At 42.0% G+C, this 288358-nt stretch overlaps 6 protein-coding genes across 12 annotated transcripts in view; 4 read left to right on the top strand and 2 right to left on the bottom strand.

Annotated features, from left to right (window-relative positions):
- Window positions 1-328: 328 nt before the first annotated feature.
- Window positions 329-96346, top strand: arvcfa (ARVCF delta catenin family member a). 3 transcript variants are annotated; one of them, XM_020081776.2, is made up of 16 exons: window positions 329-529; window positions 84635-84805; window positions 85507-86114; window positions 87807-88285; window positions 88368-88551; window positions 88635-88752; window positions 88940-89105; window positions 89874-89891; window positions 90026-90097; window positions 90975-91102; window positions 91994-92144; window positions 92234-92426; window positions 92698-92809; window positions 93454-93541; window positions 94922-94998; window positions 95221-96342. In XM_020081776.2, the coding sequence occupies exons 1-16, from the start codon at window positions 509-511 to the stop codon at window positions 95311-95313; spliced, it is 2679 nt and encodes an 892-aa protein (XP_019937335.2). In that variant the 5' UTR covers window positions 329-508; the 3' UTR covers window positions 95314-96342. The 3 variants fall into 3 exon arrangements, with proteins under 3 accessions (XP_019937335.2, XP_069370163.1, XP_019937336.2); XM_069514062.1 differs by lacking the exon at window positions 89874-89891 and having other exon boundaries at window positions 95221-96346; XM_020081777.2 differs by lacking the exon at window positions 90026-90097.
- Window positions 96347-97541: 1195 nt separating this feature from the next.
- LOC109626168 (bone morphogenetic protein 10-like) lies at window positions 97542-100790 on the top strand. Its single transcript, XM_020081876.2, has 2 exons — window positions 97542-98113; window positions 98460-100790. The coding sequence occupies exons 1-2, from the start codon at window positions 97774-97776 to the stop codon at window positions 99506-99508; spliced, it is 1389 nt and encodes a 462-aa protein (XP_019937435.1). The 5' UTR covers window positions 97542-97773; the 3' UTR covers window positions 99509-100790.
- A 2591-nt stretch (window positions 100791-103381) lies between these two features.
- On the top strand, window positions 103382-110126 carry smad4a (SMAD family member 4a). The gene is made up of 11 exons (XM_020082085.2): window positions 103382-103730; window positions 104427-104776; window positions 104885-105059; window positions 105327-105356; window positions 105445-105645; window positions 105838-105945; window positions 106136-106186; window positions 106291-106474; window positions 106620-106788; window positions 107100-107238; window positions 107924-110126. The coding sequence occupies exons 2-11, from the start codon at window positions 104537-104539 to the stop codon at window positions 108133-108135; spliced, it is 1509 nt and encodes a 502-aa protein (XP_019937644.1). The 5' UTR covers window positions 103382-103730; window positions 104427-104536; the 3' UTR covers window positions 108136-110126.
- A 2215-nt stretch (window positions 110127-112341) lies between these two features.
- On the bottom strand, window positions 112342-127191 carry rfx3 (regulatory factor X, 3 (influences HLA class II expression)). Of its 2 annotated transcripts, none has more exons than XM_020082084.2 (17): window positions 127054-127191; window positions 122397-122509; window positions 122163-122251; window positions 121155-121413; window positions 119641-119715; window positions 119173-119354; window positions 118945-119064; window positions 118708-118832; window positions 118461-118576; window positions 117648-117763; window positions 117357-117511; window positions 117157-117254; window positions 116845-116994; window positions 116472-116680; window positions 116229-116382; window positions 116008-116050; window positions 112342-115470 (listed from the first exon to the last, which is right to left on the bottom strand). In XM_020082084.2, the coding sequence occupies exons 2-17, from the start codon at window positions 122502-122504 to the stop codon at window positions 115190-115192; spliced, it is 2280 nt and encodes a 759-aa protein (XP_019937643.1). In that variant the 5' UTR covers window positions 122505-122509; window positions 127054-127191; the 3' UTR covers window positions 112342-115189. The 2 variants fall into 2 exon arrangements, with proteins under 2 accessions (XP_019937643.1, XP_069369554.1); XM_069513453.1 differs by having other exon boundaries at window positions 126971-127130.
- Window positions 127192-129825: 2634 nt separating this feature from the next.
- Window positions 129826-146755, bottom strand: glis3 (GLIS family zinc finger 3). 2 transcript variants are annotated; one of them, XM_020081845.2, is made up of 11 exons: window positions 145602-146755; window positions 144513-144962; window positions 143779-143926; window positions 142614-143694; window positions 136897-137058; window positions 136659-136769; window positions 134421-134559; window positions 134165-134237; window positions 131958-132115; window positions 131242-131415; window positions 129826-131126 (listed from the first exon to the last, which is right to left on the bottom strand). In XM_020081845.2, exons 2-11 carry the CDS (start codon window positions 144913-144915, stop codon window positions 131005-131007), a joined length of 2571 nt encoding a protein of 856 aa, XP_019937404.2. In that variant the 5' UTR covers window positions 144916-144962; window positions 145602-146755; the 3' UTR covers window positions 129826-131004. The 2 variants fall into 2 exon arrangements, with proteins under 2 accessions (XP_019937404.2, XP_019937405.2); XM_020081846.2 differs by having other exon boundaries at window positions 129831-131126; window positions 143779-143923; window positions 145602-145814.
- A 53076-nt stretch (window positions 146756-199831) lies between these two features.
- The window catches only part of unc5cb (unc-5 netrin receptor Cb), a 112829-nt gene continuing 24302 nt past the window's right edge, over window positions 199832-288358 (top strand). For all 3 annotated transcript variants that reach the window (XM_069513846.1, XM_069513847.1, XM_069513848.1), the window contains exons 1-5: window positions 199832-200455; window positions 261491-261721; window positions 270874-271017; window positions 276228-276331; window positions 288110-288290. In XM_069513846.1, the coding sequence (XP_069369947.1) occupies window positions 200326-200455; window positions 261491-261721; window positions 270874-271017; window positions 276228-276331; window positions 288110-288290 (790 nt within the window). In that variant the 5' untranslated portion in view covers window positions 199832-200325. The remainder of the gene's footprint in view (window positions 200456-261490; window positions 261722-270873; window positions 271018-276227; window positions 276332-288109; window positions 288291-288358) is intronic.

The following is a 288358-nucleotide window of genomic DNA, read 5'->3' on the forward strand; positions in this document are numbered from 1 at the left end:
TGGGTACAGAGCGCAGGGATTGCAGGGCTCTGCACTTACCTAAGCTCAGCATCACACAGTTGATTCAGCATCTTCCTAATAGCGCACACATTTAACTGCAGCACACATCAGTGCAGAGGAGGAGTGCAGTGATGACAGAGAGCCCCTGCCCAGTGTTTGTATGTGTGCATGAGTGTGTTTGTGGACGTATTTGTGAGAACGTCTGTGTTGAGCAAATGTGTGCATAGTGTCTTTGTGAGAGAAAGAGAAATAGAGGCAGAGAGAGTGAGAGAGAGAGGGGAGGGGAGGGAGGGAGGGAGAGAGAGAGAGAGAGAGAGAGAGAGGGAGGGAGGGATAGCGGACATGTGTTAGTAAGAGCTGGGAGGAAAGGATGGCTGCTCATGTTTGAACTGCCTCAGATGCTCAGAGGAAGAGTCAAGGCAAGAATTCAGCAGAGGCAGGGGGACAGACGTCTCACTGAGGGACGCATCTTCTTTATCATTTGTGGGGAAACAGAAAATATTTGGCAATGCCTGCTGAAGTGAAAGAGGTAAGTGTGTGGTGGAATGGCTCTATTTGCTCTGTACCCTCCCTCTTTTTTTTTCTTTTGCCTATCAGTTTTTTTTCTTCCTGCGGAGAACTGAAGCCCACCACAGCTTTATGCATTCTGCCTCTGTCATGATGAATGAAGGAGGCATCAGTCGCTTCACCTCCTTCCCTCTCACTGCTGTTCAGTGCAGTCTCCTTGTGTGCATGGGGGACATGATGCTAACATCTTCATCAAGTGTGTGTGTGTGTGTCTCTGTGTGTGTGTGTGTGTGTGTGTGTGTGTGTGTGTGTGTGTGTGTGTCTGTTTGTGTGTGCGTGCATGCACATGGAAGTGCGTGTGTGCAAAATGCATAGGCAAGCTTATAAAGGGGGATAATCTTTGATTGCATTATGAGGAGAGGTTGTCCCTTCAGGGGGAAAATGGTGCACACACTCCGGTAAGTGTATTGCCATGATGTATCAGAGACACATTAAATCTGACCATGCAGTATTTAACTATTTGAGGATCAGAGCATAATCAGGAGTAAGAGGAGGCTCCAAATGGAAACTTTGAGACTGAGTAGCCTCCCTTCTTCTTCTCGTTATTTTCATTTTGAACAAGTATTTACTCTAAATAGATCAGCCTGCTTAGAATAAGGGTTAACAGGACGTATTGCTTGCCGGACGATAGTGTTTCTGCAGAAAACAAGCCTCAAATAAAGATGGTTTTCAAGCCTCTACATCATTTCAGTGCCTTTTCCATTCACAATGTACAGCAACACATTCTATAAATTAACAGTGACTAACACAAGCATCTCGGATTCAACAGATAGTGCAGGGCAGATGAGTTGTGACAAAGTTGTGGCTAATGTCTTCTGACATCAGTGGGCTGATGTCATGTTTTATTATCCTCTGGCGGCGCCACTCTTTCAGCCCCACAAACTGAAAACTAATACACACTCAAGTTTGATCCCTGCACAATCACTTCACCATCTTTGTCTCTCTGGCATGGATTTGTGACAAGTTGAATTTGTGGCTTGTGTCTGTCATGCCCTTGAGCTGGTCACCAACAAACCTGACCTCACTCAGCATTAGATCAGACTCGGTGTCTCCCAAAATAATACCTTGGCTTCTGCTGGCCTCAATACTGAGAGTTGACGGGCACAAGATGCAAATCATGTCATTCTGTCTCCTGCATCGCTGCACCATATACCATACCTCCATTTGTTTAAAGCTAAGTCAGATTGAGCGTCATCGTCTTGACCTATTTGGCTCTGTGGGCACACTTAGTTAGTGATGGTGCAGTGAGTTATTTAAATGAGCTTTGACTCAGCGTGGCCTGGCCTTCCCTGGAGCTCGAATCAGACGGGGATAGCGTGCGGGCCCCTGTCCAGCCTATTATCGTCCTCCAAATCCTTAATCAAGCCGTCTGTGGAGGACAGTGGTACCCTGTCTGTCTCCGGGCCAGGCGTTCATTTAGTGCTGCCTAACAATATCCAATCAACCTCCCCCAGAGTTGTTCAAACCAAGATCATCTCCTCACTGCCAATTTCCCCTGGGTGACCCTTTCATCTCCCCTTCCCTTTGACACATTTTGTGCATGGATATGAGGGCCACTTGTGTTTGGTGGGGTGTTAGAAAAGCGAATCAAGCTCTCGCCCTCCACATTCGGTCGGCGGCTCACTGCAGCCTGATTTAATGCAGTAGAGGTGAGTTCTCGGAACTTGTTTGGTTTAATGTTGTAGCCTCAGATTGACGAGAGCCAGGAGATTTTAATAGTTTATTTGTTGCTGTCATGCACTTTTATTTCAGTACATCATCCAGTATATATATATATATATATATATTCTATGAGATTATATACAAAAATGTCCCATTTCTGAATACTAAAATGATTTTAGAGTGGATGAGCAATTCAGGTGGTAAAATGGCTCATAAATGATGCAACAGAATTGATCTCTTCCATAACAGAAGCTTTTAATTATACTCTGAAGCTTTGATGGGGTTGTTTACATCATTGTTTGTCCCAGATTTTAGTGAAATTCTCCCGCTGCGACCACAAGGCCTTCAAAACTAAAACAGGTGTGTCAGATAATTCGATATTGACTGAAATCATTAGAGTATTTTTGACAACACACCAGAATGAATGTGAATTTCGAAAGAAATCTGCATAGAATGTGTTTACAGTAAAAAAAACTGCCTCCGGTTCTCTCTCCGACCAAGATGCTGAATAATTAATCCACTCTGGTTAATGAAGCACACTCTGCTGAAGAGAAAAGAGAGTTTAAGTTCTGTTTGAAATAAGCAAGTGGAAATTACAGAGATATCCACATGTTGTATCAGAGCAGCAGCTGGATTATAGATTTAAGAGTCAGTGATGGTAAATCAGGCCTCATAACAAAAACCTTGAATGACTGGCTGCTCACTTACAGTCCCATCGCAGAGCTGCTGCACTTTGTCGAGGGGTCATTTTTAAAAGACAGTCTTCACCTCATAACAACACTAATATCTAATCACACAGATACAGATTGTGACACGATTACATACGTTTTCTTCCACCGGTGGAGAGATGTCCGATGCAGATGCATCTACTTCTGAAAAACAATGTTTTGCTTGCTGGCTGTTAAATTATTACCAGACACTACACTTTGCTCTCAAGGAGACTAAAGCGAGCCACTTCAATTGAAATGTAAAAAAGATGTAGTCGAGTACCCCTGCAAGATGTTGTCTGTCAGTTTCTGTACATATCAAAGAAAATGAAAATCTGCTCCCTGAAATTATTATCAAGGTTGTAAGAAGTATGAAGCAAGATAAGGGCAAAACATTTTTATTTTAAATAGGATGAGTAGCAACATTGAGTGCTTCAAATTTAAGGGATTTCCTGTTGTGAGTAAATTGCATATGTAATTAGCAGATTTCAACTTATTCTTATAACAATAACTTACTCAAAGTATTCAAATGGTAGCAATAAACAAACTAATACATAATGCAGCTATAACCTCGTCTGATAAACATATCAGACACGACACAAGAAAAACCACACAATTAGTTAATTAAGTGGGTAAATGGCATCTATCATCCTGTATAATTTCCCCTGTGTATGTTTTTGCTGACTAGTGACTACAAAATAATTACTGGCAGAATCACTTTGCATCAGTTTGAAGGGCCCATATTTCACACCTTTTTTTTCCTGTTCAAATTTTGGAGTTTTAATTTTCATAATAGGATACAGTGTATTTGTAAAATTAATCTCACTGAAGCTCCACATCTCCTCTCCGAGGCTTCTCTCCGGGGATTGAGCAAGAACAGGTCGGTCAGCCTCTCTGATGATTAACTGAGTGTTTTCTGAGTGACGCACAGCCAACCTCAGGTGACAAATTGTAAGAGGCGATGGTCAGTGCCAGTGCATCAGGGCCAGACAGGAGAGCGTGCATGGCTGCAGACTCAGGGAGGTGTGTGATCAGGCAAGTGGGATGACAACAGTGGAAGATTGCATATAAAACACAATAGAATATGATTTGCCTGACCAGCAGCTATGGAGGCAAAGCTCATCAAGCAGCTTATCCCCTTTTTTGAGCACTGAATTCATCCCTTAACTGTGAGTAAACAACTTTTGAGTGCACACACACACACTATAATAGCTGGTTTTCCCTCCAAGACTAAACGAAAACTTGTGATTAGGGTAAGGGATGAATAACCATTGGAGATCAAGATATTCTTCAATAACTTTCTTTCAGAAGGTCATAGAGACTTGGAAGTTGGTTCTATTCCCACTAATGTGGGTATGCCCGATCCATTGGGACCATCCCCGAGCTTCTACGACCTTTGGAAGGGGTAGGGTTAGGGTTGTGATTAGTGTTTGATTTTTTGGTTGTGATTAGGGTTAGGGTTAGGGATGAAAACCTATAGGAGTTCAAGATATTGTTCAATAACTTTTTTTCTGAAGGTCATAGAGACTTGGAAGTTGGTTCCATCTCCACTAATGTGGCTCTGCCCGATCCATTGGGACCATCCCCGAGCTTCTACGACCTTCGGAAATGGTGAAACCACCAAATCTATAAAAAAAAGTACAAGATATTTTTGAATAACTTTTCTTCTGAAAGTCCTAGAGACTTGTGCATTTCATGATTAATAAAGGGTGGCCTGCCACACAACCACACCGAATTTCAGCACGTTTCGAGCAAGCAGCGCGGAGTTATTCCAATTAATCCCTAATATGGGTTAGGGTTGCAGTTAGGGTTAGGGTTAGGGTTGTGATTAGGGTAAGGGTTAGGGTTGCTATTAGGGTTAGGGTTAGGGATGAATACCCATTGGAGCTCAAGATATTCTTCAATAACTTTTTTTCTGTAGGTCATAGAGACTTGGAAGTTGGTTCCATCTCCACTAATGTGGCTATGCCCGATCCATTGGTACCACCCCCGAGCTTCTACGACCTTTGGAAGGGGTAGGGTTAGGGTTGTGATTAGTGTTTGATTTTTTGGTTGTGATTAGGGTTAGGGTTAGGGATGAAAACCTATAGGAGTTCAAGATATTGTTCAATAACTTTTTTTCTGAAGGTCATAGAGACTTGGAAGTTGGTTCCATCTCCACTAATGTGACTCTGCCCGATCCATTGGGACCATCCCCGAGCTTCTACGACCTTCGGAAATGGTGAAACCACCAAATCTATAAAAAAAAGTACAAGATATTTTTGAATAACTTTTCTTCTGAAAGTCCTAGAGACTTGTGCATTTCATGATTAATAAAGGGTGGCCTGCCACACAACCACACCGAATTTCAGCACGTTTCGAGCAAGCAGCGCGGAGTTATTCCAATTAATCCCTAATATGGGTTAGGGTTGCAATTAGGGTTAGGGTTAGGGTTAGGGTTGCAATTAGGGTTAGGGTTAGGGTTGTGATTAGGGTTAGGGTTAGGGTTGTGATTAGGGTTAGGGTTAGGGATGAATACCCATTGGAGCTCAAGATATTCTTCAATAACTTTTTTTCTGTAGGTCATAGAGACTTGGAAGTTGGTTCCATCTCCACTAATGTGGCTATGCCCGATCCATTGGTACCACCCCCGAGCTTCTACGACCTTTGGAAGGGGTAGGGTTAGGGTTGTGATTAGTGTTTGATTTTTTGGTTGTGATTAGGGTTAGGGTTAGGGATGAAAACCTATAGGAGTTCAAGATATTGTTCAATAACTTTTTTTCTGAAGGTCATAGAGACTTGGAAGTTGGTTCCATCACCACTAATGTGGCTCTGCCCGATCCATTGGGACCATCCCCGAGCTTCTACGAATTTCGGAAATGGTGAAACCAACAAATCTATAAAAAAAAGTACAAGATATTTTTGAATAACTTTTCTTCTGAAAGTCCTAGAGACTTGTGCATTTCATGATTAATAAAGGGTGGCCTGCCACACAACCACACCAAATTTCAGCACGTTTCGAGCAAGCAGCGCGGAGTAATTCCAATTAATCCCTAATATGGGTTAGGGTTGCAATTAGGGTTAGGGTTAGGGTTAGGGTTGCAATTAGGGTTAGGGTTAGGGTTGTGATTAGGGTTAGGGTTAGGGTTGTGATTAGGGTTAGGGTTAGGGTTGCTATTAGGGTTAGGGTTAGGGATGAATACCCATTGGAGCTCAAGATATTCTTCAATAACTTTTTTTCTGTAGGTCATAGAGACTTGGAAGTTGGTTCCATCTCCACTAATGTGGCTATGCCCGATCCATTGGTACCACCCCCGAGCTTCTACGACCTTTGGAAGGGGTAGGGTTAGGGTTGTGATTAGTGTTTGATTTTTTGGTTGTGATTAGGGTTAGGGTTAGGGATGAAAACCTATAGCAGTTCAAGATATTGTTCAATAACTTTTTTTCTGAAGGTCATAGAGACTTGGAAGTTGGTTCCATCACCACTAATGTGGCTCTGCCCGATCCATTAGGACCATCCCCGAGCTTCTACGACTTTCGGAAATGGTGAAACCAACAAATCTATAAAAAAAAGTACAAGATATTTTTGAATAACTTTTCTTCTGAAAGTCCTAGAGACTTGTGCATTTCATGATTAATAAAAGGTGGCCTGCCACACAACCACACCGAATTTCAGCACGTTTCGAGCAAGCAGCGCAGAGTTATTCCAATTAATCCCTAATATGGGTTAGGGTTGCAATTAGGGTTAGGGTTAGGGTTAGGGTTGCAATTAGGGTTAGGGTTAGGGTTGCAATTAGGGTTAGGGTTAGGGTTGTGATTAGGGTTAGGGTTAGGGTTGCTATTAGGGTTAGGGTTAGGGATGAATACCCATTGGAGCTCAAGATATTCTTCAATAACTTTTTTTCTGTAGGTCATAGAGACTTGGAAGTTGGTTCCATCTCCACTAATGTGGCTATGCCCGATCCATTGGTACCACCCCCGAGCTTCTACGACCTTTGGAAGGGGTAGGGTTAGGGTTGTGATTAGTGTTTGATTTTTTGGTTGTGATTAGGGTTAGGGTTAGGGATGAATACCCATTGGAGCTCAAGATATTCTTCAATAACTTTTTTTCTGTAGGTCATAGAGACTTGGAAGTTGGTTCCATCTCCACTAATGTGGCTATGCCCGATCCATTGGTACCACCCCCGAGCTTCTACGACCTTTGGAAGGGGTAGGGTTAGGGTTGTGATTAGTGTTTGATTTTTTGGTTGTGATTAGGGTTAGGGTTAGGGATGAAAACCTATAGGAGTTCAAGATATTGTTCAATAACTTTTTTTCTGAAGGTCATAGAGACTTGGAAGTTGGTTCCATCTCCACTAATGTGACTCTGCCCGATCCATTGGGACCATCCCCGAGCTTCTACGACTTTCGGAAATGGTGAAACCAACAAATCTATAAAAAAAAGTACAAGATATTTTTGAATAACTTTTCCTCTGAAAGTCCTAGAGACTTGTGCATTTCAAGATTAATAAAAGGTGGCCTGCCACACAACCACACCGAATTTCAGCACGTTTCGAGCAAGCAGTGCAGAGTTATTCCAATTAATCCCTAATATGGGTTAGGGTTGCAATTAGGGTTAGGGTTAGGGTTAGGGTTGCAATTAGGGTTAGGGTTAGGGTTGTGATTAGGGTTAGGGTTAGGGTTGCTATTAGGGTTAGGGTTAGGGATGAATACCCATTGGAGCTCAAGATATTCTTCAATAACTTTTTTTCTGTAGGTCATAGAGACTTGGAAGTTGGTTCCATCACCACTAATGTGGCTCTGCCCGATCCATTGGGACCATCCCCGAGCTTCTACGACTTTCGGAAATGGTGAAACCAACAAATCTATAAAAAAAAGTACAAGATATTTTTGAATAACTTTTCTTCTGAAAGTCCTAGAGACTTGTGCATTTCATGATTAATAAAGGGTGGCCTGCCACACAACCACACCGAATTTCAGCACGTTTCGAGCAAGCAGCGCGGAGTTATTCCAATTAATCCCTAATATGGGTTAGGGTTGCAATTAGGGTTAGGGTTAGGGTTAGGGTTGCAATTAGGGTTAGGGTTAGGGTTAGGGTTGCAATTAGGGTTAGGGTTAGGGTTGTGATTAGGGTTAGGGTTAGGGTTGCTATTAGGGTTAGGGTTAGGGATGAATACCCATTGGAGCTCAAGATATTCTTCAATAACTTTTTTTCTGTAGGTCATAGAGACTTGGAAGTTGGTTCCATCTCCACTAATGTGACTATGCCCGATCCATTGGTACCACCCCCGAGCTTCTACGACCTTTGGAAGGGGTAGGGTTAGGGTTGTGATTAGTGTTTGATTTTTTGGTTGTGATTAGGGTTAGGGTTAGGGATGAAAACCTATAGGAGTTCAAGATATTGTTCAATAACTTTTTTTCTGAAGGTCATAGAGACTTGGAAGTTGGTTCCATCACCACTAATGTGGCTCTGCCCGATCCATTGGGACCATCCCCGAGCTTCTACAACTTTCGGAAATGGTGAAACCAACAAATCTATAAAAAAAAGTACAAGATATTTTTGAATAACTTTTCTTCTGAAAGTCCTAGAGACTTGTGCATTTCATGATTAATAAAAGGTGGCCTGCCACACAACCACACCAAATTTCAGCACGTTTCGAGCAAGCAGTGCAGAGTTATTCCAATTAATCCCTAATATGGGTTAGGGTTGCAATTAGGGTTAGGGTTAGGGTTAGGGTTGCAATTAGGGTTAGGGTTAGGGTTAGGGTTAGGGTTGCAATTAGGGTTAGGGTTAGGGTTGTGATTAGGGTTAGGGTTAGGGTTAGGGTTGTGATTAGGGTTAGGGTTAGGGTTGCTATTAGGGTTAGGGTTAGGGATGAATACCCATTGGAGCTCAAGATATTCTTCAATAACTTTTTTTCTGTAGGTCATAGAGACTTGGAAGTTGGTTCCATCTCCACTAATGTGGCTATGCCCGATCCATTGGTACCACCCCCGAGCTTCTACGACCTTTGGAAGGGGTAGGGTTAGGGTTGTGATTAGTGTTTGATTTTTTGGCTGTGATTAGGGTTAGGGTTAGGGATGAAAACCTATAGGAGTTCAAGATATTGTTCAATAACTTTTTTTCTGAAGGTCATAGAGACTTGGAAGTTGGTTCCATCACCACTAATGTGGCTCTGCCCGATCCATTGGGACCATCCCCGAGCTTCTACGACTTTCGGAAATGGTGAAACCAACAAATCTATAAAAAAAAGTACAAGATATTTTTGAATAACTTTTCTTCTGAAAGTCCTAGATACTTGTGCATTTCATGATTAATAAAAGGTGGCCTGCCACACAACCACACCGAATTTCAGCACGTTTCGAGCAAGCAGCGCAGAGTTATTCCAATTAATCCCTAATATGGGTTAGGGTTGCAGTTAGGGTTAGGGTTAGGGTTGTGATTAGGGTTAGGGTTAGGGTTGCTATTAGGGTTAGGGTTAGGGATGAATACCCATTGGAGCTCAAGATATTCTTCAATAACTTTTTTTCTGTAGGTCATAGAGACTTGGAAGTTGGTTCCATCTCCACTAATGTGACTATGCCCGATCCATTGGTACCACCCCCGAGCTTCTACGACCTTTGGAAGGGGTAGGGTTAGGGTTGTGATTAGTGTTTGATTTTTTGGTTGTGATTAGGGTTAGGGTTAGGGATGAAAACCTATAGGAGTTCAAGATATTGTTCAATAACTTTTTTTCTGAAGGTCATAGAGACTTGGAAGTTGGTTCCATCACCACTAATGTGGCTCTGCCCGATCCATTGGGACCATCCCCGAGCTTCTACAACTTTCGGAAATGGTGAAACCAACAAATCTATAAAAAAAAGTACAAGATATTTTTGAATAACTTTTCTTCTGAAAGTCCTAGAGACTTGTGCATTTCATGATTAATAAAAGGTGGCCTGCCACACAACCACACCAAATTTCAGCACGTTTCGAGCAAGCAGTGCAGAGTTATTCCAATTAATCCCTAATATGGGTTAGGGTTGCAATTAGGGTTAGGGTTAGGGTTAGGGTTGCAATTAGGGTTAGGGTTAGGGTTAGGGTTAGGGTTGCAATTAGGGTTAGGGTTAGGGTTGTGATTAGGGTTAGGGTTAGGGTTAGGGTTGTGATTAGGGTTAGGGTTAGGGTTGCTATTAGGGTTAGGGTTAGGGATGAATACCCATTGGAGCTCAAGATATTCTTCAATAACTTTTTTTCTGTAGGTCATAGAGACTTGGAAGTTGGTTCCATCTCCACTAATGTGGCTATGCCCGATCCATTGGTACCACCCCCGAGCTTCTACGACCTTTGGAAGGGGTAGGGTTAGGGTTGTGATTAGTGTTTGATTTTTTGGCTGTGATTAGGGTTAGGGTTAGGGATGAAAACCTATAGGAGTTCAAGATATTGTTCAATAACTTTTTTTCTGAAGGTCATAGAGACTTGGAAGTTGGTTCCATCACCACTAATGTGGCTCTGCCCGATCCATTGGGACCATCCCCGAGCTTCTACGACTTTCGGAAATGGTGAAACCAACAAATCTATAAAAAAAAGTACAAGATATTTTTGAATAACTTTTCTTCTGAAAGTCCTAGATACTTGTGCATTTCATGATTAATAAAAGGTGGCCTGCCACACAACCACACCGAATTTCAGCACGTTTCGAGCAAGCAGCGCAGAGTTATTCCAATTAATCCCTAATATGGGTTAGGGTTGCAGTTAGGGTTAGGGTTAGGGTTGTGATTAGGGTTAGGGTTAGGGTTGCTATTAGGGTTAGGGTTAGGGATGAATACCCATTGGAGCTCAAGATATTCTTCAATAACTTTTTTTCTGTAGGTCATAGAGACTTGGAAGTTGGTTCCATCTCCACTAATGTGGCTATGCCCGATCCATTGGTACCACCCCCGAGCTTCTACGACCTTTGGAAGGGGTAGGGTTAGGGTTGTGATTAGTGTTTGATTTTTTGGTTGTGATTAGGGTTAGGGTTAGGGATGAAAACCTATAGGAGTTCAAGATATTGTTCAATAACTTTTTTTCTGAAGGTCATAGAGACTTGGAAGTTGGTTCCATCACCACTAATGTGGCTCTGCCCGATCCATTGGGACCATCCCCGAGCTTCTACGACTTTCGGAAATGGTGAAACCAACAAATCTATAAAAAAAAGTACAAGATATTTTTGAATAACTTTTCTTCTGAAAGTCCTAGAGACTTGTGCATTTCATGATTAATAAAAGGTGGCCTGCCACACAACCACACCGAATTTCAGCACGTTTCGAGCAAGCAGCGCAGAGTTATTCCAATTAATCCCTAATATGGGTTAGGGTTGCAATTAGGGTTAGGGTTAGGGTTAGGGTTGCAATTAGGGTTAGGGTTAGGGTTGTGATTAGGGTTAGGGTTAGGGTTGCTATTAGGGTTAGGGTTAGGGATGAATACCCATTGGAGCTCAAGATATTCTTCAATAACTTTTTTTCTGTAGGTCATAGAGACTTGGAAGTTGGTTCCATCTCCACTAATGTGGCTATGCCCGATCCATTGGTACCACCCCCGAGCTTCTACGACCTTTGGAAGGGGTAGGGTTAGGGTTGTGATTAGTGTTTGATTTTTTGGTTGTGATTAGGGTTAGGGTTAGGGATGAATACCCATTGGAGCTCAAGATATTCTTCAATAACTTTTTTTCTGTAGGTCATAGAGACTTGGAAGTTGGTTCCATCTCCACTAATGTGGCTATGCCCGATCCATTGGTACCACCCCCGAGCTTCTACGACCTTTGGAAGGGGTAGGGTTAGGGTTGTGATTAGTGTTTGATTTTTTGGTTGTGATTAGGGTTAGGGTTAGGGATGAATACCCATTGGAGCTCAAGATATTCTTCAATAACTTTTTTTCTGTAGGTCATAGAGACTTGGAAGTTGGTTCCATCTCCACTAATGTGGCTATGCCCGATCCATTGGTACCACCCCCGAGCTTCTACGACCTTTGGAAGGGGTAGGGTTAGGGTTGTGATTAGTGTTTGATTTTTTGGTTGTGATTAGGGTTAGGGTTAGGGATGAAAACCTATAGGAGTTCAAGATATTGTTCAATAACTTTTTTTCTGAAGGTCATAGAGACTTGGAAGTTGGTTCCATCACCACTAATGTGGCTCTGCCCGATCCATTGGGACCATCCCCGAGCTTCTACGACTTTCGGAAATGGTGAAACCAACAAATCTATAAAAAAAAGTACAAGATATTTTTGAATAACTTTTCTTCTGAAAGTCCTAGAGACTTGTGCATTTCATGATTAATAAAGGGTGGCCTGCCACACAACCACACCGAATTTCAGCACGTTTCGAGCAAGCAGCGCGGAGTTATTCCAATTAATCCCTAATATGGGTTAGGGTTGCAATTAGGGTTAGGGTTAGGGTTAGGGTTGCAATTAGGGTTAGGGTTAGGGTTAGGGTTGCAATTAGGGTTAGGGTTAGGGTTGTGATTAGGGTTAGGGTTAGGGTTGCTATTAGGGTTAGGGTTAGGGATGAATACCCATTGGAGCTCAAGATATTCTTCAATAACTTTTTTTCTGTAGGTCATAGAGACTTGGAAGTTGGTTCCATCTCCACTAATGTGACTATGCCCGATCCATTGGTACCACCCCCGAGCTTCTACGACCTTTGGAAGGGGTAGGGTTAGGGTTGTGATTAGTGTTTGATTTTTTGGTTGTGATTAGGGTTAGGGTTAGGGATGAAAACCTATAGGAGTTCAAGATATTGTTCAATAACTTTTTTTCTGAAGGTCATAGAGACTTGGAAGTTGGTTCCATCACCACTAATGTGGCTCTGCCCGATCCATTGGGACCATCCCCGAGCTTCTACAACTTTCGGAAATGGTGAAACCAACAAATCTATAAAAAAAAGTACAAGATATTTTTGAATAACTTTTCTTCTGAAAGTCCTAGAGACTTGTGCATTTCATGATTAATAAAAGGTGGCCTGCCACACAACCACACCAAATTTCAGCACGTTTCGAGCAAGCAGTGCAGAGTTATTCCAATTAATCCCTAATATGGGTTAGGGTTGCAATTAGGGTTAGGGTTGCAATTAGGGTTAGGGTTAGGGTTAGGGTTGCAATTAGGGTTAGGGTTAGGGTTGTGATTAGGGTTAGGGTTAGGGTTAGGGTTGTGATTAGGGTTAGGGTTAGGGTTGCTATTAGGGTTAGGGTTAGGGATGAATACCCATTGGAGCTCAAGATATTCTTCAATAACTTTTTTTCTGTAGGTCATAGAGACTTGGAAGTTGGTTCCATCTCCACTAATGTGGCTATGCCCGATCCATTGGTACCACCCCCGAGCTTCTACGACCTTTGGAAGGGGTAGGGTTAGGGTTGTGATTAGTGTTTGATTTTTTGGTTGTGATTAGGGTTAGGGTTAGGGATGAAAACCTATAGGAGTTCAAGATATTGTTCAATAACTTTTTTTCTGAAGGTCATAGAGACTTGGAAGTTGGTTCCATCACCACTAATGTGGCTCTGCCCGATCCATTGGGACCATCCCCGAGCTTCTACGACTTTCGGAAATGGTGAAACCAACAAATCTATAAAAAAAAGTACAAGATATTTTTGAATAACTTTTCTTCTGAAAGTCCTAGAGACTTGTGCATTTCATGATTAATAAAAGGTGGCCTGCCACACAACCACACCGAATTTCAGCACGTTTCGAGCAAGCAGCGCAGAGTTATTCCAATTAATCCCTAATATGGGTTAGGGTTGCAATTAGGGTTAGGGTTAGGGTTAGGGTTGCAATTAGGGTTAGGGTTAGGGTTGTGATTAGGGTTAGGGTTAGGGTTGCTATTAGGGTTAGGGTTAGGGATGAATACCCATTGGAGCTCAAGATATTCTTCAATAACTTTTTTTCTGTAGGTCATAGAGACTTGGAAGTTGGTTCCATCTCCACTAATGTGGCTATGCCCGATCCATTGGTACCACCCCCGAGCTTCTACGACCTTTGGAAGGGGTAGGGTTAGGGTTGTGATTAGTGTTTGATTTTTTGGTTGTGATTAGGGTTAGGGTTAGGGATGAAAACCTATAGGAGTTCAAGATATTGTTCAATAACTTTTTTTCTGAAGGTCATAGAGACTTGGAAGTTGGTTCCATCACCACTAATGTGGCTCTGCCCGATCCATTGGGACCATCCCCGAGCTTCTACGACTTTCGGAAATGGTGAAACCAACAAATCTATAAAAAAAAGTACAAGATATTTTTGAATAACTTTTCTTCTGAAAGTCCTAGAGACTTGTGCATTTCATGATTAATAAAAGGTGGCCTGCCACACAACCACACCGAATTTCAGCACGTTTCGAGCAAGCAGCGCAGAGTTATTCCAATTAATCCCTAATATGGGTTAGGGTTGCAATTAGGGTTAGGGTTAGGGTTAGGGTTGCAATTAGGGTTAGGGTTAGGGTTGTGATTAGGGTTAGGGTTAGGGTTGCTATTAGGGTTAGGGTTAGGGATGAATACCCATTGGAGCTCAAGATATTCTTCAATAACTTTTTTTCTGTAGGTCATAGAGACTTGGAAGTTGGTTCCATCTCCACTAATGTGGCTATGCCCGATCCATTGGTACCACCCCCGAGCTTCTACGACCTTTGGAAGGGGTAGGGTTAGGGTTGTGATTAGTGTTTGATTTTTTGGTTGTGATTAGGGTTAGGGTTAGGGATGAAAACCTATAGGAGTTCAAGATATTGTTCAATAACTTTTTTTCTGAAGGTCATAGAGACTTGGAAGTTGGTTCCATCACCACTAATGTGGCTCTGCCCGATCCATTGGGACCATCCCCGAGCTTCTACAACTTTCGGAAATGGTGAAACCAACAAATCTATAAAAAAAAGTACAAGATATTTTTGAATAACTTTTCTTCTGAAAGTCCTAGAGACTTGTGCATTTCATGATTAATAAAAGGTGGCCTGCCACACAACCACACCAAATTTCAGCACGTTTCGAGCAAGCAGTGCAGAGTTATTCCAATTAATCCCTAATATGGGTTAGGGTTGCAATTAGGGTTAGGGTTGCAATTAGGGTTAGGGTTAGGGTTGTGATTAGGGTTAGGGTTAGGGTTAGGGTTGTGATTAGGGTTAGGGTTAGGGTTGCTATTAGGGTTAGGGTTAGGGATGAATACCCATTGGAGCTCAAGATATTCTTCAATAACTTTTTTTCTGTAGGTCATAGAGACTTGGAAGTTGGTTCCATCTCCACTAATGTGGCTATGCCCGATCCATTGGTACCACCCCCGAGCTTCTACGACCTTTGGAAGGGGTAGGGTTAGGGTTGTGATTAGTGTTTGATTTTTTGGCTGTGATTAGGGTTAGGGTTAGGGATGAAAACCTATAGGAGTTCAAGATATTGTTCAATAACTTTTTTTCTGAAGGTCATAGAGACTTGGAAGTTGGTTCCATCACCACTAATGTGGCTCTGCCCGATCCATTGGGACCATCCCCGAGCTTCTACGACTTTCGGAAATGGTGAAACCAACAAATCTATAAAAAAAAGTACAAGATATTTTTGAATAACTTTTCTTCTGAAAGTCCTAGAGACTTGTGCATTTCATGATTAATAAAAGGTGGCCTGCCACACAACCACACCGAATTTCAGCACGTTTCGAGCAAGCAGCGCAGAGTTATTCCAATTAATCCCTAATATGGGTTAGGGTTGCAATTAGGGTTAGGGTTAGGGTTAGGGTTGCAATTAGGGTTAGGGTTAGGGTTAGGGTTGCAATTAGGGTTAGGGTTAGGGTTGTGATTAGGGTTAGGGTTAGGGTTGCTATTAGGGTTAGGGTTAGGGATGAATACCCATTGGAGCTCAAGATATTCTTCAATAACTTTTTTTCTGTAGGTCATAGAGACTTGGAAGTTGGTTCCATCTCCACTAATGTGACTATGCCCGATCCATTGGTACCACCCCCGAGCTTCTACGACCTTTGGAAGGGGTAGGGTTAGGGTTGTGATTAGTGTTTGATTTTTTGGTTGTGATTAGGGTTAGGGTTAGGGATGAAAACCTATAGGAGTTCAAGATATTGTTCAATAACTTTTTTTCTGAAGGTCATAGAGACTTGGAAGTTGGTTCCATCACCACTAATGTGGCTCTGCCCGATCCATTGGGACCATCCCCGAGCTTCTACGACTTTCGGAAATGGTGAAACCAACAAATCTATAAAAAAAAGTACAAGATATTTTTGAATAACTTTTCTTCTGAAAGTCCTAGAGACTTGTGCATTTCATGATTAATAAAAGGTGGCCTGCCACACAACCACACCGAATTTCAGCACGTTTCGAGCAAGCAGCGCAGAGTTATTCTAATTAATCCCTAATATGGGTTAGGGTTGCAATTAGGGTTAGGGTTAGGGTTAGGGTTGCAATTAGGGTTAGGGTTAGGGTTAGGGTTGCAATTAGGGTTAGGGTTAGGGTTGTGATTAGGGTTAGGGTTAGGGTTGCTATTAGGGTTAGGGTTAGGGATGAATACCCATTGGAGCTCAAGATATTCTTCAATAACTTTTTTTCTGTAGGTCATAGAGACTTGGAAGTTGGTTCCATCTACACTAATGTGGCTATGCCCGATCCATTGGTACCACCCCCGAGCTTCTACGACCTTTGGAAGGGGTAGGGTTAGGGTTGTGATTAGTGTTTGATTTTTTGGTTGTGATTAGGGTTAGGGTTAGGGATGAAAACCTATAGGAGTTCAAGATATTGTTCAATAACTTTTTTTCTGAAGGTCATAGAGACTTGGAAGTTGGTTCCATCTCCACTAATGTGACTCTGCCCGATCCATTGGGACCATCCCCGAGCTTCTACGACCTTCGGAAATGGTGAAACCACCAAATCTATAAAAAAAAGTACAAGATATTTTTGAATAACTTTTCTTCTGAAAGTCCTAGAGACTTGTGCATTTCATGATTAATAAAGGGTGGCCTGCCACACAACCACACCGAATTTCAGCACGTTTCGAGCAAGCAGCGCGGAGTTATTCCAATTAATCCCTAATATGGGTTAGGGTTGCAATTAGGGTTAGGGTTAGGGTTGCTATTAGGGTTAGGGTTAGGGATGAATACCCATTGGAGCTCAAGATATTCTTCAATAACTTTTTTTCTGTAGGTCATAGAGACTTGGAAGTTGGTTCCATCTCCACTAATGTGGCTATGCCCGATCCATTGGTACCACCCCCGAGCTTCTACGACCTTTGGAAGGGGTAGGGTTAGGGTTGTGATTAGTGTTTGATTTTTTGGTTGTGATTAGGGTTAGGGTTAGGGATGAATACCCATTGGAGCTCAAGATATTCTTCAATAACTTTTTTTCTGTAGGTCATAGAGACTTGGAAGTTGGTTCCATCTCCACTAATGTGGCTCTGCCCGATCCATTGGTACCACCCCCGAGCTTCTACGACCTTTGGAAGGGGTAGGGTTAGGGTTGTGATTAGTGTTTGATTTTTTGGCTGTGATTAGGGTTAGGGTTAGGGATGAAAACCTATAGGAGTTCAAGATATTGTTCAATAACTTTTTTTCTGAAGGTCATAGAGACTTGGAAGTTGGTTCCATCACCACTAATGTGGCTCTGCCCGATCCATTGGGACCATCCCCGAGCTTCTACGACTTTCGGAAATGGTGAAACCAACAAATCTATAAAAAAAAGTACAAGATATTTTTGAATAACTTTTCTTCTGAAAGTCCTAGAGACTTGTGCATTTCATGATTAATAAAAGGTGGCCTGCCACACAACCACACCGAATTTCAGCACGTTTCGAGCAAGCAGCGCAGAGTTATTCCAATTAATCCCTAATATGGGTTAGGGTTGCAATTAGGGTTAGGGTTAGGGTTAGGGTTGCAATTAGGGTTAGGGTTAGGGTTAGGGTTGCAATTAGGGTTAGGGTTAGGGTTGTGATTAGGGTTAGGGTTAGGGTTGCTATTAGGGTTAGGGTTAGGGATGAATACCCATTGGAGCTCAAGATATTCTTCAATAACTTTTTTTCTGTAGGTCATAGAGACTTGGAAGTTGGTTCCATCTCCACTAATGTGACTATGCCCGATCCATTGGTACCACCCCCGAGCTTCTACGACCTTTGGAAGGGGTAGGGTTAGGGTTGTGATTAGTGTTTGATTTTTTGGTTGTGATTAGGGTTAGGGTTAGGGATGAAAACCTATAGGAGTTCAAGATATTGTTCAATAACTTTTTTTCTGAAGGTCATAGAGACTTGGAAGTTGGTTCCATCACCACTAATGTGGCTCTGCCCGATCCATTGGGACCATCCCCGAGCTTCTACGACTTTCGGAAATGGTGAAACCAACAAATCTATAAAAAAAAGTACAAGATATTTTTGAATAACTTTTCTTCTGAAAGTCCTAGAGACTTGTGCATTTCATGATTAATAAAAGGTGGCCTGCCACACAACCACACCGAATTTCAGCACGTTTCGAGCAAGCAGCGCAGAGTTATTCTAATTAATCCCTAATATGGGTTAGGGTTGCAATTAGGGTTAGGGTTAGGGTTAGGGTTGCAATTAGGGTTAGGGTTAGGGTTAGGGTTGCAATTAGGGTTAGGGTTAGGGTTGTGATTAGGGTTAGGGTTAGGGTTGCTATTAGGGTTAGGGTTAGGGATGAATACCCATTGGAGCTCAAGATATTCTTCAATAACTTTTTTTCTGTAGGTCATAGAGACTTGGAAGTTGGTTCCATCTACACTAATGTGGCTATGCCCGATCCATTGGTACCACCCCCGAGCTTCTACGACCTTTGGAAGGGGTAGGGTTAGGGTTGTGATTAGTGTTTGATTTTTTGGTTGTGATTAGGGTTAGGGTTAGGGATGAAAACCTATAGGAGTTCAAGATATTGTTCAATAACTTTTTTTCTGAAGGTCATAGAGACTTGGAAGTTGGTTCCATCTCCACTAATGTGACTCTGCCCGATCCATTGGGACCATCCCCGAGCTTCTACGACCTTCGGAAATGGTGAAACCACCAAATCTATAAAAAAAAGTACAAGATATTTTTGAATAACTTTTCTTCTGAAAGTCCTAGAGACTTGTGCATTTCATGATTAATAAAGGGTGGCCTGCCACACAACCACACCGAATTTCAGCACGTTTCGAGCAAGCAGCGCGGAGTTATTCCAATTAATCCCTAATATGGGTTAGGGTTGCAATTAGGGTTAGGGTTAGGGTTGCTATTAGGGTTAGGGTTAGGGATGAATACCCATTGGAGCTCAAGATATTCTTCAATAACTTTTTTTCTGTAGGTCATAGAGACTTGGAAGTTGGTTCCATCTCCACTAATGTGGCTATGCCCGATCCATTGGTACCACCCCCGAGCTTCTACGACCTTTGGAAGGGGTAGGGTTAGGGTTGTGATTAGTGTTTGATTTTTTGGTTGTGATTAGGGTTAGGGTTAGGGATGAATACCCATTGGAGCTCAAGATATTCTTCAATAACTTTTTTTCTGTAGGTCATAGAGACTTGGAAGTTGGTTCCATCTCCACTAATGTGGCTCTGCCCGATCCATTGGTACCACCCCCGAGCTTCTACGACCTTTGGAAGGGGTAGGGTTAGGGTTGTGATTAGTGTTTGATTTTTTGGTTGTGATTAGGGTTAGGGTTAGGGATGAAAACCTATAGGAGTTCAAGATATTGTTCAATAACTTTTTTTCTGAAGGTCATAGAGACTTGGAAGTTGGTTCCATCACCACTAATGTGGCTCTGCCCGATCCATTGGGACCATCCCCGAGCTTCTACGACTTTCGGAAATGGTGAAACCAACAAATCTATAAAAAAAAGTACAAGATATTTTTGAATAACTTTTCTTCTGAAAGTCCTAGAGACTTGTGCATTTCATGATTAATAAAAGGTGGCCTGCCACACAACCACACCGAATTTCAGCACGTTTCGAGCAAGCAGCGCAGAGTTATTCCAATTAATCCCTAATATGGGTTAGGGTTGCAATTAGGGTTAGGGTTAGGGTTAGGGTTGCAATTAGGGTTAGGGTTAGGGTTAGGGTTGCAATTAGGGTTAGGGTTAGGGTTGTGATTAGGGTTAGGGTTAGGGTTGCTATTAGGGTTAGGGTTAGGGATGAATACCCATTGGAGCTCAAGATATTCTTCAATAACTTTTTTTCTGTAGGTCATAGAGACTTGGAAGTTGGTTCCATCTCCACTAATGTGGCTATGCCCGATCCATTGGTACCACCCCCGAGCTTCTACGACCTTTGGAAGGGGTAGGGTTAGGGTTGTGATTAGTGTTTGATTTTTTGGTTGTGATTAGGGTTAGGGTTAGGGATGAATACCCATTGGAGCTCAAGATATTCTTCAATAACTTTTTTTCTGTAGGTCATAGAGACTTGGAAGTTGGTTCCATCTCCACTAATGTGGCTATGCCCGATCCATTGGTACCACCCCCGAGCTTCTACGACCTTTGGAAGGGGTAGGGTTAGGGTTGTGATTAGTGTTTGATTTTTTGGTTGTGATTAGGGTTAGGGTTAGGGATGAAAACCTATAGGAGTTCAAGATATTGTTCAATAACTTTTTTTCTGAAGGTCATAGAGACTTGGAAGTTGGTTCCATCACCACTAATGTGGCTCTGCCCGATCCATTGGGACCATCCCCGAGCTTCTACGACTTTCGGAAATGGTGAAACCAACAAATCTATAAAAAAATGTACAAGATATTTTTGAATAACTTTTCTTCTGAAAGTCCTAGATACTTGTGCATTTCATGATTAATAAAAGGTGGCCTGCCACACAACCACACCGAATTTCAGCACGTTTCGAGCAAGCAGCGCAGAGTTATTCCAATTAATCCCTAATATGGGTTAGGGTTGCAATTAGGGTTAGGGTTAGGGTTAGGGTTGCAATTAGGGTTAGGGTTAGGGTTGTGATTAGGGTTAGGGTTAGGGTTGCTATTAGGGTTAGGGTTAGGGATGAATACCCATTGGAGCTCAAGATATTCTTCAATAACTTTTTTTCTGTAGGTCATAGAGACTTGGAAGTTGGTTCCATCTCCACTAATGTGGCTATGCCCGATCCATTGGTACCACCCCCGAGCTTCTACGACCTTTGGAAGGGGTAGGGTTAGGGTTGTGATTAGTGTTTGATTTTTTGGTTGTGATTAGGGTTAGGGTTAGGGATGAAAACCTATAGGAGTTCAAGATATTGTTCAATAACTTTTTTTCTGAAGGTCATAGAGACTTGGAAGTTGGTTCCATCACCACTAATGTGGCTCTGCCCGATCCATTGGGACCATCCCCGAGCTTCTACGACTTTCGGAAATGGTGAAACCAACAAATCTATAAAAAAATGTACAAGATATTTTTGAATAACTTTTCTTCTGAAAGTCCTAGATACTTGTGCATTTCATGATTAATAAAAGGTGGCCTGCCACACAACCACACCGAATTTCAGCACGTTTCGAGCAAGCAGCGCAGAGTTATTCCAATTAATCCCTAATATGGGTTAGGGTTGCAATTAGGGTTAGGGTTAGGGTTAGGGTTGCAATTAGGGTTAGGGTTAGGGTTGTGATTAGGGTTAGGGTTAGGGTTGCTATTAGGGTTAGGGTTAGGGATGAATACCCATTGGAGCTCAAGATATTCTTCAATAACTTTTTTTCTGTAGGTCATAGAGACTTGGAAGTTGGTTCCATCTCCACTAATGTGGCTATGCCCGATCCATTGGTACCACCCCCGAGCTTCTACGACCTTTGGAAGGGGTAGGGTTAGGGTTGTGATTAGTGTTTGATTTTTTGGTTGTGATTAGGGTTAGGGTTAGGGATGAATACCCATTGGAGCTCAAGATATTCTTCAATAACTTTTTTTCTGTAGGTCATAGAGACTTGGAAGTTGGTTCCATCTCCACTAATGTGGCTATGCCCGATCCATTGGTACCACCCCCGAGCTTCTACGACCTTTGGAAGGGGTAGGGTTAGGGTTGTGATTAGTGTTTGATTTTTTGGTTGTGATTAGGGTTAGGGTTAGGGATGAAAACCTATAGGAGTTCAAGATATTGTTCAATAACTTTTTTTCTGAAGGTCATAGAGACTTGGAAGTTGGTTCCATCACCACTAATGTGGCTCTGCCCGATCCATTGGGACCATCCCCGAGCTTCTACGACTTTCGGAAATGGTGAAACCAACAAATCTATAAAAAAAAGTACAAGATATTTTTGAATAACTTTTCTTCTGAAAGTCCTAGAGACTTGTGCATTTCATGATTAATAAAAGGTGGCCTGCCACACAACCACACCGAATTTCAGCACGTTTCGAGCAAGCAGCGCAGAGTTATTCCAATTAATCCCTAATATGGGTTAGGGTTGCAATTAGGGTTAGGGTTAGGGTTAGGGTTGCAATTAGGGTTAGGGTTAGGGTTAGGGTTGCAATTAGGGTTAGGGTTAGGGTTGTGATTAGGGTTAGGGTTAGGGTTGCTATTAGGGTTAGGGTTAGGGATGAATACCCATTGGAGCTCAAGATATTCTTCAATAACTTTTTTTCTGTAGGTCATAGAGACTTGGAAGTTGGTTCCATCTCCACTAATGTGGCTATGCCCGATCCATTGGTACCACCCCCGAGCTTCTACGACCTTTGGAAGGGGTAGGGTTAGGGTTGTGATTAGTGTTTGATTTTTTGGTTGTGATTAGGGTTAGGGTTAGGGATGAATACCCATTGGAGCTCAAGATATTCTTCAATAACTCTTTTTCTGTAGGTCATAGAGACTTGGAAGTTGGTTCCATCTCCACTAATGTGGCTATGCCCGATCCATTGGTACCACCCCCGAGCTTCTACGACCTTTGGAAGGGGTAGGGTTAGGGTTGTGATTAGTGTTTGATTTTTTGGTTGTGATTAGGGTTAGGGTTAGGGATGAAAACCTATAGGAGTTCAAGATATTGTTCAATAACTTTTTTTCTGAAGGTCATAGAGACTTGGAAGTTGGTTCCATCACCACTAATGTGGCTCTGCCCGATCCATTGGGACCATCCCCGAGCTTCTACGACTTTCGGAAATGGTGAAACCAACAAATCTATAAAAAAATGTACAAGATATTTTTGAATAACTTTTCTTCTGAAAGTCCTAGATACTTGTGCATTTCATGATTAATAAAAGGTGGCCTGCCACACAACCACACCGAATTTCAGCACGTTTCGAGCAAGCAGCGCAGAGTTATTCCAATTAATCCCTAATATGGGTTAGGGTTGCAATTAGGGTTAGGGTTAGGGTTAGGGTTGCAATTAGGGTTAGGGTTAGGGTTGTGATTAGGGTTAGGGTTAGGGTTGCTATTAGGGTTAGGGTTAGGGATGAATACCCATTGGAGCTCAAGATATTCTTCAATAACTTTTTTTCTGTAGGTCATAGAGACTTGGAAGTTGGTTCCATCTCCACTAATGTGGCTATGCCCGATCCATTGGTACCACCCCCGAGCTTCTACGACCTTTGGAAGGGGTAGGGTTAGGGTTGTGATTAGTGTTTGATTTTTTGGTTGTGATTAGGGTTAGGGTTAGGGATGAAAACCTATAGGAGTTCAAGATATTGTTCAATAAATTTTTTTCTGAAGGTCATAGAGACTTGGAAGTTGGTTCCATCACCACTAATGTGGCTCTGCCCGATCCATTGGGACCATCCCCGAGCTTCTACGACTTTCGGAAATGGTGAAACCAACAAATCTATAAAAAAAAGTACAAGATATTTTTGAATAACTTTTCTTCTGAAAGTCCTAGAGACTTGTGCATTTCATGATTAATAAAAGGTGGCCTGCCACACAACCACACCGAATTTCAGCACGTTTCGAGCAAGCAGCGCAGAGTTATTCCAATTAATCCCTAATATGGGTTAGGGTTGCAATTAGGGTTAGGGTTAGGGTTAGGGTTGCAATTAGGGTTAGGGTTAGGGTTGTGATTAGGGTTAGGGTTAGGGTTGCTATTAGGGTTAGGGTTAGGGATGAATACCCATTGGAGCTCAAGATATTCTTCAATAACTTTTTTTCTGTAGGTCATAGAGACTTGGAAGTTGGTTCCATCTCCACTAATGTGGCTATGCCCGATCCATTGGTACCACCCCCGAGCTTCTACGACCTTTGGAAGGGGTAGGGTTAGGGTTGTGATTAGTGTTTGATTTTTTGGTTGTGATTAGGGTTAGGGTTAGGGATGAAAACCTATAGGAGTTCAAGATATTGTTCAATAACTTTTTTTCTGAAGGTCATAGAGACTTGGAAGTTGGTTCCATCACCACTAATGTGGCTCTGCCCGATCCATTGGGACCATCCCCGAGCTTCTACGACTTTCGGAAATGGTGAAACCAACAAATCTATAAAAAAATGTACAAGATATTTTTGAATAACTTTTCTTCTGAAAGTCCTAGATACTTGTGCATTTCATGATTAATAAAAGGTGGCCTGCCACACAACCACACCGAATTTCAGCACGTTTCGAGCAAGCAGCGCAGAGTTATTCCAATTAATCCCTAATATGGGTTAGGGTTGCAATTAGGGTTAGGGTTAGGGTTAGGGTTGCAATTAGGGTTAGGGTTAGGGTTGTGATTAGGGTTAGGGTTAGGGTTGCTATTAGGGTTAGGGTTAGGGATGAATACCCATTGGAGCTCAAGATATTCTTCAATAACTTTTTTTCTGTAGGTCATAGAGACTTGGAAGTTGGTTCCATCTCCACTAATGTGGCTATGCCCGATCCATTGGTACCACCCCCGAGCTTCTACGACCTTTGGAAGGGGTAGGGTTAGGGTTGTGATTAGTGTTTGATTTTTTGGTTGTGATTAGGGTTAGGGTTAGGGATGAAAACCTATAGGAGTTCAAGATATTGTTCAATAACTTTTTTTCTGAAGGTCATAGAGACTTGGAAGTTGGTTCCATCACCACTAATGTGGCTCTGCCCGATCCATTGGGACCATCCCCGAGCTTCTACGACTTTCGGAAATGGTGAAACCAACAAATCTATAAAAAAATGTACAAGATATTTTTGAATAACTTTTCTTCTGAAAGTCCTAGATACTTGTGCATTTCATGATTAATAAAAGGTGGCCTGCCACACAACCACACCGAATTTCAGCACGTTTCGAGCAAGCAGCGCAGAGTTATTCCAATTAATCCCTAATATGGGTTAGGGTTGCAATTAGGGTTAGGGTTAGGGTTAGGGTTGCAATTAGGGTTAGGGTTAGGGTTGTGATTAGGGTTAGGGTTAGGGTTGCTATTAGGGTTAGGGTTAGGGATGAATACCCATTGGAGCTCAAGATATTCTTCAATAACTTTTTTTCTGTAGGTCATAGAGACTTGGAAGTTGGTTCCATCTCCACTAATGTGGCTATGCCCGATCCATTGGTACCACCCCCGAGCTTCTACGACCTTTGGAAGGGGTAGGGTTAGGGTTGTGATTAGTGTTTGATTTTTTGGTTGTGATTAGGGTTAGGGTTAGGGATGAATACCCATTGGAGCTCAAGATATTCTTCAATAACTTTTTTTCTGTAGGTCATAGAGACTTGGAAGTTGGTTCCATCTCCACTAATGTGGCTATGCCCGATCCATTGGTACCACCCCCGAGCTTCTACGACCTTTGGAAGGGGTAGGGTTAGGGTTGTGATTAGTGTTTGATTTTTTGGTTGTGATTAGGGTTAGGGTTAGGGATGAATACCCATTGGAGCTCAAGATATTCTTCAATAACTCTTTTTCTGTAGGTCATAGAGACTTGGAAGTTGGTTCCATCTCCACTAATGTGGCTATGCCCGATCCATTGGTACCACCCCCGAGCTTCTACGACCTTTGGAAGGGGTAGGGTTAGGGTTGTGATTAGTGTTTGATTTTTTGGTTGTGATTAGGGTTAGGGTTAGGGATGAAAACCTATAGGAGTTCAAGATATTGTTCAATAACTTTTTTTCTGAAGGTCATAGAGACTTGGAAGTTGGTTCCATCACCACTAATGTGGCTCTGCCCGATCCATTGGGACCATCCCCGAGCTTCTACGACTTTCGGAAATGGTGAAACCAACAAATCTATAAAAAAATGTACAAGATATTTTTGAATAACTTTTCTTCTGAAAGTCCTAGATACTTGTGCATTTCATGATTAATAAAAGGTGGCCTGCCACACAACCACACCGAATTTCAGCACGTTTCGAGCAAGCAGCGCAGAGTTATTCCAATTAATCCCTAATATGGGTTAGGGTTGCAATTAGGGTTAGGGTTAGGGTTAGGGTTGCAATTAGGGTTAGGGTTAGGGTTGTGATTAGGGTTAGGGTTAGGGTTGCTATTAGGGTTAGGGTTAGGGATGAATACCCATTGGAGCTCAAGATATTCTTCAATAACTTTTTTTCTGTAGGTCATAGAGACTTGGAAGTTGGTTCCATCTCCACTAATGTGGCTATGCCCGATCCATTGGTACCACCCCCGAGCTTCTACGACCTTTGGAAGGGGTAGGGTTAGGGTTGTGATTAGTGTTTGATTTTTTGGTTGTGATTAGGGTTAGGGTTAGGGATGAAAACCTATAGGAGTTCAAGATATTGTTCAATAAATTTTTTTCTGAAGGTCATAGAGACTTGGAAGTTGGTTCCATCACCACTAATGTGGCTCTGCCCGATCCATTGGGACCATCCCCGAGCTTCTACGACTTTCGGAAATGGTGAAACCAACAAATCTATAAAAAAAAGTACAAGATATTTTTGAATAACTTTTCTTCTGAAAGTCCTAGAGACTTGTGCATTTCATGATTAATAAAAGGTGGCCTGCCACACAACCACACCGAATTTCAGCACGTTTCGAGCAAGCAGCGCAGAGTTATTCCAATTAATCCCTAATATGGGTTAGGGTTGCAATTAGGGTTAGGGTTAGGGTTAGGGTTGCAATTAGGGTTAGGGTTAGGGTTAGGGTTGCAATTAGGGTTAGGGTTAGGGTTGTGATTAGGGTTAGGGTTAGGGTTGCTATTAGGGTTAGGGTTAGGGATGAATACCCATTGGAGCTCAAGATATTCTTCAATAACTTTTTTTCTGTAGGTCATAGAGACTTGGAAGTTGGTTCCATCTCCACTAATGTGGCTATGCCCGATCCATTGGTACCACCCCCGAGCTTCTACGACCTTTGGAAGGGGTAGGGTTAGGGTTGTGATTAGTGTTTGATTTTTTGGTTGTGATTAGGGTTAGGGTTAGGGATGAAAACCTATAGGAGTTCAAGATATTGTTCAATAAATTTTTTTCTGAAGGTCATAGAGACTTGGAAGTTGGTTCCATCACCACTAATGTGGCTCTGCCCGATCCATTGGGACCATCCCCGAGCTTCTACGACTTTCGGAAATGGTGAAACCAACAAATCTATAAAAAAAAGTACAAGATATTTTTGAATAACTTTTCTTCTGAAAGTCCTAGAGACTTGTGCATTTCATGATTAATAAAAGGTGGCCTGCCACACAACCACACCGAATTTCAGCACGTTTCGAGCAAGCAGCGCAGAGTTATTCCAATTAATCCCTAATATGGGTTAGGGTTGCAATTAGGGTTAGGGTTAGGGTTAGGGTTGCAATTAGGGTTAGGGTTAGGGTTGTGATTAGGGTTAGGGTTAGGGTTGCTATTAGGGTTAGGGTTAGGGATGAATACCCATTGGAGCTCAAGATATTCTTCAATAACTTTTTTTCTGTAGGTCATAGAGACTTGGAAGTTGGTTCCATCTCCACTAATGTGGCTATGCCCGATCCATTGGTACCACCCCCGAGCTTCTACGACCTTTGGAAGGGGTAGGGTTAGGGTTGTGATTAGTGTTTGATTTTTTGGTTGTGATTAGGGTTAGGGTTAGGGATGAAAACCTATAGGAGTTCAAGATATTGTTCAATAACTTTTTTTCTGAAGGTCATAGAGACTTGGAAGTTGGTTCCATCTCCACTAATGTGGCTCTGCCCGATCCATTGGGACCATCCCCGAGCTTCTACGACTTTCAGAAATGGTGAAACCAACAAATCTATAAAAAAAAGTACAAGATATTTTTGAATAACTTTTCTTCTGAAAGTCCTAGAGACTTGTGCATTTCATGATTAATAAAAGGTGGCCTGCCACACAACCACACCGAATTTCAGCACGTTTCGAGCAAGCAGCGCAGAGTTATTCCAATTAATCCCTAATATGGGTTAGGGTTGCAATTAGGGTTAGGGTTAGGGTTAGGGTTGCAATTAGGGTTAGGGTTAGGGTTAGGGTTGCAATTAGGGTTAGGGTTAGGGTTGTGATTAGGGTTAGGGTTAGGGTTGCTATTAGGGTTAGGGTTAGGGATGAATACCCATTGGAGCTCAAGATATTCTTCAATAACTTTTTTTCTGTAGGTCATAGAGACTTGGAAGTTGGTTCCATCTCCACTAATGTGGCTATGCCCGATCCATTGGTACCACCCCCGAGCTTCTACGACCTTTGGAAGGGGTAGGGTTAGGGTTGTGATTAGTGTTTGATTTTTTGGTTGTGATTAGGGTTAGGGTTAGGGATGAAAACCTATAGGAGTTCAAGATATTGTTCAATAACTTTTTTTCTGAAGGTCATAGAGACTTGGAAGTTGGTTCCATCACCACTAATGTGGCTATGCCCGATCCATTGGTACCACCCCCGAGCTTCTACGACCTTTGGAAGGGGTAGGGTTAGGGTTGTGATTAGTGTTTGATTTTTTGGTTGTGATTAGGGTTAGGGTTAGGGATGAAAACCTATAGGAGTTCAAGATATTGTTCAATAACTTTTTTTCTGAAGGTCATAGAGACTTGGAAGTTGGTTCCATCACCACTAATGTGGCTCTGCCCGATCCATTGGGACCATCCCCGAGCTTCTACGACTTTCGGAAATGGTGAAACCAACAAATCTATAAAAAAATGTACAAGATATTTTTGAATAACTTTTCTTCTGAAAGTCCTAGATACTTGTGCATTTCATGATTAATAAAAGGTGGCCTGCCACACAACCACACCAAATTTCAGCACGTTTCGAGCAAGCAGCGCAGAGTTATTCCAATTAATCCCTAATATGGGTTAGGGTTGCAATTAGGGTTAGGGTTAGGGTTAGGGTTGCAATTAGGGTTAGGGTTAGGGTTGTGATTAGGGTTAGGGTTAGGGTTGCTATTAGGGTTAGGGTTAGGGATGAATACCCATTGGAGCTCAAGATATTCTTCAATAACTTTTTTTCTGTAGGTCATAGAGACTTGGAAGTTGGTTCCATCTCCACTAATGTGGCTATGCCCGATCCATTGGTACCACCCCCGAGCTTCTACGACCTTTGGAAGGGGTAGGGTTAGGGTTGTGATTAGTGTTTGATTTTTTGGTTGTGATTAGGGTTAGGGTTAGGGATGAATACCCATTGGAGCTCAAGATATTCTTCAATAACTTTTTTTCTGTAGGTCATAGAGACTTGGAAGTTGGTTCCATCTCCACTAATGTGGCTATGCCCGATCCATTGGTACCACCCCCGAGCTTCTACGACCTTTGGAAGGGGTAGGGTTAGGGTTGTGATTAGTGTTTGATTTTTTGGTTGTGATTAGGGTTAGGGTTAGGGATGAAAACCTATAGGAGTTCAAGATATTGTTCAATAACTTTTTTTCTGAAGGTCATAGAGACTTGGAAGTTGGTTCCATCACCACTAATGTGGCTCTGCCCGATCCATTGGGACCATCCCCGAGCTTCTACGACTTTCGGAAATGGTGAAACCAACAAATCTATAAAAAAATGTACAAGATATTTTTGAATAACTTTTCTTCTGAAAGTCCTAGATACTTGTGCATTTCATGATTAATAAAAGGTGGCCTGCCACACAACCACACCGAATTTCAGCACGTTTCGAGCAAGCAGCGCAGAGTTATTCCAATTAATCCCTAATATGGGTTAGGGTTGCAATTAGGGTTAGGGTTAGGGTTAGGGTTGCAATTAGGGTTAGGGTTAGGGTTGTGATTAGGGTTAGGGTTAGGGTTGCTATTAGGGTTAGGGTTAGGGATGAATACCCATTGGAGCTCAAGATATTCTTCAATAACTTTTTTTCTGTAGGTCATAGAGACTTGGAAGTTGGTTCCATCTCCACTAATGTGGCTATGCCCGATCCATTGGTACCACCCCCGAGCTTCTACGACCTTTGGAAGGGGTAGGGTTAGGGTTGTGATTAGTGTTTGATTTTTTGGTTGTGATTAGGGTTAGGGTTAGGGATGAAAACCTATAGGAGTTCAAGATATTGTTCAATAACTTTTTTTCTGAAGGTCATAGAGACTTGGAAGTTGGTTCCATCTCCACTAATGTGGCTCTGCCCGATCCATTGGGACCATCCCCGAGCTTCTACGACTTTCAGAAATGGTGAAACCAACAAATCTATAAAAAAAAGTACAAGATATTTTTGAATAACTTTTCTTCTGAAAGTCCTAGAGACTTGTGCATTTCATGATTAATTAAAGGTGGCCTGCCACACAACCACACCGAATTTCAGCACGTTTCGAGCAAGCAGCGCAGAGTTATTCCAATTAATCCCTAATATGGGTTAGGGTTGCAATTAGGGTTAGGGTTAGGGTTAGGGTTGCAATTAGGGTTAGGGTTAGGGTTGTGATTAGGGTTAGGGTTAGGGTTGCTATTAGGGTTAGGGTTAGGGATGAATACCCATTGGAGCTCAAGATATTCTTCAATAACTTTTTTTCTGTAGGTCATAGAGACTTGGAAGTTGGTTCCATCTCCACTAATGTGGCTATGCCCGATCCATTGGTACCACCCCCGAGCTTCTACGACCTTTGGAAGGGGTAGGGTTAGGGTTGTGATTAGTGTTTGATTTTTTGGTTGTGATTAGGGTTAGGGTTAGGGATGAAAACCTATAGGAGTTCAAGATATTGTTCAATAACTTTTTTTCTGAAGGTCATAGAGACTTGGAAGTTGGTTCCATCTCCACTAATGTGGCTCTGCCCGATCCATTGGGACCATCCCCGAGCTTCTACGACTTTCAGAAATGGTGAAACCAACAAATCTATAAAAAAAAGTACAAGATATTTTTGAATAACTTTTCTTCTGAAAGTCCTAGAGACTTGTGCATTTCATGATTAATAAAAGGTGGCCTGCCACACAACCACACCGAATTTCAGCACGTTTCGAGCAAGCAGCGCAGAGTTATTCCAATTAATCCCTAATATGGGTTAGGGTTGCAATTAGGGTTAGGGTTAGGGTTAGGGTTGCAATTAGGGTTAGGGTTAGGGTTAGGGTTGCAATTAGGGTTAGGGTTAGGGTTGTGATTAGGGTTAGGGTTAGGGTTGCTATTAGGGTTAGGGTTAGGGATGAATACCCATTGGAGCTCAAGATATTCTTCAATAACTTTTTTTCTGTAGGTCATAGAGACTTGGAAGTTGGTTCCATCTCCACTAATGTGGCTATGCCCGATCCATTGGTACCACCCCCGAGCTTCTACGACCTTTGGAAGGGGTAGGGTTAGGGTTGTGATTAGTGTTTGATTTTTTGGTTGTGATTAGGGTTAGGGTTAGGGATGAAAACCTATAGGAGTTCAAGATATTGTTCAATAACTTTTTTTCTGAAGGTCATAGAGACTTGGAAGTTGGTTCCATCACCACTAATGTGGCTATGCCCGATCCATTGGTACCACCCCCGAGCTTCTACGACCTTTGGAAGGGGTAGGGTTAGGGTTGTGATTAGTGTTTGATTTTTTGGTTGTGATTAGGGTTAGGGTTAGGGATGAAAACCTATAGGAGTTCAAGATATTGTTCAATAACTTTTTTTCTGAAGGTCATAGAGACTTGGAAGTTGGTTCCATCACCACTAATGTGGCTCTGCCCGATCCATTGGGACCATCCCCGAGCTTCTACGACTTTCGGAAATGGTGAAACCAACAAATCTATAAAAAAATGTACAAGATATTTTTGAATAACTTTTCTTCTGAAAGTCCTAGATACTTGTGCATTTCATGATTAATAAAAGGTGGCCTGCCACACAACCACACCAAATTTCAGCACGTTTCGAGCAAGCAGCGCAGAGTTATTCCAATTAATCCCTAATATGGGTTAGGGTTGCAATTAGGGTTAGGGTTAGGGTTAGGGTTGCAATTAGGGTTAGGGTTAGGGTTGTGATTAGGGTTAGGGTTAGGGTTGCTATTAGGGTTAGGGTTAGGGATGAATACCCATTGGAGCTCAAGATATTCTTCAATAACTTTTTTTCTGTAGGTCATAGAGACTTGGAAGTTGGTTCCATCTCCACTAATGTGGCTATGCCCGATCCATTGGTACCACCCCCGAGCTTCTACGACCTTTGGAAGGGGTAGGGTTAGGGTTGTGATTAGTGTTTGATTTTTTGGTTGTGATTAGGGTTAGGGTTAGGGATGAATACCCATTGGAGCTCAAGATATTCTTCAATAACTTTTTTTCTGTAGGTCATAGAGACTTGGAAGTTGGTTCCATCTCCACTAATGTGGCTATGCCCGATCCATTGGTACCACCCCCGAGCTTCTACGACCTTTGGAAGGGGTAGGGTTAGGGTTGTGATTAGTGTTTGATTTTTTGGTTGTGATTAGGGTTAGGGTTAGGGATGAAAACCTATAGGAGTTCAAGATATTGTTCAATAACTTTTTTTCTGAAGGTCATAGAGACTTGGAAGTTGGTTCCATCACCACTAATGTGGCTCTGCCCGATCCATTGGGACCATCCCCGAGCTTCTACGACTTTCGGAAATGGTGAAACCAACAAATCTATAAAAAAATGTACAAGATATTTTTGAATAACTTTTCTTCTGAAAGTCCTAGATACTTGTGCATTTCATGATTAATAAAAGGTGGCCTGCCACACAACCACACCGAATTTCAGCACGTTTCGAGCAAGCAGCGCAGAGTTATTCCAATTAATCCCTAATATGGGTTAGGGTTGCAATTAGGGTTAGGGTTAGGGTTAGGGTTGCAATTAGGGTTAGGGTTAGGGTTGTGATTAGGGTTAGGGTTAGGGTTGCTATTAGGGTTAGGGTTAGGGATGAATACCCATTGGAGCTCAAGATATTCTTCAATAACTTTTTTTCTGTAGGTCATAGAGACTTGGAAGTTGGTTCCATCTCCACTAATGTGGCTATGCCCGATCCATTGGTACCACCCCCGAGCTTCTACGACCTTTGGAAGGGGTAGGGTTAGGGTTGTGATTAGTGTTTGATTTTTTGGTTGTGATTAGGGTTAGGGTTAGGGATGAAAACCTATAGGAGTTCAAGATATTGTTCAATAACTTTTTTTCTGAAGGTCATAGAGACTTGGAAGTTGGTTCCATCTCCACTAATGTGGCTCTGCCCGATCCATTGGGACCATCCCCGAGCTTCTACGACTTTCAGAAATGGTGAAACCAACAAATCTATAAAAAAAAGTACAAGATATTTTTGAATAACTTTTCTTCTGAAAGTCCTAGAGACTTGTGCATTTCATGATTAATTAAAGGTGGCCTGCCACACAACCACACCGAATTTCAGCACGTTTCGAGCAAGCAGCGCAGAGTTATTCCAATTAATCCCTAATATGGGTTAGGGTTGCAATTAGGGTTAGGGTTAGGGTTAGGGTTGCAATTAGGGTTAGGGTTAGGGTTGTGATTAGGGTTAGGGTTAGGGTTGCTATTAGGGTTAGGGTTAGGGATGAATACCCATTGGAGCTCAAGATATTCTTCAATAACTTTTTTTCTGTAGGTCATAGAGACTTGGAAGTTGGTTCCATCTCCACTAATGTGGCTATGCCCGATCCATTGGTACCACCCCCGAGCTTCTACGACCTTTGGAAGGGGTAGGGTTAGGGTTGTGATTAGTGTTTGATTTTTTGGTTGTGATTAGGGTTAGGGTTAGGGATGAAAACCTATAGGAGTTCAAGATATTGTTCAATAAATTTTTTTCTGAAGGTCATAGAGACTTGGAAGTTGGTTCCATCACCACTAATGTGGCTCTGCCCGATCCATTGGGACCATCCCCGAGCTTCTACGACTTTCGGAAATGGTGAAACCAACAAATCTATAAAAAAAAGTACAAGATATTTTTGAATAACTTTTCTTCTGAAAGTCCTAGAGACTTGTGCATTTCATGATTAATAAAAGGTGGCCTGCCACACAACCACACCGAATTTCAGCACGTTTCGAGCAAGCAGCGCAGAGTTATTCCAATTAATCCCTAATATGGGTTAGGGTTGCAATTAGGGTTAGGGTTAGGGTTAGGGTTGCAATTAGGGTTAGGGTTAGGGTTGTGATTAGGGTTAGGGTTAGGGTTGCTATTAGGGTTAGGGTTAGGGATGAATACCCATTGGAGCTCAAGATATTCTTCAATAACTTTTTTTCTGTAGGTCATAGAGACTTGGAAGTTGGTTCCATCTCCACTAATGTGGCTATGCCCGATCCATTGGTACCACCCCCGAGCTTCTACGACCTTTGGAAGGGGTAGGGTTAGGGTTGTGATTAGTGTTTGATTTTTTGGTTGTGATTAGGGTTAGGGTTAGGGATGAAAACCTATAGGAGTTCAAGATATTGTTCAATAACTTTTTTTCTGAAGGTCATAGAGACTTGGAAGTTGGTTCCATCTCCACTAATGTGGCTCTGCCCGATCCATTGGGACCATCCCCGAGCTTCTACGACTTTCAGAAATGGTGAAACCAACAAATCTATAAAAAAAAGTACAAGATATTTTTGAATAACTTTTCTTCTGAAAGTCCTAGAGACTTGTGCATTTCATGATTAATAAAAGGTGGCCTGCCACACAACCACACCGAATTTCAGCACGTTTCAAGCAAGCAGCGCAGAGTTATTCCAATTAATCCCTAATATGGGTTAGGGTTGCAATTAGGGTTAGGGTTAGGGTTAGGGTTGCAATTAGGGTTAGGGTTAGGGTTAGGGTTGCAATTAGGGTTAGGGTTAGGGTTGTGATTAGGGTTAGGGTTAGGGTTGCTATTAGGGTTAGGGTTAGGGATGAATACCCATTGGAGCTCAAGATATTCTTCAATAACTTTTTTTCTGTAGGTCATAGAGACTTGGAAGTTGGTTCCATCTCCACTAATGTGGCTATGCCCGATCCATTGGTACCACCCCCGAGCTTCTACGACCTTTGGAAGGGGTAGGGTTAGGGTTGTGATTAGTGTTTGATTTTTTGGTTGTGATTAGGGTTAGGGTTAGGGATGAATACCCATTGGAGCTCAAGATATTCTTCAATAACTTTTTTTCTGTAGGTCATAGAGACTTGGAAGTTGGTTCCATCTCCACTAATGTGGCTATGCCCGATCCATTGGTACCACCCCCGAGCTTCTACGACCTTTGGAAGGGGTAGGGTTAGGGTTGTGATTAGTGTTTGATTTTTTGGTTGTGATTAGGGTTAGGGTTAGGGATGAAAACCTATAGGAGTTCAAGATATTGTTCAATAACTTTTTTTCTGAAGGTCATAGAGACTTGGAAGTTGGTTCCATCACCACTAATGTGGCTCTGCCCGATCCATTGGGACCATCCCCGAGCTTCTACGACTTTCGGAAATGGTGAAACCAACAAATCTATAAAAAAATGTACAAGATATTTTTGAATAACTTTTCTTCTGAAAGTCCTAGATACTTGTGCATTTCATGATTAATAAAAGGTGGCCTGCCACACAACCACACCGAATTTCAGCACGTTTCGAGCAAGCAGCGCAGAGTTATTCCAATTAATCCCTAATATGGGTTAGGGTTGCAATTAGGGTTAGGGTTAGGGTTAGGGTTGCAATTAGGGTTAGGGTTAGGGTTGTGATTAGGGTTAGGGTTAGGGTTGCTATTAGGGTTAGGGTTAGGGATGAATACCCATTGGAGCTCAAGATATTCTTCAATAACTTTTTTTCTGTAGGTCATAGAGACTTGGAAGTTGGTTCCATCTCCACTAATGTGGCTATGCCCGATCCATTGGTACCACCCCCGAGCTTCTACGACCTTTGGAAGGGGTAGGGTTAGGGTTGTGATTAGTGTTTGATTTTTTGGTTGTGATTAGGGTTAGGGTTAGGGATGAAAACCTATAGGAGTTCAAGATATTGTTCAATAACTTTTTTTCTGAAGGTCATAGAGACTTGGAAGTTGGTTCCTTCTCCACTAATGTGGCTCTGCCCGATCCATTGGGACCATCCCCGAGCTTCTACGACTTTCAGAAATGGTGAAACCAACAAATCTATAAAAAAAAGTACAAGATATTTTTGAATAACTTTTCTTCTGAAAGTCCTAGAGACTTGTGCATTTCATGATTAATAAAAGGTGGCCTGCCACACAACCACACCGAATTTCAGCACGTTTCGAGCAAGCAGCGCAGAGTTATTCCAATTAATCCCTAATATGGGTTAGGGTTGCAATTAGGGTTAGGGTTAGGGTTGCAATTAGGGTTAGGGTTAGGGTTGTGATTAGGGTTAGGGTTAGGGTTGCTATTAGGGTTAGGGTTAGGGATGAATACCCATTGGAGCTCAAGATATTCTTCAATAACTTTTTTTCTGTAGGTCATAGAGACTTGGAAGTTGGTTCCATCTCCACTAATGTGGCTATGCCCGATCCATTGGTACCACCCCCGAGCTTCTACGACCTTTGGAAGGGGTAGGGTTAGGGTTGTGATTAGTGTTTGATTTTTTGGTTGTGATTAGGGTTAGGGTTAGGGATGAAAACCTATAGGAGTTCAAGATATTGTTCAATAAATTTTTTTCTGAAGGTCATAGAGACTTGGAAGTTGGTTCCATCACCACTAATGTGGCTCTGCCCGATCCATTGGGACCATCCCCGAGCTTCTACGACTTTCGGAAATGGTGAAACCAACAAATCTATAAAAAAAAGTACAAGATATTTTTGAATAACTTTTCTTCTGAAAGTCCTAGAGACTTGTGCATTTCATGATTAATAAAAGGTGGCCTGCCACACAACCACACCGAATTTCAGCACGTTTCGAGCAAGCAGCGCAGAGTTATTCCAATTAATCCCTAATATGGGTTAGGGTTGCAATTAGGGTTAGGGTTAGGGTTAGGGTTGCAATTAGGGTTAGGGTTAGGGTTGTGATTAGGGTTAGGGTTAGGGTTGCTATTAGGGTTAGGGTTAGGGATGAATACCCATTGGAGCTCAAGATATTCTTCAATAACTTTTTTTCTGTAGGTCATAGAGACTTGGAAGTTGGTTCCATCTCCACTAATGTGGCTATGCCCGATCCATTGGTACCACCCCCGAGCTTCTACGACCTTTGGAAGGGGTAGGGTTAGGGTTGTGATTAGTGTTTGATTTTTTGGTTGTGATTAGGGTTAGGGTTAGGGATGAAAACCTATAGGAGTTCAAGATATTGTTCAATAACTTTTTTTCTGAAGGTCATAGAGACTTGGAAGTTGGTTCCATCTCCACTAATGTGGCTCTGCCCGATCCATTGGGACCATCCCCGAGCTTCTACGACTTTCAGAAATGGTGAAACCAACAAATCTATAAAAAAAAGTACAAGATATTTTTGAATAACTTTTCTTCTGAAAGTCCTAGAGACTTGTGCATTTCATGATTAATAAAAGGTGGCCTGCCACACAACCACACCGAATTTCAGCACGTTTCGAGCAAGCAGCGCAGAGTTATTCCAATTAATCCCTAATATGGGTTAGGGTTGCAATTAGGGTTAGGGTTAGGGTTAGGGTTGCAATTAGGGTTAGGGTTAGGGTTAGGGTTGCAATTAGGGTTAGGGTTGTGATTAGGGTTAGGGTTAGGGTTGCTATTAGGGTTAGGGTTAGGGATGAATACCCATTGGAGCTCAAGATATTCTTCAATAACTTTTTTTCTGTAGGTCATAGAGACTTGGAAGTTGGTTCCATCTCCACTAATGTGGCTATGCCCGATCCATTGGTACCACCCCCGAGCTTCTACGACCTTTGGAAGGGGTAGGGTTAGGGTTGTGATTAGTGTTTGATTTTTTGGTTGTGATTAGGGTTAGGGTTAGGGATGAAAACCTATAGGAGTTCAAGATATTGTTCAATAACTTTTTTTCTGAAGGTCATAGAGACTTGGAAGTTGGTTCCATCACCACTAATGTGGCTCTGCCCGATCCATTGGGACCATCCCCGAGCTTCTACGACTTTCGGAAATGGTGAAACCAACAAATCTATAAAAAAATGTACAAGATATTTTTGAATAACTTTTCTTCTGAAAGTCCTAGATACTTGTGCATTTCATGATTAATAAAAGGTGGCCTGCCACACAACCACACCGAATTTCAGCACGTTTCGAGCAAGCAGCGCAGAGTTATTCCAATTAATCCCTAATATGGGTTAGGGTTGCAATTAGGGTTAGGGTTAGGGTTAGGGTTGCAATTAGGGTTAGGGTTAGGGTTGTGATTAGGGTTAGGGTTAGGGTTGCTATTAGGGTTAGGGTTAGGGATGAATACCCATTGGAGCTCAAGATATTCTTCAATAACTTTTTTTCTGTAGGTCATAGAGACTTGGAAGTTGGTTCCATCTCCACTAATGTGGCTATGCCCGATCCATTGGTACCACCCCCGAGCTTCTACGACCTTTGGAAGGGGTAGGGTTAGGGTTGTGATTAGTGTTTGATTTTTTGGTTGTGATTAGGGTTAGGGTTAGGGATGAATACCCATTGGAGCTCAAGATATTCTTCAATAACTTTTTTTCTGTAGGTCATAGAGACTTGGAAGTTGGTTCCATCTCCACTAATGTGGCTATGCCCGATCCATTGGTACCACCCCCGAGCTTCTACGACCTTTGGAAGGGGTAGGGTTAGGGTTGTGATTAGTGTTTGATTTTTTGGTTGTGATTAGGGTTAGGGTTAGGGATGAAAACCTATAGGAGTTCAAGATATTGTTCAATAACTTTTTTTCTGAAGGTCATAGAGACTTGGAAGTTGGTTCCATCACCACTAATGTGGCTCTGCCCGATCCATTGGGACCATCCCCGAGCTTCTACGACTTTCGGAAATGGTGAAACCAACAAATCTATAAAAAAATGTACAAGATATTTTTGAATAACTTTTCTTCTGAAAGTCCTAGATACTTGTGCATTTCATGATTAATAAAAGGTGGCCTGCCACACAACCACACCGAATTTCAGCACGTTTCGAGCAAGCAGCGCAGAGTTATTCCAATTAATCCCTAATATGGGTTAGGGTTGCAATTAGGGTTAGGGTTAGGGTTAGGGTTGCAATTAGGGTTAGGGTTAGGGTTGTGATTAGGGTTAGGGTTAGGGTTGCTATTAGGGTTAGGGTTAGGGATGAATACCCATTGGAGCTCAAGATATTCTTCAATAACTTTTTTTCTGTAGGTCATAGAGACTTGGAAGTTGGTTCCATCTCCACTAATGTGGCTATGCCCGATCCATTGGTACCACCCCCGAGCTTCTACGACCTTTGGAAGGGGTAGGGTTAGGGTTGTGATTAGTGTTTGATTTTTTGGTTGTGATTAGGGTTAGGGTTAGGGATGAAAACCTATAGGAGTTCAAGATATTGTTCAATAACTTTTTTTCTGAAGGTCATAGAGACTTGGAAGTTGGTTCCTTCTCCACTAATGTGGCTCTGCCCGATCCATTGGGACCATCCCCGAGCTTCTACGACTTTCAGAAATGGTGAAACCAACAAATCTATAAAAAAAAGTACAAGATATTTTTGAATAACTTTTCTTCTGAAAGTCCTAGAGACTTGTGCATTTCATGATTAATAAAAGGTGGCCTGCCACACAACCACACCGAATTTCAGCACGTTTCGAGCAAGCAGCGCAGAGTTATTCCAATTAATCCCTAATATGGGTTAGGGTTGCAATTAGGGTTAGGGTTAGGGTTGCAATTAGGGTTAGGGTTAGGGTTGTGATTAGGGTTAGGGTTAGGGTTGCTATTAGGGTTAGGGTTAGGGATGAATACCCATTGGAGCTCAAGATATTCTTCAATAACTTTTTTTCTGTAGGTCATAGAGACTTGGAAGTTGGTTCCATCTCCACTAATGTGGCTATGCCCGATCCATTGGTACCACCCCCGAGCTTCTACGACCTTTGGAAGGGGTAGGGTTAGGGTTGTGATTAGTGTTTGATTTTTTGGTTGTGATTAGGGTTAGGGTTAGGGATGAAAACCTATAGGAGTTCAAGATATTGTTCAATAAATTTTTTTCTGAAGGTCATAGAGACTTGGAAGTTGGTTCCATCACCACTAATGTGGCTCTGCCCGATCCATTGGGACCATCCCCGAGCTTCTACGACTTTCGGAAATGGTGAAACCAACAAATCTATAAAAAAAAGTACAAGATATTTTTGAATAACTTTTCTTCTGAAAGTCCTAGAGACTTGTGCATTTCATGATTAATAAAAGGTGGCCTGCCACACAACCACACCGAATTTCAGCACGTTTCGAGCAAGCAGCGCAGAGTTATTCCAATTAATCCCTAATATGGGTTAGGGTTGCAATTAGGGTTAGGGTTAGGGTTAGGGTTGCAATTAGGGTTAGGGTTAGGGTTGTGATTAGGGTTAGGGTTAGGGTTGCTATTAGGGTTAGGGTTAGGGATGAATACCCATTGGAGCTCAAGATATTCTTCAATAACTTTTTTTCTGTAGGTCATAGAGACTTGGAAGTTGGTTCCATCTCCACTAATGTGGCTATGCCCGATCCATTGGTACCACCCCCGAGCTTCTACGACCTTTGGAAGGGGTAGGGTTAGGGTTGTGATTAGTGTTTGATTTTTTGGTTGTGATTAGGGTTAGGGTTAGGGATGAAAACCTATAGGAGTTCAAGATATTGTTCAATAACTTTTTTTCTGAAGGTCATAGAGACTTGGAAGTTGGTTCCATCTCCACTAATGTGGCTCTGCCCGATCCATTGGGACCATCCCCGAGCTTCTACGACTTTCAGAAATGGTGAAACCAACAAATCTATAAAAAAAAGTACAAGATATTTTTGAATAACTTTTCTTCTGAAAGTCCTAGAGACTTGTGCATTTCATGATTAATAAAAGGTGGCCTGCCACACAACCACACCGAATTTCAGCACGTTTCGAGCAAGCAGCGCAGAGTTATTCCAATTAATCCCTAATATGGGTTAGGGTTGCAATTAGGGTTAGGGTTAGGGTTAGGGTTGCAATTAGGGTTAGGGTTAGGGTTAGGGTTGCAATTAGGGTTAGGGTTGTGATTAGGGTTAGGGTTAGGGTTGCTATTAGGGTTAGGGTTAGGGATGAATACCCATTGGAGCTCAAGATATTCTTCAATAACTTTTTTTCTGTAGGTCATAGAGACTTGGAAGTTGGTTCCATCTCCACTAATGTGGCTATGCCCGATCCATTGGTACCACCCCCGAGCTTCTACGACCTTTGGAAGGGGTAGGGTTAGGGTTGTGATTAGTGTTTGATTTTTTGGTTGTGATTAGGGTTAGGGTTAGGGATGAAAACCTATAGGAGTTCAAGATATTGTTCAATAACTTTTTTTCTGAAGGTCATAGAGACTTGGAAGTTGGTTCCATCACCACTAATGTGGCTCTGCCCGATCCATTGGGACCATCCCCGAGCTTCTACGACTTTCGGAAATGGTGAAACCAACAAATCTATAAAAAAATGTACAAGATATTTTTGAATAACTTTTCTTCTGAAAGTCCTAGATACTTGTGCATTTCATGATTAATAAAAGGTGGCCTGCCACACAACCACACCGAATTTCAGCACGTTTCGAGCAAGCAGCGCAGAGTTATTCCAATTAATCCCTAATATGGGTTAGGGTTGCAATTAGGGTTAGGGTTAGGGTTAGGGTTGCAATTAGGGTTAGGGTTAGGGTTGTGATTAGGGTTAGGGTTAGGGTTGCTATTAGGGTTAGGGTTAGGGATGAATACCCATTGGAGCTCAAGATATTCTTCAATAACTTTTTTTCTGAAGGTCATAGAGACTTGGAAGTTGGTTCCATCTCCACTAATGTGGCTATGCCCGATCCATTGGTACCACCCCCGAGCTTCTACGACCTTTGGAAGGGGTAGGGTTAGGGTTGTGATTAGTGTTTGATTTTTTGGTTGTGATTAGGGTTAGGGTTAGGGATGAAAACCTATAGGAGTTCAAGATATTGTTCAATAACTTTTTTTCTGAAGGTCATAGAGACTTGGAAGTTGGTTCCATCTCCACTAATGTGGCTCTGCCCGATCCATTGGGACCATCCCCGAGCTTCTACGACTTTCAGAAATGGTGAAACCAACAAATCTATAAAAAAAAGTACAAGATATTTTTGAATAACTTTTCTTCTGAAAGTCCTAGAGACTTGTGCATTTCATGATTAATAAAAGGTGGCCTGCCACACAACCACACCGAATTTCAGCACGTTTCGAGCAAGCAGCGCAGAGTTATTCCAATTAATCCCTAATATGGGTTAGGGTTGCAATTAGGGTTAGGGTTAGGGTTAGGGTTGCAATTAGGGTTAGGGTTAGGGTTGTGATTAGGGTTAGGGTTAGGGTTGCTATTAGGGTTAGGGTTAGGGATGAATACCCATTGGAGCTCAAGATATTCTTCAATAACTTTTTTTCTGTAGGTCATAGAGACTTGGAAGTTGGTTCCATCTCCACTAATGTGGCTATGCCCGATCCATTGGTACCACCCCCGAGCTTCTACGACCTTTGGAAGGGGTAGGGTTAGGGTTGTGATTAGTGTTTGATTTTTTGGTTGTGATTAGGGTTAGGGTTAGGGATGAAAACCTATAGGAGTTCAAGATATTGTTCAATAAATTTTTTTCTGAAGGTCATAGAGACTTGGAAGTTGGTTCCATCACCACTAATGTGGCTCTGCCCGATCCATTGGGACCATCCCCGAGCTTCTACGACTTTCGGAAATGGTGAAACCAACAAATCTATAAAAAAAAGTACAAGATATTTTTGAATAACTTTTCTTCTGAAAGTCCTAGAGACTTGTGCATTTCATGATTAATAAAAGGTGGCCTGCCACACAACCACACCGAATTTCAGCACGTTTCGAGCAAGCAGCGCAGAGTTATTCCAATTAATCCCTAATATGGGTTAGGGTTGCAATTAGGGTTAGGGTTAGGGTTAGGGTTGCAATTAGGGTTAGGGTTAGGGTTGTGATTAGGGTTAGGGTTAGGGTTGCTATTAGGGTTAGGGTTAGGGATGAATACCCATTGGAGCTCAAGATATTCTTCAATAACTTTTTTTCTGTAGGTCATAGAGACTTGGAAGTTGGTTCCATCTCCACTAATGTGGCTATGCCCGATCCATTGGTACCACCCCCGAGCTTCTACGACCTTTGGAAGGGGTAGGGTTAGGGTTGTGATTAGTGTTTGATTTTTTGGTTGTGATTAGGGTTAGGGTTAGGGATGAAAACCTATAGGAGTTCAAGATATTGTTCAATAACTTTTTTTCTGAAGGTCATAGAGACTTGGAAGTTGGTTCCATCTCCACTAATGTGGCTCTGCCCGATCCATTGGGACCATCCCCGAGCTTCTACGACTTTCAGAAATGGTGAAACCAACAAATCTATAAAAAAAAGTACAAGATATTTTTGAATAACTTTTCTTCTGAAAGTCCTAGAGACTTGTGCATTTCATGATTAATAAAAGGTGGCCTGCCACACAACCACACCGAATTTCAGCACGTTTCGAGCAAGCAGCGCAGAGTTATTCCAATTAATCCCTAATATGGGTTAGGGTTGCAATTAGGGTTAGGGTTAGGGTTAGGGTTGCAATTAGGGTTAGGGTTAGGGTTAGGGTTGCAATTAGGGTTAGGGTTAGGGTTGTGATTAGGGTTAGGGTTAGGGTTGCTATTAGGGTTAGGGTTAGGGATGAATACCCATTGGAGCTCAAGATATTCTTCAATAACTTTTTTTCTGTAGGTCATAGAGACTTGGAAGTTGGTTCCATCTCCACTAATGTGACTATGCCCGATCCATTGGTACCACCCCCGAGCTTCTACGACCTTTGGAAGGGGTAGGGTTAGGGTTGTGATTAGTGTTTGATTTTTTGGTTGTGATTAGGGTTAGGGTTAGGGATGAAAACCTATAGGAGTTCAAGATATTGTTCAATAACTTTTTTTCTGAAGGTCATAGAGACTTGGAAGTTGGTTCCATCACCACTAATGTGGCTCTGCCCGATCCATTGGGACCATCCCCGAGCTTCTACGACTTTCGGAAATGGTGAAACCAACAAATCTATAAAAAAAAGTACAAGATATTTTTGAATAACTTTTCTTCTGAAAGTCCTAGATACTTGTGCATTTCATGATTAATAAAAGGTGGCCTGCCACACAACCACACCGAATTTCAGCACATTTCGAGCAAGCAGCGCAGAGTTATTCCAATTAATCCCTAATATGGGTTAGGGTTGCAATTAGGGTTAGGGTTAGGGTTAGGGTTGCAATTAGGGTTAGGGTTAGGGTTGTGATTAGGGTTAGGGTTAGGGTTGCTATTAGGGTTAGGGTTAGGGATGAATACCCATTGGAGCTCAAGATATTCTTCAATAACTTTTTTTCTGTAGGTCATAGAGACTTGGAAGTTGGTTCCATCTCCACTAATGTGGCTATGCCCGATCCATTGGTACCACCCCCGAGCTTCTACGACCTTTGGAAGGGGTAGGGTTAGGGTTGTGATTAGTGTTTGATTTTTTGGTTGTGATTAGGGTTAGGGTTAGGGATGAAAACCTATAGGAGTTCAAGATATTGTTCAATAACTTTTTTTCTGAAGGTCATAGAGACTTGGAAGTTGGTTCCATCACCACTAATGTGGCTCTGCCCGATCCATTGGGACCATCCCCGAGCTTCTACGACTTTCGGAAATGGTGAAACCAACAAATCTATAAAAAAAAGTACAAGATATTTTTGAATAACTTTTCTTCTGAAAGTCCTAGAGACTTGTGCATTTCATGATTAATAAAAGGTGGCCTGCCACACAACCACACCGAATTTCAGCACGTTTCGAGCAAGCAGCGCAGAGTTATTCCAATTAATCCCTAATATGGGTTAGGGTTGCAATTAGGGTTAGGGTTAGGGTTAGGGTTGCAATTAGGGTTAGGGTTAGGGTTGCAATTAGGGTTAGGGTTAGGGTTGTGATTAGGGTTAGGGTTAGGGTTGCTATTAGGGTTAGGGTTAGGGATGAATACCCATTGGAGCTCAAGATATTCTTCAATAACTTTTTTTCTGTAGGTCATAGAGACTTGGAAGTTGGTTCCATCTCCACTAATGTGGCTATGCCCGATCCATTGGTACCACCCCCGAGCTTCTACGACCTTTGGAAGGGGTAGGGTTAGGGTTGTGATTAGTGTTTGATTTTTTGGTTGTGATTAGGGTTAGGGTTAGGGATGAAAACCTATAGGAGTTCAAGATATTGTTCAATAACTTTTTTTCTGAAGGTCATAGAGACTTGGAAGTTGGTTCCATCACCACTAATGTGGCTCTGCCCGATCCATTGGGACCATCCCCGAGCTTCTACGACTTTCGGAAATGGTGAAACCAACAAATCTATAAAAAAAAGTACAAGATATTTTTGAATAACTTTTCTTCTGAAAGTCCTAGAGACTTGTGCATTTCATGATTAATAAAAGGTGGCCTGCCACACAACCACACCGAATTTCAGCACGTTTCGAGCAAGCAGCGCAGAGTTATTCCAATTAATCCCTAATATGGGTTAGGGTTGCAATTAGGGTTAGGGTTAGGGTTAGGGTTGCAATTAGGGTTAGGGTTAGGGTTAGGGTTGCAATTAGGGTTAGGGTTAGGGTTGTGATTAGGGTTAGGGTTAGGGTTGCTATTAGGGTTAGGGTTAGGGATGAATACCCATTGGAGCTCAAGATATTCTTCAATAACTTTTTTTCTGTAGGTCATAGAGACTTGGAAGTTGGTTCCATCTCCACTAATGTGGCTATGCCCGATCCATTGGTACCACCCCCGAGCTTCTACGACCTTTGGAAGGGGTAGGGTTAGGGTTGTGATTAGTGTTTGATTTTTTGGTTGTGATTAGGGTTAGGGTTAGGGATGAATACCCATTGGAGCTCAAGATATTCTTCAATAACTTTTTTTCTGTAGGTCATAGAGACTTGGAAGTTGGTTCCATCTCCACTAATGTGGCTATGCCCGATCCATTGGTACCACCCCCGAGCTTCTACGACCTTTGGAAGGGGTAGGGTTAGGGTTGTGATTAGTGTTTGATTTTTTGGTTGTGATTAGGGTTAGGGTTAGGGATGAAAACCTATAGGAGTTCAAGATATTGTTCAATAACTTTTTTTCTGAAGGTCATAGAGACTTGGAAGTTGGTTCCATCACCACTAATGTGGCTCTGCCCGATCCATTGGGACCATCCCCGAGCTTCTACGACTTTCGGAAATGGTGAAACCAACAAATCTATAAAAAAAAGTACAAGATATTTTTGAATAACTTTTCTTCTGAAAGTCCTAGAGACTTGTGCATTTCATGATTAATAAAAGGTGGACTGCCACACAACCACACCGAATTTCAGCACGTTTCGAGCAAGCAGCGCAGAGTTATTCCAATTAATCCCTAATATGGGTTAGGGTTGCAATTAGGGTTAGGGTTAGGGTTAGGGTTGCAATTAGGGTTAGGGTTAGGGTTGTGATTAGGGTTAGGGTTAGGGTTGCTATTAGGGTTAGGGTTAGGGATGAATACCCATTGGAGCTCAAGATATTCTTCAATAACTTTTTTTCTGTAGGTCATAGAGACTTGGAAGTTGGTTCCATCTCCACTAATGTGGCTATGCCCGATCCATTGGTACCACCCCCGAGCTTCTACGACCTTTGGAAGGGGTAGGGTTAGGGTTGTGATTAGTGTTTGATTTTTTGGTTGTGATTAGGGTTAGGGTTAGGGATGAAAACCTATAGGAGTTCAAGATATTGTTCAATAACTTTTTTTCTGAAGGTCATAGAGACTTGGAAGTTGGTTCCATCTCCACTAATGTGGCTCTGCCCGATCCATTGGGACCATCCCCGAGCTTCTACGACTTTCAGAAATGGTGAAACCAACAAATCTATAAAAAAAAGTACAAGATATTTTTGAATAACTTTTCTTCTGAAAGTCCTAGAGACTTGTGCATTTCATGATTAATAAAAGGTGGCCTGCCACACAACCACACCGAATTTCAGCACGTTTCGAGCAAGCAGCGCAGAGTTATTCCAATTAATCCCTAATATGGGTTAGGGTTGCAATTAGGGTTAGGGTTAGGGTTAGGGTTGCAATTAGGGTTAGGGTTAGGGTTAGGGTTGCAATTAGGGTTAGGGTTAGGGTTGTGATTAGGGTTAGGGTTAGGGTTGCTATTAGGGTTAGGGTTAGGGATGAATACCCATTGGAGCTCAAGATATTCTTCAATAACTTTTTTTCTGTAGGTCATAGAGACTTGGAAGTTGGTTCCATCTCCACTAATGTGGCTATGCCCGATCCATTGGTACCACCCCCGAGCTTCTACGACCTTTGGAAGGGGTAGGGTTAGGGTTGTGATTAGTGTTTGATTTTTTGGTTGTGATTAGGGTTAGGGTTAGGGATGAAAACCTATAGGAGTTCAAGATATTGTTCAATAACTTTTTTTCTGAAGGTCATAGAGACTTGGAAGTTGGTTCCATCACCACTAATGTGGCTCTGCCCGATCCATTGGGACCATCCCCGAGCTTCTACGACTTTCGGAAATGGTGAAACCAACAAATCTATAAAAAAAAGTACAAGATATTTTTGAATAACTTTTCTTCTGAAAGTCCTAGAGACTTGTGCATTTCATGATTAATAAAAGGTGGCCTGCCACACAACCACACCGAATTTCAGCACGTTTCGAGCAAGCAGCGCAGAGTTATTCCAATTAATCCCTAATATGGGTTAGGGTTGCAATTAGGGTTAGGGTTAGGGTTAGGGTTGCAATTAGGGTTAGGGTTAGGGTTGTGATTAGGGTTAGGGTTAGGGTTGCTATTAGGGTTAGGGTTAGGGATGAATACCCATTGGAGCTCAAGATATTCTTCAATAACTTTTTTTCTGTAGGTCATAGAGACTTGGAAGTTGGTTCCATCTCCACTAATGTGGCTATGCCCGATCCATTGGTACCACCCCCGAGCTTCTACGACCTTTGGAAGGGGTAGGGTTAGGGTTGTGATTAGTGTTTGATTTTTTGGTTGTGATTAGGGTTAGGGTTAGGGATGAAAACCTATAGGAGTTCAAGATATTGTTCAATAACTTTTTTTCTGAAGGTCATAGAGACTTGGAAGTTGGTTCCATCACCACTAATGTGGCTCTGCCCGATCCATTGGGACCATCCCCGAGCTTCTACGACTTTCGGAAATGGTGAAACCAACAAATCTATAAAAAAAAGTACAAGATATTTTTGAATAACTTTTCTTCTGAAAGTCCTAGAGACTTGTGCATTTCATGATTAATAAAAGGTGGCCTGCCACACAACCACACCGAATTTCAGCACGTTTCGAGCAAGCAGCGCAGAGTTATTCCAATTAATCCCTAATATGGGTTAGGGTTGCAATTAGGGTTAGGGTTAGGGTTAGGGTTGCAATTAGGGTTAGGGTTAGGGTTGTGATTAGGGTTAGGGTTAGGGTTGCTATTAGGGTTAGGGTTAGGGATGAATACCCATTGGAGCTCAAGATATTCTTCAATAACTTTTTTTCTGTAGGTCATAGAGACTTGGAAGTTGGTTCCATCTCCACTAATGTGGCTATGCCCGATCCATTGGTACCACCCCCGAGCTTCTACGACCTTTGGAAGGGGTAGGGTTAGGGTTGTGATTAGTGTTTGATTTTTTGGTTGTGATTAGGGTTAGGGTTAGGGATGAAAACCTATAGGAGTTCAAGATATTGTTCAATAACTTTTTTTCTGAAGGTCATAGAGACTTGGAAGTTGGTTCCATCACCACTAATGTGGCTCTGCCCGATCCATTGGGACCATCCCCGAGCTTCTACGACTTTCGGAAATGGTGAAACCAACAAATCTATAAAAAAAAGTACAAGATATTTTTGAATAACTTTTCTTCTGAAAGTCCTAGAGACTTGTGCATTTCATGATTAATAAAAGGTGGCCTGCCACACAACCACACCGAATTTCAGCACGTTTCGAGCAAGCAGCGCAGAGTTATTCCAATTAATCCCTAATATGGGTTAGGGTTGCAATTAGGGTTAGGGTTAGGGTTAGGGTTGCAATTAGGGTTAGGGTTAGGGTTAGGGTTGCAATTAGGGTTAGGGTTAGGGTTGTGATTAGGGTTAGGGTTAGGGATGAATACCCATTGGAGCTCAAGATATTCTTCAATAACTTTTTTTCTGTAGGTCATAGAGACTTGGAAGTTGGTTCCATCTCCACTAATGTGCCTATGCCCGATCCATTGGTACCACCCCCGAGCTTCTACGACCTTTGGAAGGGGTAGGGTTAGGGTTGTGATTAGTGTTTGATTTTTTGGTTGTGATTAGGGTTAGGGTTAGGGATGAAAACCTATAGGAGTTCAAGATATTGTTCAATAACTTTTTTTCTGAAGGTCATAGAGACTTGGAAGTTGGTTCCATCTCCACTAATGTGGCTCTGCCCGATCCATTGGGACCATCCCCGAGCTTCTACGACTTTCAGAAATGGTGAAACCAACAAATCTATAAAAAAAAGTACAAGATATTTTTGAATAACTTTTCTTCTGAAAGTCCTAGAGACTTGTGCATTTCATGATTAATAAAAGGTGGCCTGCCACACAACCACACCGAATTTCAGCACGTTTCGAGAAAGCAGCGCAGAGTTATTCCAATTAATCCCTAATATGGGTTAGGGTTGCAATTAGGGTTAGGGTTAGGGTTAGGGTTGCAATTAGGGTTAGGGTTAGGGTTAGGGTTGCAATTAGGGTTAGGGTTAGGGTTGTGATTAGGGTTAGGGTTAGGGTTGCTATTAGGGTTAGGGTTAGGGATGAATACCCATTGGAGCTCAAGATATTCTTCAATAACTTTTTTTCTGTAGGTCATAGAGACTTGGAAGTTGGTTCCATCTCCACTAATGTGGCTATGCCCGATCCATTGGTACCACCCCCGAGCTTCTACGACCTTTGGAAGGGGTAGGGTTAGGGTTGTGATTAGTGTTTGATTTTTTGGTTGTGATTAGGGTTAGGGTTAGGGATGAAAACCTATAGGAGTTCAAGATATTGTTCAATAACTTTTTTTCTGAAGGTCATAGAGACTTGGAAGTTGGTTCCATCAACACTATTGTGGCTCTGCCCGATCCATTGGGACCATCCCCGAGCTTCTACGACTTTCGGAAATGGTGAAACCAACAAATCTATAAAAAAAAGTACAAGATATTTTTGAATAACTTTTCTTCTGAAAGTCCTAGATACTTGTGCATTTCATGATTAATAAAAGGTGGCCTGCCACACAACCACACCGAATTTCAGCACGTTTCGAGCAAGCAGCGCAGAGTTATTCCAATTAATCCCTAATATGGGTTAGGGTTGCAATTAGGGTTAGGGTTAGGGTTAGGGTTGCAATTAGGGTTAGGGTTAGGGTTGTGATTAGGGTTAGGGTTAGGGTTGCTATTAGGGTTAGGGTTAGGGATGAATACCCATTGGAGCTCAAGATATTCTTCAATAACTTTTTTTCTGTAGGTCATAGAGACTTGGAAGTTGGTTCCATCTCCACTAATGTGGCTATGCCCGATCCATTGGTACCACCCCCGAGCTTCTACGACCTTTGGAAGGGGTAGGGTTAGGGTTGTGATTAGTGTTTGATTTTTTGGTTGTGATTAGGGTTAGGGTTAGGGATGAAAACCTATAGGAGTTCAAGATATTGTTCAATAACTTTTTTTCTGAAGGTCATAGAGACTTGGAAGTTGGTTCCATCACCACTAATGTGGCTCTGCCCGATCCATTGGGACCATCCCCGAGCTTCTACGACTTTCGGAAATGGTGAAACCAACAAATCTATAAAAAAAAGTACAAGATATTTTTGAATAACTTTTCTTCTGAAAGTCCTAGATACTTGTGCATTTCATGATTAATAAAAGGTGGCCTGCCACACAACCACACCGAATTTCAGCACGTTTCGAGCAAGCAGCGCAGAGTTATTCCAATTAATCCCTAATATGGGTTAGGGTTGCAATTAGGGTTAGGGTTAGGGTTAGGGTTGCAATTAGGGTTAGGGTTAGGGTTAGGGTTGCAATTAGGGTTAGGGTTAGGGTTGTGATTAGGGTTAGGGTTAGGGATGAATACCCATTGGAGCTCAAGATATTCTTCAATAACTTTTTTTCTGTAGGTCATAGAGACTTGGAAGTTGGTTCCATCTCCACTAATGTGGCTATGCCCGATCCATTGGTACCACCCCCGAGCTTCTACGACCTTTGGAAGGGGTAGGGTTAGGGTTGTGATTAGTGTTTGATTTTTTGGTTGTGATTAGGGTTAGGGTTAGGGATGAAAACCTATAGGAGTTCAAGATATTGTTCAATAACTTTTTTTCTGAAGGTCATAGAGACTTGGAAGTTGGTTCCATCACCACTAATGTGGCTCTGCCCGATCCATTGGGACCATCCCCGAGCTTCTACGACTTTCGGAAATGGTGAAACCAACAAATCTATAAAAAAAAGTACAAGATATTTTTGAATAACTTTTCTTCTGAAAGTCCTAGATACTTGTGCATTTCATGATTAATAAAAGGTGGCCTGCCACACAACCACACCGAATTTCAGCACGTTTCGAGCAAGCAGCGCAGAGTTATTCCAATTAATCCCTAATATGGGTTAGGGTTGCAATTAGGGTTAGGGTTAGGGTTGTGATTAGGGTTAGGGTTAGGGTTGCTATTAGGGTTAGGGTTAGGGATGAATACCCATTGGAGCTCAAGATATTCTTCAATAACTTTTTTTCTGTAGGTCATAGAGACTTGGAAGTTGGTTCCATCTCCACTAATGTGGCTATGCCCGATCCATTGGTACCACCCCCGAGCTTCTACGACCTTTGGAAGGGGTAGGGTTAGGGTTGTGATTAGTGTTTGATTTTTTGGTTGTGATTAGGGTTAGGGTTAGGGATGAAAACCTATAGGAGTTCAAGATATTGTTCAATAACTTTTTTTCTGAAGGTCATAGAGACTTGGAAGTTGGTTCCATCAACACTAATGTGGCTCTGCCCGATCCATTGGGACCATCCCCGAGCTTCTACGACTTTCGGAAATGGTGAAACCAACAAATCTATAAAAAAAAGTACAAGATATTTTTGAATAACTTTTCTTCTGAAAGTCCTAGATACTTGTGCATTTCATGATTAATAAAAGGTGGCCTGCCACACAACCACACCGAATTTCAGCACGTTTCGAGCAAGCAGCGCAGAGTTATTCCAATTAATCCCTAATATGGGTTAGGGTTGCAATTAGGGTTAGGGTTAGGGTTAGGGTTGCAATTAGGGTTAGGGTTAGGGTTGCAATTAGGGTTAGGGTTAGGGTTAGGGTTGCAATTAGGGTTAGGGTTAGGGTTGTGATTAGGGTTAGGGTTAGGGTTGCTATTAGGGTTAGGGTTAGGGATGAATACCAATTGGAGCTCAAGATATTCTTCAATAACTTTTTTTCTGTAGGTCATAGAGACTTGGAAGTTGGTTCCATCACCACTAATGTGGCTCTGCCCGATCCATTGGGACCATCCCCGAGCTTCTACGACTTTCGGAAATGGTGAAACCAACAAATCTATAAAAAAAAGTACAAGATATTTTTGAATAACTTTTCTTCTGAAAGTCCTAGAGACTTGTGCATTTCATGATTAATAAAAGGTGGCCTGCCACACAACCACACCGAATTTCAGCACGTTTCGAGCAAGCAGCGCAGAGTTATTCCAATTAATCCCTAATATGGGTTAGGGTTGCAATTAGGGTTAGGGTTGCAATTAGGGTTAGGGTTAGGGTTAGGGTTAGGGTTGCAATTAGGGTTAGGGTTAGGGTTAGGGTTGTGATTAGGGTTAGGGTTAGGGTTGCTATTAGGGTTAGGGTTAGGGATGAATACCTATTGGAGCTCAAGATATTCTTCAATAACTTTTTTTCTGTAGGTCATAGAGACTTGGAAGTTGGTTCCATCTCCACTAATGTGGCTATGCCCGATCCATTGGTACCACCCCCGAGCTTCTACGACCTTTGGAAGGGGTAGGGTTAGGGTTGTGATTAGTGTTTGATTTTTTGGTTGTGATTAGGGTTAGGGTTAGGGATGAAAACCTATAGGAGTTCAAGATATTGTTCAATAACTTTTTTTCTGAAGGTCATAGAGACTTGGAAGTTGGTTCCATCAACACTAATGTGGCTCTGCCCGATCCATTGGGACCATCCCCGAGCTTCTACGACTTTCGGAAATGGTGAAACCAACAAATCTATAAAAAAAAGTACAAGATATTTTTGAATAACTTTTCTTCTGAAAGTCCTAGAGACTTGTGCATTTCATGATTAATAAAAGGTGGCCTGCCACACAACCACACCGAATTTCAGCACGTTTCGAGCAAGCAGCGCAGAGTTATTCCAATTAATCCCTAATATGGGTTAGGGTTGCAGTTAGGGTTAGGGTTAGGGTTGTGATTAGGGTTAGGGTTAGGGTTGCTATTAGGGTTAGGGTTAGGGATGAATACCTATTGGAGCTCAAGATATTCTTCAATAACTTTTTTTCTGTAGGTCATAGAGACTTGGAAGTTGGTTCCATCTCCACTAATGTGGCTATGCCCGATCCATTGGTACCACCCCCGAGCTTCTACGACCTTTGGAAGGGGTAGGGTTAGGGTTGTGATTAGTGTTTGATTTTTTGGTTGTGATTAGGGTTAGGGTTAGGGATGAAAACCTATAGGAGTTCAAGATATTGTTCAATAACTTTTTTTCTGAAGGTCATAGAGACTTGGAAGTTGGTTCCATCAACACTAATGTGGCTCTGCCCGATCCATTGGGACCATCCCCGAGCTTCTACGACTTTCGGAAATGGTGAAACCAACAAATCTATAAAAAAAAGTACAAGATATTTTTGAATAACTTTTCTTCTGAAAGTCCTAGAGACTTGTGCATTTCATGATTAATAAAAGGTGGCCTGCCACACAACCACACCGAATTTCAGCACGTTTCGAGCAAGCAGCGCAGAGTTATTCCAATTAATCCCTAATATGGGTTAGGGTTGCAATTAGGGTTAGGGTTAGGGTTAGGGTTGCAATTAGGGTTAGGGTTAGGGTTAGGGTTGCAATTAGGGTTAGGGTTAGGGTTGTGATTAGGGTTAGGGTTAGGGTTGCTATTAGGGTTAGGGTTAGGGATGAATACCCATTGGAGCTCAAGATATTCTTCAATAACTTTTTTTCTGTAGGTCATAGAGACTTGGAAGTTGGTTCCATCACCACTAATGTGGCTATGCCCGATCCATTGGTACCACCCCCGAGCTTCTACGACCTTTGGAAGGGGTAGGGTTAGGGTTGTGATTAGTGTTTGATTTTTTGGTTGTGATTAGGGTTAGGGTTAGGGATGAATACCCATTGGAGCTCAAGATATTCTTCAATAACTTTTTTTCTGTAGGTCATAGAGACTTGGAAGTTGGTTCCATCTCCACTAATGTGGCTATGCCCGATCCATTGGTACCACCCCCGAGCTTCTACGACCTTTGGAAGGGGTAGGGTTAGGGTTGTGATTAGTGTTTGATTTTTTGGTTGTGATTAGGGTTAGGGTTAGGGATGAAAACCTATAGGAGTTCAAGATATTGTTCAATAACTTTTTTTCTGAAGGTCATAGAGACTTGGAAGTTGGTTCCATCACCACTAATGTGGCTCTGCCCGATCCATTGGGACCATCCCCGAGCTTCTACGACTTTCGGAAATGGTGAAACCAACAAATCTATAAAAAAAAGTACAAGATATTTTTGAATAACTTTTCTTCTGAAAGTCCTAGAGACTTGTGCATTTCATGATTAATAAAAGGTGGCCTGCCACACAACCACACCGAATTTCAGCACGTTTCGAGCAAGCAGCGCAGAGTTATTCCAATTAATCCCTAATATGGGTTACGGTTGCAATTAGGGTTAGGGTTAGGGTTAGGGTTGCAATTAGGGTTAGGGTTAGGGTTGCAATTAGGGTTAGGGTTAGGGTTAGGGTTGCAATTAGGGTTAGGGTTAGGGTTGTGATTAGGGTTAGGGTTAGGGTTGCTATTAGGGTTAGGGTTAGGGATGAATACCCATTGGAGCTCAAGATATTCTTCAATAACTTTTTTTCTGTAGGTCATAGAGACTTGGAAGTTGGTTCCATCTACACTAATGTGGCTATGCCCGATCCATTGGTACCACCCCCGAGCTTCTACGACCTTTGGAAGGGGTAGGGTTAGGGTTGTGATTAGTGTTTGATTTTTTGGTTGTGATTAGGGTTAGGGTTAGGGATGAATACCCATTGGAGCTCAAGATATTCTTCAATAACTTTTTTTCTGTAGGTCATAGAGACTTGGAAGTTGGTTCCATCTCCACTAATGTGGCTATGCCCGATCCATTGGTACCACCCCCGAGCTTCTACGACCTTTGGAAGGGGTAGGGTTAGGGTTGTGATTAGTGTTTGATTTTTTGGTTGTGATTAGGGTTAGGGTTAGGGATGAAAACCTATAGGAGTTCAAGATATTGTTCAATAACTTTTTTTCTGAAGGTCATAGAGACTTGGAAGTTGGTTCCATCACCACTAATGTGGCTCTGCCCGATCCATTGGGACCATCCCCGAGCTTCTACGACTTTCGGAAATGGTGAAACCAACAAATCTATAAAAAAAAGTACAAGATATTTTTGAATAACTTTTCTTCTGAAAGTCCTAGAGACTTGTGCATTTCATGATTAATAAAAGGTGGCCTGCCACACAACCACACCGAATTTCAGCACGTTTCGAGCAAGCAGCGCAGAGTTATTCCAATTAATCCCTAATATGGGTTACGGTTGCAATTAGGGTTAGGGTTAGGGTTAGGGTTGCAATTAGGGTTAGGGTTGCAATTAGGGTTAGGGTTAGGGTTAGGGTTGCAATTAGGGTTAGGGTTAGGGTTGTGATTAGGGTTAGGGTTAGGGTTGCTATTAGGGTTAGGGTTAGGGATGAATACCAATTGGAGCTCAAGATATTCTTCAATAACTTTTTTTCTGTAGGTCATAGAGACTTGGAAGTTGGTTCCATCACCACTAATGTGGCTCTGCCCGATCCATTGGTACCATCCCCGAGCTTCTACGACTTTCGGAAATGGTGAAACCAACAAATCTATAAAAAAAAGTACAAGATATTTTTGAATAACTTTTCTTCTGAAAGTCCTAGAGACTTGTGCATTTTATGATTAATAAAAGGTGGCCTGCCACACAACCACACCGAATTTCAGCACGTTTCGAGCAAGCAGCGCAGAGTTATTCCAATTAATCCCTAATATGGGTTAGGGTTGCAGTTAGGGTTAGGGTTAGGGTTGTGATTAGGGTTAGGGTTAGGGTTGCTATTAGGGTTAGGGTTAGGGATGAATACCTATTGGAGCTCAAGATATTCTTCAATAACTTTTTTTCTGTAGGTCATAGAGACTTGGAAGTTGGTTCCATCTCCACTAATGTGGCTATGCCCGATCCATTGGTACCACCCCCGAGCTTCTACGACCTTTGGAAGGGGTAGGGTTAGGGTTGTGATTAGTGTTTGATTTTTTGGTTGTGATTAGGGTTAGGGTTAGGGATGAAAACCTATAGGAGTTCAAGATATTGTTCAATAACTTTTTTTCTGAAGGTCATAGAGACTTGGAAGTTGGTTCCATCTCCACTAATGTGGCTCTGCCCGATCCATTGGGACCATCCCCGAGCTTCTACGACTTTCGGAAATGGTGAAACCAACAAATCTATAAAAAAAAGTACAAGATATTTTTGAATAACTTTTCTTCTGAAAGTCCTAGAGACTTGTGCATTTCATGATTAATAAAAGGTGGCCTGCCACACAACCACACCAAATTTCAGCACGTTTCGAGCAAGCAGCGCAGAGTTATTCCAATTAATCCCTAATATGGGTTAGGGTTGCAATTAGGGTTAGGGTTAGGGTTAGGGTTGCAATTAGGGTTAGGGTTAGGGTTAGGGTTGCAATTAGGGTTAGGGTTAGGGTTGTGATTAGGGTTAGGGTTAGGGTTGCTATTAGGGTTAGGGTTAGGGATGAATACCCATTGGAGCTCAAGATATTCTTCAATAACTTTTTTTCTGTAGGTCATAGAGACTTGGAAGTTGGTTCCATCTCCACTAATGTGGCTATGCCCGATCCATTGGTACCACCCCCGAGCTTCTACGACCTTTGGAAGGGGTAGGGTTAGGGTTGTGATTAGTGTTTGATTTTTTGGTTGTGATTAGGGTTAGGGTTAGGGATGAATACCCATTGGAGCTCAAGATATTCTTCAATAACTTTTTTTCTGTAGGTCATAGAGACTTGGAAGTTGGTTCCATCTCCACTAATGTGGCTATGCCCGATCCATTGGTACCACCCCCGAGCTTCTACGACCTTTGGAAGGGGTAGGGTTAGGGTTGTGATTAGTGTTTGATTTTTTGGTTGTGATTAGGGTTAGGGTTAGGGATGAAAACCTATAGGAGTTCAAGATATTGTTCAATAACTTTTTTTCTGAAGGTCATAGAGACTTGGAAGTTGGTTCCATCACCACTAATGTGGCTCTGCCCGATCCATTGGGACCATCCCCGAGCTTCTACGACTTTCGGAAATGGTGAAACCAACAAATCTATAAAAAAAAGTACAAGATATTTTTGAATAACTTTTCTTCTGAAAGTCCTAGAGACTTGTGCATTTCATGATTAATAAAAGGTGGCCTGCCACACAACCACACCGAATTTCAGCACGTTTCGAGCAAGCAGCGCAGAGTTATTCCAATTAATCCCTAATATGGGTTAGGGTTGCAATTAGGGTTAGGGTTAGGGTTAGGGTTGCGGTTAGGGTTAGGGTTAGGGTTAGGGTTGCAATTAGGGTTAGGGTTAGGGTTGTGATTAGGGTTAGGGTTAGGGTTGCTATTAGGGTTAGGGTTAGGGATGAATACCCATTGGAGCTCAAGATATTCTTCAATAACTTTTTTTCTGTAGGTCATAGAGACTTGGAAGTTGGTTCCATCTCCACTAATGTGGCTATGCCCGATCCATTGGTACCACCCCCGAGCTTCTACGACCTTTGGAAGGGGTAGGGTTAGGGTTGTGATTAGTGTTTGATTTTTTGGTTGTGATTAGGGTTAGGGTTAGGGATGAATACCCATTGGAGCTCAAGATATTCTTCAATAACTTTTTTTCTGTAGGTCATAGAGACTTGGAAGTTGGTTCCATCTCCACTAATGTGGCTATGCCCGATCCATTGGTACCACCCCCGAGCTTCTACGACCTTTGGAAGGGGTAGGGTTAGGGTTGTGATTAGTGTTTGATTTTTTGGTTGTGATTAGGGTTAGGGTTAGGGATGAATACCCATTGGAGCTCAAGATATTCTTCAATAACTTTTTTTCTGTAGGTCATAGAGACTTGGAAGTTGGTTCCATCACCACTAATGTGGCTCTGCCCGATCCATTGGGACCATCCCCGAGCTTCTACGACTTTCGGAAATGGTGAAACCAACAAATCTATAAAAAAAAGTACAAGATATTTTTGAATAACTTTTCTTCTGAAAGTCCTAGATACTTGTGCATTTCATGATTAATAAAAGGTGGCCTGCCACACAACCACACCGAATTTCAGCACGTTTCGAGCAAGCAGCGCAGAGTTATTCCAATTAATCCCTAATATGGGTTAGGGTTGCAGTTAGGGTTAGGGTTAGGGTTGTGATTAGGGTTAGGGTTAGGGTTGCTATTAGGGTTAGGGTTAGGGATGAATACCCATTGGAGCTCAAGATATTCTTCAATAACTTTTTTTCTGTAGGTCATAGAGACTTGGAAGTTGGTTCCATCTCCACTAATGTGGCTATGCCCGATCCATTGGTACCACCCCCGAGCTTCTACGACCTTTGGAAGGGGTAGGGTTAGGGTTGTGATTAGTGTTTGATTTTTTGGTTGTGATTAGGGTTAGGGTTAGGGATGAAAACCTATAGGAGTTCAAGATATTGTTCAATAACTTTTTTTCTGAAGGTCATAGAGACTTGGAAGTTGGTTCCATCACCACTAATGTGGCTCTGCCCGATCCATTGGGACCATCCCCGAGCTTCTACGACTTTCGGAAATGGTGAAACCAACAAATCTATAAAAAAAAGTACAAGATATTTTTGAATAACTTTTCTTCTGAAAGTCCTAGAGACTTGTGCATTTCATGATTAATAAAAGGTGGCCTGCCACACAACCACACCGAATTTCAGCACGTTTCGAGCAAGCAGCGCAGAGTTATTCCAATTAATCCCTAATATGGGTTAGGGTTGCAATTAGGGTTAGGGTTAGGGTTAGGGTTGCAATTAGGGTTAGGGTTGCAATTAGGGTTAGGGTTAGGGTTAGGGTTGCAATTAGGGTTAGGGTTAGGGTTGTGATTAGGGTTAGGGTTAGGGTTGCTATTAGGGTTAGGGTTAGGGATGAATACCAATTGGAGCTCAAGATATTCTTCAATAACTTTTTTTCTGTAGGTCATAGAGACTTGGAAGTTGGTTCCATCACCACTAATGTGGCTCTGCCCGATCCATTGGTACCATCCCCGAGCTTCTACGACTTTCGGAAATGGTGAAACCAACAAATCTATAAAAAAAAGTACAAGATATTTTTGAATAACTTTTCTTCTGAAAGTCCTAGAGACTTGTGCATTTCATGATTAATAAAAGGTGGCCTGCCACACAACCACACCGAATTTCAGCACGTTTCGAGCAAGCAGCGCAGAGTTATTCCAATTAATCCCTAATATGGGTTAGGGTTGCAATTAGGGTTAGGGTTGCAATTAGGGTTAGGGTTAGGGTTAGGGTTACGGTTGCAATTAGGGTTAGGGTTAGGGTTAGGGTTGTGATTAGGGTTAGGGTTAGGGTTGCTATTAGGGTTAGGGTTAGGGATGAATACCCATTGGAGCTCAAGATATTCTTCAATAACTTTTTTTCTGTAGGTCATAGAGACTTGGAAGTTGGTTCCATCTCCACTAATGTGGCTATGCCCGATCCATTGGTACCACCCCCGAGCTTCTACGACCTTTGGAAGGGGTAGGGTTAGGGTTGTGATTAGTGTTTGATTTTTTGGTTGTGATTAGGGTTAGGGTTAGGGATGAAAACCTATAGGAGTTCAAGATATTGTTCAATAACTTTTTTTCTGAAGGTCATAGAGACTTGGAAGTTGGTTCCATCACCACTAATGTGGCTCTGCCCGATCCATTGGGACCATCCCCGAGCTTCTACGACTTTCGGAAATGGTGAAACCAACAAATCTATAAAAAAAAGTACAAGATATTTTTGAATAACTTTTCTTCTGAAAGTCCTAGAGACTTGTGCATTTCATGATTAATAAAAGGTGGCCTGCCACACAACCACACCGAATTTCAGCACGTTTCGAGCAAGCAGCGCAGAGTTATTCCAATTAATCCCTAATATGGGTTAGGGTTGCAATTAGGGTTAGGGTTAGGGTTAGGGTTGCAATTAGGGTTAGGGTTAGGGTTAGGGTTGCAATTAGGGTTAGGGTTAGGGTTGTGATTAGGGTTAGGGTTAGGGTTGCTATTAGGGTTAGGGTTAGGGATGAATACCCATTGGAGCTCAAGATATTCTTCAATAACTTTTTTTCTGTAGGTCATAGAGACTTGGAAGTTGGTTCCATCTCCACTAATGTGGCTATGCCCGATCCATTGGTACCACCCTCGAGCTTCTACGACCTTTGGAAGGGGTAGGGTTAGGGTTGTGATTAGTGTTTGATTTTTTGGTTGTGATTAGGGTTAGGGTTAGGGATGAATACCCATTGGAGCTCAAGATATTCTTCAATAACTTTTTTTCTGTAGGTCATAGAGACTTGGAAGTTGGTTCCATCTCCACTAATGTGGCTATGCCCGATCCATTGGTACCACCCCCGAGCTTCTACGACCTTTGGAAGGGGTAGGGTTAGGGTTGTGATTAGTGTTTGATTTTTTGGTTGTGATTAGGGTTAGGGTTAGGGATGAAAACCTATAGGAGTTCAAGATATTGTTCAATAACTTTTTTTCTGAAGGTCATAGAGACTTGGAAGTTGGTTCCATCACCACTAATGTGGCTCTGCCCGATCCATTGGGACCATCCCCGAGCTTCTACGACTTTCGGAAATGGTGAAACCAACAAATCTATAAAAAAAAGTACAAGATATTTTTGAATAACTTTTCTTCTGAAAGTCCTAGAGACTTGTGCATTTCATGATTAATAAAAGGTGGCCTGCCACACAACCACACCGAATTTCAGCACGTTTCGAGCAAGCAGCGCAGAGTTATTCCAATTAATCCCTAATATGGGTTAGGGTTGCAATTAGGGTTAGGGTTAGGGTTAGGGTTGCAATTAGGGTTAGGGTTAGGGTTGCAATTAGGGTTAGGGTTAGGGTTGTGATTAGGGTTAGGGTTAGGGTTGCTATTAGGGTTAGGGTTAGGGATGAATACCCATTGGAGCTCAAGATATTCTTCAATAACTTTTTTTCTGTAGGTCATAGAGACTTGGAAGTTGGTTCCATCTCCACTAATGTGGCTATGCCCGATCCATTGGTACCACCCCCGAGCTTCTACGACCTTTGGAAGGGGTAGGGTTAGGGTTGTGATTAGTGTTTGATTTTTTGGTTGTGATTAGGGTTAGGGTTAGGGATGAATACCCATTGGAGCTCAAGATATTCTTCAATAACTTTTTTTCTGTAGGTCATAGAGACTTGGAAGTTGGTTCCATCTCCACTAATGTGGCTATGCCCGATCCATTGGTACCACCCCCGAGCTTCTACGACCTTTGGAAGGGGTAGGGTTAGGGTTGTGATTAGTGTTTGATTTTTTGGTTGTGATTAGGGTTAGGGTTAGGGATGAAAACCTATAGGAGTTCAAGATATTGTTCAATAACTTTTTTTCTGAAGGTCATAGAGACTTGGAAGTTGGTTCCATCACCACTAATGTGGCTCTGCCCGATCCATTGGGACCATCCCCGAGCTTCTACGACTTTCGGAAATGGTGAAACCAACAAATCTATAAAAAAAAGTACAAGATATTTTTGAATAACTTTTCTTCTGAAAGTCCTAGAGACTTGTGCATTTCATGATTAATAAAAGGTGGCCTGCCACACAACCACACCGAATTTCAGCACGTTTCGAGCAAGCAGCGCAGAGTTATTCCAATTAATCCCTAATATGGGTTAGGGTTGCAATTAGGGTTAGGGTTAGGGTTAGGGTTGCAATTAGGGTTAGGGTTAGGGTTAGGGTTGCAATTAGGGTTAGGGTTAGGGTTGTGATTAGGGTTAGGGTTAGGGTTGCTATTAGGGTTAGGGTTAGGGATGAATACCCATTGGAGCTCAAGATATTCTTCAATAACTTTTTTTCTGTAGGTCATAGAGACTTGGAAGTTGGTTCCATCTCCACTAATGTGGCTATGCCCGATCCATTGGTACCACCCCCGAGCTTCTACGACCTTTGGAAGGGGTAGGGTTAGGGTTGTGATTAGTGTTTGATTTTTTGGTTGTGATTAGGGTTAGGGTTAGGGATGAATACCCATTGGAGCTCAAGATATTCTTCAATAACTTTTTTTCTGTAGGTCATAGAGACTTGGAAGTTGGTTCCATCTCCACTAATGTGGCTATGCCCGATCCATTGGTACCACCCCCGAGCTTCTACGACCTTTGGAAGGGGTAGGGTTAGGGTTGTGATTAGTGTTTGATTTTTTGGTTGTGATTAGGGTTAGGGTTAGGGATGAATACCCATTGGAGCTCAAGATATTCTTCAATAACTTTTTTTCTGTAGGTCATAGAGACTTGGAAGTTGGTTCCATCTCCACTAATGTGGCTATGCCCGATCCATTGGTACCACCCCCGAGCTTCTACGACCTTTGGAAGGGGTAGGGTTAGGGTTGTGATTAGTGTTTGATTTTTTGGTTGTGATTAGGGTTAGGGTTAGGGATGAAAACCTATAGGAGTTCAAGATATTGTTCAATAACTTTTTTTCTGAAGGTCATAGAGACTTGGAAGTTGGTTCCATCTCCACTAATGTGGCTCTGCCCGATCCATTGGGACCATCCCCGAGCTTCTACGACTTTCAGAAATGGTGAAACCAACAAATCTATAAAAAAAAGTACAAGATATTTTTGAATAACTTTTCTTCTGAAAGTCCTAGAGACTTGTGCATTTCATGATTAATAAAAGGTGGCCTGCCACACAACCACACCGAATTTCAGCACGTTTCGAGCAAGCAGCGCAGAGTTATTCCAATTAATCCCTAATATGGGTTAGGGTTGCAATTAGGGTTAGGGTTAGGGTTAGGGTTGCAATTAGGGTTAGGGTTAGGGTTGTGATTAGGGTTAGGGTTAGGGTTGCTATTAGGGTTAGGGTTAGGGATGAATACCCATTGGAGCTCAAGATATTCTTCAATAACTTTTTTTCTGTAGGTCATAGAGACTTGGAAGTTGGTTCCATCTCCACTAATGTGGCTATGCCCGATCCATTGGTACCACCCCCGAGCTTCTACGACCTTTGGAAGGGGTAGGGTTAGGGTTGTGATTAGTGTTTGATTTTTTGGTTGTGATTAGGGTTAGGGTTAGGGATGAAAACCTATAGGAGTTCAAGATATTGTTCAATAACTTTTTTTCTGAAGGTCATAGAGACTTGGAAGTTGGTTCCATCACCACTAATGTGGCTCTGCCCGATCCATTGGGACCATCCCCGAGCTTCTACGACTTTCGGAAATGGTGAAACCAACAAATCTATAAAAAAAAGTACAAGATATTTTTGAATAACTTTTCTTCTGAAAGTCCTAGAGACTTGTGCATTTCATGATTAATAAAAGGTGGCCTGCCACACAACCACACCGAATTTCAGCACGTTTCGAGCAAGCAGCGCAGAGTTATTCCAATTAATCCCTAATATGGGTTAGGGTTGCAATTAGGGTTAGGGTTAGGGTTAGGGTTGCTATTAGGGTTAGGGTTAGGGTTAGGGTTGCAATTAGGGTTGTGATTAGGGTTAGGGTTAGGGTTGCTATTAGGGTTAGGGTTAGGGATGAATACCCATTGGAGCTCAAGATATTCTTCAATAACTTTTTTTTCTGTAGGTCATAGAGACTTGGAAGTTGGTTCCATCTCCACTAATGTGGCTATGCCCGATCCATTGGTACCACCCCCGAGCTTCTACGACCTTTGGAAGGGGTAGGGTTAGGGTTGTGATTAGTGTTTGATTTTTTGGTTGTGATTAGGGTTAGGGTTAGGGATGAATACCCATTGGAGCTCAAGATATTGTTCAATAACTTTTTTTCTGTAGGTCATAGAGACTTGGAAGTTGGTTCCATCTCCACTAATGTGGCTATGCCCGATCCATTGGTACCACCCCCGAGCTTCTACGACCTTTGGAAGGGGTAGGGTTAGGGTTGTGATTAGTGTTTGATTTTTTGGTTGTGATTAGGGTTAGGGTTAGGGATGAAAACCTATAGGAGTTCAAGATATTGTTCAATAACTTTTTTTCTGAAGGTCATAGAGACTTGGAAGTTGGTTCCATCTCCACTAATGTGGCTCTGCCCGATCCATTGGGACCATCCCCGAGCTTCTACGACTTTCAGAAATGGTGAAACCAACAAATCTATAAAAAAAAGTACAAGATATTTTTGAATAACTTTTCTTCTGAAAGTCCTAGAGACTTGTGCATTTCATGATTAATAAAAGGTGGCCTGCCACACAACCACACCGAATTTCAGCACGTTTCGAGCAAGCAGCGCAGAGTTATTCCAATTAATCCCTAATATGGGTTAGGGTTGCAATTAGGGTTAGGGTTAGGGTTAGGGTTGCAATTAGGGTTAGGGTTAGGGTTAGGGTTGCAATTAGGGTTAGGGTTAGGGTTGTGATTAGGGTTAGGGTTAGGGTTGCTATTAGGGTTAGGGTTAGGGATGAATACCCATTGGAGCTCAAGATATTCTTCAATAACTTTTTTTCTGTAGGTCATAGAGACTTGGAAGTTGGTTCCATCTCCACTAATGTGGCTATGCCCGATCCATTGGTACCACCCCCGAGCTTCTACGACCTTTGGAAGGGGTAGGGTTAGGGTTGTGATTAGTGTTTGATTTTTTGGTTGTGATTAGGGTTAGGGTTAGGGATGAATACCCATTGGAGCTCAAGATATTCTTCAATAACTTTTTTTCTGTAGGTCATAGAGACTTGGAAGTTGGTTCCATCTCCACTAATGTGGCTATGCCCGATCCATTGGTACCACCCCCGAGCTTCTACGACCTTTGGAAGGGGTAGGGTTAGGGTTGTGATTAGTGTTTGATTTTTTGGTTGTGATTAGGGTTAGGGTTAGGGATGAAAACCTATAGGAGTTCAAGATATTGTTCAATAACTTTTTTTCTGAAGGTCATAGAGACTTGGAAGTTGGTTCCATCTCCACTAATGTGGCTCTGCCCGATCCATTGGGACCATCCCCGAGCTTCTACGACTTTCGGAAATGGTGAAACCAACAAATCTATAAAAAAAAGTACAAGATATTTTTGAATAACTTTTCTTCTGAAAGTCCTAGAGACTTGTGCATTTCATGATTAATAAAAGGTGGCCTGCCACACAACCACACCAAATTTCAGCACGTTTCGAGCAAGCAGCGCAGAGTTATTCCAATTAATCCCTAATATGGGTTAGGGTTGCAATTAGGGTTAGGGTTAGGGTTAGGGTTGCAATTAGGGTTAGGGTTAGGGTTAGGGTTGCAATTAGGGTTAGGGTTAGGGTTGTGATTAGGGTTAGGGTTAGGGTTGCTATTAGGGTTAGGGTTAGGGATGAATACCCATTGGAGCTCAAGATATTCTTCAATAACTTTTTTTCTGTAGGTCATAGAGACTTGGAAGTTGGTTCCATCTCCACTAATGTGGCTATGCCCGATCCATTGGTACCACCCCCGAGCTTCTACGACCTTTGGAAGGGGTAGGGTTAGGGTTGTGATTAGTGTTTGATTTTTTGGTTGTGATTAGGGTTAGGGTTAGGGATGAATACCCATTGGAGCTCAAGATATTCTTCAATAACTTTTTTTCTGTAGGTCATAGAGACTTGGAAGTTGGTTCCATCTCCACTAATGTGGCTATGCCCGATCCATTGGTACCACCCCCGAGCTTCTACGACCTTTGGAAGGGGTAGGGTTAGGGTTGTGATTAGTGTTTGATTTTTTGGTTGTGATTAGGGTTAGGGTTAGGGATGAATACCCATTGGAGCTCAAGATATTCTTCAATAACTTTTTTTCTGTAGGTCATAGAGACTTGGAAGTTGGTTCCATCTCCACTAATGTGGCTATGCCCGATCCATTGGTACCACCCCCGAGCTTCTACGACCTTTGGAAGGGGTAGGGTTAGGGTTGTGATTAGTGTTTGATTTTTTGGTTGTGATTAGGGTTAGGGTTAGGGATGAAAACCTATAGGAGTTCAAGATATTGTTCAATAACTTTTTTTCTGAAGGTCATAGAGACTTGGAAGTTGGTTCCATCTCCACTAATGTGGCTCTGCCCGATCCATTGGGACCATCCCCGAGCTTCTACGACTTTCGGAAATGGTGAAACCAACAAATCTATAAAAAAAAGTACAAGATATTTTTGAATAACTTTTCTTCTGAAAGTCCTAGAGACTTGTGCATTTCATGATTAATAAAAGGTGGCCTGCCACACAACCACACCGAATTTCAGCACGTTTCGAGCAAGCAGCGCAGAATTATTCCAATTAATCCCTAATATGGGTTAGGGTTGCAATTAGGGTTAGGGTTAGGGTTAGGGTTGCAATTAGGGTTAGGGTTAGGGTTAGGGTTGCAATTAGGGTTAGGGTTAGGGTTGTGATTAGGGTTAGGGTTAGGGTTGCTATTAGGGTTAGGGTTAGGGATGAATACCCATTGGAGCTCAAGATATTCTTCAATAACTTTTTTTCTGTAGGTCATAGAGACTTGGAAGTTGGTTCCATCTCCACTAATGTGGCTATGCCCGATCCATTGGTACCACCCCCGAGCTTCTACGACCTTTGGAAGGGGTAGGGTTAGGGTTGTGATTAGTGTTTGATTTTTTGGTTGTGATTAGGGTTAGGGTTAGGGATGAATACCCATTGGAGCTCAAGATATTCTTCAATAACTTTTTTTCTGTAGGTCATAGAGACTTGGAAGTTGGTTCCATCTCCACTAATGTGGCTATGCCCGATCCATTGGTACCACCCCCGAGCTTCTACGACCTTTGGAAGGGGTAGGGTTAGGGTTGTGATTAGTGTTTGATTTTTTGGTTGTGATTAGGGTTAGGGTTAGGGATGAATACCCATTGGAGCTCAAGATATTCTTCAATAACTTTTTTTCTGTAGGTCATAGAGACTTGGAAGTTGGTTCCATCTCCACTAATGTGGCTATGCCCGATCCATTGGTACCACCCCCGAGCTTCTACGACCTTTGGAAGGGGTAGGGTTAGGGTTGTGATTAGTGTTTGATTTTTTGGTTGTGATTAGGGTTAGGGTTAGGGATGAAAACCTATAGGAGTTCAAGATATTGTTCAATAACTTTTTTTCTGAAGGTCATAGAGACTTGGAAGTTGGTTCCATCTCCACTAATGTGGCTCTGCCCGATCCATTGGGACCATCCCCGAGCTTCTACGACTTTCGGAAATGGTGAAACCAACAAATCTATAAAAAAAAGTACAAGATATTTTTGAATAACTTTTCTTCTGAAAGTCCTAGAGACTTGTGCATTTCATGATTAATAAAAGGTGGCCTGCCACACAACCACACCGAATTTCAGCACGTTTCGAGCAAGCAGCGCAGAATTATTCCAATTAATCCCTAATATGGGTTAGGGTTGCAATTAGGGTTAGGGTTAGGGTTAGGGTTGCAATTAGGGTTAGGGTTAGGGTTAGGGTTGCAATTAGGGTTAGGGTTAGGGTTGTGATTAGGGTTAGGGTTAGGGTTGCTATTAGGGTTAGGGTTAGGGATGAATACCAATTGGAGCTCAAGATATTCTTCAATAACTTTTTTTCTGTAGGTCATAGAGACTTGGAAGTTGGTTCCATCTCCACTAATGTGGCTATGCCCGATCCATTGGTACCACCCCCGAGCTTCTACGACCTTTGGAAGGGGTAGGGTTAGGGTTGTGATTAGTGTTTGATTTTTTGGTTGTGATTAGGGTTAGGGTTAGGGATGAATACCCATTGGAGCTCAAGATATTCTTCAATAACTTTTTTTCTGTAGGTCATAGAGACTTGGAAGTTGGTTCCATCTCCACTAATGTGGCTATGCCCGATCCATTGGTACCACCCCCGAGCTTCTACGACCTTTGGAAGGGGTAGGGTTAGGGTTGTGATTAGTGTTTGATTTTTTGGTTGTGATTAGGGTTAGGGTTAGGGATGAATACCCATTGGAGCTCAAGATATTCTTCAATAACTTTTTTTCTGTAGGTCATAGAGACTTGGAAGTTGGTTCCATCTCCACTAATGTGGCTATGCCCGATCCATTGGTACCACCCCCGAGCTTCTACGACCTTTGGAAGGGGTAGGGTTAGGGTTGTGATTAGTGTTTGATTTTTTGGTTGTGATTAGGGTTAGGGTTAGGGATGAAAACCTATAGGAGTTCAAGATATTGTTCAATAACTTTTTTTCTGAAGGTCATAGAGACTTGGAAGTTGGTTCCATCTCCACTAATGTGGCTCTGCCCGATCCATTGGGACCATCCCCGAGCTTCTACGACTTTCAGAAATGGTGAAACCAACAAATCTATAAAAAAAAGTACAAGATATTTTTGAATAACTTTTCTTCTGAAAGTCCTAGAGACTTGTGCATTTCATGATTAATAAAAGGTGGCCTGCCACACAACCACACCGAATTTCAGCACGTTTCGAGCAAGCAGCGCAGAGTTATTCCAATTAATCCCTAATATGGGTTAGGGTTGCAATTAGGCTTAGGGTTAGGGTTAGGGTTGCAATTAGGGTTAGGGTTAGGGTTGTGATTAGGGTTAGGGTTAGGGTTGCTATTAGGGTTAGGGTTAGGGATGAATACCCATTGGAGCTCAAGATATTCTTCAATAACTTTTTTTCTGTAGGTCATAGAGACTTGGAAGTTGGTTCCATCTCCACTAATGTGGCTATGCCCGATCCATTGGTACCACCCCCGAGCTTCTACGACCTTTGGAAGGGGTAGGGTTAGGGTTGTGATTAGTGTTTGATTTTTTGGTTGTGATTAGGGTTAGGGTTAGGGATGAAAACCTATAGGAGTTCAAGATATTGTTCAATAACTTTTTTTCTGAAGGTCATAGAGACTTGGAAGTTGGTTCCATCACCACTAATGTGGCTCTGCCCGATCCATTGGGACCATCCCCGAGCTTCTACGACTTTCGGAAATGGTGAAACCAACAAATCTATAAAAAAAAGTACAAGATATTTTTGAATAACTTTTCTTCTGAAAGTCCTAGAGACTTGTGCATTTCATGATTAATAAAAGGTGGCCTGCCACACAACCACACCGAATTTCAGCACGTTTCGAGCAAGCAGCGCAGAGTTATTCCAATTAATCCCTAATATGGGTTAGGGTTGCAATTAGGGTTAGGGTTAGGGTTAGGGTTGCAATTAGGGTTAGGGTTAGGGTTGTGATTAGGGTTAGGGTTAGGGTTGCTATTAGGGTTAGGGTTAGGGATGAATACCCATTGGAGCTCAAGATATTCTTCAATAACTTTTTTTCTGTAGGTCATAGAGACTTGGAAGTTGGTTCCATCTCCACTAATGTGGCTATGCCCGATCCATTGGTACCACCCCCGAGCTTCTACGACCTTTGGAAGGGGTAGGGTTAGGGTTGTGATTAGTGTTTGATTTTTTGGTTGTGATTAGGGTTAGGGTTAGGGATGAAAACCTATAGGAGTTCAAGATATTGTTCAATAACTTTTTTTCTGAAGGTCATAGAGACTTGGAAGTTGGTTCCATCTCCACTAATGTGGCTCTGCCCGATCCATTGGGACCATCCCCGAGCTTCTACGACTTTCAGAAATGGTGAAACCAACAAATCTATAAAAAAAAGTACAAGATATTTTTGAATAACTTTTCTTCTGAAAGTCCTAGAGACTTGTGCATTTCATGATTAATAAAAGGTGGCCTGCCACACAACCACACCGAATTTCAGCACGTTTCGAGCAAGCAGCGCAGAGTTATTCCAATTAATCCCTAATATGGGTTAGGGTTGCAATTAGGGTTAGGGTTAGGGTTAGGGTTGCAATTAGGGTTAGGGTTAGGGTTAGGGTTGCAATTAGGGTTAGGGTTAGGGTTGTGATTAGGGTTAGGGTTAGGGTTGCTATTAGGGTTAGGGTTAGGGATGAATACCCATTGGAGCTCAAGATATTCTTCAATAACTTTTTTTCTGTAGGTCATAGAGACTTGGAAGTTGGTTCCATCTCCACTAATGTGGCTATGCCCGATCCATTGGTACCACCCCCGAGCTTCTACGACCTTTGGAAGGGGTAGGGTTAGGGTTGTGATTAGTGTTTGATTTTTTGGTTGTGATTAGGGTTAGGGTTAGGGATGAATACCCATTGGAGCTCAAGATATTCTTCAATAACTTTTTTTCTGTAGGTCATAGAGACTTGGAAGTTGGTTCCATCTCCACTAATGTGGCTATGCCCGATCCATTGGTACCACCCCCGAGCTTCTACGACCTTTGGAAGGGGTAGGGTTAGGGTTGTGATTAGTGTTTGATTTTTTGGTTGTGATTAGGGTTAGGGTTAGGGATGAAAACCTATAGGAGTTCAAGATATTGTTCAATAACTTTTTTTCTGAAGGTCATAGAGACTTGGAAGTTGGTTCCATCTCCACTAATGTGGCTCTGCCCGATCCATTGGGACCATCCCCGAGCTTCTACGACTTTCGGAAATGGTGAAACCAACAAATCTATAAAAAAAAGTACAAGATATTTTTGAATAACTTTTCTTCTGAAAGTCCTAGAGACTTGTGCATTTCATGATTAATAAAAGGTGGCCTGCCACACAACCACACCAAATTTCAGCACGTTTCGAGCAAGCAGCGCAGAGTTATTCCAATTAATCCCTAATATGGGTTAGGGTTGCAATTAGGGTTAGGGTTAGGGTTAGGGTTGCAATTAGGGTTAGGGTTAGGGTTAGGGTTGCAATTAGGGTTAGGGTTAGGGTTGTGATTAGGGTTAGGGTTAGGGTTGCTATTAGGGTTAGGGTTAGGGATGAATACCCATTGGAGCTCAAGATATTCTTCAATAACTTTTTTTCTGTAGGTCATAGAGACTTGGAAGTTGGTTCCATCTCCACTAATGTGGCTATGCCCGATCCATTGGTACCACCCCCGAGCTTCTACGACCTTTGGAAGGGGTAGGGTTAGGGTTGTGATTAGTGTTTGATTTTTTGGTTGTGATTAGGGTTAGGGTTAGGGATGAATACCCATTGGAGCTCAAGATATTCTTCAATAACTTTTTTTCTGTAGGTCATAGAGACTTGGAAGTTGGTTCCATCTCCACTAATGTGGCTATGCCCGATCCATTGGTACCACCCCCGAGCTTCTACGACCTTTGGAAGGGGTAGGGTTAGGGTTGTGATTAGTGTTTGATTTTTTGGTTGTGATTAGGGTTAGGGTTAGGGATGAATACCCATTGGAGCTCAAGATATTCTTCAATAACTTTTTTTCTGTAGGTCATAGAGACTTGGAAGTTGGTTCCATCTCCACTAATGTGGCTATGCCCGATCCATTGGTACCACCCCCGAGCTTCTACGACCTTTGGAAGGGGTAGGGTTAGGGTTGTGATTAGTGTTTGATTTTTTGGTTGTGATTAGGGTTAGGGTTAGGGATGAAAACCTATAGGAGTTCAAGATATTGTTCAATAACTTTTTTTCTGAAGGTCATAGAGACTTGGAAGTTGGTTCCATCTCCACTAATGTGGCTCTGCCCGATCCATTGGGACCATCCCCGAGCTTCTACGACTTTCGGAAATGGTGAAACCAACAAATCTATAAAAAAAAGTACAAGATATTTTTGAATAACTTTTCTTCTGAAAGTCCTAGAGACTTGTGCATTTCATGATTAATAAAAGGTGGCCTGCCACACAACCACACCGAATTTCAGCACGTTTCGAGCAAGCAGCGCAGAATTATTCCAATTAATCCCTAATATGGGTTAGGGTTGCAATTAGGGTTAGGGTTAGGGTTAGGGTTGCAATTAGGGTTAGGGTTAGGGTTAGGGTTGCAATTAGGGTTAGGGTTAGGGTTGTGATTAGGGTTAGGGTTAGGGTTGCTATTAGGGTTAGGGTTAGGGATGAATACCAATTGGAGCTCAAGATATTCTTCAATAACTTTTTTTCTGTAGGTCATAGAGACTTGGAAGTTGGTTCCATCTCCACTAATGTGGCTATGCCCGATCCATTGGTACCACCCCCGAGCTTCTACGACCTTTGGAAGGGGTAGGGTTAGGGTTGTGATTAGTGTTTGATTTTTTGGTTGTGATTAGGGTTAGGGTTAGGGATGAAAACCTATAGGAGTTCAAGATATTGTTCAATAACTTTTTTTCTGAAGGTCATAGAGACTTGGAAGTTGGTTCCATCTCCACTAATGTGGCTCTGCCCGATCCATTGGCACCATCCCCGAGCTTCTACGACTTTCAGAAATGGTGAAACCAACAAATCTATAAAAAAAAGTACAAGATATTTTTGAATAACTTTTCTTCTGAAAGTCCTAGAGACTTGTGCATTTCATGATTAATAAAAGGTGGCCTGCCACACAACCACACCGAATTTCAGCACGTTTCGAGCAAGCAGCGCAGAGTTATTCCAATTAATCCCTAATATGGGTTAGGGTTGCAATTAGGGTTAGGGTTAGGGTTGCAATTAGGGTTAGGGTTAGGGTTGTGATTAGGGTTAGGGTTAGGGTTGCTATTAGGGTTAGGGTTAGGGATGAATACCCATTGGAGCTCAAGATATTCTTCAATAACTTTTTTTCTGTAGGTCATAGAGACTTGGAAGTTGGTTCCATCTCCACTAATGTGGCTATGCCCGATCCATTGGTACCACCCCCGAGCTTCTACGACCTTTGGAAGGGGTAGGGTTAGGGTTGTGATTAGTGTTTGATTTTTTGGTTGTGATTAGGGTTAGGGTTAGGGATGAAAACCTATAGGAGTTCAAGATATTGTTCAATAACTTTTTTTCTGAAGGTCATAGAGACTTGGAAGTTGGTTCCATCACCACTAATGTGGCTCTGCCCGATCCATTGGGACCATCCCCGAGCTTCTACGACTTTCGGAAATGGTGAAACCAACAAATCTATAAAAAAAAGTACAAGATATTTTTGAATAACTTTTCTTCTGAAAGTCCTAGAGACTTGTGCATTTCATGATTAATAAAAGGTGGCCTGCCACACAACCACACCGAATTCCAGCACGTTTCGAGCAAGCAGCGCAGAGTTATTCCAATTAATCCCTAATATGGGTTAGGGTTGCAATTAGGGTTAGGGTTAGGGTTAGGGTTGCTATTAGGGTTAGGGTTAGGGTTAGGGTTGCAATTAGGGTTGTGATTAGGGTTAGGGTTAGGGTTGCTATTAGGGTTAGGGTTAGGGATGAATACCCATTGGAGCTCAAGATATTCTTCAATAACTTTTTTTTCTGTAGGTCATAGAGACTTGGAAGTTGGTTCCATCTCCACTAATGTGGCTATGCCCGATCCATTGGTACCACCCCCGAGCTTCTACGACCTTTGGAAGGGGTAGGGTTAGGGTTGTGATTAGTGTTTGATTTTTTGGTTGTGATTAGGGTTAGGGTTAGGGATGAATACCCATTGGAGCTCAAGATATTCTTCAATAACTTTTTTTCTGTAGGTCATAGAGACTTGGAAGTTGGTTCCATCTCCACTAATGTGGCTATGCCCGATCCATTGGTACCACCCCCGAGCTTCTACGACCTTTGGAAGGGGTAGGGTTAGGGTTGTGATTAGTGTTTGATTTTTTGGTTGTGATTAGGGTTAGGGTTAGGGATGAAAACCTATAGGAGTTCAAGATATTGTTCAATAACTTTTTTTCTGAAGGTCATAGAGACTTGGAAGTTGGTTCCATCTCCACTAATGTGGCTCTGCCCGATCCATTGGGACCATCCCCGAGCTTCTACGACTTTCAGAAATGGTGAAACCAACAAATCTATAAAAAAAAGTACAAGATATTTTTGAATAACTTTTCTTCTGAAAGTCCTAGAGACTTGTGCATTTCATGATTAATAAAAGGTGGCCTGCCACACAACCACACCGAATTTCAGCACATTTCGAGCAAGCAGCGCAGAGTTATTCCAATTAATCCCTAATATGGGTTAGGGTTGCAATTAGGGTTAGGGTTAGGGTTAGGGTTGCAATTAGGGTTAGGGTTAGGGTTGTGATTAGGGTTAGGGTTAGGGTTGCTATTAGGGTTAGGGTTAGGGATGAATACCCATTGGAGCTCAAGATATTCTTCAATAACTTTTTTTCTGTAGGTCATAGAGACTTGGAAGTTGGTTCCATCTCCACTAATGTGGCTATGCCCGATCCATTGGTACCACCCCCGAGCTTCTACGACCTTTGGAAGGGGTAGGGTTAGGGTTGTGATTAGTGTTTGATTTTTTGGTTGTGATTAGGGTTAGGGTTAGGGATGAATACCCATTGGAGCTCAAGATATTCTTCAATAACTTTTTTTCTGTAGGTCATAGAGACTTGGAAGTTGGTTCCATCACCACTAATGTGGCTCTGCCCGATCCATTGGGACCATCCCCGAGCTTCTACGACTTTCGGAAATGGTGAAACCAACAAATCTATAAAAAAAAGTACAAGATATTTTTGAATAACTTTTCTTCTGAAAGTCCTAGAGACTTGTGCATTTCATGATTAATAAAAGGTGGCCTGCCACACAACCACACCGAATTTCAGCACGTTTCGAGCAAGCAGCGCAGAGTTATTCCAATTAATCCCTAATATGGGTTAGGGTTGCAATTAGGGTTAGGGTTAGGGTTAGGGTTGCAATTAGGGTTAGGGTTAGGGTTAGGGTTGCAATTAGGGTTAGGGTTAGGGTTGTGATTAGGGTTAGGGTTAGGGTTGCTATTAGGGTTAGGGTTAGGGATGAATACCCATTGGAGCTCAAGATATTCTTCAATAACTTTTTTTCTGTAGGTCATAGAGACTTGGAAGTTGGTTCCATCTCCACTAATGTGGCTATGCCCGATCCATTGGTACCACCCCCGAGCTTCTACGACCTTTGGAAGGGGTAGGGTTAGGGTTGTGATTAGTGTTTGATTTTTTGGTTGTGATTAGGGTTAGGGTTAGGGATGAAAACCTATAGGAGTTCAAGATATTGTTCAATAACTTTTTTTCTGAAGGTCATAGAGACTTGGAAGTTGGTTCCATCTCCACTAATGTGGCTCTGCCCGATCCATTGGGACCATCCCCGAGCTTCTACGACTTTCAGAAATGGTGAAACCAACAAATCTATAAAAAAAAGTACAAGATATTTTTGAATAACTTTTCTTCTGAAAGTCCTAGAGATTTGTGCATTTCATGATTAATAAAAGGTGGCCTGCCACACAACCACACCGAATTTCAGCACGTTTCGAGCAAGCAGCGCAGAGTTATTCCAATTAATCCCTAATATGGGTTAGGGTTGCAATTAGGGTTAGGGTTAGGGTTAGGGTTGCAATTAGGGTTAGGGTTAGGGTTGTGATTAGGGTTAAGGTTAGGGTTGCTATTAGGGTTAGGGTTAGGGATGAATACCCATTGGAGCTCAAGATATTCTTCAATAACTTTTTTTCTGTAGGTCATAGAGACTTGGAAGTTGGTTCCATCTCCACTAATGTGGCTATGCCCGATCCATTGGTACCACCCCCGAGCTTCTACGACCTTTGGAAGGGGTAGGGTTAGGGTTGTGATTAGTGTTTGATTTTTTGGTTGTGATTAGGGTTAGGGTTAGGGATGAAAACCTATAGGAGTTCAAGATATTGTTCAATAACTTTTTTTCTGAAGGTCATAGAGACTTGGAAGTTGGTTCCATCACCACTAATGTGGCTCTGCCCGATCCATTGGGACCATCCCCGAGCTTCTACGACTTTCGGAAATGGTGAAACCAACAAATCTATAAAAAAAAGTACAAGATATTTTTGAATAACTTTTCTTCTGAAAGTCCTAGAGACTTGTGCATTTCATGATTAATAAAAGGTGGCCTGCCACACAACCACACCGAATTTCAGCACGTTTCGAGCAAGCAGCGCAGAGTTATTCCAATTAATCCCTAATATGGGTTAGGGTTGCAATTAGGGTTAGGGTTAGGGTTAGGGTTGCAATTAGGGTTAGGGTTAGGGTTGTGATTAGGGTTAGGGTTAGGGTTGCTATTAGGGTTAGGGTTAGGGATGAATACCCATTGGAGCTCAAGATATTCTTCAATAACTTTTTTTCTGTAGGTCATAGAGACTTGGAAGTTGGTTCCATCTCCACTAATGTGGCTATGCCCGATCCATTGGTACCACCCCCGAGCTTCTACGACCTTTGGAAGGGGTAGGGTTAGGGTTGTGATTAGTGTTTGATTTTTTGGTTGTGATTAGGGTTAGGGTTAGGGATGAAAACCTATAGGAGTTCAAGATATTGTTCAATAACTTTTTTTCTGAAGGTCATAGAGACTTGGAAGTTGGTTCCATCACCACTAATGTGGCTCTGCCCGATCCATTGGGACCATCCCCGAGCTTCTACGACTTTCGGAAATGGTGAAACCAACAAATCTATAAAAAAAAGTACAAGATATTTTTGAATAACTTTTCTTCTGAAAGTCCTAGAGACTTGTGCATTTCATGATTAATAAAAGGTGGCCTGCCACACAACCACACCGAATTTCAGCACGTTTCGAGCAAGCAGCGCAGAGTTATTCCAATTAATCCCTAATATGGGTTAGGGTTGCAATTAGGGTTAGGGTTAGGGTTAGGGTTGCAATTAGGGTTAGGGTTAGGGTTGTGATTAGGGTTAGGGTTAGGGTTGCTATTAGGGTTAGGGTTAGGGATGAATACCCATTGGAGCTCAAGATATTCTTCAATAACTTTTTTTCTGTAGGTCATAGAGACTTGGAAGTTGGTTCCATCTCCACTAATGTGGCTATGCCCGATCCATTGGTACCACCCCCGAGCTTCTACGACCTTTGGAAGGGGTAGGGTTAGGGTTGTGATTAGTGTTTGATTTTTTGGTTGTGATTAGGGTTAGGGTTAGGGATGAAAACCTATAGGAGTTCAAGATATTGTTCAATAACTTTTTTTCTGAAGGTCATAGAGACTTGGAAGTTGGTTCCATCTCCACTAATGTGGCTCTGCCCGATCCATTGGGACCATCCCCGAGCTTCTACGACTTTCAGAAATGGTGAAACCAACAAATCTATAAAAAAAAGTACAAGATATTTTTGAATAACTTTTCTTCTGAAAGTCCTAGAGACTTGTGCATTTCATGATTAATAAAAGGTGGCCTGCCACACAACCACACCGAATTTCAGCACGTTTCGAGCAAGCAGCGCAGAGTTATTCCAATTAATCCCTAATATGGGTTAGGGTTGCAATTAGGGTTAGGGTTAGGGTTAGGGTTGCAATTAGGGTTAGGGTTAGGGTTAGGGTTGCAATTAGGGTTAGGGTTAGGGTTGTGATTAGGGTTAGGGTTAGGGTTAGGGTTGCTATTAGGGTTAGGGTTAGGGATGAATACCCATTGGAGCTCAAGATATTCTTCAATAACTTTTTTTCTGTAGGTCATAGAGACTTGGAAGTTGGTTCCATCTCCACTAATGTGGCTATGCCCGATCCATTGGTACCACCCCCGAGCTTCTACGACCTTTGGAAGGGGTAGGGTTAGGGTTGTGATTAGTGTTTGATTTTTTGGTTGTGATTAGGGTTAGGGTTAGGGATGAATACCCATTGGAGCTCAAGATATTCTTCAATAACTTTTTTTCTGTAGGTCATAGAGACTTGGAAGTTGGTTCCATCTCCACTAATGTGGCTATGCCCGATCCATTGGTACCACCCCCGAGCTTCTACGACCTTTGGAAGGGGTAGGGTTAGGGTTGTGATTAGTGTTTGATTTTTTGGTTGTGATTAGGGTTAGGGTTAGGGATGAAAACCTATAGGAGTTCAAGATATTGTTCAATAACTTTTTTTCTGAAGGTCATAGAGACTTGGAAGTTGGTTCCATCTCCACTAATGTGGCTCTGCCCGATCCATTGGGACCATCCCCGAGCTTCTACGACTTTCGGAAATGGTGAAACCAACAAATCTATAAAAAAAAGTACAAGATATTTTTGAATAACTTTTCTTCTGAAAGTCCTAGAGACTTGTGCATTTCATGATTAATAAAAGGTGGCCTGCCACACAACCACACCAAATTTCAGCACGTTTCGAGCAAGCAGCGCAGAGTTATTCCAATTAATCCCTAATATGGGTTAGGGTTGCAATTAGGGTTAGGGTTAGGGTTAGGGTTGCAATTAGGGTTAGGGTTAGGGTTAGGGTTGCAATTAGGGTTAGGGTTAGGGTTGTGATTAGGGTTAGGGTTAGGGTTGCTATTAGGGTTAGGGTTAGGGATGAATACCCATTGGAGCTCAAGATATTCTTCAATAACTTTTTTTCTGTAGGTCATAGAGACTTGGAAGTTGGTTCCATCTCCACTAATGTGGCTATGCCCGATCCATTGGTACCACCCCCGAGCTTCTACGACCTTTGGAAGGGGTAGGGTTAGGGTTGTGATTAGTGTTTGATTTTTTGGTTGTGATTAGGGTTAGGGTTAGGGATGAATACCCATTGGAGCTCAAGATATTCTTCAATAACTTTTTTTCTGTAGGTCATAGAGACTTGGAAGTTGGTTCCATCTCCACTAATGTGGCTATGCCCGATCCATTGGTACCACCCCCGAGCTTCTACGACCTTTGGAAGGGGTAGGGTTAGGGTTGTGATTAGTGTTTGATTTTTTGGTTGTGATTAGGGTTAGGGTTAGGGATGAAAACCTATAGGAGTTCAAGATATTGTTCAATAACTTTTTTTCTGAAGGTCATAGAGACTTGGAAGTTGGTTCCATCACCACTAATGTGGCTCTGCCCGATCCATTGGGACCATCCCCGAGCTTCTACGACTTTCGGAAATGGTGAAACCAACAAATCTATAAAAAAAAGTACAAGATATTTTTGAATAACTTTTCTTCTGAAAGTCCTAGAGACTTGTGCATTTCATGATTAATAAAAGGTGGCCTGCCACACAACCACACCGAATTTCAGCACGTTTCGAGCAAGCAGCGCAGAGTTATTCCAATTAATCCCTAATATGGGTTAGGGTTGCAATTAGGGTTAGGGTTAGGGTTAGGGTTGCAATTAGGGTTAGGGTTAGGGTTAGGGTTGCAATTAGGGTTGTGATTAGGGTTAGGGTTAGGGTTGCTATTAGGGTTAGGGTTAGGGATGAATACCCATTGGAGCTCAAGATATTCTTCAATAACTTTTTTTCTGTAGGTCATAGAGACTTGGAAGTTGGTTCCATCTCCACTAATGTGGCTATGCCCGATCCATTGGTACCACCCCCGAGCTTCTACGACCTTTGGAAGGGGTAGGGTTAGGGTTGTGATTAGTGTTTGATTTTTTGGTTGTGATTAGGGTTAGGGTTAGGGATGAATACCCATTGGAGCTCAAGATATTCTTCAATAACTTTTTTTCTGTAGGTCATAGAGACTTGGAAGTTGGTTCCATCTCCACTAATGTGGCTATGCCCGATCCATTGGTACCACCCCCGAGCTTCTACGACCTTTGGAAGGGGTAGGGTTAGGGTTGTGATTAGTGTTTGATTTTTTGGTTGTGATTAGGGTTAGGGTTAGGGATGAAAACCTATAGGAGTTCAAGATATTGTTCAATAACTTTTTTTCTGAAGGTCATAGAGACTTGGAAGTTGGTTCCATCTCCACTAATGTGGCTCTGCCCGATCCATTGGGACCATCCCCGAGCTTCTACGACTTTCGGAAATGGTGAAACCAACAAATCTATAAAAAAAAGTACAAGATATTTTTGAATAACTTTTCTTCTGAAAGTCCTAGAGACTTGTGCATTTCATGATTAATAAAAGGTGGCCTGCCACACAACCACACCGAATTTCAGCACGTTTCGAGCAAGCAGCGCAGAGTTATTCCAATTAATCCCTAATATGGGTTAGGGTTGCAATTAGGGTTAGGGTTAGGGTTAGGGTTGCTATTAGGGTTAGGGTTAGGGTTAGGGTTGCAATTAGGGTTGTGATTAGGGTTAGGGTTAGGGTTGCTATTAGGGTTAGGGTTAGGGATGAATACCCATTGGAGCTCAAGATATTCTTCAATAACTTTTTTTCTGTAGGTCATAGAGACTTGGAAGTTGGTTCCATCTCCACTAATGTGGCTATGCCCGATCCATTGGTACCACCCCCGAGCTTCTACGACCTTTGGAAGGGGTAGGGTTAGGGTTGTGATTAGTGTTTGATTTTTTGGTTGTGATTAGGGTTAGGGTTAGGGATGAATACCCATTGGAGCTCAAGATATTCTTCAATAACTTTTTTTCTGTAGGTCATAGAGACTTGGAAGTTGGTTCCATCTCCACTAATGTGGCTATGCCCGATCCATTGGTACCACCCCCGAGCTTCTACGACCTTTGGAAGGGGTAGGGTTAGGGTTGTGATTAGTGTTTGATTTTTTGGTTGTGATTAGGGTTAGGGTTAGGGATGAAAACCTATAGGAGTTCAAGATATTGTTCAATAACTTTTTTTCTGAAGGTCATAGAGACTTGGAAGTTGGTTCCATCTCCACTAATGTGGCTCTGCCCGATCCATTGGGACCATCCCCGAGCTTCTACGACTTTCGGAAATGGTGAAACCAACAAATCTATAAAAAAAAGTACAAGATATTTTTGAATAACTTTTCTTCTGAAAGTCCTAGAGACTTGTGCATTTCATGATTAATAAAAGGTGGCCTGCCACACAACCACACCAAATTTCAGCACGTTTCGAGCAAGCAGCGCAGAGTTATTCCAATTAATCCCTAATATGGGTTAGGGTTGCAATTAGGGTTAGGGTTAGGGTTAGGGTTGCAATTAGGGTTAGGGTTAGGGTTAGGGTTGCAATTAGGGTTAGGGTTAGGGTTGTGATTAGGGTTAGGGTTAGGGTTGCTATTAGGGTTAGGGTTAGGGATGAATACCCATTGGAGCTCAAGATATTCTTCAATAACTTTTTTTCTGTAGGTCATAGAGACTTGGAAGTTGGTTCCATCTCCACTAATGTGGCTATGCCCGATCCATTGGTACCACCCCCGAGCTTCTACGACCTTTGGAAGGGGTAGGGTTAGGGTTGTGATTAGTGTTTGATTTTTTGGTTGTGATTAGGGTTAGGGTTAGGGATGAATACCCATTGGAGCTCAAGATATTCTTCAATAACTTTTTTTCTGTAGGTCATAGAGACTTGGAAGTTGGTTCCATCTCCACTAATGTGGCTATGCCCGATCCATTGGTACCACCCCCGAGCTTCTACGACCTTTGGAAGGGGTAGGGTTAGGGTTGTGATTAGTGTTTGATTTTTTGGTTGTGATTAGGGTTAGGGTTAGGGATGAATACCCATTGGAGCTCAAGATATTCTTCAATAACTTTTTTTCTGTAGGTCATAGAGACTTGGAAGTTGGTTCCATCTCCACTAATGTGGCTATGCCCGATCCATTGGTACCACCCCCGAGCTTCTACGACCTTTGGAAGGGGTAGGGTTAGGGTTGTGATTAGTGTTTGATTTTTTGGTTGTGATTAGGGTTAGGGTTAGGGATGAAAACCTATAGGAGTTCAAGATATTGTTCAATAACCTTTTTTCTGAAGGTCATAGAGACTTGGAAGTTGGTTCCATCTCCACTAATGTGGCTCTGCCCGATCCATTGGGACCATCCCCGAGCTTCTACGACTTTCGGAAATGGTGAAACCAACAAATCTATAAAAAAAAGTACAAGATATTTTTGAATAACTTTTCTTCTGAAAGTCCTAGAGACTTGTGCATTTCATGATTAATAAAAGGTGGCCTGCCACACAACCACACCGAATTTCAGCACGTTTCGAGCAAGCAGCGCAGAGTTATTCCAATTAATCCCTAATATGGGTTAGGGTTGCAATTAGGGTTAGGGTTAGGGTTAGGGTTGCAATTAGGGTTAGGGTTAGGGTTAGGGTTGCAATTAGGGTTAGGGTTAGGGTTGTGATTAGGGTTAGGGTTAGGGTTGCTATTAGGGTTAGGGTTAGGGATGAATACCCATTGGAGCTCAAGATATTCTTCAATAACTTTTTTTCTGTAGGTCATAGAGACTTGGAAGTTGGTTCCATCTCCACTAATGTGGCTATGCCCGATCCATTGGTACCACCCCCGAGCTTCTACGACCTTTGGAAGGGGTAGGGTTAGGGTTGTGATTAGTGTTTGATTTTTTGGTTGTGATTAGGGTTAGGGTTAGGGATGAATACCCATTGGAGCTCAAGATATTCTTCAATAACTTTTTTTCTGTAGGTCATAGAGACTTGGAAGTTGGTTCCATCTCCACTAATGTGGCTCTGCCCGATCCATTGGGACCATCCCCGAGCTTCTACGACTTTCGGAAATGGTGAAACCAACAAATCTATAAAAAAAAGTACAAGATATTTTTGAATAACTTTTCTTCTGAAAGTCCTAGAGACTTGTGCATTTCATGATTAATAAAAGGTGGCCTGCCACACAACCACACCGAATTTCAGCACGTTTCGAGCAAGCAGCGCAGAGTTATTCCAATTAATCCCTAATATGGGTTAGGGTTGCAATTAGGGTTAGGGTTGCAATTAGGGTTAGGGTTAGGGTTGCAATTAGGGTTAGGGTTAGGGTTGTGATTAGGGTTAGGGTTAGGGTTGCTATTAGGGTTAGGGTTAGGGATGAATACCCATTGGAGCTCAAGATATTCTTCAATAACTTTTTTTCTGTAGGTCATAGAGACTTGGAAGTTGGTTCCATCTCCACTAATGTGGCTATGCCCGATCCATTGGTACCACCCCCACGCTTCTACGACCTTTGGAAGGGGTAGGGTTAGGGTTGTGATTAGTGTTTGATTTTTTGGTTGTGATTAGGGTTAGGGTTAGGGATGAAAACCTATAGGAGTTCAAGATATTGTTCAATAACTTTTTTTCTGAAGGTCATAGAGACTTGGAAGTTGGTTCCATCTCCACTAATGTGGCTCTGCCCGATCCATTGGGACCATCCCCGAGCTTCTACGACCTTCGGAAATGGTGAAACCACCAAATCTATAAAAAAAAGTACAAGATATTTTTGAATAACTTTTCTTCTGAATGTCCTAGAGACTTGTGCATGTCGTGATTAATAAAGGGTGGCCTGCCACACAACCACACCGAATTACAGCACGTTTCGAGCAAGCAGCGCGGAGTTATTCCAATTAATCCCTAATATGGGTTAGGGTTGCAATTAGGGTTAGGGTTAGGGTTGCAATTAGGGTTAGGGTTAGGGTTGTGATTAGGGTTAGGGTTAGGGTTGCTATTAGGGTTAGGGATGAATACCCATTGGAGCTCAAGATATTCTTCAATAACTTTTTTTCTGTAGGTCATAGAGACTTGGAAGTTGGTTCCATCTCTACTAATGTGGCTATGCCCGATCCATTGGTACCACCCCCGAGCTTCTACAACCTTTGGAAGGGGTAGGGTTAGGGTTGTGATTAGTGTTTGATTTTTTGGTTGTGATTAGGGTTAGGGTTAGGGATGAATACCCATTGGAGCTCAAGATATTCTTCAATAACTTTTTTTCTGAAGGTCATAGAGACTTGGAAGTTGGTTCCATCTCCACTAATGTGGCTCTGCCCGATCCATTGGGACCATCCCCGAGCTTCTACGACCTTCGGAAATGGTGAAACCACCAAATCTATAAAAAAAAGTACAAGATATTTTTGAATAACTTTTCTTCTGAAAGTCCTAGAGACTTGTGCATTTCATGATTAATAAAGGGTGGCCTGCCACACAACCACACTGAATTACAGCACGTTTCGAGCAAGCAGTGTGGAGTTATTCCAATTAATCCCTAATATGGGTTAGGGTTGCAATTAGGGTTAGGGTTAGGGTTAGGGTTGTGATTAGGGTTAGGGTTAGGGTTAGGGTTGTGATTAGGGTTAGGGTTAGGGATGAAAACCCATTGGAGATCAAGATATTCTTCAAATAACTTTTTTTCTGAAGGTCATAGAGACTTGGAAGTTGGTTCCATCTGCACTAATGTGGGTATGCCCGATCCATTGGGACCATCCCCGAGCTTCTACGACCTTTGGAAATGGGGAAACCACCAAATCTAAAAAAAATAGTACAAGATATTTTTGAATAACTTTTTTTGTCAAAGTCATAGAGACTTGGGCATTTCATGATTAAGGGAGATGAATATTTTATTTCAACATTACAAAACACATTTAAGTATTTTCTCATTGTTTAGCACCTTACCCTGCTTTATAACCAAAGAACACATGGCCAGCACTATCTATAATATAGGACCTTTAAGCCACAGTTTATCTACAGCTCATACACATGATTTTCCAGACATATATTTGTCTGATATAAATATAGGTGTGCACATTATTCAGTGTGAACTCTGTAATTCATGTGTCAAATTATACAGATTATGTGATAATGTGTTGACAGCCTTCATGGCGTGATGAGCCATCACTGTGTCGTCTATCCCATAATCTTCTCTCCATTTGTGTATAAGGCAAACATGATGTTCATAATAGCTACAAATGATGCATTTACACTGATTCCATGCAGCAACCGTGTCCAACTCCTTTCTGTGTGTGTTGTTTGGAGCAGAGTTCAGAGGGTCCTCCTCCTCTATCTCTGGCCCAGGAGGCTAAAGAGCCCACTCTGGATAACCCGTCCGCCACTGACGAACTGGACACGCCCACCTCCATCGCCTCCGTGATGACCTCAACCAATGAGAGCTCCTTGGAGACCGACACCCCACACCAAACAGACACTGAGGTGTGTGACTTTATGACAGTTTGTTTGAAGAATGTCTAAGACAGAAAATTCAAAATCAAAACCGTTTTTCTCAGAGTCAAATTATAATTTGATCAGAAAAATCCATTAAAGCAGTGCTTCTCAAACTCGACATGTCAACAACACCATGAAATTGAATGTGATTAACCTCTATTTCATTTGGTTTCTACAAACAGCAACGATAAGCTTTCCTCTCACTCGTGCAACGAAAGAGTTAAAATCAACAGACTCAACCATGCGATTAAATTTCCTGCAATTTACTCGGCTTCTAAACAGTGGCTGGACCTCAAGTTGTTTCATCAGAGTCCAATCTAAACTCATTTTCAACAAGGGGGATTCATTATTGTTTGGCTGGAAAGAAGAATTCATTATTCACTGGTGGCCGACAAGGCCAGAGAAGCACTGCGATGATGATGATTGATCATCGCTATGTAAAAATGAGCTGGGATGGTGCTGCATGAGAAATAAACACACACTGTAGGCAACAGAAACATGTTTGGTCTATTCCGGCTAAATTAAGACCAAATAGTTCCTGCTCCGACTGTGAACAAACCAATTTGGTGGTGCTCAAAGGGGCAGAGGGAACCTGTAGATCTCACAAACCAATGGGATTTTATTGACTAACAGGGACTGTGATCAGACTGTTGTGGAGATATTTAGCTGTAATGCATTTAATCTTGTAGGAGTCCAAGGCTGTGGAACAAGAGGGTGAACAAGCCCTGAGTGAGAGCCAAGAATCATCAGAGACACAACTGGAGAACTTCCAGACATCACCTGATATCAAATCGACCCCAGTGGTTAAAGATAACGCTCCAGCAGAGCCACCCACTCCTGGAGCAAACACCAAACCCACTGAGTTAGTTACACCAATTGCAACGACAGGAGGCGCCACCACAAAACCTCCACAGTCTCAGGCGGTTTCACATCCCGGGGAGCCTCAGTCGGTGAATCCAGACAGCCAGAGCAGAGTGTACACCCTGCCTGACACTTACAGAAGCATCGGGGGCGACCTGTGCGCAGGGTATGGCAGCCTATCCCGTGCCACCCTCCACGGCTACTGGCCAGCCAAGAACTTCCAGCCTGGGGCTCACTACACCCTACCCTTCCTCCGGGACAGCTACGCCCCTGCTGCACTCAGCGGCCAAGTAGAGGAGGAGGGCGGTGATCGGGGGGAGAATCCTCTGGACATGAAGACTGACCACCCGACTGCCAGTTATCCGACACTGGGGGGGATCCACCAGTTCAGGCCAATTACAACCATGGAGCTCCTCAGAGAGCCCTCGAGAACCAGGTACATTAGATCAAACTTTATTGATCCCGCAGAGGGAAAGTGTGTAAATGGCTTTCATGGACTCTTGTGGTTTTAATGGTGCGAATGATGTCGAGACAAATACAGATGAGTCTCTACAGACAGAAAATCGGTAATATCTGCGATGTGATGTTACTCAGTCACTACACCATAAACACATTAAAGAAAACATTTTAAAATAAATATACAGTATATATTTGCAACGCAATAATGATTGTGCAAACCTTTTCCTCTGTACAGGGTTTGGGAAGGAGTCCATTAATTTAGGGTCAATCTTTGATCCTATTATACTTTTGTGGTCAGAAAACAGACAGGGATCATCATTAATGTTCAGTGTTCCTTTGAGTTTTCTTCTCAACAAGCTTATTGAGACTGATTTAAATGCATGTTGTAATGATGTCATCACAATGACAGTCATCTAAATCACAGACTGTAAATAGAGACGGACGACAGGACTGCGCCACAAAGGTGAAGCTTTCGATCTTCCTCTAGTGGCTGGCTGTAGTACATATATATATGAATACCGCCTGACCTAACTAAACCATTACATAACAAATACATGTTGAATACATTTTTCTCCAAGATGATTCCTGTCTTGTAGGTAGTTCATCACACTGATGTAAGTTCAAGTGTTAATTTTTCTGGCAAGTTTTGTTTTGATTAGTAATTTGTTGTTATAAAAATGGAGTGAAACATCATGATTGACAGCTGAGACTTACTTAAGATTGGTTGAGGGCGAATGCACGACCTTGCAACTGCTGCTCAATCCTCTGATAATTTGGAATGTTTTGGCTTCAGTTCTTGACAGTTGGAGGAAGTGGAGACTCGTCATCCATCTTTATGTCTGCTCTATGATGTTTTTCCATGTCCCATGTTATGAGCAGCCATTTTGTTTAAAAATGTAGATGACGTCAGATATTCAGATGCTTCCCCTGACTTCAAGAAAACTGTAGCAGTAGCAAACATTTCCAAACCAAGTTCCAGTTGACGCTCAGTATAATTTTATCGCAGATGACTTACTGTGATAATAACAGATTAACCTGAGCAGTTGCACAGGCCGTGTAGTCGCTTTTATCCTGTTTCTGTGAGTGAGCGTGGACAACAGATAGACAGATGGACAGCAGTTAAGCAGCATCTGGTATCAATCAGGCAGCCGGCTGCAAAGTCAATAAATAAGGAGGTTTTACCTGTTATTTCCTGCCAGAAGCTTTTCCTTAGCCCATATAAAGTGACAGAGCTGTTTACTAAAGACACAACTCACTGTTGCCTGGTGTTAAACTCACCAATGCTCTGTCTATTAGACCCTTTTATTCACCCTGCAGAAAATGAAATGAACAGGCTGACATTTTGGGGAGAGCATGCTCACTTTCTTGCTGAGGAATAGACGAGAGGATCAATAGCTCTCTTAGTCGTCGGTTGAATATAAGGCTGCAGCCGGGAGATGTTTGCATAGCTTAGCTTAAAATTAAATACAAGAGGAAAATTCTAGCCTGGCTCTGCCCAAAGATAAGACAACATTTGTGATATGAGTTAGATAACTAGAAAAGAGAGTCACTGCAAATGGTCAAGAAATAGTCCCAAAACACATTGATATTATAAACTTGGATTAAGTCCATTTTAGGTGTTGTCCTAATCACAATATAAATGCATGCACAACGTTTTCTGTCCCCTCAGAGGTGGCTATGATGATGCCTTCATGGCCCAGCTAGAGGGGAACCTGAATCCCTTTTTCCAGGCCATGTGCCGAGCACAGACCCTGCAGTTCCCCCACAAACGCAGCAGCATGGTCAGCCTGGACAGCATCCGCAGAGACCCGCGCTGGAGGGACCCCAACCTGCACGAGGTCATCTCCATGCTCAGCCACCCAATGGACCCGGTCAAGTCCAACGCGGCCGCTTATCTGCAGCACCTGTGTTATGAGAATGACCGTATCAAGCAGGATGTTCGCCAGCTGAACGGCGTGCCGATCCTGGTGGAATTACTGGACCACCCTAAACCTGAAGTCCACCGTAAAGCCTGTGGTGCTTTGCGCAACATTTCCTTTGGGAAAGACCATAATAACAAAATGGCCATCAAGAGCTGTGATGGCATACAAGCTTTGGTCAGACTGCTGAGGAAGACCAGCAGCATGGAGGTCAAAGAGCTGGTAACAGGTACAGTGAAAATTCTGAGGGTTTCTCGAGCCTTAAAAAAACATTTTATTTCTACAGCTCCAGTATTTTTGTTCTCCTGCAGGCACTTTGTGGAACCTCTCCTCACACGAGCCACTGAAGATGATGGTCATCAACCACGGCCTTCAAACTCTGACCGACGAAATCATCATCCCACACTCGGGCTGGAGGAGAGACTCGGCCGATCCCTCCAAAATGCATAGCGCTGATTGGACCACAGTGTTCAAGAACACCTCTGGATGTCTGAGGTAATCTCTGCTGCTGCTGTCAAGGAGTGAATGACAAATGTTCCTGAAAGCTGAGGTGTGATAGAACCGAGTTGTTTCTGCAGGAACGTCAGCTCAGATGGAGCGGAGGCTCGACAGAGGTTGAGGGATTGTCAGGGGCTTGTGGATGCGCTCCTTCACGCCCTGCAGTCAGCTGTTGTCAACAAGGATACTGACAATAAGGTTCAACACACTGACATATGATTTGAGATTTGAGAAAAATATACAATTCGAAATGTGTTTTTAATACATGAGTGTATATACTTTCAATTTGTGTAGCTGTACACATTGCATTTGCAGTTCTCCAAAGTCATTTTTTTTGAGAGGAAAAAATCTGATTGGAATCCTCTGTCATTGTTTGCCATTTTAGTCGGTGGAGAACTGCGTCTGCATTCTGCGAAACCTCTCCTATCACGTTCACAAAGAGATACCAGGAGCTGAGCGATTTCAGGAGCCCCACTCCAGTCTGATGAGGTCGGTCGGGCAACAAAAGAAGAAGAATGAACCTGACTGTTTTGGGGGAAAAAGGCCCAAAGGTTAGTCGACCATAACACATTGCAGTTCATGAAAGCCAGCTTATTCTATTTGTTGTTTTTCTTCCTTCCTCTCCTCACATAACAATCACATTTTCAGGTTTTCATTCCTTGACAGTTGTAAAATCTTCTAGTATCTCCGCAAACCAACCGTTTTCTGTTTGAACATCTTACTTTGAGCGTGTGTTGCCTTCGAGCAGGGCGTTCACATTCTCTGCCCTCTTTTATGCCAATGAGAGCCTGAATATTTCATCATCCTGCTCAGTAGCTGATGATAGATTTCACTCAGTAGGAATGCCAGGTTCCAAAAACTGAGAAAGTTGTCTTATACTTTGTTACATCAGTAATGTTATATCTGTTTTTTTTATTATTTATTTTACAACTGATGCAACAAGTAGGACAATTTCTAGATCGTGAAAAACCCACAAAATATGTAACCTATGTAAGAACCAGTTTCAATTAGAACTGATAAACAGCATTAATGGACTGCAGCTGTTTATGCTAGAAGGGAACAACATAGTGGAGAAACAATAAAGTTGGAGTTAATTGTGATTTACAGTTTTATAGCTTTTTACCAATGCTAACCTTCCAGAGCTAATTGCACAAAATTGACGAATGCAGCGCTGAGTCAAATGTGAGGCAGGATGTGCCTGTTCTTCAGCAGCGTCTGACACCACATCGAGGAGCTCTGTGCTTTGTCCTCCTCCTGCATAATCTAATCTTATAGTCCCTGTTCTGTCTCTTCTTTTCCTTTCAAACCCTATTCACCAGAGGAGTGGTTCAATCAAGGTCAGTCTGCACAATACTCCTGAATATTTTTATGGCAGTTTTATGGTGGTTGGATATTTGCTGTCATTGTGTATCTGTGTACAATGAAAACTGGTGTCTGTGTTTGTGTGCATGTGTGTGTCTGTGATGTACAGGTTGGAAAAATGGATTTATGGACAGAAAGTACGGTACATTGGATTTACCAAAACGCACAGAACAAATGAAAGGTATATGTTTTCTGAAAACGTATAGAACTTTACCATAAAACGTTACAGCTCAGATTTAACAAAATATTGATTGCAGTAAGACTTATAGTAATGTTATAGCAGGATGTACATTAGAGGGTGAATAGATCATATAGAGTTTTTTTCATATGTCATCATCATACTATTATGAAGCATTTGCATCTGCTTTCTGTGCTGTTATTTGTTTTATATGCATGATGCTGGCATGGCCTGAAAGGGAATTCATTTAAATTCAAAGCCACACGTCAACACCTGCACCACTTGATGAGATTTCATTACTAAAACAAAAAGACCCACCAACCAAAAGACTGATAACATTTGTATCTGGCAACATCTAGAAGAAGAAGAATTACCCTTGCGGCAGGGACATGTATTTGCTCAGGTTTCTGCATGACCTACAGTATGTACATACCTCAGAGATTTGTGCAGCTTAACTATCTTTATGTTTTGTGTGTAGCCTTGTGGCCAATTTTAATCATGGATTCATGCTGTGTACAGAAAAAAAATCCCACAATAGTAGTTTAGGACTGAACAGAGAGGAGAGCAACGCTGATGCCTCCCACGCTGCAGCCAGTAAATGCAAATCAGAATGACAAGCATGTTACGATCCTGGGTCAGCTTTATACCAATTGTCAGGTGTCCAGCTGCTGGCACACATAAAATAACCTCTGCAGGAGGCTGCTGGACTAGTGATTATCTTCCATGCATTTTTATTAATCATCACCCAAATATTCTTATCTTTCTAACCTTCCGTATCTTCTGATACATAGAGGAGATTCTGGAACATCGTTAATATATTTTCCATGTATACAGTTGGATTGACAGTCCTACCTGACTTTCTCTGCCTTTGCTGTTAAAGGGTTGGAGCTGCTGTACCAGCCGGAGGTGGTGAGGCTCTACCTCTCTCTTCTCACCTGCAGTCACAACCACAACACCCTGGAGGCGGCTGCAGGAGCATTACAGAACCTAGCTGCGGGACACTGGGCTGTGAGTGGTTTGGAATAGTGACACTCTGCTGACTAATTCATAGTGGATTATTTTACTTGGATGCTTAGACCTTGCATGAGTTTCATTTAAATCTAACACTTACTGCTGAGAATCATTATAATTATTCCAAAAAAGATTACTGTGGCTGCTCTCATTTTGTCTTGATGTTGTACACTGTCCACTGAACATATCCAGGGTTCATCGGTGAAGTAGTAGTAATATTAAAGTGTGAAATAGGACAAAGACTAGAACTCAATAGAACACATACCTCCGCTTATGAAACCACATTTAAATTCACTAGATTTTTTTGGATCCGCACCAGAAAACACTCATAAATATCAGTCCCCTTAACATCTCCTGAAAATGTTGAAAAACATTGTTAAAGAAAGAATTCCTTGATCCCAGCCCCTGATCCGCATTGGCACCAGAATCGAATGGGTTCTTACTTGATCCATACTGCACCCTTCCTATAAGTTTTTAGTGGGAATCTGTGAAGTAGTTTTTCCGTAATATTGCTTACAAACACACATACAAACCAACTGACAAACAAACAGTTTGATCGTCTTTATCTAACAGGATTCTCAAGATTGACTTTGTCACCATCCTACATAATCAAAAAAATCTCTTTCACTGCAAGGTACTCCAGGTGGTTCAATTGTTGTGCCACTTTATTTTAACATCAATGCTGCTCATTAAGGCCTGAAACACTGGGATACTGAATTACATCATAAACATCAGAGCAGCTGAGAGAATTGAGCGTCTCATTTGTGCTTGTGATAATATGAGTGGTTTTGAAAAAGGTGGAGAGATGACAAACCCCTGAAGCAATCGCTCACAGATACTTCCAAACATGCTGCTGTCAATCAGCTGTCATATCGGTTGTGTCTGCAGTGGTCCAGCTACATCCGGGCCACGGTGAGAAAAGAGAAAGGGCTGCCCATCCTGGTGGAGCTGCTGCGCTCGGATGTGGACAAAGTGGTGCGAGCTGTGGCCATTGCTCTCCGCAACCTGGCCATGGACAGGAGGAATAAAGACCTCATAGGTTCAGGCTTTTAATTCTCACCAGTATACCCACGGCTCTGTAACACCTGCACACTCACACTAAGTTGGCCACGCCGTCTGTCATTGCAGGGAGTTATGCTCTGAGGGACCTTGTCGGTAATCTTCCCTGTGGGCAGCAGCACCCGGCAAAGAATCTGGAGGGAGATACAGTCGTCTCTATTCTGAATACCATCCATGAGATCATCACAGATAGCCCAGAGAATGCAAGAGCGCTCATACAGGGTCATGCTGTGCAGAAGCTGGTGGCCATAAACAAGTCCAGGTAAGTAATCTCTTTATAAAATAATAATAGAACAGCCAAAAACCCAAATTGAAACTCTCAAATGTTATCCTTTTGTAAAAATAACATAGAAAAGTAAAGCACAGTGCATTGGTTTTATTGGATTAGTTCTGACATGTCTTTGATGCGATAGTTCATGATATCATGAGCATGATATCCCAGGGCAACCAAAAATGGATTTTAATCATCAGCACAGTGTTGTCTCAGAGCTGTCCTCTGTTGTTTACCATAATGTCTGATGATTTGTCGTCAGCCAATCAGCGCGGGAGACCAAGGCAGCGTCCCAAGTGCTCCAGACAATATGGGTCTACAAGGACCTGAGAAACACTTTAAACAAGGCCGGTTGGAACAAGAGCCACTTTAAGGTATTTGTTCCTATTACCTGGTCATTTAAAACTCAGCATGCACAATGGACAACATAAACTTTAAAGGGTAAACCATCATGGATGTGGCATGCCAATACAAACTACTTTATACCTGGTAATATGTGTTGAGAAATAAAATTGCTTGTTGCAGTGAAAGAAAAGCTTTGACTGAGACGAGTTGGATGAAAAGGAATCAGTAACCTTAAGCGTATAGTTTTCCAAATGTTATGTCATTTTATATCAAGAACAAAAAGAAATCGTATATTGAACAATGTTTTGGCCCTGATTTGGCCCACATCCGGCGCACATACCACATGGACTGTTGGCACTTGGGCAGACCGCTCCTGTCTGCCAGATCTGGGCCACAAGTAAGCTATAGCAATACCGCATTTCAACCTAAGGTACCAAAGGTTGGAAGATAATATTTTGTGTTATTTGGGCCATATTTACCATTTACTACAGGGGCCAATTTAGGTTCAAATCCCCACATCTGCTATTTTACAAGTGGGACTCTTTAGTCTCACATCCATTTTGTCCAGGTCACAAGGAGGCCGGAAGTGTCTCATCATCGCCTGAAGTGGTCCACATCCGTATGCTATCTCTCTGCTGCCATCCTGTAACATAATTCATTCTGTCTTTCAAAGCCAACGACCACAGGAACGACTAAAAAATCCAAGAGTGCAAAGCAAGGCGGCGATGACATCACTTTGCCTCTCATGGACAAAAACCAAGGTCAGCAAATCAGTGCATGAATTCCCTCAGTGAAATTATTTTAAAGCATCATCTGAATGAGAAAAGTGTCCTTCTAGCTCAGGGAACAAAAAGCAGGTTTTAAACATATTGTGGGTCTTGTCATGTCACGGACAAAGAAAATGTTCAGTCCCTGACTATATTCTTCTGGAAAATAGCCCTGAACCAATGATGTGCTGCTGAGGTTATCAGTGCACAGACTTGGCTTATTAGCCTGAGCAGCTTCTCCCAGAGGCAGAGCAGGCTCACGCATCAGCAGTCACATTTCATTTGAACATTATTCCAAAAGGGCACTTTCCCACATCGAGAGCGACCTCTAGCTTCCCAATAAAACAGAATTTTATACGCTACTTTCAATGACTTATTTCATTGTATTTGCCTGTTTCTCTTTCTGGTCTCTCAGTCTGAAATGAATAGATAAGACCTTGTGTTTCTTTAAAGGGCAATAGGCCCATAGCTGGTTGGATCTGCAGTATTAACATTTTAAAACATGTGGGTCTATATCAAACCTTATTAAGTTCTCAAAAGTCTAACTCAGTTTTCAAAGTCTGACATTTATTTGATGTTAGAATTTTCATAAAAAGATGCAGAAATTTAATTTCAATGAGAGAGAGAGAGGGATTGATATTTCAAGTATGCTACTTGAGACAGGAGCGGTAGCAGCGTAATCTGCGTGAAAGCTAATTGACTTGACTGCTCCCGAAAAGAGAAGCCAAATCATCTTGATCGCCCCCTGGTGGCTGGCTGCAGTATAAGTCCCACCACCCAGTGAAATGACCCAATTAGCCTTAAAAGCGCATTGTAGACAGACACAGATAGACATTTGTTGACTGAAAACTTTTTTTAAATTTAGTGTAACATTTTAATAACTATGGTTTATGTAACATTAATTAAAAAGAGGCATAACCAATGGAGCATCGGGCCACTTTCTTGACTTCAAATCATTTCAATAAGTATAATCATGTAGCTGCATTAACATACAATATACTGCTTGGTGATTCATCAGATTTATTTAATCAATGCATTAATACAGGGAACTTGAAATTTCGACACTTAACTTTGGCTAAGTTACAGATGTAGGCTAATTTGTTAGTTGGTTAATTTCTTGCCTGAACTTACATTTAACTGACCTTTATTGAACAGATATGCTATAATAATATATAATATTGAACCTGTCTGTGGTAAAGGGCTCTTTTATTTAGGGGAAAGAACCCTGAGGTTCCTTATTGTGTCATTTTAAAGTGACTGAACTCAGACTCTCCTATGGTTCCCCATTACAAGTGACTGTTCTCTTCATCTACATTTTTCTAATCCTTGCCATATTTTCTATTGTATTATTTGAAAGTATTTCTTTTCTTGCAGATGTATATTCCAGTTTAGAGCCAAACGACAGAGTTGGAGATGGGAAAGGAGCTGTTGTGGAAAGAGATGCTCTACAGGTGATCTGCGATTTGAATGCACTGAATGAAAACCTCAGAGACATCTCATTCACTAATTGCTGACTTCATAACCTTTGCCTAGTATGGAAGAAATGCAGATATCAACTATGCTTTGAGGGATTTTATTTTTAACAAGGATTCTTGTGACGTGTGTTTGTAACTGTCAGGGTTTGTAATGCCAATAGACTAACGCTGTCCATTTGCATATTTCATGACCTATAGGCCACAAGTGAAAGAAAACACTTCATCAGAGCTGGCAGACCTGCGGTGGGCCTCATGGATAACAAGCCTCCACCGCTGGACTCCTGGGTGTAAACATGACAACACGGCCGCTCGCGCCGGTTAAATCCTGCAGAGACAGTTTCCAGTGGTGAGATATGGATTTGTGCCATTTGATTATTCTTGTGAAGACTGAGGAATACATCCAGTTAGAAATCATTTTCTTTGTTCATAGAAGATAATGTGCCAAACATTTACATGTATTTATTATGGAGATTATTTGGCAATAGGTTGGATGGATGATATGTTTGAAAATCAAGATGGATTACTTATGATATGTGAAATAGACTAAATATGCAAACTGGTGAATGGAGACTCCAAAGAATATGACATGTACAGTTTCAGTTTTACTGACGAGTATGAGATTTCTAATATTTCGAGTTTGTTGAGCCATGAAGGCCCGAAGTGACACATGGATCTGTTGTTGAAGAAGATTGTGATATAAAACGATTTTTAAAATACTTTTGGTCGGTGTTTGAGATCATTAGGATTAGGGCTCTCGTCAGCATAGTCATCAAAAACATGCAGATGATTTGGAATTCATTTTATTGTTAACAGATAAATCATCGGACTAGACTGTGCAGTCATTCGCTAACTGTCTCTATTCCATTTGATTCACGATCGGCAGAATGAGATTGTAAATGTGTAACAAAGGACTGTTAATACTCCAAATGAAGGCATTTATATTGTAATATTTATTGTAATACCCATGTTATTAATTAAAGGTCATGTGTATTATCTTATAGTAAGTAATCCTACATTCAATACAACTCTGCTTTGCAGTGGTCCTTTTTGCATTGCGATGTTGACTGAAAAATGAAAATAAATGACGTGCATAATTTTAATTTTTGGTTATATTCTATTTTTATTAATTATACACTGAGTTATATGTTTTTTTCCCATTTTCTATGGGTGACTTTTCCTTAAAAATCACTTACTGACCAGTAAAAAAAAACATTAATGTTGCTCTGGTTAGACTGAAGTGAATAGATAAAAACCTTAGCTGGGTTTTTCTTATAGGCAGTGACTTGTGGATGTTCCTCTTTGAAATGTCCCCCCCCACACTGGGTGAAAAATCATAAATATTATCTGTATAAGCAGTTCAAACACAGCTACAAAGGTGGGTTTAGGCTGGATGTCAATTGTCAAACGTAAAAGAGGTTTTCAAGTTTTCAAAAAACAGCGGAGCTCCAAAGAGGCCAAATGTGTTTCAATTATTCAAGGAAAACAGTCTGAAAAACTCACACATGCAGACACAAAATAAAGCTAATAAATGGGAATATTTATACAGGTTTAACAAAAGTTGTTATGTAGCTTGTAACCAACTATAATAAGACCTAACTCTGCAGCAGTTATTGCAATAGTGGAAGTAAAATATTATAACAGGAATTTTTCCAATGACTTTGTTTACCATGCATATGCCCGTTCTTTAAAAAATAAGTAATATTGCAATAAACTGACGTAAAAAGTGGATTCAATCCTAGTTTTGTTTTACTAACTGAATATTTCTTAACCGCTGCAAAATTATATAATCCAGCCACATAATGCATAGTGATCTAGCAGTGACTCAGCAAGGGATTATCATGCATTAACTTCCATAAATAGCAACACACACAACACATGAACAACAACCAATGAAGTTTTTGTTTGTATTTACATTTTCTCCTCAAAAGTGACTCTGTGTAAATAGGTTTATAAGCAGTATAAATATTATTTAACTAATTTTTAACTAACGGTAAGTAACTGTTTGTGAGCTTATATTCAGTTGATGGCAATGATCACATGTGAGTTGTCAGAAAACAATTATTAGAAAATAAAAACAGTAATTAGATGAAAGTACAAGTATAAATCAGCATCTTCACCACCCAGTGAAAATGTTTAGTGCTGTCTTTTTTAGAAAGCAGAGTTACAGATGTTAGGTGTACACTGGCCTCTTGTGGAGATTGCAATGTATAAATTAAACAATAATATTAATTGATGACATAACAAAGTTTTGAATCTTTATACATTTAAAAGATACTGAAAATGTGATTATTTCCATATCTCTACATTTTCTGGACTTTATTCGGCAGAACATGATCATTATTTTAATTGTAGCATGGTGCAACACATACATAGGGATGTTAGGTTAAAGTAATTTCAAATGCAGGTCATTGGTTTGTCAAGAGAAAGTTGCGGATCAAAATGAGTTTGAATATCAGTTGAATTTAAAGTGAGTGGGGTGGAGTGGGGTGGGGGGAGTACACGGCCATGGTGACATCTCCACACATGTCAGCACAGCACATTGGACAGCACAGCCCTGCCCTCACAACCAGACCACAAGATCAACGAGGGCAGAGCTGTTTTCTCTTTGCCCCCAACACCAACCTGTTGTCCTTTTAAACCAAGGTCAGCCCTCCCTCAAAAACCTAGAAGTGTCCTCTCCCAAAGGATCCATCACATCTTCTCATCTACTTCTCAGTCTCTGGATCTAAAACCATTCCTCCATTCTCAACCATGGTCGCTCCAGTCTTCTCCAGCCTCGGCTTTATCAGCTCCCTGAATGTCCTACTTCTGGCTTTGACTGGCCTGAACTGGAGCAGTCCCATCAGGCCCCACGAGACCCAACGCAGGGCGTCAGTCGACAAGGATATGGGTGATAATCTGCTTCTTGACGTGCAGGACTTTATGAGGCAGTTTCTGTCCACGCTGAACCTCACAGAGCTGAGGCCCCAGTCCAGGCCGCTCGCTGCCCATAAGGAGCAAACTGAGTACATGTTGGAGCTGTACAACCGCTTTGCCAACGACCGCACTTCTGTGCCCTCGGCCAACATTGTGCGCAGTTTCAAGAATGAAGGTACACACTTGTTTTGTTTAACACCACAAGAATCTTGAAAAAATTGCTTCACTTTTTGTCTCTTAAGAAAACATAAAAATATAGGATGTTAAAAAACCCGAACTGCTTAACATAAAGGTTAAACAAAAAAGGTCTTTGATTTATGGAAACCAAAGTGATTATGTGATTCATTTGAAATAAAACATTTTTAATAATATGATTTAAACCAACTTAATGCATTTGTTATGATGAAGCTGTGTTTTTGATGCAAGGATACGTTTTAATATTTAACAGTATAACGTGAGTTTTGATCATGTAAATGCATGCAAAACGCATTGAGACACACTTATTGATATTTTAATTTCAGATTCCTCCCCCTACAGTTTAACGGCCAGGGGTGTGCGGATATATCCCCTGATGTTCAACATCTCCATGCCCCATCATGAGCACATAACCATAGCCGAGCTTCACCTTTTCACCCTGGTCCGGCGGGCCCAAAGACAACATTCTGGCCTTGACTGCAAGGTGACCGTTTACAAAATACATGAGGGCGTTGTTTGGACAAAAGAGGTGGGGAAAGAAGGCAGAAGGAGGGATAAAGAAGAGGTGGTGGAGATGAAGGATTTGGAGGAACTGGTGACAAAGCGTGTTCATGCCAGAGATAACAGCTGGGTGTCGTTTGACCTGACTCATGTGGTTACGCTCTGGCGGAAGTCGGGGTGTGCGGTTAACAGACTGGAGGTTCACATCACGACTGTTGAGGAGGAAGGGGCCACACGGGACGTCACAGAGGAGGGTGAAGCCTTGGTTGAGATTGATATCGACAGGAGCTCAGTGGGAAAACACAATGCAGTGATGATTGTGTTCTCAGATGATCAGAGCAGGGACCACAAACAGGATAAACAAGAGCTCACCCAGATGATTGGACACGAGAATGACCTCGTTGAAAACGCAGGCCACAGCCAACAAGCTTTCTGGGGGCACGCCAATCACAACGCTGGCCATGCAAACCAGGACGACCTGGATAAACAGTCTGACCTGCAGCTGCAGTCCAACCTTATCTACGACACACCTCCCCGAATCCGTCGCAATGTTAAGAGCGAGTCGTGCAAGAGGACCCCGCTCTTTGTGGATTTTAAAGACATTGGCTGGGACACGTGGATCATCCAGCCTCTGGGCTACGAGGCCTACGAGTGCAAGGGTGTGTGCAACCCACCCATGACCTCCGAGGTCTCGCCCACCAAACACGCCATAGTGCAGACTCTGCTGAGTGTTAAGAGTCCAGAGAGAGCATCGCGTGCTTGCTGTGTTCCCACTAAACTGGAGCCCATATCACTCCTTTATCACGATAACGGCGTGATCACGTTCAATCACAAGTACGAGGGGATGGTGGTGGCGGAGTGTGGATGCAGATAGTCCTGAAACACAGAGAGATAGAGACTGCACATTGCACACATCTTCTCATGTTTCCACAATATCTACTCGAGTCTCATACAGTGGCGTGTGAAAAAAAACTACACAATTCTGGACATAGTTGTAAATTAGTAATGGACACAAATTTGTACTAAATGTTGTAAATTTGCAATTGTATAAAGGAAAACCAGTTATTATATTAATGTAGAATATAAAGCTGTCAAAGCAACGCTGCAAATGTAATTCAGTCTGTCCTGATTTTTGACAATTAATTGGGGGGTTTGGTATATGAGAGTGTTTTTGCGTAACTCCACAATTCATTTTTAAAAAGGAAAATGAAATAAATTCACATCGTTGCATCATCACTGCAAAATATTCTACAAATCTGAGGTCGACCATTTAGGCATTTTTTATTGATGAAAATTATATTGTGATAATTATTGATAGTGTTTTATGCCCATGCTACATAAAAGAAAAAAAACATAATGTCCAACATCATGGGGAAAATATTTGTTTGACCTTTTTGGAATCAATCAGGATTTGTCTAATTCACTAAGTTAAATATTGCAGTTATACCATCTGATGCAAAAACAAAATGTATGTGTCAATAAATCAATATGCATGTGATCAAAACCCTGTGTGCAGTGTTTCAACGTGCACAATCTGAATTTTGTATTATTTGCAGAAGCAGAATAGCCAATACTAAATAGATCAAATTCATACTGCATCAATATGTGAATTGCCATCACGTATTCTTCTCATTTCAGCTACATTTAGTTGTGGCAGATGCACAAGTTGAGCGGCTCCAGCTTATCCAATCTGAACTACTCTGTCGTGACAAATACGTTATACCCACTATATTACAATGACTTGCACTACTGTTAGTACTCTATATGTTTTTAAACATAAAAACTATCTTAAATTCAGTTGTAATTAAATCACAGTGATGCCAAAATGCTTTATAAGTAGGAATATATATATATTGTTTCTTTGCCCTATGGCATGTTGGAGCCATGGAGATGATTTTAAAGCTGTGACATTTCTCCTTTCATTTGCTCTCCAGAAAATCTATTGTTGCTGGCTTTTGATCACTGGAGGATTTTCACGGTATCTCTGAGCTCTTCATGACTTCATGTCTGAAAAATGTACAGTTTGTGTTACCTAACGTCGCTGTCAGCTGCTGTGAAATCTTTCTTGACACTATTCATTCATATCCTGCTTTTTGGTTCTCACGCAGACATTAATGTTATTATAGTTGTCAAAAAAATAAAATATCTGAAAGCAATTTGATTGTGCAACTTGTGTCATTGCCAGGTGATCGCAGCATTCCCCACCTAACAACCTTAATCCCCATCCCTCTCACGTCACATGCCTAAAGGGCCTCTCTCTACCCGCTTCCATGCCACGGCGATAAGGAGGTGTTAGAGCCTGGAATCTCGTAGACCGTCACTCAGGATGAGACGCCACTCCAAGTGGGAGCATTTGTGAGAAGGTGGTGTCAGATTCCTGGTCTCCAACGCAGACATGCTCCATTGACAATCCTGCCGTCAGGTTGCTCTGTGCCCTCTGAACCCTTCTCACTTCCTCTTTCTGACACGAGCATGCTGACACCCTTATCGAGGCCACGGCAACAGTACAAATGGAAAAAAAACATGTCACATCATCACCCAGCTTCTGCTGTTAACAGTTGGAAGCCGATAACAATAATGGCATAACACTGTGGAACTTTTTAAATTAATAGGATCCTCACTCTGTGTTCAGATTTGTAAAGGCCAAGTGTGCAGGGCAGAGATATTGACAAACTGGTCTTCCAGCATAAAACTGAAATACAACTTTAACTATTATCCTTTTGCTGCTTTGGCTTAAAGATATATGGCTTTTGTTAATACAGTGACTTTAAGGATTTAATCAATATTCTTATTCACCAGGACATCCAGGTCCAAATTAGCCATTAAGAACAAGCCACTTAATTTTGCTTGTTAGTTTGATTTGTGCTCCTAAGTACATTCTTGTTTATTTGAAAATACTAAATTGGACAGTTTGTTTTATGAACTACATGAACACATTATGCACTGGCCTAAACTCAAAGTTCACATGAGGACATTTTCTGGTAATTGTGTGCAAATGAAAGCATTCTCAATATTTAAATGTACAAATGGCACAGTCAGGGTATTACGTGATCAGATACCATAGAATGATTGATATTATATTGTATGATTTGTGACATAATCAATGAAATGAACGACAAGTCAAAGGTCAATAATTTAGGGAAAAGATAAGGAGGAAATTCACAGGACATTCATCTCCTTTAACTGACCTTTGCACAGTCTGGAAAAGTGAACATCCACTGAGTCAATAATACATTCGGGCAGGTTCATATTGTCACATCTATCTCAAGCAACAAAGTCAGTGTTAGTCAGGGTTCACTGGATGCCAACTTCAAACCATAAACTCATGGCTCAACTCAGGGGCAGATATGAGAGATTGGAAGGTTTGGGTGTGGAGCTCTTGTCATTATTTATAATGTCACACTATATTACAGCATATCCACAAGGGGGAGACTGTTTATCACAGTAAAATCATCTATGCTACAAAAGGAGACAGTATTTTTATCACTTTATTTCTATGGTGACAAGAAAAGACTTTCTCCCAGATGCAGGACAAACTGATGTTTACTTTGACAGTGAGTTATTATAAACCTGTGTGCATCAGGCTTATCAGAAGGAGTTCAGTGTCAATGGTCCACAGACGGTGGTTTGTGGTACTCACTGTAAAATTCACTCTGTATACAGGGTGACACATGTATATTTAATAGCTGTTAATTTATGGCAGTCCCATAATAGGTGTTATTTGAATTCAAAGTACATCACAGCAAACAAGAGTATGTAGGAGGAAATATAATATATATATATAAATATATTTTGTGACTATAAGTCACTTGATGTGTGCCTAATGTGTATATATATGTATTACAATCATTTTGAAGTCAATAACAAAAGAATAATAATACTAATACATTTTAAAAGTTATATGGTCTTACACAACTAAACTATTTGAGGTAACATATTGTAACTCACCTTGTTTTCTTCTCATATATTTAAAATATCCTCATCAAATATAAGCTAGATATTAAATAGATAGATAGATATTAGATAGATAGATAGATAGATAGATATTAGATAGACATTAGATAGATAGATAGACATTAGATAGATAGATAGATAGATATTAGATAGATAGATAGACATTAGATAGATAGATAGATAGATATTAGATAGATAGATAGACATTAGATAGATAGATAGACATTAGATAGATAGATAGATATTAAATAGATAGATAGATATTAGATAGATAGATAGATAGATAGATAGATAGATAGACATTAGATAGATAGATAGATAGATAGACATTAGATAGATAGATAGACAGATAGACATTAGATAGATAGATATATACATAGATATATAGATAGATAGATAGATGGATAGACATTAGATAGATAGACATTAGATAGATAGATAGATAGATAGACATTAGATAGATATATATAAACAGATAGACATTAGATAGATAGATAGATACATAGATAGATAGATAGATGGATAGACATTAGATAGATCGATAGATAGATAGATATTAGATAGATAGATAGATAGATAGAAAGCTGAACATCTGGTGCAGTACAACCTTAATGAAGCACACAATAAAACAAATCCTATATAAATACCTGAACCTGTATATTCTGGTAAATGAAACTACAGGGTCTATTGACATATGGACAGAGATGTGTTGCAGACAGGAGCTGTGGTGGAATTTTCTTTTTAAAGGAAAAACAAACAGCAGCGCCACGCCTGTCACACTTTACGGGTGCATGCGCAGTCGCAGCCTGGAGGGTGGGGATGAGTTTTTTTTGTTTATTTTCGTGGCCAGCTAACCAGCTAACCGGCTAACCGGCTAACGCTGTTAGTTTACTCTGTTTTGTTAGTTTCCATTTGAGTATTACACAGATACAGACTGAACGAGTGCGCGTTTAGCTAACATGATTCTGTAGCATTTCGCGTGGTAGCGAATTTGGGGTGTTGATGAACCTTAGCTGTTAGCTGTAGGGTACGTGCTAACAAGCTAGTTGGGGCTGGACATCATATCGAAAATTAGGTATCTAGAGCTGCCTGCGTATTATCTGGCGATATTTGGACTTACACTGCCGCACCGAGAAACCACAGTAAGTACATTAACCAATGTATGTTTGGTTTTCGCCATGTTAAGAAACGACCTGCTTATACATTAGCATTAGCCAGCTAAGGCTACGCTACCCAGCTGTAGCTAACGTCGACATTAGCTGGGCAATGGTAACTAACTGCGTGTGTTTTTTTTACAATCATACCGATAATGCATGTGTGCTACTTTGAATAGGTGATTTGTAGTAATCAATATATTTAAAATCGGGTTTAACTGTGCACTGCTGGAGCATTGCTCAGATTGGATATTGCTACATGTGTTTATTAGCCTCTACACCCATCATGGCTAACGTTAGCTGCGAAATGACTGTTTAAACCCTGACCATTGACTCCCATGTTCATTTAATCTTCATCCCAATATCAGCGATGTGCCCTTAAAAAAGAGAACACATCGTGACTGTACCATACAAATGATTTGTTTTGCATTTCATATAAATATGCATGCATGCATGGATCTATGATTTTAATGCAGCGGTTGTATACTTGAATCAGAAGTTACCATACATGTATGAACATGGGTCTTAAATCAAAGATCAACCATAGCTAGTGCTGCAATTATCAAGTGTTATTTTACTGCCATCTAAGTGGTTTTAATTCATTGTACCTGAGTGCAGCTTCATCAACTGCATTGTGAACTTTGGTGTGAACCTTTCAACCAGTCCTCTCTCTCTCTGTCTTAGATCGCTGGGCAGCATTTGATCGACAATCATTTCACTGTGTCACCTCTACCGATAAAAGCATAGAGGATACAACCGAAAAGCCTCCCCTAGGTTGAAGCCTACGGAGCAAGATGTCAATCACAAACACTCCCACAAGCAATGACGCCTGCCTGAGCATTGTGCACAGCCTGATGTGCCACCGGCAGGGAGGCGAGAGCGAAAGCTTCGCCAAACGGGCTATTGAGAGTCTTGTCAAGAAGCTGAAGGAGAAGAAAGATGAGCTGGATTCCCTTATCACAGCCATCACTACAAATGGAGCGCATCCTAGCAAGTGTGTAACCATACAGCGGACTTTGGATGGACGTCTACAGGTACAGTAACAGATTTACAGCACCAAGTGGATTTGTGCTCAGGTAAAATTGTGAGAGCTACCACAGAAGCACTACTTTTCTCATTGGACGTTCATCTCTGTGCTTTAGGTTGCAGGACGTAAAGGTTTTCCCCATGTTGTCTATGCTCGACTGTGGCGGTGGCCTGATCTACACAAGAATGAACTGAAACATGTGAAATATTGCCAGTACGCCTTTGACCTGAAATGTGACAATGTTTGTGTCAACCCATACCACTACGAGAGGGTGGTCTCTCCAGGCATCGGTAAGTGAGAGTCAGTTTGTTAGCTGTAACGAGATCACATTATTTTAGGTTATTGATTTGATTTGTTTCATTGCTTTGGTTATTTTATTTCATTTAATTAATGCTTTACGTATTTTATTGCTTTATTATTTTTATTGATCTCCTCATTCCACAGCACCTTTAGTCATTATTAGAACCACACATGCACCCTGCTACTCGATATTCTCATTGATAATGAAGTTATATGATGCAGTGATCTATTCTTACTCTAATTCTTATTTTCCCCAGACTTATCAGTACTGACGCTTACAAGCTCAGGTATGGAGTTGCCACACTTCCTCTTTACGTTGCTTCTAATTTTTGTAAATGACCATCGGCCTTAACCATGTTTGTCATCCTCTGTTAGGTCCACTATTGGTAAAGGATGAATATGACTATGATAACCAGCAATCTCACTCCAGCTCTGAGAGCCACCTGCAGACTATCCAGCATCCGCCGTCAAGGCCTGGCCCACAAGAGACCTTCAGCAGCCCCACCCTCCTCCCCCCGGAGAGCAGCAGTTCAGCTTCAACCTCTGCTTTCTCCACAACCAATGCTGGACCCTCAAGTAATAGACACTTCACAGGGAATACACACATAAGCAAAATGTATAGAATAAACATGTTTTTGCCAGTCAGACTTAAATTAATGTGATAGTTAACATAATTCCTAAAAAAGTAAATGTCATTGTAAAACAAAGTTTTCATTGTTTAGCTTTAAGATTAATTCTAAAAAAACTCTTTTGAATGTATGTTTACAGATCCGACCCCCAACTGGAGCAGGAGCAGCAGCTTCACCCCCGCGGTGCCTCAGCACCAGAATGGTCATCTACAGCATCACCCACCCATGCCTCACACAGGGCATTACTGTGAGTGGAACGAAAACAAGATAATAAGATATCTATGCAAGCAACAATCTTTGCAAATTATATTACTTGCATGAAGTGTGAATCAAATCTAAGATGGTTTTTCAGTGTGCTAATATCTGAATGATGTATCCCATCTTGTGTGTGAGTGGTTTCAGAGTTGCTCAGAATGAATATTGACATTATCTTGCAGGGCCTGTTACCAATGAAATAGCGTTCCAGCCTCCCATATCCAATCACCCTGGTGAGTATCAAGCTATAGATGGAAAAACTTCACATATTTACCCTTTACACATCCGAAAACTGGAACTGTAATCAATATAAACCATTTTGTCTTTTTTTTCTCAGCTCCAGAATATTGGTGCTCCATTGCTTACTTTGAGATGGATGTCCAGGTAGGGGAAACGTTTAAGGTGCCATCCACTTGTCCAATAGTGACTGTGGATGGCTATGTGGATCCATCAGGAGGGGATCGCTTCTGCCTGGGCCAACTGAGCAATGTTCATAGGACAGAGAACATAGAAAAAGCCAGGTACTCTACCTCATATGATATTTTTGATTCAAGCAGATACCATTGATTATCTGTCTCTAGGTATAATTAATAAATGACAGTGTGTGTGTGTGTGATAACATGTCTCAGGGCTCTCTGACTAAGTTCTCCCCTTTTCTGACCTCAGGCTTCACATTGGTAAAGGTGTGCAGTTGGAGTGCAAAGGTGAAGGAGATGTGTGGGTGCGCTGTTTGAGCGATCACGCAGTGTTTGTGCAGAGCTATTACCTGGATCGAGAGGCTGGGCGTGCCCCCGGAGATGCAGTTCACAAAATCTACCCAAGTGCTTACATCAAGGTGAGATTGCAGCATCTTGCTTATACAGTGAACAGCAGAAAGTAGTGTTCCTGGCACCGGCTATATTTGCATACAAACCACTAATTGAGCCGTGATGGAATGAACACTCTAATGTGAGTATGATTGATTAACTGTTAATGCAGTAAAGCTTAAGATTGTAGTGAAATATGTGGAGCATCCTCTTTTCTGTTGTATTATCGAAGGAACGTTTATAAGAATGGGAATCTGGCCTGTTCAGGTGACAGGCAAATGGTTGAGTGTTCATTCAATATCTTGGCTTGCTATCAGATGTTTGTCTCGTCCCCCGCCAGGTGTTTGACTTGCGTCAGTGCCACAGGCAGATGCAGCAGCAGGCAGCAACAGCTCAAGCAGCAGCTGCAGCTCAGGCAGCGGCGGTGGCTGGAAACATTCCCGGACCCGGCTCAGTGGGAGGAATCGCCCCAGCCATCAGTGAGTGTTATATCTGCTGCACTTTCCCCTCCAGCATGTGTATTACTATGATTGCTTCTCGTCCCGTTTTAGGCATTTTGCCTCCAGACTTTCATCAGGGACTTTTATGGCACTGCATTGTGCTGTAAAAGTCTGTATTTTCTTAATGGATAACTTCTTTACTAAACTAAACCAACTTGATTCATTTGTGTTCACCAAATGAGAAGCTGTATTATGTAGGACAATATAAATATTTATTATAGTACTAACTTATTAAGTCTGTAAGGACTAAGCAGATATTTTACTGCAGGGCTGAATATTATCCCCAACAGACCCAGATGTGTAAAAATTGGCCATTACACTACATTTTTCAGGTCAATCTGTCAGATTATATAATGAGGTTAAAATGTACATATTTACACTTTAAGACAAGTTTAGTGCAGGTATACAGCCAAAGTGGGAAAATTGTGGCTATACTATGCAGGTTTTAGGATTTTCTCATTTCTCATTTTATCCAGTAAAACTTGTGGTTCGATCTGAGTGGGAGATGTGCTTATAATGGCAGTAGTACATTTTCTATTTGACATTGTGTCTGGTTTATGTTCCAGCTTTAACTACAGCAGTAACTTTGCTGACATATATCTGCTTTGGTTTGGCCTATAGTGCTACATTGATCTAAAGGTTGCTGCTTGTGACTCCCCTGCAGGTTTGTCTGCTGCTGCAGGCATCGGGGTTGATGACCTGCGCAGGCTGTGCATCCTGCGGATGAGCTTCGTGAAAGGCTGGGGGCCCGACTACCCACGGCAAAGCATTAAAGAGACACCCTGCTGGATTGAAATCCATTTACACCGAGCTCTGCAGCTACTGGATGAAGTTCTGCACACCATGCCCATAGCTGACCCTCAACCTCTTGACTAAGTTGAAAAGACATTAATTGTACAAAACCAACAAAAAGCAAAAGAAAATATCAGACTGTACTTTAGACAGACCACTCCACCTATAGGCCCGGAGCACCGAAGGAGGACCTCAACTACAGGGACACTGAGGAGGTTGTAGGAGTAAAGAACAAGGACAGAAAGTAGGCAGTATACGCACACTGATTTCAAATGCAGCGCTGCGAGCAGTCGTCAGGTTACTGAGTTACACTCAAGGTCTAAGTTCAGTGACTTCCTGGAAGAGCATGTGAGTCACATTGGGAGGAGTTGTAGCACAGTGGAAAGAAGAGGATGAGCATGTTAAAGGAAGCCAGTATCCTGTCACTGTTCACCAATTGCAACTGCACAACAATATGAAGTGATCAAGTTTCTCAAATCACAAGTTTGATATTAAAATGTTGTAAGAGATTCGAGGTAAAGAACATGTTCCCACTGAGATTCAAAGATCCAAAAAGCTCTTGGATTGTTTCATATGCTGACAAAGACACTGTAAGAAACAGGGAACCATTTGTACTCTGTGTATTTTTCATGTGTCTGGACATTTTCTGTATGTAATATTTTAAGATGTTTGGAGCCCCAAATTCCTTTTTAAACTATTTAATAAGAGAGTAAGCTATTTTGCTCGATTCCATTTGAGCACAATGTGGAGCCTTGTATTGGATGCAAACCTGTCATATACCCTGTTTATGTAAATGTGATTTCAGTTGGTGTATACTGCCGGTCCAGTCCTCCTTCACTGGCCCTCCGGTGCTGATATGGCTTCACGTAAGTGGAGATTTTTTTCTTCCCTGTCGCAGATCAGGACATTTACATGAGATCATGTTATTCATTGCTCATTTTCTCGTAAAATGTAATCTTGAATATTTTTCAAAGCTGAAAGCCCTTGTTAATGTTCTTTTTTGATTTATACGCACCCTTTTTGAATAGTTGTTTTTAATAAGGTGAAGAGCATTTTAGTTCAGATCAGCTTCTCTTTATACAACTGTTGCATTATTCTAGCTGCAGAGGAGTTATGTTTTCTATTGAACTTTTACAAAACCCCAGAATTGAATTGAAATGAAAGAAAGGTTATTATACATCTGATTAATATTATTAGTAATGATTAGATGCCCATTAGTGTCCATTAGCACTTTATTAATTTGCCTAAGTGTGTTGTCTTGTTTCTTTTGTCTCCTGTGTGGTTACTTGTTGTATCCATATAATAATCTTAGTATAGTGTAAAATAAATTAATGTACACTGGGGTGCAAACGTTGGAGACTGCTTTTGGACCCCAGGGTAGGTCAAAGTGTTGCCTGCTCAAAATCTATGTTTTCAGTATCAAATTCACTCTCAGCAGGTTTGAAAGAAATAGTGATTATTAAAAGTTACAGGAGGTGTGGTTCAGGAAATATGAAATCTTGAGAGAAAATTGAGATCCACCTTTCAAACCTGCGGATGGCGAATCCTTCATACTAAAAACATATGTTTGGGTGGAGAATCACATTATGTTAGCTCACCTCCACCTGCTTTCATTTGAGAATAACACTTGACGTAGAAGACAGCTGAGAAAAGCAAGTGCGGACTGAACCATGAGAGGAAGCGTAGCCATATTGATGCCAAAAATACCCTCTGGAAAAGTGCAACGGTTTATCAGCCTGCCGTCATTTCAGTGTTGACGTCGCATCTAAAAGCTCGGTTTCATCATCAACTGAATGAGTTTAGTTTTTGCTCTGCAATATTCAATCAATATTCTGGTATTTGGAGCTCTGTTTACAGCTGTTGCAGTATTTTGTACTTTTTTGCTACCGTTACAGTGATGAACTCTGGCCAAAATATAAATGATTTAAAAATTTAAAAAAAGTAAAGGAATGCTGTACAATTTTCAGGAAATACAAGTTTGTGCTCATCGTAAAAAACATTCTGAACTGAGTTTGAATGATATTGGTGTTTACTTGTATGAATATGGTTGAATAAAATTGAATGGGCTAACACTACGATTTAGTCATTTGATTGGTGTGTGTGTGAGCCAAAAGGGAGAGAGGACGCTCAACTTTGAACAAGAGAACATTTATTACTGCAAAGACGTGTCACAAATTTTAAGAAAACAACACTAAGAAGCTAGCCTGAGCTGAGATCTGAAATATTCAGAAAACCAAACTACATGTGTCTTTAATAGTTTCTATATTCATCAATACGACACACTAAATGATAATATCTTTATAAATATAAAAGTTCCCCAATTGTCCTCGTTTTTTATGCAAAATACACGATACAAATCACCCTACACGCATTGGTTTTGCTCGCCAAATTTGAGAAGATATGAAGAAAACTTAACAGCGCACGAAAAGAAAGTCACATGAAATTTGTGTGTATATATTATATCAGATACTATACATTATCCCAAAAAAAAGAGGGAAAAGAAAATCACAAAAAGCACTTTAGCCAACATATCCGATAAAATGTTCACCAAAAGAACAAATCAAATAATTAGGACACAAATAAATATACCTTTTCAGTTTTTGATATATACATATTTTTGTCTAGGGTGAATCGAAAATAAAAACCTTCCCCAAATGCCACTGCCAAATGCTTGTGCTTGCATTAGAGCGTGCTACAGATGGCCACGACTCACTGGACTGTCAAATGGCACTTGAAAACATCCAAATACAAATCTCAAACAGATCACAGCATTCAGAAAAGATCATTTGACAAAAAAACCCCAACAGAAATCACGATCATGAGAAAAACAAGTCGTAAGAGAGAGCGGTTTTAACTTTACAGCGGCTCTCCTTGTTCATTAACCAGTTCTATACAATTAAAAAGCCGTTTGCAGGTCATCTACCACGTGTAAACCACTCGGTGTGAGTCCCATCCAGTTAATGGACAGTCCCAAATCTGAGGACAGGTCTTTTTTTCTTTCCGTCTTCCTCAGCTCTGGTGTCTTCTCAATGGCAGCACCTGTGCAAGGAAACGTCCGCTCTGATAAGCCTCTATCTGTAGCCCACCAGAGACCCAATAGTCACCCAGGCCATCTGCTCTGGCCGGGGCGAAAAGGAAAGGCACTGGAGTCTGCTATGGGTCAGTGAAGCTGCCATGTTGTCCAGATGAAGAGTCAGTTCTTAGCTAAAACTCCTATGACATAGCTTATGTTTTTCTTTTTTCTTTTTTCCTCTGGTTGAAAACGGGCTCATTTGCGCACACACTCATTCACTCACTCACACACACACAAAAATAACAATCCTACTTCTCAATTTCAAAGACACTGAGAAATAAAGTACAATTGTGTTGGCAGCATTATCATCAGTCCAGTGTTTTACCAGGCAGGCTTTGAGATGCAGAAAGCTAAAAATCACTGTGTGGCACATCAGTCTATGTGTGAAAAATAAACAGGGATAAAAGTTTAACGAAACAAAACAAACGGTTTCTAGCAGCACATGGTAGCCGTGCCAGACCAGAAAGCACTTATGATCCTAAAGCACACAATTTGAGATTCAAAGAAACACATTTTTTTTTAAGCCATTTCCACTTCAGGCACAAAAAAATACATCTACAGTGTTGTAGTTAATTCATGATAACAGAGGTGAGACTCATATATTTTAAAAAAATCATTCAATTAGAGGCAAGATAATATATCCTGCAAAACCTCCATTCCTAACCAGTACACACTACCCAGGTTTACAGCATACTTCAAAAATTTCAGTCACAGAACAGAACGTCACTTTTTTTTTTTTACAATCGCATTTTCAAATAAATTCAGCGAGTCATGTGGGGTTAGTTTATTATGTGAGCACAGATTTATGGTGAGGCTCTGGAGAAAGAACAAGTCGATCTAGGGGGTTTATGTTTACGTGTCCGTTCACCTTGTGTTCTCCCTGACTTAAATAGCAAGAGTCAGGAAGCCATCGCTCATACAAGGTCGCTGTGGCCGCAGTCTGATGTAAACAAAATACCCCGGGCCTCCAACTCCCAGCTACTTTATGGTTCACTGACCCTTTCTCTCAGACTTTTCAAACCCGTCCTTAAGGGATGTGATGAGAAAGACTGTATTGTGTGTGCGCTCGGTTCCTAGATCTGGTGTGCCAGACATTTCAAGCCAATAGGATCAGGGTAAGGCTACAGTATGAGATGTGTGGGTTTAATAAATATGGAATGTGTCTGTACAACAGCAGCATTAGGGCCATGTTGAAGAAGAGAAAACCTGAGATTTCGAAAAAAAAAAAAAAGGTGACAATTCAAGTGAATAAAGAAATGATTTTTCAGAAATAAGCAGCAAGGAGAACCTGTGCTCGATCCTTGATATTAACTCCTGAACCAATCATAGTTTCTCGAGAATCTAGGGCACCTCTTTGAAAATCACATCACACATATATCATATCAAAGATTTACAGTCGACCACATTTCCATTATCCAGGCAACAGGCTGATCCTTTGATATTTCCCCTCATGCAGCCTAAATTATTCTGTTAAATTCACTACTTTACTCTTGAAATCTCAGGTTTTTTTCCCTTTCAGAGGCCCTAATACTCAGTCGTAACTTACAGAGTAAGACCTAGATGCAATATCTGCACATCCCCACCCTCCTTTACATGTTTTCTACACAGGCACACAATCTAGATTTAGACAAAAAGGGCAAAGATCCTGTTTCATGATCGTTTCTGAAGAAATTTTTGGAGTAGAGATCCTAAAAGACTGATTACAACAAATAACAGTGCCAACCCTTCTTCATAATCCTTCATCAACCTACATACATGACTTACGAGGGGAAACTAAAACAAAACAACAGGAACAAACCTTCTGTTCCTTCTGTACAGTAGGTCTGCTCTTTGCAGTGGTATAAGTCCCCATTATAACATATTAAAACAAAAACACAATAAATATCAATAAATAAAAAAAATTCCGCAGAGAAGCGGTGCAGGCCATTTCAACAGGCATGGGGAAAAAATGAATTTAGTAGCAAAACAGTTCCTATTTAGAGGATTAATCTCAATATTCTCCACAACATAGAAGGCTGTAACAGTTCAAGTATAGATGTAGTCTAATGAAGAAAAAGTTAGTACCCATGCCTTTCCCATTTGAGTCTATAAACTAATTACAGGAGCTACCGAAAGAAGCACAGTCACGTAGAAACAATCCGATCAACCACATAAAAAGCAAACAAATATCTGTAGTGTGTCGTCATTTTATATACTATACATATATATCTATATATCTCTTTGAATATCAGAAAATATCTACTTTTTGTCCACTGTACAAAGATGATCTTCAAACAGGGAACAAAGGATGAAGCATTTTTATGGGCTGAGAACTGAAATCACAATGTGTCAGAGGTGAGAGAAAAGCAATGCAGATTTTCTCTATCGCGTTGAGATTTGTGCAGTACAGAGGTGTGTGTGCAATAAGTGTTTGGTGACTGTTCTGCACGCGTCAAAAGGGCTGGCACCACTGGTTTGAGGTAGGGTGACTGATGGATGTGTTCCAACACACACACACACACACACACACACACAAGCACGCAGACATAGGCATATCTATATACATATACAAACACAGTGCAGACCTACGCATCCATGTATATACACACTCACACGCACTTCACCCAGTAACGAAGGCTAATGCAAGAATAGGCCTCAAGAGGGCAGAGTTAGGGCAGGAGCAAGGCTAAAGACTGTGATTCAGATACGTACTAAGCTTAGTAGAGCTGATCCAGAGAAAACAGATGTGTCTGTGCCTGTGTTCCTTGGTCTCAACACTGATGACCCTGCCCAAATCCAGCCACAAGTCACCAGAAAGCCAAAAGGTGTGGCTGGGACAATGCAGAGGGGCTGCGGGCTCTCGACACCGCACAGTCAGGACAACAAGGACAGCTGCATTTAAAGATAAGGCACTATGATAAAGCCGAGGTACATTTAATCCCTGACATTCCTTCTGCTCTGCAACATGGCACTGTGGGGACAGGAAACGGCTCTCGGGTGGCCGCTGAGGGCTCACTCCCAGCTTCCTCTTGTTGGTTTGGTTTTTGGTCCTCTGTGAACTTAAGAAATTTCTTCAAGACAAAAACGGAAAAAAAAGAAACAGGGGAATGTGTCTAGTAAGTTGTTTTCAAGATTACAGCTTCATCAACCACACTACAGAGCATCTAAAACGGACAAAGGCAAGCGTTATGCACGGAGTGCATAGAAAAGCTAGCTTTGAAGAAACGGTTTTTGTACAGCCGATATTCTCAATCTCTATACACATGAGTAGCAGCACAGACATTTCTTTAGGGGGGGGTTCTTTCTCTGTGGCTAAAAGCTATAAGTGGTTATCGGTGGGTGGCTACCAAATTATTTTCAAACCAAAAATAACAAAATTGCCCATTGATCCTTTTTTAAAATGTCATACACACATAGAAAGTCATCCCTTTGTTTTTAGCTACAAACAACACTCAAACATTTTGTTCAGCCAAAAGTTAGTCAGCAGTTGGAATGTAAATCATACTAAAATTAGGAGGGATAACGGGAAGTTAAAGCAAAGCACAATGATAGCACCATGAGGTTTGGGTAATACCAATTGAAAGTACAGCAGATCTATGTACAATAGATGAAGGTCTTGAGTCAATCGATGACTTTGCTCCACTGGGACTGGTGACGTGGATTTGAGCTCTGAGACATGAGTAGTATGAAGCAATGTAATTTTCCTTCAAGCATATGCTTGTCTGTACACACAGACCGGTTTGTTGTTAAGTCATGAATAACCAGGAAATGTTTTAACGGGTCAAATTAGTCCTTTTCTTCCAGGTCCCTTCCACCAGCTGCTGCGTTAGGGTAGAGCACAGACTTATGGGATGGCAGAATATCCAGAATCTAAGCAGTCAGACACGGACAGCACAACTTGGCCAGAGTGTCAGCCATCAGCACTCCTCCACTGACCAGGCCGGAGAGGAGAGCATGTCCATTCAGGTACAGACGGAGACAATGCATGAAAGAGACAGAAACATCAAGACTTACAGAGAGAAAGATATGTGGAGAGAATGAAACAGCGTAAATAGGCCGGACACGGTTGGCCTTGCCCTCTGACCCTCAAACAGAGGCGTAGGTGTTGCCTGTGGTGCTGCAGTGGCGGATGTTAGGAGTACCAGCTGAGGGGGTGAGGATGTGCTCCGTGTGATCCTGCGGGGGCTGGGGCAGCGAGTGGAGGACACCTGGCTGGACGACACCCACAACAGGGTGGGACCCGTCCTCTAGCGCCCCGACCTGGATCACCTGGATCACGTCGTGCTCCGACTTCTCCCGCTTGGCGAGAGGTTCCCCGGACTCCTCCGTGTCCTCTTCCAAGTCACTGTCCATCCCACTATGTTCATCTGGACAAGAAAGAGCAACACATTTAAAAAAAACAATTGTACAAATTCAAATTGGTCATTTAATTTATTTACATTATTTAAGTTTTACCACATTAACAAGCCTCAAGGATTCATTGATATTCAAAGCTGCTGTCCCAATTTCATATTCTGCTCATGAAAAGGAATCATACATTTCTTTTAAAAGGATTTTGCTAAGATCTTGGACTCTCTTCATAAGATGATTAGTTGATGCATTCCCTGGTGTTTCATCAAAAACATAGTATACAAATACTTCAATTTTGTGTGATGTGATTTCAGGCTGTGCAAAATGTATAAAACCAGGTACAGTAGATTTTTTGACAATGTTTGTTTTCACATTTCAAAATTATCAGTCTTAGCTCATTAACTACATTTTGCAATGCTTGCCAATCACTGACCTAAATGACTTCTGAAACACAAAGTTGTTTGAGTATAAAACCGAACTATAATTTCTCAGTAGTCCCACTGCAGTTGGCAACAACAAAATCTCCACTTAAGCATAAATATTGTGCCACATACCTTTATCGATGTTACTGAGGGAGAAGGTGTTGAGGCTGTCGAACTGAAAACAGACAAAAATCATAATTAGTGGGTCCATTAGAAATAGTATTTCTTTAATGTATCTAAATGAGACACTGCTTTGAGGTTGATTTATATCTGTCATATTTTGTAGTGTTTCTCAGTGGCATTATAAAATACTATGAAACTGAAAACCAAAACGAGTGGTAACAAAGTTGTACCTCCCCCATGACACCGATGGGCGTCTCTCCGGTAGCTTGAGCCACACGATGCTCCACTAAGTAGAACATGTACTCATCGTAGAGCAGACGAATCAGGTGGAAGGAACCAAAGCTGGCAGCACTGCGTAGGGTCAGGTCCCTGATCACCATTGAACTGCACAGACATTAAATAAAACATTAAGTGTTCTGTTGCACACACACAGTCATGACTCAGTGTGGCTGTTTGTTTGTTTTTTTGCAGACCTGTAGAAGGACCATTTGAGCAGGAACTGTCGAGCCGCCCTGGGAAAACTAGGCCGGTGCTCGTAGGGCTTGAGCACCTGAGTGACCACATTTTCCAGCCAGGCTGCCCATTGCTCCAAAGAGCTTTGCTGCTGTAGTGTGGCCTTGAAGTCCTGCTCCAAGTGCTGAACCACTCCTTCCTCACACTGGCACACCCACGATGCCTGCTCCTACACAGCAACAGAGACAGAACGGGAGGCTCACACGTGTCCAGTGAAAGGAAAAGTAAGACATACATATATTCTTTTGACATCATGATAAGAGAGAAGTGATTTACTGTTGAAATTACAAAAGCACAACTGCTGAGTATTCAAACACAAAGAACTTTTCTGACCTGTACGTTGGCAAAGTCAACACGGTTGAGATCACTCAGCATCTGGTTGATTTGTGACGTGTTCTGTAACACGGCACGTGCCGCCTGAGCCAGGTGGTTCAGAGATGTGTATCTGCGCAGTGTTTGCGCAAAGGCACTAACAGCGGCAATCTGTGAAAACAATGATACAAAAGGCCCAGGTGTCACCAACAGCTAGTAAACCACCCATACCTTTCAAAACTAAATTACTCTCATGTATAAGTTGTATATTTAGAACAGGGGTTTTTATCTTATTCATCAATGCAGTCTCTTATGAATGCTGCTATAGTGCACCTTGGTCTGGATCATTCTCTGTGGAATGGCATTCATAGCATTATTGAGCCAACCTTCCAGGCTTTTGGCAAAGTTGCGAATGGCTTGAGTCAAGGCACCTGAGAAACCAAACAACATGGCAAAAACAGCAAGTTCATTATAACACCATCAGCAGCACAGCAAACAGGTGAACATGAGAGGTGTCTGTGACTGTGACTCACTGGGAATGGGTCTCAGGACATCAGGAATGAGGATCTCGACAAGGGCCTGGTACATTAGGTGGTCACAGGTGCTCATCCACTTGAGTACAGTTTCGTTTCTGCACAGTGCCAGTAGTTGTGATTGGGGGAGCCGCGCTTCGATCTCACTAATGCTGCTGTGAAACGACCACATCAAAACTTTAAAAGATGCCTTTGAAATCAATTCATTCCTAAAATAAATTGCATTGAAATTTATATTTTTTGAAAATGATTCATCATCTAAAAAAGAAAATCATTGTTAATCTTCATCACCTGTTTTCTGTTACAGTGGCACCCTCTACCGAGTCAGGGGGAGAGTAACGCCAGAATGTCTGCCACAGCTTCTCAATTAGACTGAACTGGAGGTTGACAACCACGTCCAAGATAGCCTGTAACAAAAGCAGAGAATAAATAAAAGCACTAAATAGAATAGAATTACTGTCTAAGAGGAGAAGAAATAGTGCCTGTTGATAGCACGATGTCCGGTTTGTACAGAATAACCAGGACATTTTCAAGATGTATTTTGTCAGCGCTCTCAAGGGCTCAGATAAAATTCTATTCACCTACATCATGGCTGAAATCTCACATGGACATCTCAAAATAGTTCTAGATGTGCATGAGGAAAGAGTGAATGTTCTTTTTCCATTGGTCATTGTTTAGCAGACATTAGAAGAGCTGTGATTGAAAACATCAATAGATGAAGAGGAAACTCAGTTCCTAAATGCCAGCAGATGGCATTTTACAAATCTCTGTCTCTGTAAACACACGTGACCTTTCCCAAAGTGTCCACACTCTGAATCCCGCCAAAGTTTACGTGTAATACAAGTAGATTAAACTACTAAATGTCTGCGATGATAGCAATGAGGTAAAACATGGACTTTTTCCCTCAGAGAGAGTGAGACTTCTAATAGAAAACAAGTTCAATAGATTAACGTGTTGGTGAAATACAGCTAGTCCAGGCAGATCAATAGGGAAATGTACAATCAAAAGGATGGTTTCAATGAATGCTGCAATATTGAATGGAAATAGTATATGTGTGCTACGGTGACTTTGTGGTGAAAATGAAAAGCATGCCCTTTATCTAACCTCACAGTGCTCTCTGTAAAGGGACTGGAGAGCTTTCACATCCTCTGGACTGATGTTCTCTGTATTGCTCTGTCCCAAGTCCAGCTCGACAAAGTCAGGGAGGGCCCGCGATGCATCTGTTGGGGTGATGAAAAATGTTATGAGTTGAAAAATATGTAATAATCGGACAAACATTAACCAGAAATCAATGCATTTCGAAAATGTTTTCTGTTTCACAGACATTCAGATAAAGGGAAAAGCTGATAACCTAGGAACTGCTGGTGGTGCTGGCTCTGCGCAATGACTGTCTGCTCCGCTGCACCAGGCTGGTTCTGGCCTCCACCTGAGTAATTCTCCCCAGCGCCGCTGTCAAACTTCTGCACCGGCTTGAACCTGAAACCACAGGGTCAACTCAGCATAAGTAAGATAAGTATCCCATATCTGAATGCATATCTGAATGCATATCTGAATGCATATCTGAATGCATGTCTGGCTGCCTGTGTACCTCTGTTTCTGCTGAACAGGCTGCTGTCTGAGAGCCATATACTGCATGTCCTCTTGGAGTCTATTGAGTGGGGAGTCTGGTTTTACACGTATACCATAGTAATGATATTTTGAGTTGCCTCTGCAAAACAAAAAACAAAAGTGAGCACATGTTGACAGAGTGGGGTGAGAAGTTCTTATGGATGTAAAACAGTTTTAAGGAGAGGGAGAGAAGCTAGAAAAAGCAAACCTTGTCCCAAGGCGCCTTGTACGGAGTCCCATGAAGATGGAGCGGATAAGTTTGCCAAACGAGGCTGCATTCACAGGGTCCAGTTTCTGCTCCTGGCAGTGCCTTAGGTAATGATTGTAGAGGGTGGATCGTGGTAGACTTACGCCCTCTGCTGTCTCATAATTGTCCAACAGCCACTGGAGCTACAAGGGAACACATGATGCTTACTCAAGAGATTCACACTGGTCCACACTAACTGTCTGGAAAGGCTTCAGGCCGACAGTCAGTGAACTGCCATGTTGCAGCTCTGCAAAAGCATCTCTAATGCAGCCAGGGAATTTAAAGCAACAATAACAAGTAAAAGAAGCAACATGAAAGCACCACACCAAACTCAAATGTACAGAGTAGAGAGAGATAGAATGGCAAGAGAGTAGAGTTCAGCAGAAGTCAAGGTAAAATGAGGGCAAGCATTCATAAAAAGCAACTTACATGGCTGTTGAGCAGCGAGCTTCTCTGACTGGATAAACCTTCAGATTTTTGGAGCGTCTCAATCGCCATTTCAATCTGATAAACCACGAAGCACAGGACAACAAAATGTAAGAGGAGGGAAATAAAATAAATAAATAAATAAACAAAAGCAAGAAAAATAAATAGTTGAAGGTAACACATTAGTGGCTACTAGCAAAAAAAAATATTTAGGAAAGATTCCAAAGCAAGCACCACTAAACCCAAGCGGAGCAGGACTACCTGCCATTTCAGGAAAATCTTTGCCTGGTCCATATAACATGAACAGACACTTTACAGGATGAGTATATCAGTGTGGACAATTCAGACGCAACACTCTAGATTCCACTAGTATAGATCCACTTATCACAATCATTACATACAGAGACTCTATTATAAAAACAAAAGATGAATCGATAGTCCAGTAATAGACTGCTATTAGAAATTCTGTGATGTGGCTATATGTGCATGACTTTGATCATCATAGTACTTGCAAAGCGAGATATTAAGTATTTGAGAAATAATAAATTCAATTCAATTCACTTCAGGATTGTTAGCTTAAAAGAAGCATGATATACTTCCTGTTGGCAGCATGATGTCTCAGTGTTTAGCTCATTTTCTACCAAAGGATTAATGATTTCAAACAAGTCTTCTAATTGCTATTTACTTGTATTAACAGAAAAATCATACTGCTGGACCAATTCATCTATTCAACCAGCACATCACTTAGAAGCATTCTTCTGAAGCGTTTAAAATGCACCTGCAACCCTGCAAACATTTCTTGGACATAAAAAAAAAACAACACCTCCACCGACATCCACATCATATTCATCCACATGTAATGTCAGTTAACACATCATTACAACAATTCTGCCAGAAGGCACCATTACAGTGGACTACATAAAATGCTCAATGGGCCGCTCAGATTACAGCTACAGAGCAACGATTTTGACCAATACACAACTCTCATGAGGAGTGGGAGAATCTGTGGCACTGTGTTTCTCCCCCCTTCCTCAATACACCTGTCTCTCAGGTTTTAGCCCCTCCCTTCTTCCTCTTAACCAAAGAGTGGTAATGAACCAGCAGATGAAATGAGGGATGGAAACTGACAGTAGTTGTATCACTACAGAGACTCAGGGGCAGCCTACGCAGTTCATCGCATGCATCAGCAAGGATCATCGCCAGAGATATACAAATTCATGGAGGAGGTGAACACAAAAGTTCTCTCTCTATAATGTAACATAATACATGTGCACTGAAACTTTAAAAACACAAACACTCTACTTGGGAGAGTTGACATCCTACATTTTGAATCAAATCAGTGCAGGGATTATTGCAGAGGCAGAGCATCTACTCTAACTGGAAGAGTGTAAGCAAACTAAAAGCTGTGTGGATCGAAACAGGGAAGATTTGGATGAGACTACATACTAGTCAGATGTACGATCGACACACAACAGCGGGCAGTCGAGGAACCCAGTTAGTGGGCGTTATGCACTTACAGTCGCCGGGGAAGCTCGTGCGGTCTGGGTGGCAGGGTGCGGTCCAGTGTTGTCCATGAGGTACGCCCCCGAACTGCTGCTGATTACCTGACCCCCCGCCAGACCCATGCTCATTCCTCCACTGCCCCCTCCTCCGTTGTTGGTCATGCCATGAGATGTCACCACAGTGGACACTTGTGACGAGCTGCCCTGCGTGTCGAAGTAGGTCCCTCCACTGTTCTGGCTATACAGCTGCGGCTCCGAGTACGAGTAGGTTCTTCTGTACAGAGGAGAGGTTAGCAGTCAGTCAATGAGGCAGTGCGCCCCGAACTGAAAATAAAACTGAGAGAAAATAACTGAAGAACCTTTAATTAGTTATGTTAAATTGTAATTTTTTAGTTCAAGTATGATTTCTTTATTATGTGAGTCACCTGGTAGATGGTAAAAAAATTACATTACACTTAAGCTCTTCATGGTTTTTGCACTAGGCTAAAATAAAATACTGTGAACAGTAATTATCATACTGAGGGCAATCTAAAATGTCTTTAAATATAACTTTCACAATATGTTTTTACAATGTGTCTAGTTGTTTGGTGTATGATTTAGTATTGGAAGAATTTCCACCAGTAGCTGAGGTCAGACAGCTACAGTGTGTTTGTTTCTGTATGTGTGTGTGTGTGTGTCCAAGTGAATCACAGTACGACAAACACAGCTTGGACTTATTAGTGGAGTGTGTATGTAACCCCTGTTCCCCAGACCCAGGGGACCCTCACGTAGCGTCAGCACTTAGAGGACAGGCCTACTTCTCGTCATGTTCAGGTGACTGAGCACAATCAAACGCACGACTGCAGACCGCTCAGAAAAGAAAACAAACTCGAAAAGACCCAACGCCCTCCCACTGACATCATGTGCTTGTGACATGAATGATGGTGTGAAGAGACTTAAGAGGAGAAAGAACAGGCTGCGGAGACGTAGCGCTAATATTTGTTGAGTGGTGTAAGAGCAGAGCTGAGTAGCAGAGTGACTCACATGTTGCCGTTGGTGTAGACGCCACTGTTTTCCTCCACATACTGCACCTGTGCTGGGTAAACATGCTGAACCTGTTGAACAGTCTGGGCCTGGCAACACAAATTGCAGCAGTTGCAAATCAATGGTTTAGTTTATACTAAAAATCACATGCAGACGTGCATGAATGCAGGTATGCACACTTGTGCAGACAGATTCAGACACAAATGCACACACACGCAGACAGGCTGGATGTACCTGTTGCTGGACAGGCACCTGCTGGGTGGAGCCGGTAGGCTGGACAGGCACGGTGGTCTGAAGAGGGACAGTGGAGGTGGAGTCAGCGCCTGCTTCAGGGGTCTGCATGGCGCCTAAATAAGACAGAGAATACACACTCTTGTTGTAGATACATTAGAGCGACAATAAGTGAAAGAAAAGAGCACTCAGCCCAAACCTGCTGGTCTAACTGGTACGGCAACTTTACAACTCAAGCAACATTATCATCTTAATGCATCATTGAGCCAACGCCCGTGTGTAAAAGATTAATAATTAAATTAAACAAAGGGGAAATTTGCTAAATGCTCTACAAAATACTTGTATTGTTTTTGTTGTTTTTAAGTTGAGTTGATAATAGAAAAAGAACAACACATAGATTACTTTTTTATCCTCTCTACAAATCAGTGCCATGAACCTCAGGTAACGTATCCCAATATAGATCTTATCCTTTGCATGTATCCAAAACATATTGTTGCATGAAATACCAGACACATTTATCCATAAAACCTAAACAAAAGCCTGGTATAGAGGAAAATACATCCAATATTTATCCTCCTGATTCAGTATCACCAGGGCATAAAATATGCTTGACTGAGATACTAATCAAGGCATAACAGTGAACATGAGGTTTCATCACAGACCAAACTAAATCTGCTCTCGAGCAATTCTACCCAAGCACCTGTTCCTGCCTTGACTCGTGACTCAATGTACTAAAAGCCTCATGCATCAGTGACACATGGACTTGTCTCCATGTTCACAGCCATAAAACAAGTTAATATTTAACAAACTCCAAATAGATGTTGCCTTTTGTTGCTCTGTCAGTCCTGCAGTTTTACAGGTTTAATGTTACTTGAGATTAAAAGGTACTGAGAACAAGATGCAAGCTATCTGATTTTTTTGATGTGTCGAGCAGAAATAATCATTATTACTAATAAAAGAGCTGTAGTGTGCATGAGAGACCTTGTCTACAGTGCTCGCTAACTAAGGGGAAAGTGATCTATTTTCAAGATAAGGAGAAAGGGAGAGGAGAGACAGTTGGTGAACCTGTGTTTGTGAGTTAATAATAGTACAGCTAACATCACTCATTCCTTCCAGGGAAGGGCCACCTCCTCCCCATCACAGTTTCCATGAACAAGCCTCTCTTGGTTAATTAAGCTGGGTCTCCAAACAGCTTTGACTCTCTCCGGGGACAAGCCTTCCCTTTATCTTCAGTGTCATACTGGCCCCTTTTCTAGTGATTATCACTTTATTTGTGCTGGGGTGACGAACCTCAATGTTGGGATTAGAAAGCTGAGTCAGTCTTACCTGGTGTGCTGGAAAAGTCGAGTGTCAGTGAAATAAAAAAATCAGGTATTTTTTTAAACATCCAGGCGAACTGAGATTCATTAACGCGAAGCCATCTGCTTTCAGCATGACTATTTTGAACACCGGGGAAGGGGGATGTATGCATATACTATCACTGTCAGACACGTAAGCAGTCTGCTGATAGACGGGCTGTGGTCTGGCTGGTGGAAAAAAGAACTACCGTCAAGAGAGGCATATGTTTATAGTCTGGGATTTTGTAAAGATGCTGGTAATTAGGACAATTCAGAAAAAGGTTAAACATGGCCAGCAGCTCCTTTATCTTAAGGTGTGACAGGCAATGATTGGAAACTACCAAAGATATAAAGATGTCATTCTGCACAGTTAAACTTGAGCCTTCAGCTTACTACTGTATTTCCCATTGCTCCAAAAAAAAGGACCTGAGGAGAGCTGGGAATGTAGACTCATGTTCCAGATTGCAATTTGAAAGCTGAAGTACATGTGCCCAACTGAGCCCACCTAATCGAGGAAAAGTGCCCCTGCATCACAACACAGTCTTGTTGCCTCACCCCAACCCCCTCCACAAATACACACACACAACACACCTCCTGCCTCACAATTCAGGCACTCCCTTGTGGCCCACTTAAATGCTTTGCTCCACTGAGCAAGTGCAAGCCCTACAAAGACACAGAGGAACAAAAGCCACAGAGGAGGGCAACATTTTGCCCTACGTTTTTCACCCCCCCCAGTTCCTCATGCTAACCTTAGAAGCAACACATAGCAAAGACTGCTATATTCACATTCACAGCTACTAGAAAGAAAAACAAAAACACAGAACCGCCGTTTTCTCATGATCATTTGATAATGGTGGAGTCTGATGCAGAGAGTAAAGAAATATGAGCTGGTGAACAAGCCTGAAAAGTTCACCATACATAATATCTCCCCTTTTCATACACAAACATTCAACCCAAGACAGGAGCAGGTGCAAGTACAGCAGGCGAACAGGTGAAGGCAGATGTAAGTGGGAAGAGGAGAGAGATATGCCAAGTACTATTTGTTTAGGAGTTGGGTTTTAAATTAGGAACTAAACAGGAAGCGACTTGCGTGTCTTTGCTGATGTTGATTTTGGTGTCAAAAACACTGCATTAATACACTGGATATTGTTACTACTGCAAGTTATATTCAGAGTAACAAAGCTTCAGACATTTGACTTGATTTGATGTCAAGACAGGACCATGAGAAACAGAGAAAAAGCGCTTTAAGAAAACGTCTAAATCTACACTGATGAGCCGAGTTCCCCGATTTGGGTTTTGGAAGTAAAAAACAAGGACCTTTACTCCCCCTCTTTCATCAGCAACATACATTATCTCTGGACGGCCAGGGCTGATAACAAACCAAACATGCCCTATCCTGCTAATCCATGAAAATGGATGACTGAATAATTGAATTAATCAGGCCCTCTTTAAGTGATTGGAAATGCAACAGGATCCAGGCGGCAGGTGGCATGGTACTATTTCTGCCCTACTGGACTACAGGTAAGTGGTAACATGATCTGATAACTAGCAGTTTCCAACATCCTGTGTGTGTGTGTGTGCTGGGAGGGGTGTCTGTGCATGGCCTATATTGTGTGGTATATGCCAATAGATCAATAAATTAATATTATTTTGATCTTTGTCTGTAGTATGTGGAATAATTGTATCATTAGTGTTTGACCTAATTCGTGTGAATTGATCTGAGGCTGTCAAAGCCACGTTTGCTTATCAATAACACGGCCTACTACACCAGTAGTTACATACACACAACTGATGAATAGCATACAATTCTACAAAAATGATGTAAAGGATGGTGATGGACCACTGAAGTTTATCTCCTAGCTGAATACCTTGTCCGTGATGGACACATATACACATAGGCCTCGATGGTCAAGAGTCCCATCCCCGCTGAAAGTGCACCTGTCCACACACACACACACACACACACACACACACACACACACACACACACACACACACACACACACACACACACACACACACCTGCTTTCTCCCCCAACAGGAATGGGAGGTCACAGATGTACAGGAGACCCAGTGGACCCAAGAATAATTGTGATGCAACATTAAGAAACCAAGTCTCTACCTGTATACAACCCTCACACAATATAAAGGAACCTCAATATATTTATACTTGCCCATATAGTGAGGCAAGGGAATATGTACATTTGACTGAAATAGATTTGACCTTTTACCAAATCAAAGTGAGCATAAAACAGTTATACACAATAATACACTGTTAACTCAGGACTATACAGCCCCCCCCCCCCCCCCCCCCTTACAGTGTGATTATAGACTGAATAAAGTCCCTCTTCTTCTATGGTATGTGCTCCCTGGAACACAGGCACACATGGAGTGCATAACTAAATATCAAAAATACAGGATGTATTATTTTAAACGTTTTTAATACAGGTATATTCTGCAGAGGGCGGACAAACCCTGACGTTTACAGCCCAGATACAAACAGTGCTGGGCAGGATAAAGCAATGATTCGGGATTAAAATGGGCACCAACATCAAGGTGTTTTTGTGTTAGTGATGCATTTTTTCCCCCTCAAGGCTGCAACACTTAGCTTGATGTCATGTGTTAGCTTATCGTGGCCATCAGATGCCACAAAGAGGGCTAGCGAGGCTATCTTGCTTCCCTAAGACAAAAGGGAAAGTAATGGCTTAGCTATTGTCAAAAGCACTTGGTGTGTGTGTGTGGAGAAGCTAGCTCACTGCTGGTCGACGCTGCTGTTTGTGTATCCCCGACATGGTTTGACAAACTTGCGATATCACTGCAACATTAGCTTAAATAAACGGAGGGGGGGATACCAGCAGGCATTGTGAGAAGGCAACGCTGGCGTTAGCAACCTAGCAACAACAGACACCTGCTCCAGCTGACCAGCTAGCATCAGCGGCTAGCCCAGACCTATGCTACCGCTCAGCAAGCATGGTAAGTTTAAACACACGAGTTACACCCAAAAACTATTAAATGCCGAGCCGACGACATGTGGGTGAAGTTGTAACAGCAGATAAACCACAGAGGGGGGACGTTTCTTGCTGCTGCTAGCGAGCCGGACAGCTCACATCTGTGGGGCTCTCAGAGGCAGAGCGTTAGCCGAGCATGCTAGCACGTTACAAAGAAACACCCTCGCTAGCAAAGTACCCCAAGCTATCCACCGAGAGGAAGCGCTCATTCATCGGCGGACAAAACACACACCGAAGCGTTGAATGTCTCCCCGCGAGCAGCGGCGCCTCGAAGTTGAATTTACAGGGTGAAGGTAGTAAAGGATTGATCCAAACCTGAGCCGTGGACTGGTGGATGAAGATGAGGATGGTGGAGGAGGTGGTAATGATGGAGCGAGAGGTTGTTGTTGGTGGGTTACAGTCGCCAGGACTACGGTGACTATGGCGCTGCTTCACCGGGCAACAGTTGCTATAAAACTCCCCGGGAGCGCGCATCCTTATCAGGCAGGTGGGAGGAGATTAAAGCGCAGTAAATACAGTGGAATTAAAAATCACACCCATCAGATCCATTTATTAGGAGAGTGATTAACGCGTTAAAGATGTTTAATAGAAGTCCTGCTTCCTATAGGTAGCAAAGATAACACACATGTTATTGGATCAGTATAAATGAATGAGGAGTTCTAGATGCTGCAGGTTTTTCCATTTTCTCAAAGTTTTATCTTCACTTTATCACGATCCACAATACATTTTTAGCATCACTGCATTTTCACACTGTCATAATCATAATGATGCTTCATGATCAGGGCCGTGCACAGACTGCTTTTTTGGTGGGGTCAGCTGCTCAAGTGAAAAAGGAGGCACCCCTCTCATTGTGATTTATTGGAATAAAGACACGTACAGTTGTGCATTTTAATCACACATTTATTTCCTCAAAGGGGTAGTTCACCGATATGCTGATGGAGGGTTGGGTCAAGTGTTTGGGTCCACAGCGTTGCAGCCAAATCAAATGCAATTGAAGTAACTGGGGACCACTTCTTCAGATGTAACAGAAAAAAAACATGAAATGCCTCCATACTGCTCCTGTGGAGCACTTTGCTATCCAAGTGTCAGTAAGCCCCAACATTCGTATTTGGCTTTAAACGGAGTATTTTACACCATGTTTTTAGCCTAAATATCCTCTGTTATCCTCCTCTGGAGCTTTTATTTTTCAATAAACTATCGCTGTAAGTACTCATACATACATGAAGATGTTCAATAGTGCACACACAGTGACAAACAAATCTGGAGGCTCTCAAACATTATATTTACCTGGTGGACACCAGTAAGCTCTGCAGGGCGCTCGATTCAGGTGCATAAGCTGTGGTGGCTATGATAAGAAAAGTCATAGTGGGGGGGCAGGGACTTCCATGTTTTTAATTGAGAGTTGATGCCAACATGGGCGTTGTGAATTTTTTTTATATGAAGTTAGAAATATAATTCTTTCTTGAGCACCAACATGAAAAACATTTTGTGCTGTTTAAGTTTGTTTATATCCTATTCACATCTTGACCAAAGAGACAGTGATTTAGATTTAGACATGGTTAATAAGTCTGTTATAGAGGTTACAGGTCTGCCATCAAGTCCTGCGATGAAGGACATATAGTCCCTAAAACAACTGTGTCTCAGCTTCAGCTACATCAGAGTCTCACCTTTTCATTCATGTTTCCCTTGACTGTAGCTTTTCTCTCAGGTTTACCATTGAACTACTTGTGCCCATCTCCAAACCACACATTTTTAATCTTTCTATTTCCACACAGTGTTAGCAGGGATAGAGTGAAGGTCGTGGAGGAGAAAACCACCATTACATTACTTAAAATAAGTGCAGAGACTTAACTTAATCTGATACAGATGTAGATGATCTGTAGATGGCTTGTTAGGACCAAGGTGAACCTCATTATTAGCTGTTCTCTGCTGTGTGTTTTTAGGCCATTATGTTATATTCGTCTTGCCATTAATCTCACTGTCTTTCTTAGTTTTAAAGTTAATGAAAGCACTTTTCTATCTGAAATATCAAATTTTAGCACATTTTAACATTAGGCCTCATTTTTGCACATTATGCAAAAGTGGTGGATATTATAAAAGTAGACTTGTATATCTATGAAACTTTAAATATAAATCAAGCTATGAATGTCCCACATGTTTAAGTATTTTGCCACACAGCATGAGCGGGGCTACACAGGATGCAGTGAGTAAAACAAAGCAGTTTTAAGAAGCTTCTTACTGGATACAAAGCTTAACCAACCACCTGTGTCCACTGCGCAGCACTTATTTTTTTCCCGTTAGCTGTATTAGACAGATGCTTTTTGGAAAAGCTGTTGTTGTTGCTAAGCAACTAGTGAAACCTCATCTGATGCATGACACTCTTTTGCTAAAGGAATTATTTTAAGTAAAACAGTTTGTCCTTTCAATTCAAAAAAAAGAAAGACAGACAAACACTGCTCTGAAGACTTGCACTAAACAGACACAGCGGTGGCTAATTCATTCTGTAATTTACGTGAACTTATTGCATTCAGAATTTCCTCTATTTGTATTGCTACCATAAAGTATTTCTCTGCTGTCACTTTAAACTTTGTCTCATTTGTTTAATAAAAACAGAGATGGAGATAATGACTCTGTAGAGAGATAGCAACTTGGAGAATGAAAATGAATTGTTTTTGCCTGTGCCATGTGGCATATTGTGTAGGAAGCAGAGGCTGACCGATAAAACGATATCACTAATTATCATGATATAATTTGTATCTGTAGCAGTGTCACTAAAGTCCCAAATATATTGATATATTTCTTAAACATTGTGTTAGCACAGTGAGGAGATATAAACTGATCTACCTCAGATTTGCAAATCAAATGTTTGTCATTCTCTGTTCATCAAGAAGAGTTTAAAACTACAACCCTCAGGAGCATAAACTCAGCCTTTAAACTTAATATAAAGAGTATTTCTCTATCTTAATAGTATCAATGTTAATTGATATACATGTTTTTGTCTTGATATAATTCTTAGCTTAGATCACCCAGGTCTAATGAAAATTGCTGTGTCAAGATCAGTATCAGATAAAACAAACTAAAGCTTAATGTCTGTTACCTTCAATTTTTATTTTTCAGTGAAATCCTTTCCTGTGGAGTGTCACCGCTCTCTCAATATGTATAAGGTAAGTGTCTTCTTTATTCACTGCACAGTGCTTTGCAGTATTGAAAAAGACCTTGAAAGTTTTCTTTGTGGTAAAAAATTAATTGTACAAAAATGAGTTTGGTGTAACTTCATATTACTGAGAGAAACAAATGACAAAAAGGGAAAATGATTTACTTCCTTTTCCTGATCTATTACGAATATATACAAAAGTGAAGGCAAAACTGCGTTTTTGCATAATTTAGTCTGTTTACTATAAAACCTTTCCATCACATAGTATAAAACATGTATCTGTTGATCATTTTTCAAAGTATGCTACTGAGTTATGGGTGTTTTTATCAGAATGGTCATTTTACTATCATTAAAAAAATGCTTTTGCTTTTGTGTTCATGGTGAATGTTAAGTCCCCTCCAATGGAAAAAAAGGAGTTATAATTATTACAGTTTCCTGAAGTTTTGCATTCTCCATAAGTTCATTTACTTAACATAAATACAGTATAACATAAAAAGGGTCAGCTGTGAAAGGTAAGTACTGAAATGCGGCTCATGATGGAGGCACATGAGCCCTCATAGCTACTGCATATACAGGTTGTGTCTATGAACATTACAGTGAAATGGTAAGGCTGTCTTGTTACTATAGTTACAAAGCCGTGGTTCTAAGAAAAAAACTTGATAAATGATCCTTTTGCATACTTTGCTGTGATTGCAGTGTTGAATATTTAGCAAAATGTCAGCAGAAGCACTCACTGCATGCTACACACAAGCTGTACAAAAACCAAAAAAGTAAACATTAAATTCTGGTTGGCTCAGTCGTTCGTATACATCGATTATGGAGCCAGAGTGTTGAGTCAGATAGTACATTTACAGAGATTTAGACAAAGAGGGAGACACAAACTTATATTTAGAATGTGAGAGTCAATAACATCAGTGCAATATAACCCAGGGAGCAGCATCGTAGATTGTTATTTGTCATCAAATTTGTATTTTATTTTCGCTGAATGAAGCTGCTGCCAGGTTGCAATGCAATCCAAACTGTTCTTCTAATATTGACCATTTGACATAAATGGAACAGGGACGAAAAATGGTGCAAAGGAGCAAATAAAAAAACCTCTCTATTGAGTAATATCATCCTTCTGTGTAGATGCAGGAGACCTGGCTTGTGAAGTGGTCAGCCACAGTGAAGAAATCTCCTCCATGTAATTCTTGATTAGGAGTCACATCGTGCACTTGGCTGTGGATATTAAACCCTGCACACGCGCACAGAAACACACACACACACACACACACACACACACAAATTATGCATGCTGTTAAATCCAATGGCAATAAGGGGATATTTTGTTTAGATTGTATTTTCATTACCTGCAATGCAGGGAAGAGTCGTTTGTGTGGTTGCCCCCCCACTGGGATTATTGACTGCTGGAGCGAGGCTGTCACCAAAGGCATCAACTTGCATCAGCTGACTCGAAGTGGTCTCTGCTGTGATCCCACCATATTGTGGGGGAGAATAAAGCATCTTCATCTGCCCTGAGAGCTCTGCATGGTAAATGAGAAATCCTCACTCTTTTATTGTTCTACAGAGTAGTTCAATTAAAGGTCTATTGCTTTACTCCTTAAATTATACAATGCGTGGCATCGGACCTCATAAAAGAAACAAATTGTGCATTCCAGTCTTTTTAAACCCCGGTTTTATCTTGCAGTTAAAACTGAACCTTGTGTTTCTGAACACGTTGTCAACATCACTGTGGCTGTCAAGTCTTGGGGGAGGTGTAGAGGTGATGTCTATTTAAAGGTGCATAGAGTGGAGCTGCCTGATTCTGTCTAACTAGAAAATCACCAGCCACCTGCTTCACATCGTAAAGATATACTGGACAATTAATGTGCATGTGAGAAAATCTGTTCAAACAGATTGTCAAACCGCCCACACGTTTGCTAATAGGCTCAGATGTGAAACTTGCACTATAAACTACTTTCAGATTACCCCCTCCCCCCCCCCTCCAGCACAACTGTATTTAAATCTTTGCAACGGGTGTTTTGACAAATCTGGGAATGCAAAGATAATCAACTCATCCGAGTACCCGGATTGTGATCTGCAAGATCAGGAGGCTGGCTCGGCTGCTTTAGATCCTGGCTGTTCTGCAGGGATGTCCCATTGGGAGGAAGCGGGAGGCAGGTGGAAGAGCAAGACCCATGCTGGTCCCCAGGGAAGAGCTGGTGAGGGGAAGGATCAACAAACCTGAAATATTTCAGACTGAATTAAAACTCAGCTCAACGTGTTAAGTAAAAGAAGAATTGTATTTTCATCATTAACAATTATAAGGTAGTCTATAACATACACAATTGTTCCCATATTTTGGCAACAAACATCTTTATTAACCCAGCTCTGTATTTTACACAGTTTCACACAAAATCACTACAGGCTACAAATAAATCATCAATCACCACCATAAGATTGATTTTCTGTGCCTGAAAATTGACAGAAGCGGCAAGAGAGGCATTCTAGTGGCTCTTTATGATGTATTGTTGTCTATATACACTACCTGGGCTGTGCAACACAATCTCACTCTTAGCTTTTTCTAACACATTAATGCAAGTCTCTGCCTGCATTTTGTTACCTTATCAATTTTTAAATATAGATAATGGATCAAAGCGGCTCCTCCTGTCTTTAGTGTGATCAGCTAATAGAGGAAATCCCTCTGAAGACGAGCTCATTGAACATATTATTCTCTAAATCAAAACACACCTTTGTCACTCATTATTGCAAAAAAAGAAAAGTTAGTGACTCCTTCGTGTAACTCATTGTTGAAGTAGTAGATTTTAAGATTGTTCAGTGGCCATGGCAGCTGATACCCCTGCTGCTAGGTTTGCCCAAGTGACACATTTGAAGCCAAAGTTTGCTGTCAAAATACCAAACGACTCAACCCAAAGGAATCCCAGAAAAAGAAAATGGCAACAAGGATTTTTACGATCGATTTAACATCTAAAAAAAGTAATTACACTGTCTTTCTTCTCCCACTGCTCCTTAAATTGTATTCTTTTTTTGGATTTTATCATTCACTTATTGAATTCCTCAGCCGCTCTTGTCTGTGGCTATAGCATCCATTAATGCCGACGGTCGAGACCAATGAGGCAAGGCGAGGTCTGCTTTCACAGCCCAATTGTCTCCCCAGAATCCTGCGGTGAATGCTCCGGCCTACCGCTGACATGAGAACAATCGCAGCCAGTGAGGGAACCGCGAGCATCTGGCTGCTCAGAACAGCAGAAATCCTCTATCACATGCTTTGAAGTGTATAGATGAAGGGACGCCTTCCTATGGGTCGACAGGGAAATGTGTTGCTGGCCGTCCCCAAACTCGAATGCTTCTCCCTCCCAGTCGCAACACACACACACACACAATAACAACAACAAAACACAAAAACCCAACCCTTTAGACTTTCCACCCAGGGTACAAAATAGAGCTTATTTTTCCTTTTTAAACCTATGATTCTAATTGAGCTAATAACCTTGTAACCATGACAACCGATGTTTAAATTGATTGTTTCAGTTTGTTAGGAAAGAAAAGAGAGAAAGGCGATTTGTGAGGTATTTAAATCAGTCATGGCCAACGGGAAAACAAAATGGAAACAAAATGCAAGTTGGCTGGCAGACTATAGATAGCTGCACCAACTGTTGACTCTAATGTTGCTGCACATGTTCAGCTCCACAGTATTTCAAATAGAAAAACCTGAAAAGGATTTCTTTACTAATGAATCCTAACACAGTATATATTTACATGGGCAAATAAACTACCTGTGATTCCATGACATAATGTGCTTTGTGCACAATTTGAAGAATAATAACATAGGTTAAATGATTTATGTTTGATTGTATGATTCTCCTGTTTCTGTTTGTTTGTGTGTTGGTTTATTTGTTGGCAAGATTACACAAAAACTACTGAACTGATCTACACCAAACTTAGTGGATGGATGTGGCTTGGGATAAACCCAATACATTTTGAAGCATTAACATTTAAACATTTTCATTAATTTATCAAGGACTAATGCACAGATCTTGATTTTCCACTTGTTGGCACTATATTTCATGACGGATAAATCATTTATACGATCACACCATTTCCTTTTTTCAAGAATATTTCTACTATAAGGACTAGACAATCATGTGTAGGACTGTTTGGCCTTGATGGAGGTTTGCACTCAACCAACTGCCATTCTACGTTATATATGGATAATATGCTAAAGAATATTAACCCCCTCAGACTTAACCAAATAAAAAAAATCCTCAGTACCTGTAATTATCTTGTAAGGAGCCAAACAGAGTCAGGTGAGGATTGCCAGTGGAGTCTTGTCCCTGTGGAGCAGCTGAGGAACAGAGATGACATACACTTCAGGGCTGTGCACCATAGCCTAAATCTAATTGATAAGCTTATTATGTGCACATGGTTGCAGGGTCGGATACTGTATTATGCTATATGATTTATTCATCTAGTGTTTTTTATATACAAATAAAACATATAAATGCAAAGAGTTAGACCAGAGACATACCAGAGTATGAGTCATAGGATGCACCAGGGGACGGGTTTAAGTTGTCTGTCCTAGCCAGAGGAGAAAGGCTTGGTTGCAGAGCATGGATGGTTAAACAGTCTGTCAGTGGGTCCTGGGTCACACCAGCACTAGATCTCATCTAGAGAAATTACATTGAACATAAACAGTGATGTTGTGCATGACCAGTTATCAGATTCTGGCATACTTTTCTTTAAATGATTCTAATGTTAAGATATTACTTTTAATTGTAATATTCACAATGACCTGTGTATTTATATTATGCAGTTGAGTTTTCATTTGTAAGATATCACAAAGTAAAGTCTTACACATCTGACTTAATTACCACACTTCCTCTGGCAAGTCACCTCAGACACGACTTGTTAGATGTTAATAAATCTTCATTATTAGATCTGATCCTTGGACATAAACAAATCTAAATGAATCTATGGAAGCAAGATTTTAAACTTGGAATCTTGCAGGAACACCGTACAGCTTTTGTCTCTCTTTCTACCCGCATTATCTTTTACTCTACTACCTTCAGTCAAATACAGACAATGAACACACAAGACATGAAACACAAATGTACAGAATATAGCAGAGATTTTGAGATCATCTCAGAAAGGAACAAACATAACATTCACTCCAGCTTGAGAGCCACGAGTGAAATCACAATTACAATCAACATTTGTTATTTGAGTTTTTAATGAAAGAAGCTGTGTGTGGGAGACTTTGTAAAATGTCGCTTTTTTAGAAACTCCCACCTCTTTGTCTGTATCTATGGTGACATAACCCTTGGTAAGAGCTAAAGAGCATGAGTCTCTCACACACGTGTTGCAAAATTGTTACAGCGGCGACGAAACTGATCTGAAAATCCGCAACATGTAGTCACGTTTTGTGGCAAGTAAAGCGAATCTTAATTGTGTGTATTTTTTTGTGCGACCAAGCTCTGTGTGTGTTGACATCAGCTTGATGTACAATACAAACTGATAAGACAGCTAGGTGGGGGTTTACATCTGACTGCATGCACACCAAGATGTTAGTTAATGAAAGTTAATTACATTTTTCCATATGTAATTAAGTTGCAGTGCTTAGCACAGTGGAATGGAGAGAACATTATACTCAGTATCATTGGCTGACAAATGAAAGCACAATGAAATGAAACATAAACTGTGTCGATGCAGCTTTGTTCACGATCGTAATGTTGAAGCGATGCTGTGCACTTGAAAACATCACTGCTGAGATCCGGTCAAGGTCTTAAGTTATAACTAATGAACCTAATGGGCTGTGTATTCATGGCAACCTTGAAATTCGTTTTAAACCACACGCTTTGATCGATACAAGGAGCCCACAGTGTGTTGATAAGTCTGCACCCTCGGATTTGAGAAGTGCTGCGTCAGAGCACATCGAGCACAGCGGTCCACTGTGTTCACCTTTATCAAGTCATGTGAAAATGACATCAGGCTGCCACAAAGTGAGCCCGTTCAAATCTGCACATCAGTCTGCGTTATCACTTTGTCTTGTGTTGTTTCAGATGTCAGATGACAGCGACGCATCAGTCCTGTGTCTTATTCTTTAACCTCACTCTTGAAATGCAATGTTATGCCATATTTTTTGGTATAGTGTGAACACTGTGACATGACATAGAGTAGAAGTCTAACTGAAATAGACAGATGTGGTCATATGAGATCCTTCATCAGCATTTGCAATTATTGTTTTCTATTATTGTACAGGTTAAATCAAAACCCTCAAACCATCTGCCCCTGGCCTCAGATTTGGGATTAGGATTATCTTTTATTAGCTGTAGGTGTTCAGATCATGCAATCACACAACTGTTTATTTTCCTTAAAAAATGGTTAACTGTTGTTGACACGTTACTATGGTTGGCTCAGTTGATCAGAACAGTGATTTGACTCAGAGTAAATTTATTAATCAGCACGACCTCCGATCTATATTCACCATCACCCATCCCCTTTGTAATTAAACTCAAAGAGCCAGTGACTCACTCATAAATCATGCATCTTTTACTCTTGTCTTTGTACTTTCTTTTTAAAACAGGGCTCAATGCATTGGCTTCATGTCTTTTACAATTTGTTTTCCTTTGCCAGTTACATTCAGCTTACTGTTTCCATAATCACTTGGGTTTTAAAGTAGCTAAAATACTCACTGAAGAGTACGTTTGTATTTTCTCAAAGTACCCTCACCCTAAAGATTGTGAGTTGTGTTGCACAGATTGTGTACCTTCTTCCGTAACTGTCGCTCTTTAGTGGAGTGGGATTTCACGTGTTTCCTCAGGGAGCTGGGATCAGTGTAACGCTTTGCACATCCAGGAACCTGGCACGCATACGGCTTCTGTGGACCACAGATATTATGAAAACTTGAGTCCACATAGAGACAAAGACACACACGCACTCACATATACATAGCTGTACAACACCATCTATATTTGCACGTGTGTCTGCGCTGGGCTGCCACTCACTGTGTCCAGGTGTGTGCGCTGGTGTTTGGCTCGGTCACTGGAGTTGCTGAAGGCCTTGTGGCACCCTGGGTGCTGACACATATAGGGTTTCTCCCCCGTGTGGCTGCGCAGGTGGATCTTCAGGTTTTCCAGCCGAGAGAAAGCCTTCTTGCAGCCCTCGAACTGTAACCACATACAAACACAGTCAAACTCGAAATGAGCCCCACAAGTGCTTCTCGCACAGCGTTGCACACATACTCGGAGAGCTGGGAACTTATTAGTTGGAATCACTGCAGACAAAAAGGCTGCTGACCTCAGTGTGTGGGAGGGAGTGGAACACGATGTAGCCTATAGATAAACATTTGAATAGAAAAAGATTTGACAGGCAGCAGCTATGAGGAGCAGAGTCGTGAGGGGATAAACATTTGGTTGGGACAGATGCATCTTTTGTTTTCTCTTAGCTGAACGTATTGTATTACATGTCTTTATGTATTTTTTATCATAAAGCGATTCTGTTTTTACAATTAGTTAATCCCTTACTGGATATGAATTATGTTTTTAGAATTTGTACTTTACATGAATCTTGAACCCTTTTGATTACACTCCCAGTCTCTTCCAGGTAACTTTACTCTCATTTTAAGTGATATGGAACAAAATGTACAGAGGCACAGGTATGGTGGAAATCTATTTTCTCACGTATTTTCTTATTTTCCTCCGTTTTTTGCAGCCCTGCTACAAAATAAAAACAGTGTTGGGGCAAATCTTGATGGAATCATAACTCTTTGTTCTCTCATACTTAAAACTACAGGCTTTCCCAAAAGGCAACACTGTCATTTGGCCTCAAATACACATTTTAAATTAATTTCACTAAACGTCTTTTCAGCATTTCAGGAACACACATCTGATGGTCATTAGTGTCACCAGCAGGGGTCAGTGTTTATACACACATCGATGTATTGTCATTTTGTGTTTTCAATCCTTTATCCTCGATCACCTTGACAGCAGCTTGGATCAGTTGCAAAAGTAACTATCACTTAAAGTGGGCTATTTTTAATATACATACAGCACAAGTAAGACTGAAGAATAACGGCATCATACTGAAGACCTGGCACTCGCACTGTGTCGTGAGAACCAAGAAAACACTGATATCCCTGTTTATTTAAATCCATGCGACTACGGTGACTTCACTGCAGAAACATTTGAGTCATCCAAGCTTTTTAAAGCCGGACTCCCTTTCCCGCTCTCAGGGGGGTTTGGAATTTCCTTACTAAATGTTATTGAGGAAAAAACAACACGCAGAGCATGTCCAATTTTGTTATGTTTCCTTCAAGACTGGATTCCTCACATACTCATACCTGCAGGTCATCACTGCTAGAGCCAAATTAAAACTCTTCCCCATTAATAGTTCACTTATAACATTAATTTACATTCCACATAGAAATGCTTATCATTCCGTCCTCACGACATGGCTAACTTCTCTATTCTCAAAAAAACGATGTTCCTGAAATTGAACTCGCAAGTGAATATTTTTCACATCACTTTTAGCTAAACCTGGTTTGCAGCAAAGCCATCATTGTGAGTCAATATCCTGGCAATCATCTTTTGAATGATGAATGGATGGCAGTTGTATTCTGGAAATTCTACAATCACAGAAGGTCTGGGGTTCATCAGCAGTGAATATGAAGAGTTCTCGACATTTTGTCAAAGCAAACAACAACTGAGTAGTTGAGTAACACAACATGAGAAATGCTTCTCTTAACCTCTCATCCTTTTTCCCCACACACAAGAGCAAATCTTCCATCTGAGCTCTCTTTTCCAATTCTGAGACAATGCATTTGAAAAGTACTGATCCTTAATATAAACAGAAGAAATAACAGAAAACCCTCTTGGCTGAAGTTCGGCCAGAAAAACCCCCAACCTAGACTGAGATAAATGGCCTCTCGGAACCAAAGTGGAAGCACAAGCGAGAACCAACATGAATCTAAAATACTGCCAGGACTCCGGGACCAGCCAGGGGTACGTCACTGTATAACTCTCTCTCTCGTGAAGCACTCATAAAGCACGGAGGGCTCTTTAGTTGGTCGCGAGGGACGTTGGGGCTGAAACAGAAGCAGCATGGCTCCTCAGTGTAGATCAGTGTTACAGCCAGTGCCTGACAGGCCCTGGCAGGTAAACTCATGCCCTGGCTGTGCAATGACAGCTAGAGTCTGTGCCAGCAGCGTCTGTCCGGTGCCCAGTCTTACTCTGAGGTCAGTTCACTCTGGACTCCTCTCTGTTTCACCATATTTCTAATTTCTTTGCTCTTTTTGTTTCTCCTGTTTCCTCACACTGTGTTTTTTCAGTTGGACTATGTGATAAAACAATATCAGTAATTTTCGCAGTATAGTTTTAATCACTAGCAACCTTACAAAAGTTGGAAGAATAACACATAATTGTTCAACCTCAGATATTTACAATGTGTTGCTGTTTATAAAGAGTTTGTTTGTCTTTTCTCATAAAGAAGAGTTTAAAACCACAACCTCCACCCAGGAGCAAAAATCCGCCTTTAAACTTAAAGAAATAATATTGTGACATTTATTGTGATAATTATCAATATCGACTAATACCTTTATCTCTACCATGTTATTAATGAGAAAGTATATAAAAAATGCATCAGTGTTACCAGCAAAGAAAATAAATCATACAAACTTTAAAATAAATAAAATGATAATTGTCAGTAATTTCATGATACTATGAACAAGCCTTTAGCAGTGACTGCAATACACTGTAATATACTTATGGACAATCGTGATTCATTCATGACCTTTAACTTAATGAAACATAATAATCTCCAGGATAGGATTCAATGTCTATCGGCCTTTTTAGATTAAATTTGGAACAGAGTGATTGTGTACTGATGCTGAATAACAGGAAAGTAAATTACAGGTGTTGGAGCAGAGGTTCCTGGAGCCGAAACTAAGCGAGTTCCTTCCAAACAGTTGTGAGGATGAAGCCTAAATTGTTGACAAACCTGAAATCTGAGGCTTGACATGAGCAAGGTTTGAATTACAAGCAGCTCGAATATGGCAATTTAGTGGATTAGGATAGAATGAAGGTTTTAATTCTCATTCTATACAAATGCACTTGTTGAACAAAGCATTATTAATTAAGTATGAAGTAAATTGCTTATACTCATGTACCAAACTAATGTTGTTTTACTTGTATGTTTTGCATTCAGTAAAATTAACACACAATTTACTCAAACATTAAACCTTAAATTAATCGATAGAACACCTTTTGGCTTCCAAACTCAATCTCCACCACTCAATGAAAGAGTCATGCAATTACCCCAATAGTAATGGCACAGAAGGATGTAAAGCATTATTAGAAAATCTTAAATGATAAACCGACTCACAATGAAAGTGGAATTCTGCTTTGTTTGAGGTCTGAGTTCAAAAAAAGGCTTTTAAAGCCTCATATGTTTAAATCACGACATGTCAACACACAGTGATGTTCAATCATCACTAAAACAGATTGTGAAGTGACAAGTACAAGTCTGGGCCTGCCCTTTACGTTGCCTGTGTAACAAGAGCCACCTCATTGTTCTGTTGCCGTCTCACACTCGCGTCATTTATCGTGCGTCAGTTTGCTCACCTGCCAGTCATTTCCTATGGCTCTATATCTTTGTATAGTCAGAGCGGTGGGTTCAGTTTTCCCCGTGTAAACTCTGAATCTGTGAAATACACAATCGTGCTCGTGTCTATGAAATTAATCAAAAACCTGAACAAAATCCACACAAAATCAAAGTTTCTGATTAAAGTACAGGAGCGATAGTCTTCTGTGCTGGCTCTTTTTTTCTCTCTCTTGACTTTCAATTCGCCTGTTCTGTAATTACTCCACACAAGTGCCCACTTTATTTGACTTCCATTTTTGGCCATGGGTCGTTTCCGATACTTTCGCCTTTATTGAATGATGACACGCAACACAGACCTGCAACACAGACCTGCAGCCAACAAAATGTGGCCCCATGGCAACAGAGTGTGCTTCAGCTAATAAGTGAGTACCGTGGTACAAAAGGTTGACTGCAGGTATGCATGGTGTTAATAATTGACTTGTTCAAAGTGTGTTTGGCAAGTGGTTTGTCAATTGCTCACCAAAGTCTCAAGTATTTTCCCAGTGGGGGTTAGAAAAAAACAAAAAATGGCGCAAAAGTTGTAAATCGTAAAATTCCGCAACAACCATTAGATGGATTTCCATGAAATTTAGAGCAGACATTCTTGTTTCCAGACAATAAATCCTGATAACTTTTCCTGGAGCACTGCCATGAGGTTGATATTTTTGACTTAATTGAAATAATGACACGGTGGATTGCCATGAAATTCGATTTGTAAAGAGTCCAGACAATGAATTTCAATGATTTGATGATTTTTCACTTATATCCGCATGAATCAACTGCTTGTACTGGAACAAATTTTATATATCATCTGGCCACACTGCCCATCAGATAAATTAGGTTAACTCATTTGGCTTTTAGTGAAACATTGCAGCAGCTAAAATGACTGTGAAATCAGGTACAGATATTAATGGCTTGGTTCAGGAACATTTCTAATCTCTATAGTGATCACCTGATATCGAATGTAATGTCACAAGTAGGTTACAACTATTGTTACCTCATCCAAGGAGGTTGTGAAGGATTTCATTGCAGCATGTCAAGGATTGTCAGCAGGATTTCGCAAACTATAAAAGCAATTTCCTTGGAATTCCGTGCCCATGACCCAAAGGAGAAGCCATGACATTTGTAGTTGATGTGGATAAAATGGCAGATCCAGGATGTTTAAAAAAAAAAATTATTTAACTGAAATATCGAGGTTAGCTTTAGCGTAGAAACGCTTTCTCTTAGTCTCTTAAAACTACAAACATGGTAAACACGACACCTGCTAAACATCAGCATGTACGTTTTGTCATTGTGAGCATGGTAGCATATTGATGTTAGCATTAAACCTAAGTAAAGCTTCACAGATCCACTAGCATGGCAGTAGACTCTTGTTCCTACTGTGTGAAATCGTTCACATCACAAACAAAAACAACAAACTAAAGAGATTTAATTAAGTTGCAACTCATATGAAAGAATTAGACCGTCCATCTTGGAGAAACAAAGCCTTCAACAAAAAGGCCCGTGGATAAATGCCAACTCTTTGGCCACAGATACAGACCTGTGGAGAGCCAGACTGTGGGGCATCACCTTCCCAGAACAACAGCCAAGTTCTTCAGACGATGGCCGGGCAAGTCCCCTGCTGCTGCTGACAGGCTCGGTAGCTACTTCAGAGCCACGGTGCCAGATCTAAAGTGCTGGGCCTCCTTTGTGCAGATTTAACAGCTACATAATTGACTCTACTCCCACATCAATTATCGCAGAGCTCCGCTAATTACTCCATGGCCAAACTTAAGAGAAAAGAGAGGCCATATTTGTGATCTAAACCTTGGTCATAGAGAGCACATGAAGGTTTTTTCCCCCTAGCCTTAGATATTGTGTCTCTGAATCGAACACTAAGAATTGAACTCAGTGAGCTCCTCTGTGTTCCTGCTTTGACTGAATACACTCTCCCCTCTTACAAATGGTAATCATATTCATCTCAGTGTATAGAAGGTAAGATAGAATATGGAATATTTTTTTCTGATATGTAGAGGTCAGGTATTATGATAAAATAAAGCTTTGACTTCAGTTGCATGAAAAGAGAGTTGTGATTTGCATGTTGTACCGTGCACTTGTTGGGTTTCTCTCCTGAATGGACCCTCATGTGGATAAGAAGCTTGTATCGGGCGTTGAAGGGCTTGAAGTTGCGTGGGCAGCTCACCCAATAGCAAGTGAAATCCTCAGCCTTCCGCTGATCCACATGCAGCTTCTCTATGTGCCTCACCAGCTCCTCCTTTTGGTCATAGACTGCACTGCAGTCCAACCACTTGCAGCAGTGGGCCCCATAGTCCTCCAGCTCTCCTTCTTCTTCCTCCAGCATTGGGACCTGTGGTAAAAATCCCATCCCGTGCCTTGGAGGAAGCATGGGAGCTTGTGTGAGAGCATCCTGAGATGAGTGCTTTATTTTGCAGTGACGGCTGGAGAGGTGAACATGCTGGTGGGAGTGGTAGGGTGGTGGAGGCCCCTGTGGAGCTGTGGTCAGCAGAGCTGGCTGTAACTGTGAGGGTCTCGCCCCACCATCCTCTGGGAGGCACTGCTGCTCCACCACCATATTAGCCATCTGGCTCTCCAGACCCCCGGCCTCTTCGAGCACCTGCATACGGCCGCACACTGTCTGTGGGGCCATAGCCTTGGAAGAGCCCAGCATGCTATAGGGATGGGAGTGGGGGATACAGCGTCCTTTCACACCCAGGAAGTGACCATAACCTTCAGACTGGACAGGTGAGAGTGTGGAGTGGGAGGCTGGTGAGCAGCGGGAACCATTGATATAAGCCACAAGTGAGGTGGGCGAGGTGCGTATGATTGAGTTGAAATCAGTGCCCATGACATCTGACAAAGGCGACATGGAGAGAGCTCTTTTCTTGGCACGAGACGACCTGGGGCTTCCAGCGTCAGCTGCAAACAGGTACGAAGGTAGGGACGCAGATGTGCTCGTGCCTCCTGATACGGTTGTGCCAGACATGGCTGTGCCTGGTGAGACGCTGAGCTGCTCGCCTCCCTCGCTGGCCTGGGTGGAGCACTGAGGTAATCCCAGTGGAGGGAGCACACGGTAACCATATGGCCAGTCATGTCTTCCACTAAACACTGACTGTGTTTCAAACAGACTGAGGGTAGTGGATGCCAGGGATTCTCTGGACAGTAAGGACCTGAAACAGTGTTGTTATCCACTTTAGTAACACAGTAAAGGTTTAGTGAGCTCATCATCATATACTGTAATCGATATTACCCACCTGGCGTCAGTGTGGGGAATTGTTGCACCATGTAAACTAGACGGAGGATGAGGCCCTGCAGGAAATATCTGGCCTGTGACAGAAGTCAGGTTAGCAGCAGCTGCTTGACCAAACACTTCCATGGTTGGTACAGACACAGGGCACCCTGCTGGACATAAACCCCAAAATTCAATACACAGAATATCCATATGAGAACCACCATAGTAAAGTATAGGTTACAACAGAGCTGTAGAACTTTCATCCACATTCAACAAATCTCCACAGATCAGCTCAGAGTGTTAACATAATATTAAACAAGTTTCTGGAAAAGATATTAAATTCTTATTAAAATTAAAAGCATCCCATTTATTCTGCATTAATAAAGGTTTATACAGTAGATTGTGGAATGTCCCTCACCTGAGCAGCTCGGCCTGAGACACTTTCTGCTCTGTTAATCACTAATGAGCTTTTCACCTCCTTCCACTTTTCCTTGGTAGAAATTTAAGGACAGTCTTTATGCTTGGTTAATTATCAATAAATCAGGGGCCGAGAAGTCTTGCAGGGAGACAGCGAGGTTGTGAGGAGCACATTGGGAATGAGCTGAGTCGGTCCACAACATCGCTCTGGCAGACTTTGTCATTTTATAGATGTGTGTCCTGATTTTGCTGATTACATGCAGACAATGGGTGTGTTCAGTTACATGCTGAATGCTGCAGTGTTAAAATACTCATCTGGGGAGTAACTTTTGTTTTTACCTTTGAAGCTGCTGTTTGAGGAGCACAGTTTTGTCCGAGTGGTATTTGTCACTGTTGTGGTGGGAGGATGGTGAGTAGGTTCTTGCTGTTGTGGGGATCCACAGGGCATGTTTAGATGTTTCCCATTAGTCAGCACCTGCCTGCGGAGGCTCAGGGTTGGCAGAACCACGAGGCTCCTGCTCTGGTTCCCAGAGGCCAGGGAGTGAACGTCTCCTTTTTTTGCTTTCTCTGTTCCCAAGGAGGGACTCAGATTGGGCCGCGGCGAGGGGGACATGGGGATCTGGATGGACTGGTGTCCCGCAATCATGCTCATTGATGGGGACACATTGCATGGAGACACCAGGAGCTGGCAGCCTTTTCCGCTCATGGCTGAAACGTTTTGACAGTTGAACTGTAGTTGCATATCAAAGAAGTTGCTTTACTCAGGTCCTGGTAGTACGCAGCTCATACCTGTTGATGATTCAAAGACAAGAAATCATAAACGTATATAGGGCATTAATTAAGAGGATCTGACACCAGTTCCTCAGAATCACAACCTGTTGATAATAGAAAATCATAAAAATAAAGAATGACTGAACTAAAACATGGGACATGGGAAACATGGCATTTTAAAAAAAAATTACCATTAAACCCACTATGCACTTTTTTCATACTTTTTCAACCACAAACAGTGTAACCGTGCATTGTACTAAACAAAATCTGTAACGTAACAAAATCCTTTCAGTTTTAAACATATTGATAAAATAATAAATAATATAATACAACAAAAAATAAATTGAAATATGACAAAACAGTATGTGATAAAATTGTAAAAAAAAAAAAATGGATTGAGATAAAAAACTGTTTATTAGAAAATAGTAAATATTAGACTAGCTCCACAAGAAAATATATTTTAATAAAATCTCTTAACTTGTTAACTTCTTCTTTGATAAACAACATGATAAACATAAAATACTTATAAAATAATAAGCAGGTATCAAAATGTGATTAAACAACTTTCTACCAGAGAACAGTCCGATGAATGAAAGAATAAAAATATGACCTTTACAGTGATTGTTTTCATCCCAAGACGACGCGTAAACTTCTTACCTGCTGTAGTTGTCGTCAACACTTTCTCCAGACTGGCGCGTCAGGACCGGGACGCGTGTGTGCGCGTCTGTGAGCAGGTTTCTGGCAGCAGGAGATGAGCTGTGGTTTGGTTGTGAGCAGACTTGGTGATGGTTGTTCTCATTGAGCTCAGAGGAGGAATGTTTCAGCGTCTCCCCTCCTCACCACCTCCACCACCACCACATCCACCTCTCTGCCACCAGGAACTACTTTTCTCTACTCCCGGCGCCCTTTTGCCCTTCACACCGGCTTCGTGTGGACTTTCGCACTAAACAGTAAATAATTGAAGACTTTTTATTTTAAGTCACAGGTTTGTTACTTGCTTCTATTACCGCCTGTAATGTTTTTGCGCGTGCGTATTGAAAGCAGTCTTCAGGCGAGCGCGCGCCATCACGTCATCATGTGAATCTAAACCAGTGGCATGAGTCAACCAGCATTATTATGTTTAATAAGTTCAGTTTAATTAAGTTGTTGCAAAGTTATAGAAAGTCATATTAAGTTGCTATCTTAAATATGTAAAACCATTTTAACCCCCTTTTATTGAAAAGAGCACATCTCCCTTTTGTCAAAAGTTATAGAGCAACAGTCAAATCATTTCATCAATTTCAGCTTTAGCCAAAGTAACATGAACACAGTTCCATTGACTGATTTTCCCCTTCAGTAAAACTGAAATTGTAAAAGTCTTTATTATTCTAATCTGAAGACGAAGACAAATAATATCGAAAAAATGTTTCAGTGCAATGATGACAGCTCACATCCCATTTGTCCTCATTCCTAGATTACAGGATTGTTGACATTCTTTATTTTCTCTTTTGTGTTTTTGGTATAGACCCCTCAAACACTGATTAAGTTTTTAAAGTGCATGATTTTTCTATTCTTTGCACAATCCATTCCTCTCTAATTTGAACCTTGCTTTGAATTGTATGAGTCTGCATACCTGCTCTGTTCCCCGCTATAACACATCCCTCCTCCACTAACCGTCCACCTCAGCTCGGACCCTGTTCTTTCCTGGCTGCCCGAGTGTTTGCTCTGCAGATCCTGCTCCAGGTTGGCATGGAAACCAGCATGTTGACAGTAGGAGTGAAGGTAGCTGTTGGTTGGGCACATACATGAAGGAGGAGGAGGGGCTCTGCAAGCTAAAAATAATAAAGGTATAGTTTGACAGACAGCTGGCATATAATGAAAATGCATGTACAGAGATAATGCTTGTGTCTCGAGAAGCGTTGTGCAGCCAGACTTATTGTATTATCTAAAAATATGCATTGTTTCCAATGCTCTACCCACCTCACTGTTTTTTAGCTTTGGTTTGGCTATTTCAAAAAAGACACTTGCCATGATATTTGTTGATTTCAACTTTTGTAACAGCCAAATTTTGAATATTAAGTGGTAGTGACCTCTGGTGGCTTTATAGAGGCAACAATTAATCACCATGCTCCCAGGCTGGGGACGTTTGTGGGCCTACAATGTTTTCAGTCCCCTGCACTCATCATCATATCACTTTTCACTTTCATATTCCTAATATGACATCTTTAAAGAAATACTTCTCCTTTTTGAAAACAGTGATGTACTCCACAACATATGACTTTTCTACACCATCTGTTGTTTTTTTTTTTGGTGCGTGAAATATTCCCTCTTTTGCCAGCAGGGGATACTATTAGTACACCAATGGGGTGGTTGCACCATGGATAAGAAGGATAGAAGGGGGCATACATTTTTAAGTCCAGAAAAAGAAGAAGGAGAATGAGTCAGTAAATGTAGGAGAAAGAGGAAAATAGTACTCAACTGCTTCTCTGGATATTTCTGGCTTTGAGCAGCAATCCACTGTGGCCATTTGGCGTCTCCTTCCCTTGAATGAGTGAGTCACAGTGCGTTTCCAAATGTCAGAGTCCAACAGGACGGCGGGGTGTCTGAGCTTGAGGCAGAACAACAGCACAGATGCAGCCACTTGCTCTTCTTCCTCTTCCTCTCACACCACAAACCTGACACTCGCAGCAGTTTTTTCCATGTACACACTTACACCGGATCACATTTACACTTAAACATGTCACCTTGACTTTTCCTCTTCCTTCTCCGAGCACAGTATGTGTTTAGGGAACTGATTGAACTGAGTATAATCGAGGCAGCAGAGTGGAAAAGGTGACCAGACGAGATATGTAAGTGTTGACCATTTGTGAAAAGCTCAATTCGTCGTGGAATTAATGCCCTCATAGACTCTCCAGCACTTACAGAATCCATTTTCCCTCTGTTGATGACAGCATCAGCACTCCTGGAAGTAGAAACGCATTTATTCTGGTGTCAAGATGAGAAATCATGGGTGATTTCTCTGCGTGTTATATTACAATAGTCACTTAAAGTAATGCACACCCCTTAGGACCTGTGATTAATTAATCTGCTTTTGATTTGCTAATGACAGTTCAAGTCAAATACAAGGTTAGTGAAGGCTGACTCAGTCTTTTTAACTGCAGCTGTATAGAGACGACTGTGGCGAGTGTCGGAGATATCAATTTATCGGTATCATCCCTCATTATAACGGCTCCTAATAGCCCGCAGCACCACACATACTTACCTTCAGCATATTGATAGATAAATGCTGTGTCACACACGCCCATATCCGACAGTGCATTAAAAGTTTCTCATAAACATTCAAATTACTCATGTTCTTGGTGTTAAATTATTGTTTTTGCAAAGGTCTCAGCTGAAAAAGGAAATAAATGTGTTGCTCAGTACAGTTTAGAGAGAAGACCCATCCATCCATCCATCTCCTTCTCTGCCCCTCTCCTGTCAGAACCAAAACCCAGATGAAGATGAAAGTGAGAGAAATGGGAATCTGAGCGCATTCGCCCGCCATCCATCAATCTTGTTCGGCTTCTCTAATAACCTTTACAGAGAAGTGGCGTCTTATGAAAAAAGAGGAGAGAAAAGGACAGCAGCGAACACAGGCGCTCATGTCTTCTCTCCGGCAGGCTCTGTCTTCATCCTCTTCCCTGCTGTGTTTTCGAACAGGATGACTCTAATAAAAGTTTGCTGACACAACAGCCCCCCGTCTTTAAAGCCGCTGTTATAGGCCACAGGCTTGTTTTTAATTTAAGCGCAGATTCAGGGTGAAGCCTGAGGGTGTGCGTGCTGTAAGCTCCCTCTTCCCTTTTTGGATATTATGAACACAGCGTCTCTGGAATCACATCTAGGAGGATGACGATGAGGCCTGAGCACTGAAGCAGAATCACAGGACTTAACTCTGAGTCTGCCAAATCAACAGAAAGAAAAAAAAAACATTTCCCAAGATTTCGGTGTATGAACACAACGAGTGAAAAGGAGCTTGGGCAACAAAGGATGTGGATCAGGACTGAAAAGGAAATTTAATTTAAGAAACTGAAATCCAATTAAATCTGAGTTACTCGAGTGGAACATGATGTGGCTCAATGACGAAGCATAAGGGAATAATAATGACCCGGCTTAATATAATGTTTGCAGAGTAGAGAATGTAAAACATTCATGCACACGACCACGAAGCTCCTCACGTGGCCATGCAAGAACCAAACTGATGAGCTCAAAATGTGAACTAAGAATTTACAGAAGGATTTGATACTGTACCTGCTTTGCATTCAAGTATTCAGGATGACAAAGCTTGAAGATGATAGATAGATAGATTTTATTGATTCCAAATTGGGAAATGATTGTGTTACAGCAGCATTTCAAGGGCATTGCACATAGAGGGAAGTAGCGCTAATTAAAATAACTCAAAATAGAATGTAATAAACATAAATTGTATTAAAAACTATACATAATCCCTAAGTAAATAAAACACAAAAAAGTACTCAATATAATAGAACAATGAATAAGCAAGAAAAAGTGTACAAGGTTGCAATAGTTTGCAGTTAAAGAAGGTAAGAGTAGCCAAAAATGAAATATGAATATAAGATGTGCAACAAAGTTCCCAGTTATTGTAGGAGTAATCAGAGAGATTCAATAGATGAAAACTTTAATCACTGCATTTTACTTGTGAATGCACCTCATGCTTCATTATGACAGTTTTTTTATTGTGTGAGTGTTAACAGAACCTAAATACAGCTTGTGAGTGTGTGTGAGAACCCTGATGCAACTTCAGGAGGCCTGCCTGAATGTCTTGGTGTCAGCTGAGGTGGTGAGGACCACAGGGCGCGTAGAACTACCTCCAAGGTCCAGACATAGGAGGGTGTGTCATTAGACCCCCGCCTGAAACCTCCCCCGGTAAGATCCTCCCAACATCCGTCTTCATTAAAAAGGTTGCTCTCCGAACAGATGGTCATTAACAGCACCCCTGCTCTGCAGTCCTGACACCCTCCATGCACTAGGACATTACCTAGAGGACACCCAACGTCCCCCAGGAATCCCAGAAAACCTCGCCAGAGAAGAAGAAGTGGTGCCCGACATGGCCTCCTGGTAATGATCACTCTGGGGTCTTCATAAATCTTTTTTTGGGAAATTTTTCAAAATAACAGCATGGAGTATGGAGATGGGCCACGTAGCAGAGTAATCAATATGTCAAACCCTGTGGCACAAGATAGGGCCGGTCAAAGTAACACACAAAAAAAGTGATTAATGTCACCAGTGCCTTCCTGCTCTGTTTCCTTCTCCAGTTAAGGGCTTTTGTTCCTGTGTCTTTCACGTGACTGGCATGATAATTGTGTTCGAGAGCAGACTGTTGTTCCGACAGGTGTGGTCGGGGACACATGAGGACAGGGTCAGTCTTCAGCCGCGGTTGACAAACAGAGGATGTCACTGTCGCTTATGTCCTGTTGCTTCGCATTAAAGCTAGACTTTGTGAAGGGACGAGGAAATCAAATGAGATGCTTTGGGATCCTGAACCGAACATATCTCAACCCAGCATCTGGAGAGGTCATCTCTTCTTTGTCCATTCGCTAAGTTATGAAAATCACGCAGCACAAATCCACAGCGAAACTCCACAGACTTGACTTTGAGCTTGTCAGGGGAGATTTGTGAAGTTGTAACTCTGGGGTCTATTATGAGTAATGTCAATGTTATCTACATTTCAGTCGAGGCAGCCTCGTGATCGGTATCTCCAGCGGCAGCCACCGTGGATCCCAATTACTGCAGTAATCACTCCCTAGCTGAGAGCACGGTTTCAGACGGGGTGGAGCATTATCCATCTTCATCATATTCATTATCAGGCAGCAGACGCAGGTGTCCTGGCCTTCCACTGCTTCACACCATTAGTGACTGATAGACAGTCGGACTACAGCGACTTGTTCTCCACAGAACCCGCCCACACATGACTTTTTGACGGGGGGGGGGGGTCATTAAAGTGTTGTGGAAATATGCATAAAATCTTCTGATCCTATACTTTCTACTTTTCATCCGTACAGTAGTTGTAGCGTGTCACAGACCTCAGGGAGGCAGGGAAGTGCGTACATGGTCAAAGGTCACACAGCGGGGGGTTTGAAGCACATCATTTGTTCACTCCTTATTATCCTCTGCTGTCTCTCTAACAAGGAGGGTCAGCGTGACAGACATACAGTTTCTCTGTTTCAGGACAGAAAGGTGACATGGAGCCGTGGCAGATAGTAATGGCACGTTTGTCACCCATCCATCCCCCTCAAACTCACACGCACGTAGGTGAAAAGGGCAGCTTGCTCGCTTGCTCCCTGCTGGAGGCCCCGGTTCATGTGCACCCTGTGCAGGCCGAGTCCTGAATGTGTGTCGTGTGGTTCTGTTGTGGGTGCTGCTGCGTAACTCGAATAAATCACCTCATTAGCCTGTTCTCTAATGGGTTATTGTAGCACCAGGCAGACACCCTGCTCCCGTATAAGCTCATGAGATTTTAAAAATTCAAAAATGCTTTTGGGTGGGATCGTTTTCGTATCCTCTGGCACCCGGTCGAGGTCATTCCATTAGGTGGATTGATTAACATATAAATTGAACACGCCGTATTACGCACCTCCTTAAACTCATCTGTTTCATTACTGTATCTCATTATCTGTCTCGCATACTTCAACAAGCATTTAATTCCGTCTTTCACATTGTCTTATGTTTCATTATGTTTCAGTGTTATTTATTAAAATTTCATTTAGCTAATAACGCCCACATGCACTGCCCCTTTTCCTGCGATGCGATGTGCTCTGAGAGACTGTATCCCGAGGTAAAATGTAAAAAACGTAGAAAATTCACTGGAATATGAAAAGCAATCATATTTTCTGTATCAGTAAGCAGGTCTGTGGTAGCTGGGGGTCATTCTTGCTCTATGCTGTTGCTTGGGGAGGCATTTTGTTAGAGCCCCTGGGGCTCACCTAGTTAATTAAGTTTTTTCTGCCGTTAGAACGAGTTAACTTGTAATTTAACTGCTGCACTAAAATGATTCTCTGCTGCCACTGAGGGTTTGATAGACATTACCTCTCCTTTATATGTTGCCTCACTTATATGGAGCACATCACCACCATTATACACACACATCAGTAGTATTTATTCATTGATAGGACTCTTACTTGAAATGACAAGATGATGTGCCATGAATAGAACAGGCTCTCTCCACCAGAGATGAGTCTCTCAGTAAAAAAAAAAAAGTCTCTAAAAAAGTGAAAGAAACTTTGCTAAACACATGAACTTTGCAGTGGAGTTGTCTTGGTGATATGGAGTTTGAATGCAGTGAAGACCTGGAAGGAAAGATCCAGATATACTGATGTGTGGGTGTGACTTTATCCACTACAAAGAAATAAATTAAACGCAAATTCAATCAAACCCATATGGATAAATGTGGCTGAATGTTTTTTCTCCTTTCTAGTGCCGCATTATTTTTGCCCTCCATGAGAAGAATCGCTTGATACTTGGGCTCCACAAGATGAGAAGAATTGATAGATCTCATATTTGCTTTTTGAAAACCTCCCCAGAATTTGAAGATTGTCCAGATGAAACCAAGCTGACATCAAACATTAAGAATTGCATGCTTTGTTTGAAGCACATTAAAACAACATAGATACATTTGCATATGGAATTATCACTGACCTCTGCAGCGCTAAGAAGCTATTTAGCCTCCCCCCCCCCCCCCCCCATCATGACTGAATGGTTTTACTGCACCCATCAACCCCTTTATCGGCAGCAGCAAGCAACCATTTCCAGAAAATAAGCTCTGATAAATCTTCTGTATGCTACCTGCTTAGCAGCTAATGACACACAAAACGACTCGCTATTGAGGAAAGCTGAAAATCTTGAGCAGGCTAAAGACCTAAATATGAACTCCACACAACTCGGATAATCGTAAGTCATCAGGTTATGTGTCTGTCGACTTATTGTTAATGTCCCCCTCGTCGCCATAAATCCATAAATGCAGCCTTTTTGATATGGCATGGTGGGTGTAGATTTTTGTTGAAATGAAATTCTGACCATGAAAATCATGAACAGAAAAGCTGAAAAAGCACAAACCTGGCCAACATCCAACATCCACGAAAAACAAGCCTCCCTTAGGTATGGACACGGCTTATATGCTCCAGTAAGACAGACTCAAAATCAGTGCAATAGTGTCTGCAGTACCCCTGAAACATTTCCCCCAGAGGACACAGACATAAGGACCTGATCTTAAATGTGACAATATAAATGAGTGCACATGGTACGAATGTAAATGACAACTGTGTGTGCCATGAATATTCTCAGCAAATTACAATTTTCTGTCACATCTGTTGTCTGTACCTTGTCCATACCTTGGGTGGGTTGCTTGTATAGACCTTGCAGGCCTATAAGATGTATGATTGGATGTGTTCCTTGTGCTTAAGAAAGTAGAGCCATGACTTATCTGCTTCCCCCCCATCAGTGCCATCATTTTTCAAATCTGTCTCTTCTTTTCTCTGTGGAAAAATCACCGATAAGGCATCATCCATTTTTACTGCACACGGCAGATGCTTGTCAAGGAGACCGAGGTCGATTTTCTAGTCACCCCAGACCTGCGACCGTGTACTTCTGTACAGCCCATTTAGCTCTTACTTCTACGAATGGCTTTATTAAAGTTGGTAAGGTGTTCTTACATTACAAATAACTGCTCGACAAGTATTTTTTTACCTATATAAATATTGGCCGTTATAAATTGTATTTATTGAGTGTGGAATACGGATCCCATTACGGAAATGAGGCTGCAAATCCACCCAGGTTACTTAATTTCTACTAAACTATGGGTCTGGAGAGGACCACCCATCAGCCAGACAGGAAGTGAACCTCCTCCCGTCTGTTTTACTTTCTTGGCAGCGACAGGCTCTGACAGTAATTCTATACTAACAGTGACTTGATGTTATTCTTTGTAATTTTTACTCAGTCCCAGTTAACCCCCCCCCCCCCCAACCAATGTGCAACTCAAGTTCAGGACCTTGTCTTTTTGGATTTGACAGACAGCATAATGTTTCCTGCTTGATGTGTAGTGTAACAACTGTGTGGGAAAAATATTCCCTCAGTGAATGAATTGTGAAAATGAGACACGACACACGCAATATTTATCAGAAAAGCAGCCGGAGAACAATGATGTTTATGCCATTCTTTCAAGATTTAGAGCACATTTGCACTGTAATAAAATAAGAAAAATCTGACACGGACAGCTAACCTTTTTTTCATGTATGTTATTGATGAGTCACACATGGATTCTGGCCTGTAATAAATAGTGCACAGATTTCAGATGGGGACCTCAGACCTGAGGTAAAAAAAAGACGACAAATTATACAATAGAGTCAGTTACATAATATCACCTCTGGTCTTGGCGGTGCACAGCAGATCCTATGAACTGTGAATGTTAATGTACGCTGTGTTATATGTCAAACGTGTTGACATACTCCTCCACAGGAGGACATCTCTCATCATCCCATCTATTTCTCCTCAACAGAGGAACGATCCATAAAGCTCTGTCAGCAGAATAATGAGCAGCCACAACCAAAATGTAGTTTCTCTCCCCTGCAGCAAAGCAGATTTAAACGCCTCCGCAAACCAAATTACTAATGTTCAGCTCAAATGGAAGATGCAAGCTGAAGCATATGACAAGTTGTTGTCCTGCTATTATATATTTTTAGAGATGTTTTGATACCTGGTCTTTGCGTATTGGCTGATTTGATACCAGTGCATTTAAAAAAATAACTTATAATTTATTTTCCCAGTCATGTGCTACTTACCCTGTAAGTAAGCAAAGATTGCTATAATTGTTATATTAGTGTTGTAATTGGAAACACCAGTGCCGCCCCTTAATACTGAAGTCTTGCACACTGTAATCATCCCTGTTTAACTTCCTAGCATGATATATTAACAAAGTGCTAACATTTTATGCTGCACTACCAGAAATCACATCTTCTTCGCTGCTCTAAAAACAGTACTCACTAGTGGCAGTACAGGACAACTGCTGTTTTGGAGCGGCACAGCAGAAGAAGTTATTTCCAAGAAGAGATTGTAGTTTTATCTGGGTGACACTAATATACTTTAAAGATGTGGTATTGAATCAGTACATAGATTTGAGTCCTCGACGATGCCTGACACAAATATATCATACATAACGTACATAACGTTTGCAAATTCAGTTAATAAGCAACATGTGGAAACATCCGGACATCCAGCTCTGTTAATCTGTAACCTAGTTAACAGGTAAACAAATTTGCATGAATAGATATACAGTAGGTGCAACCCCATAACCAGTGTAAGAGAAGTGGCAGGTAGAACTGTTGATCAGTACCTCGGATGAGAGTAATAGATCCGTTTAGCGTTAATCAATGTCACTCACAGGCTCATTGAGCAGTGCACTCAGCATCCTGCTTTTGTGTCAGAGAGCCTTTTAATCTAATTGGACACTAAACTCCTGTCATTATTCCTCATGCTCTGAGACTTATTTATGGCTCTCCTGCTTGCGTGTCTTTACCTTTTCATTACAGCATGCCAGTCTACATCAGCAAACTCATTAAAGGGAATGAATCAAAAGGGAAAGCTGATGTGTGGCGGAAAAGTGTAATTTAATAAATGTGTGTTAGGCTGCAGCGCTCAGCACATCATTCATGTTGTTTACGGGCTGTAATGTGTTAGCAGGTGAGGGCACTTTAATAATAAAGGCCTTTCACAAAGGCAAACAACGACACTGCATTTTAATACATGGACCTTTAGGGAGTGACAGGATTATCGACGCTGGATGTAGTCAGCAGGAATGTTTAGGTGAAGGTGATTCAGAATGAGGAAGTTGACTCTAAGATTCATATTTGTCATTGTGCCACGTAAATGGAAATTTGGCCGCCGTTCATGTTTCTGTATTTATGTCTTTCAGGCATTTAACCTTTTTATAGGCAAACTAGAATATGCTTATGCATAAAAAGTTAAATACACATACTACAAAATACATAAATAAAAGCTGCTAAATGAATACACCTATCAGCCATACAGCAGCAGCACGGTGGTGCAGTTTTTAGCAATGTCGCCTCACAGCAGGAAGCTCCAGGGTTTGAACACTGGTTCAACCGAGGCCGTTCTCCAGATACAGTCCAAAGACTTGCAGGTTAGATTGATTGGAAACCTGTAGATGTGAATGGTTGTTTGTCTCAGTATATCAGCCCTGTGAAGGACTGGTGATGTACCCCACCTCCCATCCAGAGTCAGCCTGGATTGGCTCCATCCCTCTGCGGCTATCAAATAATAAATATAGATAATGGAATTGTTACAGCTTCAGTAGCCTTCTATGATCGACTAGTGTTAGCTAGTTTAGAGGGATATTGCTATGTAGCCAATTCCACCAGAGACCTTTCAATGGTTTGATGACTCTTCTCTGATGTTTTTGTGCTAAGATTGAAGCTGCACTAACTAATATTTAATTTTAACAATGGACGATCCAGAATTCTATGGTGCATTCTTTCGGCTAATTCTTTTGTTCTTCTTCAATTTACTCTTTATGTACATTCTTAGCTCTCTCGTCAGTAAGTCACTGAACCTTTCCTGGCAAAGCTAGAAACTATAGTCTGTGAACAAACTGGAGAATTAAGAAGCAGAAGAGTGGCTATTGAATATTGGGGTGATTCAATATTTATTGACATAAAGTGAAGTCAATTTTGTTTACAGCTAATTCCAATGGCTGGTAGCCACAGTCACTTATTGCTGCTTCAGATCTCTTTCTGTAGATTTGTATTTGATTGTAGCGTCTTGCAAAGTATTCTGAAACCACAGATTTTTATAATACTGATGGAAAATGCTGTAGTCTGTGTAACTTCCGCCCATTCACGTCGGTGTCCTTGGGTTGTGCACTGGTGCCCACCACAGTGTAGTGCAGTAGTAAATTCAAAGATGGGGCTGATGAGCCAATGCACTGAGGAACAAAGTGACAATTGCACGGCTTGAGGGTCTTAGGAGACTCCCCAGTCATTACTGTGTGCATAGCAGCCGTAGAACACCTCTTCATGGGTGTTTAAGCAAGCACTTTAAATGGAAATGTACTTGACACGTTAAGAGATGTAATCATTGGGTATTTGAATTCGACTCAGTTCTCCCGTAAATGTCTCTCTGTAACTCCCTCTCTCCCGTTCTTGTCATCCTCTGATGTGTTCTCACCTTTCTTGTGTTCTCCCCTGTTCACTTTATTTCTCCCTCTCTTGCCGCCCACTCGTTCCTCTTTTGAATTATTTGGCTTCTTTGCTGCATCCTCGCGTTTTATGATGTGTTAGTGTTGTTCTTGATCTGTGTTCTGAACTGTGCCATCGTCAGAGAATATGTGGGTGGCACCTTTTATAGTTGAAAGGATTGAGGCTATTTATCGAAAAATTACTCAAACTGTAGCTCCTACTGGCTAAACCTGGCTATTTATCTATTTTATGAACAGAAGTATGGGGTGTTTTTGTGTTGAATGCGGGAGTCTGTCTTTCTTGCTTTCACAAAGTATCCGGGGTATGTTTGGAATTCAGATGAAAGTGAATATAAAAAGCAAACACAGCCGCATGGTTGAACCACTTTTGATATAACACTGAACAAAATGATTCTCTTGAAAATGTATTTTTTCCTCTGACGTCTTCTCTACAGTGCTTGATTGCTGCTGTATCACTCCCGTCCTTCCGCAGAGTCCATCCTCTCATTACCACAATTACAGCCTGTGAACATTTCATTAGGCTAATATGTCTTGGCTGGGACATACACTGTTATTGTGCTGAGCCCAGTGTTTTCATCACACTCCCATTGCACAAACCCCTCCCTCCTCGATAACCTCACCCCCCGCTGTCAAACTGAAAATGAATCGTGTGTTTGTCTTATGCTTCTTTCACAAATTAATCTATGAGAGTTGGGTCATTTTCTGATTTTGATCTTTGCGTTTTCACACGTTTCATTTTTTTCATTTTGGGCTTGATGCACAGAGGGTGTCGTCCTTTTTCAGTTTTGATTTATAGGAAAAGTAGCAGGAACAGATATGACATGGTTACAAGTTGTCTCTCTGATCAACATGTGTGAGTGGTAAACAAAGCTTTGAAAAATCTGTAGAACAGAACGCATAATGGCTCTCACTTTTCTGTCTGAGACAAAAGCCGTTAACAACAGGAAACGTCTGAATCTCGTCTTTCCAATTGTATGTATATGAACTGTTCCCAAGGTATTTGTATTATTCTGGTCAACACAGCATCTTGTTTGCTGTGAATGTTCCAACATTCCCCCTTTGGGTTGGCGGGAAAAGTTCCGGAAAATGTGCAGAGCGGCTTACTCGACACACTCACATACAGCGCCACCAGAAAATGTCAGGAAAATGCCTGGACAGCATGTCTGAGAGCAGCTGGAAAGAAGTTTCTTTTAGGGCTGGGCATATTCGTCCCTGCTCTGCTGCCCTTTATTCACTGCCCTCATAAAACATGGTGAGTGGTGTTCTTGTGAGAGCCTTTGTTCTTTCCCTGTGATCTGATGTCATCTGGACATGAGTTGCCAGGAGCAGTCTGTTCCGCATTAACTGCCTCAGAGGTGAAAGCAGCTTGATCATTCGCTCAGCCTCGCTCCCACCTTTAAAGGGCTCTGTGCCCGCCCTCCCAATCCCCACAATGACATTTACACCCTCCCAGAATTCATGGCGGCCGTTTTGCATGTCTTGAAAAAATACTCACATGTGCTGTCTTTGCTATAATAACAGTTTATTGCAAGAAAAAAATGAGAGGACCTCTCTGGCAAATTTGTAATAAAGTCATTTAATGTACCATAGAGTATATACAGAACAACATGATTCAGTGATAATCATAAATATCGTCTTAAATAATGTTATTACCATTATTTCCATCATAAATTCATGAATCCAACAATATGGCTCACAACCTGCTATTTTCTCCTCCAATTTGAAAATGCAGTCTGTTCCCTCTGCTCCCTGTGCATGGTCAATCATATACACTTCCACGGGAAATTAATTCCATTATTAAACATGCCGCACTTCAGAAATTTCAATTACCGACGGCAGCATGAGGAGGAGAGAGAAGGTAATGCATGCCTACTCTAATGCATGAATATTGTATTAGGCCAAGAGAGTAATCACGGCCGATAGCTACAGAAGTCAAGTGTCTGCAGCTCCATTTATATACATGACTTTTGGCCAGATGGCCACCACAGACAACAGGTTCATTTGTAAAGTCCACTTATGCAGCCATCAAGAATCCAAATGTATTAAAGTGGTCAAGAGTGTGACAACAACTGAGAGCCCCAAAACAAAATGGCCACTTTACTTAATAGGGTTAAGAGGTAAAATGGTAAATGCTACATGAGTGGGCAGCTCAGTCGCACATGAATTAACACTGCTGACCTGTCTGCTTGTTCCAGCAAGATTTTTTTTGAGACAGAGCAACATTTTGTTTCAACAATTGCACTTTCCGATACCATAAAGTAAATTCAATTTTCTTTAGGAACCCACCGCGTTCAAATAAACGCTCAATGTTTTTTCCCCCCCAGACATCTTTTGGGAAATTGTCGAAGCATAAACACGAGGGAACAAAGTGCTGCGTTTCGACCCCGTAGAGGACAAACACTTACCGCCGTTAATTTCCTCGCTTGCCATTTCCTCGTGTTTTGCGGACTTGAGCACTCTTTCCAGTTGGGTAAAATGTCCCTTGTTGCCATCGAGCCATGAGTCTGAGAGGAAAAAAAAGGTCAAAGCAATTTATATGTGACACATAGAGTTTGATCGCTTTGTCATCGCCTCGGGGGCCAAACCTGCCGCTCTCAGAAGTAGCACCCCCCCGCCCGCCCACACACACATAGAGAGAAAGAGAGAGAGAAAGAGAGAGAGATAGAGGGGGGAGACAGATGCGTGCACATGTGCATGAACAACACACATTTTGCCATCTGCATGAAAATGTGAGAAACCCATTTCAGTTCAGCATGGTTTCATTCCATTGGTATGTCTCTGTGTTGTGTGAAACGACACTGCACAGAATCATGGTGGTACAGAGGTTAAATAATGGGATGATTTAAGATTCTATTGTTATCCATCAATTTTATTCTAATAGATTTACATTTTGGAAAATGTACAAAATTCTCTCTTTAGATGGATGTTTCTTCAAAAAGTAATCAGAGCTGTAGCGTTGGATTTTTAAGATCAGGAACATGGCGTCGCAATCAATGTACGTTTCCAGACACTAGGACACAAAAAGGTCAAACCTCTGGTTTCTAATGAGACACCGGAGATAACAGATGTCACGATTGTCGAAAAACGTAAAATAATAAATGAAGTCCCAACTGCACCTTTGGTATGAAAAAGATCTTCAGACATGGGCACATATGCAAATGTAATATTTTTGTAACGTGGCCTAGAGGTGAGGATGACTTTAAGAGCTGCATAATGTTTGGCCTTAAAAATACTAATAAACATTTCAAACCAGGATCCGCTGCTACTGTAAATTCAGACCTGGATAACTTAGTAAACTGAAATGTCAACATATTGTAAGGCTGAGAAAAAATGTGCTAAGATGTTGTCTGCTCCAAGTGTACTGTAATAGATGAAACTGTCCACGTGTCATTATTTATTTTACACATCTACTTGGGTTACGGGTGACAAGGAGAAGATGTGGTGGGGGGAAGCGAAATACCGGGAGGCAGTAGCTGCCATGGCGAATACCCATCATGCCAATTCCACAGTGATTTATATACAGTCGTGCCAAACCAGGGGACAAACGACCTTCACACATAGTTATCAGAGGAAGATATCAGTGGACAGGGATTTCCATATCACATCCCTCTTCCCCCCCAAGGACCCCGCGTCCAGATTTTGTGTGTGTGTGTTTGTTTGTGTGTGCAGGTGTGTATATGTGTGTTGTTGAGTAAAACTGACATTGAGCTGGTCCCTCAGGGCAAAGGACCACTGCTGGTTACATTCCTTTGTGTGTGGGTCTGACTTCATTGGGGGGGACTGAGTTTTCATGCGGGGGGGATAAAAGACGAATCTCTGCTCAGACAGGATGATGTGGACGTCTGACTGGATTAATAGACACGATATCGTCTGCAAAGGGGAGTAATAACTAATCAAATCCTTATTGTAAAGTTAGCTCTCTCTTAGGGTGTTTAAATTGAATTACTGTGCTGTAACAGTGCTAAGTGCTGACTTTGACTCTGATACCACTGGTCCTTCACTCCGCAAATAAAGGTATCAACCAATCCAGTTGTTGTAGTTTAGAATACACAGTAACCTAACTTCATCATGAATCATTTTCACTTATAGTATTTTGCATTTTCATGTTGTTCACCTTGTGGTGCCGCTAGATTAAAAAATCCCAGTAATTCTGATGTATACATTTTTATTTATTAAAGGATCAGTTCAGCTAAAACACAAATATCTCACTTTCACCAGGCTGCAGTCAAAACATGTGCAGAATTTTACCTCAGAAATATACAGAGATTCTCTCCACCAACTACTAAATTGTATAGAATCTTGTCTGCGCTGCTCAAAGCATTAAAAAAACCCTCCCTCGGTCGAATCCTCAGACCTTGATGTAATTGAAGCACCTTATATATTTATATGCATTATTTAGCTTCCTAATTAAAGCTGCACAGACAAAACATTCTCCGAGTTTTTTCCTCCATAACTTTTCTACATCTTGATTGAGTTGACCTTTCGTGTGCAGCCAGCTGTGCGTAACTGGCTGCTGGTTTGTGTGCGTCTGTATCACAGTCGTCCTGCTGGTTCGAGGCGTAGGCGTACACACTCTCTCCCTCATGACTCCAGATGTTGTGTGACTGTCCTCCTGCTGACTCGTCCAGGCAGTCTGAGTCCTTTAAAACATGTTTTCATTCCTCTCCTTTTTTTTCACTAAGAATATAATAGCACTTTCATACAAACCACCACACAGGATGACTTTGTTTTTCAAAGGTGCAGACTAGTCAAGGATAAAGTGATGAAAGATTTTCAGACATTCTATCTATAATCTGACCAGGCTTTGCCTACAGTTGAATGTTTTATGAATTTTCAACAAAACTTCTGCTGCTTTTATTGTGGACTTGCTTCGGTTTGGACTCTTTCTTCCTTTATTATTCAATCAAAGAATGCAATTTGACTCACTAAACGTATACAGTGTTGTATACATTTAATGCAGTTCTCGTTATAATGCATTTGTTCTAAAATTTATTATTGATTGTACTGATATTACACATTTGCAGATATTGTGTAAATCAATGCAGCGCTTCATAAGTAATTTCCCTGCATTGTGATTCAGTAATACACTCCAAGATGTGGGTGTAAGTTATTAGGGTAAAATTAATAACTATAACTTTTTAGCTGATGGCTAGTTGTGGATTGTAGCGTGCACGTAGTAGTGTGTGCACTTATATTTAATTTAATTTTACTACTTCTACTACAAATATTAAAAATAATAATTTGATACATTAATTTGAAAATTGGTCTCAATGATAGTTTTGACCATCATTTAGATCTTCACTGATCTTTCTAACAACTTAAAAGGCAAAATTGACGGATAGTATCGTTTGTACTTTATATATCCTGATAATATTGTTATTGTGAATTATTTTGGCCATGATAATCATTCAGTAATAACGCTGTATGTTATAGTGACTCAATTATTATAGAATAGTTTTTATGCATGTGTGAGATCCCTGTTCAATACATGAAAAGGCCTCTCTGGTCTTTTCCATCCAGGTGATACGAAGCCTGGCACCAACTCCGTCTCCGTCCCCGTCCGCAGACATCTCCAATATTTTCTCAATCTTTATAACGACATTAAACGGTGATGGAAATCTGTGTGTCCCATTTGTCAGCCACTTTTTACTGGAGTCTCCTGACACTCCAGTCCACAGATCATGAACCCAATTAAAGCTGGCAATTTGTGTTAAATTTATTATGCCGAGGCTGCGCCACGATTGGCTCAGAGCTCGTAAGGCCTCACCTTTATCACCCCAAGTAGTTCAGCCCGGCCCCAGAGAGGTCTCTGGTCATTTTTGTTATTGTTCCGTTGATTTATTTCCTTCATAGTGTGGAAGCTGGCCAGAGACAGCCCCCGCTGCCCACTGAGAGTAAAATAAACTACTGCTCCATTATGAGCTCTCTTATCCTCTGATGACAGGGTTATGAAGGAGGAAATATACTGATACTCATTCAGCTGAGCAAACTCGCTCATCTGATTACAAAATGTATCAGTAAAAACGCCAGTTGATAAAGACATGATAAACTGTAATTTTTTAATCTCAGTTTCTATAAAGTGTAATATACTCCCATTAAATATTCATTCCGTTGTAACTCCAGCATATATTTCCACAATGTCTCCATCAATCATACGACACGTTTATGTATTTATTTTACTCCTACCCTCACAAGTAATGGGCCAGTATTTTGGATCCTGGAATGAACACATCAGCTGTAATTTTTCACGTTTCCTTTTGATCGCAGCTTCAGAGATGGTGCTCGGAAGTAGCCTCATGAATACCAGAGTTATTTAACAAATACTAAAACAGTCTGCAGCCCTGGAGGAGGAGGAGGAGGAGGAGGAGACTGTGGTATTGTTCCATTTCAAGGCTGTCAGTCTGACTGATGACTTCTGGGCCTCACATCGTTCCTCTCTTTCTTTTCATTGTATTTATGATTTGAAGTAGAGGAATTACTACACAGAAGGTCCACGCCATCTCCTGCATTTATTTCAAATCCTCCTTTGACTGACAATGCAGTTGGTTACTTTTTTCCTCTGAAGGACGTGTGGATTTGAACAATGCAATAACACAACAAAGGGTCATACAAGTAAACCCATTTCTATACAACTTTATACAACTTTTAAGCTTTTGCCAAACTATTCTCCAGGCTGCTTTCACGCATAAATCGGTAAAGGTGTGAAAATCAAAGCCGTGAAGCTTGCTTTGAGATAAATAAATCCTTCACAATGAACTTTATTTCTAGTTTTGTTTTTCCTCAGCTCTGTTGACTCAGTGTGGCCATGCAGTGAAACGTTTGCGTGGAAGCTCAGATTTGGAAAAACAATAGACAAAGTATGATCAATTAGAGTTTTATAAAGAGGATTTATAATTATAACATACCAGCTAAATCATACTACATAGATGGAGAAATACTGGAGGCACTTTGTTCACTTTATTGGAGCTTGCTTTTTTATTGATTGCATTTGCTTTTTTAAGGAAAACCTTGAGCATTAAGTTTAACTACCATTTTGTCTGTGTTCATGTTTTTTTTGGTTAATTTCTTTAGTTCTTTTGAAATAACTAGAAAGATCACTGTCCATGCTCACAGATTTTTCATATTTATCTTTTATTTGCTTTTCTGTGCTGATGCGATCGGCAGCCTGGGATGTTGAAACAATTCTTGTAAAGTAGTATTCTATTACAAATGACATATTTTATATATTATTCATTAAAATATGCGAAAATACTGTTTTTCAAACTTTTCAAACTTTTAATTTTGTTAATACTAGATTTTGCTCATCTCTGAAATAAGTGCTGAATACAAAGCAGGCGTTCAATCTTTGGCTTTCATCAACCTTTATCATCCATCACACCCACACTCTCCCCAATGTTAGATTGTCCCATGACAGTGTTTTTTAATATGTCCCCAGACAACATCAATGGGATGTGATGGTCCATCAGGTTCTTGTCCTTCTAATTGTCACCTCTCTGTTCCCTCCTTCTTCTATCTGTCATTTATTCTGAGGAGGAAGACTGCAGGTGTCCATTCCAGGATTGATTTACTGGTCCATCATAAAGAATTATATACTAGATATACAGCTTTATATATATAGCAAATTTAAGTGGAAGGGAAGGGTCTCAGACTTTGAGAAAAGAGACCACCAAGCAACACGAACATATCTGACCTTTTGTACATTTATATAAAAATGCCACAGGCCAGTGTTGACAATTTCTGTATTTTTTCTCTGAAGCAAGTGCAGATAGGAACTGAAATTTATTCACCGAGCAAATCAGAGCAATCCCCCAAAGTCACAGGGGAAGCATGTATTCTATACAGAGCTGTCAAATGAATGATCACACATGAGCAAACACATTTACTTTTTTATTGGCGAAATAAATAGAAGATGTTAAGTCATTTTTCCATTCGCAAACACACATACACACATACACACCAACATGTGCGCTCATACCAACATGTGTGTGTGCGCGCACCCACCCGAACACACGCACAGACCGAGGCGTTGCATTAACGCAGAGACCCATCTGGTTGCTGGTGCAAGTGTAGCACTCAGCGGACCCTGATTTCATTATCTCAGCGTGTTCTCCGTGACCCAGAGAAAAGTGACATCTGATTTACCTCAAGATCAATTTGTATGTAAATCAGTGAGAAACTGGAGGGCAATCGAGGGGCGGCATAACAGAAGCTGTTTTCGAGAAGGTTTGTGAGTTTGGTCGTCACAGTGGTCCCCACAGAGACACTAATAGAGCTCATTTAAGTAATAAGACCCTTTGGTCCAGGGGCAGTGTCTCTGAAGAGAGCCATGCTGTCACATCACATCGGAGACCAGCATGTTACTGTCAAATCCATGTTATTTGCCATTTATTGTTCACATAATAGATTCTTTTAGAGGATCTGTTCACATGCTGGTTTAATGCAGGAAGGACTTTGCAAGTCAGTACGTTACTGGAAGCCCCCGTGGTGGAGTGGTGGTGGTGGGTATTATGACCTTCTTATATAAAACAAATGGATGGCTTCATAGTGAGGTTACCAACCACTTCCTGCCAGTGGTGCACCAGACTTTGTCGTCTCCAAAGCCCCCTCAGTGCGGCTGTAAAACATTATGGCCATATTGAGAGAACACCTCTTATCCTCAGATGATGAATTCCTCCGCCTCACAGATATTGTGGTCAGTTTCCTCCCCTTTGATTTGAGACCCGAACAGGCCCTCCTGAACTTTAATGGATCACATAAGAAATGTCGGTCCCTGCTTAGAGGCTGCTACTCCCCACCACCTGCAGATACTTTATTAGTTAACATTACTTGTTCATATGTGGCAGTATCATTCTATGGCATTTTAATATGTTGGCATGAAATGTCGGATATAAGTTTCTGGACTGAGCCAGTGTTTTCATGCTCGTTTGTTTTCTCGCTGCTCAATGGATCGAATGCTGCTGTCCCTTTTTCTTCATTACTGCTCAGACAAGAAAGATTACACAGAAATCTGTTACTTAAAGCTGCAGGTAATGTTGAAAAATGGACCCTGATTTAATCTGTGATTAGATCATGTGCGAGCGTTTTTTGATGGGTGACCGTAGAAGGATCAGGGTTTTGTGGAAGATCAGGACGATGAATTAGCCTTCAGGGGCAGACAGAGGATATACTCCGTCTTCCACTTCGTCGTACGATGTTTTCAGTCCAACAAGTTTCTTTTGCTACACAAGTCAAACGTTTCTTTCCAAAAAACAACAACACTTTTGTATGCGTTTTAGAAGACATTTTGACTAATCTTTATCAACAGCTATTTGCATATGAATGCAGATATATGAAAAAGCTGATAGCTGATTCATTTTGGTCAATGTGTTTGCCTCTGTTAACCTGCGGGCAACCAAAATCTGCTCAAACCTGATTGGCCAAACTGTCAGATTCTGAATAACCCATATAGTGGTTGATACATAGGAGACAAAAAGGATATATATATATATATATATATATATATATATATATATATATATATGTAGTAGTAGGGACTCAACAAGATGAAGTATTTTTACTGTGTATGACTGTACTGTGAAATTGTGATCAGAGGGTTCAACTCGCTCAGGTCGAATCAGTTTCTTACAGATCAAGCAGACACAAACAAAAATTCCAGCTGGCTAAAAATACAACCTTCCTATTTATTACGCTTGTCCATGTGGACGTACACACACACACACACACACACACACACACACACACATGCACACACACATTGTCACATTGAATATGAGCTATAAGAACCATCTTGCAAAATTGCATCTATAAATTACGTTGAAGGTAGTTTCATTTTATCTGCAAAGTGAAATGGTCTTCCAGCCAATCAAAGTCTGCCAATCCCTGGGTCAGAAATAAAAGCTCTTTCTATTATTAAATGGATAAATCATCTCTGGGTGACACTGACAGTTTAGATGACAATGGCTGCATTACCTCTGCAAAACACCTTTAATTTCCAGGTGAAGAAGCGATGACTTACTGTCAGTCCCTGTAACAGACACTGGTTTGGTTTTCATAGTAGTAGTAAGAGTAAATTTTAATTTCTTAATTTTTTTGATTATTATTAATACATGAAGATGTGATCCATTTTATAATCTACTGTATGTTCTGGTATGGAACCAAATTACTGCAGCTTTGAACTAAAATAATGTAAAAGAGGATAAATAGATCATAAGGGAATAAAGTTTTGCAACATCACAGCTTTTTTTTTGATGCATAGCTGTTTTAATTAAATACCCATGCACCCTATATTTATATATTGTATATAAACATTAATACAGTCCATACATATATATTGCAGTATTCCTAGGATGTCAGTGCACAACTCTAGCCTCACTACACACATTTTCAGGCCACAAATGAAGTACACCCTTTCCTTTTCCATTGTGTTAGGCTGCTCTCTAGAGCTCTGCAGAATACATGCATGGTGGACCGTGTCCTCCTCAGGCCATTTGACTCTTCAGGTACCGCTCACTCTCCTCCGCCATGGGGATGTACCGGCGCTCCATGGCTGCTCTCGGCTGAAACGAGCTCACGGCACACAGTACACTCGCCGACAATGAAAGGGCTGAGAGCTGATGATGACCTATTTCACTTTATATCGCCCATAAATCACTCCATTAACATCTCCATATAACAGCAACAGTAAAAGCAGAGGATTCAGCATCTGCTTCTCAGAGCTAACAGAGCACACAGGATTTGGCCCATCACACTTGGAGCAACTGGGTCTGACCCCACTCCTCGCTTTGTCATCTGCTTCCTGGTGGAGAGGAGGGACAGAAAGATTCTCCCTCTGAAAGGGATTGGCAATATTAGCACAAACCAAATAGAGAGGGATTTTGTCTGGTTTTGCTTCTTAAAAGTCACACAGTGTAAGTAGTGGATAGACAGGTTCATAGCAAGACTAGAAAGGTTTAGAAAGATGTCATGATCAGTATCAAAAACAGTTAAGTGATAGAGAATCCAATTACAGGATTTGTTTGAAAAAAGATTGATTAACAAACTTCCATAAATCATTTTAAATGCGTCATGTTGGAAAATGCAACATTTCATGAACTCCCTCTTCTCTCCCCCTATTTGATCATAAAAAGATGATTTGGTTCTCATTATTATTCATTATTTTGTGTGTCATAACCACAGATTGTATGCTTCCGATGTTTATTCTTTTGTAAATTTCACTTTAAAATGCCGTACTGCACTGTGCATCTCATTTCAGAGGAAATCTGTCAAACAAAGAACAAAGGGGAGAAAGAAAAAAAGAGCCTGTCTATACATTTCTTTTCTCCTTGACGCTGCAAAGAATTAATCTCTCAAACACTTTTGACAAGTGACCCTGTAGGGGGTTTCTAATGTTATGGCAAGGGACCCTTTTTAAGTAGCCCACGCCGTCGCTGTTTTTTCCCCCCTCTCTCCAAACTGACTGATCTAATTATTGCATGTTAAATGGGCATCTGGTAAATGGTGCATATAATGATGCGCTACCGCAGAATTAAGTGCCTGCCTGTCCTGCTGCTGGGGCTAACACACAAATTGGCCTTCTTCTCGCCTCATTTTTAACTCCTCCGATCCCTCATTTGAGTTCTGAGTGGGGGCACAGAGACGCGCCTCGGGTTCAGCTGGATTAATGACCACAGACCGGGGTGAGTTCTGGTCTACAACCCGTGTCACTGCTTCTCAGAGAGGGCAAACAAGTACAAGAACTGAGTCAATTAAATTAGTCAAACTTCTATTTATCAGCTATAAACATTTGTTTATGATGTAATCCAGATGATTCTGTTTTGCAAGATGTATTGTTAAAGCATTTAAGATTCAGATTCTCCTGATTTACATATGAGAAGATAACTCTTTTTTGTTTCTGGTATCAGTCTCCATCAAGACCATAATTACTGTGGGAACCAATGTTTGTCAGCAGGCCATGCCTCCCCCCACCCCCATCCTCCAGACTTGGCTCTACTGTGTAAATATCAGCGATGAGCGTCATCTCTGCTCTATTTCAGTAAAGCCTCTGCGACGTTGCTGACATTTATCTATATCTGCTGCCAGAGAAAAAACCTTTTCCTGAGTTATGAGAGGCTGTCCAGGCCTGCCTGTTTAAATGTCGTAACACATAAGTTCATTACCAGGACTCTGGGGACGAGGCTTAAAAGGTCCAATCTGTGATCCAAATGTAAATAGGAGGGCAACACACGTCCGCCAGCGTTCAAAACAGAGGATTGGATCTACTGTCAAAGCCAAACACATCTACAACAACCATATTAATGTTGTTAAAGAATCAGCTCTCCAAAATCACCAAAAAAACCATTTCCATTCTTACCCCGTCGTTATTTTCAGATAAATGACACTGAGCTGTGGGGTGTGCAGAGACAGGCTTTGTCTGAGTTGGATCCATAATTCATCTAGGTGCCTTTAGGGGGTGCTGTAGAGAAGATGTGACTGATGCAACTTTGCAATATATCAGGATAGCTTTCTACAAAATGATCTGTCACCATGATGGTGTTTATAAATGTAGAATAAAGAAAAAAACTAAATCACGTGACATTGGTCTTTGTGATTGATGAGGGACACTGAGGGATATACTGTGTATACGCTTATTGTCTCATTAATGGCCACGTCCATTAGTTATAAGTCCCATGCTCAAATTAAAAAGCATTAACTATGACAAGATTAGAGGAGGATTTTTGTGTATTTAGTGTGTAAGAGCATTTATATCATCTCTATTTGTATTTGTCAGTCTGTGTGTGGCGTAGAGATTATAAAAATGTGTGTAGATTACTGCATAGTGCTGGGTTGGATCGTCATTGTGATTAAATGGAAAAGAGGAGAGCAAATATTTCAGCTATATAGAACGTACAATTAATTATATTTCAATAAGAGTTTCAAACATATCTGCAAATTCAAGTACTTATAAACGTGCCAATGGCAGATGTGCAATAAAACCTCTCATAAAACACTAAGCATACTATAAATGTTTTACAGTTGTTTTTCTTAAGCCACCACTATATGTAGTTCATAACCTGCTGCAGTCGTTTCCACACTAAATTCTAAACTGACCAGAATATTGCAATCATTTGCATTTTAACCCCAGATATCATAAAACAACTCCTTTAAATTCCACAATAAGATGCACAGTCACTGGGAATTAAATAATGATATCATCTATGCTTAACTTTTGAGCAAAAAGCAAGAACAGGTTTTTTAATTTTTGACCAAAAGCAAAAACCGGGTGATCAAGCCTGCGTCGTGTGGCGCTCCTCTTCCCTCTAGTGCCATGTCTGGCCTGGTTGGTTGGCCGGCTGGGAAACAAGTGAGGCCGGGGAGCAGCAGACTGGAGCTGTACACACCAGTGCCTCTTCACGCTGAGGACAGCTGACACACGCTGGTATTAAGACGGGCACATCAACCGTCCAAAGATACAGAGAGGTGAGTCCGTTCCAAAAACCTGCCTGTCCCCTCTACATGTCTCACCTGTCTCCCGTGCACGCAGCCAAGTCTCCTGGCACGCATAAGTGCACAAAGACAAAAGGATGTACAGGCTCGGACGTACACACAGAGACATATAGCTGCAGACAAACCGGTGGGGGGGGGGCACACAAACACACACACACACAGTGGAAGAAAGCGGCCTATCATAGAGTCTGTTAGTCATGGTCCAACAACACTGTTGTCCTGACCACATGTTCTGAACACATGTATTGACCATATCTGTTGACCTGAAGCGCTGCTTGCATGGGGTTCACAGACTGTGCTGCCACACTGGAATGGATTAGCAGACAGCAGGCCTAACAGCTTGGCTTGGTGCTACCCTACATGGCTGCCATCCTGCCTTGAGCACTGCAGATGCCACCTCACTAGTGGGTGCGGAGAATGTGTTGGGAAAGGTGATATTTCATTGCGAGCAGGACCCCGGAGCTAAAATAAATGTTTTAACAGCTCACAACAGTCTTTTATGTTGATCGTGAAGTAACGGTTATGGTTAGAAAGGAAACAAATCCTCCAGGTCAGACTGAACAACACAAAGATTCAGTGACTCTTGTTTTATTGTGTCACAGGTCAGATACCACTGAGCACGTCCCATGCAAACAGGCAGTGAACTATGATTTTATTGGTCTAATAGATGTTACACAGGCATTATGGTCCACCAGGGAACATCTTATGGAGGAATGTGCAGCTCAAGGTTATTCAGGTTTACAGCATACACAACAATAACCTGCGACAAACAAAACAAGTCTGACACGGAAACCATGGTGCTCCACTCGCCCCTTTGATACTTCCTCATGGGAGTCTGTGTGTTTGCACGCACGACTGGTAAAGGATACTTTGGCTGTGAAGGTCACCTTCAGCTGCTTCCTCCAGGTTTTTACCTGCACTCCACGAGCGAAAACGAAATCCATCACCTGGCACCACCATGGTAATAGACTCATTTTTTTCCGGCGGCTGGTTGTCGGGGGGGGGGGGGGGGATTCACCGGGGACACAGGTGTGGTTCCCGTGCAGTGAATAATTGACCCGGTGCCAGGGGGCGAACGTGAAGGTCATCGGCGTCAATGACAAAGAGGACGGCCCAGAGCCTCGACCCCCGATGCCTTTGCGAATGGGTGGTAGACATAAGAGGGCACAGGGGCAATGACACTGAAGGAGGTGTAGAGATCATTAAAAGTAGTGAGGAGGCAGCAGGAGACACAGGAGAACTGATAATGGGGAAAAGTGGAGGTTAATAAGGGTGGAGGTAGAGAAGAAGAGGCAGAACTGTAATCAAGGACACAATGATTTTTCATTTGATTCTTATGACTGCAAAGTTTCACGTCTGTTCAATTTGTGGTTATTTTCTGTTGTTAAATTTGTGATGCCAGCGATTATAAAGACAGACGGCAGAATTAGTTTCCAGGCAGCGATCATAACTGCCACCACTGAAAATAAAGCACAGCTCAATCCATCATTTATTTTATTAAACACAGTATACAAAACTGAGAAATGTATGCCTGCGATATGAAAACGTATATCAGTTTAATTATTCCTCTCATTCCACCAGTGATTAATCATCAAGATCATGAAATCGAATTTATATTTTTTGTGTTGGAATGTTTATCAAACCAGCATGTGACAGTTCACAGTGTACAACGCCTAAGCTTGTTCTATAATGAGGAAAAAACAACACAGCCAAGTAAAACGTCCAGCGGTAACGGTTATTATTTTCCCAGAGGACAGCAGAGTGGACATCACTGGCTGTGTTGTGGCTAATGACGTGCTGTCAGGTCTTACGGTGTATTTACCCACAGGGCACAGGGTCCTCGCATCTACACATGTGATGTTTTAGCTCCGGGGCCGGACACAAATCTGGGCAGAGCTGGCGTGCCACATGAAAAATTAAGTCATCACCATGGAGCCCTTCTGTTTACATACCGTTTGTTTGCACATTTTGCTGCAGTTGCTGCAGTAAATATGCCGCAAAACATAATTACGTCATTCAAGGGTGTGGTCTTTCAATTTGAGAATAGGACTTAGTAATTAGTAATTTCACATTCAAATGTTGTAATGCTCTCACTAAAAGATACACCCTGCACTTGTAGCACCCGCTTGTGCTTGGATTTGCTCTGCTTTTACTCAAACAGTTTGCTTGCACTCTGATATCTTCTTGCTTTGATGGATATCCTGCAGTTCCCCAGCCTCAACTCTTCTCCGTGTGCTCCCCCTGCTCTTGTGCTCTCAGGTTTCTCCTCTGCTCTTGGATTTTATTTAAGTTTTTCATGGGCTTGGATTTTTTTGTGCAACAATTCTGTCAAAAAGTGCCCAGCCAATATCCTGCCCCTCATCGTTGGCGTGTTAGCTGAGGGTAAATAAAGCCGTGGAGGGTGGGACTGCATGAACCGTACACCTGCAGAGTATTTTCTCACAAACACCTATTTTCTCTTAAATATTCTTCAATATTCACAAACACAAGTCAACAACTACAACTGCTTGAATCAGCCGCTATGCCGTCAATAACACAAGTTTGTCTTCTTCAGGTTTTACTGGTGTTTTGCAAACCAGCTTTAAAAAAACTTATTTTCTCAATAAATGTCCCCTGTACCTTTATATGAATGAAACTGTTAGAATAACAAGAAAAGTCAGATTATAGGAGCACAAAGATGTTCAACTTCTCCACTTAACCAGCTGGTACGACTGTACAGGCAGTACGGTCCTTAGAGAGCAGTGAATGTAACACTGTAACACATTTATAATTATTTTTGGACTTGGACTTACAGGTTCATTGTCTTTGAGGTTATTTGTTGAGGCGTCACCTTATCTGAGTCAGAGCAGGCACCTTCTGCCCTTTCCCTAAATCCAGCACCTGAGCGGCTTCAATGTGCTCTGCAGCTCATTGTCGCTGGATAACTGCTCTCTGCAAAAAGGGCTTTGAGGGAAAAATGAGGAACTAAAATGAGGAACAATTCAGAAATAATTACTAAATTACATGAGCCTAAAGACTGACAATAAAGCCTGTGATTAACTGTACTCCTCCACTCAACTGGATTTAAAATGATCAAATAATTAAATATTGATCTATACCTTCTGTTGCTGTTCCCACAGGTGATATAAACTCATTTGTTGTCCTGTGTCTAAATTTTCCTTCTGTGTATCTGTCACTTCTGAGGTTTTGTAGTTTCCTCTTGATTAAAATCTCAGGTACATCCCTGCACTGGTTTATTGTCTCACAGTGTTAAACAACATGCTGCTCTGGGTAAATAAAACAGCCCAGGTACATAATTGGCTCTGATAAGTAACATGTCTCATCCAACACTATTATAAGAGGTCTGGTATTGGACAAGATAATGAAGCATTGAGGGAGAGACACAGCCGAGGCTCAGAGGGAGACCAGGTTACTCATCCTGATGCCAAGGAAATCATTTCATATAGATGACCAAGGTCTCAATGCAAAGGCTTAAATATTAAATATGTATCAAAACATTTTACCGCTGCCATGGAGCTTATGTTTTCATAGACGTCTGTATTCAGGATTACACAAAAACTACTCAACTGACTTTATTGAAACTTGATAGAAGGGCCAAGGAAGAAGACATTTACTTTCAGAGCTGATTCCATTAAGGGAATGGATCAAGGATTTTATTTTATTTTTTCTTGTTGGTGTGTGCTCTCCAAGTGCCCTTTTCTGTTTCTGTCTTCCTCGCTCACTGTCTGGCATTTTGATCCTGCAGCAGAGAACTCAGTGCTCAAGTTTTAACTGAACTTCACTGTTGATTTTTAAGAAAAAGATATTTCTCTATCTGAACAGGAAATATTGAAGCAGATCTTTCATATATGGTATATAGTCCTAGTTATGGCTAAGCAGTTACAAAAACACCAAACCAGCTCTGGGTACCTCACTGAAATCCATAACAATAAATGCAAATACAATTTCTATGAAATGTTGGTTAACTTTATAGTTTAAAGGATGCTGAAGAGTTGTATAGTAATATTTACTTCATAAACACACTTGATCCAGAGCTCTGCTGTTTGATGACCAGCCAACATCTGCACATATGTGTTGTGACACACACAGTTGGCTCTGCTAATGTGCGGTGCTGCTGGAGGGACCCCACACTGAGACAGTGTATGAAGCTCCATCTTAGCTCTCCACATCCACCGAGCCACCAGCTGCAGAAATGAGTGAGGCAGGCTCCTCACAATAGGACAATTCCACAAGATTCTGCCAATCCAGGCCTAATAGTAATAAAATCGTTTTTAAGAGGAGGACGCTGAGCTGCTGCCACTGCTGCTCTGTGGATACGCAGCTCACACAGGACACACAGAGCCGCCGCGCTGCAAATTGGCCTCATCCTGGCTGCGGCTTTATCACATTTGGCCACAAAAGCCGATTAGTGGATTTCACCCCAGTCTTGTAGAGCAAGGAGAGCGTGGCTGTCTTAGCCCCGCTCCCAGAAGAACTTTGTGGAAGAATCCAAAGTCCCAGCACTCAGTGAAGGAATGGAAACATGCGGGTCGTATCAGAGAGGAACGATGAGTGGGGGGGAATGAATCATTCCAACCAAATGGATGAAAGCAATGTCCAAGATCTGTATTTAACACGGCCAAAGTTTCAAATAAAGAGGTAAATGAATCCCTGTGAGACAAAAGCTCAGGCGTCAGACCACTTCGAACTCTGGTGCCATAGTATTCCTACTTGTCTTTATAAAGTAATGCAATCCAATCTCAGCTTGTTTTCCCAAAACAGTCAACTTGAGTGGTATTAAAGGCATTGAATGTGCTCCAGCATACAAATAACTGACGCTGCAGCAGTTTGCTGAAAGCAGGGTAACATTTTATAAGCAACGTTATTTCCTGCCAACAGATATGTTTCACTTTAGTTGACAATTTAGCACATTTCCCTTATGTTCAACTATAAACAGAGGCACACATAGAAACATTTTTATTAGTGAATTTAAAGAGTTGATCGAACAATAAGCAGTTGATGGGTGTTGTACTTCCCGAACAAAGAAATCCTGCAAACTTTCTACTATTATTTTCCAGATCGGATTCAGGGCCTGAACACGCTCAGATACATTTGAGAAGTTGCCATTTCCACTCAATAGTGTCTTCTGAACCTCTACACAGCTCAGAGGATGAATCGGTCATCACAACCTCTGCCTGCTGGCAGGTCTCTGTGTGCTCGTCCAATCAGAAGAAAGTGGGCTTTTACAAGGCCTGAGCTAATATTGCCTGTTTCAGTCCGAGGCCCATCTGAGGGGGCTGCATAACAGGCAGTTTGAGATTAATAAGGCCTTTTTTTAAAATGTGAGTCATGCTATGCCATTCTAGTGAAGTCCCACAATAAAAATATAGAGCTGCAAATTAACATAATCACTCCATTTTAATTCAGAAGCATTCTGGTAATGTCCCGGTGTCCACAGATATGAAGACATGCCCCATTACAGATGAGAGGAGCAACTGGGGAACCAAAATGTAATTTTAAGAGATAAAGGTTTTATCCACAGCCTATTATTTAACATTCATCCTCAGCAGAGTACCAGTGACTTTACACGACATGTTTAAACCCAGTTATTACGAATCATATTTCAAAAATACAGACATATAATATACACACAATTGCAATCGACAGACAAGAGAGTAAATGTAAGAAATTCCTTGTGATTGATTCCCTGACGTTTTGTGTTTCTAATAATCCGGTGGAAATTCATCTACACTAATGGTTGCCAGGAAGGGAGAAGATGCTTTTATGTGCAGTGTATGTATGTATGTATTTTTTATGTAAATTGACTATATCATGCACAAAAACACTGGTATGGTCCTTTAAGATGCTGAGCCATCTCCTCGTCATTAGCATGTAAAGCGCATACACGCTTACTCTGCAGTGGCGCCTCCGCACTTGCCTAAAACCGCACTTAATGGCACAGGAAATGATATGATACATTAGTAAACTTTGTGAAATAGAGGTCATAAAACATTGTAATAAAATCACCATTGATTTGCATCTTACTGATGCTACTGATAACAGCTCAGGCCTATTTTTAACCTGTCTTCAAATACACATGGCTTAGTACTCACACATATATTAGACTATTAAACAATTCTGTGTTTGCATGCAGGTTCTGAATAAATCCTGATATCTCTGTTCTCCTTTAATGAGATTCAATCAGATATTCAGATCTAATCAAATACTTTCCAACTCCAACCCCAGTGCTTTTTAATTCCTTCCTGTAATGAAATTGTGGGTTGTTTATTTTTATTAAATGGTTTTTCCCTTGCTTTTAAATTTTAACCGAGTTGCATTGTGTGCGTTCTTTTCTTTTCTTTTCATGCATAAAACAAAGACGGGGCGAGTGCGGTCTGAACAGTCTTCTCGGTAATGGAGCCTTATCTTGTGTGTGGCTCAGACCAGCAGAGCGTGTCTCTGCATGAACATGACAGTCAGAAACAGCAGAAAAGACGCAGATGATGCATCTCTGAAGAGAGAGTTTCTTTTTTATTTAACTGACCCCCCCCCGCAGCAAGAATTGACCTTTAATGAAACAATGACAATAATGCTGTAATAGATTTAGTTGTGGTTGTTCGTATATGTTGTGTACATCACAGGACCAGAGTCTGCCCTGTAGATTATAATAATAATTAAAATTATTATTTTCTGACTTTACACAGCTGTATTCCCATCTGCTCTGCCTCCCCAATGAGCAGCTTTAATTGACAAATACAATAAACACATTAGGTATTCAGACACCAATGCCCCAGCTCATCTGCATAATATGGCAGAAGGCCATATGTGTTTACATATATATATATATATATCTTTTTCTTGACTCTCCTGTACAAAATCTCATTGATAACAACTGCTCTTTTATCGCTGTGATATTATTACAGGAATAGCAATTTTTCAAGCATCTGTGCATCTATCTATGTTCTTCCATCAGCTTCAGAGAATGTCAGTGCAGTCAAGATAAACACTTTGTATGTCAGCCATGTTGACAGCCCACCAGTACACTTCCTGTGCACAATCTTTCTGCCCATGAGATTTTATCAGATCATTTATGGTTTTATTCCCAAACGTGTCATATCACAGCCACATAAATAACATTGTTTGTTTTCCTCTCATTTGCCTGTGTGCTGATAACTTTATGGGAAATATAGAAATTAATGAAATCAGTGCTTTAAGTCTAATTCATTTGTCTTCATCTCAACAAATTGTGTGAAATGAGCCTCAGTGAGTGTGGTGTGAAATGTAATACCAAGATACACACTGATGTAACATCGCAACATCAAGTAATGTCTACAAGTGCGAAATGTAATTTATTCATGGGAAATTAATGTAATGGTAATTTACACAGTAGTTTGACTAAATAATCTGAACTCGACGTATAAGCTTTTTTCCCCCAGAGCTTTCAACTATATTTGATTATATGTTAAACAGTTTTTTTTTCTTCTCTCATTAGAACAATGAACTTCCTACAAGGTTATGATGATGACGACAATATACAGAATACAGTATGCTCACTTTTGTTAATGTGACTGCGTTTAGTGTGTGTGTGTGTGTGTGTGTGTGTGTGTGTGTGTGTAGCCTATTACTGAAAAATCCACAAAGCATTTTTGTCATCAGTTTGTCTTCCATAAAGAATCAAACAGTCCTGAAGCTTCTAAAGCTTTTATCTGTTAATGAATTACACTTTGCTTCAGTAAATAGAGTCTATGGACTATCTATGTGCATGGTTGAGAAACACTCACTAATTTGTATTTGTTTTGGTATTGATTTCTCCCTCTACTTTTTCATCTATTAAAGAGATTTACTGAGCAGTAAATGCTTTTATAGAGCCTTTGTGGGCAGCACATTACAATGCATCGCATGACGGCCAGTCAGCATTTTGTCATCAAATGGAAATAAACATTTGCCCTTTTAAAATTCCTGTACAGTTAGAAGAGTGAATTACTCTCAGGGCTAATGCAGAGAGTGACGCAGGTGATTGAATGTTGCAGCAGCAACATTTCCTTCAATTTGTGCACAACGTCATCGTGTGTTGTTCAGAGTTACATTTCATTTCCGTCGGTTTTTAAAGGTGCACTTTAAACTGCTGAGGTTTTCTACATCACATCTGCATTGTAGATTAACTACTGATGGTGTTCCCTCTAATCAACAACTAGGTTTGTATCCATTCATGGTCAATAAGAATTGATTGGAGTTGCATCTTGATTGTGTGCCTGAGTTTCCTCTGGGTACCCCCCCCGCCGGGTTAATTGGACACTCTGATTTGTCCGTGAATGGTTGTTGTTTTGTGTAAATGTGTCAGTCCTGCGATCGACTGGCGACCTGTCCAGGGTGAACCATGGTCTCCCACCCAAAGTCAGCTGGGACTGGCCTTCCCCCTTTAAGAGATTAAGTTAGTGAAACAGTTTCCTTTCTATAACAACGATAGATTAGACAGAAAATAGAGTGCACCATCCACAGTACTTATAATAAGAGCAGGATCTCTCATGAAATAACTTAAACTTGCTCATGCAAGTCATGGACATTGTGAAATGCACCAGTGTCTTCTACTGAATCTTTTTCTTTTAATAACATGATATAATATATATGGTTTTCTTTTAATAGCACAACATATCATTTACTGGAATGAGTTTCTTAACTGAACAAGAGAAGATGTTGTTTTCAAATGTAAAGCTATTTAATATGGTATGTTTATCTTTGCATTGTTTCTTTTGCATTTTGATTTTTTCTGACGTTGAGTTTACGATTGGCTTGCTTGGAAAAACTTGATATATTTATGATCTGTTTAACTTCACCTTTGTTTCTTTGTAATTCATATAGCAATAAAAAAGGATATGATAAAAATGTCATTACATCATTGTACATTAACGCTTTCTCCTCAGTGCCTTTCAGATTTAAAGTAATCATCGCTGCCAGTTTGTGCAGCGTCACCTTCACCGGTTCATTTCATCAGAGTTAGATCTTCATGAAGAGCACTGCTTGTACATTTTAGAAGTGAGTATGTGTGTACGTGTGTGACAGTACAAATAGTGACCTTGTCAGCACCAGTTGTCCTGATGGGGACCAAAGTAGTAACAGTTGTAATGAGGTAGAACATCATTTCTGAGGTTCTGGTTAACGTTAGTGGTAAGATGTGAAATGTGGTTGAGTTAAGGTTTGGCGTATATTAAATCAGTTATGGTTGAGTTTAGGGATAAGTGTGTGTATGTGTACGCGCATACATTTTAAAGATTCTTGACACTGATTAGACCAGAGATCAGAATCCATCTAATCTCCATTAGTTTTGCTTTACTGACAATTTCCGGAGAACAGAGCATATTTCAAGCCCTGCTCTATAAATATCCTCCATCCCTGCTGTCATTCAAACGTACGGAGCAACTAATTGATTCTCTCCTGCTTTCTGGTTCCCATATCAGGGCAGCTGTCAGCATGGGAAATGGGAAGCATTGAGGGGTATAATGCTGCTTCAGCAGATCCGATGGATAGGACAAAAAAAAAAATCATCCCTCATGCAGATGTGCAGAGAAGGAAAGCATCTTTTTTCCTGAGGAACTTTCTTTTACACAGTGCAGCATTGTGTTTCTCACAGATTATTGGAGCTGGTATTTCTATCTACATCGTCTTGTGTTCAAGCCGTCCCATATGTAGCTGAAACAACCAGACCCACACACTGTTTGCTACAGGATTGTAATAATAATAACATACAACTTTAAAGATGTGCAGCAGCTTTGTGATGTTTTAGATTGATTGATTTCAACGTTTATGGTTTGAGGGGTTCTCGTAAATGAATATAGAATTTTAATGATTAAGTTTGCTCATGAACATTTTACAAAGTGTATTACATGAATACATTTATTTTGAGACCAATATTATAAATAGCCAGTAATAATATCGACTATATATACTACATATACTATTGACTATAAAAATATAGTATCAAAACTTTTTAGGATGTGAATTCCATGAATACATATATTTTGAATATATAGTATCATTATTGCTACTTATATTTTTATAAATTTTTGCTGAAATTTAATTGGATCAAGCTAATATGGACAAACTGCCGTATTAAATGGCTTCCCTCTTGAAACTTCCCTTGGACCATAAAGCAGAATCACTTTGATAGTTCATATTTTCTTCCATTCGAAAATAAATACCCTTCTCCCACATCCATTAAGCATGAAGGACATTTGCAGCAGGACAGTTGAGAAAAGAAAGTTGGGTGTTTCTTCCTCCACCCTGAAGTTATAGTGCAGAATCAGATCATTACAGTTTATATCTGCTGGTGATCCACAACAGCTCAGGACAGCTCTAACTCCGGCTGTCCCACAACCTGTGACAGACCTGTGACACTGCAGCTGATGCACTGCAGACTTCATCAAAGTCTGCAGATATAAAACTACAGCAGAAACAATACAGTAAAAGTTTCTATGCGGTATCCTCATCTTTTTCCGTGAGCTATAGAGCAATAAGCATCTTCAGAAGGCTTTACTGTACAGCCCTGGTAGCAGTACATAAATTAGCAGAAGAATGCAGTGTTCACTTTAGGACATTATGCAGAGAAGGCGTCAGGGGCTGTCTACACCGCCACTGCAGCAACATTACTTTGATTAATGCCACTTTTCACCTATCCCAAAGAAGAAAAGTCCTGAAACTGTCTCTTGTCCTTCCGCTAATGCACCCGCTAGTTTGACCTAATTGTGGCTCATCTCGAGCTGGAAAGCCGCTCGCTGAGGCTGTTATTAACTATCCCATTTCCCTGTCATGAAATCGCAATTGCATTAGAGCATTTAATGTTTAATACTTCTATAAATTTCCCAGCATGTGTCCTGTTCAGTTGGAGGCTGACCCGCCGATGCAATTCCTCTGCCTCTAACTGTGACATACAGCCCGCCTTTTTTCCCATCAGCCTTCACTGTGTCTGGCACAGAGGGTGCAGTACATCTACAGTGCATGATGCCGTGGGTGCTCTCATAGCCAGAACCGTAACAAGCAAAGTCACTGAGTTATTAAAGGTGGGAGCAAAGGTTCCTCTCATTCCTCCCAATTTTATTTCAGCTAATTCTGATGTTTACTATCATACTCCTGCACCAAAAGAGTTTCAATGTACATTCTATATATATTCTTAATTATATCAATACTTGATGTTGTTTCATACATCATCAGATATGAAAGAATAAATTTAAGTACATCTGTAAACCTCAAGGTGGCAGCCCAGCCACTGCCTTATACTTCCCACTGAGAACTTCTCATAAACACTCAAATCTCCTTCTGCCAACAGACACGCTGAATAACTGCTCTTAACAAGACAGTTTGGTGGGGTGCATGTCCATTTCCTGACCAAAATCTGTTTTTCTTTTCCTGTTCCAACATCAGCAGTGCGTCCCTCGAGCGTCAGCTGGATTAGCCGTAGTAAAGCCGAGTCTGCAGCGCTCAAATTAAGTGGCAAGTGTTTTATTTTTGGGGCACTTCTTTCTTCTCCACATCCTCAAGAGTTCTCTTCAACCCTGCAACTCCCGGCCAAACCAAACACATGGCTGGTCCCAATCTGTCCCCAAATGCAGTCCAGCTGCCTGCTGTCTCCTACACTGTTGGAGGAGGTTAATGAAAGGGTCCAGGGCCCATGATGAAAAGATACAACCTGTGCTGGGGCTTATTAGCTCGCGCAAGACCTTAAGCAGGCCTTTGAGCCATCCATAAAGAGGACTTGTAATGGTGATGCATCGGTTTCAAATAGAGGAACTGATTGTCCCTTTACACAGGATGCTTGATAATGATTTTAATGTGATTGATGCCTGCGTGGCCACTGAATAACGTGCGATGTTTGACCTGGATCTCTTTGTACTTCAGGCTCAGCAAATCATTCTCATATCGGTGTAAATACAGAAGCACACACGTTTCATTGACATGTGTGACCATCAAACTGCCTCTTTCAAGTGAGCATGTGAATGATTTCATGCTAGTTTAGCCATAACTCTTCAATGACCAAACTCACTGCTCTGCGATAACAATACAACATCCACCATCAGTCCAATACAGAAGGGGACAGATAGGCAAAACAGTCAGTCCAAAAAAAATTTTTTTCTTGCTTTCCCTGAATTTCCAAGCTGGTCTCTCAACTCAATATTCAGCAGGGTCACACGCTGCCAAGAAACAAGAACACACAATGTGCCATCTGGTAAATCATAGTCCTCTAATCAACTCCGTCCAATCTGGAGTCCCTCAAAAAATGACATCAATACGCTATTTTGACTAGAGGGTACAAAATGATATTGAGCAGATTGTAAAAATGAATGAACGAGGAGTCATGACGCATTTCTTTAAAATGATTAATTTCATGTCATCTTTTTTTGGTTCTGTGCTGTGATTGTCGTGTGAAAATGCAAGAGAAGAGCTCTATTAAATACTCAGACGTGTATTTGGAAGTAGCTGTTGAACATGAAGTCAATATTCATGCAGGAGAAATGTTTTCTGATGTGTGAAAAGAGGCAATCGCAGCCATGCTTGGCTTCACTCCAGTGCTCAAATATCCAAAAAGGGTGTGTGCCTGTCTCTGTCTATCTGACTGCGTTGCCTGGCCACCATCCTGGATTTCTCTCATTTTAGGCTTGGGAGATTTAAACATGACCCATAATTGAATGCGAAAGGGTGCAAAGGGAGCCCTGTTTCCTTTTTTTCTGCCTGGCGCCGACTGCAGAGGGAGAACTGGACAAATGAGAGGAGGGGAGGGGCAGTCCCCTCAGTTCACCAGCATGCGAAGGGTGGAAGACGTGGGAGTTTCGCACATGAGGCTCATTTACATTTACAGCTTTTAATTGCCTACTTTTTAATCCTATTACTGAAGTTTTGTACCTGTTTGTTGCCTGCGCCGTACGGTCGTCTCCGATTTGAAATTCATGCTCTGTCTCAATCGTCAATCACACTGACAGCTCGAGAGAGGGCTCCAGCTGCCATGGAAGCCAAATGCTTTATAGTTATAACCCTAAATATCCCTTATTCCGCTCATTATAAGTAATATGAAGCCTATCAAGAGGACATCATTAGCAAAATGAATCATAGAAAATAAACAAAAGAAAGAGAAAAATGTTGCATAGTGTATTAAAACATACTATATCCTGTTATTTCATTTCATTAGGACTGGATAGGATTACATAGGATACACACACACACACACACACGCACACACACACACACACACACACACACACACACACACTATAAATAAAGTATGCACACCCAATCCTAAACCTTTGTAGCTGTGCCACCACGTCTTCATTCTTTGGTCCCCACACTCACCTTAAATATCCACTGATGGAGTCAACAAGCTCTGACAAGAAATGCACAGCAGAGTTTCTTATGAAAAAAACAACTCTATATTCTCCACATGCTTCATCAACAAAGAAGAACAGCTACTTTCCAGCTTTATGGCAAGCACTTAATCTGTGATGGAGGCAAAGGTAAAAGGCAGGTATTATCTCTGTGGGGTGCTGACTAACTTTCTGAATGCTCCTGTGGATATCCATAACTTTTAATCAGAGTTCTAACCACTCAATGTGAATATAATATTATGTACATTAGTAAGTCAGACCTAATCAGGACAGGGAGCTGATAACATTGCACCATATGATTACATACTGAATATGTAAATTTCTGCTAACATAAACGTAAATCTCATTTAAAAATGCCTGAAGGTTCACTGAGGTGTTCAGGGTAACCTTTATGAGCCATTGTGTAACATAAGGATAAAATAACATATTCAATATCATGATGGAAAAATATATTTTTCTTTTGTTTTAGAATAAATATGGAAAACCTTACCAATTCCATTTGTATCGTGCCAGATCACAATAAATATTATTTAATGAATATTGGTAGAGTAAAAAATTAGACCCTTTAAATATTGTTGAGAGAACTTAACAGCTCCCACAATGAGCAACCACATGGCGACAATGGGTAGTACATTTCCTTTTAACATAAAAACCTCCAGTAGTGTGGCGGTGTTCATATTTAAAGGATAGAATTGGGAACTATTAGGATAATATGGCACAATGCTCTTTAAGATATGACTTAAGGGGTCATTAGGGGCTTTGGGAGAATTATTTTGAATTCTATTCCAGATTTTACAGGACTGATAATTAAAGTGAATTAATTTAAAGTTGAAAAAGCTTTGGGGCATACAAAATACTTCTATTAATGTGAAAAAAAGGTTTTGTGGGGTCTGAGTTTGCAAATAAAACAAGGAAGATGGGATAAAAAAACGAAACGTATTTTGTTCTGCAACATCGATTTTGATCCTATTTTAACTTTCCATTGTGAGTCCGACAAGAAGGAGCAGTCGCGTCGTTCTGAATGTTCTGAGGCTCTTTTGGAGCCAGTCTCAAGTGGTCATTCAGTGAACTGCAGTTTTTGGCACTTGCGCATTGGCTATATATTTCTCAGAAGTTGCAGCTTGTTTTCTTTAGTTTATATTTTCTTGTTGCGTGTGCTGCAAAGGGGCAAAGGGTACCGCAAAGGCCTCGACTGGCCTAGGAACGGGCATTACAAACCAGCTTACATTATTAATACTGCGTTATGTTGTATTCTTTCATGCTATAGCATTGTCCCAAAATAAACATTACAAAAATAAATAAATCATCAAATGAAGATCAACTTACTCGTCATATGGAGCAAGGAAATGAGATCAATTCTGCATTCTGTACATCAATGGTATATTATTACAGTATCTCAAGCGACATGCACAGGCAGGTCTGCAGAACTCCTGTGCACTTTTTTTATCCTCTTGTGTTACTGTTTCACTAATGCTCCTCAAACCAGTAAACAAAGTTGAGGTCATACTTATGAGCTGCTCTTACAACATGACTGATGTCTCTAAGTGCAGGCGGCTAACAGCATGAAGGGCTTGGTGACTTTGGAGGTGTTTGTACACGTTGAATGACATGCAGCAGATGAAGGGAAAATGTGACTGAGCAGCATTTCCCCCAGGACTTAACATCAAAGCCTCTCCAACAGGAAACATAGTTAATCTCCCTCGTCTTCCTCCCCAGTGGGGTACTCACGGCACAATGAGGAAAAATGGGCCAAGTGCACCAGGCCTGTAGAAGGATGAACGCATATGTGCACAAACAAAAGTGCACAAGTGTACGTCCAAATAGCTACATGTAAACTAACACACAGTTTAGTCTGATATACATGGGGTGCATTTGCAGCTCATATCGCTACTTACTTTTTCTGTAGTTGTCTTTTAAAGTTCCTCCTAAAAAAAAACTCATGTCTCAATCCTTCAGGATTATAGATCTCAGACTAACTTCAAAAAGAGGAAATAAATTCATCAAAATCCATCACAGCAGCCGTGACACTGCAGGCCTCAACACTGCGCTGAGAGGAGAGAGCTGGGGACACACCCAGGCTTAATGGCTCTCCCCCCTGTGAAAGGAAGCTATAATTAAAGTTAAGTGAGCAGACACTGAAAGAAAAGCATTTTTGGTGATAATAAATGTGGTTTTGAATTTAACACCTCGGGCCAGAGGAACCCTATCTAAATTACCCCGAGGCCCCTGCCACTTCTACAGTACGCCATGGTGCTGTAAAGTGCGGGGACAACACCCTCTGCTTCCACTCAGCTCTCCTCCCCTTGCAGCCCGCTGGCTAAGGTTGAAACCCTTCTGTTTCAGCAGGGATTAAGTTACTGCACTTAAGTGTAGCAACAATGTCAATGAAATTGAGACCAGTAGTGTTTGCATTGTAACTACAAGATCGCTACCCCCAACAGTATAGGAAGAGGTGTGGGAAGGGAAAAAAAGAGTTAAAGCTGCAGTATTGTCACTGCAGGAAAATCTCTAAGTGCCAGGCTGACAAAAAGAAGAATTATTTAATTGAAAATCTTGCAAACAAGCATAGATTTGCATTTTAAACATTTCCGCAAAGAAATTGGCACGTCTTCAGAAATTGTGCTTTTGGAATGGAAAACAGTTAAAAAGTGCCCATGAGATTATTTCCAACTATTGAGGCAGAGTCTGAATTAAACCATATGATGCAGATAAATGAGATCCATTACACACAAAAATACAACAGTGTGTGTGTTGGCAGGTGTAGTTTCTATAGTTTGCAAACATTTAAATAAATAAATACAATTCTCAAATCTCTAGAATATGCAGTTTGTACATGATTTGGATGACAATCCTTGTCTCTGCCGTCCTTTTCAGGGCTGGTGGATGATTTTAAGTGCTCTGCAGTTGCCTCCTTTTAATTGCGGTTCAACCGGAGGGTAAGGAGACCCTTCAGGAACTGGAAGGGGAGGACCCTCTAACCTGGAGCACAAACAGAGCAGGGGTCCTTAGATATCAGCCACCCCCTGCCTAGAAGGGACCCCACCAGATCCCCTCTTCCCCTGTTTCTGAGCCCGAAGTGTAGTCTGCCTGAAAGTCTGAGCGATCCCGCTGCAGCCCACCTCAGCAGGGGTCCGGTGCAAAGCTCTCCAGGCTCCAATCTGGAGCAAAGGAGCAACAATAATGTCATTAAGAACCCGCTTTTGTTTTTTCATCAACACCCACTCGCACGTCTGGTTTTTCCTCTCAGCACTGAAGGATCGATAACATGATATTCTGCTGTAGCTTTTCAATTTAATGCTGGTTTCTCTCTGCTGCTACTCTCTGCCCTCCCCTTCTTATCAATACACAAACCAAAAGTTACCCAGGTGGATTTTCTCTGCACGTTTTGTTTTCTTAAATGCTGTTGTAAAATGTTCTGCCTAATTGCTTGAACGAATGAGATTTAAGAACATTAGCTTTTTACTTTTTCTAGGTTTTTTGAAAGTTGTTCATTACCCCAGTGAATAAGAATAGTGTTGACTCATTGCTATGCATTAAAACCAAGCACTAAAACAGATTTATGGAACAATAGACCATATGTGCAAGGTACAAAAATAAATCGTAGCCTAATGTACAAAATTTTCCATTAACGATTACTTACTTTCACATGACTGGGGCGGCACAAACGACTCACAATACGTGCCAAAGAAATATGATTAAATGGGTCTCGTCTCTCTCTTGGTAGCGAATGTTTATTTACAAATTAAAATCCGTACCTATCAGGACTGTAAGTGCTTTATGAGCGGAATAATGCAATGCACTGTGACTGTGTGTGTTTATGTGTGTTGTGTCAGTGAGTGTGTTTTTGTGACGACGTGTATGTGTGTGTGCGTGTGTGTGTGTGTGTGGTGGTGGGGGGGCTGCATGGGGAGTGGAGGTGGATATTTTGATTTCCATTTTTCCTGCTTGGTTTGCATATTGTTCCCCTCTGGCAACAACCCATTAATGAGACAAGCAGGTCATTCCTAGCAAAGGATGCTTACCATGTGACTGCACATGAAAAGACACATGCTTTTTGCTCTTTTTTTTCTTTTGTTGTTGAGTGCACTCACCGTCGCACAACTGCTCAAAGACACACATTCGCCTCATGCACATTCAGAAACACATCCCAGCTTGCTCTCCGTGCATCTCCTCAGTCATTCATGACCTCCGGAGAATGCAAAGTAAATCAGCTGCACTTCGATTCATTTGACCTTGCGCTGACACTCGGCTGCGGTGCAGCAGTCGGGCATAGATGTAACTCGTGCTTTGTGCAACAAGGATGTAAAACCCAGCTCACCATGTCCGCCTCACTCTCCCTTTGATTTCATCGCTCTTTGTGCTTACATGTCCTCGTCCACCACCCCCTCTGCTCTGCAGCTGTGCAGATCAGATGGCTGATACATTAATGGGACCTGTGCTGAGTGATGAGCCAGGATTGGAGTTTGACACACTGACCCCACCCATCAGTGCTGCTGGCCACCAGGAACCCCACAGGATGCACTCTGGGAAATGTCTCTACTGCTTATTGGAATTTCTTTGATGAGCCCAAGTCTCGGGTTACGGAAGAACATGATCTGCACTTTCCACCGGGCTCTGGATGACTCCGTCTTGTTTGTCTGAGCCTCATAAGAGGGAAGATTTACAGTGTGCTATGGCTGCATTTTCTCTATCACTCAGATGTTTCTCTTCTTGGATTTCTTTATCTACTATGAGGCCGTTCACCTACGCAGTCAGGAAGTAGTTCGTCAGTGGAGCAATGTTTCTCTAAGATGTTCAGATTAAGTTCTTTGGCATTTTTTTACTCTGGACTGAGACAGTTTCTCATGCAATATCATAAAGAATGGAATGTTAGAGGGTGTAATGGATTCCTGTGTGAGCCTTCATTAGGTGTCATACACTGTGTTTACAGTAGCTCACTCAGGCTGAGTCCATTACCATAACCTGGCATTGCTCACCCCTCAAGCGTTCATAAATCATTGTTAACAGACAGACCTGACATCCCGCTCATACATCACCACGCAGGCCTTTACTTCTCCGTAATTCAAACGCTGGATGTACAAACATCCCTGGCTGTGTCGTGTCAGTTCAAAACACAGCTGAAACTCACACCCCAACAAAGGACAATAGGAGTGACTTTCCGCCAAGCCAGATGAAAGCATCTTAGCGTAAGTGGAGAGCTCTTACTCTTCAGAACATTATGCAGCCCCTTTCCTCTTTCATCTACCAGGAATTTGGATTTTTTTGCAACATCCTGCCAAATGAGAGTGATTCAGACTTCTGCAGAACTGTTAATTAGAGGGTTGGCGAGCAGGACGGGACAGCAACTACACCAAAAAATACGTTACGATGAAAACAAGCCAAATTATTTTTGAATCATCAATATCAATGATTGAAAGAACAACCCAAACGGGAGGTGGAGCCATGAGTAGCTCAACCAATCAGGAGTCAGTTTCTGCTGTATTCAAAACCAAACATCCTGAAACAAATCAACCCTTCGGCATATCTCTGTGTGAAGAACTACTTAAAATGACAGAAAAATGTAGTTGACTTTCATTTGTACTTTGTCGGTTTAGTTTATTCCATGTCCCAACCGCTAACATGGAGGCATAATTAATGCCCCATACTTCAGCCAGCCACTAGGGGGCGATCGAAATGTTTTAGCTTCACTTTTGAGGATCTGTCATGTCGTCTATCTCTAAATAAAGTCTGCGGGTGTGCACTGCATTGGTTTTCTAGCAAGGTGGCATTTGTTCTACATAAACATTAGACACTTTAAAAAAACTGGGAGATAAAAACTTTTAAATGCTGGCAGCTTTATGGAGCTTCGGGTTATTAAAGACATGAAAGATAAACTTTCAGTATGAAATCTGCTTTTTCTCTCCTTTGCAGTTATCTCCAAACATTTCTTGGTAGCCATCTGGCTGATTGTAATGTGTTGCTCTTGCTCTGCCAATGCTCCAATTGTTACCCAATTGTCACTTAAGAGGACCTTTAAAGCTGCTAACTTCCACAATGATTTATTTGGCAAATAATACGTGTGATATGGGATCTAATGGCATAAACAAATTTATAATCACCCCTATAAATAGCAACACTAGTGAAGTGTTGTGTGAGGCTGGATTATGTGACTCAGTTTGAAATGTGCATGCATACTGAGACTGTAGAGTTTGGTTAATCATTGTCCACCATGACGATGAAACAGACTGAGGTCTCCTCATTGATCACTTACGAGCTGCTTTTAAACCATCAATACCTTTTAAAGCACCACTTGAGATGAGCAGCATATGTCTCCCTGCTGCCTGAGTGCTGCTGTCGTAACGAGCTGGAGACCGGCACAAGCTGTAGCGGCTTTAACACATGAAACGAGCCTGTCGAGGGGAAATTCACAAAACTTAACAAAGTACAAACAATGATCAGCATAAATATTTTATCTAAAGATATAAGTCCACCTTACTACAATAACTACACGTGTATCAACCTTTCCTAATGCTATTTAATGGAAGGGGACAAAATCTGCAGTTTTCATTCAGTCCAAAAATGCAGTTGAAGTTAATGCGATGCAACCTGAGTCTTTGTAGTACAAATTTCCAACTATGTCTAAGTATGCCTCTGCTGCAGCTCAGCATGGAGACACTATTATTACAATTTTGGAGGATATCGACTTTGGCTCACACTACTGAAACCATGCATCTGCTTCAGAGAGTTTTGCCCCATTAAGTCACATTAGGGAGGTTTGTTTGAGACTTGTAATGTACATACAGGTATAAACAAATCAATGAAATACAATGATGACTAAAATGATATAAATTATAATAGATAAATACAATTTAAGAGTTGTTTTTAACAAACTGTTGAAAAACAAAAGTTTGGACCTGTCCTTTAAAATTGTCTGTCTGGGTGGACCTAATTAACAGCATGAAGAAAAAAAGCTGTTCATCCTTATTAATCCCCCTAAATTTCCTTGAGGAAATGTCAACCTCAGGGTGGCGCTATATGGGCAAAGTCAATGGATCTCTAAAGTCATTCTGAAATCTGTTGATCCTTTAGTTAATTGTTGTGTGTTCACAGGATCAGTTGAAAGCTCTGACCTATGAATAAAAGTCTGATGATCACCGGTGTCAGAGGGTTCATTCTCTTGGTTCTGCAGAGCCATCTTGGTTAAACACTTACCTACGGTGCATTAAGGGAAATTTTTGTTTTGGAAAAAGTGAGACAAAATAATGACCCCACTTCTACATGTTTATGTGGCTCGGGGAGATGAAGTCATTTGTTGAGCTGGAGAATGAAAATTGTTTGCAAAGAGCCACTCAAGCTGTGGCCGGTCTCTAGACTTAAAATGAAGAGAATTCAAGCGCAGACACGTCCTCTCCGGTCATTTCGATCCGAGTTTACAAAGCAGAACATATTTTTTCATTAGTAGAATAACATTTCTGCAGTTCTCTCTGTCAACTCTAACATCAATAATATTAAGAAAATAAATAAGTAAGAAAACTGCTGTGGTATTTTTGCACCCTGGTACTTATCACCTGTAATGTAATGCATTTTTTATGCGTTTCAGCTCCACATCTTTCTCGTCTATTCCTTGCCAGTAAAAATGGCACCTTCATAAATAATTCCCACAATACTGGAGGTGATGTACAGTACATCAACGCCGGTGATTCTAGTTAAATAGCAGATGATGGTAATTGATGACAGAGTTTGGTGGTCGTGTGTGAGCGACGTCTTTATGCCACCGTGTTTCACTCATGTCCCGAGTATACTTGGACTAATGAGCTGAGATTGCAAATGAAGGTGATAGCTGTTCAGTGTCAGACTAAACTTGACTTTATTATCCCTCTGCCATATTTTGGCTCCAATAGAGTAGTATTATGACACTTGTAACACACTATAATTTTGTATTAGGTGTAATGTGATGTATAGGAATAATACATTAAAACATTGTATGTATGTTGAAACAAACAAGTTATTATTATAAATACACAAAAACCACAATATCCTTTTATGCATTAATCAAAAAGCACTTTAAAGAAGGTTTTAATGTCATTAGTTAAGAAGAAGAAGAAGTAATTCTGATTCAAATGGTAATTGCACTTTCCATTCATGGTTCATAAACTGTGTTAGATCATGTTATTCATCCGTCTCCCAGCTAATAATGACTGTAGCACATCAAAAATGGAGAAATCATAAATATTTGTCCTCATTTTCTCAATGGGGGGGTTTACATTATCTTGAAGCTCTACCCGCAAACTTTCTGCCAAAAGTAGGTTTGGCGCCAAATATCAAAGATCTGAAAAGTCAAAGAATGCAAACCCGCATCCACGTCTCGGTTCTGTATGGAGAACACAACAGATCTTTTGCTGACATTTATCAGAGAGAGTGTGTGATGTGTTTTTTTCTTACTCTCTCATCTCTCATATTCATGATAGATCACTCATTAATTTATGCTTATCCACAAGTGTGATCTCCTTTTATTCTTCAAAAAGAAGAAGAAGAAACAAAGAACTTGCTGTCAGCCCACTGCTCCAATTTAGAGCGGCGTGTTTCACCCAGAGCCAAAGTCCCACCTCCTCCTCTCGCTGTCCTTGACACACTTATCCAAGGTGGACACACTGACCCCATCAGCTGGTGCTGTACACATCCCATAGGGGGCTGCAACACCCCGTACCCCTACTACATCTATCTCCTGCTCCCACGTGCCTCCGTGTGGCCCCCTTCAAATGCCGTGGGCTGTCCCTCAGACAATTCCCTCTCAAGGAGTGATTAATGCCTGTTTACTTCAGAAAGGCCAAACCATCTCCCCAGATGAGGAGGGGACTGTGGAAGAGGAAAGAGAAGGAAATAGGAGACGAGGAGGGATGAAGCAGATGTATGGACGGGAGCCTGTGGGATGCTGCCGATGCCGCGTGTGCCTTGTGAGTGTGGCCTCTGAGCCCGGGCGAGCCAGCGGTAATCAGGAGCTCTTATATGGTTAGCAAAGGCCAAGCCGGAACCTCTGTGGATTGGAGTCACATCGTTCAGTGGAAAGAGAGCAAATACTTCTCTTCAAGGATGCACATGTGTTTATTAAACAATGATTCACATACAACTGCCTTGTGGATACTGTAGCGCTGCTTTCCTGTTGAAGTCCCACCAGCTGCTATCCAACTGTTTTGTTTGAGTGACTGTAATCCAAAGAGAGAGCCGTGATGAACTTCAGTTTCCCAGTGAAAACCATTGACAGGGAAACTGTGCAGAGAAAGTGGAGCAAACATGAACGTATCCTGCTGCATATTATGCAACATTTAGTTCCATGGGATGTGAGAAAACAGTTAGATTACAAACCACTGATTTATCATTATTTCTCCCCAAAAAATGAATGTTGCACAAGATTCTTTTTTCAAGCTATACCGGGTAGTTTCTAGAATGTGTAAATTGGCTGTGCATATGTATGAGCCATTGGCTTGTGTGTGACCTGCTTATGTTTGGCACTATGTTTGCCTTGCGTTGCTTTTGATGTTTCAGTGATAAAGACATTTACCCTGGAGGGATTAATAATGTGCTTCTTCTAAGACCACAACAAGTGAGATTTCTGCTGCTACATCAGTAAAAATGCAAATCTTCTGACCATATTTTTGCTCATATTGTCATATATGCAGTGGTAGAGAAGGTACTCAAACATTTAACTAATAAGTATAGATAAATCGACAAAAATGTGCACAAGTAAAAGTACCATATTAACTTTTCTACTTTAGTAAAAGTCAGTATTTGCTTTTAGATATATTTAAATTGCATTTTTACTTCTTGTATGATCGAGGAAAGTTTCATCCACAAAAAAGACAGACCATGAGCAGTGGAGAAGATATGTGTTGTTGAGGGCTGTATCTGGTCTGACGTGTTCAAATGTGAAATCTGACCAACTATCATCGTCTGGTGCGCAGGCTCAGTGTCTGGCTTGTGTCTGCAGTCACGTTGTAGTAAGCCAGGTGGTCTTATGAGCCGTAGCACGTCAGTATAATCAGCCACGGTACTATACATGTGGTATAAGTACAAACAACATTAGTGAACCCACATCATGGAAGACCAAAAAAACTTTGGAAATTTGAAGTAAAAACAGTTTTGAGAACCACCACTCAGGTGTTTCTGGTATATTGTGTTTAATTTCCATTTTGGCCCTGAACCACTGTCTCAGTAAAATAAGTCCTATATAAAATATTTAAAACCCCATGCTTCACTCTGAGCACGATCTAAAACCAAAAAAATGATGAATAAATGAAACATTCTCCATTTTGATGTGTTCAGTGGTTGTGTAAAGTTCTTTAAATTTATAAGGCCAGCAAATTACACATTCATTGAAACTGAGTCGTGACACAAAAGCATGAAAATACAATTCACTACCTATAAGGTGCGTTCATCACATGACTTGCAGATAATGGAGAATTCAATTCAATATCATGACGCTTTTTATTCAAAACGATTGCAATTATGATGCATTTCATATTTCAGTCTTGTTATATTACATAACTGCAGCAATGGGAGACACCAAAAAAAAAGCATGTGTGCTGATTGTGTAACTGTCATGTTGAAACACACCCCTGGTGGCAGCAGTGTCTTTGGCTCGGCGTGTTTTACAGGATGACTCACGATCGTGACGGACAGGAAAATCGATATTTTGACTTTGGCCACTGTTTTTTTCTCTTAGAGGAGGAGCAGCGGTAATGGAAGAGGACTGTAAATAAGTGGAAGGTTCTTGACAAATGAATCCATTAACATTTGCCTGTGTCGCCTGGCGAGCAGATTTGCTGTTTTATGGAGCAGGAAAAAAGAGCTAGTAAATCTGAGGGCGCTGTACGGGTGAGGAGCTGAGAGCAGGCTGGGGAACACATCTCCCATGATGCAGCACTTTATCTCCTTCCCAAATGGCATCTTTATCTGCCTAAATTAAGTTTTGATTCCTTGCCACATATGGAGCTACAAATCACTTTTAATACTGATATCAAGAGCAGCAGTAAAATGTGCCCAAAGCGACGGAAAGCAGCTTTATTGTGTGGCACATACTGCCACATACACCAGCAGTCACTGTCTCTCTGTGGCTCACCGTTGTAAGAAAAATCAGCCCCCAAACCACTGCTTTGTGTGCAAATCATATTATGCCATTTGTCACCATTCGAAAATTCTCTCTATCCTGCAGCCCTGCACATGGAGCAACTGCAGCTGTCTACCTGTAACTCTGTGGATGAGGACGAAGGATACCCCTAAAGGTGACTTAATTTATAGCTGTGATTAATTTCCAATTCCATTTTCACCCTGTGATGTTTATCTTTCAAATTAGAAAGAAGCTGAGGCCAGGTTGTGTGTATGTGGGCGGCGATGGGAAGGGGGGATGGGTCGGAGTTGGGGAGTGGGTCCCACACAGAAGCTGCATTATGTTGCCTCGGCATTATCATCAGTCTGCCTGCATATCTCACTGTTTGTTTGTCTGCCTATCAATCTGTGTGACTGCCTGTCGCTCTGTCTAATTGATCAGCGGCCTGACGGGAGAGACGGAGGGCCAGTGAGCGCTCGGCTGCAATATGCGATGTCTGACATGTGCTGCGCTGAGAAACATTTGACGTAGAATTAAATGTTTGGTAAAAGGACCAAGGGTGTTAAGACATGCCGGCAGCTCTGTGAGGCTGAAGGCCGACATCCATGTGCTAACATGTACAGTAGGTCAACATGTAAGATGAACATGTTAACATGCTAACATTTGTTGCAAAAAACGTTACGTACAGCTGGGGCTAATGAGAACATGTTTTGTTAGTGTTTCGGCCATAAATTACATAAATGAACAATGTTAGATTCAGACTTAATGATGGCACTGGTGGAAAGGTCGAGGATCACAAAGGGGTAGACACACACGCCTTCTTCATCCATGTTTGTTTTTCTTCTGAAGTTACGTTTAATCACGAGTGTCTACACTCCAGTTCAGAAGGTGGCGGTAATGCGCCTAAAAGAGAGTTTGTGTGAAATTTCAAGTCTCTGGAAATCGCCACCGTGAAATCGTTTCCTATAGCAAGTGTGTGGTCTGACCTCTTAATATACAGTCTATGTGTCTGACGTTCTGGTCAAATAGTTCAGTGTGTGTGTTCTGAAGATTGTAAGATTAATAATGGGTTAAATGTGTCATTATGTCTGTGGTCTCCCACGTTTTTGAAATCTGTCAAGAGTTGAAAATCCTCTAGTGTCCAGCAGAGGAAGAAGAGGGAGAAGAAATTAGCGCGTTCACCCGGGTCTCATGTTTCCATCACTGCTGATTGGAGCCAGAGTCAATAAAAACCGTCAACTGCTGCAGAGTCATTTGACCCATTGTAGATATAGTATAAGCCAGATGCTAGTGGGTGGTAGATGGAGATTCACTCAATCACTAATGTCTTGAAGCATTCTGATACATGCCAGTAAAGGTTGGTAAGACAGAGCTTTTTAGATGTTGATCCCCTGATTGGCTCTGGACTGTACAGCTCCCCACAGCTGAAAACACAAGTCCACATTTTTACCAGTCCTTCCAATGTGACACAGAGTTTAATGCTTTTCACACATTTATTAGTTCACGAGGGTGAACGTGTGAATTTTGGGAGAAATGAAGAGGAAATTTGTTCACTCTCTGTGTTTATCTGAGTCCTTCCCATTATAGCAAACAGATAAGTGACTCAGACAGTGAGTCATGTGTAAATAAAGCATAGTTATAAAGCATGCAGAAAGGTTCAGGGGTGCGGGTGCTGTTAAGCTGCAAGCTAAAATGGGTAAGATATTTGATTTAAGTGGCAGCTCCTTGGTCCAGACGCTCCACTTCCAGCATCTCAGAAACGCCTGCCCTCTTGGGGTTGTCTTCTGCCACAGTGTCAAGTTTCCTGTGAGACTCAAACATCCATCTAGCAGCCGTCCTGTGGTAGAAATGCTTTTTGCTGTGCATGTGAGGAGCGTTATTTGCTGAAAGGGGCCTATTAACAATCTTTGGGGCGTTAACACCTCAGGATTTTTATGATAGCCTCACTCCTGATGCACTTGCAATGTCCCCTTTGAAGAAGCTTACACGGGGGAGCAAAGGATGTTTAGGATTACATGAGTGTTTTCCTCTTCTCCAGAAAAAATTGAGGACATCTTCCATCCATCTCTCCTTTATTCTCCTAACACAATTTCAAACCTTGCAGCTTTAGAGCAAACAAAAGAAGATATAGAATGAATATAAAAATATGTAAGTTGATTTGAGTTCTATGTTATTATGATGGTTTTGTACTGCAACTAATTTAAAGGAAGACGTGCCGATTCCCATATTTAAAAACTGTTAATATTAAAAAATCTGCTTTTCTGCTAAACAGAAATTTAGATTATGATTTTGTTGAGAACCTACGTTGCTGTTCCCCATTTTCAGAGTCTGCACCTCAGAGGCTGATGTAAGATGTCAGAGGAGAATGGCAAAAACTTGTTCAAGTTAACAGGCCACAAATCACTGACAACTCAGTACAACAGCAGTGTGCAGGAGGATATTTCTGAAAGCACACATCATTTAACCTTGAATTGGATGGGCTGCAGCAGCAGCAGAGGGCTATTCGCCACTTTCCACTCTAGTCAGCAAAGAACAAGAAAATGGAGCTGTATATGTGAGTCATCACCAGGACTGCTTGACTGAGGAGTGGAGGAATAAAGCGCGATGTGAGAAATCCTGGTTTGTGATGTGACCAGCTGGTGAGGATGCCATGATGTGGCCTTCGCTGTGACACTCCCTGTGTACAAATTGACACTTGCAGCAAGATGAGGTGCGAAAGGGGCGACCCAAACCAAACAGCCCCCCCACCCCCCCAACCCCCACCGCCGTGGAAGAGTTTGAGTCTAGAATAAAAGCAATTTCCTGCATAGCACACCTGTAATTGAAATGCCAGCAAGACGACAGCTGCCCATTGACATCAGCGTACATTAAAAACACGGTGATGGAGGGGAGGAGAAAATCATTTTTCTTCAATTAGATTCATATTTTAAGTTATCATGTTTCATTTTGCTTCAGAGATGGTGTCAAGCTCATATTTCACATTAATCACATCGTGTTGGGGGCATTGCCTCGACATCTGTCATGCATGTGTAATCACTCATCAGCCTTTTATCGGAATCACTGAAACAAATTTCCCCCTGCAAAGCTTCTGTGTGTGTGTTTGTGTGTGTGTGTGTGTGTGTGTGTGTTTGTGTGTGTGCGTGTGTGTGTGTGTGTGTGTGTGTGTGTGTGTGTTTGTGTGATTGTATGGCCGTTAGGGTGAACTCATTATTGATCAGACACTGTGACATGCTATTACTACTTCTAAATAACAATTAGAGTGGCTGAAAGAAGGGCGAGAGCAGGACCCAGGCAGATAATTTATGCCTTCCTGTTGCAGTGGCTGAACTAAATTAATGACAATTTATGTTTTCAAAATACACAGAGGGACCAGGAAATGGAAGCATCTGTTTACAATTTTTCAATTTCTGAGAGTACCCAACATAAGAAGAATAAGAAGAAAGAAAAAAAATGTGCTTCCCACTTCACTTCATTTGTTTTGCTGGTACAGTTTTGAGCTCATGTTTCAGAAAAGAGATGGTAAAGATTCCACCAAGGAGACTTTTGCCCTTTCAACTTCAATGAAATGTATGAATTTATTCAAATAACTCAAATAACTCAAAGAATAAGGAACTTGAGAGACACAGATTTTTTTGTGTATATATGCCTTAGAATATAGATTTATCTCCCTTCTTCTTCGAGTTCAACTCGTCAAGTCAAAGTTTATTTCTAGATCATGTACTGAAGAGGCTGAAAATACAAAGAGCAAACAGGGTATAAATCTAAAATACAAAAAGCAATGACATTTTTTGTGTTTGAGTGTTAAGCTCTTCATATACAGTCTATGGTGTTAAGATATTGCACAATGTACTAGAAACCAAATCAAGGTCTCAAACTCAACTTGAATTAAAGACCAGTGAGAAGAAGTAGGAATTCAGATGACCCCTCAGGTTTACATAGTGTACTAGAGTAATTTTACATTGTGGTAGTGGTACTTTAACTTTAGAATAAGTGAGTAAGTCAATTTTATTCATTGAGCACCTTTTAAAACCAAAGTTACAAAGTGCTGTACAAACATGAAATTACAGAATAAACACAAACAATCTTGCAAGATATTTTTATTTTACCAATGTTCCGTAAAGGTTCAGTGTGTAGAATTTAGTGACATCTAGTGGTGACGTTGCATGTTGCAGCTGAACACCCCTCACCTCACCCTCTCCTTCCAAACATGAAGAGAACCTGTGGCAGCTTCAGTCCTCATTAAAACTCAAAAGATGTTTAGTTTGTCCAGCCCGGGCTACTGTAAAAAACATGGTGGCCTCTGTAGAGAGGACCTGCTCCAGATGTAAATATAAAGTATTTAAATATAAAGAGCTCATTTAAGGGTAAAGACAATTTAGGTGATCACACACTAGTGAAAACATCACAGGTATTTATTTTATTTTATTTATATTCAATTTATGCCAATAGATCCCTTCGAAGAACGAACCCTGCGATAAATACATCTATTCAACATATTTTGTATAGATGCATTTTTCTATTTATGGATTCATATAGAATACAGAGACTTAATCAACTAGGTGACTGCAGAATCCTCCCTGGAGCATCAGGGATTGTCACATTCGGTTGACTTCCCAATTATCATGGAAGTAATAAAACTCCATCCATTCCTCGCTGCTGTCCGGGCCAGGTTTTGATACAGAGCCGCCACTTGCCGGAGCACTTGGATTGGCTGAAGGAGAAAGGTAGCCCGCAGAGACTGCTCCTTCCTCCTCCTGCTCAGTCCTGTCAGTGGAGCGCAGACGGCGCACACACACATGTTCCTCTCACACACTCCCACACACTCCTGCACGCGTGAAAGGTGCCACAGAGGGGGACTCACCGGAGGACTTTGGCTTTAGTGTGTGCGGGACTGACCGGAGCATGAATTTGCCATTAATAAGACATCGATCCACACTTCTCCACAGACCAAGTGCAGCTTCCAGGGGGAGAGCGGACGGCGGCAGGTTTTAATGCAACATCTTCCTCACACGGAGGGCGATGCACCCGCCTCTTGATCCGTAGTAAACTGTCACACTTCGTATGTGCGCAAGAAAACACAGCGCTGGATCCATTTTTACGCAGAGCTGCTTTCTTGTTTGTTGCGCCGGGGTGAATATTTGGCTGCGGCGCGCAACGACGACGCGTGTTTGAGCGCATTTTCCCAGTGAGACGGACTTACTGGCTCTGAGCGGAGTTTGACTCCTCGTCATGAGGTGCGGCGGCGGCGGCAGCGCACAGACTCACAAACACGGAGGAAAAGTGCCAAGATCCTCACCTGAGATGCGGACCGTGTCCTGGCTTTTGCTGCTTCTCCTTGTGGATCTCACAGTGGCTCAAGGTAAACGCACTTTCTTGACCCGTGAACTTGGAATCGTGTACTCTCTTAAAAAAAGTTGTGTAAAGTCCTGTAAGCTTCAGCAGGGGGTTGGTGCGCATCAGGAGGAACCACCTGAGCAGAGTTTAGTCACACACGTATCAGAGAAATTGTCTTTCCAACCATTTTGGTCACAGGCTTTCATAAAGATTAGAGGATAAATCCAGCCTTGAGTCTGCAATGCTTCAAAACAAGTGGGCCTACTACAGGCTAATACACCCTCACAGTCAAATAATATAAATCCAGAGTGCAAATAAAAGGTTCCCTGAAAAAAAAAACACGTTTATCATATTTAAATTCATTAACAAGAGTTGAAAAAACGTGGCCACTGTTTCATTTCATTTCAAAAGAAATTCAATACTTGTGTAAAAGCACAACAAGCATTTTGTAAACAGAAGCAGTCAGACTATTGTATCTGTTTCTCCAAGGAAACAAAGTGCTGCTCTATACAGAGCTTCTCACATCCAAATAAAATGTGTGTTTTATAACCCACTTGATTCTAACCTCAAACACTGTTGTGAAACTGAAATCATGGGGAACAAGCTGCAGGATATAATATGTACGTAATTATCATTATTTACTAAATTAAATGTAAGTTCAGATTCTCGGCCACTTTTTAACTGTAATTCCAAAAGGAGGTCACAGGATGAGAGGCTGAACTTTCATTCACTCAGCTCTTCAGTTCCCATTGTGAAACAATAAAACAGTTATTCAGCATTGCTCTGTTTTGAAATGACGTATAAATAACCAGTATAACTCCACAAATGTGATTTGCTTTGTTTGGGAATAAGCGCCCCCTCCTCTGATATCAGATTCAAGCTACATGTAAGCTGTCATGGTCCTGACCTTTGCTCTGAGAAGCCGTCTTTATCAGGACTGAATAACATGTCTGAAATATGAAGCGGTGAAACACAGGAATTATCCATTTTTGTTTTCAACACGGCACTTCTCATTTAAACGACTTTAAATTTGTCAGCGTCAGTCAGTGAGCACATTTTAAACCCTCGGTGCGTCCTCAGCCTTTTTCCTCAGTCGTGTGTTGAAAGATATTTTCTGTGAACCCCACAGTTGCCGTCAGTTATGGAAAGCGCAGAGATAATGCCACGGCACCTGAAGCCATTCACTTAATCTGCTCTCTCCTGAGTGGGATTGTCTGTCAAACAAAGGCAGCTAGGAGGAACCCATGTGTGTGAGGGGTGTATGCGCATTATGATGTGTTTGTGCATGTGTCTCAGATGCCAAGTGTGTGTATGTGCTGCTGGAGTCAAACGTAGGTGGTCTCTGCACTGCTCTTTCTGGAATGAGCTGTGGCTGAATAACATGTGGAGATGGGTGTGGGGGGATTGAGGAGATTTTTGGGGGCTGCAGATGACAGACTTCTACAAGGAAACACCTTAGGTAGAGGTTTTCTCTGTGGCCTAATATGTTTTTTTTCTTTTTTAAGGCTAAGGCTTTGCTGCTCATGCAAGAGCAACACGCGCTCAAATTTGCGGTCCGAGCACATAGCCGAGACAGGGATGAGGGTCTGCGAGCAACCTTATCTAGCCGCCCCAGACCTCCATCTCTCTCCTACATAGTTAATGAGCAAAAAAAGCAATGGGAGAGGAAGAGTGTGGGGGGGAGAAACAGCACAGGTCCGGTTTCTGAAGGGAAGGGTGAGATGACATAATACCCATTCCTAAACCCCAGAGAGCCCTGTGTCATTGACTGGATGGGAATACGAACAAGGTCCTCCTCTGTCCATTAAGAGGTCGATACAGCAGGAGAACATTGTTTGAGACTAATTAATGGGCCCTCGCTATTTTTGGGCTCCGATGAGCTCCACACGTTTTCCAAATCGCCGGAGAGTCACTTCTTCAGTGTAAAACTACTGGTGATTACAGTGGCTCGCTTACCCCGGGGCGCTCCTCACCACGTCATCCCCCCTTTTCCCTGCGTATTTGAAACGTATTTTCCGTACATATCATGTGGCTGCTGCTTATTTTTACCTTCTGACTTTGCCCTAAGAGGAGGTGCACTCATCACACACACACACACACACACACAGGAGAGTGAGCACTGGGGAAATGAGAGCGCTCATTAACCTGTTGAACTCTTGACAAAGGAGACAGGTTGAGACAGATATAAGCTGGGAGCTGCCAGAGAGGTAGCCGAGAGCTCTGTGACAGTAGCCTGATTGGAAACCCCCGGTGCGAGAACAGATGAACTTCTGTACTTCACAGCACAGAGGCAGAGCTGTAACGTTTCTGTGCAGTGTCCGTGTCATATGTACATGTTGTTTTTTTAAAAGGTGTCGAGTTGTGATGGGAGTGCCTCCCTATTAAAGACAGGATCATATGTGGAAACAAACTGTAAGAGATGTTTGCAGCATGTTTGTCTCCTGCTGGGGGAAGTAAGATTGTAAAAAAACAGGCTTCTCTTCTAATTGGTGGATCTGAAATATTAGGATTTATTTTATCCATTAAACAGACTGACCATGCAGCTACACTTTCTTTTATTGATTTCACATATTAAATGTGCCTCCGAGGTGAGATGGGCTCAAGGAGGATTTCCAAACCACCGCAGCAAATGAAGCATTGCAGTTTTAGGAAAATCATGACCTCTGCCCAGGAGGATATGTATTCTCTGCTGTTTTATTTATTGGTTTCTTTGGGAGAAAGATTTTACAAAAACTAATGGACAGATTACTCTGAAAGTGGTTTGAGGAAAGTGGTATGGGTCAGGGAAGAACCCATTAAATTTTGGTGCGGATGGAGCGCAGGGGGTGGATCAAGGAATTTGATATTTTTGTGAACATTGTGAGATGTGGTGTTTTTCACCATTTTCCTTGATTTCTCAGGGAATAATTCATGGGCCTTGAGAGCAAAAAACAGCCACATTTACAAAAACTGCTTTTACGACGATATTCTAGTGATGAATGAAGTATACTAAAAGGTGTATTCACTATTTCCCTCATAAATGTGGTGGAGTAAAAATAGAAAGTAGCATAAAAGAAGAAGCTTGAGTAAAGTAGAAGTATCTCTAATGTGTAGGCTGCTTAAGTACCAAGGATTTTTTTTTTTTAGTTTTTTTTAATACAAGTAAATTATTTAAGATGAGTTTTAATAACAAGTAAAAAAAAGAGTTAGGTATACAATTATCATTTTTTTAAATAAGCAACACATTCTAACAGTGTTAGAATTTACAGTGTGATATCTACGAGGGTGTAATGTGTGGTTCAGCTTGATTGAATTTAAGTGGACGGTTGGTTCTTGGCAGACGCATGTGCTGTGAGTGCTAGTTCAAGATGTTGAATGTATGAAGACGGGAGGAGGAAGTTGTTCTTTCATCGATCCCTTATTTCTTTTCACGGCCGCACGTTACACACGTTAACACTGACGTTTTCATAGTGTATCTTCGTGTCAGGCAGCGGACTTCATTCATAAAGCTCAGCCCATGGGTGCTGGCCTTCCTGGGATAAGTTCAGCTTTTCCACAATGCTGCTTTTCTTTTCTCCCTCTTCCTTTTCTTACTCTTACACCATGTTCCCGTCTCTCCACTTTCTGATGATGTGTCCTCTGAGGCCTGTTTATGGAGGGAAAAGTTGAAGCCTCTTTTAATATATATTTATATGGTTTCTGAAATGTTGTGACTCAGCGCACAGTAAGACGTTGTGCGTGCAACACTCTCTCTCAGACCGATCTGAGCGCTGCCTTAACAGTGCAGGTAAATGCCAATGTTATTTCTATCGTTATTATTCTAACAGGCTTCCATGTGGCCTGACAACTGGCTCCTTTGGGGCCACTAATTTCACAGCCACTGCGGTCATTCTATAAACAGGGCCTGTACGCACAATGAGCGCATTGTGTTGAAGGAGCAGTAGTTGGGAATTACCTCCTATGATAGCCTTTGGCCAGTGCCAGCAGTACAACACCCCTTAAAGTCAGGCAATTTGATGTAATTGAAGGAAATTAAGATTCGGTAACACACTCGCCCATGTGCAGGTGAAGAAAGAGGGCAAAGCAAACAGTCTGTACAGTATGGTCCGACTCTGCTTAGGGGGAGCAGAGGTGCATGCTGGGTGCTAGCTGAGCCGCAGACGTGGTGGTGAGTGATAATTACTGTGAAAAAGTGGCTGCTGAGTTTGCGTCCCTGCTCCGCATGATGTCGTGCACTATTGTTATTGAAAAGTTAAATATAAACACTGTGGCTATTTCCGGGGCTGGGAAACAGTTCGTGAGGATCATCTGGAAGCAAATATTGTTACTGTCATCGAAACCAGGATTTTAGGTGTGACTGAAGTTGTGAGTCCAAATTCCTGTAGTGCAACTACATGTTTCTTTTTTGATTTACAAGTTCTATTTATTAAAAATCGGTCTCACTTTTCTCTCTTTGTTCTCCCTGATGGATACATTCTAAATTACTCTGTTATATCTGAGGCTCATTTAATGCCTCAGTCAATGTTATTATATTTAATATAACCATCCCCCAGAATGCATCGTGTTTAATTTGTGTATTTAATGACAGTGTAAACGTCTCTGCAGGCTTTTTAAAACTCCCAAATTCACAGTCACAATTCTTCTGTGTGTCTTAGACAAAATTACAGGTCCCCAATAGTGAAGCCAAGTCATCTTGATATCCCCTCGGTGGTTGATTGTCACATAGGTCTTATGGCTTCATTTTTGCACAACAAGAGGAAGTGGCGATGAGTCGTCCATCTTTATATAAAGTGTACAGTATGTCTCTAACCAGCATAGTGGAACGGTGACTGTTCCAGCAATGTAAAGTTTTTGTTGGTGGTTTCGTTGTCATTTTTATGTGTTGCTCTTGTACTGCAAACGTTTCAAAGTAATTAAACTTGAGGGGAATGTAATGATGATTCCAGATCCCTGTGCGCTATAATCTCCCGCCCTCCCAGAGCAGAAGAGGAATGATGGTAAGAGTGAGAAGAGGGTGATAGCAAGGACACAAGAGAAGCAAATGGGACAGAAAGATTAGTGGTGAGAGGTAGAAGAGAAGGAGTGAAGGAGAGAGAGAGAGAGGGATGAAAGCAAGATATGGAGAGGGACAGCGATGGACAGGGGAGGGACGGAGAGTGTGTCATTAATCACCCTGTGTGACACGCTCAACTACAGGGGAGCTTCACAGTGCAACATTCACTTCTATTAGCAGTCCATTAGCAGAGCCCGGCACAAGTAGCAACACTTGACAGGCAGGCCTGTGCCAGAATGTCTGACCTGTGTGTCTGCACACAACGTCTGCTGCACCCTGTAGATAGTGTGTGTGTGTGTGAAGGCTTGCTTATGATTTTTGTGAGAGCAGGGTGAGTCAAAGTGCAGCAGGGGATTCATTTACTATATTACATTGTCAGGATTTGAGCTTTTTAGGCCGTAGACAGCAAATGAAAATGATTGCATAAAAAAAGTCCCACTTAGAAGTACGCAACCGGAGGAGATGGGACATAATGACTGTGAGGGTGATGATAGTGGTGGTGACCTGATTTCCTACCTGCGATATCCCCCTCCACCAGAAAATGGCTCTTCAGAGTTGAGGCGGCTGATGCATTAGAGGTGCAGTCATTTGTCATTCAAAAGGCTTGTTGGCCTCTTACTCGCCCCAAGAGCCCTGTGATTACGGGATCCCAGCCAGAGGAGGGGGACGGGGGGTGTGGACCACTGTCCCTGCTCTTGATCTACAGTTCATTTATGATTAGAGATCAGAGCCGGAAAAATTTGGATGAGTGGGTGGGTGGGTGGTGGCGGTGGTCAGGGGGCACACTAGAGAGGAGGACAGAGCCAATGGGGGAGAGAGAGAAGTGATTACAAGTTAAGTGGCCCTTCTCATGCCATTATAAGCAGCAGGGCTGACAGAGCACATCATGAGTGAGTATAAGTACATACTCCACTCCTGCCCTTTAATTTGGCACCATGCCCCCCCCCCCCCCCCCCCCCCCCCCCCCCCCGGTGCGTAACCGCTAATGTCTTTCTGCATTTTTGTGTTCCTAACATGTCAATCACTCATGGACAGGTCATTACAAACACAGGTAAAGAAGAATAACTAAAAGATATTTTATTGCTATTTTGCATTCTTGATTATGTACAATTTGGTGCACCTTGATTGAATTTGAAGGGACTATTGTGGTGGAGGTTTTCTCTCTTCCGAGTGTTATTCTAGTTTAGTAATAAAGTCCACATTTCTTATCTGCTTTTTTTCTCGTTCGTTCTATAATTGTGACAAACATCAGCATTTTTCCCCCATACTTTAGCTCATCCGTGGACACAGCAAAACACGAACGTCCTGTACTGTTGCCATACATGCTATTCTACCTAGTAAAGAGGATTAGGGTGCAAAATAGACAGAGTTAGGGATTTGAGACGCTGCTGCAGTGCTGCTACTCTTATGCATGCACACAGACACTATAAAAAGCTCAAAGTGCTGATGAGCGGTAAAAGGCAGAGTCGGTGGGAATGCTGTTATTTCCCCAATGTCCTCTAACTGTGTTCCCTGCAGTCTCAGTTCCCCCCAGCCCAGCGTGGAGCACGGAGCAGCCTTGGTAACATGGCAAGCGCAGACCTAATATGGCACAGCGAGTTCAGAGAAGCTCCGACGGTGCACTGAAAATTTAGGACACACATGTCATGCATGCAGTCTGAAGGTGTGAGATGATCCCGGCTTAACTCTGCTGTTGGATTTCAATTGGACTAAGTAGAAGCTCTCGTCAAAGTTGGGGAAAACCATCCTTTTAAAATGGACGGTTGGTCCTAAACTACACCTCATAATTTACAATATATACAAAGTTTCCAAGTGCACTGTTTACAAAGAATTTAAATTGCTATAGATCAAACATTTGAACCACGTCCTGTTTCGTGCCCACAGCCAATGTTGTAAACACACTTGAGAACAATTTTACTGTTGTGGACGTTTGCATGCAACGGTAAAAATGTAGGAAAAAAAGTGTAGCTTCAGTGATCCTGTCGACTTTCCAATAATTAACTGAAACTGAGCTAATCTCAACGGCACAATAATAATAATAATAATAATAAATTCTATTATTGGTACATAAATCATTCACATTCACACAAATGAGGTATAAGAAGAAGTAAAAAGACCATAAACATTCTGTTCCTTTTAAATTAGGACATTATAGTTTTAGTAGATGATTGGATCATTCAGAGACTCAGTTTTGAGAGTTCAGAAAAACAGTCCAGAATACAAATATCATCATTGCAGCGTTCTTTTTCAATCCTCTGCTCTGTCGCCACCGGGACACCTTTTGATGTTAAAGCCAGGCTATATGTCCAGGTCTGATGAGAAAGGCCGACATACCACTGAGGCGGTAATGAGTGAGATGATATCAGAGGTGACTCACAACACCTGAGTCACACGCGCAGCGCGGAGGTTTTGGCAATCACCTGAATTTTCATGCCTCCATGGAAATCAAGCGCACGCTCTCCAGAATGGAAATACAGCTGCTGTCTTCCCCTCTGTTCTGACTCTGATTGACAAAGCTAAACCCTTAATCCTGGCTTTGCCCTGTCTTGTGCTCAGAGCCGGAGCTCCACTAGTGGAATGGGACTAAAGCAAATCTATGAATACCCTCCTGAAGAATAGGAACAATATTCATCTGTAATAAGTCATTTTCCGAGCTGCCGTCTATTTCGCTAAGCCCTCGAGTGGATACAGCCGCACATTTCATATACCTGCAGACTGACGCGTTTGCTTCATTTTGCCGTTGAGTGTGTCACATCTCTGCATTGTGAAGAAGGGTGGTGGTTTCCAGACGCTGCACTAATGTCTGGTTGGGAAGGGTTGTGGTCTATGTATGTCAGCAGAACAGAGAGGGAGAGGGGGGGGGGGCACAGGTCCTGGCTGAAACATGAGAGCAGGAGACCCACGCTCCCCATTTCCTGTCTCCACTTTATCAGCATCTTGCTCTCTGTTATTTCTGTGCTCTTAAAGCATCCAGCGAAAGGCTTGCAACAGATAAATGTTTGTTCCTCCTTGTACTTTATGGGGCTCAAATGAGGGACTTTATCCGCCCGCCACCCCCTCCTCCGTCATTCCTTTTTTCTTCCTCCATTCCTGTGTCTGCTTTGAGATGCCACAAGAGAAGTTATAGCCTCTGGTTTACATTACAGTTCCTTAAAGATGGGCTCGGGAAGCCTAAAAGGACAATGCTTGTACTTGTTCTTCAAAAGGAATAAATGTTGTTATACCAGACTGTAGGGAAAGGGCAAGAGAGACGTTGGGTTTGTTCAGTTACAGCACATTTGTGTTTATTTTGCGAGAAATAATTACTTGCACCAACACAGCCATTCATTAAGATCTGAGGGACGAGAAGTCATATTCGTTTTGAAAGGAAAGTCATTGTTGCATTCCTGACATTTCACACTCTTTCTGCTCTTATCACCTCGTATAATATTTTCATTCTGACTCACATAATTCAGCGCACTTCGGTTTTCTTTGCTCTCTGTACGACCATGATGTTGTGTAGGTGTGAGTCTTTTGTTTGTGTTGTCTGTGCCTGTGTGTGTTTGTTCAACAATAACCAAGTCTCTTTCAGATAAATCTATGCGAAAACCAGACCAGTCATCCCCAGGAAATCAATCTTTCTCATAATTCCCTTCATTTTTCTTCCATCTGTTATCTACCGAGCTGCCAGACTTTTAAACAGAGCAGACCATTACCAGAGGGCAGAATTAAATGTGTGTCAGAATGCCAGCCTGTAAAGTTGTTGTTTTTACTGAGTTAAATGAGGTGCTAAATTAAAGCTTCACAATTGGTATGTGCTGTTGTATGATTAACCCCCTTCTCATCCAACCCTCCATGTACCCCTGCTGACACGAGCAGGGAAGAGTCAAAATGAGTGTAAGAGTTACGCTGCGCTACTGAAATCACGCTTGACTGTCGCAGGCATGGAAAAAATGGGTGTTTTCGACATCTTTTTGTGTAATTACACCGAACAAGTCTCAGCAAACACTGTGGAATTCATGACCAGCGTTGTGGAAAACGTCCTGTTAACCACCCAACCCCACCGCCGCCCCGCCACCACCGCTACGATACCTCCCAACACCCCTCAACCCAAACACCCACACTGGATGACCTCTTTTCTTCATTTGGGGCTTTGTTACTGTGAGTCCAGTAATAGTTTGCAACTCGAGATTGCTGGTGGGTGTTAGCACTTTCCTGTGTTTGCACAGCGTGTGTTTGTGAGCGTGGATTTGTGTGTGTGTGTGTGTGTGTGTGTGTGTCTGTGTGTGTGTGTGTGTGTGTTTTTGCCATATCTCCACGATCAGTCCCTGGTGACCTAAAGTACTGGCAGACTGTGTTTAACTGGGGCAAACTCAATGGGTCTAATTTAAATGGGGCCCAGACAGAAGCCCCACAGTGAAGAGTTACTTTATGACTCCTTGCATGTAAAGCACACTGTTGAAGCTGCTACGATTTGTCTGCTTTTTCTTCATCCCCTCCTCCTCCTCCTCCTCCTTCTTCTTCTTGTTCTCCTTCTGCTTCTTTTTCCCCTTCGTCCACTTTTCCCTCTTGAAAATCTCCCAAATTAGAGGGTTCCACGCCGAAGCTAAGTGTCTGTGTTGTCTTTGATTTGTATGCATTCTTCATTTAATGAATACTGCAGAGATGAGGTTGATAATGGCAGAAAGCAGCCTGCGCCGCTCTGAAAGTTCACCGCTTTAAATGTCAGAATTATTAATGAGCTCAGAGTGTCAGTCCCGAGCTTGTCCGACATCATGTTCTATAAAGGATTGAGGAAGAAAAAAAAAATTCAAGTGCAGCTGCCCTCGCCTTCACAATATTTCTGTCTGCATGTGTGTCTTCGTTGGCTGAAAGCGTTGCATTAGGAGAGATGTATACTGCAATGAATGCAAATCCTCCAAGTCGTGTCAGGGATTGGCAGTTGACGGGAGCCTCCAGCTGTGCGTTTGCCCCTTTCAAGGAGTTAACCAAACAGTAGGCAGAAGGTGAATAATGGATGTTGTTGTGATGATTGCTCTGAGATGCAGAAAGAGGGAGAAAAAATGCAGGAGTTCTTCCTAAACCAGGTCAAATGTCTGAATTGGCCCTATTTTGTATACAGAGGAGCGTTCTTGCTCCAAATTCCTACAGTAAACACACAAGTCTTGTTTGCTGTTTAACCTCCCCAGGCTCCCAATCTGTTCAGGCATAGAACCCGCAATACTGGTACAGACACTTACTGCAGCATGTATGCCAATACCCGACCTCACTGTGCTGCCTACAGATTAGAACATGCCCTCAGCAGTACCAAAACAGGAAGGATCAATTTCTGCATTTTCCAAATATCGTTTCAAGCGTATGGAATCATTTTTATGACTTGCCAGGAGTAATATGGATGTTGATGAATGATTAGTATTTCTGTAGACATATTCTTTTCATTAGTTTTATTAAGAATCATTTGGGTTGGTGCTGACATAGCCAACTGCTGGAGGATTTTGCCCCCCAAGTCAAGTTGACGGAGAAATTCAATCTGTTTGGAAAAAGTGACCATGCTCAGTAAGATGATGGACTAGTTTCCCTAATTCCAGACCTCAGTAAACTATGACCCCATACAGTACACCAGCTGCACATGGCGTCAGCACGCTCGCTGTAAGCCGATATGCCATAATGGCTTGCTGCAGATATGCCGGACCATGTGCAGCGGAAACCGATAATTCAGTGGTGACACACCATGCATAGGGGTTCCCATGGTTTTTAGTCTGACGTGAGGTAAACCGATCTGTCAGGTAAAAGCTGACGAGGAGGGGGGTGTGATGCGGAGGGTTAGGCCAACACAGGGTAACCTCTGCTGCATAAAGGAAGGAGCAGTGCACTGGTAAATCATACCTCCTGATGAGTTTCCTTCAGTAGCTGCTTGTTTAAAATCCGACTGCACGCATTCCTCGCGCCTCTCATTTAGAAAGCTGCCCGTTACTAAATCACGGTATTTTGGTTTTTACAAGTCTGCAAAGACTTCCCGAGCTTTTCCGCTCACCGCTGTATTTTTTTTGTTATCGCTGTTTTACCAGGCCAAATGTTTTATTTAGCAGCCTGCTCCCTGCACAAGACCTGTACCAACAAAAGCAGTGATACCGGCCAAAAGAAGAGGCTGAGACAAGGAATAGAAATGAGACGGAGATAGTGGAGCCACTCCTAAGCTGCGTGGCTTTTACCCACAGGATGAACAAACTGAGAGCATCCACATTCGAGACACATTAACCCACAGCTATTCTGGGCTGCTTTGTGTGGCTTTTTGTTCATGGAAAAGAGGCAGGAATCTGGTAAACAAATACAACAATGTTGAACACACCAATGTGTTGTAAGGATTGGGCAGCTTTGAGCGTTACCGGCTGCAATGCGTATTTCATCCCTCTGCAATTTTTGTGAAATTTGGCGGTTTAATCCGAACCTTATTGTCTTGCAGCTCTTGTGAAACGCCAGATACCAGCACAACCTGGTTTCGGTTTTGCTGTCCATTTTTTCTCGTTGGCATGTTGATTCCACATTGATTGAATTTGAGGGCGAGGCCATGAGAAAGTCGACTTGGAATATTTACACTGTAGCTTCCATTTTCGCCGTAGTTTGTTTTAATAAGAACTTGACAGAATGCAGTGTATGCTGTCTGAGGAATTTCAGTGGGGCAGTGTCAGATCCAGGGAGCATCAGCGGTCACTCCTTTGACACGCTGTTCTGTCTGAAGTCAGTGGTCGTGCAGAGTTTAGTGGATTGGTCAAAGCACTTCTGACATGCACGCGGTCGTGTAACAAGGGCCGGACATGTGGGAGGACAAAAGTGATCAACACTCTGATGGATGTGTCACAATGAGGGGATGTAGCTGTCTAACATCCATCAGTGGTAAAATGTTTTCTTGGCACAGCCTGTCACATCCAGCTTTACTCTTCATTTCTCCTTTCCCTTTGGCCCTGTTGCCCCCACTCTTAGTAGAAGCTGGGTGTCAGACAGAAAAGAAACAACCTTCTGTCAGAGCCTACACAGAGTTTTTATAAATGCTTACAAGTTTATTTGCTGCTGCGCGGCCTCAAGTTAGAGGCAGACATCTCTGTCCTTTGTATCGGGGTGGTCTCTCGGGAGCGAAGCAGACATTTTAATTCAATCAGCTGCAAACAGCAATAATCCACCCCCCCCCCAACCCCTCCTCCTAAAAACTCACTCATCTCACTTCAGTGATACAATTACGAGCAGAGCTGCACTGGCCATCTTGTTGTGATTATACGTGTTTACATGAGAGGGAGGTGTTTACTGTGGAAACTGGAGCCCCCCCTCCCGCTGCTCATTTAGCTACTGGAGAAAAAGAGCTGCTGTGAGATTTAATTTATTTATCATCATCTGGAAGAGAGTTACAATGCTGCTCTAACCACCGTTACGATTGTGCCATCCCGAGTCCAATTCCCTTGAGACGAGTGGCTCCGTCTTTAGTGTAAAAACAACTCCACATAGATGCAAGGACACATGGATGAATGTGTTTGTATGTGAGTAACAATTTAAAGCAATTACCTGAAATAGTCTCTTCTTTTTTTTACTTTGGAGAATAATCAAACTAAGTTGTGCAGAGTTTTGTGTATCTGATCCATTGTGTCAAATTGAGTTCTTTTATGCAATCCACAAAAAGTACAAGGGGTTAGTAGTTATGAGTGATTGCATCCACAATCTGTCTCTTAAACTGCACAAGACTTTTAAAAAGGACAAATCGAATCATTTGTTTTCCATTTCATATTTTTAAGTACCCGTCTACCACTGGCCTTGTACCGTTCCATTACCGCAGCATTCAGGTGATAACGGAGCCTCACTGGTCTTACTGATGGTCACGTTGCTTTTTTCAGGCCCCAGCACTCTGCTTTATTGGTGTAGCATTACGTGCATCGTTTCGACCATTGTTTACTCCACAACATGTCACTTGTTATCTTCCGCAGCAAATGGCCACGTCTTTACCAATTTTGTCTGGCTTTTGTCTCCTTCCTTCTGTTTTTTTCCTCTCCGCTGGATGAGCAGCCATTTAGCGCAAGGGTCAGGGTTGTAATTGACAACCACCACTAAACAAATCTGCTCGACTCGGCGGTAGACCGACCCCCACCCCCCCCACCCCGCCACTCTAATCTAACTAATGCACCCATGTGTGTGCCGGAAAGTGAATTAAGCATAGAAAACTCAATACCTGATCCATCTGACAGAGCTGCCTGTGTGCACATTAGCAGTTTCTCTGCAGCCTCTGTAATTGTATTACACAAGTTGGCCGCTCTAACGATCAGGGCCTTACACACACTTACACACTTCTGCACACTCTCCCTGTTGTCGTTAATCGCTGCCTTCGCTGGCCCCGGAGGCGTGTGGCAGGCCAAGAACAGAGCGATGGAGGAGGATGATGATGAGGCGAGGAGTTCAGCTCTCCCTTAAGGCTGACATGAAATAATGTCATAGTGTCTGTCTCTCTCTTTCTCTCTGTGTGTATGCGTGTGTGTTCTGAAACTGGTGTTTTGCATTGCATCTTCTGTTGTCGTTCTGTCAGTATCTGCCTCTCTGCCTTCTAATCAGTGCCTTTCTGGGCACTCCTGCTGTGTGGCCCTGTTTCTGTTTCTGCTTTATCCCGCATCCCCACTGCCTACGATCTGCAGTGCTGTCAGTAGTGGAACCATGGTGTGATACGACAAGGTTTCACTCTCCCGTCCGTCCTGCCCACTAATATCCCTTGACCTATGCTGACGTATGCAAGGTTAGGAAAGTAAATCTCTGTGAAGGATCTCCAGTAGATAAGGGGTGATGCAGATGTAATCAGGGGATGGAGATGTAATGAACAATAAAATTTTATCACGTGGATGTAGTAAACACTGTTCGGACTATTTTTCCTCCTTAAAGACTTTACTGAACTTTATCAGACGGCACGGAGGAGGGGAGGAAGACAGGGGAGGAGAACAAAAGGGCCGAGAGAGGGTGATTAAAGGGGTTGTTGTGTTGATTTGCCGTGTGTTGCCATGCAAGCAACCATTTGCTCCGGCCTCACTAATGGAGACTTCAGTTTGAATCCAGGGAGAAGCTCTTTAAAATTTTATCCCTTCTAACAGGCTGATTTATAATGATGAGCCCCAGACTCTCTCTGGCACAGCAGGACATCACAAAGAATCCAGGGAAGCGAGGGAACTATATATAGCGAGACCAGGAGGGGACTTGCTTCAGGCAAGGGGGACTGCAGCAGATAGATGGTGAAAGATGACCTCGCCACATGCATAGATGCACTGTGTTGTCCGACAGACCTTTGTGACCTTTATGTAACCACTAAGGTCACGCTTCCCCCAACATTCCCAGCTCACAGGTTCCAGAGATATCCTACCTGCCAGATGACACCCCATGATCCTTTGCCTGAGAAGACGTCAAGTTTGTGTGCATGGGTAAAAGAAAAATCCCTTGGGGAGAACTTGTCAGAGAGCAGGTCATCAGATATGTCTGTCCGTGCGTGCGTGCGTGCGTGCGTGCGTGCGTGCGTGCGTGCGTGCGTGCGTGTGTGTGTGTGGTGCAGGGGAGGGACAGAGAAGAGCTGGGATGGGCAGCTTTATCATGCTTATCTGTAAGGTCACTCCGTCATTGTCGGGCTGCACTTTACAGAGCCTCCCTGTGGTGACCGCAAGGCAAACTGATCTTGGTGAGACAGACGAGGTAGAGGGGTCGAAAGACATTAAGTATACGCTTCGCTATAGTTTTGTTATAATCCGTTCAGTTGTTTTTGCGTAATCTTGCTTGAAAACAAAAAAACCTACCAAACTTCTCGCCGGATGTAAAATGCACCTGTAACTCATCTGTGGATTTTCATTTTAATCTTTATATCAGTGTGCATCCACATATCTGCAAATTAAACAAGAAAAAGGCTGTCCTTTGTCTTGTTTTGCCCTTTTTTTCACAATAAATGAAAAAGTAGTGTAGTGGAACTCCACGTAATGGGTGGAAATAACGAAATGGAAAAAATAAATTGGGGAAATGTGTCAAAAATACATGCGTGAGCTTAAGAAGAGTTACTTTAGCTTTAGTAGCGCAGTTATCAGTGCAGTGTAAGTGTTGGAGCTTGTTCTCATTGGTCTACTGCACGAGCCAAATCTCTGAGCGACACTAATCCTACTGGTTCTGCTGGTTTTCCCTCCTCCCTCCTCCTCCCATCATCTCTCAGCAGGTATTCCCCCACTGCCAAAGGTCCTTCTCACACACACACACACACACACACACACACACACACACACACACACACACACACACACTCTTTCTTCTCACATTCATCCCTCCTCTCCTCCTCAACCCCTCTCTCCTCTCCAGCACTGTTTGTTCACCCTTGTTGTCTCAGTGACATTAGCCACAGTAATCCAATTGAAAGTTCCTACGACCCAGAGCCGGGTTCTGTGGGGTTGAGGCGTTTCCATGGGGATTGCATGGATTCCTAATTAAGCTCATTAAAGCTCGTTATTAAAGCTCGTTAAGTCTCATCCTGACACGGTGGCGTGGCTCCTGGTGTCTAACTTTACTAATTCATACACTAACACCCCCATACACATGTGCACACACACACTTCCATATAATGTGCTTTGGTTGGGTGTAATTAAAGCTCCCAATAAGCCTTGAGGTTTTCCTGACTTCTTGGTTTGGAAAGATTTGTGTACAATATCATTTACATACCTAAACACAATCACTCGCTCTCGTGCACAGGTTAGGGCGAGTGGGAATTTGAGAAAATCCAGCTCCATTAAAATGTACAACACTTCATTCAAGAATGATGTTTGAGCCATGGGACGTGTGTATTTCTGTAAAATTGAAATTTAGGGAGGGCGGTATGGAAGTGCAGCAGTTGCCTGGCAATAAGACGTTTAAATTCTGGTTCACCCTGGGCCTTTTCTTAAGAAGTTTGCATGATCTCCCTGTGGCTGTTCAGGTTTTCTCCAGATACTTCAGCTTCCTCCAACAGTCTTAAGTGGTGCAGATTTGGTTTAGGTTAATTGGAGACTCTAAATTGACAGTAGACGTGAGAGTGAATGTTTTTTGGGTCTCTGTGTGTCAGTTCTGGGATATGCTGGCCGTACCTGTCCATGGTTTACCTTACCTCTCACCCATCGTCAGCTGGGATTTGCTCCATCATTAAAGAAATAGCGATATAGAAGATGGATGGATAGAAATTTAGGGAATGAGTAACACTCACTTTGTTTTCAGTCACACTGAATCATACTACTGTGTGCCCCTTAACCTTACTGAGTTCATGCATCATTTACAAATCTTTGGCTGCACAGGAGGAACAGTAAAGCATGAGGTTTTTGGGGTCTTCAGTGGAATGAATGGAACAGCGAGTGTGTGTGTGTGTAAAGAGAGGGAGAGAGAAAGAGAGTCTCCCCTCACAACCTGAATCAGCCCTTTGATGCTGACGGGCCTTGACATCAACAATGTGGCCTTTCACAGCCCTCACCCACCTCTGAGGAGCTTAGAACACACACTTATACAGTGTCTCTCTCTCTCTGTGTAGTCTTCACAGTTTATTTTACTGTAGTGTTTTTGTGCCCATTCACAAAAAAAAGGGGCACTTAAGCTGGGAAGAGAAAAGAGACTGTAAAAGGAAGAGGAGGGAGTCGTCACATGCATTGAGTGGAAAAAAAAAACCGAGTCCATCAGATTCGGTGAGAGATGTTCATTCGGCTTTTTCCCAGCAGAGCAAATGAAGCTCAGCAATCCTGTTAAGTCGTCTGCAGAAAATTACATTGTAAACACCAGAGAAATGAAAGGATATTTAGCAGAGTATAGAGGAGATTTGAGTGGGCCGGGGCCTGAGGGACCCATAAGACAGTGGATTTCTTAAATGCCCACTCGCATATTGTTTTTTTCCATTTGTTCCCACAAAATACTTCCTTCTTTCTGTCCTTGCTTTGAAATGAAGGGGTTTTGCATTGAAAAATATTTAAAATGTTTCCTGTGTTACAATGACCGTGCTTTAAGTGTCTGGTCTATAAATGAAGTCCACTCCAGATGGATGCTTAAACACTCCAAAGTCCTCTGAAGGGAGGTTCTGAGGTACGATCCTGCCAAGGGACATCCATCACTGACATTGCTGCTAATTTTGGTGACATAGTCTGCAAAACATGTCCAGCTGTCTGTGAAAAGAAATAAATGAAGTCAGTGTTTCCGTGTGGCTTTTTATTCTTTAATTTTTTCACTGCGTTCTTCTCGACAGCTTACAAAAGCGGACGGTTATATCAAACATGTGTTTCTTCAACGCTCCATGTGTGAAAAGAGTTGACCGTGATTTGCGCTGACAAATGATGTTTCCAGATGTGTGTCGGGGCCAGCGGAACATAAATTCTCTGAACTCAATCTGTGTTTACTCTGGGCACGCTGTGACGGACCTGTTAGCAATAATTAGCATCGGCTCTCCAGTAATGCGCTGTGTGCTACGGGCAGAGGATCGGCACTGCCTGCGTGTGCTGTGGGCAGAGACATTTATGGAGGTTGATGCAGCTTGACAGAGGTGAAGATCGCTCCTCAGGGCTGTGGCCTTCTGTGAGCTATAATGACATTAATAGTGCAATGATGACACTGACCTGGGGTTTATTATGCTTCTTTAAATATAGATTGATCAACTAGTCTAACTATGAACTAGGTGCATGCTTAAAATTCATGTTAAACAGAGCAACTCTTTCTAGTTTCTTCTTTCTTTCTGCCGACTTCTCTTCAAAACCAGCAAGAGGCCAGTGGTTAGTTCGCTACCTCTGTCTCCTCTGACGTGCACAACTTAAACACATCTCACAGAGCATGCTATTTCCTGAAGATGAATAGTACTCTGTGATGAGGCGAGCTAAATGCATCCAGTCTTTTCCCCCTGGAGCACGAGTCTGTGTTTAGGTGATGGGTTGAGCTGAGGATGTGGGCAGTTGCAGTACGGCCACTTTGGTGCCTTTCTCCGCCTGCTTTTTCGGCCTCTTTGCCACGTGGACGTTAGGCCATCAAATCGGATGTTTGTTGGTTGGTTTTTTTTTTCCATCCTTGGCGAATGACTTGTGCGGTCAAGCCTCAGCCCAAAAAAACCTAACCTGGATATCACCAGAGCCAGATGAAGAGTTGTACACAGAGTGGATTTGATTTTAAGGAAGGTACTTTTCTCCTGATAGTGAAATTCAACTTCCCATTGAGCCTTCCAGCATTTTAATAACCAGGCTGCTTCACTCCAACTGCCTTTCTGTCTTGGCAGTTGCTTCGATTTTGTGGAGTTGTGCATGTTGAAATACTTGTTGAGGTGGGGGGTGGGAGGATTGTGGCTGTATCACTTCTTAGATATTGTAAGAGGCTCCACAGAGACTTGTACAGCAATCCTCTCTTTGTAACTTTTTGGGAAATTGTGCAGCATATGCAGTGAATTTGAGCAAGTTTTGGGCATTTCTTCAAGAGTTTTACCACTGTCACTAAATGCAGTTATTACTGCTCTTGCCGTTTCATGAACACCAGCTCAAACAGGGTGGTATGGTGGTGCAGTGTTAGCACTGTCGCCTCACAGAAAAAAGGTACCCAGTTTGAATCCCGGGTTTGGAGTTTGCATATTCTGTCTGTGTGGATTTTCTCCAGATTGGGGTCAGGTTAATCGGAGGCTCTAAACTGTCTGTAGGTATGCATGTGAGTGTGGTTGGTTGTTTGTATGTCAACAGCCCCCCCCCCCCCCGTCCAACAATTACAATTTGCAATGCATAATCAATTAGTGTCTGGGTGATTTCATTTCCCACTTAGAGCGCAGGGATTACAGTAATGGCTACAGTGGACATCCAATCCTTCCGCTGTCCACTGATGATTTAGGGAATCTTGTTTTCTCAGCCTGTGAGCACTGGGTCTAGTCAGCTGCTGTCATGCAGCCTTTGAGCTCTTCCCAGCTGCTGCCTACCCGTGTGCCTGCATCTGCAGCCTCAGTGGTCAGAGGCTCATATTCCAGTCTTTCTGACTGGGCTGCTTTGCTTTGATAGTCAGGTCTGTTTACCGCTCCATGTCCTCAGGGCTAACTGGGCTCAGATCACCCTCAAATGAACTGAAGAGTGAGGGAAATATTCAACACAGCTGTGCTTACTCCGAGGGCCGGGTCCAGGAGAGACACGCCACTATATATGCTTTCAGGTACAGGGCAGGTCTTGCCTCTGAAGCCGTCTTCAGAGAGCCTGTTTGCATTTATAAAAATGTTTGCTTGGACACGAAAATAAGGATCTCCCCGATGGTAAGGGATGGGAATGTAAAGAGAGAAATTGTGCTGGATGGTGATAAAAGAATTTTTAACAGGTAGGAAGGCAGCTAACTCAGTGGCTGCTGGGGAATATAGCAGGAACTCAACAGAATATCAAAGGTAGTGGTAGTGTTAAGACTCTAGCGGGCAAACTATCCTTTGCGTAAATCTATCCAGTCGCTCTGTAGAAGCTTAGATTAAGACAAATTGTGTTGTGAATGTCATTTTCTTTGCCTCCTCCATATGTCTGATGCAGGTTTGTTGTAGACTCCCAGTTGAGCAGCATGCTCCTCATCCTGAATGGCTTTCCGTTTCACTTTTAAGATTTATGTGCGATGAGGAAACATTCAGCTTCTTCTCCCTCACTCTGTCAAGATTTGTCTCAGCCAGCTTTGTTGCTTTTACCAAGTTACCATCTCAGTGTGTCTGCACAACTCACACAGAGGCTGGCAGCAGCACTATGAGTGGCAGAGGGAGACTGCCGTGTAATGAATAGAGGGCATGACTAGCTGTTTGGCAGGGGCTGATGGGAGGGGATCACATATGCCATCAAAGTGGGTAGATTCGAGAATTATGACAGGTAGTGTGGAAACTGCCTTGACCTGCCAATGATCGACACTCATCATGTTTCCTGCACAGTTCTGGTTTAGTATTGAACAGCCAGCTGTGGTGCACTTGTCACTTGTATGTAATTATGCTGCACGGTGTTGCTAGATGTACGATAATTATCATATTTGTAGGATAATTTTGCCTTCTGTACAATGTACAATCAATAATGCATGATGTACGATAATTTGAACATAGCCAATCATTGTTGTGATGACCACAAAGTCCTTCCTATCTCATGCTTCAAAATAAGAGCCTTGTGCCTTGAAAAGGATCGTTTCTGTACAATAAATCTGTACGTATCTCGACACAGCTTCGAAATGTTGGTATTGAGCGTCCCATCCCTACTGTTGTTGCATACGTCGCATAATTTTAAGCTTCTGGCATGATACTTCAACATTTCCCATCTGGCAACGCTGATGCTGCATGGCCACGCGTAGCCTGCTCTAATAATCAATCTGTACTTAATTCATGAGCGTGGCCTTGCAGATTGATGCATACGTCTACATGCCCAGTGTTTGTTTGCCCAATTAGGATTCATAATGTGGCTCCTTCACTCTTACCCCCTTATTCCCCTTTTGTCTCTCTCACACATGCAAACCTGCATGTTTGTGCCAAAATAGACCATAAACAACTTCATTACTACATGATAGGCTTAGTTACCGTCGCAAAAAAAGATTTACATTTTTCCTCATTAATGCAAAACACATTTGACAAATGCAAATGTGCTGAATTGGACTGTTTCCATTTTGTTTTCCTGAATTTTCCGAGTGTTACCAAGGGAATTACTACCTATAATGTGAAACAACTGTTGTCAAGAGAAGTGGAAAGTCCTGAGCAAGCAGTGCGAACGAAAAACATGTTGTGTGTGTATCCACACTGCCCACTGTGTTGCTGGCGCCCAGGCTGGCCCCCTGTTTGTGTGTGCATCCTGTACCCCTCTGCTTCACCGGCCCTCCCTATGTTTCTCCATATTTCCACTAGTTCTTTCCATCCAAGCTTTGCCTAGTGTGAGTTCTGGCATGCCGGCCCTGCCCTGCCCCTCTCTACTCTGCTCCACTTCCTCCCCCTGGCTTGGTGGCCTGGCTGCCCGGCGGGGGCAGCCTGCTCACCTCCGGGGCAGCTGGCATGCCTGATGGCCCCATTCATCAGACCTGAGGGCCAGGGTTGGGGGCCCACAGTGGGAAAGGGGGGGTTCATCGTGGGCCTTGTTGTTGACTTTATTGGGATAGTTATTAAATAAGCCATGATGACAGGGGAGACAGAGGAATGCTTTCAACTCCCTCTGCAGGAGTTGTCCCACACAAACCCTAGGACTGGATGGATTTCAGCAAGGACGGAAGGAAGGAGGGACAGAGCAAGGCAAACAGTAATTCTGTGCGCCTAAAATCACTGGAGGAGGCAAAAAAACAAGCAGAAAGATATACTGTATTTACCGAGACAGTGACTTCGAGAAAATGAATTGGAGACTTGGAAGAGAAATGGAGCATTAGGGAAATAAGCAGAGTTTTGAGGGTGGCGTGTTTGTTGTCATTTAAAGACAGATGACTTGCCCAAGGCGAGGGGTTGGCGGCTCGCAATGTTGAGGCTGGTGGCTGAATGGCTGATGACTGAATGACAGAACCCCTCCTGAGATTGGCCATTAACACACTCACACATAGAGTCCATTGAGTGTCCCAGCAGGGGGAGAAGACATAGCCTCTGGGCCAGGGGCCAGGGGAGGGATCCAGAGGGCAGCGGAGGTCTCCCCGCAGTTTCAAATACAGCCAGAAGTTAACTATTGGCATGGGAAAATCCAGCCCTGTGCCTCCACACCCTCAGCTGCATTCAAGCCTAACAGTAGCACATCCTTGTGTGTGTGCGTGCAAGTCTGGGTGTGTGTGAGATTCTCTTGACCCTAACCCTGCTCCACAGCTGTTGAATAAGGGAGGAAGAAGGCCGTAGTACCAGAGAGAAAGCGAGGGACACAGAAAGAATGGACGCTAGAGATGAGAAAGCTTGAATGTAATCCCTGGGGGACATATGAATGACTCACTGACATCCTAGACTCAGAGGTCTGGTTGTTCAGTACAATGCTTGAGGAATAAAAAACTTTTTCATTCCACCGCATTTATTGCCACATTTATCTTTCAGTTCTTTGTACCAGACTTTTATGCTAATACTCTCTGGACCTTCTAATGTACAACATTACCTGGGCTTTACATTCATATCTGAGGGTATTTTTAGGGACCATTGAGGATGCGTTATGCAGAAGACAAACACCACTTATCTTAGAAATGCAGAACAGGGCCACACTCCTTTTTAAAGACTGCACCAAGCATAACATTTTTTTTTTTGAATCTGTGAAATAAGGCTGACTAAAGAGAGAATCTAATCTCAAGTGTTGCCATGGAAAAATATTCTTAACAGCTCTGCCTCCCATCACCATCCCTATTATTTACTTGTCTGCTTGAGAGGACCTGTCTGCCTATCACAGGGCCCATAACTGTCAGTCAACAAATGGCAATTCACAGCAATTAAACAGCAGGAATTGACACTACCTGTCAGGTGTCAAGAATTCTGCAAAATAGAAGGATGCATAGGCTTCATCACAGATACATTTGAAAGGTTATGGTCATCTTAATATATTTTTTGTCTTCTTACAAAAATGCATTTGATTGCTGTGTTGCTATAAAATCAAAGCCCTTGACCAACAGAGTCTGCTTTGTCTGGAGAAATGTGCTTTACAGTACAAGTTGCAATACATTCATACTGTGCTTCTATTCACTGTTCTTTTTATATCACATATCATTCACACAGCAGGCACAGCCGTGGGGGGCAATGAAGAATTCAGTTAAGGACATTTCAGTATGTTTGCAGATCGAACCACCCCCACCGACCCTTTGGTTTGGGGATGACCTGCTCTATCCTGAGCCCCGGCTGTCCAAAAGACATGATTATGGTTATGGATTTTATGGTACTTTACTTGTAGGTTTTCAGACGTGAATGGTCTGTATTTATATAGAGCTTTTCTAGTCCTGATGACCACTTACCTGACCTTCTGGTTAGAGGACAATTTCCCTAACCTCCGAGCAACAGCTGCTCCTTGAATGAATTGTCTAAACACTTTCCAGACTTTAGCTTTCACATACGTAGAACATAGCAGGAGACTGTCCAGGACACAAAAACAGGAAAATCTTGTGTGGAAAATTAACAAGTTAGAGCCAAGTTTCCCCTGAAAACAAATAACCCATGTTAGCTGCTCATTACAAATAAACAAATAGAGCTGGCAGCGTAATGAATTGCACTTCAGAGCATGTGCACATGTTCTAGAACCTGTGTACACTTAGGTCCTAAAAATGCACTCACAGGCAAGCGTGTGCCACTAACTGTCGGTTTTAAACCTTTGCCTCAGTCTTGTAATTATCTTGTCAATTAACCTGGAGGAGGAAGGATAAGTGGCACACTTGTCTCCTTCACTCGCCTGCCATTTTCCTCTCCTTTCAAATCCATGCTCAGTGGACTGAGAGGGAAGAGAATGATGTACGTTATGAAAATCAGGCACTTGCGCTGATGATTTCAAGGTTGCTCTGTTGGATTTTGTTTGATTCCCTCATGATAGTCACACTGGCCCATTTTGCAGTGCACAAAAATGAAAACAAATACAGGTACACGGTTCATTTTGTTTGATTCCTTAGTAGAAAATAGTGATTTGTGTCCCATTAAGCAATTGTGCCGTAATGTCAACAAGCATTCCATCTACAAAGTGAAATATTTCATCATTTCCAAATCCCCCCCCCACACTTTTATGAACACAGACACCAAAATGCTTCTTTCATCCACTGAATCAGCCAACTGAATAGATTTACTGTATGTTGTGTTTGCTTTGTTCCACATCTGCAACCGTCTGTGTCACATCTGCACAGACTCAGCAGTGCACGCTAAACAAATGAGTCCGTCTGTGCGTCATCTTTTCGGGAGGAGCGGGGACAACACAGTCGCATCTGAGCAAAGCAAACCACAGTGATGCTCGTAGCCCTGTGGGATCCAACTCTCTGTGTGTAGTGTTTCCTTCACCTCAACGGTAATGACAGCCTCCTTATTGAAAACCCCCAAATCGTGTGACAGGAGATGAATAACTGAACCGTCTTATTCATTTTTAACAACGTGTATCAAATGAGATGGTGTATTTGTTTGGGGAGTTGAAACTCGGATAGTGTTTGAATGACGAATGACACATTTTATTCAGCCATGTCCAACGTGTCAAAGAAAATCAGAAATGTGCAAAAATGTTCGACAGGTACCCCAAGGACGTACACCGCAACTAAAACTTGAACTCAAATGTTTCGCATGTGAATGCATTTTCTTTTCCCGTACTTTGGAGCTCACACTCATACTCTGACAATCTGTGGAAGTCCCTTTTGTGTTTACTAACTGTTCTAAGGAGAAGTCTCTGAATAGAGATGGACAAAAGAGCTTGTACAGTCAGCGGAGGCAGATAGTCAATAAGGGAAGACAGGCTTGGCAGCTTGTTTTTTTCCCCCTCCCCTGCTAACTAACTCATTATTCTGTATGAACTCATCGGATGTCTGCTGTCAAAACATGTTTGTTTACAGGCAGACCACTGCTGACAGATGTGAAAGGCATTTAATAAGAAATATAGCAGCTAACATTATTACATCAAGGATAAAGCAACAAGGACATGTTTAACTCCACATATTAATGATTTTCAGTTTGCATAACCTTCTGTGTATGTCGTTGTTGTGAGTTAAGAACAGTATTTGGTTGTTAGTGGCAGGTTGGGAGGATATCCAGCTGCTCAGCATTTCTGAGATGATTATATTCACTTTCTTAGGAACACCATAATAATATTGGCTTGGGTTCCACCTAATGTCAGAAATAATGTTTTAAAATTCTGATCCACGTTGACATGACTGCATCACATAGTTCTGCAGATGTGTCAGATGCACTCTCATGTTGTGAACCTCTCGTTTTACCACATCCCAAAGGTGTTAAGCCGTATTCAGATTTGATGACTGGGGAGGTCACTGAAGTGAACTGAAAGACGTGACATGACTTTTGCTTTCTGAAATGGAGCATTGTATCATACTGGAAGACGCGAACACCAGTATTAGTACTAGGTAGACTGCAGCATTCACAATGGCCTATTGGCATTAAGGAAACAAAGAAAACATCCCCCTCACCCCACGCTACCTGTCTGCATTTATGACACAAGGAAGGTTGGGTCCTCGGAGTCACGCTGCTGACGTCAGATTCTGACCCTACCATCTGCAGCCTCAGCAGAAATCCAGACTCATCCAACCAGGTATATGTTTTTTTCAGTCTTCAGCTGTCCAGTGTTGTCCACCGCAGCCTCAGTTTTCTGTTCCTGCCTGACAGAAGTGGAACCTGACAACAAAGCCTATCCCCCTCAAGATTCGACGTGATGTGCATTCTGAGATGCTTTTGTGCTCGCCACAGGGCGGTTATCTGAGTGACCGTGGCCTCTCTGTCAGCTCCAGCCAGTCTGGCCATTCTACTCTGACCTCTCTCATCAGAAAGGTGTTTTTCTATCTGTAGAACTGCTGCTCACTTTTTTTTTTTTGGCACCACCATGATTCCAGGAGAAGCAGCCTCAGAAATATGCAAACGAGCATCAATAATCATGCCACTGCCAAAGATCCCATTTATTCTTCATTCAGATGTTTGATGTGGACATTACCTGAAGCTCACTGCCCTGTATCTGCATGGTTTGATCGAGGTTTACACTGTATATGCATTTTTTATATGTGTACATTGACAGCTGCTAGAAATAATCAAATACCCTAAATCCACAAAAAAACTTTTTTACTCTATACTCTTTAAGATCATATTTTTATTAAAGGAAAACCCAATAACCAATTTGACCATTGTGTGCTGTTTCATAAATGGATAACAAAATGTACACTAGGCAGGAAAAGTATTCACATACTTTTTTTTTTGTAGTAGAACCACTGACATCTCTGTGCCCTCAATTCTCTGAAACTGAATTTGCCGACTTAGCTCTGCCAGTGATGCACACCAAGACTGGGTAATTGGCATTCTAACACTTTGTAATTGGTATTCTAACACTTCAGAGATGAAGTACTGACACCTTGCCCCTGTGACCCTGCATAACAACGCTTGATACCTCACACTTCACTAAGCAGAACCACCACTGGACGTGTGGGTGTGTGTGTGGGAGCCGGCGTGGACGGGGAGAAAAAGATGGAGAATAACAGAGAGAAAGAGATATGATCTGTCCATCAGGAGCGTTGTCAGTGCATCTGTCTTGTTGGTGCGGACCTGCAGGTGCTCACTCCACTGAGCACTCAATCACTGGGAATGGTTTGGGTGAATTTCTCCATCTGACTCAGAGCAGGAGGAATGAGGGTGGGTGGCGATGTGTGTGTTGCACGGTTACCCATGTGGAAGCCGATCAGCACACCGAGTGCATTAACACCAGTGCTGTGCGTGCGCGTGTGTGTGCGCGACGTGTGCCTGCACGCCCGGCTACACGGCGCTCTTTTCACAACTCCTGCACATCATGTCACTTGTGCTTGGAGTGCAGCTTCCGTGAGCTCAAGCTTTTAATTTTTCAGGAGCTCGTATGCCTGTTAACTTAACCTCCGGGTGACCTCGCTGATGTTGGTCTCCGCGGACCGACCAAACGCCGCCCCCTATTTTCCTCTTCCTCTTCTCAACCAGCCTGCAAAATGTGTCAGAGATGGATTCAACAATAGGAATGGGATTTAAGTACAGAACAGACATGAAAGGCCTCCGTCTTTGCATAGCATGATAGTCCCAGCAGGGCATAGTCATATGATCGCAACGGCTTGGACAATGTCTTTTTGTTCCACTAACTATCCTGGTCTCGATAGGGACACAAGACAGGAACAAGCTTGTAAATATTTTCCTTTTTAATCTTTAATATTCCCTCTGACATTAACAGTGCTTAGGCCGGCATTTGTTTCAGTGGTAACATTTGAAGGTCTGCAGCACAACCCGATACCATCCTCGCTTTCTTCGTCCCCTTTGTTAGATTTTGCAAAATCATATAGATGGATGGTGAGCGACAGGGGGAGGAGAGAGCAGGAACAGCAGGAGCCGCTAATGTAAATGCAGATGAAAAGGATTATATATTCCTCTAAACACAGAACACATGCTGGTGCTGTGGCTTCTGGATCTTGTCTCTGTGTAGAGACGGCTACAGCATCCCCCCTGAACTCCTCACGTCGTAGCCGATCAGAGCTACGACGACAAAAAAGAAAGAAGGGAGAGGGAAGGGAGGAAGGAAGGAAGGAAGGCAGGCAGAGTGGAGGGATTGCATTTGACATTCAGCCCCCCTCTTGCCCCCCAGTCATCCATTTAACCCTGCCACTGCGGCTGGTGCAATATTAATGCCCTTAAACGCAGATGAGGTGAAAATGTGTCTGAAGGAGCAGATCCCTGTAGGGAGGGTCACTGCTTGCAAGGGGTTATCGCCACACACCACACACGTACGCACGCACACGTACATGTAGAGCCCTGGATATTCAAACACTCTGTCCACATGCATAACCAATACAAATTCATTTGAAGACATTTACATTCAGATGGTCTCCTCCGCCAGATGTATGGATGTGTACGGCCTCTATACTGTACATAATCTACTCAGCTGCCTGCCTAAGTGTTCGAGCAGGCCCTCCTCCTGCTGTTTGAAACTGAAACAGGCTTAGCAGAGATTTAGGGATCAAGGTGTGTTTATGTGAAATCCTAAACCCGCTCAAATGCAGGCTATTCCTCCAAATACCCCCGAAGACTCGCTCGTGCGGCCGGGCCCTTTGCACTCTGTTTGGAATGTTGATCTGAGAGGAAGAGGAGGCAGGTGAGAGGTGAGGGATGAGGGCAGGAAATCAATTTAGTCCCGTGTTCCCTGAATAATGAATAAGGGTCTGCGTCCTGAGATTAAAGAACTATAGCTCCTACAGGGAGATGGTTGAAGAAATGTGTGTTTTTAGGTCCATGTTGGTTTGAGTTTACTGCACTGAAGTGAAAACAGGTATTTTACTAAAAAAGACATGCTAGCTGTTTAGCGAGGCTGCATTTAGACTGCTCTGATTCAGGTTTTCATATAATCATGTATGTACAAAACCTGAGTAGCTCTTTAAAGCTCCTTTTTCCACTGGTCAAAAAATCTTTAACACCCACTAACATCTGGCTTTTGTTTGCTATGGGAATGGATACCATCGTCATTCACTCCTGGGTGAAATTAATTTGCAGTAGACGCAGCTTTTTATCAGCAGTGATGGAAACGTGACACCCGGGTAAACACACTAATTTCTTCTTATTCTTCATTTTGGCAGTCTAGACTCTTATCCGTCTTTCTCTTGCAACACGTGGAGCAGTGATTCGTTTATTACTCTTATCATGCAAAATGCAACACTCGCTTTCCATGTTCATGACGTCAAACGTTACTCACTGGGCAAAGACACAGTACGGTTAACTCCTCTATTGGCAATGGGTTTTACCTGTGTTTAAAAAAACATTGTACCTGCTAACTTTGGTGTTAAAGAGGTGTATTAAGTATTAACCACAAAGTGGCCACTCCGACAAGTGCTCCCAGCAAATTTAAATTTTGTTTTATTTGGCAAAACAAGCCTCTTGTGTGATGCATCTTGCAGGGCTGATGGAAGTGTTGTTAGGGGGAGACGGGGAAGTGCGGAACATGCGAACATGGGGCACTTTGGGAAGAGTGGGAGTGCAAGACAAATCTGTAACACTCCGCAGCCTCGAATGTTGCTGCGAAAAGAGCGAGAGGTTATTCTGTGGCACAAATACTTAGCATTAAGATCCTCTGAACCTCTGGGAGCTTTCTGCTGTCTGCACCACCCTCCACTGGTTTTTAGGGTGTGCTTTGCTTGGATGTTTTATTGACACGTTGGTACAAAAAAGAAAAAGTAGCACATTCAGTCATGCGAACGAAACATAACAGATTTGAACTTCTGACACCGGAGCGCAAAGGGAGAGTGAATACAGAAAGACTTTTATATGGGTGGTATCACCAGCACTGACTGTGCTAGATGAGGTCAACACCCCCCCTCCCCAACACACACACACACACACACACACACACACACACACACACACACACACTGAAAGCTGAAATCATGCAGTTCAAATATTCACTTTTGCAAAAGCGTCTTTCAAACTCAGCTCCCAAGAAAGCATGAAAATGAGGAAGTGCCCTGTGAGTGACCCCTCCCTCTTCACATCTACTGTACACACACACACACACACACACACACACACACACACACACATAATAAGGATGTTTCCAGCATGGTGATGGGGTGACAAAGACGGGTCTAATATTGGCTCTTAATATTTGATGTGCTGAGAGGAGCTTAGTGTGTTTTTCATCAGCATGGTCCTCATCGTCTCTCTTCCTCTCCTCTCTCACTGTGTCTGCAGGTCAGACACTGTAAAGAGACTTTACATCACTTAAAGAAATAGATGGTGCTGCAGTGTAATCTTCTTATCTATATCATTGAATTATCTTTTTTGATCCAAATGTATTTCCTTTGTAACCTTAGTCCAGGTTACATCTCTTCATGGAAAGAAGCCTCCTAAATGTTTATCGACAGTTTGTCTACGCATTAAATCAACACTTATTGTAGGACAGATATCACAATTCAATTTAGAGGCTGCTCTCTCGCTCTTAATGGAAAGCTGTCCATAATCCAAAGACTTTTTTTCCCTTTGGAGATCCCAGAAGACGCAGTATTTGATGTCATTGTTTGTTGCAGGAAGGAAAGCAAGTGTGCGCTACAGCCCAAATAATTGGTGGAGGATTCTCAGCAGGGGAAGGTAAACTGAAAGTGACACCAGGGCGGAAAGCTCGGCATGATGCCGTCTCCCTTTCAGCACTTCAGCTAAAACTACAGACCCCTTACGGTTCCAGAGGAGCGCAAACGAGAGCTCCCTGACTCGAGGAGCGAGAGAGAGCCTCTGGCAGACCTGAGCGCTGATTCCTCGCCCCACCTCCCTCCTCTCCCCTACATTAATATTTCATATCCCGGGCTAAATATGAGCCGAAGTGATGTGAAGCTGCGTCTGTGTCGGGGGCAGACTCAATATGGAGGGGGGTGCTGTTGAGGTTAAGTGCTCTGGTGTCTGCGACTCGGGGGACATGAGGAGAAGAGGAAAAAAAGGGAGTGTGTTCAGGGGAAATTGAGGGTGGGAGAAGAGGGAGACAGAGGACGAGTGAAAGATCATCCCAGGAGGGGAGACCTCAAAGCCAGGGTGAGGTTTGATGAGTTTGGCCTCTGTGCCACACATGCATGCTCACACAGATAACATGCACAGGCACGCACATATACAGGTGGTGAGCCTCAAACAAAAGCTTAACTAATCCAGACAGCTCTCATGTTTCTATCTGTAAAGATGTCCAGGCTCATCTCAGAGGGGGGGGGGGGGGGGGGGGGGGGGGCTGTAATACTACAATACTCTGACTATTGGGATCCAGTTGAAGTTTGTACATTTTTTTAAGTTCTCACAGCAGAGGATTTGATTTCTGGGTTTACTGCACATCTTCACAAGGTCCCTCTCCAGCTTTTTCAAAGTGCTGTATGATGCTGTTGTTGGTGAAATTTAAAGAGAGGCGCTGGGGATGCAGTAAAGTGTACAGTAACTCCTGCCGTCTCTTACTTTGCCTCTTGCTCCGCGCTTTTATACACATGCACGTACACACACACACACACACACACACACACACACAGAGGGTCCCTGCTGTTTTTATATATTGCACGATACTAGATAAAGATTAAAGCCTACGTCTGAGTCTCCTTGTGTGCACGTGTTGGTGTGCGTGTGTGCACATGAAGCAGAATAAAGAGCGGCAGAACACATCCTGATCATCATATCAAAACAATAATGAGAAAGAAAAGTCAACATTGTTCTCTGCCACGCTCCATTAACAACACAAGAATCCATAATCGTATTCATTTTCAGGCAGCTTTATTTAATAAAGTGGAATAGGCCTGGTACCTCCATTAACATAATGCTACTTAACATTAATCTTGGTCATTAAAGAAGACTGATACACAATCCCCAGGCACCCGAGTCGAAGGAATTAGGGATGAACTGAAGGAGAAGAAGTTATTATTATTATCTGTTTTTGTGTCTTTGCCTCAGATTTTCAAATTGAGAGTTGCAGGAATTCAAAGGTTCAGAAAGGTCCAATATTGTGGAAAGTGAGATTTCCATGTCTTTTGAAAACACTCAACCCACTGAGAGTTCCTATTCAGAAACTGTGTCTTTAAATGAGGGGTCAGGACCTGTTTGTTTACCTGGAATCTGCTCTATTTATTTTTGCTCAATATTAAGGTCTCGTCTCATTACTGTTTAGTTCAGCCTTTCCAATGATCTTGTCATCATTTGTTTTTTCAGTTACCTGCACTTCTGAGTGTACAGATCTGAACACACCCAAGTGCGTCCTGAGATCCGATCACTCTGAGGTGGTCTTGGACACATGAGGCCACGTTCTTTTGTTGTGTGAATGCACACACAAACATTGTCATCTGACACATCTGTAAACCCAGACTGAGTTGAAACAACATTATTTGCTTTTGGCGAACACAAATAACCTTCATGTATATTTGCATATGGAGCGAGGAAGTGGTCCTAGGAGACACATTCAGGATGCATTTTGATGTCAGTGTGAACTGACGAACCTAAAGCCGCCCACACATGATCTGATCTCTCAGGATGGATGTTAGTCGTGGCTGAAGACAGGCCTCTCCTCTCGATGTCCGACCAACACATCCCCTCCTGTCCTTGCTAGAGCTCCGCAGAGAAGCAAGAGAAAAGACGAGATGAACCTTGTTTTGGTCTTTGAACCACAAAAATATCTAACGACATCAACATTTAAAATGAAACCCCGGAAGTGTCATAGTGTTAAATATGGGACCTTTTTAAAAGTATCGTATTGACGCTGCCAACCATGACTCGGAGGTGAGGGTTTGATCTGCTGCGCTGGATGTAAACAACTCATTAGGAGGAGAGCAGGATTCCTGCTGACTTGCAGGGACAGCAGGGGTGCCTGGGATAGCTGGGAACATGTTAACTCTCTCACTATCACTCTCTCTCTTGCTCGCTTTCATCCCCTCATCAGCCACCAGAGGCTTACTTTAGAGAATTGTGTCTTACTTACAATACCCACTCTCTCGCCTGTACCTGCTGATTGAGTCTGAACCTGCTTTCAACTCCCCTTGTTGCTCTTCCCCTTACGTTTAAGTCGTTCCTTTTCATCACACCTTCTTAACTCTACCTTTCTCTCCCTTGCTTGTCTGTTTCCTCTCGCACTCTCCTGCTCTCTTAATCAATAACCCCCCCAGCTCTTCTCAGCATTCTTCATTTCCCCCTTTGAAGAGGATGTCAGACAGTCTTTCCTCACACGGAGCCATTTTCTTATTTGACTCCCGTCTCTCCAGAGGCGTGACCTCTCCATGCACCTCTTTTTTTTTTTACATCCCTTATCCTCACCTATGGTATCCCTTCATCGCTCTTGTTCCTCTAATTCTCTTTATCGAGTCACATCTCCTCTCAAACTTAATAACAGAGAAATTGCGTGGTCTTCTGATTCTCTTGTCTTGGCCAGCGATCAGTAATAAACAGGGGTTGTTTGAAGACCTTGATTACTGTTACATCTTTTGTGGCCAAATTATGGATTTATGTATCGTATTCAATAACCTTTTTTACTCTAAAATTAGTGATTGTACACAGATTTTTGATCCGCTTAAACGACAATCGTCTCCATTCCTATAGGGTGTTCTTTTTGTTCCTTCTGCGAGACATTTTCGACGTTACAAATGCGTCTGAAACCAATTCATCGGAAACCTTTTGCCTCACTATCGTCTCATCTTCATCGCGCACTATTCCCAAGATGTGAAAAAACCATGAGAGCACAGATGTTAGTTATTTACGTGCCAACCCCAGGAAGTTCAATACAATAGTGTCAGAATACAGAAGAAGAAATCAGTGCATTGACCTGAGTGTCAGGTTTTCATCACTGTCGCTTGGAGCCAGAGATGATTAAAAAAAAAAAAAAAAGTATCTACTGCAGAGTCATTTGACCCGGGAGTGAGTGCTGAATCTATCCATTCCCATTGCAGACATAAGCCAGATGATAATGGGTTATTTTGACCAGTAGAAAAGAGGCTATACTCTACATAGCATCCCAGGCAGCTCTTGAGCTAAATTAATTTCATTCAAAGCACTTCAGCAATGTTTTTATGATTTATTCCTGCAGTTCTCACAGCTCAACCCACTAAAAGCACAGTTTCTGAGTAACATGCTGCTTCAGCCGAGGAGCCAACTTACAAGTCCATTTTTATTTTCCCTCTGATCAATAATTAGTGCTCTCACCAAGCAGAAAGAGTTGCCATTAGTGATATATTGATCGGAGGTAATAGTTCATGCATGCTAATGAGTCCTCTGATCCATAAAACGAGAGCTTTAAAATCTGAGTTTTACAATGATGATGTCAATACTGATATCTCTGCTGCTCGAGGAGAACATGAGGTATAGGACACAAAAATGGATTTTTAAGTTTCTGTGCTTTTTGTGTGTCCGGCTGTATCATCTTTGATTTATTGTTTTTTTTCTTTCCTCTGGATGCTCTTCTTACTCAGCAGTATGTTTAATCGAGGATAGTCTCATGTCCTCGCCACATCCAGCCAGTCAGTCAGTCGAGCTGGGATTAGTGTCTCATTGTCCCCTTACTTGCAGCACAGACTGTGACAGACTCTCCGAGGCACCGGAGTCCCATCAGATCAACCGCAGCAATTAACTTGTTTAAACAAACTGGGGGCGAGCGTCAGGAGAAAAGCTTTCAGTCCCCTTTCAAAAAGCTATTAAAAGAGAACGGGGAGGGGAAGTGAGTGACAGAAGTGGGGTGGTACGCAGTTTTATCAATGGCCTGGAACCGGAGCCGTTTTTTTGTTTATATGTGTGTTTATGTGGCAAAGGGGAGACGATTAAAGGGCTCCTGTGTTTACGGCGCAGTTCAGTCAAGAATGAGGTGATTTCTGAAGAATCCCAGATGCAGGCAACTTAACCTTTGACCTCTGTGTACTGCGCTCAATCACAGATCACAAACACAGATTCAAGAGGCAGAGAATACGAGGAGGAGCAAACGGACGACTTAAAAATACCTCAGGGAAAGTCCTGGCCACGCAGCTTCATTGTTAGCTGTGTTTAACTTGATGATTCACCTCCACTCATACCCAATGAATCAGCTGCTTTGTTTCTGCTCCCAGACCAATAAATGTGTTTACTTCTCTGGGCTGTGCACACACTGATATAATAGTGATTGGCACATACCAAGCTGTTTCCAGTGCAGTAACTGGTTTTGCAGCAGTGATTTAGTGTGTAGCATCTGATTGAAGCTTCTTTATAAAGTGCCAGCCGCACAGTCGCAGCCTGCACTAATGAGCTCAACTTACCACTGCTGCAACAAGCTGTGGCAATAACTAACACAGTCCATCATAGAGTTGTGTACGGTATATGATGCATGCAACCTTTCCTTCCTACACATTCTGTGTGTCTGTGTGTGTGTGTGTTTGTGATGATTGGCATTGTAATTAGAAGAAGGGCTATTACCCAGTAAAGATGTTTTCCCCGGCAGACCTGCGGAACACTCGCCTTGAGGATTTTGCAGGGCTGAGAGTTAATAATAGAAACGTTCAGGTTGAGTAGAAGCAGCCTTTCCACAGGGCTTCGTTTAGTAATAAAAAAGCCTCCGTCAGAATGCAGTGGAGACTCACACACACACACACACACACACACACACACACACACACACACACACACACACACACACACACACACAGAACTCCTCTGACATCCACATCGAGATGTAAAATCAACTTTTGAAAAAGTTGTTGCATACAAAATTCCTCTGCCACTAAATCACAGTTTACATATACTATAAAGGGCCTCATGGTATAGCAGCACAGCAAACACACATGAAGAGTCGCGCAGACGAAGCCATGTTCGAGTCACAGATGCCTCGGTGTGATGTATGATCTTCATTTCCCCCCCGTGGGCCGTCTCCAGCTCGACATCAGCCACAAGACAGACAGAGGAAATGAACGCAGGGGAATTTATCTCCCATGCTGGCATTGTTTCTGCCTGGTGAGCTCCGAATTAACACATTTATTAAAGTGCCAGGTTGAGACCGCCACTTATTACCGGGCAGAAGTGCTGAGCATGGATTGGGTGTTATAGTGTTTTTGTAAAAGCACAAATTGAAAGCAAAGTGGCAGATTAGCGAATGAAAAGGTTGGAAAATTAAAACGAGGGTATCATCCAAGTATTTCTATCAAGGGCTGTGGACAAAATTGAAACAGACACTATCAGAAACAGCGTACGAGTTTTATATGACTAGCGCTGATATTGTTGACATATAATACTCTTGACATATTATTTATTGTCTGCCTAAGTGATCTTGAGAACAGTTTACCACTTCTTTTTTTTAAATGTCTTTGCAAAGTCGCACAAGAAGTCACTGCTGTCAACGTTTGTCACTTCAAAGAAAGTCACTCTCAAAGACATGCTGGAGCTGGAGGGAAAGCAGAGGTCCTAGTTTACAGGATTCTGTATAAATCAAGTATTTAATTTCATTTTCTGTCGTTGTTACAAATTTATTTCCAATCTACTAATCTAAAAATCTCTCCGTCTGACTGACTTTGGCACGCATATCTGGAGAACCATTCACCTAATAGGCTTCACACTTTGTATGTGTATTGTTGAGAGTGTAGTGCAGAGTGGAGTTTAGTGTGTTTTAGTCACGCAAATACATTCAGTAATAATAAACTTTGAACAAACAGCCCTCTGAACCAACAACAACAGGTGCTTTCACGACAATAAAAAATGATGAAGCGTCACCAAAACTTTGAATAAAAGAGTGAACATCTCTTTGTGCAGCAGCGTTGGCTTTCGGGTTCTTTAGAGTCCTGCAGCAGGTCTTGATGCGACTCAATTACTGCAGGACAAACTCCAACCAGCATCACTAATCCGCCAAGCAATGACTAATAAATTAATTATCAGTCTAGTTTGGCCAAATTCAATCTGTGCATTTGATCATCTCTTGGTAGACTCATATGGATCTGTTGCATTTAGTAGTAGTGATTGTAGGGAAGGAGTGAACATGGCTGAATGCATGAACAGAAGTTTAAACCCTCAGGCACACTTGCCAATCACGCTCTCGTACACGCAGCTAATTAAGAACTACCCCGACAGTGCAGTATGGAGCAACAGTCGCCTTTATAAACATTCATTCATTAACCAGATTGGAGAATCTCTACCATCCAGTTAAGTGTAGAGAGGCAGCAGAGCAGGAAATGCTCCTGATTAATTGTTGAATCCGCTCATACACTCAGAAAGCAGGTTTGAATACCGGCGCTGGTTATTGATCACACTCAGATGTCCAAACTGTGAAGCTGTACACAGGCCTAGTGGTAATAAACCCCTTCTTGGTCTCGTTCTCATTTCCTGAGGTGTTTCCTGCTCCTTCCCCGCTGCCTCAGTCTTGATGCAGCAGTCTTTAACTTTGCCCTCCAGCCCTTCTTTCCTCCTCCATCCTGGACTGATGTCTCAGGGGCACCTCATCTCCTGTATCTCCCGCTCCTTCATCAACCCTGCCTTCACCTCCACCCCTACGGCCGCCGCAGTCAGCCAGGCTAATGGAGCCACTTACTGCCCCTTTAAATCTTAACGGCGCTGGTTAACCCTTTATTGATGTTCCGAGACCCCTCTGCTGCCCACAGGCTGGCCAGACTGTAAATCTACTACCTGTGCTTGATCGGCTGCTCACAGGGAGGCTTTGACTGAAGGCAGGCCTGGTCATTAGACAAAAAGAAAAAAACCTAACTGTAACCATTTGTCAAAAACTGAACACTGATGTGTTTTTCCCCTCTGCAAGCCCTTTGTTCTGGTTTAAGGCCGCTGCCGTCTGATGTCTGCTGCCACTCGAGATGGAACATACTGAACATTTCGCGGTTTGCCACTTTACACAATGACATGAAAGTTAAAACGTGGAAAAGTACTTGACTCCTCTGGTGTTCCCTTATATCTGCATCTAATTTGTTTTAGCTCGAGGCTCCTTTTTGTGTTTGTTTTTCGGAGCATGCTTTCCGTGACAAGCTACAAGCTGAATTCAACCCTCGAATGTCTGCGTCAAATACATCAGTCTCAGTGGCGATGGGTAATCTGATCGCAAAGCTATGAGACATACACATTAGCTGTAATCTTATGAGGCCCATTCAATGCAATATGAGTGAGAATTAAATGGGCAAAAATGAGAAAAGAGGGAGAAAAGTGTGTAAGAGCAGCAGTTGCGAGTGAACAATGACAGGCATCTAGATCACACGTCTCGGATCATTTCCCCTTCCATATTGGAGTTTATGGTTTGTAGATTCTACTGCAGTAAAAAAAATGTATTTTCTGAGGCAGATGTTGGCTTTTGATTGATTTCCTCTTCGCTGTGGAGCATCTCACAGATGCTCACAGATGCTCGCTCCGTGTTCCTGACTGTTTGCAATACAGAAATGGACTAAAGCCTTAAAACCATCAGTAGATCCCCCCCTGAGGCACATAGAGCTTTATGTAGTCTGGAGCGCTTGTCCAAATATCTAATAACCCATCTTTGGTCTTTAGGCTACATCCCACCCTCATCCTACTCATATCTCCTTTCCCCCCTGAGGCCTCGAATCAGAGGAAATGTGATTACCCAAAGGAAAATATGCTGGGTCACATGCAATATCACAGCTGAACCACCTCCATTGGTATTCATGTACCCCTGCAAGTATATCTACACGACAGGTGGCCCCAACTGTGGCCCAATAAACTCTGCAAGACTGCTTGTCTTCCCTTTTTTCCCCCCTCTCCCACTTCGAAAAGCTCCCGCCTCCACTCCAAAGGCCGGCAGTATCTTTTTACCTCGGGCGAAGTTGGTCCGATGGTCTGGGACATGTTAGCCAGCTGCCAAATGAAAGGGGATAAATCACGCAAATGAAAACAAATAGAGCCAGGTCCGCTCGACTCTAATGAAAGCCGGTCCCTCTGCTCTGTAAACTCTGCTGTGCTCAACATAGTTGATGGTGCTCCCGGAAACATGTGTTCCTCCTGAATTCCTCCATCTCTGAAACAGAGCCATGTGTGGGTGCGCGGGGGGGGCAGGGGGAAGCTGGTGCGGGCACTCGCACATTATTTAATCTCTTCAAACGTTGTGTTCTGTAGAATCGTTCTTCCCAACATGCTGCCAAAATCCTCCATTTATGTCGTTTTAATCTTGTTAAAAAGAATACAAATTTTAACAATGTGTTGTTTTGATGCACTGCAGTTTATTCTGTAAAATTATATTTGTCCTAATTTATATTTCTCTCCCTTTTTTCTCTCCTTCGCCACTTCACGTGTCGCTGCGTCTCGCCCCTCCACTTCATTTAGGTAAGCGTATTCTAAAATTTGCATTTCTGCCACGTTATTACTCATCTGTACAGTTCCAGTCTACAGAGTTCACACATGTGAATGTCACACACATGCACCAGAAGCCATCACTTTGGTGACTGAGCTTACATAACTGGAGAGCCAGACTAATGAGCACTGGCTGGCTACTAACTTAATGGGCTGTAGGGATTGGCCTACATGAGCCTGCCCCTGCATGGCATGTATCACTCTGAGTCACTGGCACTCTCTCATTTATATTTCAATGTCTGCATAGGGGACAATTTCTTCTGTAATAGGTCTATTCAGAGATGTGAGATGGAGTGTTTGTGTGCACGCGCATGCTTCATCATAAATCAAAGGCTACATTTAGAGGAGGAAAAGATCGACTTCTTTATCGTGAGTCAACCTAACCTGCAGCGTGCTGAGTAAGTGAAAGACAAAACAAATTGCCACTCTCCGTAATCCTTGCAATCACAGGGCTCAGAGGTTCCTCTATCCAGATTGTTGCAAAGGCTGAGAGTAGCTCAGCTGTCGTACGGTGGGAGGCAGAAGTGTGTCCTCCAGCAACGAGCATTTCCGCTCTGCCAGAATGTATCTGTACGCTGCCGCTCGGGGGAGAACAGGAAGACTCACTGACCCATGGACCAGTTCAATTAGCATTCGCCACCGACACCTGCTCTCACCAGCAGCGGCGCACAGTTCTATTCTTGAGTGTGTGCGCGTGTGTGTGTGTGTGTTGCGCTGGTATTACTGCACATCTCCATTAAATATTAAAACATAAGGCTGGGAGTGCACTGGGTGAGACCTCCTGTTCCCCTCTCTCATCAAAAATAAAAGGACAGCAACTGTAAAGTATTTGGAAGATGGAAAAAGGGAGAAGGGAGCTGAGAGAAAGGGTTCTATAAAGGCTAGAGCAAAACAGCAGGGGAACAACCGGCAAAAACACAAGCAGAAAAGTGAATAATCAGAATAAAGGAAAAAGTAATTATTTTGAAAAATGATTAAAATAAGGCTGCATGCTCCAGGTCACAATATGTATTTTTTTTTAAATCAGAGCCGTTGACTTTCGTAACACCTGCTGCCATACTGGGTCCGTTTCAACTTGAGCTGCTGAAGAAGAAGAAAAGATAGATGGAGTGTAGTGAAACGGGGTCAAGGGTCAGAAAGTGGAGCCACCCAGCTCGTAATGGCTTTAACCTCTGACTCCCAGCCGTGTCCTGAGTCATCTCTTAATGCGGTGTGACTGACAGCTCAGCGTCTTCAGCGAACCGAAAGAGCAACTCAGATTTGTGTGAATGTAAACAGATTACAGCAATGAATGAATGGATTGATGGGTTTTATCAGCCATCTGCATTCTTATTTCGTTTTTTGCACTGTGCCTTTCTTTTTCTCCCTTTCTTAGAATTAAAATGCATTGTCATCAGAATGCAAAATGCTGATTTTCAGGAAGCCCCGTACTGAAGCTTGCCATTTGTGCTTCCTTGGAGCCAACAGTCCCTCAGCTTTCTGTCAGATGGAACAGGGGACTTCAAATGTGACTAATTGTTATCTATTTGTTTGTTAATGTTCCTCTTGTTTGGCTTTGTTGGGAACAGATGTGCCTGATGAGCTTTGTGAAGTGGCGGAGATATGCAGTGGGACGAGCCTAATCAGTAGCGCAATTAGAAGTTGTGGAGTGCATCATCTGTGTGTGCTGAAGAGGGAAATAAAGTTGTTGTTGTTTTTCATTTACTCGTGCATGCTGCAGGAGCGTGGCCCCTTTTCACAGTTAGCTGATCTGTGGAAGAAGCAGAGACGTGCACCGTGTGCCCGGTTCAGACAGGGTGAGGAAGACAGAGAGGTGGGATGTGGGATTGAAATGAGGATGGATGTGTTGTTGGACGATGAAGGCTGGTGACATATTCCCTGACCTCTTATCTGACCCCTGCGTGGTGATGCCTGAAGTGTTCCATGAAGGCCGCGACCCCAGAACTCCGTGATGGATGCCTCAGGCTGCACCATGATGGTTTGTGAATACTTACTGGGCCTATGTAGATGCAGGAAAATGTCTAATGTTCACAAACAAACTCCAGTTTGAAAGCTCCAGATTTATTAATTGTTTTCGAAATGTTAAATTAGACAGTGTGGAATTTGTAGGTGAAGTAATGACATAACCCCTCGAATTAGCTTCACAAGACTCATTTTGTTAATTGGGTGACTCCATGTTAGCCTTCCAGCCAATTATTTTATTCTGAATGTGTTATGAATAAATACAATCCTCATCAACAAAAATATGTTCTTTCATGTTTACAGCGGATGTAACCATGCGCTGGGCGGTGGCCGCAGTTTTCTTGTTTGTAAGCGTTGACTCCTGTCCAGTAGATGACATGGATATTTCTCTCTGGGTGCGTGGCCTGGCCCTTGGGACGCTGCAGTGTCGCGTCAAGTCCTGGACGGCACCTGAAATGCGCAGGGTCTCCAGGTTACGTCAGGAGCTTGGCAGCAAAGGACGCAAACTCCTCTGTCGCTGCTGCAGCACCGAGACATGTTACATTTTGTGATCTTGTACAGAAGACACATCAGGCGTCAGATCATCCAGATTGGTGCATATAATATTTGTCAAATACATCAGTCCCCAGAGGCATTATTTTTCTATCAATGGGATGGTGATTATCAAGAGATGCACGTCCTTTGTTCGGCTCATTCCCCAGTGAATTTATAATGCTGGTGCCTACTCTTGAAAGGAGTAAACAATGTTATACTGCTTCTGTGTGGTTAGATGAATGCTAATTTGCCTTTTAAGTTGCTCTCCTTACAAATGTATTTGGGAAATCAGTCTGGATTTATATGGATTTGTTTGGCACTGTGTATTTCCTGGGAATCCTTTCTTTATCTTGCCTACTCCTCCACCTTGTCTCTCTTTATAGCTTATGTTTTGTCACAGCAATATTTCATTAATATTTGCTTATCCCCTATTAAGCTGTGAGAAATACTCTTTACTGCTTGCAAAAGGTGATTTACAGCTCTATGTCGCGGTTTTTCTTCTCTATACATTCTTTGCTTTGCCTGCCTCAGTTTGTGGACAAGAACCTTTCTTTTGTTACGCCTCCTTCTTAAGATTTCTGGCAAAAAAATTTTTATTGAAAAAGTAATTTCCAGTGCAGAATTTCTCTTTCATTGCTGCCAGTCCATCACACATTGAGTATGTGAGATTGTACAGGCTGTTACTGTGGGCTTTTCTTCTGACATGAATGCACTCCCATTATGTTTAAGTTAGAATAACGTAAAGGTGAAGGACCCAGAACTATATTCTTTTGGCACTCAGAATTGCAGAATTTTGACACCTCCAGACAGAGCTATAATGCAGGCTTTAAATATTGGGTTTTCAATATGTGAGGACAGAGTGCATGTTCTTCGTCCTCGTTCCCTGATTAGAGTAACCCTAACTGAACCTCAGCGAAGACTGAATCCAGATTCTTCCAATGAAGCACCAAATCTCTGCCGGCTCCCTGGAAAGGCCACACATCTAAATTGCATTTTTACCGCACAACACATCAGAGCACAACACACTTCACACCACCTCCACGCTCTGAATGATTAAGGACTCCTCTGCTGTCTGTGATGGAGGTTTTGAGGTGTGTGCATATCTGTGTGCAGTTGTACCCCTGAAGATGTGTGTGTTTGTGTGTGCATGTGTTTTTTTGCATGTCTGTATAATGTGAAGAGCTCTCCACGTGGAGTGCGCTATTATGAGTATGTCCCCAGCAATGTGTAGGAGATAATGGCGGCAGACAGAGGCTAATGTACAGTCCTATAAACAGTAATGGATCCTGTGGGTATACAGAGCAGAAATGAAACTCGCAGGCCGCTCTCATGGTATATTGCCTTTAATATGGCGCTGTTGACACACTGCACAGCACATGATGGGCAAGAATGTTTAGAGGAACAGCAGGAAGATGACATGACTATATTAAAAAGGCATTAGGAAAATATGACCCAGGCGCTGAGTGAGGCTCAGTGCTGAGCCACAGTCGCCTTGTCAGTACATGGAAGATCATTTTAGGATTTTAATAGTTTTAGATTATTTCAGCATGAAGCAGATAGGATGTGATATGATGCTGATTGTATCTCTGTCTTCCCTCCAGAGCTGTATCATCAATCTGAGCGTACATTCTTTATTCATCCTATTATTAACACATTGACAGACAAATAGACACAATACAAAGCCTCTGGGAAGTACATTCTTTTTTTTTTTTTTATGTGATTCATGGAGGACACTGGGGTCTTTCATAGTCCCAGTTATTACGCCAAAAAAAGTTATGATAATGTTTAGCGGAGTCAGGGACATTGGTGCTTGCATGCCCAGAAACACCATTAATCATTCTGTCGAGGGAGGGCTGGAGAGGGGGACGGTGTAGAGGGGGGTCGGTGTAGGGGGCAGTGACAGTTTGGCAAGGTGATGTGAGCTGAACTACTAGCCTGTGGAGAAGTCCCCACCCCCACCCCTCATCATCCCCCTCCTATAACACACCAACTCCGCTCAGTAGGTAACAGTCTGTTTCTCTCTGTCACCTTCTTCCCACTTACCAGTCGTGTTTTCATCCCCTCTATTAAGGCCCCGTGTTCACCCCCTGGTGTGTGTCTTCTGTCACTCACACAACCCAGTGAGTGTTGGGCTGCACATGACATGTGGAGATAGGAGAGGATGTATTGAATTTTTAGGTGGAACTGTGTTTATTTGTGTGAAACAAATGCAATGTGGGTACCAGTGTAGCTAAATTTAATCATATCACTATTTTCAATCAATCTATATAAAGTAGCAATACAGCTCGGAGCACAGAATCTTTGAATGGTCATAGTGTAAATAAGTAAATTAAAAGCAGATTTTATATAAAGGTGGACAACGGTTCTCCACCTCCTCCCACTATCCAGAAATGAATGCAAAATGTCCCAGATTCAAACACTGCCATCTGGCGCATTTGGAGCCAGAGTTTGTGAGGAAGCGTTTCGGGATAGAGTTGCCATAGCAAGGTCCTGCTCTTAGCCAATCTGTCGGTCAATCATTCTGCCTTTTTAAAGCATCAAATTAGGAATTTAGACCAAACTCAAACCGTAAAAATTAAAATACGTCATTGTGATAAGAATTACCATAAGCAGAAACCATCTTTGAGAAAAACGTATCAAGCATGCAATTTTTAATTTTAAGTTTGGTCCATGTCCCACACACTAACATGGAGAATGGCTGTTAATGACTCTAGTGACTAAAAACGTTTCTGTATTGTTGGATATAAAATAAGGTAAATGTGTTCTTGAACCTTATTTTAGGGCACATCATCCAGAGTTTTATTTTTCTTATGTGCATGTGACTATGCTGTGCAGGCTTGGCATTTAACTTAACGCAATTTGAGAGTTTTTGCTTTCCTGTGATTACTGACTAATTAGATCTGACAGTAAATGTCACTGTAGTCGCTCGTCTTCGTAGCAGTCGAGTGAAAACCTTTCATGTTTTAAATTCAGTTCGAGGATTACATGCTCTTTAATGGGATGAGAAAGATGTCCTCACCCCTGATTCACAAATCCATTTCAAAACCAATTAGATAAACGCAAATAAAAAAAAACAACATAGTCACCAAACTCGTGTCTTACATGATGGGCTGTCATGTAATTACTTCTAAGTTTTGACAGCTGAAAACAATGAGAGCGTTTATTTTTGAAATGAGTTTCTTTGGTGAAGCTGTACGTGTCTTACAGGAAAAAAAAATCGGTATGTTCTGTGGAATCCTGATATGAACTGTAAACAGCAGTGGTCATTTCTTTAACACAACCGCAGGGATGATGGATTTTTTCGGAAAACATCCTTTGGTAGATTTTCAAACGTTCTTTAAGGTTTATCCCTGTGTGTGTGTTACTCTTTGATCTGTCAGCTTGATTACCCTGTGAAGCTTCTGCCTATATATCGTGCGTCTGCATTAGTGTGAGCCATTGAATGCATGCTCCTGTGCAGTATGCATGTGTGTTTGCGTGCATTTTTATTTTTTGTCCGAGGGCCATGTCTACAGGGGCGTGTAACAGTGACATCAAGGGCTGGCCATAGATGGGAACCCGAGGGAGTTGCATCAGCTCAGCTGCCAGACACGCCACTTTCTGATGTGATTGTCATGTCCAATTTAACCTTTGAGTCTCATTTTTTTCATGGAATCTAAAATCCGCTATTGTGTGATATGGTAAAGTCATATGTGAAAAATCAAAAGGTTTTTAAAAAAAATGATTCTCTTATTTCTTTCCTACTCTATCACTGCTCCTCTCTCCCGGACTTTTTCTCGTTCTGCTCTACCAGTGAGGCTCCTGTGTCAGTCGTGTTTTAAACACCTGCTTTGAAAACAGAGATCAGTCGTGTGGAAAAGCCCAACAGAAGCCTTCAAGGGCTGTGGATCAGAGGCAAAGTCAAATATTTGGATGTGGAGCGGTGGGGAGGTGCACAGAAGAATTTTTTTCTTCTTCTTCATTCCTTCCCCCCCTAGATGAGGATTTCTGCAGCTGTCAAAATGCATCTTAGGGTTTTGGCGAATGAGTCCAGGCAGTCGACAGGATGAAATACATATACACCAAAGAGGCCAATTACAATATCTCTCGGTCGGTCCCAGCATTTCACTCATGTGGTCGTAAAGGGAAATATCACTGAATTTTAAACTTCAGCTTCTCTAAATCCCACTGAATGTTAAGTCTGTATCATTTGCACTGTAGAGAAGACGGACCTTTACAACAATGTTTTGTACAGCAACTTAGAAAACAAACCAGGACAGGAGAGAGCACTGATGATGCCTTAAAAAAATCCCAAAAATACTTGTATTTTCATGTTTGCATCAATTTTATATTAATGAAAATAATACCAGTATATTTTAAGCAAAGATTCACTTTAAGGTAGGGCTGGTCGAAGTTGATATTTATAAAATTTTTATATTAGTCAAAATCGATAATTATCACAATAAATGTCACGTTATTATCATAATTTAAAGTCTGATTTTTGCTCCTGAGTGAAGGTTCTGGTTTAAAATCGTATTTATAGGCAGAGAATTACATTTGCTGAACAACAAAACATTTAATAAATCTGCGGTAGATCGATGTGTTTACCTCCTTATATCAATTGATACAAATTATATTGTGAAGATTGTTATTGTTTTCTTAACAAGCTTTACTTTCAAGAGTTCTTAACGTTACACTTAAGTTAGTTTGGTAGAGTTATATACCTTTTGTCTGAATTTTAGTTAAACAAAGAGCTCTGGGTTTTTCCAGAGAAAGTGAAGAGGAGAGTTTTTATAAATCCACCTGAGGGCTTGGTAGCTGTTTCTTTCTTTTGGAGAGGAATAACATGAGTGTCTTCTGTGTAAGGCAGCACTTTTATTGACTGGTGAGAGTGAGGAACCTTGTAAGGTTGGCGTATTGGCAGCAATGAAGGATGAAAGATGTCTGATGAATGGGGTGAAGACAGAAACTTTAGGTAGCGATTCAAAAAAGTTTATCGCAGCCAAAAAGTCGCAGATCATCTCTCTCATCAGTTTCACCGACGTCTTCAGCGCAGGTTTCGAAAAGTCTTTTTAAACAATGAAATTGCATTAAACTCGATTACTAATCACTGTAGCCATTTTCAGCAGAATTGGTTGTGTCAGGATTTACAAACTTTCTTCTATTTATTTAGAAATCCCTGAACTTGACAAGAATAAGGCTTTGCCAGAAGAGCACTCTCAGGAATAGCTGCACATATGCAGTATGTGAAGAAAAGGACATCAGGGCAGCTGGAAAAAGGCTGCATGGAAAATGTTTTCTGTCATTATCATATATTAAATGCTGATAAATGTTAAGAAAGTTCTTAAAGAGAACAATCTGCATTGCTACACCATGGTGGAACTTTATTTCAGCTGCTTGTATCTGCACTGATGTTCAGTATGAAACCAGGATAATTGGCTGAGTTTCTTTATGTCTGTTGCCTAGTGTCATCTCCCTGCTCTAGTATTTTAGATATCTGCCAGTGGGGAGTGTCAAAAAGATATATGCTGTGTAGATGAGAGGAGGCAGCCTCCACTTTTTCGAGTGTGGAGCTCTCGCGATCCGTAGCTATTCATCTGCATTTCCCTGTGGGTGACAGGGAATGTGGCTGGGCTTGGCTCTGGCTGTGCTCCGTCCTTGGAAGTGGGTGAGCAGCGGACAGGCTGGGAGTCAGACAGATGCCCTCAGCTTACCACAGATCATTAATGCATGAGGGAGATGGAGATGGGCAGTATCCTGTTCCACTGGAGAAAAGGTCACAGCCAGTGGAGACTGCAGAGGAGAGGCAACATGAGTGGAGAGTGATGGGAGATGCAAAGGATACGTAGGATAACTAGAGAGGGAGGATAGAAAACTGGACTAGGGAGAAATTGTGAAGTGTGCTGATGGCATGTCTTTGTACACATGAGTGCATGTGTGTATTTTAATGCATTTGATCTTCCTTTTGAATGAAGAACTACATGGACTGCAGTAAACCAAGCCATTGATATACTTTATTCTAAACAAGACAGTTTTTAATGAGGCTATTTTGTAGAGTTTGCGAATATTCACAATATTCCGTAAACGTCTTCCATGACGTTTCCATAACATGTTTGTGGTTCCTGTTTACATGCAAATCAATGATGGCAGATGGTCCTCCCACTGCAGTATTCAACCTCACACCTTTATATATCTGTTGTGTGTTTTGTTTATCACGGAAGGTATTGTCATGCACATTTTGCACAATGCTTTGAACGTGTCTTTTTTCAGCTGCACAATACATGAGAGTAAATTCCTGTGAAGCATGCACAGAGGTGTAGCCCAAGGGAAAAGCACCATGATGTACACGCAGGATGTTTGTACTTGAGAGTTCCATTAAATGACAAAACAACTGAAGAGATGCAGAGTTTCAGCTCTTCCTAGAGGATAAATAAGTCAACATGTGTTAAATGTCATTAAGGCTTTGGTGAAAAAAATGCGCTCCAGCATTTTAGTTCAGTTCAGTTTCGCACTTCCTGAAGTAGAAATAAATGAGACTTTTGTCTTTGCTAACAGCTGAGGTGCAGTCGATCTCTGTATTTTAAAATGAAACCACAGCTTACAGGGACACAAGCTATTGTTCTAGCTGGTCCTGTGTCCAGTAGGACATGTATACCTTCCTGTTTGCACTGGCACATGCATTCCCAGTGTACGTTGAGTGGTCACGTGTTATACAGTGTAGAGCTTATGTGGACAGAGACCGTTTTACTTTGAACACGTAGTATGGATGTGGCCTGAAAATGTGAGTATAAGTTGATATACCTGGAGGATGTCACAGATGACATCTTGTAACCTTGTCTCTAGGTCTCTCTGCCCATATTAAATTGACTTTAACATTCAAAATGGGTGGTGTCCCTTTAACGTTGGGGCGTCGCAGTCCCCGTAAACAAATTGTTTAGCTTTCCTCCACCTCTCTTCTCTCCATCTTGCGCTCCCCAGGAGAACGACAGTGATGAACAATTTTGTGATTGCAAACAGTTCCACACAATACACACAATATCCATTATTAAATTTCTCCAATTTCCCTCCCCCTTCTCATTTAATTTTGTGGAGCTGAGCATTTTACATGGTACGAATTTGTCTTGTACGTGTGCACATTCCATATGAGACGCTGGAATCCGCTCTATCCAAGCGTGGCTGTGTAAATGGCTGTTGTGGCTGGAGGTTGGCATGTTGTGGCTGGATGTGCCTGTCTCTCCTCAGCCAGCCCCAGTGTGTCCATGGGGGGCCAGAGCTTGCTTCTCTGTTGTTGGATGGTAGAGGTAAGGGGTGTGAGCGTGCGGAGGGACAGGGAGGTGTGTGGAGGGGGGCGCATACTTGCTCCTCGTTGCCCCCTTCATTATATGTGGTTGACCTATTTCAGCAGTGAGCAGCAGAAAACTGGGAGGGGTACAGGGCAAAATCACAGGCTGACAGAGGTTCCCCGGTGAGTGGAGCAGGGTGTGTGATTCCCTAATGCAGTCTCTCTCACACACACAACCACTCACACACGCTCAAACTATCTGCCCTCTATCCCACTGAGTATCTTTTCCTCTTAACACATCCATTAACAGGTGTGAGATGCTTTGTGTGTTTCTCTGTCTATTTGGTGTCTGACCGTTAATCAATATGGCAACACTGCAGACACCACCATACGTTTTCTTGTGATACTCTGGCACAGTTAACGTCATACTCCTTTATTAGTATTGTATTATATTTCATTGGTTAGTACAATTGCCTCACAGTACATTTTTGGGGTTCGAACAGTGATTCCTCCCTGTCTAAAGACATGAAGGTTTACTGGCGTCCTTAAATTGCCCGTAGGTGTGAATATAAGCTTGAATGGTTGTTTCTGTCTATGTGTCAGCCATGTGATAGACTGGCCCCCCTGTCCAGGGCGTACCCCGCCTCCTACCCAGTGTCCTCTGGGACTGGCTGCAGCCTTTGTGCGACCCCTAAACAAGATAAGCGTTAAAGCTAATGGATGGATGGATTGTAAAACAAATGAGCATGTGTTTCCCATAACTGCCATATACAGATGGATGACAATGGAAGGTGTTACTGTAGAGATGTAGGGTCACCTCAACATATAAGAATAGTTTCAACAGCCTCCTTTTAAGAGGTGATCACTACTTGGTGCTTTGAAAAGAAATGGAGAGCCCTGTCGGACAGGCTTATGCTTGTATACATACAGCCCATTCATAAACTGGTGATGGAGCCATTAGGGTTCAATTTCTTGCCTAAGGACACTTTGACGTGTGGATTGGAGTGGTTGGGAGATATGAAAACTACGCAAAGAGAGGCCCCTGCTGAACGGGAGTTCGAACCTAACGACCCGTTCAACCCCCTGAGCCACAGCCTTCCGAATTATGACATGGTTAGGAATGCATGGGACCACATATGAAGAATGGCCTCATCCTTTTCGGATTTGTGTGGCAAGACAAAGCTCCCAAACACAAAAACAAAAAGTCTGTACCGGAGGCAAGTTTCCATCCTGTTTTTTTTATTTAGCCCCTCTCACTGTTGCACTTATTTGTAAGAGTATACTATTGTTTCCAACTGGTCCTTTGTTGTTTTTGATTGCTTTTGTGGCTTGTTTGAACCAGTACCAAAACAAAATGGGCAGCAGAATCGGTCCATAAGTGGTCACTCCAGATATAAACGTGAGATGCAGTCTGGCAGCAGCTATGAAAAGTCCGGATATATATGATGCTCTGATAGTGCTGTCTGAGCGGGGTCACACTGACAATATCAGTGCTGATGTGTAGACATGCCTTATGTCCACTTTCATCAGTGTTTATTACACCATAAAGAAGCAGCACAGTTACCGCACATAACAACAGCACCGCTCTGCTGTGGAAGCTCCACTCCCATCAATACAACCACTGTATGAGCCAAAGGTAGAAAACGCTGTGATTTCAAGGAGCAGTGGCTATTTGGTTTAGCAAGGACGCAGTTGATCACCCAAGCTGGTTATGATATGTTGACCTTCTGTGTAAGAGCCAATGTGCCCAATTCAATGCGTAATAGCAGCCATGTTATTCCTGACATTACAACGGAGAGGTGTGAAATAGGCAGCTTTCTTGTTATTCCTGTTGAGGTACAAGTATAAGAGGAGTGATTCTTTGATTTGCTTCAATGACACAGTGTGAGGTGCTGGACTTGTAATTATTTTGACAGCTATCTATTTTATGAAACAAGTGCAGTTCTCACTCTTAACCTGCCTGTTTGGAATGGGCTATTTGCTTAGCTTGCAGTGATGCTGGTTGCAGATTGTGCCGTTATAGTTTGAAAATTCCAGCTCTGCATTTCAGTCTGAACGTTGTTTGAGCAATCTGTAAATCCTGTGTCCAGTGGGACATGCATGCATTCCTCTTTACAACGGTACGCGCATGCCTAGTGTACACGAGTGGTCATGTGATGAACTGTTCTGGAGATATGCTTCTTCCAGACAGACAGACAGATTGACGGATGTCCGGTATTATTAGATAGATAAAAAGAGATTGAACCAAGTGCATGCAAACTTGCGTCCTTTCATCCAAAGTTAGCAGGCCAAGATTTGATGCACCTCAAAACAACAAAGCCAAGACCTTACTGCGATTGTACATGCACCTACTGCAGCATATGTTTGGCATCCAACTACTGCTACTCCCCTTGAATGCTAAAAAAAAAAAACTTTTCATTTCATGCATGAGCCCAGCAAACATCCTGACCATCTCTGAATAAACATGCAGGAAGAAAACAGCAGTGAAATTCAGTGGTATCGAGACATTTCTACTCCACAAAACTACTGTGTGGCAGCCATGACATATTGTAAGTATTTCACAGAATGACGGCCTAGCAAGAGGAATGTTTATGATTTATTAATGTTCTCAGAAATGCAGATTCGGTGTGAGGCAGCATTAATTATTGTTTTAATTCACAGGAAATTATGGCTGCTGCTAAACCAGCTCAGCCTGACGCATGTGTGCGAGTGTGATAACTCTCTGCTGAGATGAAGGCCAGCAGCATGAATGCGTAATAACGTGCATGCCAAAATGCACAGAAACTCATAGAATTGAGTTTATAGGAAAATGAAGGTACCTGTTGAGATCAGCTTGCGTAGTAATATACAGAGACCAAATCACAACGGCACATAAGAAAACACAACAAATAAAAACTAAAAAGCAAATAAGAAATCACAAAGGGAAATAAAATTGTGTTTTGCACTTCTGGGTCACCGTAGTAATACAATGACAGCAGCAACATTAAGAAACCAACAATCAGGTTTGTGGGAGGACAATAAAAAATGCAGTATTAGTAAATTAACAGTAAAAGACCATCTGATAGTATGGTGACAGCTGTCAGTGTGTGCTGAGCAGTCTGCCGGAGAGACGGTCACTGATCAGCCGGTCAGGGTGGTTTTGACAGCGAGTCTTTTTACATTAACACCAGCGAGCTTCATCTGTGTTTACACTGCAGCCTCCTCAACAGAAATCATCCCCATCATGTTTTTTTTTTTCTCCAGAACCCCATCCAACGCTCTCTACAGTGAGTAAAGAATTAGCATGTTGTACAACAGAGAGCTTGTGTAACAGTATTAAGATTTTAACGGCATTACAGCCATATCTAACACTCGAGCTGCTGGGCTCAAAGCAGCATAATAAATTGCTGGAAAAGTGGATAGAGTTTGTGTTTTGTGTGGATTTGTATGTTGGCATTGCCATGTGTGTGCATGGGGATGTGTGTGTGAGAGTGTGTGTATGTGTGTGTGTATGTGTGTCATAACCCTGAGGGCCACATATAGAACCATGTCTATTAGCTGGCTATTGCGGCCGTGGTCTTGTTTTTATTATCAGCATCATAACGGTTCTGTGTGTGTGTGTGTGTGTGTGCCCTTTATAATATCACCTCCTGCTCTCCCTCTACTGATCCTGGGGCTAAGATTTATGATTCTGCATTACATCTGCCTTGTCACATTAATTCAGCCATCACACACGGACACATGTACACACACGCAAACACGTACCTCACCCCCAACACACACACACACACACACACACACACACACAGGGTTACGCCATTATAGCCGGCATTAGGACATAAAGCCGTATTTGGTGTATTATGGTGCACACTAATGCCACTGGAGTGAACATTTGAAGAGGAAGGAGAACTTTCTAAATCACTGTGAGGCTTCTCCTGGTTTCTCACCTTGCAATTTGATTGATGAGATGACAAGAATGAGATTTAAGAGATTTAGAAAACGATACATGGTGGAATGGAGGGTAGATTTGTGTGTGTGTGTGTCTTTCTGTGTGTGTCTGTCTGTGTGTGTCTGTCTCTCTGTGTGTGTGTGTGTGTGTGTGTTGTGTGTGTGTGTGTGTGTGTGTGTGTGTGTGTGTGTGTGTGTGTGTGTGTGTCAGGGGAATACACAGGCGGCCAGATTCAGTGACAGACATGGAGAATAGACTGTGCTCTAGGGACTATGTCTCACACATTCTGACACACTCCCAGTTTGCAGTGTCCTTCAGATAAAGTGCTGCCAGGGATTTTTGTGCGAGCAGACTTGGACATCTGAGTGCTTCAGGATATATGTGCGAGGTGTGCATGTGTGAAGTGTGTGCACACGAGTGGGTGGTGGTACATCCCCTCCTGCATAATGTCATTCTCGTTTCGAGAAGTCACTGCAGATGATTGCATGACAGCTTTTTCTTGCTTGGGAATCATCATCATCATTATCCATATATATTCACATAATACATTCTCTATCATTGAATTTGGTTAAAAAAACTGTGTAAATTAACCATGTTTCTGTCTCGCTGCTAGGTTCATCAGGACAAAATCTCTCAAACTGCTTTTTTCGCTTGTAGTAGCTTCCTGCTGTGGAGGAACATGTCACTGTGCGAGTATGAGTGAACCAAAATATTTAAGTTATGGGTTGTAGAGCTATAACAATGAGATACAACTGGCTATAAAGTTATGTGAAGCTGCAGACTGACTGGTTCATCCGCAACTCCTTCCACATTACTTTTGATATGAATCTTAATTTTGCACAGCAGGTTCTTGAGCTTTCGGTATGTTTTGCGTAATATATAAGGAATCATACATATGTTGTACTGTACCTAACACCCAGGCAGGCTTGTGTAAGAAAGGCTGATCAGATCGGCAGCCTTGGCCACACGCTTCTTTCGAGAGCTGTAGTTTGGCACCGAAAATGAATTAGTTACCATTCACTTTCTTTGATATTTAGCCCTCCTCCAGCTTTCAAAGTGCTTGCAGTGGTGGTGAATGGCATAAGAACTTGTGAGAGACTGATCCCACTGTCTCTTTCAATCTATTCCTTTGTCTCTTTCAATGCAGACGTTGTAATGTAATAAGGTTTTTCAATACAGCTCTATTCAATTGTTTGTTAATCATTTATAATTTGTTTTTTAGAGGGTTTTTGTGTTGGTGTAATTGTGATGTAGCTCTGTGTGATTGTAGGTTTTGCACTGTATGTTTTGCACTGTTGTCCTTTGGCCTTTCGCTGATGGCAGGATGGGGCTGCCCGCTGATCTGAGCCAATTAGCCAAAGTGGAGGCATTGCATCAACCTAGTGGGCACAGTGAGGGGTCAGAGCGCTAGTCACGTCTCAGTTGACAAGGACCACTCCACTCCATGGCCCAACGGGCGGTGTGGCGTAGGGTGATGGCCCCGTCTGGCTCTGGGCACCCAGGGGTGTGACATGTGACAAGTGAGCGGGCACGACGGTTTGTGCTAAAAGCACCAGTCGTTATGAAAGCAAGTGAAGTCAAGCACGGGGCTTCATGTGTGCAATGGCAGCCTTAAAAACTGTATTTAAGTATTTGTGCATCAATGAATGTGTATGTCCGGCCGGCGGTGGGTGGGCGGGGAGTCACCGGAGCGTGACACATATTCATATTGACACCTGTCATTGAGGCTGTGAAGCATAAACACTGCAAACGTTAAACCTGCATGAAGTTAATCAGGGTTTGCACTGTGTGTGTTTAAAGCCGTGTTGTTTGTCTTTGGAAGGTGTTGCTCCCCCCCCCCCCCCCCCCCGTCTGTCTTTACACCATTGTCTCTTCCTCAGACTCTACTCCGAGAGCGATGTCTGCGCCGCCCCGCACCGTAAATTAGTCCCGGGTGGTGACACGGTGCTTGCTGGGTAATTTGGACAATGGGGCGTTTGACAGCTCACCCATCACAGCTACAGCACTCCAGGGAGCCACTACTCCTCCTGAGCTTTTCTCTCTCTCTCTCCTTGCGCTCCTCTCTCCTCTCTGGGTGCTGATGGAGTGACTCTCTAAGTAGCAGCATCATTCTCCAATCAACCACCAAAATGGCTTTTCATCCAGGAGGGAGCAAATGGGGGTGTATTGGGAGGTGACGGGAGGGGAAAGGATGATGGAAATATACAGTATAGAGGGAATGTTGGAAAACCATAACAGCTGGAGAGTGAGAAGGAAAAAAGAGACAAAGAGAATGTGACATTTGAGAGAAAAGTGGGAAAGATTTATCAAATATGTGGATATATTTGGATTTGGATTAAAAAGCTTTCGATTAATGGCCAATTTAACAGCACACACACATACACACACACACAAAGAAAGTGTAAAGGGACGGAAGTAGAAGAATGTATAATACACACATGCAGATGATGAATATTTCGTGCATCAATGCAATGTGACCTTATCTCTAATATGAAAGTTTTGCATTTGTCTTATAGTTTATATTGACCTTTCTCTACCAGTTACTTCTTTATGTTACTTTTTCAACCAATTTAAACTCTATAACATTGGGTATTTCGGGGGTAAAAATAGGTATGAAATTAAAATGATGAGCCTTAACATTCCTGGTGCTTCGACCTTGTCTTTCCTGGCACTGTGATGTGGCGGGACGGACAGTGGCCAAGGCCTAGCATGACCACCAGCTGCCTCCTGCCAGAGTGCAGCCAGAGAGGGCTGAGTGAAGGTCAGGCATAAGGAACATGTAAACACCCCCAGTGAGAAAGACATGGCTGTACGTGCAATGACAGGGAGAGACAGAAACACGTCTCTGCACTGGAATTGATTACACAACTTAATGACTGCTTTTACTAAGTATGTTGTTGGGGTTGTATTGGATTCTCCTCTTTTCCATCCGCTTAATAAACTAAGAGGGAGATAGCGCAGGTGACAGGGAAACACAGGGCACTTTGTATCACGTGCAGAGTCCATTTCTCAGTAGAGGGAGTTGAAATGCTTATCTATAGACTAACTCCTCAGTTCTGCAACTGCCTGTTTGCACTTTACTGCGCGGGGCTAAATCAATTTGTGCAGATAATTTTTTTCCAATTACATCACATTCTCTGGTAAAGATAAAACCAGTGAATTGGGCCGTTCTATAATGGCCTGATTTAATTATTAATTAAGTTTATTTGATGGCTTGAGGTCTCTCCTGGTCTTAGGGAGTCTGGCCTGCGATGGAATGACCATGAGCTGTTGACTTGTAACTTGAGGGAGTGTCAGCTTGTTTTTCTTGATTTCTCCTCCCCACCCCCGCTAAGGTGATGTGATGTGTGATGTGCAGGATTCCCTAGAGATGAAATATGAGTTTGCTTTCGCACACCCCAGCAGCGATGCTCAGATAGAACTGGGCAAAGGAGGGGTCACTGGCCCCTAACCGTAATCAATAAATACCTGCTGCAGCCAAGTGTTAGATAGGACCCTGCAGACAACGTGTGCAGACGCATTAGTGCGTATAAAGCACTCTGCTGGAAAGAAACATTAGATTGGAAGAAAGCTTGTGCTCATTTTTTCTGTTTTTCGTGAAGCTTCTAAGGGAGTTTGCTTTTAAAACAACAGCCATGCATTGATTTAAGCCACTGGGATGTATGGGTCTTTACTTAATCCAATACTAACAAGTATTGACTGGTGAAAGTCATTACCATTGATTTATGTTCACTCAATATAATGGGTAGGTGTGCTCAAAGCTCATTTATAGGTAGGTCTGATTGACAGTCTATTTATCCTGCTTCAATTGACATGACAGCTGAGTGGTTTTTTTTTTTCTGCTTGACCACTCAGCTGCAAACCACCTCTTGTCCTTCCCCAGAGCGGCACAGCAAAAACATTCCCCCAGTAAAACTCCCTGTCGTCTTAGCTATTTAACCGACCACTTACCAGTTTTCCTCTCCATACTGGAGCAGGAGTGTATGTGCAAGAAGTATGAGCTGAGAGAAACATGAAAGAGAGGAAGGTGAAGAGGACAAATAAAAGAATAAAACAGGAGTGGAGAGGGAGGAGATTTATGCCGGCGCTCGTCGTTATTCATGCTTGACTCTCCCCTGATGGAAGGGAAACATTGGCCCTGGTGATACAGTGCTTTCACCGGGACAATAAATATGCTTTAGTACAGATAGAATAGAGAGAGCTTATCTTGCACAGTAGTGTCAGTGGCTAGCATTCAAAAGCTGTTATCGTCGACACTCAATATATACGATATGAGAAATACAGTCAGACAAGTATCCAGCAGAGGAGTATAACATAGGCAGACAGGTGACGGATCCACTATAGCATCACATATATATGTAGGTTACATAGTACGTATGGTGTATCATCTGTATATACTGTGAGAATGCATTTCAATATCACATGTATCCCTCTGTATCTGTTTGGTTTTCTATTAACTTGTGAAAGTGTTAATCTTCTTCTTGCTTTAGAATAGCAATGTGCGTTCTTAAGATTTATTTTTCAGTCTACGGCGTTGCCACCTTCTCCCGCTATCCAGAAATGAAGGTAGATATCCTGGATAAGAACGCTGCCATCTTGTCTGTGCAGTGGCGACTCTGGCTCAACCAATCGTGAGCCAGTCTCGGATGTCAATTATGACGTCTCACACTGTTTCTATAGAATCAAATAACTAATTGAAGCTTCTACTTTCTAGTTTGGTCAATGTTCCATCCACTAACATGGAGTAGGCAGGGGATAAACCTAGCCAGATGCCAGGAGCTGTCATGTTGTCCATCTTTATATACAGTTTAGAAATAAAAAAAGGATTTATAAATTATAATTGTGTCTCTGATTCTTAGTTTGAGCTGTTATACAATGCACTGCAAGTATTTGGAATCTTTAAAGTTCAGATGAAATTGTACAATGGTTTTGTATTGAGGAGAGTCAGACAGGTTTCTGAACTGTGTAACAACGTTGAAGACTAATTTCTGTGTGAACGTGGTTTCCTTTCTCTGATTGTGTTATGTCACTCTTGTTTTGACAGTGTTGACAGGTTAATTGTGCTGTTCTGAAAGGTTTCCAAGGAAGGTATATAAAATCTATATCTTTCTACATTCACATATAGGCTCTCTGAAGTCCTGTACTGCACCTTTTTGTCTGACTCCAACACAAATATAAGTACAACACGTCTTTAATAGTGTTGACATATCCAACATTACAGAAACAGCTTCGTAAGCAACACGGAATGCTTCATATCTGGATGGTTCTGATAGATTGGATGGATTTGAATTAATTTTCCTCTGTGATCATCGAAACACTTGAACTGGAATCACGTTGTTATCGGCTAAGTGTGTAATCTTCACTCGTGCGCATGTTTCCAGACGGGGGGGGGGGGGGATTTGTGAAAAGGTGTGATGGAGGAGCTGCAGTGGCCCAGGACACATCACAGCCCGGCCTGGACAACGACTCGATGTTTAATGTACTGTGGATGTCAGCACAACAGACCTCATTAATGTGACTAATGAAATGACAGCTCAGTAATGGTGGTGATTGCAGAGTTGAGGAGTGATTTAGGAGGTTTTACTGTAGCTCCCTTCAAGGTGCTTGAACTGCATTTGCCGGATGATTCCGTGTGCAGCCGGCCACAGTGCTTATTACCAATGGAAACTGTTGATGCAAGCTCATCATTATGCCCTCGTTGTGCACAAGAATCAGTGAGGTGACGACATTATAGGTAAATAGTGTCAATACAAGTTCGTTTTGATCATTTGGAGCGTTACCCCGTACTGAATAGTTAATGTGTGTGTGTTGCACGTCTGATGTGGGGGTTGCATGTATTTATGTAACACCAACCTGTTTTTAGCTGATGTTCCTCTTCATGTCTTTTAGGTGTTCTGCACGTCTTATCTCTCACTCTGTGCTTTAATATCTAGCTGTGCCAGTTTCATTAGCTTGGTTTGTCTTTGATTTGCTTGCATCAAAACATAATCATTCCTTAATATTTTTTTACTCCCACTGCTGTGGGGGTTGACTCGGGCCAAAGAGGGGCTGATTTCCAAGACCTTCTCATACCTCTCTTCACTCCCACCTGCCATGCTTGGATTAAGTCCATTATTTCTGATCCCTTCTTTAAATCCCTTTTTTTGTTCCATACCTGATGATGGCAAATTTCATTCATTGCTGTTATTATGAGAGCAATATGCAGCTCATTTATCTGCAAAACTTCTTTTGTCGTCGGGATGTGGAACTGCTATAAAATTCAACTAATATTCAATTTGAGTCTTAAAATATTCACTAATAAGAGCTACAATATGAATTAGGAAAACTCACCCCAATTACAGAGCAAAATACCATTTGAATAAAAGTGCTGCAAGGACATATTTCATTAAAGTTTAAACACTTAACATGGAGGCAGCTGAGAAATGTTTCTGATTAAAATCGAGCCGCAGAATTGCAAATGCTCATAAAAATCCATATTGCTCATCAAACAGTGGAGGCGGGAAAGTGTTTCATATGCATGAACTCTACACGTTCCTGCACTTGTTGAGTATTAGGTCTTTGCGACATCGTATCCTTGTGTATCTGCATGAACGCATCATGTTAAACACGGCCATCCCTAAACTGTTTTTTATCTTTCTCTCATGGCGTGTTGGGGGAGACGGTGAGAGGGGGGAGCCAGGAGAAAAGTAATGTTTCTCTTTGAGCTTTGCGTTGCTCTTGGTATTCTGTTCACCAGGGAGGGAGGTGCTGAGGAGTCGGGGTGGTGGGAGGGTGGCAGCGTGATTGGTAAGAGTCAGGGTCTTTCATTTTGTCATGTGGGTTGTTTTTTTCATATCGGAGCTGATTTTTTTTCTCTTCCACTGGAGGGCTACTTCCATTCACTTGAATGTATTATTTCCTCGCGACGAGGAAGTTGATGAATTCGAATATCTGTGAGTGAGTCTGTGTGCGCCCCCCTGCGTGCATTAATGCTGCCTCCGCGAGTGTGTGTGTGTGTGTGTGTGTGTGTGAGAGAGAGCAAGCCACGCTTTCATGGCTGTTTCAGATCTCTCCGCCTCACAGTTCGACAGAGCGAGGGAGCCAGGAGGGAGAGAGGGAGAGAGAGATGGAGAGATAATGGGAATGGAGGGTGAAAGAAGGCTAACACAATCTTTAATGAGTTTCCTTGGCTCTCTTTGCCTGTTTCTGGGTCAGGGTCCCCTGGCTGAGGATGTGGGTGGAGGACTGTGGAGCAGAGAAGACGAGAGTTAGCCAAGGTCTGCTGAAATAGACTTCTACATTAAAGAGTCATCACCTACATAAAGACATAAAGGATGAAAAGCTTGACTCTGTTTCAAAGTTGTTTTTCTTTCTTGTTTAGACAGCAGGGGATGAAAGTTGATCAGCTAATGATGTTCCAGCTCTTCATCACACAAACTGTGTAGAGGCGCTTTCTCTTAAAGTCAGAGGTCACTTGAGGCTTAAATGCGTCTCCTCAATTAGCGGCAGATTAGGAGCCAAGGAAAGAGATGAGCAAAACTTTTTTACACACACACACACGACATAACACTTTCATAACGCAACACAGACAAACCCCTCCTGGGGAGGGTGGCTTTGGTCACTCTCTGATTGGCTCCCGCTGCCCTTTCATTTCCGAGCAATCAGCTCCAATCTGCGGCAGGTATGGAGGGAGCGATAACATTAGAGAGACATCAGAGGGAGATATCTGCACAGCCGGGACGTTATTTAGTGCTCCCGAAGCATCCAGCAGGCAACCTCTGTCAGACAACGAGGCTCCGGCGTGTCCACACAGGACAGGGAGGCGGGTAGATGGAAGGACATGGACGAATTACTGATGGGCTGATAAACCCTTTCGTTATCTGAACAGCCTACCTTCCCGCGTGTCTTCTCCTGTGCTGTGTTTCTGCCCCAACTCTATTCCGATGTCTCAATCTCCGTCTGCCGACCTGAGTTACTTTTGCCGCCTCTCTCTCTACCTGTTCTCCCTCCGTCTCTCTTCTCTCTCTCACCTTCTGTTTCCCGCCGTATCTCTGTCTCTATTACTCTGCCTTCTTTCTTTCACACTTGTAAATAATTGATGTCTACCGGTTCGATGGTAAGAATAGAACAGTTCTGGAGGTGACAAATGGGGTGGCGAATAGGCCTCATCCTCCTCTCTTCAAAGAGTTGGAAAGTTAGCCGTGCTTGCTCGTGGGCGTGTATGCCCATGTATTTGTGTGCTTGTGATGTTTTGTGCCACTGTGAGCATTTGTTCATGTTTGTGTGTGTGAATGTGTGCGCGCGTACGCATGCAGTTTTTTGTGTGTGTGATTTAAGACAGGGAGATGAAAGGGAGCTGTAATTACAGGGAAGCGTATCTGTCTACTGCAGAAGTATCCGAGGAATGGCACAAAGTGGGCCAAAAGCCTGAGGTCATTAGATGTGCTGGATGTGTGTGTGTGTGCATGCGTGCATGTGTCTGTAAGCTGGTGAGAGCGTGTGTGTGAGTGAGTGAGTGAGTGAGACAAATGTAAAGAGAGAAAATGGAAGACAGAGAGAGATCAGCTTATAACTTCAGTTCCTCAGAGTCAACCTCTGAACTCTGCTTCTCATTATTGGCTCTGCCTCTCTCTCGTTTCTCAGCAGTAGCTGGTTGTGGTTAGACCGAGCAAAGGCCCGGTTCCTCTAAATCCATGCAGCCTTATTGCCTGAGAGGAATCCAGAATTTCCTGCTCTCCAAAATACACTTGTGTAAACATTCCACAATATCAAATGATAGGGATTTCACTGTGTACTGTGTGGATGGATAATCCCATGCAAAGACTGTGGTTCTAATTCACTGTCCCACTGTCTCTTGTCTGCTCTCCTTTCCCCCCCTACGCCATCTTTTCCTTCTTTCTCTTTCTTTCTGCCCCCTCTCTCTCCCTTCCTCTTCCCTTTCATCTCTTTATCCCTCCTGCCCTCAATCTTTTCGTCATCTCTCCCTTTTCACAGATGAGGATGACTTCATCGGTCTTGGTGATCTGCCGGAAACCTTCCCGTCAGACCCCCCGGAGCCCCTGCCCGTGTTTTTGATGGAGCCGGAGGAGGCCTACATTGTCAAGAACAAGCCGGTCAACCTATACTGCAAGGCCACACCCGCCACCCAGATCTACTTCAAGTGCAACAGTGAGTGGGTTCACCAGAAGGAGCACACTGTGGAGGAGCGGGTTGACGAGAACTCCGGTCAGTAAACACGTCAGCCGAATGCATATTCAAGTAAACAAGCCCTGTGTCATAGAAAATTATTCATGTATACAACCACTTTGCATTTGCAAATATATTGTGTATTCTGACCAGATTGTGTTTTTAACAATATAACAAGGAGATGTTTATCGAGCCCCAAATGTTTTTTATAGGATTTATATTGTTTCCCCCACAATCACTCCTATTGTGTGATTATGAAAGCAGTTGGATAGTGAAACATCCTGGCTTTGAAAAATTTACAGAAACATATATTGTAAATACTATATATATGAACCAGATTTAGTTTTGGTTTAGGAAAGACATAAACTTGGTTTGGAGCCATGGTCCAAACTTTACATGTGTAAGCATCAGTATAGATCTACAACACATGAGAAGCGTCATGCAAATCTTGATCAAGTTGCAAACATCACGGCATTCGTCAGTCTTCATGATTCACACAGCAAATGAGTTGCTTATAATCATATTTTTTTAGGAGGTAAGATTCATAAAAGACTATATACTCACAGTTTGTGCTCACTTAACTGTGTCTGCTTATCAGTTTTAGAGGTCAGTGTCTTTAATCATCTTCTGGCATCACCGTGTTTGGAGAATTGACTTTGACGAGGAGAGCCTCACCTTTATTTCAGCATAGCGACCCCACCTCTGCAGTTATGTGTGCCTCGGAGTGTCCTGGTATGTGTTAATGTACATGTTTGCGAGCATCTAGAGGAAGTGCAGGCAGTGAAGCTCCAGCAGGGTTGTTTTCGACAGAATTCAGCCCCTGAAGGCACCAGAGCCATTACACACAACAGCCCAGCACTGATTGGCTGCATTCAGCGGCTGTATTGGAAATTGAGTTCCTTCTGTCGCCCACAGGTACCAATCACATCACATTTACCCTTTTCATCCCACTGTTTTGCTACACAGGTCTGCATGGTCACACACAGACGCACTGACAGCTGTTCCTTCAATAAAATGTGGATGCTTCTGCACGTAAACACACACCAATGTACTAGAATGAACAGGGAGCATTTTTCCAAGCTGAAGCTGAGGTATTCAGTAAAAATACCTCTTTAGTGTTAAAATAAAAAAAGATGTATACTCATTATCATACAAAGAAACAAGGAAAACATTGTTCCAGAAGGAAAAAGTGAAATATCACATTGACTTAAACATTCACACCCTTAACTTGGTAGATAGAGCATCTTGGTGGTGATTACAGCCTCAAGCCTTCTTAGGTGTGACACAACCAGGATTTTCCACCATTCTTCACTGCAGATCTTCTCTGTCAGTTTGGATGGCCATCTTCACGTGTCTCCAGAGATGTTTCATTAGGTTTGAGACGGGCCACTCAAGGACATCACAGATTTGTCTTAAACCGCTCCTGTGTTGTCTTGGCTGTGTCTTGAGGGTCATTGTCCTGTTGGATGGTGAACCTACTGTTCAATGTGAGGTCCTGAGCTCTCTGGAACAGGTTTTCATTAATAATCTTTCGGCAGCAGGGTTGTTCAGTAACACATGAGAACACTTTGCATGTCAGCCAGCACAGTAATGTCCATGCTACTTATAGTGAGTCACGATTTTCAGTGAATGAATAAGCTCAGGTTGCATCAGAACAGCGTTTGAAGGTCATGTCACTGCTGTAGAGGAGAAATTCATGAACGCCACCACTACATCTCACTACATCAACCTTAATCAGCAGAATCACCAGTAACAAGCTGGGCTCAATTTATTTAAACCAGTCACAACAGTGTCCCCACCTATCAATATTTATATCTTTTGCTTGGATTCAGAATTTGTTAAACATGACTCATGAATTCTTCTCTGTTTCTTTAGCACAAGAAATTCCACATTGAAACAACATGGCACTGAGGGAATAAATTAAACATTAGCTCAAATAAATATATAACAAACTTATTCCTTCAGCTATGATGATTTTGTCACATGTTAGGGCAGATATTGATATTGATCATTTGTGCTTTCTACCATAGATTTGATATTGGCATTCTTCCACTGACATGGTGTTGCAGTCTGGATGTGATGCATATGGATGAGTGCTACTCATGCAGTCGATGTTGTTTTGCGTTTCTTGCATATTATTTTCCGATGTCAGTTGTCTAGGCTACGCTGTTTTCCCAATTATGTAGCGTTTTCCCTGTAATTATCTGCTCTGCTCACATACCTATCCCCCACTGCATTGCTTAAAATCCTATATGTTAAAGACTGTTTGAAACAAGTTTTTCCATCTGAGCCCTACTGCCCACCTCTGCTTTTCAACACACAGTATCGCCCTTGGTTTATATTGAAAAAAATAGAATTGCAATTATTTTAGCACAAGTCTGCATCATAAAATGTCAAGAGAGGTCTGAAAGCCTTTCTGAATGCACTATGCAAGAGGGGAGTTGCAGCCAGAACAAATCTAAATGTAGTATTTAAAAATCAACCTGAATCTCAACCTGAAATCCTGAAATCCTCTCATTTTGACAAATCGATTAAAGTAGCACTGGCTCTTTGCCTTTGTGTGAAAAGGTTTCGTTCAAAAAGCATCAACATGGAAAACAGCCCACACATCATACACAAACCCACTCCACACAGCCAGATCCACAGGCTATTTACCCAACACATATTCCTTCATTTATGCTCTTGCACCCCTCATGCACACGCACATGCACTACACAACTAGAGCTCATGTGGATGTGTGCAGCCTCTCTCGGCCCACTCCATTGCTCTCTGATTTCCCCAGATTGACGGAAAAGGAACACCGACAGAAACCGGCCAGCCTGGTCAATACCACTGATAGTGTAGCCCAAAGAAATTGGATCTCTCCCTCTCTGCCCTTTATCCTTTGTTTCTCCCTTTTCTCTCCTCTCTCTGTCTCACTTCCATGTTGGCACTGATCACTGAGAAACTAAGACGAAAATGAGATAAAATTATATTAAGGGAGCAAAATAGACAGAGAGAGATTGAGGATAGAAACTGCAGATGTTCTTTTAGACTGCGTCTATTCCATCCCAATCCAGATGTTTCACTTATATGACGAGTAAGGTGCCTTTAACTTTACATTCACAACATGACAATATAATGTGGGTATTTGAAATTTGAAATGGACTAGTAGTCCTTAACAGCTCAAAGGGTTGGGGTAATGTTTTTTTCTGTACAGTTACAATTATGAAAAAGCAACAACTCAAGCAACACTACACAAAGGTGAATAAAAGAACAAGTTGGGGGATGGATACAATAAAATCGTACGGTTAAATCAGTGGATAAGACAGCACAGTTGCCCATAGCAACATGCCCTCACATGATGCCCTGAGATAACATCTAAGAAAAAAAAAAGAAAATAACAAGCAAACAAAGCCACCAATAGAGCTTTTACAGTTCTGAGGGCGTTACAACGCTCTTACTGGACAGACTGTGTATACTGTACAACCACAGACGCCCAAGTGGTGGTTTTATTGCTCTGACAATAACACTCACATGACATCTTGTCTACAGTTCGCCAGGAGGCACACAGGAGATTCAAGTCCGCTTCAAGAAGCTTGTATGTCACCTGCTAAAAGCAAAATGTGTGCACCATCAAAAGGTTGCAATGTAACCAGCAAGATTGGACTTGATTCACTGATGGACTTTCCCCTGACAATTTTTCCGTGCAGTGTGAAACAACTCACTGGCCCTCGCTTTTCACACACCAGACCACATGTAGGATGCGACACACGGTGGGCCGCGTGGTGCATGTCTGACGCACAAGCACTTGACACAAAAGAAAATATTGTGACGTGATTACCATCTCAAGTGGTGTAATTGAGCAGCATCATTTTCTAAGGAGCAGGTAATTACATTAAAACAATAATATACCATTTGCTTGCATGTGATTATTCTTTGAGACGCAGCCAGTTAACACAATTAACATCAGAGAAATATGTGCTTTTCCCCAAAACATTAATGAAACATCAAATGAAAGGAAACTGCTCTGTGTGTCTTTTGGCTATTTGATTTTCCTTTTTAGAAACTTTTCGTAAAAAGCAAATCCAGTCTAATAGCTCCAGTCGTTCAACATTAGGCCTTGGATTACTCATCATCGTTGATACGTTTTCAAACCGTAGGAATAACTGCAGTCTCTGGTAGTTTTTGCTTCAGCAGTGAACTATAAAGAATGGGCCTTTATTTGTGTCCAGTTTGTTTTTATACATTCTTTATTATACGAAACAGAAAATCAAGCCTCTTTTTATTCAATTTTCATTCTGATGATGAAACAGAAAAAACATTTCACATGACCAAAAGAGACACGAACTGAAAAGGGGAAAATGGCTCTATTTCCACAGGTGACAGTTGGATTGTCGCTGTGTTTAGGTTGTTGTGTTGTTAAAGTGCAGCCGAGCAGCGGTAGGGGAGACATGGATTTTACCACTGATGATTCTCTGATGCAAACTGTAAACTGTTTTGCATGAAATAATGGGGACGCACATGAAAAGAAGCCGTACATTCACATCATGTGCAGCAAATGTGACTTAGCAAGAATGAAAAAGAAGGAGGGAACAAAATGCGATGGCAGTGTTTCCTCATCCTACTGTCACCTGACGTTTACTTCTCAGCGCAGAGGGCAGGTTAAAGTCTCCTGTGAGCGACCGGGAGCATTGATCTGAGCAAATGAGCAGCAAATTAATTATGAGTAGGCACAGCTAGTGTTATATACACTGGAGACAGCTTGTCACTCTCTTGGAGAAACGAGTGAGGAGATCAAGCAGGAGTGCTCTCCATCTGGGCTGATAATCACAGCACTTACTCCCTCCTCTTCCTCCTCCGGCTCTCCTTCGATGACCAATGCCTTCCTCCACCGCCTGACCCGTCTGATCAATAACGTTAGCCAGTGCAAACACTAAGGAGCAAGCATAGCTCCCTTTAATGACCACATGAATAATGAATCATCTCCAACAAGGCGCCCTACTTCAGCCGCCTATTAATGGGGACATATTGTAGAATCATTCCTGCGGCTAATGGCCACATCGGCGGGTGTGAAGTAGCCCCTCATCGCCCGGCCCTGACGCGGCCGTCGCTCGCTTTGCTCCTCTCGATTACAAATTGAGTGGATTGGTGTTGGGTTGTGTTGTTATCATTGTTAAGCTACATAGAGTGCATGAAGAGCTGCTGGCTGAGTAAACATATGAAGTCACAGGATGAGATCAGCCGGCTCGGTTCACTTCCACCAGAGAGAGTAGTGGGAAGTGTTTGAAGTGCAACACGTCAGAAAGAGTTTAATCCAGCTTTAGTAATGTCTATGAAATCACGAATGACTCTTAAAGCAGACGCACACCCAGGCGTCATCTGACATTACAGACGACCCATTGTAACAACATCAGACGGATAATTCACCACTGTACAGTTATTCAGAAACGATCGAGAAAAACCCCCTGATTCTGGCGTGTGTTTTACACCCTCAGAGGATTCATATCTACTTATTGTTTCCACTATTGATTTTCTCTCCACTTCTTTTTTGTTAGATGTTCTCCCAGTATCACATCCAACCCTCACATTTTCAAACTAACAAAACACAGCCTCTCAGACAAACAGTCAGACGGATAGACACGTAGAGGACAGACAGCCACGGTCACACACACCGTCCGACTGGCACATGCAGCAGACACACACACACACACACACACACACACACACGCTTGCATAGACAAATGCTCACGCCACAGACGTGGCTGCCTGTCGGCACACGGTGTAAATTTTACATGAGAGCTAAGCTGGTATGTGGGATGTCACTGTGCCTGCTGTGTTCACCAGAACACGGAGGCTGTGTGAATGCACTGAACCTGCAGTAAAATGGGCATGTTGATTTTTCTAACCATCCGCTCTCTTTGCATTTTTTATTCAGACGCACAGTGTAATTCTCAGACTGCACCTTAGGTCGTAAAACATTATGAACATTATGGTTATTGAGATAGATAGTAGATGATTATCAACATAGGAAGGATGAGACAAATATAAATATTAATTACTAAGATGTTTTCATGCTTGCGCAGATAGAAATAGTTTTTATTGATTTTTACATGATTCATTTAGTCTGATTTCTGTGACAGAGAAGAAACGAAAAAATGATATTGCATGCATAGAAAATGGAATCTTTAATAAATCAAAGGAGCATGACGGCAGCACTTGTTTGTTAGTCTTACGCCGTTTGAGCCCAGTGTGTTTTGTTGTAGATGGTGAATCACTATGTAATGAATTAGATTTGTATCAAAGATAAGGTGACTGAGTGTGGGAGTATAGGGAGGAGGGTGAGTCAATGACCTGTGATGCCATTTCTAGGCAGTGGGGCAGATAATGACATCACATCAACAACACATGGCATCTCTTAGGTAAGCTCAGTTTCTAAAGGCAGAGTAAAATAAGAGTATCCTATTTATAAATGCTGAGAATTATTGGACACTGAAACTAGATGGTGTGTTTAATGTTATCAACAAAGTATTTCACCATGTAAGACACAAGCTAATGATCAGCCCAAACACTCGAGGCTTTGTTGTTAAAAGCTTCCTGTTTCTTCTATTGTATAATTTATATACTTTGAACTGCAGGAATAAGAGAGATGTATAAAAAAGACAAGATAAATGTTCGTTTCATGGTCGACTATCGACAAAGGTAAAATGTGTGTGTACCTATGGAAAAGCTTTATTAGGAACCTACAGTTTTGGCCTTTTAACAGTGCAGCCACGTCATTAATTCCACCACTGTCCCCTGTTTTAATTAGCATGCACTCTGTGCAGCATTTTTAATTTGTGTCTCAGCAAGAGACAGCGGCCTCACCATCATTTCTAAATTAACAGGGGGATGCGGATGCTGGAAACTTCATCCTGTATATAAAACATTTTTGTAAATCTTCAGGTATTAAAATCTGCAAAACCCATAGAATATATACGTGTAACAATAAGAAGATGTACACATCTGTCCGTCCTGGGAGAGGGATCCTTCACATGTGGCTCTCTGAGTTTTTTCCCCACTTTTTAATGGATTTTTTTCACACCTTGTTATGCCCTTGAGACAAATTTTGAATATTGGCTCTACAAATTTGATTGATTGATTGATTGATTGATTGATTGATTGATTGACTGACATCCCTGTTCATCAGTTTAGTATCTTTGGGTTGGACATTAGAAGGGGGTCGAGGTCAAAGGGTTATGGTTAAATACTCTGGTAAAGAAAACCAACAACTTTATCATGTTTAATAGTCAATGATATGTTTCCTTCAGGCTGGTTTTGATTATAAATTACACTCTGGCTTCTTGTAGTGAGTCATCTTGCCAAAAACATGTTGATACATTCAGACGGAAGCATCATATGAGAAATAAATGGCAAAATTTTGTCAAAATTAAATGCAGCCAATAATTGTCCACATCAGCTACTGAGTGCAAGATCTGTGTGCATGACACATTAAACTTTGAATTGCATGAGTTACAACCACAACGCTCTCCCAGTTTCTGTCATGCTGTCAGCTACCAACAAAAATAACCAACAAATATAATAAGCGGTTGAAAAACAAAAAAAAGTGTCAGGTGTGATGAATAAGTGGTTTGGAAGCTGATGACAGGGTCTGACTTTGGTACACAAACAACATGGTTTTAATGGTTTGGGCTGGTGATGGTGGTGTAATGGGCTGGTGAATGTTTCACAGGCAACACAAAAGCTCCTTTAACAGCAAATAGGCATCGTTTGAATAGTCCACTTTCACACTGTTGCTGACCACGTACATGAGCGTGACAGTTCCAGAAAAATCACTCCAGCTTTTTTCCAGTGTGCTGCACTCGTCCCATATCTGAGCCTAATAGAGCAGCACTTTGGGAATGAGGTGGTGACGCTATTCACAGCATGTTCTTCTGAAGAATCGGGCGAGCTGTTGCAGCACTACTGAGTCCATCTGTAAAACGGTGAAATGTTTCCACTATGAATCAATTTGTACCGAAATTCAGGTTCTTCTGGAGGCGAGCAGCGTCCACCTGGAACTGTGGACCCCATGAGGAGTAATTCACTTCTGTTATCCATCCAGCTCGTTTTGGGTAAAATCACGACCGTATATAAAGATGGATGACAATAACAATTATTAATATGATTAGTATTATTATTAGTATTGTATAAAGTGTTGCAGCTGTCATTAATCTTTACCTCCATAATTATCACCCGTATAGTTTTCATCATAACAACTAGTCAGAGCTGAAACCTGAAGCTACTGTTCCTGGATCAAAACTGCACAGACTCTTGTTTCAAAATGTGCAAGATATCAATGTTCATATCCAGGATATTTTAGAATCATTTCTGGATAGTGAGAAGAAGTGGAGACGTGCTCTCCATCTTCACATACAGTCGATGGTTCAAACATAATGTCTCATTATGTCTCATAAGGTCTTACTAAGGACTTCATGATACCACCATTGTTTTTGCAAATATCCCGTCCACTCAAATGTGATGATGGATTTGAGAACTGAAATAAGGCGCGATACTGCATGGGAAGCATTAGTATATCTTCAGTGAATGCTCTCGCACCGCATAATACATATTCATTCGCTCAATTCATACGCTCTCACACATGCACACATATGGACACGTAGAGGCATACACGCACACAGTGTAGCAGCCTCATAATCTGCTCTAGAGGGGAAGCTGTGGGTAGAGGCTTTTGTTTTGGGGATGATTTGTTTGTTTGAGTCCTGGCACCCAGATGAGCAGTAATCAGAGGAGTTAGCAAACAGGATTGTATTAGCCATGAAATGCAGAGAATCCTCCCCCACAGGGGCCGGACCCAAACTGCTCAACGCTGGCTGCAGAATCGGGGCCAGGCCGACACAGAAATTCACACAGTGTCAAAACATGTGATTGATGTAAATTATACTTTTGATTGGATTCGCATCACACTTTAATCTGTAGATTTTAGATGTATATGATATAAACGTTAAATGTATTTTGTCTGTTCTAGTTACTTTTAGTTTCATGTGCCGATGTGTACTAATCTGAATTTTTTGTCATTCTCCTTCACTTTCTCCTCTTCTCCCTTAATTTCTCCTCATTAAACCTCCTTTTTTAATCATCTTTTCTATACATATTTTATTGCCATCCTTCTCCTCTCTCTCCTTGCATCCTTTCTGTCTGTTTCACCGCAGGCCTGGTGGTGAGGGAAGCCAGCATAGAGATCACTCGACAGCAGGTGGAGGAGCTGTTTGGACCGGAGGACTTCTGGTGTCAGTGTGTGGCCTGGAGCTCCGCGGGGACCACCAAGAGTCGCAAAGCCCACGTCCGCATCGCCTGTGAGTGTTCTCCCCGTCCCCTCAACCCATTATTCAGCCTTTATCTTCTCTCATCTTTGTGTTCCCCCAAACAAAATCTCTCGGCTGCCAAGAAAATGTGTCTCAAAGAGTGACTCGTGTATGATGACAGATTTATAGATTCTGGAGATGGAAGCAGTGAAAAAAGTATTTTTTTTTTTTTAACTCACATGGGACACAAATGTCCCTTTGAACTTGAGTTGGAGAAAAAACCTCTAAAATCCTGAATCGGTCTCCTTGTGTACAGTATAAACCTTGAGAAGCAGTGTGGAGGCAGGGGAGAGCTGTGGCAGTGTATACACAGCAGAGAGGATACAGCATATGTTTAAGCCAGCGTTCCCTCCTCTTCTTGTAGGTGGTCCTCATTTGTTCTCTGCCTGTGTGTTTGTCCTCCTACTGAAAAACGCAACACAATCGCTTCCAAGTAATGAGAAGCACTGCATTGCCTCTAAAGTTTGCGCTCATTTTTAACTGTTCCCTGAAGGATGTGCCAATCAAAAATCTGTAGTATCGAGCCCCCAGAGGACGGAGCAGAGTTGCGGGAGCATAGCTCGACATCAAGGCGACGCTTCTGCAACACAACACAAGTTGCATAACGGTTCACACGTTGTTATCAAACTTCCACCTGAAGGGAATTCTTTTATAGTATCATCTAGATCATCACACTCTCAGCTCCTGTCGAAGTCATTTAAAAACATTGTGACTGACATGTTCTGCCCGGTTCAGCTGTTGTGTGTTGACTTGTGGCAAACAGGTAGAAGTGTAAAATGGATAGAGATATTACAATATACATATATATATATATATATATATATATATATATAATATTTGGCTTCTGTTAAAATGATCCACTGTACAGACGAATCGCACAGTGTAGAGTCAATTTCCATTGTTTCCACCTTATCTACTATATTTAGAGGCGGTCAACATTTACAATCACGTTCCTCTGAGATTTTTCTCCCACCTAATTCTCTTCTTTGGTGTTTTCTTTAATATTGATGACTCTCTAACTCCCTCTGGTCCTGATTGCCCCATGTTTTCTGATCAGTTTCCCTCTAAATTCAGCCTATGTAATTTATATCAAACACCAGCAGCTCCTCTCGTGACTGCTGCTGTTGCACTATAGGCCGGTGAATCAGAATGATGCCTCTCAGTCTCCCACTGAGCCCACTCCCGCTGCTCCACCTCCTATAATCATCCATGATGAGCAGCCTGCCAGCACTAACCTATTCCTCAAATCACAATGGACCCCTCTTCCCCTCCCATTAGCCTCCGCTGAATGGATTAGCTCCTCGACTGGCTTCTCTCTCCCCGAGCAGAGCTTCTTGTCAGAGCCAGACTCCATCCTGTTAGGCTAATGGAAACTGGGCTTGTTTTCCTCTCCTTTCCCATAATCTAAACATATAGTTTCAGTTTAATCAGGCGGTGAGTCAGAGCCAGCACTGGCGAGTTAAGAGTTTGTTGTGTCGAGGAGTTGGCTTGCAGACGGGCTGAAGGTACTGTCACCGTGCACTCGTTGAAGGAAAGAGAGAATGTGTTAATTCCTTTTGATGTTCTTTCCTTCATGTGACCTCCACAAAACAGCTTTAATTGTCCTCCATTTTTCAGGGGGGCAGCAGTGATTGCTTGCCAAAATAGGAACAATAAAAGTCTGTACACAGAAGGAAATTAAATAAATGAATCAAATCAGTGGAAATGCATTTCAAAAGATTGCTGAAAGGTAATGTTTACTTAAAAAGCTTGAAATTCATTTTCAGGATTGTTTTGGACCTTTTTAATAGTGCTCACACACACACACACTCTCTCTCACACACACACACACACACACACACACACACACACACACACACACACACACACACACACACACACAGGGTAAAAACCTGCATTTTATTACTCATTTTCGTAATTATTTAAACCCAAATCTGGCCACTCTTTATTCCTAATCTAGACTGCTCCAGTGCTAGTAGCTGTTGCCAGCAAGTAGCCGAACATGCCCGCTGAAGATAATGGTTGTCATGTGTGCGTCTTCCTGGGGGGTGTGCGCGCGGCTGGAAGCGTTTGTGTGTTGAGGAGGGAATGGTGTGTGTCCCGCAGGAATGTCACCTCAGCTGGTCCCACGCCCTGCAGTGTCCCACAGAACCGTTTAGCTTTACGAGAAGTGAGGAGAGGACAGACATGCATGATTTAAACCCACAAACAATAAAAAAAATAAGCTGAGCACAATAATCACTTGCATGTTTGCAAAATCCTGAAATAAACAAACAATGCAATTAGCAAGTGTTTAGTTTTAGCCTAAGGAGTTGATCTACAAGAGGCGGAGTAATAACAGCATCAATATGTACAGTGAACTCACAAACAACGGCCTGTGCTGTTAATATTATCAGTGTAATTCAGGCTATTTAGTCAATTTTAGGTTGTGAACAATAGTGCAGACTCTTAGTGATGGTAACAGGCTGAGGTTAACACTGAAGAATTTAACTGCAGAAGACAGAGTATGGTATTATTTTCCTGTTCATGATTTTATAAGTGGATGTTACATTTTGTGTTTCTCAGCTTAAGGAAGTTTTGCTCAATTCCACATGTTTGGGGCAATGGACAGTACTGACAGCAGAAGAATGACTCATATATTCTATTCTTACAATTTCCATTTCCTTTCCTTTCCTTTGCTTCCTTGCCAAGTTATTACCTTTCCTTTCCTCTCAAAACAATCGTTTTGTCCTTGAATCACAATCCACAAAGCCAGGTCCCAGAATATGTCCCTCCAGTCATTCTGTCTTTTAATTTCATACCAGACATTTATGGAAACTACTTTCAATTCAGCAGTCCCCCTCTCAGCTTTTATAATACATTAAAAATTGGGGAGTTATGGCATATTCCCCTGAAGACACACACAGTCTCAGGTAGCACTGGGACAAACTCTCATTTAATTTGTTATTTTAAGGTTCATTTTTCAAAAATAGGAGAACCTTAAAATCCTGATGGATGTCTTCGGGGTGTAGTCTGATGGTGTATTCTGTAATAGGAACATGATCTAGTTTCTCCTGTAGGGGATTTGGAACAGTTAGCTGAACTATGAAGTGTCTCTATTTAAATATTATGTCTCCTCTTGAAATAAAAAAAAAGGAGGCATGTGATGAAATCAGTAAATTCCAGGGATGTCTCTCTTTATCGCAGGTGATAATGTGAGAAAATAGATTTGTGAGAATTACTGTATGCTCTGCCCTTACTACTCATACTTATGCTGTATATAAATTCATACACATACTTAAATCTCCCTGGGACGCTGCAGAGCATTTATTTACTATAATAGATACAGTATATGTGCACAGTGTCCTATTACACTTCCACAACCGCTGCTCCCAAGAGTAAGAAGACTTATTATGTTCAGCATGCTTCATCTTCTGATGTAGAAATTATACCGTGCAATCCGTGTCCTCGTACATGTGCGTATTCTTTCAGTGGAGCTCTCTTGTAAAACCTTGAACTCAAAACAGGTACGCTGCGGTAGGGCTATCAAATATATCCTTTATTTTTATCTCAGCACACAATGTCAATAGAAATCCATTTCTACATTGATAGTGTTCTATGAAGACATTCTACCATATCCTGTCCACAGATTGAGTCGCTGCAACTTGTTTTGGGGTTTGTTTCCATGGACACTACCATGTAGGTAGAAAGATAAATCGAATGTCTCGGTGTTTCTTTAATCAGAAAACTTTTGATGCAAAGTAGAGCCAGGCTCTCAACACCTCTCCCACTGTTTGCACCTTCTTTTCTCAGAGTGGAGTGGTTGAAATATCACACAGCCTTTTAACATGTATATTTCTGTCTGGCTTGTAATTATAGAACAAGTATAATTTTCTGCGCAGTTTGTCTCCTCCTTTCGTGTCTTTGCAATCAGGACTGGATTTATTTATGGATTCACTTCATACTAGACTCTTGAGTTGCTCTTTGCAGTTTACAGACTATCGAAGAGTGTGGATAAATGGCAACAAATAACAAATTATTCAAAGGCGAATTTTGACATGCCTGGCTATTCTCATAAAGAGCAACGCGATTTACCAAATAAAATATAAGCATTTTATTTGACTCTTTGTCCCAGTTGTGCACGTTTGGTTCATTCATTTTCTCTTACAAGAGTTTGGCCGCCTGTTGCTTGATCCGAGCTTCAAGTCGGATACATAATGTGCTTTAACAGACAAAAATAACAGTGAGCCTAAGACCAATATATTAAATAAACGAATAAACTTTATATCAGACTGAATGGAGGAGTTGCTTGTTTTCTACTTCTGCTGCTGTGCAGTTCAATGGCCAATGTGCAATATTATTTCACACACTATATATATTCTGTTGACACTGTAAATGTTATTTATGTTCTATCTACATTTTTACGTATCTGTGTGTTTATATTGCATGTTTATGTATTACCATTGTCAACAACACTCATCCTGAATATTAGATGTGTACATATGTAAACCTTAGACCTTGATTTAAAAAATAAAAGCTCTGCTCTACTTTTGACTAATCGTGTCACCAAAAGAGCTAAAGAGTATTTATGTGAGGAGGGACTGTGGAAACGTTATCAGTTGAGTTTGGAGGTTTGATTGTAGATGTGATGCTCCAATGGCTCCACAAAGTTCCTCTCCTCTCCTGTCTCCGTCAGTGCAGCAGGTGATGAAATATGTCTAATGGGCTTTGGGTTCCAGTGTAGCATGACACCTCCAGTAATCCTGCCCTGTCAGCTCCTCTATCCCTGCTCCGCACTACTCCATCAGGGCTCTCACACCACAAAAATATTGGTTTTTCATTGGAGGGCAAGTGATCCCCCTCTCCCTATCTTCCTTCCATCTACGTCGAGACAATTTATCTTTGAGTGAGTGCTGAAGGTGAGGGACACAGAAAGAAGGAATACATCTCTGTCACTGTTTCCTCAATTTTAATACACACTGTTGTGTATTGCTGTTGTAAAAGGGGAAGTACCAATGTTGAGTTGCCTTGCTGCTCCCTTGTAATGATTTATTCTTAGTCTTCGAGTACAAGTATTGATTTACTCAGCATATAATTTTTAATATAACTCTCAGAACAGCCTTCACATCTACAAACCGCTGACACAAATATTGATAATAATTGATTACTGTTGCACATATTAAATACTGATGCACAGTGTGCTTTGTCCGTGTTCATTGTAGACTTGAGGAAGACGTTTGACCAGGAACCTCTTGGGAAGGAAGTGTCGCTTGAACAAGAAGTGTTGCTCCAATGTCGGCCACCTGAAGGCATCCCAGCTGCTGAGGTAAGGTCCAAAAAGGCATTTTACTGAGCAACTACAGTAGAGTGGATAAAAAATGTAATTATTTGTGTGAAGGGATAAGTTCTTATATTTACTTAAACATGTTTTCCACACATATGCAGCCACTTGTGATTATACATAAGCCCGACCAAAAGCCCTCACCTTAAATCCAATAAACTGTCTGACTGACTTCTCAGGGTTGTTTTTCACTGTCTCCACCACGCCTGATTTTATTTTTTTAAGTATAAAACAGGGAACTAAAATGTCCAGTTCCCACATATTGGTATACTTAGCATGTGTATTTATATATTTTTTAGATGTTACCAGTCATTTGGGTTTGTTCCTTGTGCCACATTATAACGTGAACACTGTTGATTGCAGACTTGACCTCCGTCGTGAACTCCATCCATTTTAGAAGTTATAATGACATAACACTGAATGAACCTGACACATCTGTACACATGTGCACAGGGAAGGGCATTTTTTCACCACTGTCTGAGCTATTTTAACTGTTTGGGTATTTCCTCAACATCGCTGGCTAGTCAGTGTAATTTGGTCAGAGGAGAAAACTATTTAAATTATCTTTAGAGCAAAAAAAAAAAAAAGAGCAGTTGTGTCCCTGTGTTACCTTAGCTCAGTTAATATCTCCTGCATGCTCCACTTCCCCCCTGCCCTACAGTAGAACACTGTTACAGCTGTATTTGAAAAGGCTCAGTTGAGATTGCAGGAACATAAATAGAGGATGAAAGGGGTGGTTTGATGGTGAGGGGGGTGTGTTGGTGTTTTTTTTTTCCCCTAGCTGGTGGTGTAGGGACTGAACTCTGCAAAGGCTTGTGATTGACCTGGAAAAGCTGAGTTAAGTGAGTGGAACTGCACAGCATTTATCCCCGCTGAAAGTGCTGACAGGCTAAATGGACGAAAGTTTTGGGACCGGCACTCGGCAGACTCTCCTCACACAACCTGGGATTCAGAGAGACAGTGTTGCACTAACAGCCGTACAGTGTTGGTGATTCTAACCCCCCCCCCACAGTCTGATGTCTATGTGTCAATCCTGGGATAGGTTCAGTACAACCATTCAAGACTCAGCTGGACGATCATGGCACATCTTGACTTTCTGAGATATAGAGTTGCTGTGGCAACCCAGATGAGGACTTTGAAAAGACTTAAAATCAATGTTTTTTCCAGACTGGGTAAAGATAAGCGAATTAGAGCTGTTTTTGTTTAGTTACCCATCAGCCAATCTCGGACCCCTTGGCTTTTATCTGATGACGAATTAGCTCCTGTGGTAGTGGTGGATATTATGATGTGTCCGGTGTAGACAGCAGATATCTTGGACCAAGGCTCCATCAGCCATTCACCATGAAGGTCACAAATTAATAATTTATCCACACAAAACACAACTGCAATGTGTTTTACTTTCTGCACCTATATACTTTCTGTAGGTGCCTTAGGTCCAGACGGTATATTTGTCCATCTCTAGTGATCTGCATATGGATGTAGATAAATAAAGAGCCGATGGCGGATGCATTTCGGTCAATGTGTTCCGCCTCTTTTGCTCTCCACCTGAACTGTTTACCTGCAGGCAATCAAAGCCTGCTCAAACATGATAAATCAAACCAGAAAGTTTCCGGCCCCAAATTCTTGTCCCATGCCTTCAGATTCTTCACCAAAGAAGCCATCTATTCAAAATTGAGAATCCCAAAGTATTTGGTTAAGCTTCACCACATCAAGGGAAGATCTCTCTAGGGGAAAATATTTTTTTTAAGAATTCTACATGCATATGTCATTTTCTGTACTATACTTTTCTTCAAATGATTGAGTTGACTATTCTTCATGTACTGAAGCACGCTTTCAGCCCCTTTAATTACTAACACTTACCTCATGGCCACGAAAAAGGACACACTTTCTTTCCACAAGTATTTTTTTCTCCCTTTCTTTTTTTACTGAACTCAAACAGCTGCCTCTGTGGGAAAAAGGGACAAAACTTTATGCCGGTTTTTTTTTCATGTGTGTCTGTCAGGTCCTTTTCTCACTCGTACCCGCCAGAGAAAAGGCTTCGGAAAAAGCAGATGGCTCTATGGTTACATATGAAACAGGGGAGAAATGTGTTGCAGCCATTGTGAAGGAAAGATCTGTCATATTTCACCCACTTGACGACAAAACAATAAAAAAAAGAGAGTGAGGACGAGAGTGGCTGAAGGCAGAAGGAGAAGAGCTGTTGAGGTTTGTCGGGGTTGGATCCAGTGGGTTGTTGTCAGGCCTCCAGAGGGATGTCAGCTCGCTCCTTTACAGGCTTTTGCCTATAGCGAGGTGGAGGCTGGTGAGATGGCAGGAAGTGGCTGAGCCATAAAACCCATAACTCTTACAGTACTTTTGTCAAAGCATAGAAACTGTATCTGTTGGACATTGTGATCTATGACTGGGTTCCTAGGCTGTTCTTTCATGGAGAGGACAACCAGGACACAATCACAGCGATGCTCACGTTTCTGTTGTGACTGTACACTGTCACACATCCACACTTCCACACACATAATAACAGGCTGCCAACAACTTAAGTGAAACACTGGAAGTCTATTCATTTATACTAACAGTAACACTATAGCTGTGTACCAAGGGAGGCAGGGACTTCGTGGCCCGCGTAAACCGTTTTGGTTAGACTGTTTGGTCTACAGAGGATTTCCATGATTGGCGTCACCAGCTTGTCCTGTCTAGCTTCCGAAACTGCAGCTCAGCAAAACTAGAAAGTTTTTATGCCCATTTGTTCTTTATCATGTGCACCATTAGCGGTTCGGTTAAGTTGTAACCTGACACTGGAGCATCAGACATATGTTCGTCTTACCATCACCATTACCTCTTTGTAAAACGGTTTGTTCGCGAGGTGCAATGAATCCTGGGATCCATTAGTTGGGACCTTTGTTTCTCGAGGACGCATTTGTACATTTTTCTAATGGGACAGTCTAGTCGCACCACTGTGACACAATCAGTCTTCAAATGCAGCCTCCGAAGGATACAGCCCCTGCATTGAGATACAGGATATGAATGTGGCTAACCAGCTGGTAGAATTCACTGCTGACGAAGTGGATGAGGAAATCAGACTTTTATGCTTCCTTTTACTGAAATATAAATGATTAAAATCTGTGATTTAGGTTTTGACAGCTCCCCAGACTTAACATAAGTGCAGGGAGCTATTACCATCTCCTATTATCACTGTTGATAACACGAAAAACAACATTTTACCATAGAACAACTTCCCAGCTGGCATCAAAGTAAAGGTTTGTGATATTTCAAGGTTGTTTGTATTTTCACTTCACTTTTTACAAAAGCATTCTGCGGAGATAATCTGAAAAGAAAAATATATACAGCTGTTTTAGATTGCGAGTTACAAAAGTATCTCACACATACAATTTCAGAACAAAAAGCCCACGTTGTGCAGAATCAGAGTTCAGTCAATCACAATTAGCTCAAATCTCGGATTACAAAGTGGCACTGTGCTGTTTGTGTTCCGTCTTTGTCTTTCCACTCTTCAGATGATTTACATTATAGGTTGTCGTGATGGTTTACCACAGTAATGACATCCTGCAAGTCTGTTTGAGTGGTTTGGAGTCTTTGTTGGCTTTCTGCGGGGGCCGTTGGCCTGAAAAACTGCACGTGATGCTGAATAATCAGGATTTGCTTTGTGTGATGATGCAGCAAGTTTTCATAACGGATCACACGAAACAGTTCCCATCAGACATCTGAGCTTTTCCTAGCCCTTATTCTTTCTACAAGTTATGTTGGTGCATTGATTTTTCAGAAGTACACAGCCCCTGAGTGGAGGAACACACACACACACACGCACACACAAAGAAAACAAGCAGCAGGCATTTATTTTGGCTCTCCCTGTGACCATTACCAGTGGAACTTTGGCCTTGGGGCGACTGAAACGCTGTGAGTGAGGTTTCTGAAATAGCACAAGGATTCAGTCATCTAAAAGTCTTGTACGGCCTGAATACATTAGACAATTACCAGGCCTTCCTAGAAGTCATTGTAACACGTTTTCATAGCCATTAATATTTGATGTATGTATAGGTAATCAAGAGCAGATGGAACATGTAACAGTTGAGGCTAGTGGAGAAGGAATGATTGAGCAGGAAAGGCTCTCTGCACTGTTTCTGTGTTATGTTGGTTCATACTTGGCGAGTGCTTCCCAAAGATATAATAAATGTAAAGATGAGGATGGAGGACTTTCCATCAGCTCAGCACAGATGCTCTGCTTTGAATAACTCCATGACGCTCTTTCATCAACAACTAAAGGGCCTCTACAGAGGTAACAGTGGCCCCTTTTCATACTCTAGAATATGTGGCAAGCTCATAAAATGGACTTGGATCTCCTTTGTAAAAGATTTCAGCTTTATTGTTCCTCCCTCCTTTCTCCTGCCTTGCCCTCCATCTCCAGCTCCACTTCACAGCACTTGTCACAGCCTTGAGAGAAATACAAGGGTTCAGAGGTGATGCAGCGCCGTGAGCTGCTGAGCCGGTTTCCATGGAAGCAGGATTTTAATTCAGGCATCTCCTCAGTCAGCCAGGGTCCTGCCGTGTTATCATGGGTAACGAGTCATTGATGCTCTGCAGGGGAAGGGGCCCTGCTGCTGTGATTAAGTCCATTGGCTTTACGGAGAAGAAAGCGGGGAGACAAAAAGATCCTTACTTCAAACTCTGTCACCCAGAGAAGTGAGAAAATGGAGTCAGATGAATTCAGACAGCTGGAGCAGGAGCCAAGCACATATCACATGTATAGTCCAGCAGGGAGGTTCTGCTATAATGCTCAAATGCTGTTTCTTCCATTTTTATTAATGACTAAATGTAGCGATAATGACTCTCATTATCGAGTGTTATGGTACAAAATCTAATATAGCTCAAATATCTTAACCGTGGCACTTTCTAGAGCTCCGGCATCCGCCTGGTCCGCACGTCAGCATGTAAATGTTAGTGATTACTCGTGATTTCAGGCCCAGTTCCACTTCATTGACGAAGTAAAGGCAAAGTGCAAACGGCGGCGTGCCAGGGTCACCTTGTCAAGAAATAGCTGAGTGCTTCCTTCCAGTTCAAAAGAAAGAAAAAGAAAAGGTGCTCAGTGTATTTTTGAGCAAGGCCAGGAATGTCAAGAGAAACAACACTTCAGTGCCCAGCGGAACAGGAAGTGTGTTTTCATTACGGTTACCCATGGGAAAGAAGGTGTCAGGAGGCCAGACCAAATCCCTCTGGCAACCAACCAAAGACTGCCCTTCAGGCACTCACCTGTCAATCACCGCAGCTCTCCTGTGCAAAGGCTGTGATTTACTCTAATAGCCCAACATTCGCGGGCGCTCCTGTCCTCTGTGCTAAGTCACAGGCCTCTACTCTTACCTCAAATAACTCAGGCCTTTATAAACAAGCAAAGGAAACCAAAGAAATTAAAGAAAAAAGATTAGAAAAAAAAACTAAGGAGCTACTACACGATCCATTTGGGCTACAAGACAAACAGATTTACTCAAACCCCCTTTGCCATTATGTGAGTTTTCTCCAAAGCCCTTGGCAAACATACCTTATTTGTTTACATTTGCAAAAAGAGCATAAAATGATAAAATCACGTTTCTCTAAGCTAGCATGAATCTGTGTGCCAGGTGGTTGTTTCATTTAACATGATGGGAATGAGACATGAATGAGAGAGTCCTCGCTTTGGGGAAAAACGATATCTTTATCAATATGAAATTGGTTTTTGAGCTGCTCGCACTAGACGGCGTGAATCTGCTCCAGCGTTTTCATCCTCTGCTGAAGGTTGTATTGTATATCGACAGAGTTCTGACCTCTTTCGCCGCACACAAAACGCTCCCACTTGGTGAGAGCTTTGCTAAAGGCCAGGGGAGACTCAAGGAAACCGAGGAATGAGCTCACAGAGTGGATCGCACAGTTCTCCATCCTGTAAAACCTCAACAATGGCACGGACCAGTTTAGTATTTATAACTGTATACAAAATAGCATGTGAGTGCCACACTTCTCTGCAGTCAGGCTGTAAATAAGTCCACCCACACACGAATATATCAAAACATTTTGGCTTGAAGCAGAGATGTGATGTTTTTCTCTTTCCTCTGGTGTGTTAAATCGTTTTTTTTTGTGTGTGTATGTGAAAGTTCTGCAAAGTCAAAAAGCCCCAACTCAAAGCTCTGGAAACTCTTTGTCATAGTCCTGGCGTACCCTCTAACAAAGCCAGGTAAAGCAAAAGCATAGGCCGGAGCAGTCAACCAATCAGAATAGAGTAGGCCTGCTGGCCAATCAGAGCAGACTGGGTGTCAATGGGAGGGTGGCCTTAAAGAGACAGGAGCTAAAACCAAGTGTTTCAGACAGAGGTTGAAGAGTGGAGCTGCAGCAATAGACAGTTGAAAGTGATGTGTTTTCTGAACATTAGTGCATTTAAACAATTTCTAGTAATATTCCAAATTAAAATGATGAACCTGAGTATCAGCATAATATGTCTCCTTTAAAAACTAGTGTATGTACAGTATAACGGCACAAATTCCATCACTGCTCAAAATGTATCAGGGATGTTTTATACACTAAAGTTTAAACAAGTAATTTAAAAAAACTCCTTAACAAATAGACAAAACAGAGACTGGTTAAAATATAACCTCCCCTGATGCTTGTGCTAGTGGTGAGGGATTACAGGAATCATATTTTCTAAGAGGGGTATGAAGTGAGCAATAGGAAACAGAAAGAGCTGTGTTTCAGAAGAGAAGTGTCTGGCTGTCCTTGGAGCGAGTTTAAGAAATGGCTGTTCTCCCTCAGAACACTGTGTAGAGCTTTAGGCAGCAGTGAGCTGGGTGAGGTTATTACTCCTGGCTCGAGTCTCAGTGCTCTGTCATCTGTGTGGACACCTACTGTGGTAACCGCTCCAACTCCACCCCAGTTACCTAACCTCCTTCCATGCCGTTGCGGTTCCTCCTCACACTCCCTCACCACACTCACACATGCACTCATACAAAACATTTCTCAAATCACATCTCAAGATATCACACCGTTGTGCATTCCGGCTTGTTAATATTTATACAGCTCACATTTCCATACTCGCGGTGCAGGCAGATGCGGAGCATATGGTTTGTTGTCTCGTAGTGAATGATTGAATAATCAGTTTGTAACCTTTTGTGGCTCGTTCTCCAGGTGTGTCATTCAAGCCCGGAGCGGATGTGTGCTGGGAAAAAAGGGAAATGAATAAATTACGCTTGGTAGATAGTTAGACTTCATGTGGAGAAGCAGGAGAGCTCATAATGACTTCTCTGTAGAGGAGTCTCCTACATTGCATTGGAGCATTTTCCCCCCTTCCCTGTTCTTGCTTTTCACACCCTTTCCACCCCCAGACTCTGCTGTAGTTTCTATTTTTGACACAACAGGGATGAGTAATAAATGGTTTCGCCAACAAGTGAGTGGATCGTATACAGTCTTTTCTGTATATTGGGCTGATTAGTGTTGTGCTGGCGCTCCCTGGCAGCACACAGAAACATCCCACTCAGAGGCTACTCCCACGTCGCTGCTACAGCCAGGTCTGCAGCCAGTTATGTTTGCCAGCGGGAGAGGAAGTGACACTAGTGTAGGACACTGATGTTGCGGCCCAATTCTGGATTGGTTAAAGGATATATAGGCCACCATGCTGGGTTTCTTCAAAAGACCTGGGGATAAATGTGTGCTTTAATTTTCCATCTTAATCACAAGGCAGTCGCCCAAATCCAGTTTACAGCTCAGGATGTGATGTTAGGCATATGATTAAACTGGAAAATAAAAAGGAAATGGATTAAGGCATCTGTAATTGATCTTTTTTAAATAATAACCATGGATCACATGGTTTAACTCATGGAGGATTGACACCAGACTTTGCAGTTGTTCTTAGCTTTACTAAGGTTTTAAGCTTGTTGTTGTGGTGAAACTTTGTTGGATGACCTCCATCGCTGTCGTCACTGTCGTTTTTGGCCACAGTGAGCAGCTGCTTTAGCTAAGAAAACATGATTTGTGCTGCCAGCCCGGCTCCAAATAAAAGAAAGATGCAGATATATTTCATAGGAGTTAGAGGAGCCTTAACAGAGCAAACATGCAACCAATCACGTACAGGTTTCCCACATCAACATTACAATGTAAGGGTATAATCACTAAAACAATCTTAAACGGTGCATCTTCAGTTATGACCTCATTCTGCACATGCCGCAAAACCTAAATCTGATTTAAACAATGTGCAAAATCATCACAAGTCTCCAGAATCACAAAACCTCCCACAATCTTCTGCAGCAAAAGAAACTGACGAGCTTTACCAGTGCTGCTCTGTCTTTGTGACCACCGTAATGAACCAGGGCACCAGTACACACAGGGTTTCTGTGATGTATGTACAGATGCCGTAACTACGCCAACACTACACGCACACGTATGTCACTGATTCATCACTGTCATTGATTTCCCTCCTACAAACTGTAAAGCATCTCTCTTTACACATGTCTTTTCTTTCTTCTTCTTTTTCGCTACCATCCAATATATCCTGCTCCCATGAATTTCCCAGAGCTCAGGAGATGAAAAAACTATCTTTACTCAGTTGGATCTCTTTCTTCTTTGTTTACCTCTCGCTTCAGTCTTTCCCTTTCTTCCCTCATTCAGTTTTCACCTCTTCAAGACAAAGTCATCTCTTTGTAAACTTGTCCCTATATTCCCTCCCCCCATATTTATTCTCTCTTGTCAGTCTTCAGCAATGACGTCTCGTATATATTTTATATTTTGGTACATCGGTTACTGTCCTCCATCCGTTTCCTTCTCCCTCATCTGTTGTCTCCTGTCCATCTCTAGTCCACCTGTCTGTCTGTGTGTCCCTCTCCTCCTCTTCCTCCCTATAGATGTCTGTCACATCATCTTTCTCTCTGTCACCTGCCCATCTCCAACAAGCTAGGATGACTTCCTCTCTTTATAACAGCTGACATGTGGCAATTTCGCTTTGTTAATGACAAGAAATGTGCAAATTACCTCTCCGGATGTTTCACTGCCAATCAGACACTAACAAGCTGTGAGTGCTTGTGTGTGTGTGTGTGTGTGTGTGTGTGTGTGTGTGTGCGTGTGCGTGTGCGTGCGCGTGCGTGTGCGTGCGTGTGTATGTGTGCATCTCTGTGTACATGCTCGAGTCTGTTGGTATGAGAGAAAGTTGGACCAGTGCAGCATGAGATGCAGTCTTCTTCTGACTTTTAATCATCTGAAATCTTCTCACAAGGATAGTGTAGAGATTGGCTTACCTTTTCATCTCTGGTTTTATTAATGAGCCCTAATTATAGTCGCTGCAGAATAAATGATGGGTGAACTGCTGCTCACTTTTGCTCTCCCGCTCACACGTCCCCACTTCTGACACGAGTTTCTACCATATTGTATCCCTCGTCACTCCGTCTCCCTCCCGCCCCTCCATCTGCGCTGAAAAGCTCTTTTGTTCAATTTTTAATTACCTTCTCATTTAAAAGTGCTCTTGACATCCGAACGCAGCACGTTTGGAGAGGCCGCCTCTGTGATTGGTGCGAAATTGGATAACCGCCTTTTTGTATCTCTGTCAATCTTCTTTCTGAGATCAGACCTTTCACTTCACAGCGGCACATGCACCGCACTCGCTGCAGTGAGCGCTGAAAGACAAAATATTTAACGTGTCAACAAACAACCGTTTCTCCTGTTTGCATCATCTTTATTTGTTTTAGTGGAGTTGTGTTCCCTCATTTTTTGGCTCGACAAAAGGGAGCAAAAATAACACAATATGGTGTTAAGATCATTGTCAAATATCTACACACGTAGTCGTGGTCCCTGCTCATGTTTTCACCTTGATTCTCATGTTTGTATCTCCTTTCTAGTTTTGAATTGAATACATTTTTAAGGATTCAAGACACAAACATTGATGTATACTGCATTACAACTGTAGTCTGTAGGAGGTATTTTCTCTATATGTTTTAGATATGTCTTTGCAATCACTTGAAGTTTCAGGCTGGTGAATTACTGCTAAATTATTCTGGTGCAACAGTTTAGAAAAGGTCGTGAAAACAGATGTCAAAGCAGATGAACTGAATATATCTATAATAAACATGCTTTGCTTTAAATATCTGGAGTAACCATTAAAATGCTCTATATTCTTGAGATTCATTTTTTTCTTTTTACCTATGCACGTTACCTCTGCAAATCCAACAATACTGCTCTCAACACAGATTAGACATTTTGTTGTCTTCACTCAATGGTTTTAATGGACTTAGCTAATAAAAATGCTTTCATTTAGCGTGGAGTTGTTTTTGTTGAGGAATATATATGTCTACAAAGTGTTCCGCAGATGTGATGCATCTCCTCTGCATTGAAAAACTGATGTCCTGCTGCACTTTTACACTTATTGCATTGTGCTCATGTGAGAGAGTGGTTTAATTTCAGCTCGTATACGGCTGCTGAGGGAATCCTCTCCCTCCCGGCTCTGTGCGATTAATTTCGGCTGATCCATGTTTATGGAGGGAAACACTCATAAGCACCAAATCAGCAGAGGACACACATCACACTTGCAGAGGGTGAAGCTGTGCTCATATTAAGTTTCTCGTGCAGTGTTTGCTGAGATATAAGTTCTGTCATGTGCATTGATGTCTTATGGTGTGCAATTTTAAGCATTGCATGAGCTGATCTGATCTGAAGGCTGGAAGAGGTTAAATGTGAATTTATTTTGGAGCGAAGCACAGAAAATATTTTCTTCTCGGCCTCTTTAGTGTGTTCCAACTGGATAAGAGAGCAGGCGGCCTTTCCTGAGGTGTGACACAGACGGGCATCTATGATATCTGCCATGTAGAGCTAACGGCTAACACAGATACTAGAGGAGCTGGTGATGCATATAAGCCAGTGTGTGTCACAATCAGCCCCATCTTCCCCTTTTGAGAAACTTCTAACAATGCTGGTCTTGGCTGGTGTTTTGTACATGTCTGCACCACTATATTATTCCTGCTGTTTCACAACCAATCCAACAGTGAACAATAGTGAGCGGAGACTGTTTTGTCTTGGCAGGACTCATATCAGGTTATTGCCCCACTTTTTTATTTTTGAGATACTTTATCTCTCGTGAGAAAGAGCCTTTATAAACATCCCTCTTATCAGCGCCTGTGCTGGCCCTTGGTGTCTTATCTCTTATCAGGCCATGCTCCTCATTGGATGTCACAATACACAGGACGCTTGCTGTTTGCCAGGCCTCCTCATGACTGGACTGCTTCTTTGAAGAAAACCAGAGAACCAGGAAATATTTTTCTTAAATCAAAGCGGCTGCAGAGGTGTGAGGCATGAGACATGTGATTCTTTTTGTAAAGCTGAAGAGAGGAGGGGGGGAAGAGGGATTTTGGGTGATTTACGGCTCTAAATGTCCCCTGTTCTGTGACGGTGCCAGGAGTTCAATATCTGTATCATTTAGGGATGTGGGACTCGTAAGGAAAGGTCAGTGAGCCTCTCGGCTTCAGGAAGTGTGGAGTTTTATTTCTCTGCCTCCTCACGATGCTGCTGTGACTGTTGTGCTTTGTTCTAGGGGGAGAATAAAAAGAGCATGATTGCTATTGACTCTTTGTAGCAGGACCTCAGAGACTGAGCTCTAATCCTGGCACTCACTATTTCAGAAGTTAGACAGAGACAAGAAAAACTGTAGTTGTTTAAACACTTTAATGAGGTCAGCCTGTCTTACATCCTCTATTCTGTTGTCACTGTGGCCGTTTGTGTTTCATCTTCTTCACGCAGTCTTCTTCTTCCTCTCCTCAGGTGGAGTGGCTAAAGAACGAAGAGGTTATTGATCCCGCCGACGACAGAAACTTCTACATCACCATTGACCACAACCTTATCATCAAGCAGGCGCGTCTCTCCGACACAGCCAACTACACCTGTGTGGCGAAGAACATTGTGGCCAAGAGACGCAGCACCACCGCCACAGTTATTGTCTACGGTAAAATATAAAATCACACTGAACATCCAGGTCTCACATCTCATGACCCAGAAAATACACTCATCCTC

Source organism: Paralichthys olivaceus, chromosome 18, assembly GCF_024713975.1.
Source record: "Paralichthys olivaceus isolate ysfri-2021 chromosome 18, ASM2471397v2, whole genome shotgun sequence".
Classification (NCBI taxonomy): Eukaryota; Metazoa; Chordata; class Actinopteri; order Pleuronectiformes; family Paralichthyidae; genus Paralichthys; species Paralichthys olivaceus.

Bases quoted from the DNA above. Each gene is read 5' to 3' on its own strand.
- glis3 (XM_020081845.2), bottom strand. From the start codon at position 144,915: ATGCAACTACAGTTCAACTGTCAAAACGTTTCAGCCATGAGCGGAAAA. The intron at 143,927-144,512 runs GTAAAAACAAAA...GTTTATGTCCAG, and splicing joins CTCAAACAGCAGCTTCAAAG to CAGGGTGCCCTGTGTCTGTA. The intron at 136,770-136,896 runs GTGAGTGGCAGC...TGTGGTCCACAG, and splicing joins AGCGCACACACCTGGACACA to AAGCCGTATGCGTGCCAGGT.
- LOC109626168 (XM_020081876.2), top strand. From the start codon at position 97,774: ATGGTCGCTCCAGTCTTCTCCAGCCTCGGCTTTATCAGCTCCCTGAAT. The intron at 98,114-98,459 runs GTACACACTTGT...TTTTAATTTCAG, and splicing joins GCGCAGTTTCAAGAATGAAG to ATTCCTCCCCCTACAGTTTA.
- smad4a (XM_020082085.2), top strand. From the start codon at position 104,537: ATGTCAATCACAAACACTCCCACAAGCAATGACGCCTGCCTGAGCATT. The intron at 104,777-104,884 runs GTACAGTAACAG...TCTGTGCTTTAG, and splicing joins CTTTGGATGGACGTCTACAG to GTTGCAGGACGTAAAGGTTT. The intron at 105,060-105,326 runs GTAAGTGAGAGT...TATTTTCCCCAG, and splicing joins GGTGGTCTCTCCAGGCATCG to ACTTATCAGTACTGACGCTT.
- rfx3 (XM_020082084.2), bottom strand. From the start codon at position 122,504: ATGCAGACCCCTGAAGCAGGCGCTGACTCCACCTCCACTGTCCCTCTT. The intron at 118,577-118,707 runs GTTATCAGCTTT...TCACCCCAACAG, and splicing joins GCACCACCAGCAGTTCCTAG to ATGCATCGCGGGCCCTCCCT. The intron at 116,051-116,228 runs GTACAACTTTGT...GTCTGTTTTCAG, and splicing joins CCATCGGTGTCATGGGGGAG to TTCGACAGCCTCAACACCTT.
- arvcfa (XM_020081776.2), top strand. From the start codon at position 509: ATGCCTGCTGAAGTGAAAGAG. The intron at 86,115-87,806 runs GTACATTAGATC...CTGTCCCCTCAG, and splicing joins AGAGAGCCCTCGAGAACCAG to AGGTGGCTATGATGATGCCT. The intron at 94,999-95,220 runs GTGATCTGCGAT...CATGACCTATAG, and splicing joins TGGAAAGAGATGCTCTACAG to GCCACAAGTGAAAGAAAACA.